Raw genomic sequence first — 288,358 nt, 5'->3', positions numbered from 1 at the left:
ATTCAACATCCATTTATGAAATAAACTCTTATAAAACCAAGAAGCACCCTTAACCTGATAAAGACTAGCTGCCAAAACCCAACAGTAAACACCAGACTTAATTCTGAAATGGCTGGGGTTAGGGTGAAGCACAAGCATATAGTTTAAGGAAGAACCAAAAACCTCAGTGATCAAGAAAAAGAATACTTTAATGCAGTCTTAAAATATCAATATTAACACATACACAAAATCTATGATAGTTTCAGTATATCAAAATTTTAAATGAAGACCAGGGCAGCGCCAAGCCTTACTGGAGTTTGAGGCAAAAGAATAACTATGTAGCCCAATATAAGTGTCTTGTGTGTTGTCAGGGTTTTAATGATTAATTTTCCCCTAGAACATTAAAATATTTGAAAAAATTGAAAAGTGCATGTATTAAAACTCACAATGTTATTTTATTTATGTATTTTATTTATATCGAAGCCAGAATTCCACAATTTTACTTTTCTGGCTTTAAAGGAAATCAACATGTTAATAACATTTTTAAACGCTATTGCTTTGCTCCTGTCATTTTCGATTGAGAGAACTGCCATTTTTACAATTCTTCTTAGCCAAGTGACAATCTTAACTAACCACTATTAGGATAAATAGGATGCAGAATTCCTAAAGTAAAAGAAGGGTGAAAATGTTCAAGAAAAATTTAATCATTACAATAAACTCAGAAGGATAAAAGAGAATACTAAAAAAGTGAAAGTGAAAGTGAAGTCACTCAATCATGTCAAACTCATTGTGACTCCATGGACTGTAGCCTACCAGGCTCCTCTGTCCATGGGATTTTCCAGGCAAGAACACTGGAGTGAGTTGCCATTTCCTTCTCCATTTCTCTTTGTAACCCAATGGTCCATACAGTCCATGGAATTCTCCAGGCCAGAATACTGGAGTGGGTACCCTTTCCCTTCTTCAGGTGATCTTCCCAACCCAGGGATCAAACCCAGGTCTCCCGCATTGCAGGCAGATTCTTTACCAGCCGAGCCACAAGGGAAGCCCATAATAAAAAAGGGAGGGCATCAAATAAGATGACAAGTCAGATTTAACATATCAATTCTGTAACAACTGTAAAGTGGCTAAATTCTTGATTAACAAAGATGATCAGATTGAGTGAAAAAAAAAGGCATCCTGTATATACTGTTTGCAAGAGATATTTTCTTAATAATAAATGTAAACAAAAAAAGAGAGAAGGGTAGCAATAATAAAGTGATGAAAAGGGAGGTCAAAGGAAAATGTGACAAAGACATAAAATATGAAAAGGAACTGCAATAGCATTTAGCCGCTTCTTTTTTTGGGGGGGTGGGGGTGGCGGCGGCTGTGCTGGGTCTTTGTTGTGGCACATGGGCTTCTCTAGTTGTGGCCTGTGGGCTCAGTAGTTGTGGCACAGGGGCTTAGTTGTCTCATGGCATGTGGGATCTTAGTTCCCTGATGGGGGATGGAACCCATGTCCCCTGCATTGGAAGGTGAATTCTTAACCGCTGGACCACCAGGAAGTCCCAACATTTAGCTTTTATTCAAACGTAGAAGAGGTACATAAAACCGAAACTTTTTTTAAAGGACCAAAGGAAAATTTTACACAAGTCACAATTATAGTGCAAGACTAACACAATTCTTTTAGATTTTGATGTATCAAGTAAACTAAGGTACTTTAAAATATGTAACTATTAAATAATACCACTAAAAAGCTTGACTTACCCAATATATTTAACTCTGCAGAGGATACACATTCTACTCATGTGTCCATGAAACATTTACAGAAGTCAAATAGTTGAATACATTTCTCAAAACAGGCCACATTCTCTATCACAATACAGTAAAACTAGAAACTTAAAAAATTAACAAGCACACAAGACAGAATTTAGCCATACTGTGCTTTTCTAAATAACTCTTGAAATAGAGAAAAAAGTCAAAACTAAAACCACACTTTATTGCACACATAATTGGGTGCTGTGTGCCAATCACTCTACTGGGTGCTGAGAGTACAACAGTGAACAGGGGTATATAGGACAACATTACAACAGTGGGGTTTATAGTCTCACAGAGAAGACAATAGCAAAAAAGCCAAAAGATATTTGCATGGCAAAGGTAATTGAAGAAAATTTCAATAGAGAAAAATAAAACCAATGGGAGTAGACAGGGATGATGGTTAGGGAAAGCCACTGTGAGGACTTACTGTCTTAGCAGGGACCCAGCAGTGTGTAAGAGCAAGTCACACACCTATACAAGGAGGGCACTACACGAACAGAAAGCAGCCAGTGGCCATCCTGAGGGGGACACGCTGGGCTGATATGCCTGGTGAACGCTAGTGAACAAGGGGAGAATAGCTGGAGAGGAGACAAAGGGCAGCCTGTGGCCCCTTGGAAGAACTCAAGTTTTATTCTAAGTGTAACAGGAAACTACTGATGAATGTAGTATGGAAAAGAGTGTTATATGACTGTGATATATTTATTTTAATTTTAAAATTTTATTTATATTGAAGTAACATTGATTTATAACATTTATATAACTTTCATGTTAGCATGTTATATTTCTAATTCTGTATACTCTTCAGTATGCTCACCACCAAAAGTTTCCATCTATCCCCATACACTTGATCCCCTTTATTCATTGTGTGGCCCACCACTGCCCCTTCCCTTCTGGTAACCACCACTTTCTCTCTATATCTGCATGTTTGCTTTGGTTTGGTCTGTTTACTTATTTTTTTGTTTGTTTGTTTTTTATATTTCACATATGAGTGAACTAGACGACATATTTTTATTTATTTATTTTTTAATTTTTATTTTTACTTTATTTTACTTTACAATACTGTATTGGTTTTGCCATACATTGACATGAATCCACCACGGGTGTACATGAGTTCCCAAACATGAACCCCCCTCCCACCTCCCTCCCCATATCATCTCTCTGGATCATCCCCGTGCACCAGCCCCAAGCATCCTGTATCCTGCATTAAACATAGACTGGTGATTCGTTTCTTACATGATAGTATACATATTTCAATGCCATTCTCCCAAATCATAGACGACATATTTTTAAAGAGCCCCATCAGTATGGGAAGCAAACTTGAAGCTGAGGCAGCAGGGGAATCAGAAGGACCTGTTTGGATGCAATTGCAGTGGTCTCTGCTGGAGTTGACCGTGGTTTGGACAATTGTAGTATAGTGGATATAGCGAGAAGTGGTTGAGTTCAGGATGTATTTGGAATGTAGAGGTGACATGCATTGGGTTAACAGGTGAGAAAGAGGAGAATTAAGGAGGAGCTCTATGTGGCCTAAGTAACTGGATGAATGTTGCTATTATTCACTGAAAGGGCAGATGGGGGTGGGGAGGGTGGTGAACCACATAATTAAAAGAGTAATGTATAAATTGGTGCAGCCACTATAGAAAACAGTATGGATGTTCCTTAAAACACTAAAAACAGAGCTACCATATGCTCCAGTGGTCTTACTCCTGGCCATATATCCAGAGAAAACTAATTTGAAAAGATATATACACCCCATGTTCATGGCAACACTATTTATAATAGCTGGGACATGGAAGCAACCTAAATGTCCATCAAGAGAGGAATGGATAAAGAAGATGTGGTACATATATACAGTGGAATATTCCTCAGCCATAAAAACAAATGAAATAACGTCATTTTCAGTGACATGGATGGACCTAGAGATTTGTCATAGTGAGTGAGATGTCAGACCAAGAAAGCCAAGAACATGCAATGTAAAATATGATACAAATGAACTTAGTAACAAAACAGAAACAGACTCACAGACTTAGAAAACAAATTTATGGTTACCAAAGAGGAAAGTGGGGGAAGGATAAATTAGGAGTTTGAGATTAGCAGATACAAACTACTATACATAAAATAGATAACAAGGTCCTACTGTATAGCACAGAGAAGTATCTATCTTCGACATCTTGTAATAACCTACAATGAAAAAGAGCATATATATGCAAGACAGAATTACTTTGCTGTGCACCAGAATATAACACATTATAAATCAACTATGCTTCAATAAAAAGAAAAATAAAGAAAGAAAAAACATTTAACATGAAACAAAAACAAACAAAAGCAAGTGATGTTTTCATTTAGATCACTTTGGGATTTTCAATACCTTGGTATGAGGCTCTTCATTAACACTTCAGTGGTGACTATGAAAAAACATGGGATGCGCCTCAGATATGACCCAAGAGGGAAGAGCAAATAGGGTGGGTTTGAAAAATTAAAAAGAAAATAAGAAAAACAAGTCATTTACCTAGAGGACAAGAACTAAGCCTGGGTCATTTCAACTGTTAGAGGGTAGGAGGATAAACAAGAGTCAGTAAAGAAGTTCCAAAGTAGGAAAATTAGGAAAAGTGATATCTTGAAAGCCAATGAAGGAAAGTTGCCGGATGGATGGGAGTGATCAAATTCTGCTTCATCACGTAAGGTGAGGACTAAAAATAAATGACCCCTGGTTTTAGCAAAATGAGAGTCACTGCAGATTCTGATAAAGGTAGTGCTGTATAGTGCTGGACTTAAAAGCCTGACTGAAATAAAGAGAAGGTGAAGAATTGGAAACAATAAATATGGACAACTATTTTGAGGAATATTGCTGTATATGGGAGCAGAAAAATGATGACATCATTGAAGGTAAACTGCCAAGAATTTTTAAAAATATAGGATATATTACAACATGTTTATATTGTTGTGTTATGCTACATGGAAATGTAGATAGGACAGAAGTTGATGAAGTTATTGTATTTTTAAATAGCAATAATGGCTATAATATTTCAAATTCTATAGGATTAGGATAAAGTACAACTCAACAGAAGATACTCTAGTGCTTAAACAGTGTTATTATTGAACAAAAAAAATAATGAAATGAATTAAGGACTGAATACAAAAAGCAAAAAAGAAGAAAAAATAGAAAAGGAACAAAGAATTACTAATGATAAATTGAGAAATTAATTTTTAAAAATAATCGATAAATTCAAGAGCTCATTCTTTGAAAAGACCAAGAAAATAGACAAGCATTTGCTAAATGGTCCAATAAAAGGGGGAGGAAATATACCGTATCTGAAATTGAAAAGGAATATAACCACAGACATAAACAAAATTACAAAAATCATAGGCAAATAATAATAACAAATACAACATACCACTTGCCATATTGTAGGCAGTGTTCTAAGCACTTTATATTTATTAACTGATTTAACTCTTACAACAACCCTATGAGGTAAGTATATTTTTAGCCCAATATTATGATAAAGAAACTGAGGAGGGAAGGGGCTAAGAAATTAGCCCAAGGTCATCTACCTGGTAAATGAGAGGCTGGGATTCAAATCTGGCGGCCTCAGAGTCCAGTCCATAAACTCCAGAGTCTGTGCCGTTTACACAACAGTGTACAGCCTTTTGATATGTGAGGTGGAACTCTATGCCAACAAATAGGAAGATGTAGATTTCTCAGAAAAAAAAAAAAAAGGTAGAAAATCTACAAAGACCAGTAGTCATGGAAAAAATGGAAGAGTTAGTCAAAGACATAATGCTTGTAAAGTCCCCAAGATTAGATGTCTTTATAGGTAATTTCTCATGTTATTTTAAATGTTTCAGAGCCTGGATTTTAATAGAAAAGTTTTGGACTCATTTTTATGAAGCTAACATAACCCTGACACCAAAACTGATGGAAGTAGCAGATACTCACACTCTTATACGTATTTATAGGTCATTCTCACCTATGAGTAGAAATAATATCTAAGACATATATAGTGCTTTCTTTATGCCAGGCCACCCTAAGCAGTGTACATGCATTAACTCATCTTAACTTCATGACAGTCCTTATTATTGTCATTTTATAAAAGAGGAAACTCAGAAACATTAAATGACTTATCCATAGTCACCCTGCGAATTAGTGGCAGGTAGTTAACAGCAAAGTTGGAATATTAAGCCAGGCAAACAAAGTTGATCAAATATTAGGAAATCTACTGATTCTGTCTTTACATCAATAGAATAAAGGAGAAAAATTATATCATCACATTCATAAATGCTGAAAAGATACTTAGTAAAGTTGAAAGTTTCTAATTAACAAACAAATGAAAATATTCATACTTGTTTGAGAATAATATCATAAAGCAAAGGTTGCAGTAAAACACTAACTCCCACTAAAATTAATAACATTAATAATAAACACTCTAAAATAAATAAAATGAGAGGCTATATATTTATTGAAGAATATGAAGAACTTTACATGTTTGTATACAAAGGAATATCTGTTTTTATAAACTATTTACACACATTACCCCCTATGTTTTGAAAGTGAATGATTAGAATTCTGAGATATTAATATCTTTATTTTGTGGGACTACAGTTTTGATAACAATATAGCTGTTACTTCTTTTTCGGAGGTTTTGTATTTCTTAGGCCTTTTATCTTAAAGGAAGCAAGTCATAGAATGGTAATCTTCTAAAGTAATACTTTTAGCATTTCATGATCCATTCTTGTTACTAACCAACTCTCCCATCCTCTCTCTCAGTCCCAACTCCTATCTCAGACATGAGTGATAGGTGAGATGATTAGGGTTTCCAGATTTAACAAATAAAAATATGGAACGGATGTCCAGTTGATTTGTATTTTAGATAATCAATGAGTTGGTAGTGTTTTGTATATCTCCTGAAATATTTGGGACATACTTATATAAAAAAGTATTTATTATCTGAAATTCTAACTTAACTCAACATCCATTTAATGTTACATCTGGTAGATCTAAGGCTGATCCCAGGTTTTAATTTTACTTTGTGTCTTCCTGTGGGCATGGCTAACCACAACATTGAAGACTTTTCAGTGCCAGTTTTTCCTATCTTACTCAAATTTCATCTATAAATTCCAATTATGCAGTGAATCTGTTTTTTAGCACTCTCGCATATGGATCTAAGTTCTTAACTTTGGATATGATTAAATTTTATTTTATTCCTGCCCATCAACCAATAGACAAATCTATGAATGTTTAGCTAGAACAAAAAGTAGATAAATGGTTTTTTTATAGAGGCATTAATAAGAAAGAACTGCAGAAGATACATTTTAAGTATACACACCAATAACAGAGCCCCAGAGAGCAGTAAGTACTCCTTGCTAAAAACCCTATCAAGTATAAAATTAGGAAATGTGTCCTCAGGTGGCACAAAGTGTTTATATCCTAATAACCATCATATTTTAAAGGTTTGAATTTCCCAGGGCTCACATTTAGAAATTTCATTACTCACTAGTTTGGAAAAAAAAGTGTCTCATTTGTACACAAACTAGTTATGCAAAAAGACTCTGTGAGATTTAATAGAAAGAGTTTAATAGAAGAGTTAGTCAAAGACATAATGCTTGTAAAGTCCCCAAGGTTAGATGTCTTTATAGGTAATTTCTCATGTTATTTTAAATGTTTCAGAGCCTGTATTTTAATAGAAAAGTTTTGGACTCATTTTTATGAAGCTAACATAACCCTGACACCAAAACTGATGGAAGTAGCAGATACTCACACTCTTATACGTATTTATAGGTCATTCTCACCTATGAGTAGAAATAATATCTAAGACATATATAGTGCTTTCTTTATGCCAGGCCACCCTAAGCATGGTTTTCACTACAGTGAGACATGAATTCAAACAGAGGTTTGACTGCTTGATAGCAGTATGATTTTTTAATATATATTTTTTATTTTGAAAATTTTCAAACCCAAGAAAAGTTGAAAGAATAGAACAAAAAATCATATACTCCTCCTTTAGATTCACTGTCAACATCTTTCCTCTAAGTGCACACACACACATACTCTTCCCTTTTGCCAAGTCATTTCATTGTAGACTACAGACATCATAGTATTTCATCTCTAGACACCTCAGTATGCATTTCCCAAGAAAAAGACATTCTTGTAACCAACCACAACACTATCATCACAGCTAAGAAAATCAACATTAATTCAATATATAGCCCATACTTAGATTTCCCTAATCATCAAAACATGTCAGTTATAGCTCTACGCCACCCTCATCCAGTATCAGTCAAGTTTCCTGAATTAAATTGGCTCTTTCTGTCTCATTATGCTCCGCCAATTCAGAAGCAGTTCTCCACTTCTCCTGTCTTTTCCCACAATATTGAATTCTTCAAAGAGTTCAGGCCCACTGTTCCAGAAGATTGTTCCACATTCTGGATTTTTCTGATTCTTTATGAAAATTTTCCAGCATTGACACAGTGAGGTGATATCTTGTATCTCTGACCACACTGAGTCAGGAGATATGGAATGCTATGTACGATGTGAGGCGGTCCCAACTACTGGCATTTTTCATTACAAGGGCAGTTTCCCTTTGGTAATTAGTAAGTAATTTGTGGTGTGATCATTTGTGATCATGTAAACATTCTGTGTCTCAATAAATCTGTTCCCTCATGACAATAGTTCATTAATAATTCATGTCTGAATCAGATGTTGTAATGGTGATTTTAATCTTATCATTCTTTCTACATTTATTAGCTGCCATTCTTCTGTAAAGAACTCTTTCTTTCTTGTTGCCCCTCTCTCTTCTCTCATATTACCATAAATGTATAATCTCTCTCTCTTTTTAAATTCAGTGTGTTATAATCCATTACCATTACCATTATCATTATTATTATTTTGATGCTGAAATTGTCCCCAATTTTGGTCAGTGGATGGCACTTCATGCTGGTTCCTGGGTCCTTTTGACATGGCCCCATTAATCTTCGAACACATGGTTGCTTTCTGGCACAAGATGTTCCAGGCTCACCTTGTACTTGTACTTTCCTTGCCTGACTTCTGAAATCTTCCATTTCTCCAAGGAGACCTGGTTCTTTTTAATGGGAATTAAGTTTTAGAAATCAAGATCTGGATTTTGGATACAATTACAACAGGGGTGTTATTTCTTCAAGGTCCCTTCACTGAAAAAAATGTGTGTGTATATATGTATGTGTGTGTGTGTGTGTGTGTGTGTGTATCTTAAAATCATGAGTTCATAGTACTGTGTACAATTGAATCCAACACTGTAGGTTTCTTTTTCTTTATCCTCTTTTTTGTATTTCTTTATCCCTCAGTGAAAATCAACTGAGGTTTCCAAAAACATCATAATATTTACTCATTAGTCATATCCAACACACACACAAAATAGTTTCAGAATTACAATACTATCACCAATAATAAACCCAGTAAGTAAAATTATAAAGTAATTTTCAGTGTTCTTATATACTTGACAAAAGTATACAATCTAGAGTGTGTGCTTAAATTACTCAAAGTTTTTATCTATATGGAAATGAATGGTTATGTTTTTAATTGAACACACTCCTAAAGCCATTTGTTTGTATTTCATTTTAGTGCTTGATTTTTCACACTTTTTAGTTTAATTTTGAAAAATATATAACATTAACATGTTTGATAAGTAAAAAAACTATATAAAAAGCTGTAGTCAATAAAGCCTCTCTCCAAATCTCCTCTACCTTTTCCCCACCATAGTTAGATAGATAGATAGATACACAGATAGATAGATGTTTGTATATATCCTCAGATCACCTTCTTTCTTGCACAGAATGTAACATATCATATGCATTTTTCTCTTGCTTATTTTCATTTAATATTATATCCTAGAAATGATTCCATATCAATATTTTTTAAAGATCTTTCTCATGTTTTCATAGCTACTATCACTCCATTGTTTATTTAACCAGTCTTTGACGGATGGGCATTTGGGTGTTAGAGTGTTTTGCTATTACAAATAATGCCACAATGAATAAGCTTGTACATATGCTGTTTGAATTTGTGGAGATGTATATTAAGGGTAAATTACTAGGAGTGAAATTTATTGGGGTTAAAGCAAATAGTTTTATTAGATGTTGCCAAATTTTCCTTCATAATGGTTATAAAATTTTGCATTCCTACCAGCAATGGATGAAAGTTCCTTTTTCCCTAGTGCCTGGCCAATGGAGTGTATTGTCAAGTTTCCAAGCTTACAAGTAAGACATGATAAATTTAAATATATTTTAAATTTAGCAGTGTAATCATGACCAAGCTACAGAGCCTCTCTGAACTTCAATTTCCTAATTAAAACAAAAATACCCATTGTAAAACATTGTTTTGATGACCAAATATACATAATAGATTAGATTTATTGATACATTAAAAATATATAACTTGACACATAACACTCAATAAGTGATATTTATTATATATTATTATGTACTTAGTAGGCAATACATTTTAAAGTAAATTATTTATCTTTGTGAATAAGTCTTAGTAATTAATATGGAAATCCATTATTCCTATGACCACAGAGAAAATAGAATCAGAGACCTTAAATATCATTAGAGGAAAATAGTCTTAACCTCATATTCAATGTTTAAATTGCTTGTTAGTACATTCTAAAGTGTTGTGTTAATAATGCTTACAATAACAAACCTTTGTTTAGCATATAAGAACATTTTGTTGATAAGTAATACCTATTATGGGAATGAGTGTGAGGAGGACACCCATTTTCTATCACTAATTTGGTTAAATTCATTGATTTTTATAGTGAGGAATTGAAGTCAAATAGACTGAGATATGGGCTTCCCAGGTAGAAGTAATGGTTAAGAACCTGCCTGCCAAAGCAGGAAACATGAGATGCGGGTTCAATCCCTGAGTAGGGAAGATCCCCTGGAGGAGGAAATGGCAACTCACTCCAGTATTCTTGCTGGAGAATCCCCTGGACAGGGGAGCCTGGCAGGCTACAGTCCATGGGGTTGCAAAGAGTAGGACATGACTGAAGTGACTTAGCAGGCAGCAGGCAGCAGACTGAGATATTTTATAGATGATATAGCAAGTTAATATCAAAGTCAAGATTAAAAATAGAATTCCTAACATCCAATGTCATGCTTTTTCCATTGTACCATAGTATCCTCCTTTCTTCCTTCCCTGTCTCCCTCACTTCCCCACTTCTCCTTTTCTCTTTCTCTCTCCCTCTCAGACACACACACACACACACACACACACACACACATTTACAGGCATACCCTCTTTTCTTTTCTTTTTTTTCTTTCTTTTTACAGAATGAGCTTGTTTTTTTTTGTTTTTGTTTTTTTGGAGGAAAAATCTATATACTGATAGTGGGTATGGGTGTTATATTTATAAAACTGCTATATTATAGGTTGGGGCTAGCCTTGTGGTATGTAAATTATGGGAAATCTGAGCAGTTTGCATGGGGAGATCTTCATGTTTGTATAGTGTGACCTCTTACCAATCACATTCCTGTTCTAGAAACCATGGAGATAAGCAGTGGAGTCAAGGAAGAAAAAAGTGGCTCTCAAGTTCATGTTTGGGTGATTTAAAGTGAGTGCAAAACTGGAGGGTAAACACTTTTTCAAATGGACAAAACTGATTATAACAGACATCTTATAAGCCACTGAATCTCCAATTCCTTGCTCATTTTTACTTTTCCAAAGTGTGAGGACTGTTTGTAAACAGGCAGTAAGCCAACAATCACTATGTGAAAAGCAATATAGTGGGAGGCAAAGGGTTACGTGAAGAACAGTCCCAACTGCAGAGGTAGAAAGTGAAAAACAAAATGACAAGCATTTCTACAAAGCAATACATCAAGTGCAAGTTAATATACAGTTATGCCTTATCAAGCCATCACTTATCTGCTCATCTCAATTCTGGAACACAGCCTTAGATTCTGAATATGCAAAACAGTTTCTGCACAAATGAAAATACAAGTTAGAAAATATATGTACATTTCCACAACTATCTTATTTAGTCACAGTTCAGAATACTGTAAGACTCTGGCTTTTATTCTGGAGTAAAGAAGACATTGCAGAGTTTTGAGCAAAGGAGTAATATGAACGATTCCATCTTACAGGATCACTCTGCCTGCCATGTTGAGAACACATCGTGGGTGGAAGGGGTCAGGGGAAGAAGTAAGGAAACCAGTTAGGAGGTTATTGCAACTATTCAGGAAAGAGGTGATGGAGACTTAGATCCAGATGAAAATAGTAGAGTTAGTAAGAACTCATTAGAATCTAGATATATGTTAGAAGTAGGGCCAAGATAGGGAGGTAGGAAGGATGACTCCAAACTTTTGCTGGGCAACTATAAATATGGTATTGCTAATAAACAAAATGGAAAGACTGTGGGAGGAGGAGTTTGGACAGAAAGATGGATGCTTTCCAATAATGGTGGCCTAGCATCAAGAAAAAGTTAATTTATATTCAATAGACTTGGTCATAAAAGGCATAATAAATAAGTGATATATCATTATAAAAAATTTTAGCTTACAAAAACAATCTAGGTGACTAACCATCAGCAGTCAGGAAATAAGTTTATGTCTTAAATTTTTTCCTTGTGTAGAAGAGATTGTTCCCTCAAAAAGTCAGAAAAATGAAAATGGTTTAATTCTAAGAGCTGAGAGGACACAAATTAAAGGTATATTTGAACTTAACTGGGCTGATTCACAGAAAGTCTTTTGGAGAAGGTATGGTTTAACCTAGATGAAAGGTCTCCCAGAAGAAAGGAAGACAGAGGAATCTTAGAGATGTGGTGACTCTCCAGTTTGGAGAATTCAAGAAACCTCCAGCTCAAAGTCAAGTCTTATGATTCAGGGAGATAGGAGAGAAAATGGATCCATGAAAGCCCCAAGAGGAGGTAGGTTGAACCAAGGAGTCACAAAGTAAGAAAAAATACATGTAGTTAGGCATCAGAATTCCTCAGGCCACCACTGATTTGTTGGGCAAGTGCCCACTTCCTTTCCAGAGGGGTTGGCTAAATTGTGTCAAAGACACCTTTATGCCTCAATTAAAATTCTACAATTTTAAATGAGACTTCCTTCTCAGACCTGGAAAGGGGTTATTATACAGAAGGTATGAACCAACTGTTCATCACCTCCAAAAAGGCCTGGATGTGAGGAAAAAGAAGGATAAGAATTTCTTGCCTGTTATTAAATCTCAGAATGAGGTCTTGAGAACAATCTGCCACCAGATTAATCTTCTTAAGCACCATTTTGTGTCACTGGCCTTTGCCAAACTCCCATGGTTTCTTATTGCTACCAACTCGAATCTTACCTGCTAGTGGTTTGGCCCCAAAGTGTCTGGGCAGACTTGATGTCCACCCTTCTTGCCCACAGGCCTAAGGGTCCAGTCAATCTGGCTGTTGATAAGTCTCCCAACATATGGCAGGTGGAGAGACTTTGCTCATAGTAGTACTCTCTCCTTCTCCTGGATTGACTCCTATCCCAGCTTCTCACAACTCCTTTTAAGACCTAGTAATGCCTTCCCACGCATGAATATGTGTGTGTATATGTGTGTATGTGTGTGTGTGTTTACTACAAACAGCATTTAATTCTGCCTCAAGGCTTCATTAGCTGGACAATTTCACTGATTCATAGATCATCTCTTGTGCACTTAATATATCCCTCACAGTATCTTAAAATAGCATAATAGCCATAAACAAATGAATGAGTATCCTCTTGATACTTTCAGAAAATAAGATTTCATATTGGCTTGGAATAAAGTCCTGATGAAGAGACAGTGAAAAGATGAAAAATATTATGCCAAATTAATGTTCACCAGTTTCCAGTTTGATATATATGTTCATTCTTCTTGTTGAGTATCCAAGGACTGGTTTTGTGGTGTTATGTGAGCTGGTTAAATCCAGATACTGACTGTGATACAGTGTGCTTTTACTTATAGTACAGAAAACCAAAAATGAAAAAACGCAGCAGAAGCACAAATATGCATTCTTTCATGTTGCCTATGAATTCTAGTCACTAAGTACTGCATTTATAATATACTAAACAAATTAATTGGTGTTGTTCATCAGTCTCTAAGTCGTGTACGACTCTGCGACCCCATGGACTACAGCACGGCAGGCTTCCCTGTCATTCACTATCTGCAGGAGTTTACTCAAATTCATGTCCATTGAGTCGGTGATGCTATCTAACCGTCTCTTCCTCTGCTGCCCTCTTCTTCTGCCCTCAATCTTTCCCAGCATCAGGGTCTTTTCCAATGAGTTGGCTGTTTGCATCAGGTGGCCAAAGTATTGGAGCTTCAGCTTCAGCATCAGTCCTTCCAATGAATATTCAGGACTGATTTCCTTTAGGATTGACTAGTTTGATCTCTTTGCTGTCCAAAGGACTCTCAAGAGTATTCTCCAGCACAATTCAAAAGCATCATTTCTTTGGCACTCAGTCTTCTTTATGGTCCAACTCTCACATCTGTACATGACTACTGGAAAAACCATGGCTTTAAGTAGACGGACTTTTGTTGGCAAAGCAATGTCCTTGCTTTTTAATTCACTTTCTAGGTTTGTCATGGCTTTCCTTCCAAGGAGCAAGCATCTTTTAATTTCACAGCTGCTGTCACTATCTGCAGTGATTTTGGAGCCCAAGAAAATAAAATCTGTCACTACTTCCACTTTTCCCCTTCTATTTGCCATGAAGTGATGGGACCAGATACCATTATCTTAGTTTCTGAATGCTGAGTTTTAAACCAACATTTTCAATTTCTTCTTTCACCCTCATCAAGAGGCTCTTTAGTTCCTCTTCACTTTTGCCATTAGAGTGGTATTATCTGCATATCTGACGTTGTTGATATTTCTCCAAGCAATCTTGATTCCAACTTGTGATTCATCCAGCCCAGCATTTAGCATGATGGTCCACTGGAGAAGGGAATGGCAAACCACTTCAGTATTCTTGCCTTGAGAACCCCATAAACAGTATGAAAAGGAAAAATAATAAGATACTGAATGAGGAACTCCCCAGGTCAGTAGGTGTCCAATATGCTACTGGAGATCAGTGGAGAAATAACTCCAGAAAGAAAGAAGGGATGGAGCCAAAGCAATAACAATACCCAGCTGTGGATGTGACTGATGATAGAAACAAAGTCCAATGCTGTAAAGAGCAATATTGCATAGGAACCTGGAATGTCAGGTCCATGAATCAAGGCAAATTGGAACTGGTCAAACAGATGGCAAGAGTGAACGTTGACATTCTAGGAATCAGTGAACTAAAATGGACTGGAATGGGTGAATTTAACTCAGATGACCATTATATTTACTACTGCAGGCAGGAATCCCTCAGAAGAAATGGAGTAGCCATCATGGTCAGCAAAAGAGTCCGAAATGCAGTACTTGGATGCAATCTCAAAAACGACAGAATGATCTCTGTTCGTTTCCAAGACAAACCATTCAATATCACCATAATCCAAGTCTATGCCCCAACCAGTAATACTAAAGAAGCTGAAGTTGAACGGTTCTATGAAGACCTACAACACCTTGTAGAACTAACACCCAAAAAGGATGTCCTTTTCATTATAGAAGACTGGAATGCAAAAGTAGGAAGTCAAGAAACACCTGGAGTAACAGGCAAATTTGGCCTTGGAATGCGGAATGAACCAGGGCAAAGACTAATAGAGTTTTGCCAAGAAAATGCACTGGTCATAGCAAGCACCCTCTTCCAACAACACAAGAGAAGACTCTACACATGGACATCAACAGATGGTCAACACAGAAATCAGATTGATTATATTCTTTGCAGCCAAAGATGGAGAAGATCTATACAGTCAGCAAAAACAAGACCGAGGGCTAACTGTGGCTCAGATCATGAACTCCTTATTGCCAAATTCAGACTTAAATTGAGGAAAGTACGGAAAACCACTAGACCATTTAGGTATGACCTAAATCAAATCCCTTATGATTATACAGTGGAAGTGAGAAATAGATTTAAGGGCCTAGATCTGATAGAGTGCCTGATGAACTATGGAATGAGGTTCGTGACATTGTACAGCAGACAGGGATCAAGACCATCCCCATGGAAAAGAAATGCAAAAAAGAAAAATGGCTGTCTGGGGAGGGCTTACAAATAGCTGTGAAAAGAAGAGAAGTGAAAATCCAAGGAGAAAAGGAAAGCTATAAGCATCTGAATGCAGAGTTCCAAAGAATAGCAAGAAGAGATAAGAAAGCCTTCTTCAGCGATCAATGCAAAGAAATAGAGGAAAACAACAGAATGGGAAAGACTAGAGATCTCTTCAAGAAAATTGGAGATACCAAGGGAACATTTCATGCAAAGATGGGCTTGATAAAGGACAGAAATGGTATGGACCTAACAGAAGCAGAAGATATTAAGAAGAGGTGGCAAGAATACACAGAAGAACTGTACAAAAAAGATCTTCGCGACCAAGATAATGACGATGGTGTGATCACTCATCTAGAGCCAGACATCGTGGAATGTGAAGTCAAGTGGGCCTTAGAAAGCATCACTACAAGCAAAGCTAGTGGAGGTGATGGAATTTCAGTGGAGCTATTTCAAATCCTGAAAGATGATGCTGTGAAAGTGCTGCACTCAATATGCCAGCAAATTTGGAAAACTCAGCAGTGGCCACAGGACTGGAAAAGGTTAGTTTTCATTCCAATCCCAAAGAAAGGCAATGCCAAAGAATGCTCAAACTACCGCACAATTGCACTCATCTCACATGCTAGTAAAGTAATGCTCAAAATTCTCCAAGCCAGGCTTCAACAATACGTGAACCGTGAACTTCCCGACATTCAAGCTGGTTTTAGAAAAGGCAGAGGAACCAGAGATCAAATTGCCAACATCCACTGGATCATGGCAGAAGCAAGAGAGTTCCAGAAAAACATATATTTCTGCTTTATTGACTATGCCAAAGCCTTTGACTGTGTGGATCACAATACACTGTGGAAAATTCTAAAAGAGATGGGAATACCAGACTACCTGACCTGCCTCTTGAGAAATCTGTATGCAGGTCAGGAAGCAACAGTTAGAACTGGTCATGGAACAACAGACTGGTTCCAAATAGGAAAAGGAGTACGTCAAGGCTGTATATTGTCACCCTGCTTATTTAACTTATATGCAGAGTACATCATGAGAAACGCTGGACTGGAAGAAACACAAGCTGGAATCAAGATTGCCGGGAGAAATATCAATAACCTCAGATATGCAGATGACACCACCCTTATGGCAGAAACTGAAGAGAAACTAAAGAGCCTCTTGATGAAAGTGAAAGAGGAGAGTGAAAAAGTTGGCTTAAAGCTCAACATTCAGAAAACAAAGATCATGGCATCCGGTCCCATCACTTCATGGGAAATAGATGGGGAAACAGTGGAAACAGTGTCAGACTTTATTTTTTTTTGGCTCCAAAATCACTGCAGATGGTGACTGCAGCCATGAAATTAAAAGACGCTTACTCCTGGAAGAAAATTATGACCAACCTAGATAGCATATTCAAAAGCAGAGACATTACTTTGCTGACTAAGGTCCGTCTAGTCAAGGCTATGGTTTTTCCAGTGGTCATGTATGGATCTGAGAGTTGGACTGTGAAGAAAGTTGAGTGCCGAAGAATTGATGCTTTTGAACTGTGGTGTTGGAGAAGACTCCTGAGAGTCCCTTGGACTGCAAGGAGATCCGACCAGTCCATTCTGAAGGAGATCAGCCCTGGGATTTCTTTGGAAGGAATGATGCTAAAGCTGAAGCTCCAGTACTTTGGCCACCTCATGCGGAGAGTTGACTCATTGGAAAAGACTCTGATGCTGGGAGGGATTGAGGGCAGGAGGAGAAGAGGACGACAGAGGATGAGATGGCTGGATGGCATCACCGACTAGATGGACATGAGTCGGAGTTGGTGATGGACAGGGAGGCCTGGCGTGCTGCGATTCATGGGGTCGCAAAGAGTCGGACACGACTGAGCGACTGAACTGAACTGAACTGAACTCTGCATGTAAGTTAAATAAGCAGGGTGATAATATATAGTCTTGTCATAGTCCCTTCTCAAGTTTTAACCAGTCAGTTTTTCCATGTCCAGTTCTACCTGTTGCTTCTTGATCTGCATACAGGTTTCTCTGGAGACAGGTAAGGTGGTCTAGTATTTCCATCTCTTTAAGAATCTTTCATAGTTTATTGGGATCCGCACAGTTAGAGGCTTTAGCGTAATCAATGAAGCAGAAGTAGATGTTTTCCTGGAATTCCCTTGCTTTCTCTATGATCCAATGAATGTTGGCAATTTAATCTCTGTTTCTTCTCTCTTTTCTAAACCCAGCTTGTACATCTGCACATTCTCGATTCAAGTACTGCTTAACCCTAACTTGAAATTTTGACCATAACCTTATTAGCAAGTGAAATGAGCACAACTCATTTGAACGTTTTTTGGCACTTCTCCTCTTTGGGATTGGGATGAAAATTGACCTTTTCCAGTCCCATGGCCACTGCTGAGTTTTCTAAATTTGCTGACATATTGTATGCAGCAATTTAACAGCATCATCATTTAGGATTTTAAATAGCTCAGCTGGAATTCCATCACCTCCTCTAAAGCCCACTTGACTTCACACTTTAGAATGTCTTGCTCTACTTGAATGAACACATCATCATTGTTATCCTGGTCATTAAGACCTTTTTGTAAATTTCTGTGTATTCTTGCCACCTATTCTTAATCTCTTCTGCCTCTGTAAAGTCCTCACCATTTCTGTCCTTTATTGTGCCCATCCTTGCATGAAATATTCCCTGATATCTCCAATTTTCTTGAAGAGATCTCTAGTCTTTCTCATTCTGTTGCTTTCCTATACTTTAAAAAAGTTCATTAAGGAAGGACCTCTTATCTCTCTTTGCTAGTCTCTGGAACTTTGCATTCAGTTGGCTTTCCTTTTCTCCCTTGCTTTTTGCTTTTTTTCTTTCCTCAACTGTTTGTAAAGCCTCCTCAGACAAACACTGCCTTCTTGCATTTCTTTTTCTTGGGGATGGTTTTTGGTCACTGCCTTCTGTACAATGTTACCAAGTTCTGTCCATAGTTCTTCAGGCTCTCTGTCTACCAGATCTAATCCCTTGAATCTATTCATCACCTCCACTGTATGATAATCATAGGGATCTGATTTAGGTCATATCTGATTTAGCCTAGTGGTTTGTCCTGCTTTCTTCAATTTGAACCTGAATTTTGCAATAAGGAACTGCTCTGAGTCACAGTCAGCTCCAGGTCTTGTTTTTGCTGACTGTATAGAGCTTCTCCATCTTTGGCTGCAAGGAATATAATCAGTCTGATTTCAGTATTGACCATTTTGCTAATGGACATGTTTAAGAATCACCTCTTGTGTTGCTGGAAAAGGCTATTTGCTATGACCAGTGCATTGTCTTGATAAAACTTTGTTAGCCTTTGCCCTGCTTCACTTTGTACTTCAAGGACAAACTTCCCTGTTATTTCAGGTATCTCTTGACTTTCTGCTTTTGCATTCCAATCTCCTATGGTGAAAAGAATGCCTTTTTGGAAGTTACTTCTCCAAGAAGGTCTTGGAGGTCTTCATAGAACCATTCAACTTCAGCTTCTTTGGCGTCAGTTGTTGGGACATAGACTTGTATTACTCTGATGTTGAATGGTTTGCCTTGGAAATAAAGATTAGAGATCATTCTGTTGTTTTTGAGGCTGCACCCAAGTACTGCATTTTGGAGTCTTTTATTGACTATGAGGGCTACTCCATTTCTTCTAAGGGATTCATGCCCACAGTAAGAGATATAATGGTCATCTGAATTAAATTTGTTCATTCCCATCCATTTTAGTTCACTGATTCCTAAAATATTGATGTTCACTCTTGTCATCTCCTGCTTGACCATGTCTGATTTACCTTGATTCATGGTCCTAACATTCCAGGTTCCCATGCAATATTGTTGTTTACAGCATTGGACTTATATCACCAGAGGACTTCCCTGGTGGCTCAGATGGTAAAGTGTCTGCCTACAATGTGGGAGACGCAGGTTCAAACCCTGTGTCAGGAAGATCTTCTGGAGAAGGAAATGGCTTTGCCTGGAAAATCCAGGTCACAAAGAGTCGGACATGACTGAGCGGCTTCACTTTCACTTTGGACTAACTTGAGTAGCTCAGAGGGTAAAGAGTCTGCCCGCAATTCAGGAGACCAGGGTTTGATCCCTGGGTCTGGAAGATCCTCTGGAGGAGGGCGTGGCAACCCATTCCAGTATTCTTGCCTGGAGAATCCCCATAGACAACGGAACCTGGCTGGCTACAGCCCATGGGGTTGCACAGAGTCAGACACGACTGAACGACTTCACTTTCACTTTCACTTTTACATCACCAGACACATCCACAACTGAGCATCATTTCCACTTTGGCCCAGATGCTTCATTCTTTCTGGAGCTATTAGTAGTTGCCCTCCACTCTTCCCCAGAAGTATACTGGACCCTTTCCAACCTAAAGGGTTCTTCTTCTGGTTTCATATCTTTTTTCCCTTTTTGTAGTGTTCATGGGGTTCTTGCGGTAAGAATAGTGGCCAGGTTTGCCATTCCCTCTACCAGTGGACCGTGTTTAATCAGAATTCCCCATTATGACCCATTTATCTTGGGCAGCCCTGTGCAGCATGACTCATAGCTTCATTGAGTTACACAAGCCCCTTCCCCATGACAAGGCTGTGATCTGCGAAGGGGATATATATTAATAAATCAGCTGAAATTAGGAAGTAAGGAGCAAATAAGGAGAGAGTAGGGAAGGGATGGAGAGGGAGAGAAGAGCTTTCTGGAATACAGAAGATAAATGATTTAGTGCCTGATGAGAACCTGAATTGAAGATCTCCTAATTTACAAACCACAATTTAAACTGTGAATATATTTCTCAAACTTTAAGAAATGTTTGATTAAATTTTGAGAAAGTGCTCTTATTTCACTCTGGGAAGTAAAAGAGATGATCTTGATAGTGATGGCAACAAAGCTATATATCATTAGTGAATGGTAACAAAATACAAAGACTCAGAATTTCAAATCTTTTCAGTAGGCAAAGTGATTCGTTTTATTGATTGTAGCAATATATGCCTAACTCTGCATGGCAGTAAAGTATATTAAATTGAATTCCATTGGCTTATGATTTGAGATCTCTACACCAAAAGATTTCCAGGCTAACCATTTCAGTAAGCATTTTGCATTTCCTTAGCTTTAGATGTTTTATATCCAGTCTATGTTAACTGTGGTCATTTACTTTTATGTCTTATTTATGATAATTCCCTCAAGATGGATGGTCACTTGGTTAGTAAAATCATCTCATAAGAAAAATCACTGATATTAGTAACTGGATTCAATATAGAAAAAAATGATGCCATCATCAACACATATTGACATTGCTTTCTTTACATCAAGTTTTGAATTCCTAACTCTCTATGGCTTAGACCTAGATCTAAAATGGAGGGAAAAAAGAAAAAGAGTTGGCAGATTTTTTTTTTAATGCTGTGAATTTCCAGCTTTTCTCTCTTGAAATTAGTCTACAATATTCACATCATTTTTAAGAAGTCTAAATCCCTACTTACGTAAAAAGTTGGGTTTTTTTCTTATTTTCTTCTATTTTCCCCAGAGTTTCAACCCCTTAAATTAACTAATTGACAATATGTAATGTTTTATCATGCACAGAGATAACATCAGTAATGGAATAAGGAAATAACCTAAAATGTTTCATTTCAAATAATCAATCTGCCTTTTCTATAATTGTTATTCTTATGAGGATTTTTATCCTTAGGAGAGGGATCATGTGTGTGTGTGTTTAATTTTGAGTTTTTGATGTTGTTTAATCTTCAGCCTTGATGATTATCTTTGTTATCTGATGGGATAATAATAGAACTGTTTGATGACTACAATATAAATACTGGGCCATAAATATTATGCTAATCTCACAAGAGTGGCTAAATGTAAATAACATGAATCACTAAGTAAACACAGTGCTTGTATTAGATTTTGTACCAATTAAAATAATTGTGTCAGATTAGAATTAACTTCCCTCAATTAAACTCCCTTGGCACCTAGTTGTCCATCCAGTGAATATGATTGACTGTCTAATTTCCAAGATTTTGAAGAGGCATGGGAAAGAGGGGGAGCCCCACTGGTTAGCATAGTTGGGTTTCTGCACTCGTAAGCCATCTGAACAACCACTCAGCCTGGATGGAGTTAAGCTGAGCAGGAGGATTGATGAGAAATAAGTTAAGAATTGTTTTCCCAATAAAGAAAAGGAGAAGAAGAAAAGAGTGTTAGAGACTCAGTTGGGTCCTACTCTTTGTGACCCCATGAACTGTGTAGCCCACTAGATCACCAGGCTCCTCTGTTGATGGGATTATCCAGGCAAACATATTGGAGTGGGTTGCCATTCCCTTCTCCAGGGGATCTTCCCGTCTCAGGGATTGAACCTGGGTTTCCTGCATTGCAGGCAGATTCTTTACCATCCCAGCCACCAGAACAAAAACCAAGAAGAAAAAAGAGTGCATAGAAATTCTCACCAAGCCACAGCAGTTGTGGTGACCATGCTAGAAGTGGAGCTAGCCAAATTGCCTGTATAAAGGAGTAAGACCAGGAGGAAGGATAGTGTTTATACAAAAGCTAAGCAAAGATGTTAAGAGAGAATGAGATGTACAAACAATGAGAAGAAGACTTAGAAAAGGGCATTAAAAAAAATTTTTTTTAACAGAGCAAACCATTCAATATCACAGTAATCTAAGTCTGTGCCCCAGCCAGTAATGCTAAAGAATCTGAAGCTGAACAGTTCTATGAAGACCTACAAGACCTAGAACTAACATCCCTGAAAGATGTCCTTTTCATTATAGGCAACTGGAAAGCAAAAATAGGAAGTCAAGAGATACCTAGAGTAACAGGCAAATTTGGCCTTGGAGTACAAAACGAAGGTCAAAGACTAGCAAAGATTTGCCGAAAGAATGCACTGGGCATAGCAAATACCCTCTTCAACAACACACGAGAAGACTTTACACATGGAGATCACCAGACGATCAATACTGAAATCAGACTGATTATATTCTTTGCAACCAAAGGTGGAGAAGCTCTATACAGTCAGCAAAAACAAGACCAGGAGCTGACTGTGGCTCAGATCATGAACTCCTTATTGCCAAACTCAGACTTAAACTGAAGAAAGGAAAGAAAACCACTAGATCATTCAGGTATGACCTAAATCAAATCCCTTACAGTGAAAGTGACAAATAGATTCGAGGGATTAGATCTGAAAGACAGAGTGCCTGAAGAACTATGGACAGCAGTTCATGACATTGTACAGGAGGCAATGATCAAGCCAAGACCATCCCGAAGAAAAGGAAATGTAAAAAGGCAAAATGGTTGTCTGACGAGACCTTACAAGTAGCTGAGAAAAGAAGAGAAGCTAAAGGCAAAGGAGAAAAGGAAAGATATACCTATTTGAATGCAGAGTTTCAAAGAATAGCAAGTAGAGATAAGAAGGCCTTCCTCAGCCATCAGTGCAAAGAGATAGAAGAAAACAACAGAATGGGAAAGACTAGAGATCTCTTCAAGAAAATTAGAGATACCAAGGGAACATTTAATGTAAAGATGGGCACAATAAAGGACAGAAATGGTATGGACCTAATAGAAGCAGAAGATATTAAGAAGAGGTGGCAAGAATACACAGAAAACTATACAAAAAAGATCTTCATGACTCAGATAACCATGATGATGTGAACACTCACCTAGAGCCAGACCTGCTGGAATGCAAAATCAGCGGGCCTGAGGAAGCATCACTATGAATGAAGTTAGTGGAGATGATGGAATTCCAGTTGAGCTATTTCAAATCCTAAAAGATGATGCTGTGAAAGTGTTGCACACAATATGCCAGCAAATCTGGAAAACTCAGCAGTGGCAAGAGGACTGGAAAAGGTCAGTTTTCATTCCAATCCCAAAGAAGGGCAATGCCAAAGAGTGCTCAAACTACCACACAGTTGCACTTATCTCACACGCTAAGCAAAGTAATGCTCAAAATTCTCCAAGCCAGGCTTCAACAATACATGAACCATGAACTTCCAGATGTTCAAGCTGGATTTAGAAAAGGAAGAGGAACCAGAAATCAAATTGCCAACATCTGTTGGATTATCGAAAAAGCAAGAGAGTTCCAGAAAAACATCTACCTCTGCTTTATTGACTTAACCAAAGCCTTTCACTTTGTGGATCACAACAAACTGTGGAAAATTCTGAAAGAGATGGGAATACCAGACCACCTGACCTGCCTGTTGAGAAATCTGTATGCAGGTCAAGAAGCAATAGTGAGAACTGGACATGGAACAACAGGCTGGTTGCAAATAGAGAAAGGAGTACATCAAGACTGTATATTGTCACCCTGCTTATTTAACTTATATGCAGAGTACATCATGCAAAATTCTGGGCTGAATGAAGCACAAGCTGGAATCAAGATTGCCGGGAAAAATATCAATAACTTCAGATATGCAGATGACACCACCCTGATGGCAGAAAGTGAAGAAGCACTAAAGAACCTCTTGATGAAAGTAAAAGAGAAGAGTGAAAAAGTTGGCTTAAAACTCAACATTCAGAAGCTAAGATCATAGCATCCAGTCCCATCACTTCATGGCAAATAGATGGGGAAACAATGGAAATAGTGAGAGACTTTATTTTGGGGGACTCCAAAATCACTCCGGATGGTGACTGCAGCCATGAAATTAAAAGATGCATGTTCCTTGGAAGAAAAGTTATTACCAACCTAGATAGCAGATTAAAAAGCATACACATTACTTTGCCAATGAAGGTCCATCTAGTCAAAGCTATGGTTTTTCCAGTAGTCATGTATGGATGTGAGAGTTGGACTATTAAAGAAAGCTGAGCGCCGAAAAATTGATGCTTTTGAACAGTAGTGTTTGAGAAGACTCCTGAGAGTCCCTTGGACTGCAAGGAGATCCAACTAGTCCATCCTAAAGTAGATCAGTCCTGAACATTCATTGGAAGGACTGATGCTGAAGCTGAAACCAATACTTTGGCCACCTGATGCCTAGAACTGACTCATTTGAAATAATCCCGATGCTGGGAAATATTGAAGGCAGGAAGAGAAGGGGACAACAGAAGATGAGATGGTTGGTTGGCATCACCGACTCTATGGATATCAGTTTGAGTAAGCTCCAGGTTGGTGATGGACAGGGACGCCTGGCGTGCCACAGTCCATGAGGTCGCAAAGAGTCAGACACGACTGAGCAACTGTACTAGTCAATTTACAATATTGTATTAGTTTCAGGTATACAACAAAGTGAGTCAGTTATTCATATATATATATATATATATATATATATATATATATATATACACACACACTGTTTTTTTCAGATTTTTTTCCCATATAAGCTATTGAAGTGAAGTTGCTCTGTCGCATCTGACTCTGCAACCCCATGGACTGTAACCTGCGAGTCTCCTCTGTCCTTGGGATTTCCCTTGCAAGAATATTGGAATGGGTTGCCATTTCCTTCTCCAGGGGATCTTCCCTACCCAGGAATCGAACTTGGGTCTCCCACATTGCAGGCAGAATCCTTACCCTCTGAGCCACCCGGGAAGTCCTGTATAGGCTATTACAGAGTATTAAATGGAGTTCCCTGTTCTATACAGTAGGTCTTTATTAGTTATCTCTTTTATATATGGTAGTGTGTATCTTTCCATTTATGTTTAAACATATATACATTAATTATATGCAGATATATATTATGTGTACCTTTGACCATTTAGATAATTACATATGATTTAAAATTGCCATTTAGACAAACATTTGTAGTGTTAGAAGAACCAAATAAGGAAACTCTTGTGTGCAACCCGTTTCAACCAGGTATGTATGGTGTTAGCTTAGCTCATTTGAGAGCCCTTAATTAATAAGTGTGATCTTTGGTTTCCTCAGTGCACTGTTTCACTGTTATCTCTTGATCCTCCCTGGGAAGTTAGGATGCCAGAACCAGGGGTGAATCTGCCTTTAAGTATTAAGGTTTGAGTCGCCTAAATAACTATACTCAGGCTCTATCTCCTTAGTCTACATAGTTGTTATTGATCTTTGTTCTCTCCACCTAAAATTTAATAGCGTGAACACCTGCCTGGCAAGTTCAATCTTCCTCACAGGAAAACCTAATTCAGTTTCTCTTAATGAAAGTTTAATGTATACTCTGTTACATCCTGTGATGCAGCAGGGACAGAAAAATTAAGAGTGGCAAGATGGGATAAAAGGAGGGATAATGAGATGGAAATTAAGGAGTCAAGCTGCCAGTAGAGAAGCAGAGTCAACTTCAGATCACAGGGAATTCCACTGCATGCCAGGGCACTGTATCCAGAAAGTACAGTCCTGGTGGCACTGCTTATGATCAGGAAAAGGAAGATGGGGGAAGGGAGGGAGAGGCCATCATCGTATCTGTTAATATTAGGACAGTTCATTTCTCATAAAGGAAACAAGGTATAATGATGCAAGTACACAAAATGTGAATATTTGTTAAATCTGGGTGATGGAGGGACATGTATGTAATAAATCAGTGGCTCTAAAGATAATGGTCCCCAGACCAACAACTGTTAACATCACTTGGAAAGTTGTTAGGAATGTGAATTCTCAGCCACCATCTAGACCTCCTGAATCAGAAACTCTGAGGATGGAACCCAACAACCTATATTTTAACAAAGGTCCAGGGGATCTTCCCGACCCAGGAATCAAATCCGGGTCTCCTGCATTGCAGGTGGATTCTTGATCAGCTGAGCTACCAGGGAAGCTTTCCAGGTGATTCTGGGGCTCACTGAAGTTTGAAAACCACTGTGATAGTGTATTCTCTGCACATTTTTATATGTTATTTTAAAATGTTACAGTGGTAATGCAGAGAGAGGTTGTTCCTGACAGGGGTGTTGGTGGAGGGCAGCTATGGGGAGAGGTCACATTGGTCTGGTCATAGGAGACAGTGTTTCAGGAATAGGACCCTGAGACCCTGCATGGGGAATGGGGTGGGCAAGGCCTGGTTTAGAACTAAAGTGAAAGACAAGACTGTCATTTACAATGAATGTTTGTTTAAAAAGAAAAAAAAGAATGGTGCTGGGCAGGCTAAGCAAGATGAACTCAGGTACGGGATAATAAGGCAAAGATCTTGTTTGCAGGAGGATGTTGGACTGAGACTTAGACTAAGAACATGGCAGAGGCCTGGTGTTAGCAAGCAGGACCATTTCAGCACATGAACGCTTTGGCTGCAGCAAAGCTGACTGTATGCTTAAATGCCTGGACTACTGAACTCCACTTCTCCTCTCCCCTCCTTTTCTTCCTGCCTTGCTTCCCACCTAGGACACAACCCAGGGAAACCTGCAAGTAGAGGCCAAGGGGAGAAGAATGAGGCAGATCGATGCCTCCAGACAAACCTTCTCCCTGTGACAAAACTCCTTACTCCTTCCCTGTTCCAGGCTTGTGCAAAAAGAGCAAAGTTAACTACAAAAAATATTTTTCATAGCATTTCAACTGTGTAAAACATGTTTTTAAATGCAGTCAAAGTTTTCCAGCCATCAAAGATCATGAATTAAATTTTCACAAAACCTCCATGTCTTCAGATTTCACCTGAATTAACCCAGATGTTTTTCTCATCCTTTAAGTTTCTCAGTTGCTCTTCTCCTACCTACTCCCTCTTTTATCCCCAAAAGTTCTGAAAGCTCCTGGAGTTTAAATGTGCTGACCTAACGCTCCCTGCCAAGACATTAGTACTAATGGCCTGGTCTGAAGAGGTTGCTGTATTAAGACATCAGTGCTTGCTGCTTGAGTCATTTTTACCTTACTGAAGAATCACTTGTTATTTTACATTGGACAGTGGATGCTGAGAAGGAAAAAGAGGCTGAGAAGGAAAAAAAATTGCAGAGAGCACGAATTCCACTTTTTTTTTCCACAACCTCTAAACTTGATTTATTTAGATACCTTGTTTTAAGGAAATAATTGGAAAAATACAAGAATGTGTACATCAGAGTGGAGAAAATGCATCAGTAGGAGTATTACTAAACTTTAATATTTTTTATTTCTCAGTCCCAAACTCCAATCATATAAAGGCATTGCACACACATACAGTATATGCACGTGCTCAGTCATGTCCAACTCTTTGTGACCCCCCAAAAGCCCACCAGGCTCCTCTGTCTATGGAATTTCCCAGGCAAGAATACTGGAGTAGGTTGCCATTTCCTACTCCAATATGTACAGTATACATAACAGTTTGATATACCAAGTATTAATCCATATAAATAAAATTAATAAAACTTATTTTCCTTATTTTAGGTAAAATAAAAATAAATATTAATATAAATTCTATTATTTTCTTTCATGGCCCAGTTGATTATATATGTGCCCTCTGGGGTTCATATACGGTACATCCATAGCATTTACATGACACTTTTGAAAGTCCTTGTATTGTAAAAACAAAGCATATAATTTTCCTATCAAAGGTATTAGAGTGTAACACTTCCAGAAAAGTGGAAGTAAGCCATTGACAGACCCTTAGTGATAATACAAGACAATGAAAGTCATTTTACCTTTTCATTATTTTTTTCTTGAGGTATAGCTGATGTGGAATATTATGTTTCAGATGTACAATGCAGCGATTCAAAATTTTTAAAGGTTATGCTTCATTTATAGTTATATCAGCTATATTTCCCATTTTATACTACATATCCTTGTAGCTTATTTATTTTATATGGTACTTTGTACCTCTTAATCCCCTACTGCTATCTTGCCCTTTCTCCTTTTCCTCTTCCTGCTGGTAACCACTAGTTTGTTCTTTATATATGTGAATCTGTTGCCTTTTTGTTATATTCACTAGTTAATTTTAGATTTGAGATTCTAACTTTTTAATGTTGCTTTTGAATTTATCACAAATGGCACATGACAGGCAACTCACTATTTCATCAAACATACATACACCACATGCTGAAGTTTATAGAACCTGGTTGAATTAAACGTTTTCTTTCCTCACAGAGATTTATTTAGCACACCCTGGAAATGTTTTTGTTGCAATTCTGTCATTTACAAAAGTGTAGAAATAACATCATATTTCCTCACAGGAATGTCTTAAAATCTCTGAGATCTACTAAAAGGTAAATGACTATCATTATACTGTATTTGAATTACAATCAAGAATTGGTCCTCACTTCAGTATCTTCCCTTTTACAGCAGTAAAAAATTCCCAGAAAGCATGTCACATAAAGTTAGAGAACCCAGAGGAAGTGAAAACTTCCCAAAATGAAAACTCTAATTTTGTGGTGGTGGTTTAGTTGCTGTCCTGTCCCACTCTTGTGACCCCATGGACTGTAGCCCACCAGGCTCCTCTGTCCATGGGATTCTCCAGGCAAGAATACTGGAGTGGGTTGCCATTTCCTTCACCAGGGGATCTTCCCAACCCAGGAACCTAACCCAGCTCTCCTGCATTGCAGGTGGATTCTTTACCAACTGAGCTACAAGTCTATTCTGAACATGAACTTATTGTTGGTAGGTTTAATAGGCAGAATAATGTCCCTATAAAGATATCCACATCTAAATCTGCAGAATCTGTGAATATGTTAGGTTACAAAGAAAAGAGATCAAAGGTTGCTAGTAAGTGGATTTTAAAATAGGGAAATTATAAATTATCTCATTGGTGGGCTCAGTCATGCCTGACTCTTTGCGACCCCTTTGGAATTCTCCAGGCCAGAATACTGGAGTGGGTAGCCTTTCCCTTCTTCAGATCTTCCCAACCCAGAGATCAAACCCTGTTCTCCCACACTGCAGGCAGATTCTTTGTCAGCTGAGTCAGGGAAGCCCATGAATACTGGGGTGGGTAGATCCAGTGGATCTTCCCAACCCAAGAATTGAACCAGAGTCTCCTGCGTTGCAGGTAGATTCTTTAACAACTGAGCTATCAGGGAAGCCCCAGTGAAATTAGGGTCACAAGCCAAGGAAAGCAGGAACCTTCTTGTTCAGTCACTCAGCCGGGTCTGACTCTGTGACCCCGTGGACTGCAGCACACCAGGCTTCCCTGTCCTTTACCATCTCTCAGAGCTTGCTCAAACTTATCTATTGAGTTGATGATGCCATCCAAGCATCTCATCCTCTGTCATCCCCTTCTCCTCCTGCCCTCAGTCTTTACCAGGATTAAGGTCCTTTATAAGCCTGAAAAGGAAGCCTCTAGATGCTAGGAAAGGCAAGCAAATGGATTCTTCTCTTGAAACTCCAAAAGGAACACAGCCTTGCCAATACATCAATTTTAGCCCAGTGAGATGCATTTCAGAATTTTGACCTCCAGAACCATAACATAATAAATGTGTATTGTTTCTAAGTCAGTAAGGTTGTGGTAATTAGTTTTAGCAACAATAGGAAGCTAATACAGTTGGTTTCTGGGAGATACTGGTGGGAAAGTCAGAATCCCCATTATCTAAGACCTACTGGAAACTCACCCATCACATACATTGCTAAGGTGGTAGGCTTTCTGAGGTTATGCTGGCCAGGTTCTTGTCACTGGCTCTCTCATCAGAGTCTCCTCCTTTTAGAAAGAATTCTGCAGGGAGGAGTAGAGCTGGATTATGAGTTGAAGTCTGAACCCTGACTTCTTAATTTGTAAATGAGATTAGATCAGATCACCCCAGGAGAAAACCAAGTCCATCTCCAAAATGCCCTCAGTTCAGTTCAGTTCAGTCACTCAGTCATGTCCGACTCTTTGCAGCCCCATGGACTGCAGCACACCAGGCTTCCCTGTCCATCATCAACTCCGAGAGTTTGCTCAAACTCATGTCCATCAAGTCGGTGATGCCATCCAGCCATCTCATCCTCTGTCATCCACTTCAGGTGGCCAAAGTATTGGAGTTTCAGCTTCAGCATCAGTCCTTCCAATGAATATTCACTACTGATTTCCTTTAGGATTGACAGGTTTGATCTTCTTGCAGTCCAAGGGACTCTCAAGAGTCTTCTCCAACACCACAATTCAAAAGCGTCAATTCTTCAGCACTCAACTTTCTTAGAGGATGTCCAATTCTCACATCCATACATGACTACTAATTCCATCAATATAGAGACATGGATATGTAACTATGTTCATTACTTCAAATATTAAAAAGCCTCCACACTTAAATCCATGTGTTGCTTGGTTCTAAAGAGTGAGGACTTTGAATATTCTTCTCCATCCATCATGCTTGATAGGCCTATATTTTCTGCAATAGAAAATAGCTTCTAAGCTTGATTTATAATTCCTCAAACCTGAGGTTAAACTGTAATCACAGTGAAGCTTAGCAGAGTGGGACTGTGTGAGTGGCAATCATATGCAGGGGTTGGGTACCATCACGCAGATGTGTTCTGGCCTCTAGCTGTCCCTCAGGTGATTCTGCACCTGCATATTGCCCAAAGTCTGAGCCACTGTAATTATTGAAGAATGGATGGCTGGATGGATGGTTGAATAAGTACATACACTTCTTGTCTTCATTTATCTCACTCTCCACACAACCCAACTGGAAAGTGGGAAAATACAGTGGCTGCCTTTGGCCCCAAACACACCTGATTTGCATTCCTTTATTCAAGCTTTTCCTATCATAGTGATGATGAAGCTGACCTTTAAAATAACAAAGCTTCTATATTGCTTTGAAAAATATAATTTTCATATACATGAGATGAAGTAGAATACATATTCTTTGTGCCTTATTAATACATCTAAAAAACAAATATTTCTAAGGAATAAGGATTGAAAACAAGCAAAGAAACAAAAAAATCTCTGCTTTGGACTAAGTTTTAACAGCATGAAAAACTGACTCAATGATCTGTATGCCTCACCCTTGCATTCTCTCTCTCTTCTCCTGCTAACTCATTTTCCACTTAATCTTCTATTCATGCAATTATCTACATTCTGGATATTGACCCATGTCAAGAGTTTTTCAAAGCACTCTTTTATTTGAATGAATCGAGATTGACTGTCTAAAATGCATTGATTAATACCATAAAGCATGAGTTAATTAATCTCTCTAATTTTATCCCCCCCACCATGTGAAACTAATATTACATCAGCAGTTGACCTTGATGGGTAATTAGAAATAATGAGAGATGAAAAGAGGGAACAGGTTTTCACGCATCAACTATTAGAGGATTTGCTTTTTTTCCCCCAAACTGAGGAATTTTAAATTTTCATATACACATTGCTTAAATAGAATGTAAATTAGTCACAGAATATGACTGACAGTATGAAAATAATACCTGTTAGGTCAGTTCAGTTTAGGATCACTTGACTGTCTTACCAAGGTAGAATATAGTCTTAGGAAGGGCTCATTCTTTTTTTCCTATTCTGATAGTTAAGAGTCAAGTTGGGTGAAATCAGACATTTCCTATTTTCCATTTCCCATGATGTTGGAATATTACCCAGGAAATAAACACGATTGAGTCTGTTTGTTTCCTAAAACCATGAGAAAAATGTGAACCACTTGGCGAGTGACACCCAAGGGAAAAGGCTCATGCTGAGATCAGTGCTGTTGTGACCGTGTTTGGTTCCTTTTCTCAAGAGTCCACTTCTCATCACTGGATGAGGAAGCCGGCAGCCCATGGAGAAACAGCCTCCTGTCCAAGGTCAACAGAGTTGAGGAAAAGGACTGAGCTTCATAGTTCTCTTGAATGTCCAAGGATGTTGACTATAGCAAAAATACTGCATTCAGCCTTCCACCTCTGTCAGCTTTACAGGGCATGAATTGTGAACATTTTAAGTATCATTTACTAGATGGTCTTAAACCTAATCAAAGACTGGAATTAAATTTCTTCTTGTCCCCAAGTGCCTTTGTTTACAGCTGCGACCACAGCTTTTGTAGAGTCAGTTCTTTGTTTAGCTCGCTTGTAGTCAAATTCTAAGTGGCAGGCTGTAATGAGTTTCCCAGGTGGCTCTGGTGGTAAAGAACCCACCTGCCAGTGCAGGAGACTTAAGAGATGAAGCTTCGATCCCTGGGTCGGACAGATCCCCTGGAGAAGGAAATGGCAACACACTCCAGTATTCTTGCCTGGAAAATCCCATGGACAGAGGAGCCTGGCAGGCTATGGTCCATAGGATCACAAAGAGTTGGACACAACTGAAGTGGCTTAGCGCTATCTTGAGAACAGGGAGTTGACAAAGAGAAAATGAGGCATTGCATTGGCAGCTTTGCTGTGTAGCAGGTAGAACAGTAAAATAACGGGGAGAAAAGGAAGAAGATAGGAGAACTCAGTGTCTGAGGAGTGACCTGGGAGAGCACAGGCCATGGAAAGCACGAGATGGGTAAAGGAAATAAAAAACTAGAACAGTCAGTATGTAGACCTCTCTCAAGGCACAGCGGAAGAGACAGGCTATCTAGTTGGATTATTTTACAAGTGTAGCTCCCATGACCCAAATCTCAGGATATTGAGTGAGATGTTAGCTGACTAATGACAGTTCAAATGAGAATCCTGCATTATCAGTAAAGATGCAATAGGACTTCCCTGATGGCTCAGACAGTAAAGAATCCTCCTTTAATGCAGGAGATCCAGGTTCGATCCCTGGGTCAAGATTCCCTGGAGGAGGGAATGGCTACCCACTCCAGTATTCTTGCCTGGAGAATTCTCCAAACAAAGGAGGCTGGCAGGCTACCATCATGGGGTCACAAAGAGTCAGACATGACTGAACCACTAAGAATACACATGCACAGAGATACTATAAGCCTTGAAAAAAATTAGTGCCAATAAAGAGGGGTTAAAAAGAATATTTTAAATTTTGCCTTGAAAACTCTCGAATCTTTTTTTCACTTTTAAGCCAAGCCCTTACTACCTTTTAAATTTTTTTATTTTATATTGGAGTGTAGCCAATTAGCAATGTTATCATAGTTTCAGGTACATAGCAAAGCAACTCAGCCACGCATATACATGTATCCATTCTCCCAGAATCAAATCTTTCTTCTTCTCTCCAGAAAGCTGTGTTAGCTCATTCCTCACAGCTTTCTTGCTCTCAGGACACACTGTTTTCTGAGTTTGGTTTTGCTCCTTAGGAGCTTTACAGCTATGGCTGAGACTACTTTAGCTCTCTGTGGCTTAAATCCCTTTCTCTTGGATATTTAACATCTCCTGTCTCCCTGTTGGGGCTTCCCTGGTGCCTCAGATGGTAAAGAATCTGCCTGCAAAGCAGGAAATCTGCCCGCTATTGGTTACAATCACACTGTTGATTTTCTCTTCTATACTTTTTTTTTTTTTTGAATTTAACTCTGGAGCTATCTCTTCTCTCTTTGATTTTCGTCCTCTTACTTATAAAACCATCTTTCCAAATTCAGCCAAAGTGCTGTCTTCAACATGAAGGCTTTAGGAGTTCATGTAAAAATGACATTGTGTTTGAACATCAGTAGACAAGAAATTGAATTTCTAATCCATTATTTATTAATGGGGTCCACTTTAAAAGCTTTGTTTTTCTCCTGGTCTCAGTTTCCCATTATATCTGAGGGCAACACCTACCTAATAGGGTTGTAATGATTAAGTGAGGTAATTGCTTATGAAAAGACATCTGGACTATAGTAGTTAAATAAACATAGGTTAGTTTCCTTTTATTCCTCTAAATTCATGCTGCTTTATAATATAGATATTTATATATGGGTTTACCACTTAATAGGGGCTTCCCAGGTGGTGCTAGTGGTAAAGAACCTGTGTGCCAATTCAGGAGACATAAGAGATGTGGGTTTGATCCCTGGGTCAGGAAGATCCCCTGAAGGAGGGTATGGAAAACCACTCCAGTATTCTTGCCTGGAGAATCCCTAGGGTTGCAAAGAGTAGAGCATCACTGAAGTGACTTAGGATGAACTCACAACATTTATTAGATTTATTTCTTTAAGTCAAGACTTATGTGTGTACATACATACATACCCATACATGAATACACATACCTCTGTGTGTATGTGTATAACATGTGTATTTTTATGTGTATACATAAATACATACATATATATGTATATAGAAGGTGTTTTTTGTTGTTGTTCAATAAATGTCCAAACTATGACCCAGAAAGACTTGCACCTAGCTAATCTGTTGATAAAGGTTGGTCCCTTTTCTTTCACTGGAGTAAAGCTGCTATAGAAGGTAAGTATGTATGCACGTGGGCTTCCCTGGTAGCTCAGTGGTAAAGAATCTGCCTGCAAGGAACCTGGGTTCGATTCCTGGGTTGGGAAGATCCCCTGAAGGAGGACATGGCAACCCACTCCAGTATTCTTACCTGGAGAATTCCATGGACAGAGGAGCCTGGCAGGCTACATTCCATAGGGTTGAACACAATTGAAGTGACTAAGCAGCAGCAGCAGCAGCATGTATCCATGTATGACCTACACCCTTAAGATATACATATAAAGTGTTGATTGAACATCAAGGCCTAGAAGTTGATACCGTACTGGCATAAACACTTGCTTCAAGTATACGGACATACAGTCAAGCCCACATTGATCTGCCCATTGGCTACAGCTGGGCTGGCTCCACCCCTCTGCTGGCCTGAGTTCAACTCAGTAATATGGACACTAGGGCAGAGCAGAGCATCCAGGTTAACCTGGGAAACTTAAGTAGGGGTGAACCTGGTTTGAATCCTGGTTCTCCCATTTCCCACATTAGGACCTTGACAAAATTACATAATTTATCTGTACTTGGGTTTTGCATCTGAAAATGAAGTAACAACAATCCTTTCTTCATAGGGTTATTTTGAGTGTTAAATGAACCAGTACTTTAAAGAACCTAACCTGGTATATGATAAGCATTTAATGTTATCTACCATCAGCACTGTCATTATCATCATCATCTAATGGGTAACTCTAGTTTAGGATTTGAAAGTTTCCTCAAGGGTAAAGTTTTTATGTATTATCCTCCAGGGGGATAGTCTTAATTTATTTAATGAATTTATTTTAATCATCATCTGGCCTTTCATCCAAGAAATATTAACTCTAATGGCATGAGAGTTGACATTTTCTCTTACAGAACAAATTTTGTTTCATCAAATATTAATTTAGTCAAATATTAATTCATTTATATATTAAAAATATTTCCCCCATATGTCTGCTATATATGACATAACCTCTGAGAGCCATGTTATTGAATCTTTGATCACAGTTCTACAGATATTTTTGTGTATTACCTAGCCATAGATATCCTGGATCCAATAAGTGAAAGTAAAAATGTGACTTGAGGGTAAGAAAAATACTCCTGATGGAAATACAGCATCCTGTGAACATATAGTACTCATGTGTTTTCAATGGACTCTTGCATAGACTTCCTCATTTGATCATCATATAAAGAGGAAAATAGTCTGTAGATTTATTTACAGGCAAAAACGACACTGAGGGGTAGCAACTTTAGCTCACTTCTTGCTTTTGTGTAGCCTGCAAGCTAAGAACAGTTTTGACATTTGTAAATGGTTGGAGAAAAAAAGTTTTTGAATCTCATGACATGTGAAAATTATATATGAAATTAAATGAAATTCAAGTCTTGGTGTCCATTAATGAACTTTTATTGGAAGACAACTCTGCTCCTTTCTTCAATATTGTTCAAGGTTACTTTCACACCATAGCAGCACAGTTGTGAAGCTGCAACAGAGACTCCACGTTCCTGCAGATGAAAATATTTACCAACTGGCCCTTTACAGGCAGTTTGCTGATCCCTGCTCTAAGCAGTTAAATGACTTGCCTAAATTACATAGCCTGTAAGGTGATGTGTTACAACTTGAATCTAGATCCTTGGCTATCTCAGAGAACAGGCTCACTGACTAGATGTCTCTGTGTTTTAGATTGTAAAATGCTTCCGTTCTGGAAGCGTGATCTGCAGATGCAGCCTCTTGAGTGCCATGCAGCTGACATGAGCTCCTCCTCCTCGCCTCTAATCAGACAGCTCCACTCCTCTGCCCTAAGCGATTCTCAGAGCTGAAGTGTGTCACCTGCAGGATGCTTACTGCTTCCAAAAGCACCGTAATGAGACTTATTCTTAGCCTAAGCCCAGCTGTAATACTTGAGTATTACACCCCTTGGTGCTCTTGTGGCTAGGAAAATCAAAATAACATATTACCAGATGGAAAAAAGAAATATCACCCATATCATACCTTAATAGTAGCTTCTACGTTAAAATTGTTTTGTTAATGTTTAATGACAGTATCTGCTCTGCTTACTGTACATGCAAAGAATGCTTTAAAAGCCTATCTACTTACCTTTTCTGCCTCAAAACAGGTTTTAATGGTAAGCTTACAATAACCTGGAAGATAGCCAGGTGTTCTCAACAGGAAGTAAGTTGTCCAGAAGATTTAAGAATGCATGTGTGAATGCTTAGTTGCTCGGTCATGTCCAACTCTTTGTGACCCCATGGACTGTAGACTGCCAGACTCCTCTGTCTGTGGAATTTTCCAGGCAGGAATACTGGAGTGGGTTGCCATTTCCTTCTCCAGGGGATTTTCCCAAGCCAGGGATCAAACCCACGTGTCCTGCATCTTGCTGCATTGGCAGACGGATTCTTTACCACTGAGCCACCTGGGAAACCTTAAATAAGTGTAAAAGGGTCAATCTGGGCAGTTTCCCAAAATACTGTGTTAGGCCATGGTAGCCATTATTTTTCTGTATGAATTGTCAGAAGCGTGACATTCATATCAAAATATAAATGTATAAACATATTTTTAAAAACCCAGTTAATTTTTGGAATATCCTAGATTTTTGAATACGTCCCATTCTACCCTACTTGTGTTAGTGCTGATAGCCAAGAACTGACTAGTTTAGTGTTAGAAAATGTGATATGTAATTTCTTCCCAAATATTACATGGAATACAAAGACAAATTATCCATTAGGCTTTCATGTGCTATAATTTCTCATGTATAATATGTTAATGAATTTGTCAAGAAAAAAGGCAAAATATACATATAATACCATAATAATCTCTAAGAGCTACAGCTGTAAGGCAGTTTATTTCCTCTTTAATCATAATATCATCTTACTAATAAAAATTATTGGAAATACATTGAGCTTGATTTTCTACTAAGCTGTTAGGGGAACTTCTGCCAACGTTGTAACATTCAATAAAAGAGAGGATGTATGGCAGAAATTGTTTACCTGCCTCAGTTAAAATTTGCATGTCATGAAGCCTTCCTAATGTATATAGAGCATTTTGTGACTTATCTACCACTGCAGGTTTTAAGTTTCTATTTTGAAATAATTTTTAACACTTATAGAAAAGTTGCAAAAACACTGCAAAAACAAAAATTTCCATATATCATCCACCCATGTTCCTCAGAAGTTAACATTTTACATTTGATATAAAATGAATAAAAGAAAAATTATCCTTAATATAAACAGAGACAGGTGGGTATAATTATGTTTTTTGTAACACTTCAGAGTAAGTAATAGACATCATGGTCCTTTATCACTGAATGATCCAGTGTGTATTTCCTAAAACCAAGGGCATTCTCTGTATAACCACAGTACAGTTATCAAATTCAGGAAATTAACTTTGATACAGTTAAATTGGGAAATTAACTCTGATTTATAGATCTCATTCAAATTTTACCAGTTGTCTCACTAATATCCTTTATGCAAAAAGGGTGAAAGTCTAGTTTAACTTTCAACCTAGGAGCACAAGTTGCTGTTTGACTTTTTTTTCTCTTCAGTCTCTTTTAATCTGAATTCTCCAGTCTAATGACCTTGACACTTTTGGAGAGTCCAGGCCATTTATTTTGAGGAACATCCATTTGTAGGTTACGATATTTCCTCATGATTAGGTTATGGGGAGCAGGAATACCACAGAGTGACATTTGGCCCTTTCTCAGTGCATTATATCTGTAGATAGGTGATATCTATTTATCCAATTATAGATGATATTAACCTTGAACTCTTAGTAAGGTAGTATCCACTGCTTTTGCCTCTCTAAAATTTCTACTTTTTCTTTCTCTTGTGTGGAGTTATAGTGAGACTCTATCATATCTTCTTTCTCATCAAACTTTTTTGCCTGAAACAATTATTACTATGGAAATTGCAAAATGGTGGTTTTCTAATTTCATCTTTCCTTCTACATTTATTACTATATGGAAGACCTTTTCCCTCCTTGCACATTTATTTGTCTATGGCATCACTGATCCAATGGATATGAGTTTGAGCAAATTCCAGGAGATAGTGAAGGACAGGGAAGCCTGGTGTGCTGCAGTCCATTGGGGTCATGAAGAGTTGGACACAACTTAGCGACTGAACAACAGCAACTAGAATACACATGAACTCATTTTAGCCAATGAGTTATAAACCATTATTATCATTATTTATTTTGATGCATACATTGTTCCAGCTTTGGCTAGTGAAAACTTTACTGCAAATTTTTGAGCTGAGCAGTAAGGTCATCTGAATTGTATTTGTGATAATTCTGGCAGCACTATAAAGGGTGCTTCAGAAATAGAGACAGGAGTTGGAGAAAACCATAAGCAATGAGAGCATGGATATGGAAGGGATGGAATGGATTTTTAGTGTCTCCAATGAGGTAAAACAATAGGATTTGGAAACTGAGTGTAGAGGTAAAGGAAAAAGACTTTGGATCTGGATAACTAGAAAGGCAGTGGTGCCACAGGCAGGAGCAGAAGGTACAGAAGCAAAGGGGTTGCAGATGAAGACAAGGTTAGATTTAGACTTGTGGAGCTCAAGTCTCAAGGATACATTCATGGGAAAATGCCCGGCACTTGAAAATAGAGGCCTAGAACTCAGAAGAAAAATAACGGTAAAAGAGTGGACTTGGGAGTTGTCAGAAAGTGAGACTTTGGAAATAAATGAGATTATTTAGCAGGAAGACAAAATAGAAGTGAAGAGGGCCAATTTTAGAGAATGCTTGTAATGAAAATGTCACTGGTGGAGTAAAAGAAAGACATCAAAGAGAATTTTTTGATGTCATCAAAATCTAGATAAAAGACAATCTCAAAAAGGAAGGAATTGTAAATGGAGCCAAATTCTGAGGTTGAATAGAGTGAGAGATGAGATGATGCCCTAAACTTGACAATTTAGGAAATCAATGTCTTCTTTAACATAAGTCTCTCAAATCAGATCAGTGTGCAGAAAAACCAGTTTACAGGTGAATAAGGTGAGATGAGTAAAGGCTTCCCTGGAGTCTTAGATGGTAAAGAATCTGCCTACAACGTGGGATGCAATTGTGCAGTAGTCTGAACATTCTTTGGCATTGCCTTTCTTTGGGATTGAAATGAAAACAGACCTTTTCCAGTCCTCTGGCCACTGTTGAGTTTTCCAGATTTGCTGGCATATTGTGTGCAATACTTTCACAACATCACCTTTTAGGATTTGAAATAGCTCAACTGGAATTCCATCACCTCCATTAGCTTTGTTCATAGTGATGCTTCCTAAGTTCCTGCCAATTGTCTTTGCATTCCAGGATGTCTGGCTCTAGGTGAGTGATCACACTACAGTGGTTATCTGGGTCATGAAGATCTTTTTTGTATAGTTCTTCTTGTATTCTTGCCACTTCTTCTTAATATCTTTTGTTTCTGCTAGGTCCACACCATTTCTGTCCTTTATTGTGCTCACCTTTGCATGAAAATTTCCCCTGGTATCTCTAATTTTCTTGAAGAGATCTCTAGTCTTTCCCTTTCTGATGTTTTCCTCTATTTCTTTGCATTGATGACTGAGGAAGGCTTTCTTCTCTCTCCTTGCTTTTCTTTGGAACCCTGCATTCAAATGAGTGTATCTTTCCTTTTCTCCTTTGCCTTTAGCTTCTCTTCTTTTCTCAGCTATTTGTAAGGCCTTATCAGACAACCATTTTGCCTTTTAACATTTCTTTTTCTTGGGGATGATCTTGATCCCTGTCTCCTGTACAATGTCGTGAACCTCCCTCCATAGTTCTTCAGGCACTCCATCTATCACATCTAATCCTTTGAATCTATTTGTCACTTCCATTGTATAATCATAAGGGATCTGATTTAGGTCATACCTGACTGATCTAGTGGTTTTCCCTACTTTCTTCAATTTAAGTCTGAATTTTGAAATAAGGAGTTCATGATCTGAGCCACAGTCAGCTTCCGGCCTTGTTTTTGCTGACTGTATAGAGCTTCTCCCTCTTTGGCTGCAAAGAATATAATCAGTCTGATTTTGGTGTTGACCATCTGGTGATGTCCATGTGTAGAGTCTTCTCTTGTGTTGTTGGAAGAGGGTGTTTGCAATGACCAATGCATTCTCTTGGCAAAACTCTATTAGCCTTTGACCTGCTTCGTTTTGTACTCCAAGGCCAAATTGCTTGTTACTCCAGGTATGTCTTGACTTCCTACTTTTGCATTCCATTCCCCTATAATGAAAAGGACATCTTTCTTGGGTATTAGTTCTAGAAAGTCTTGTAGGTGTTCATAGAAGTGTTCAACTTCAGCTTCTTCAGCCTTACTGGTCAGGGCATAGACTTGGATTACTGTGATATTGAATGGTTTGCCTTGGAAACAAACAGAGATCATTCTATCGTTTTTGACATTGCATCCAAGTACTACATTTCAGACTCTTTCATTGACTATGATGGCTACTCCAATTCCTCTAAAGGATTCTTGCCCACAGTAGTAGATATAATGATCATCTCATTCACACATTCCAGCCCATTTTAGTTCAGTGATATCTAAAATGTCAATGTTCACTCTTACCATCTCCTGTTTGACCAGTTCCAATTTGCCTTGATTCATGGACCTAACATTCCAGGTTCCTATGCAATATTGCTCTTTACAGCATCAGACTTTACTTCCATCACCCATCACATACATAACTGGGTGTTGTTTTTGCTTTGGCTCTCTCTCTGCATTCTTTCTGGAGTTATTTCTCCACTCTTCTTCAGTAGCATATTGGACACCTACCGACCTGCATACCGACCTTATGGCCAAATTCAGACTTAAATGGAAGAAAATAGGGAAAACCACTACACCATTCAGGTATGACCTAAGTCAAATCCCTTAAAGTGACAAATAGATTCAAGGGATTAGATCTGATAGAGTACCTGAAGAACTATGGACGGAGGTTCACAACATAGTACAGGAGGCAGTGATCAACACCATCCCCAAGAAAAAGAAATGTAAAAAGGCAAAATGGTTGTCTGATGAGGTCTTACAAATAGCTGAGAAAAGAAGAGAAGTGAAAGTGAAGTTGCTTAGTTGTGTCCGACTCTTTGTAACCACATGGACTGTAGGCTACTGGCCTCCTCCATCCATGGGATGTTCCTGCCAAGAAAACTGGAGCAGGCTGCCATTTTCTTCTCCAGGGGATCTTCCAAACCCCGGGATGAAACCCTAGTCTCCCACATTGCAGGCAGACACTTTACCGACTGAGCCACCAGGAAGTCAAAGGAGAAAATACCCATTTGAATGCAGAGTTCCAGAGAATAGCAAGGAGAGATAAGAAAGCCTTCCTCAGCCATCAATGCAAAGAAATAGAGGAAAACAATAGACTGAGAAAGACTAGCGATCTCTTCAAGAAAGTTAGAGGTACCAAGGAAACGTTTCATGCAAAGAAGAGCACAATAAAAGACAGAAATGGTGTGGACCTAGCAGAAACAGAAGATATTAAGAAGAAGTGGCAAGAATACAAGAAGAACTATACAAAAAAGATCTTCACAACCCAGATAACCACAATGATGTGATCACTCACCTACAGCCAGACATGCTGGAATGAGAAGTCAAGTGGGCCTTAGGAAGCATCACTATGAACAAAGCTAGTGGAGGTGATGGAATTTCAGTTGAGCTAGTTCAAATCCTAAAAGATGATGCTGTGAAAGTGTTGCATACAATATGCCAGCAAATCAGGAAAACTCAGCAGTGGCCACAGGACTGGAAAAGGTCAGTTTTCATTCCAATCCCAAAGAAAGGCAATGCCAAAAAAATGCTCAAACTACCACACAATTGCACTCATCTCACACACTAAGCAAAGTAATGCTCAAAATTCTCCAAGCCAGGCTTCAACAATACGTGAACCATGAAATTCCAGATGTTCAAGCTGGATTTAGAAAAGGGAGAGGAACCAGAGATCAAATTGCCAACATCTGATGGATCATCAAAAAAGCAAGAGAGTTCCAGAAAAACATCTATTTCTGCTTTATTGACTATGCCAAAGCCTTTGACTGTGTGGTTCTCAATAAACTGTGGAAAATTCTGAAAGAGATGGAAATACCAGACCACCTAATTTGCTTCCTGAGAAATCCTTATTCAGGTCAAGAAGCAACAGTGAGAACTGGACATGGAACAACAGACTGGATCCAAATAGGAAAGGAGTACATCAAGGCTGTATATTGTCTCCCTGCTTATTTAACTTATATGCAGAGTATATCATGAGAAATGCTGTGCTGGAAGAAACACAAGCTGGAATCAAGATTGCCAGGAGAAATATCAAAAACCTCAGATATGCAGATGACACCACTCTGATGGCAGAAAGTGAAGAAGAACTAAAGAGCCTCTTGATGAAAGTGAAAGAGGAGAGTGAAAAAGTTGGCTTAAAGCTCAACATTCAGAAAATGAAGATCATAGCATCTGGTCCCATCACTTCATGGGAATAGATGGGGAAGCAGTACAAACAGTGACAGACATTATTTTGGGGGGCTCCAAAATCACTCTAGATGGTGACTGCAGCCATGAAATTAAAAGACACTTACTCCTTGGAAGAAAAGTTATGACTGACCTACACAGCATATTAAAAAGCAGATACATTACTTTGCCAATGAAGGTCCATCTAGTCAAAGCTATGGTTTTCCAGTAGTCATGTATGGATGTAAGAGTTGGACAGCAAAGGAAGCTGAGCACTGAAGAATTGATGCTTTTGAACAGTAGTGTTGGAGAAGACTCTTGAGAGTCCCTTGGACTGCAAGGAGATCCAACCAGCCCATCCTAAAGGAAATCAGTCCTGAATTTTCACTGGAAGGACTGATGCTGAAGGTGAAACTTCACTACTTTGGCCACTTGCTGCCAAGAACCAACTCATTTGAAAAGACCCTGACGCTGGGAAAGAATGAAGACAGGAGTAAAGGGTTGACAGGGGATGAGATGGTTGGATGGCATCACTAACGTGATATATATGAGTTTGAGCAGACTCTGGGAGTTGGTGATGGACAGAGAGGCCTGGCTTGCTGCAGTCCATTAGGTGGCAAAGAGTCGGACAGGACTGAGCGACTGAACTTAACAGAAGTGAACAATGTGGGAGAGCTGGGTTCGATCCCTGGGTTGGGAAGATCCCCTGGAGAAGGGAATGGCTACCCACACCAGTATTCTGGCCTGGAGAATTCCATGGCTAGAGGAGCCTGGCAGGCTCCAGTCCACTGTGTTGCAAAGAGTTGGACACAGCTGAGAGACTTTTATTTAAGGTGAGGTGGGGAACTACAATAGTAAATATCATCTATCACTTTAGGCTGTTTGACAAACAAATCTTCCCTTTCTTAATACTGCTATCCTTTCACAACATAACTGATGCATTATTTTGCAGTAAAGCCTTTGTCTCTCTATTCTGCCTTACCCAGAGCACTGTCCTTATATAGGAGTAGGTGGTAGGGAATAAGGACTAAAGGAGAAGGGAAAAGAGAAGTCTGGCCCACCACATTATCAGAGTCTAGCATTTAGCATGTGGTCTGCCTTAGGCTGTCATAGTGATGTGCTATTAATCTTTTTGTGATCTCATTGGATGTTAGGTTCCACTTAGTCTGTGGCATGCACAGAATCAAACCTGGCCTGAGAGTCCCCCTCTAGCACTAGAATTCCTTGACTCTATGAATTTGCATCCTTGGTGAAAGCTGCCCACGTTGGTTGGCAGTGCTGTTCGTGGGTAATACGTATGGGTCCAGGGCCTCAATTGCCCCCATGTCTCACTCTATCTTTTGTGGAATACAGGAGTGCTTCAAAAGATGAGCCTGAAAATGGATATTCGTGAGAATTAGAAACAAATCACTGCAGGGAACTAACAACATAAAAATGCTTCAAACTGTGAGGAACTGAAGCAACAGTTCCTGTTTGGACGTACACAATGGACACAGCATGTGAGCAGCTATAAAAAACACTGGAGGAAAAAGTGTATCTATGAAAAACAACTTTAAAAAAGCCCACAGAGAGCTCAAATGCTTCACGTGCAGAGAGTCGCATGAACTTTTCTGCAGTTAACTACCACAGAAAAGTCTTTGGGGTCAAGAGAATCTATGGCAAACGTTTAAAGTTTTAATCTCAAAGTAAGTTTTGCCAGGAGTTACCCATCTCCTGGTGCCCACAAATTCCTCTCAGTGAAACTAAAAGTCTTCCTGCTTCTGTTAATCCCCAAGCTACATGGCCAAGGTTACCACGTCCATTACAGCATGACTTAATTATGTAAAACTGGATGAGGAAGATGAGTAATTCAGTCCTTAATCTAAAATAAGGCATTTATTTCTGACACGACTGAGCGACTAGACTAGTGTTTTAAGAAAGCTCAGCTTGTGACTTGCTATGCATATGTTGTTACTGTTCTGTCTGTTAAGTCATGTCTGACCCTTTACGACCCCATAGACTACAGAACACCAGGCTTCCCTGCCCTTCACTGTCTCCCAGAGCTTGCTCAAATTTACGTCCATTGAGTCAGTGATCCTATCTAACTATCTTGTCCTCTGCCACTCCCTTCTTTTGCCTTCGATCTTTCCCAGCATCAGGGTTTTTTCCAATGAGTGGACCTTTCGTATCAGGTGGCCAAAGTATTGGAGCTTCAGCTTCAGCATCAGTCCTTCCAATGAATATTCAGGGTTGATTTCCTTTAGAATGGGTGATTGATAAAACATTACATCGTCACCATATTACTTTTCAAATGTAAACCTACTACTCTGGCATCTCAAGTAAGATACTCTGAATGCAATGAAGAATAAACATAAAAGTACAAGCCTGTAATCATTATTGAATATTATATATGCCAAAAGGAATTATTTTAATTGAGTCACATTCCTCTGGGGGAAATCTTCTTTTTAAAAAAAGTCACCAACAGACAAATCTGATAGTGACACAGAACTCTTTTTGATATTGAAGGAATGACTCTTCCTAATTGGGTTACTAATGAGAAATTTATTACACTCAATTTTATAATCATTAGAATCATCTCTAGATGATTCAAGTCTTAGAGGGTAATGCTTGCACATTTTGGTGATTTAACAACTGTTCCCCAGCTGGCACAGTATTAAATAAGCAAGAAATTTCTGTTTCACTTAGGTTGCTTTCACCTAGAATTAGTAGAAAGTTCATCCCTCCCTGCTCAAGCATTAAAGGTATGTATTATCTTACATAACAAGGAGTCCATAGTTAAGAGAAGTTATCAGTGGCTGAATCATCTTATCAGAAACTCAAGTTCTTTCCATTACACTATCCTAGAATGTCAGCTTTTGCTTAGAGGCCAACTCCCTTCTTGGTTGTAAATGAAGCCCCAGGCATGTGCAGATATGCCAAAGTCTGATGGATAAGGTGGCCATCTCTTCCCATATATCTCTTAGAGAAGGAGATATTTTCCAGGTGTCTCCTGCATTGTTTCTTCAGGAACTGGGTCCCATGACAACTATTAAATCAATCACTGCCAAGGCAGGTATAAGCCAATGATTAATTTACAAGATTTAATTCTAAGGCTCACAAATGAAATATAGACAACTCTATCAGTTAATAGGTTCTGTTGTGAGTAACAGAACTTTTAGCCCACTTTGGAGATGTGTTTTGCTCTGTTGAACCAGTGTGAAAAAACTCTCATCAGGAAGCATATTGTCAGAATCTCTTGTTGTATTCACTTATTCTTCCTAGAATATTAAACCACAATATGTCTTTTAGGGTTTGAGAGGAGTTCTGAAATTAAAGGATGCATTTGTCATGATTTTTCATTACATGGGAAATCAACTGCAATTTAAACTTTTTTCAGTTAATTTAAACATTAAAAAGGAATTATTGAAAGAGGTATGAGGTAGTCATAGAAATGATGAGAAAACTGGAAAACAAGGATTGAGCATCCCAAAGGTGATGAGGCAAAGCCAGGATCAGCCCCAGTTATGGCTACTGGAGACCTCCGCTTCTGCCACTGTTGCCTGTGGAGGCTTTCTGTCCATGTCACTGGCTTCTAAACTCCACAGCAGCTGCCTGAAGCTCTCTCACGGACCCTGTGCCTTCAAGTCAGTTCTCTAAGAGCCAAAGTTCTAGGCAGAAGCATCAGATTGACTACTTTTAGGTCAGATGTCTGTGCTCTGACTGCCAGAGCAATAGAGAGAAATATCTGCACCTCCATCCGTTTTTGTGAAAAAGAATTCAGGCTGTGTCCCACCTGCCATTGGATTCCTTCCAAATAAGAATGTTAGGAAGCTGGTCAGAGAAACAACAAATATCCACTACAGAAGCTGTGGATGGCTGCTTACAGAGGAACAGGGTCCCTTAGTTATATAGGATGTTGGGACGAGGGAGTGAAGAAGCGGTGATCCAGTGTGGGTGGGAGAAATTTTAAACTGAGAGACACTCACCAATAGAAAAAATTAAGTATGAAATTAGAATGGAAATTTTCAGACATGCAAGATCTCAAAATATCTCATGTTTTATGTCCTTTTAAGAAACTTCTTGGACATGTACTACACCAAACAAGGAAATAAGCCAAGAAAGAGAAAGGAATAGGAACCGGGGAGCAATGTAACCAAAGTAAAAGAGCTGTGTGAAGAATTCTTAGGATGAGGTTGAAGGAATCCCCTATGTCACAGCTGAGCAAGAGACCCAGACAACCACCAGCTCCTAGTGGAGCAGGAGGACCGTGGACTCTGGGGAATGGGACACGTATATGAATGTGGATATGTGCATGGAGATATTTGGGGATACATTAGTGATAGATGCATAAAAAAACAAAGCAAATGAAAAATACGTTAATTACTAACTCCAAATAAGATATAAAATTCTACAAGGAATGTGATATAATGTCTACTATAATTCAATTGTAAATAATACAATTATAATAATGCAAGCACTGAATTTAGATCTAAGAAACTGTGACAAAATCAGATTCTGGGATTTCCTTCAAAATAGTGTGAGATGATGGGGAGAGTGTGTGGAGTATGGATAGAGCATGATCAGCTATAGGTTAATGGTTGTTGAGGTTAGGTAATGAGTATATGAGGGTTCATTATACAATATCCCTTCTGTGGGTAGTTGAAAATTCTGTGTAATAAAATGCTTTGAAAATGATATAATTATATTGAAAGGATATGGGGAGAAGAAAGGGTTGGGGCAAGGATATAAGTGCTAATCCTCAGGGATCAAAGCCATACTGTTTCAGTCCCTGAGTGAGGAAGATCCCCTAGAGAAAGGAATGATTACATTCTCTGGTATTCTTGTCTGGAAAATCCCATGGACAGAGGAGCCTGGTGGAATACTGTCCATGGGGTCTAAAACTAAAAACTCAAGTAGTGGTTGAATATGCATGTTACTTAGAGATATGGACATAAACATCAGATGGTATAGTTAAGAGATAAAGTCAAGTGTCCTGAGGCGAAGGAATCAAGGATGAAGCTGCTGTTTTCCCTTTTGTGCCTTGTAGAACAACCTGACTTTTCAAGCTATGTGTCTGTACATCTTTATAAATTAAATTGTTAAATTTCATATAGAAAATCTTTTTAAAAGAGAGAAAACCAAAGCAGAAGGACTAGTCTGAAAAAGTTATACCTTGCTGTGCACCACTGGAGAATCCTCTCTGGGTTGGATGAGCAGGACTCCTGGCAGGAGTCAAGGGCAAGGATGAAGTCAGGCCAGAAGCTAGACTCTGCCCACAGGAGAACTTCCCAACTGCTACCCAGAAAGTGGGGCTCCCCTGTGGCTCAGATGGTGAAGCATCAACCTGCAATGCATGAGACCCAGGTTCGATCCCTGGGTCAGGAAGATCCATTAAAGTTAACAAGAAATGCAATGAAGTCATTACAAATACGCCTTTGGTGTGCCAACATCTTGTATCTCATACTGATCAACTACTTATTAGCTAAACATTTAGCTTTGAAAAGACGAGAGCCGATAACTATTCCTGGGGCCTTCTGGATGTTTCTTCTCCTGACTGGAAGAAAATTCACAGTGAAGCTGCCATTCTTTCAACATATCTTTTGACTTTAGCCCATTCTTTTCCTTATGGCTTCCACAGGCAGATAATTTTAGTTTGAGGTGACATTAAATGTATTCAATAATTGATGCAGGACTCATTGTGATCAATTTGAAGGGCCCTGAGGCATAATGTAGAAGCAGGGGCCTCCAGGCTGCCTGCCAGGCCAGGCATTAATTATTTGGTTGTTGGACTGTGTGGAGATCCTGAAGGTCCCAGAGGAGGCCAGGGCCAGTGTAGGGGGCATACAGGATGCTCAGGACATTCGCCATTCACCAACTTTTACCAACATATTTCAACATTTTTCAACAGTCCTTTCCTGTATTAGTATAAACCAGCCAAATATCAGCCCTGTTTCAAGAATCTTAGCACTTGGCAGCTGACCCAGGTGGGATGGCCATATTTATTTATTTTTAGCCGTTTTATTTTATAATGGACTATGGCGCATGTACACATGTCCCAGTTGTGTCCAGCTCTTTGTAACCCCATGGACTGTAGCTTGCCAGGTTCCTCTGCCCATGGAATTTTCCAGGCAGGAATAATGGAATGGGTTGCCATTTCCTACTCCCGGGGATCTTCTCCACCCAGGGATCAAAAGAGCATTTCTTAAATCGCCTGCATTTGCAGGCAGATTCTTTACCATTGGTGCTACCTGGGAAGTCACCTAAAGGAGTATTGCTAATTAACAATGCTGTGATAATTTCAGGTGAACAGCAAAGGGACTCCACCAGACATATACACATATTCATTCTCCCCCAAACTCCCCTTCCATCCAGGCTGCCAAGTAACATTAAGCAGAGTTCCCTGTGCTATGTAATAGGTTCTTGTTGATTATCCGTTTTAAATATAGCAGTGTGTACCTGCGATTCCAAACTCCCTAACTATCCTTTACTCCCATTCTTCCCCTTGGTAACCGGCAGTTCGTTCTCTATGAATCTGTTCCTGTTTTGTAAGTTCATTTGTATCATTTCTTTTTAGATTTTGCATATAAGGGATGTCATACCAATGTTTTCCTTCTCTGACATCATTCAGTATGGCTCTCTCTAGGTGGGGGTGGCCATATTTAGTGAAGGTCTCAATCACCTCACGTTTGTATCCGCCTGAGACCAGCGCTACCGATTTTAGCGCTTTCACCACAACTTAGCCTTGGGGGAGAGGGACAATGAGTTCTCTTGGCTTAACAGTATATCCCTGATGTACCCTGTCTGGTGAAAGGTACAATACCTTTTTGGTTTTCACTAGTTAGACAGGTTTTCTCCATTCTGCTGCTGCTGCTGCTGCTAAGTCGCTTCAGTCGTGTCCGACTTCGTGTGACCCCATAGACGGCAGCCCATCAGGCTCCGCCGTCCCTGGGATTCTCCAGGCAAGAACACTGGAGTGGGTTGCCATTTCCTTCTCCAATGCATGAAGTGAAAAGTGAAAGTGAAGTCGCTCAGTCGCGACCCCATGGACTGCAGCCCACCAGGCTCCTCCATCCATGGGATTTTCCAGGCAAGAGCACTGGCGTGGGGTGCCATTGCCTTCTCCTTTCTCCATTCTACTGTCTCCTTAATGCCTGTGCTAAGTTGATTCAGTTGTGTCTGTTTGAAACCCTATGGACTGTAGCCTGCTAGGCTCCTCTGTCCATGGGGTTATTCAGGCAAGAATACCGAAGTGAATTGCCTTGCCCTCCTCCAGGGGATCTTCCTGACCCAGGGATTGAACCCATGTCTCTTAAATGTCCTGCATTGGCAGGCGAGTTCTTTACCACTAGTGCCACCTGGGAAGCCCACATAACTGTAATATTAAATAGTCCCACAAACACTAGGTGAGTGTATGTACTTCAGAGGTTTTTAAACAAGATAGTTAGGTACACAAACCTGAAACATAAGATCACAACAATAATCACTTCTGCAAACTGGGATTCTTAATCAGGGATTCATAAACTTGGGTAGGAAAAATTACATTTTTTTACTACTATCTCTAGCTGAAATTTACTAATTTCTCCAATTATTAATGCAATAAGCCACCTAAGTACAAGCTATATTTGTTACTTTGTCTCCAGTAGAAATCACAAATACTTTCATATCACATTACAGTTACTGTAGATAGCTCAAAATATTGTTTATGCTCAAAATTTCAGTAGAATGCGTATTTTACAATAATAAAATTTGTTCAGTAGTTATTAGACCTGTCACTACATCTTGCTGTTTGAGGTGCTAATAGGAAAATACATGTTTTATAAGTTTGTTTCTAACTATGTTTAATGTCATTCATTTCCTTTGAAATTCTGGGTATTCTATTTTATATTTTTCAAAACATAATCTGAGAAACAGTTTTCAAGTTTGGACAGTCAAAGGGTTCATGGCACACACTCATCAAAAGGAAGTCTTCCCTGCTCTATGCAAAGCACTTTACATAACTATTGAATCATTACAATAACCCTGTAATTAGTTACTATCATTCCCCACATTACAGATCGTGACACCAACCCTGAGAAGGACAGGAAATGTGCCTAAAGTGAACCACACAGCCAGAAAAAGGCAGCAAAATCAAGATGAGTCAGTCTGTCTCCAAAGTCCATGCCTTCATCATCACATTACAGCACATCTGGGTATTGTAAGAATTGTGTACAAACCATTATTTTATGCATTAAGATAGGGTTGATTTCTGGTGTGAAATCAGAGTTAAAATATTATTAGCATTGAAATAAAATGGTTCTAATTATTACTGAGACAAAAACTTTCGGATTACAGAAATAATATAAAGTGGTAGAACAAAGTGGGATCACAGAATCTCCGTCTAATGAAATGAATAAAAATTAGTCTAAGAGTCAAGCAGCAAATATTCATCTCCTATGATGCAACAGATACTGTTCTAGGTCCTGGGACTATGGCAGTGAAACAAAACAAAGTCCCTGCTCTCATTTCACACCAGCCCCCAATTCAACCAGCAGCAAACAAACACAGGAAAAGAAATAGCCTAATGGAACAAACTAGTTATCCAGAAAAGAAGATCCTGATATGAGGCACAGTCAGATTTCAAACCCTGTCCCAACCTCCCAGAAGCAGTACTCAGCACAGAGGAAGGGATTTATCTTTGAAAGGTGACTGGAAGGTTAGTTCAGTTCAGTTCAGTCGCTCAGTTGTGTCTGACTCTTTGCAACCCCATGAACGGCAGCACGCCAGGCCTCCCTGTCCATCATCAACTTCCGAAGTTTACTCAAACCCATGTCCATTGAGTCAGTGATGCTATCTAACCATCTCATCTTCTGCTGTCCCCTTCTCCTCCTGCCTTCAATCTTTCCCAACATCAGGGTCTTTTCAAATGAGTCAGCTCTTCGCATCAGGTGGCCACAATACTGGAATTTCAGCTTTAACATCAGTCCGTCCAATGAACATCCAGGACTGGTTTCCCTTAGGATGGACTGGTTGGATCTCCTTGCTCTCCAAGGGACCCTCAAGAGCCTTCTCCAACACCACAATTCAAAAGCATCAATTATTCTGTGTTCAGCCCTCTTTATAGTCCAACACTCACATTTATACATGACCACTAGAAAAACCATAGCCTTGAATAGACAGAACTTTGTTGACAAAGTAATGTCTCTGCTTTTTATTATGCTGTCTGTACTCCAAGGCCAAATTTGCCTGTTACTCAAGGTATGTCTTGACTTCCTACTTTTGCATTCCAGTCCCCTATAATGAAAAGGACATCTTTTCGGGGTGTTAGTTCCAAAAAGTCTTGTAGGTCTTCATAGACCCATTCAACTTCAGCTTCTTCAGTATTACTGATCAGGGCATAGACTTGGATTACCATGATATTGAATGGTTTGCCTTGGAAATGAACAGAGATCATTCTGTCGTTTTTGAGATTGCATCCAAGTACTGCATTTCGGACTCTTTTGTTGACTATAATGGATACTCCATTTCTTCTAAGGGATTCCTGCCCAAAGTAGTAGATATAATGGTCATCTCAGTTAAATTCACCCATTCCAGTCGATCTTAGTTCGCTGATTCCTAGAATGTCGATGTTCACTCTTGCCCTCTCCTGTTTGACCACTTCCAATTTGCCTTGATTCATGGACCTAACATTCCAGATCCTATGTAATATTGCTCTTTATAGCACTGGACCTTGCTTCTATCACCAATCACATCCACAACTGGGTACTGTTTTTGCTTTGGCTCCATCCCTTCATTCTTTCTGGAGTTATTTCTCCACTGATCGCCAGTAGCATGTTGGGCAGCTACTGACCTGGAGAGTTCATCTTTCAATGTCCTATCTTTTTGCCTTCTCATAATATTTCATAATGTTCATAATGTTCATGGGAAGGTTAGTAGGCAGGTCTAATAAGTCAAAAAAAGGCCTCATGAGTTTAGCTCCTACCTGCCACCACAAGACCTCTGAAGAGGTCAGAACTAGCTCATGATTTTTCCAGAGCATTAAAAATGCTTGTGTTGGGGTTTTTACTGCTTTATTTAACAAATATTTTAAAAACACAAGAGTACTGAAAAAAAAAAAAAACACAGACTGAATGATAAGAAGGCGTTCATTCTGGGATCAGAATGCAGAGATTTTAGGCTGAGGAGACAGCAAATGCAAAAACAAATTTGGAGTGTATGATGGTTTGTTTTATGTATCAGCTTGGCTAGGCTGTAGTCAGACAGTAGTCTAGAGGTTGCGGTGAAGGTATTTGGTAAACATGATTAACTTCTACAATCAGATAACTTTAAGTAAGGGAGATTACCCAAAAATATGAGTACATATCATGCAGTTTTAAGGGCTTAAGAGCAAAAAAAAAGGTTTCCCAGGAAAGGAGAGAAATTTTGCCTCAAGACTACAGTATTAACTTCTGCTTAAGTGTCCAGCTTGCCCTGTGAATTTCAAACCAGTCAGTTTCACAATTGTATGAGCCAATTCCTTAAAATATATATGAGTGATTCAGAGAGAGAAAGATGTTTCTGTATCCATATGGACATACACATTCCACCCCAGTATCTGCTTCTGAAGAACCCAGCCTGCAATAATTACTGCCAAGATATAGTATATCCTATTGATGCTGTTTCTCTGGAGAACGTGACTGATACAGAGCTCTGGTTTGAGGAACAGAAAGAAGGCCATTGTTACTGGAGCACAATGAAAGTGGTGGTAGTGGGGATGGCTTGGTGGGAGAGTGACCCGTGAGGAGGACAGAGATGGGGGATGGCCAGGTTATCTCAGGTCTTGTAGGCTCCCCAAAACAGGAATCCACAGAACAGATGCTGAACAACAGGTTAAGTGAGAAAAGAAATCAAATTTTTATGGTTCTGAAAACTAAATTAAGTTTCTCGCTTATCAGATTGGTAAATATTCCAAAGACTGGCAGCCCCCTGTGTTGGTGAGGCTGTGTGAAAAGGAGCCTCTTAGATATCTCAGGTGGGAGGGAAAGGGGCATGACCCCTATGGAGGGTGGGATGTGAGACCAGCTAACAGGACTGCATATGTGTTTATCACTGCGTCAGGCACTCCCAGCCGAGGGAATTCAGCCTGAAGTTGCACCTCCATTAAGATGAAAGACATAAATTATTGGCAGCATCATCTGTAATAACAAAATATTGGAAGCAACCTAAATGTCTATCCATAGAAGATCAGTTAATAAACTAGTACCTGCACACAGTAGAGTTTTACAAAGCTGTTTTTAAAAAGGATAATTTCTATATATTGATAGAGTGATTTATAATTTTGTTAAGAAAAACAAGGGGCAAATGAATATTGATAGAATGCTAAGAAGAAAGAGGAAGTAAAAGATCATGTGTTCATGCAAGTGTGTGTGTGTGTGTGTGTGTGTGTCTGTGTTTATTTTGGAAAAAAAAAAAAGAGGCAAAAAATGCAGAAACTCAGATACATGTTAGAATTATCCTGGAATTTTTTGAAAAATACAAATGCCCAGGTATGGCTTTTTTCTTCAAACTCCAGGTGTGTTTCTGATGAGCAGCCATGTTTAAAAACAACTGGACTATATGAGGATCTTTTCATTTTACTTAGCTTGTTTCACTTTTTGAATTTCATATTCAGTGACCACCCCCCTTTCGTTTAGCTGTTTTCCAATTTCTCCATCTCTTCTTTTTTTTAAAACAATGTTCTTTCTCAAGACTTTATCAAGTGTAGTAGAAAAGCCTTCATATACATATACATAGTATGTATAATATATATTTTAGAAAATGTATGAATTTTTGCCTAGCTAAAAAATTTATGACATTTCATTCTACTTCTTTGACTTAGTATGAAGAGAATGCTAGATTTCTAACTGAAAATTAGATGTGCAAAAAGCAACAAATGTATACTGTATAGCACAGGGAACTATAGTCAGTATCCTGTAATAACCTATAATGGAAATAATCTGAAAAGTAATATATGTGCATATGTATAACTGAATCACCTTGCTGTGCATCTGAAACATTGTAAGACAACTATACTTCAATAAAATATATATCAAGAAAAAATAAAGCCCGTCTTAGACTAAAAAAAAGAATTTGAATATAATATAATTTACCATTTGCTTATTTGTCCTAACCATTGTATTATATGTATTTATATTATGAATAAAATCACTTTAAACATGAAAAAAAAATGCAGGAACTAAGAAAATGTTTTTTATGTAGTCAAATGGACAGAAATGAGAATAAGACTTCCCTCAGTATAAATTTTTACATGGTTTAAATTTTTACCTTATGTAAATATTTTAAATAATCCCAATCATAAAATTAAAACAATGTATAAATACTAAAATGTGCCACCCACATCCTCTTTCAAAGAAGCTACCCAGCCTGGGGAGAATGCAGACAGTAGGTCTCCAGCTGTCAGCTCCTTCAGGGTTTGCCTCAGCTGCAGAAGAACAGCCTCCTGCAAAGTCACACCCTTCCTGGGGTGACCACATCCTGTCATGAGCCAGGCTAGGGCTCAAAGGCCCAGAACTCCCCTCCAGATTGTCTGAGGCTTTGTTTGGCTTGCATCACAGTTTGTCTTCTCCCTTTTGCTAAATCTTGTTCCCTCCTCCTTCTTTTCACAAGTATTGATCTCTAATAAACACCTTGCATCCCAAACTCCATCTCCATCTTATGTCTCCAGCATTGGCAGGCAGGTTTCCCAAGAATCCAGACTGCTATAGTTGCAGCCAAGAGCTGGATTATTCACCACCTGGCTGGTCTTGAGGACCCCTTTACTGGTGGCAGGTGGAGCACAGCAGACCCTGGCACAAGGCAGCGGTCCAGTTGTTTACTGGTGATGAGTTGAAAGGGTGTACCAGTAAAAGGAAATGCACTAACAAGCGGGTGCTCTGTGTCTACTCTCCGAGAAGCATACAGGAAGTAGTAGCTCTAATATGAATTTATGGTTACCAGGAGGGAAGGGTGGAGGAAAGGGATAGTTAGGGAGTCTGGGATTGACATGTGCACACTACTATATTTAATGTGGATAACCAACAAAGTCCTACTGTATAGCACAGGGAACTCTGCTCAATGTTATGCCACAGCCTGGATGGGAGGGGAGTTTGGGGGAGAGTATGTGTGTGTGTGTGTTAGTCATTCAGTCGTGTCTGACTCTTTGTGAGCCCGTTGACTATAGCCCACCAGGCTCCTCTGTCCACAGAATTCTCCAGGCAGGAAGATTGAAGTGGGTTGCCATTTCCTTCTCCAGGGGATCTTCCTGACCCAGAGATTGAACCCACATCTCTTATGTCTCCAGCACTGGCAGGCAGGTTCTTTACCACTAGCACCACCTGGGAAGCCCCCATTTGAGGGAAAATGGATTCATGTATATATATGGTTGAGTCCCTTTGCTGTCTACCTGAAACTATCACAACATTGTTAATTGGCTATACTCTAATATAAAATTAAAAATTAAAAAAATAGTAGCTGTGAGGATTGCAGTATTGACTGGTATTGCTAAGCTCCACTGATGCCCTACAGAAAATTGAGAGCCAGGTAGCAGACAATTAAAAAGAACTCTGGAAGCCAAAAGTCCTCTTTGTTTACATACAAATAAGCTCAACTCCTACAGCAGGAGAGCCGAGAAAGTTGAGGCTCAAGATCAAACATTATGGTCTAAGTGGCTGAATTTCAAAGGAATTTAATGTCCAACAATAGTAGTCTGTTGCACTAAGGTAAGGCCTCTGATGGGAAAACTTAGGCAACTCTTGGATGGAGGCATCTGAGCCAATGCTTCCAAAGGGTTAGACTCCTCATACTCCCCTGAAACTTCTGAGTGTATAGCAATGTCCTGGTCCTCCCTGTTGAAAAGTAGCAATGCACCCACATTAGAAGAAGTTTTAGAGTCCTCTCTGCACCAGTCAGAAAGCACCCTTCTCATGATCTGCCCCATCTCCACTCTGCCCTGTTGTTGTTCAGTCACTCAGTCATGTCCAACTCTTTGTGACCCCGTGGACTGCAGCATGCCAGACTTCCCTGACTTTCGCCATCTCCTAGAGCTTGCTCAAACTCATGTCCAGTGAGTTGGTGATGCCATCCAACCATCTTGTCCTCTGTCATCCCCTTTTCTCCTCCTGCCTTCAATCTTTCCCAGCATCAGGGTCTTTTCCAGTGAGTCGGCTGTTAGCATCACATGGCCAAAGTATTGGAGCTTTAGCTTCAAGATCAGTCCTTGCAATGAATATTCAGGGTTGATTTCCTTTAGGATGGACTGGATGGATTTCCTTGCAGTCCAAGGGACTCTCCAGAGTATTCTCCAGCGCCACAGTTCTAAAACATCAATTCTTTGGCATTCAGCCTTTCTTATGGTCCACCTCTCACATCCATACATGACTACTGGAAAAGCTTTCACTGTATTGACATTTGTTGGCAAAATACTGTCTTTGCTTTTGAATATGCTGTCTAGGTTGGTCATAGCTTTTCTCCCAAGGAGCATGCGTCTTTTAATTTCATGGCTGCAGTAACCATCTGCAGTGATTTTGGAGCCCCCCAAAATAAAGTCTGTCACCATCTATTTGCCATGAAGGGATGGGACCAGATGCCATGATCCTAGTTTTTTGAATGTTGAGTTGTAAGTCAGTTTTTTCACTCTCCTCTTTCATTTTCATCAAGGGGCTCTTTAGTTCCTGTTCACTTTCTGCCATAAGGGTGGTGTCATCTGTATATCTGAGGTGATTGATATTTCTCCTGGCAATCTTGATTCCAGCTTGTGCTTCTTTCAGCCCAGCGTTTCTCATGATGTACTCTGCATATAAGTTAAATAAGTAGGGTGACAACATACAGCCTTGACGTACTCCTTTCTCAATTTGGAACCAGTCTGTTGTTCCATGTCCAGTTCTAACTGTTGCTTCCTGACCTGCATATAGGTTTCTCAGGAGGCAGGTCAGGTGGTCTGGTATTCCCATCTCTTTCAGAATTTTCCACAGTGTATTGTGAACCACACAGTCAAAGACTTTGGCATAGTCAATAAAGCAGAAGTAAATGTTATTTCTGGAATTCTCTTGTTTTTTATATAATCCAGTGGATGTTGGGAATTTGATCTCTGGTTCCTCTGCATTTTCTAAATCCAGCTTGAATATCTAGACGTGCTCGGTTCACATATTGCTGAAGCCTGGCTTGGCGAATTTTGAGCATTACTTTGCTAGCATGTGAAATGAGTGCAGTTGTGTGGTAGTTAGGGTTAAGTCTCAGAATAACACAGCTGGGACTGATCTGGGCCTGATCATGGAGGATAAAAATTATACCTTAAAGGAGCTGCTAGACTATGGTAGCAGGTATTAGGAGCTGGGAGATTATTTTTTTTTTAATCTAACATTAAAAAATATTTTTGGAATTTCAGAAATTTTGTTATAATTTTAAAGATAGGTACTTACATTTGGGGTAAAATGTTTCCCTCTAAAATTTTTTTTTTTATTGTAGTATAGTTCCTTTTCAATGTTGTGTTAGTTTCTACTGTACAGCAAAGTGCATCAGCTATAAATATACACATATCCCCTCTTTTTGGATTTCCTTCCCATTTAATTCACCACAGAACATTGAGTAGAGTCCCCTGTGCTATAAAACAGGTTCTTATTAGTTATCTATTTTATACATATGTCAATCTCAGTCTCTCAGTTCATCCCATACCCTCCTTCCCCACTTGGTATCCATATATTTGTTCTCTATATATGTGTCTTTATTTCTACTTTGTAAATGAGATTGTCTATACCAATTTTTTTCAGATGTAGAGATGTGCATGGACCCAGAGATTGTCATGCAGAGTGAAGTAAGTCAGAAATCAAACAACAAATATTATATATTAATGCATATATGTAGAATCTGATGATATGTATTGACTGGATTCTGAGGGTCCTAATCAAAGGAAATGTTTATTGACTAGGGAGCATTCTACTAAGATGCAGCATTTAATAGTCTTGCAAAGGGCCCAGGAGATGGTGTGAACTTGCTTCTGAAATGCCTCCTAGAGGCATGGATAAAGCCTGTCAATATGACACCCATATCATGGCCCACACTGAACAGACTTGAAATGCCACAGTTTCCCTGGTAGACAGTAGAGGAGAGGATTTGAAAGATTGGGGGAGTGAGCCTGTGGATGGATACAGCATGATGATAAGATTCGGCAGATGATTACATTCCACAGGAAGGCCCAGGGGATGTATCATTTACTAAGGCTATGAGAATGAACTTGGCTCACTGACAGAAATGAGGATGATAGAATCCCAAAATAACAGAAGGCAGAGGGTGACACTAAAGAGCCAGAAGCCAAAGGACAACAATTATTATAATGATGAGCAAGATCAGATTGGAAGCCAAGAGGTCTGATACAGAAAAAAGTACAGAGATTATTAACAGTATACAGCATCCCCAAGGGTAAAGTCAATGGGTAGCCATCATGGAAGCTGTTTTACTTATATCAGCAGAAATGAAGAACAGATGACCAAGGGGTGAGAAATATGATTCCTTGCACTGTTCTTCACCTGAGTGAGGTTTCAGATGAAAAACTCATTGACTAAAAGTTGGCAGTGGGAGGGAGCCTGTAACACCACGCCAAATACACATGGTGACGATTTCTTCAGTCTTTCCCTGGAGAGATTTATAGCCATTTGTATAGGTAACTATGCATCAAAGAAAAGGAAATACCCAGACATTCTAGGATTGATGGACCCAGTGTCTAGGTGACATTGTAGTATAGAGTGCTGAAGTGTCGTCATAGTCCCCTGTTAATATGGAAAAATATTAGGATCAGTTAATGGGGTTCTGGTCAAGACGAGGCTTACATTGCATTCTCTGAGTCTCACTGGTCATTTCCCCAGTCCCGGAATTGAGATTGATATATTTGGCAGTTGGCATAACCCTCACATGGCTTTTTGGTCGATGGGTTGAGAGTAGAGAAGACCACTACTTCAATGGTAGAGTGAAAGACCCTATCATCCCTTGCCCAAACATTAGATACAAAACACAGTATTGCTTCCCAGAGGCAGCAGAAATTAGTGCTGCCTTTAAGACTCCAAATGATGCAGCAGTTAGGGTCTCCATTCACTTAACTCACCAGTCTGGTCCCTGCAGAAACCAAATAATGCTGGAGGATAATTATAAACTACCATAAGCTCAACCAACTGATACCCCCAGTCACAGCCACCATGCTGGATGTGGTATCTTTGCTAGAAAAGATGAATATGGACTCATAGATATAGTATGCAGCCATCAATTTAGTGAATGTTTTCTTTTCTATCCCAGTCAGGAAAGAGGATCATGTGGAACTGTTCTACCCCAGATCTCTGTTAGCCCTCTTGTCCTCTATCATAATATAGTCCAAAGAGGTCTGGACTATCCAGACTTTCCACAGAAAAACACATTATTCCATTATATAGATGGCATTATGTTGAGAAGACTACATAAACACAAGTGGTTGGTGTGCTGGAGGCCTTAGTAAGATCCATGTGTTCCAGAGTGTGGATGATAAACTATGGAGTTTCAAGGGCATACTACATTTGGAAAAATGTTTAAAGTTTCAATGGTCAGGGTTGTGTTGAGGTTATCCCCTAAAAAAAGAAAAGTTAAGGTTTTGCCTTTGGACCTCCTTCCAGGAAAAGAAAAGTATTGGTAGGTTTGCGATCTGGAAACAACACTTCTGGCCATAGAATAAGTGATGAGTGGCTGCCAATTTTGAATAAAGTCCAGAGCAAGAAAGAGATCTGCAGCAGATGCAAATTACTTTCTTTTATTTTTTTTAATTTACTTTTAATTGGAGTATAATTGCTTTACAATGTCGTGGTAGTTTTTGCTGTATGACCACATGAATCATCTGTAAGAATATATATATATATCCAAGTTTCTATGTAAGCAGTTTGACCTCTGGGTCAGGTGCACTCTAGAACCTATGAAAGTCACAAAGCTGGGTCCCTGCAGTTCCAGAGCAAGGCCACACCATCTGTAGCAGAAAATTATGTACCTGGCATGCTCTTTGAACCCTATAGTGACCCTATAGAGGTCACTTGGGGAATCAAGTGACCATACCTCGGGAATTGCCTCCTATGAGAACTTACAAATTCATAAAATTGAGCAGGTTCCAGCAACAGTCTCTCATAAAAGGGAAGTGGAACTTTCAGCACCATTGAGCGCAATCAGGGCCAGAGGGCACAGAGCAAGCGGCATGTGCAGGTAAGCCAGATTTCTATGACACCCACCACTGTTACACCAGTGCCCGTCACTCAGATGAAAGGGGGAAAAAAAATCTGATCTCAATTTATGGATGAGTCAGCTCTATGTGTGGATGCAAGCTGAGATGGAAAACAGCTGCACCATAGCTTCATTCAGAGGAGGCCTTGGCAGTGATGAGAGAAAATTATTTCAGTGGGCAGAGGCCTCATGAGCAGTGGCTTGGCCAAGACGACCAGTGACAAAGAGTTCTGGAATAGAAGCATGAGGGTGGACGTTCGGAAGTACACTTGTGGAAGGAAGGTTTTTACATTATATCTTAATGCACACCAGAGAACTTCCATTATGAGAGACAACCAGCTATACAAAACGATTTGGCCAGTCAATGCCTACCCATGTACTAGTGTGTTAAGTACAAGTATCAGTATGATATGTTTATTTCCTACCACAGTCCACGGGGTTGCTAAGAGTCGGACACGACTGAGCGACTTCACTTTCACTTTTCACTTTCATGCATTGGAGAAGGAAATGGAAACCCACTCCAGTGTTCTTTCCTTGAGAATCCCAGGGACAGGGGAGCCTGAGGGGCTGCCGTCTGTGGGGTCACACAGAGTTGGACATGACTGAAGCGACTTAGCAGCAGCAGCAGCAATGAGTATATCTAGTTCTCAGATCTTGGTTTTTAAAATACCAATATCCATTTTAAAGAAAGCAGAAATCCTCCAACATTTCCTTGTGGGAGAAATGGTTGACTCCAAATCTGGGACAGAAAAAGTACAAGGGGAGCCTGAAACACTTTTTCATACCAAAAAAGCAGCGAAAAGCTGAAAAGGTCACAGGAGCCATCGTGAAGGAGTTCCCACTGACCAAACTTGGGACAGTTTGAACATCAAATTGAATAATGATGCTAATGAATTATAACACACTGAATAAAAAAGCAATAATAAGTCCATAGTGTTCTTTTCTAAAAATGAGAGGGAGAGGAGAGGAAAAAGAGAAAGCTTTTATATATAAAGGAATACAAGCCAACAGATGCAGTGGAAATGCTAAGTAAGAAAATCGCCAAAATTTTGCAACCACCAATTGATGTAGGTGGGAATCATTAATGGATGCTAAAACTCAAAATAAAAAGTTATTGGGGAACAGGCTATTTACACAGTTTTCAAATAGCATGCTGCAGATTACTTATTCATTATAAAGAGGGGGGGGGAAGATGTGATTTTATAATAGATCTGGTGGACACCAGTGTAACCAAGTAATGAAACTGCCTTGTCAATAATGGAGTGGATATTTTTAACTTCTTGTTGTGATGAACCAAGAAAGACACAACATCACCTATGCTATGCTCTTGCCAGAGTGTTTAACCTGAATATAACCATGAGAAAAACAATCAGGTAAACCCAGATTATACGACAATTTACAGTAAAACAAGCTTCCCAAAATGTCAGTCATTAAAAGCAAAACAAAAGATAGGGGAATCTCTCCTATATGGAAGATTAAATTCTTCTATATTAAATAAATGCAGTGCATGACCTTTGATTAGATACTGGGTCAAAAATAAAAAGTGAAAGATAATTAAAAGGCACATTTTGGCGACAATGGGAGAAAATTGAGTATTGGACAGTATATTAGCTTAAAATAGTGTGTTGGTGTTAAATTTCTTAGGTATGATGATGATATGGTGGTTATGTGGCAGAATGTACTTATTCATCAGAGATATAAATACTTTGTGAAGTATTTAGGGATGAAGTGTCCTGAGAGACAAAGAGAGTGTGGCAGAATATTAACAATGGGTAAATTAGGTTGCAAGATAAGAATCATTTTACTTTTATTATTTGTTCAACTCTTTTTATTGGTTTGGACTTTCTTTAAAATAAGCAGTTGGGGAGGGTGCAAACTCTTCAAAACATGATATATTCAAACACTTTGCAGAACTGATTTTGTGCTATTGATAAACAATAAAGCAATTTGAAAAGATAAAAGACAACAAGAACAGCATTGCACAATGGAGACAAGGCTGAAAAACAAATGATTGAGAAGGAGGAAAAGCTTCCATCAGTCGCAGTGAACACCAGGGAGAAAAATGGAAATTGACAGGGAGAGGCGGCATATGCGGTGCAATAGCGTTTCCTGCAGCTAGAAGGAAATTGGTGCAAGATAAAGATTTGACTTTCCCTAAAAATTCCCTCGTGGCTCAGAGGTTAAAGCGGCTGCCCGCAATGCGGGAGACCCGGGTTCGATCCCTGGGTCTGGAACATCCCCTGGAGCAGGAGATAGCAACCCACTCCAGTGATCTTCCCTGGAGAATCCCATGGAGGGAGGAGCTTGGTAGGCTACAGTCCACGGGGTCACAAAGAGTCGGACACAACTGAGCGACTTCACTTTCACTTTCTCTCAGGCAGAGGGCGAAGTTTAGGGAAAGAAGATGAAAATAATAGAGGGGAAGTGGAAGAAAAATGCAGGTTGAAGAAGTGTTATGTCACCGTTGCTACCGGCGTTCTCCACTCTTCCTACAAGTTCATGCGATTAAGGGAAATACCCACTCAGAGCTTTTGTACACCCCAGAGAAAGGTGTCAGGTCTTTAGGTCACCTTGATATCTCAGTTCTCTTGGCTTTTTCTAAATAACTCATTGTTCCAATTATATTGACACCAGAAGATCTAGGATCATGTTTTTCTTAAAACTTCCTTTAAGAAAGGTCCTTCTTCCATGACCCCTGAAAATAAATTGAGATATAAGCAGCACATGAATTGGATATTGGAGATAAATTATTGAAAAGTCAGCATTTTCTAGGCTGTTATAATTATGGAATTAAGTTTGGAAACATGTGGTGCTTTCTCCAGACCGGCTGGAAAATATGACACATTTAACAGCTATATAACTTTCTTTCTGTTGCATAAACATTCCCTCATTATTAACATTTCATTCTCAACAAATCAAAGTGAAGTTAGCAATGTAAAACTCTGTGTTTATCTGCTCCGGGGACAGTAATGTACTCCACTATAAGACAAGTGATAAAATTCATATTTTTCTTCAATAAGAATAAGCACTTCAATCGTGTCTGACTCTGTGCGACCCCACAGACAGCAGCCCACCAGGCTCCCCCGTCCCTGGGATTCTCCAGGCAAGAACACTGGAGTGGTTGCCATTTCCTTCTCCAATGCATGAAAATTAAAAGTGAAAGTGAAGTCGCTCAGTTGTGCCTGACTTTGCGACCCCATGGACTGCAGCCTACCAGGCTCCTCCATCCATGGGATTTTCCAGGCAAGAGTACTGGAGTGGGTTGCCATTGCCTTCTCCGAAGAATAAGCCATAATAAGGCAGAAAAAGATTTTGTAATTAAGGTTTCCAATAGTTGTTCTCAGGATTGGAAAAAAATTTACAACTTTTGTATCACATTTACATGTACTAATTACTGTTTTAGCAAAATGTTTTGTTGCCATCTAGAGGATGTCTGGCTTTTAAAAAATATATAATTTGATTCCAGTCACAAAAACACATCCATCTGAGTTATTCTTTTTAAATTGATTTTTCTCACTGGAGCATAGAATAGTACTGTGGAGGCTGAAGCTCAGAAGAGGATTAGGACAATCCTAGGATGTTAGGGCTACCAAGCGCCTTGGAGGTCATTCAGTGCAATCCATATCTGGTTCATGAAACCTGCACACACTGTCCTCAATGAGGTCAAGAACTGAAAATCTATCCAACAAAGATGAGAGTAGAGCTACTTGTTTTTCAGAGATCTTGAGCAAGAAGCTTTGCAATTCTCCTTTGAAAACTATGAAACTGAATCTGAAATAATCATCTGGGTTAATATTAACAAAAATGGCTAAGAAGCTAAATTCCTTTCTTGAAACAATTTGTTTGGTTAGTGTAATAGACTTGCTAGACTACATGAAACAGCTACGAAGTATTTTTATTAGATGAGCAATGCAGTTCCTATACATAAGAATGAAATATCCTATGTCAACCTGTGCACCTGTTGTATTTATTTTCAGGTGATTATGGGTGCTTATTGGGCTAATCTTGTTGTTCAGTCTATCAGTAGTATCCAACTCTCTACGACCCCACAGACTGTAGCACACCAGCGGGCTAATCTTACTCCTTAGTTTTTAAGCATTTTATCAATATCTACCCATATCCTCATATTCTTCTCTTCCCTTAGGTCTCCATTCTAATTAAAGACAATTACAAGGGTAATGTTTGTAACTATATTTATCCTTGTAAAATATGTGGTACTAGATGCAGTGCTGTTTCAATAAGTATAGCATTGTACTATAAATCTCAGTCTTTACTTTACTCTTTGTATTATTTTTGATACCTATAAATTTGCTTTATATAATTTATCTGATGATTGTTAGTCTATAGTCTGCACCTATCATATTTGATATATCCATTCTTCCAGCTTCAGCTCCCAAGAATCACTAGCAATGCTACTATGAATATCTTCAAAAATAGCCCTTCAAGGACTTGTAGAAAGATTTTCTCTGGGATATACCAGAATAGGTCACTGGGTCACAGGATGTACACATATCTTCTTCCTTTGTCCATGAACAGATCATTTCCAGAGTGACGCACATTAGCAGTGCACAATTATTCATCAAAGCCTTAGTAACATTTATCTTTATCATTTAAATAACATGATAGGCTAACATAGCATATTATTAAAAATTTCCATTTCTCTGGTTACTAATGAATTTGGGACTTTTTGGTATGCTTGTTGGACATTGGGTTTCCTCTTCTGTGAATGCTTCTTCATGTCCTATGCCCATTTTTTCCCTCATTATATCCGAACTTGAAATTATACCTTCACTTGCTTTTTATGTTCCCTTGTTTTGTTTATCTTAATGATTGTTGGTTTTTGAAATACTGCAAATATCTTTTCTTAGTCACCTGTGTACTAAAGATACCTGTGATATCTTACCCTGAAAAAATATTGTTTTCTTTAATTTGGACATCAGTTCAGTTCAGTCGCTCAGTCGTGTCTGACTCTTTGCAACCCCATGAATCGCAGCATGCCAGGCCTCCCTGTCCATCACCAACTCCCGGAGTTCACTCAGACTCACGTCCATCAAGTCAGTGATGCCATCCAGCCATCTCATCCTCTGTCGTCCCCTTCTCCTCCTGCCCCCAATCCCTCCCAGCATCAGAGTCTTTTCCAATGAGTCAACTCTTCACATGAGGTAGCCAAAGTACTGGAGTTTCAGCTTTAGCTTCATTGCATCCAAAGAAATCCCAGGGCTGATCTCCTTCAGAATGGACTGGCTGGATCTCCTTGCAGGCCAAGGGACTCTCAAGAGTCTTCTCCAACACCACAGTTCAAAAGCATCATAGTCAGCATCATTTTTTCATCTTATTGTTTGCCTTCAGGATCTTGTTTAGGAAGCCTATCCTCAGTTTTTTTTTTCCCCCTCCATATTTTTTTCCATTAGCGCTGTTGTTTACCTTTAGTCTACCTATTTATATGAATAAGGTAGGAATATATATATTTTTTTATATACTGAACTATTTATCACAGTGCTCCTGAAAATAGGCACCTTTTCTCCACTGTTCTGGGGTAAGAATTTCATATGACAGTTTTTACACACACACACACACACACTGTTCTGTTCTACTGGCTTATTTATTTGTTCCTGTTCCAGTACCATATTGTTTTTACTAATAAAGCTTTGCTTTAGTCAATACCTAATAAGACATGCCCCTGCTCTTTCCTTTTGTTTATTAAAATTGATTTAGGTATTTGTTAGCCTCTATTCATCAATATACCCACTCCAGTGTTCTTGCCTGGAGAATCCCAGGGACGGGGGCGCCTGGCGGGCTGCCGTCTCTGGGGTCGCACAAAGTCGGATATGACTGAAGCGACTTAGCAGCAGCAGCATTCATCAATACAAAATTTAAAATGAGCTTGTTGAGTTCCTCATACTTCAGCTGCATTTACTAATTCAATTTCATTGAATTTGTGTATTAAATATAATTCACACTATTCTAAATTAAAACATTGTGAGCATAGCTATATTTTCACTTACTTAAATCTTTTATATCCCTTAAAATTTTGTTCATAAGTGTTTATACATTCTTTCATTAATGCCTAGTTTCTATTAATAGTTTTCTTAATGGTGTCCCACTTTCTATATTTCTAATTGGAATTGTTTAATGAAGATATATTATAGTATTTATATACTGTAAAAAAAAATAATACCACTACTTTTGAGAGGGAACTAAATTTTGAGGTTAAGTCCATGTTTGTAAAGTGAAAACACTTTTAAACCACTGTGTGTATATCTGTCTCTTTCCATGGTAAATTCCACGCCCAGTTCTAATCTTCATTTCTACTCAGCTCAGATCCCCTAGCTTGCCTTCTCACAGCATTAAAAACATGCCCTTTAAAGAAACTAAAATGATGTGAAGTATAGCCTCTATATTTATATACTTTTTAAAGTTTTATTCAGATTCTTCTCGTCTGACTCAGTTTCACTTCTTAACTCAAAAGACAAGGACTTTCAAGGTGTTTTCAGACCAAAAAGCTCATAACCTGATTTTACTATCTACCAACATTTGTGTCGGCCACTAGGGAGATGATTAGTTTATGTAACTTTAGATGAATCTTGTCATAAATTGTTGGGTTTTGCAACTACCATTAATTTAGGGAAAAAGTAGCAAGGGATTGCTTAGGATAGCTGTATGAATGGGGCAATAATTCAATTACATGTTATTGAAGCGGGAGTTTGTAGAAGAGAAAATGTGATTAGAGTTCAATAAAAGTGTACATTAGAGAATTACATCTTTGATGTAGAGTAACAAGTAAACAAACTACCATATTTTCTTCGAATGAAAATGCTGACACTGATTTGTGACATTGACATAACTTAGTGTGTCCCATAAAAATTGCCACTGAGAATTACAGCTGTTGCTGAAAAGCTTTAGTGATTTTAGAAAAATAATTCAGTGGTGGTGTTCAGTTCAGTTCAGTCACTCAGTTGTGTCCAACTCTTTGGGACCCCATGGACTGCAGCACGCCAGGCCTCCCAGTCTATCACCAACTCCTGGAGTTTACTCAAACTCATGTTCATTGAGTCAATGATGCTATCCAGCCATCTTGGCCTCTGTCGTCCCCTTCTCCTCCTGCCCTCAATCTTTTCCAACATCAGGGTCTTTCCAAATGAGTCAGTTCTTCACATCAGGTGGCCAAAGTATTGGAGTTTCAGCTTCAACATCAGTCCTTCCAATGAATACTCAGGACTGATTTACTTAGGATGGACTGGTTGGATCTCCTTGCAGTCCAAGGGACTCTCAAGAGTCTTCTCCAACACCACAGTTCAAAAGCATCAATTCTTCGGCACTCAGCCTTCTTCACAGTCCAACTCTCACATCCAAACATGACTACTGGAAAAACCTAGTCTTGACTAGATGGACCTTTGTTGACAAAGTAATGTCTCTGCTTTTTCATATGCTGTCTATGTTGGTCATAACTTTCCTTCCAAGGAGTAAGCATCTTTTAATTTCATGGCTGCAGTCACCATCTGCAGTGATTTTGGAGCCCCCCAAAATAAAGTCTGTCACTGTTTCTACTGTTTCCCCATCTATTTGCCATGAAGTGATGGGACCGGATGCCACAATATTAGTTTTCTGAATGCTGAACTTTAAGCCAAACTTTTTCACTCTCCTCTTTCACTCTCATCAGGAGGCTCTTTAGTTCTTCACTTTCTGCCATAAGGATGGTGTCCTCTGCATATCTGAGGTTATTTTCTCCCAGCAGTCTTGATTCCAGCTTGTGCTTCATCCAGCACAGCATTTCTCATGATGTACTCTGAATATAAGTTAAATAAGCAGGGTGACAATATACAGCCTTGACGTACTCCTTTTCCTATTTGGAACCAGTCTGTTATTCCATGTCCAGTTCTAACTGTTGCTCCCTGACCTGCATACAGATTTCTCAAGAGGCAAGTCAGGTGGTCTGGTATTCCCATCTCTTTCAGAATTTTCTACAGCTTATTGTGATCCACACAGCCAAAGGCTTTGGCATAGTCAATAAAGCAGAAATAGATGTTTTTCTGGAACTCTCTTGCTTTTTCGATGATCCAGCGGATGTTGGCAATTTGATCTCTGGTTCTCCTGCCTTTCCAAAACCAGCTTGAACATCTGGAAGTTCACGGTTCATGTATTATTGAAGCCTGGCTTGGAGAATTTTGAGCATTACTTTGCTAGCGTGTGAGATGAGTGCAATTGTGTGGTAGTTTGAGCATTCTTTGGTAGTGTACCCAACATTTAAATTTGGTTGGGGCAGAAAAAATTGAATTCCAGAGTAATAAAATAGGGTATATGTACACTAACTGAAATATGTTTCCTTATGCCATTAATAGAGTGAAGAGGGCAACTTTTGCTGTTATTTATCTTTGCTGTTACTCAAAACTTTGATTCTGCTAAGGAGAAACAATAGAAAACTTAAGTCAAATTTAGGAAATTTAGAATTTTATTTTGCATATTTATTAATTCATCAAAAATAAAATCAGTTCTATAGGTTTTCTGTCTAGATAAGCTCCCCTAAGTTCTCTGTAAAATGTCTATCTTACAAACAATTTCCTCCCATAAATTATAGTCATATTTTGCCTATCTCCTTTTGTTACCGATGAAAAAGTTCATCTTTCAGTTGCAATTGCATTTTTAGTCTATGGAACATAGTTCCATTGTGAAATATTAACCTCTCTTGGCTTCCTTGCCATACTGCTTTTTGTGGTTTCCTTCCCACCTTATTGGCCACTTTGTCCCATTTTTTCTGGCTTTTCTTTCTCTATACCCTGATCAATGCTAGAGATTGTTACAGTTCAATCTGGAGCTATCCTTTAATCTCATGAGTTACTTCCTTCCTGGGTGTTCCAATGCATTTTCTTGAGTTTAGTTACTACCAAATATACATCCCTGGAGATCACCTTAAAAATGAAAGCACATCAAATAAACTAAAAAATCGTATTTTAACTTAAAGACACAAAGAAGTATGAGGGAGCTAAATTCAGAGAGGGACAAACCCTTGTGAATGAGCAGAAACCTGAGGCTGCTTCCATCCTGAGAGCTGTTTTCTGGGTCTTGAGACACAGGAGGGTCAAGGAGCAAGTCTGCGATAGCTAGAACTCTGCTGGGACAGGGAGAAACCAATTTTTAAAATCTATTTTTAAACTGTTTTATTAGGATAAAATCTATACCATTTTTCCATACAAAATATATGATTCAGTGTTTTTTTTTTCATCTAATCGTAGGGTTATGCAATCATCATCACAGTCTAATTTTAAAACACACTTGTGCCCCTCAAAAGAAACTCCATAACATCAACAGTGAATCCCCATCCCCCCTCCTCCAGCCTAAGCAACCATAAATCTGCTTTGTATATCTATGAATTTGCCTAATCTGGATATTTCATATAAATGGAATTTTGCAATATATCATCTTTTGTGACTGACATTTATCATAATGTTTTCAGGTTTAATCATGCTGGAGCAAGTAGCAGCACCTCATTTTTTATTGCTGAATAATATTTCATTTTATCGAGGTAGCACATTTGGTTTATCCACCCATCAGTTAATAATATTTGAGTTTCTCCTTTTGGGTTTCATAAATGATGCTTCCATGAACAGCCATGTATGCATTTTTATGTGAATATATGTTTTCAATTTTAGAATACACCTCCCAATGCAGGAGGCATAAAAGACCTGGGTTCAATTCCTGGGTTGGGAAGGTCCTCTGGAAGAGGAAATGGCATCCCACTCCAGTATTGTTGCCTAGAAATCCCATGGACAGAGGAGCCTGGTGGGTTATAGTCCATGGGATTGCAAAGATTGTGGACATGTCATTTTGCTTTCCCATCAGCAAAATATGAGGGCTCCAATTTCTCCACACATCCCATTCTACACATCTGTTGTTTTGATTATGGCCATCCTAGTTAGTGTGAAAAGACATCTCACTGTGGTTTTGATTTGCATTTTCTTAATGCGTAATGACATTGAGCATCTTACGTGCTTATTAGCCATTTGTATATATTCTGGAGGAACAGATAGTCAAACAGTTTGCCCATTTAAAAACTGGGTTATTTATATATTTTTTGTTGAGTAATAGTAATTCTTTATGTATTTTGGATATAAATTCCTTATCAGATATATGATGACAAAATTCTTATCCTATTATGTGGGTTGTCTTCACATTTGTAGAACAAAAGTTTTTAATTTTGATGTACTTGAATTTATATATTTTTTTGTTTCTTGTGCTTTTGATATCATATCTAAGAAGCCATTGCCTAACTCAAGGTTATGAAGATTTATCTGTGTTTTCTTCTAACATTTTGTAGGTTTATATTTTATATTCTGTATAAATGTGCATTCTCCATTTAATTGCCTTTGCTCCTTTGTCAAAGATCAGTTGACTATATTTGTGTGGGCCTACTCTGAGGCTCTCTTTTATGTTCTATTGATCTATGTGTCTAGTCTTCCACTAATATCACATTGTATTGATCTAGTAACTATTGGTGTGATAAAAAGAGAGAACTCTGGTTCAGGCCAAATAACAAGTGGTCTTATAGAAATTCTAAGGTTTTTATTCTTTACCACTGTACATGCATTGAACCACTGGTCCACTGACAGAACGTTAGCATTCATGAACCAGTATCAGTGAAAATATATTAATATTAACAAAAAATACCTACCTCACTTGTCCTGCCTTTCCAAACTAAGCAAGGGAAGCATGTTCATTCTACTCCCTGACATTTAAAACTGCACAATGGACCATTTGAGGTTTGGCAAATGAATTTCATACATCTGCCTAGTCTCACAGATCTAAATATTTTTTAGTTGTTGTTTGTATGTTTTCATACTGGGCTGGAGCTTTCCCTTGTAGGCAGGTCACTGCTTCTTCCATGGCTAAAATTTTGGCAGAACAGATTATTCCTACCAGGGGAACACCTTCCTTCCAAACTTCACAGTGTTTGAGGAATCCATCTTACTTTCCAGATACTTTTGACAAGTCTTTGCCGTTTGGCTGGTTTTATAACACTTTCACTGTGTTTACCATACCCAATCTAGAGAGTTAGTCTAACATACAAATGGCATTATTAAGACACAATTGGCAAAATTGTAGAGACCCTCCAAATACCCTGGCCCAAAGCACTGCTGTTAGTCTTTCTACATCTCAGATCTACCGCTTTCAGAACTCATAAACTCTAACCCTTTGAGATAGTCCCTGGACTCCCAATGCACTTGACCTTTGCCTCTTTTCATCTGCGGCTGATAAAAGAAGATGTATTTCAACATTATAAAGGCCTAACTTTTTCTGTTAAAAATAATCTTGCTCTGGTGGAGCCAACTTTTCACAGTGTGCTCTTGGAAGATGAAGACCTTAAGCATCACAACTAGAGATTTTTGTCTATTGGAAAAGATACTTCCAGAAGGATCCTTTTCTGTCTCACTAGAAAGGGCCCTATCAGGTACTGCTAACAAACCCACGTGCTGATGAGCTCAGGGAACAGACTCCTGGATTCCAATGATACATCGAAAGAAAGCACCAAGTCCTGACTGGACCTGCATATTATCTGGCGACTCAAAGGTCAAAATTTCTCGGAACTGAAGCAGACAACAACTGGTAAGCCAGCTTTTCCAAGATATCCAGATCAGGCCTGTCAGAAGGTTTAGAATTCACAGAAGTCTCTTTTTCATCTGTGGACTTCCCTGGTGGCTCAGATGGTAAAGAATCTGCCTGCAATGCAGGAGACCCAGATTCCTGGGTCTGGAAGATCCCCTGTAGAAGGGAATGGCTACCCACTCCAGTAGTCTTGCCTGGAGAATACTATGGACAGAAGAGCCTGGCGGGCTGCAGTAGATGGAGTTGCAAGGAGTCAGACACGACTGAGTGACTAACACTTTTTTTTAATCTAGATTATGAACTGACTCTGGATTCTTTTCTAAATTCATAGTCTCTGAATTTGCAACCTACAAGCTGTATTGCTGATAAAGCATTTGGCTCCAGTTTCTTTTGAGATAACAGCATTGTTTAATTACTTCATGTTTGTTCCTGCACTATGTTTTCTCAAAGAGCTTGTTTAATTCCTTCAATTTTGAGTGTGTTTTTGCTGGATGCACTATACTAAGATACAGATTTTAGGTAGGAAATGCCTGAGACATCCTCCTCCTACCCCTTCTGTTACACAAGTGTGACCACAATTGGTTTCTGAACTGTGAAATTTCCTTCTGACATGGGAAATGACACTCAGGAGAGGTCCTTCCGGGCACTGAGGAACAAAAGGCCACTAAATGCTGATAAAAAATAAAAAAAAACCTAACAGTCTTTTATCTATACAAACAAAGTAGCAGTGGGTAGCTTATATACTTTGGTCATGTGTGAATATTTCTATATGATTTGTTTCTAGAAATGGAATTGCTGGGTCAAAAGATACGAGCACTTAAAGTTTTAAAAAGATTGCCCTCCATTAAGGCTAAATCAGTTCATGCCCACCAGCAAGGTAAGAGAGTTACTGTTTCTTCAAACTCTTTCTAATATTGAGTTATCAAAAATGTTTTGAGCTTTGTCAGTTGAAGAGAAAGGAAATGGTGCAACTTTAGCTTTAATTGGCCTTTATACTTTTATGAGAATTATGACCATCTTTTTTAATGTTTTAGGTCCAGTTGTATTTCTTTTTATGTAAACTATATGTTCATATATTTTGCTCATTAGATTGTTGGTTTTCTTGTTGATTTGTAGGATATTATATGTCATTACAGTTCAAATCCTCATTAGAGAGCTGGATTTTTCTAGTGTATCAAAAGATGTATAGACTTCCTCTTTTAAAACACATGTTCAGCTACTTTCACTTTTTCATCAGCTTTAAAGTATGTAATTCTGGTTTTCTTAAAATATTTTCAACTTAAACGTCATTGGTTTGTTTGTTTTAGCATTGGTGGCTCCTGGGACACAGACACTTGAATTGTGGCCTACATTGGCTGGGGTAAGTGAAATGAAAGAAATAATTTAAGTTGGTATATATATTGGGAAATAATATAGGAAACTATTATTTTTTTGTGTGTATGTTTTTATAGACTTTCTGGTGTTACCTTTTTCTTCTTTTTGTTATGAGAATTAACTTCAGACTTGGTATAGTATTATAAAAAGTGTATAACAACTTTGGAACATTCAAGTTTGTGCATGGAGAAATTGTGATTTTAAGAAATTATTAAAAGATAGTGAAATAAAAATTTGAAGTAAACATTCACAACAACTAACATATTGATGCCATTAAATTCCTTTATGCATTAAAATACAGACAATATGCTGCTGTAACATCATTGTTTTAAAATTATCTATAAAGTAGTTGTGTTGCTGAACCAAACGAGTCTGCTCGCCCCAGTGCAGTAATGCCCATCTACTGACACTGGATGGTTGTGGAGGAAAGTGCAACATTTATTGCAGGTGCCAAGAAAGGAGTCCTGGCAGCTAGTGCTCAAAAGGCCCAAACACCCTGATGGCTTCCAGGGACAGGTTTTTAAAACCAGACTGAGGGAGTGGGTTGCAGGGTGTGTGATCAGCTCATGGACATTCTTTGGCATGATTGGTGGTGAAGTAATGGTGAGTCAGCATCATCAACCTTCTGATTCCAGCTGGTCTGGGGTCTATGTGCTTGTGGGCAGTATACAATTAACTTCTTCCACCTCATGGGGGTTTCAGTGTCTGTAAAACAGCTCAAAGGACATGGCTTAGAATATTATCTATAGTCCTTAAAGAAGAACTGATTTAATCAGACGTCAGAATGGCTTCTGTACGTGAGCCAAGTGAGTGGCAAATGAGAGTAACAAAGGGGAGAGACAAATTTGAAAAAGGTAAATTTCACCTTGGTCTCAACTTAAAAAATTAACAGTCCTTTTCAGTGGGCCAAAAGAGATGAAGCTAAAGAAAATATAGTTATTTACAGTAGCTTTATTTGTATTAAACCCACATGAAGTGAAGTGAAAGTGACCCACATGGGAAACAACCAAAATGTTCCTCAGTAGGTGAATGGTTAAACAGATTGGAACACTCAGCAATAAAAAGAATAAACTGTCAATATATGCAGCAACTTGGATAGATCTCAAGGGCATCGTGCTGGTGAAAAAAGCCAGTCTCTAAAGGTCACTTATCATATGGTTTCATTAAAATAATATTCTTGAAATTATTACATTTATGGAGATTGAAGATAGATTAGTGATTGCCAGAGGCTAGGAATGGTACAGGGAGAGTAAGTGTGACTATAGCCTGAGGGGATATATTTATGGTGATAGAATAGCTCTTTTCTTGTTTGCAGAGATGGTTACATGACTTTACATGTGATAAAATGATATTAAGCTATATATGCACATTACACCAATGTCAAATACCTGGTTTTCATGTTGTATTATAATTATGTATAATTATATAATCAGTGGGAGAAACTGGGTGAAGGGTACACAAAATCACTGTGTATTACCTTTGCAACTTCTGTGTATCTCTAATGATTTAAAAGTAAAAAGTTAAAAAAAAGACACCAGAAATCATTAGAGAGAGGGCTTCCATCATGAGAGCAATTCTTATTGTCTCTGGATGGAGACAGTTGCCTTTGTATTCTTAGTTTAGTGGGATGCTGGTGAAAAAATGAAAGTAGATGGCAGATAAGTGAAGGGAATAAGTAGGCTTTTTCCTGAAAATTAGTGAATGAAATGGTCAGATAGCTTAATGATCTTCACAACATTAAAAACCTTAAGAGAGAGAGAGAGGGTTTTAAAATAAGTAATTCATTTTTATGATGCTATCTAATGCATATCTGCAAGTTACAAGGTGGCTCTTGGTCTTAGGGATGAAAGGAAGTAGAGTCAAAAACTTAGATTCCAGTTCTCCACTCAGTGATTAGATGAACATAGTGTATTTCACCTCCATCTTCCCTCTTTGCTATTAACTCCTTGCATAGCTTCAGGACAATTTAGTTTCAGTTTAGTTTTTAATTTGAGGAATGTGAACCACATCTTAGTATTCCTTGTCCAGAGAACTTTTACTGGGACAATGTCCCTCTAGAAAAGTTGACTATAGCAAACTTGAATCCTTGTGGAGCTCTTGGAGCCTTACTGGGGAATAAGGATTAAGAATGACTGGAAGATTCTTCCAGACTTTCAAAGAGACTATTGAAATTAATTTGTAGAAGTGCAGAAATAAGCTCTAAAGAGTTCATTTGAATAAAGGAGGTAGGTGTGTCTTGGTGGCAGGTGGAAGTAACTAAGATAATGTATACTTTTTTCTTCTTGGCTTTCATCCAGGCCCTTCATAAACCACTCTTGCTTGGGCCTCCATTTCCTTATAGGCAATAATGTGAGTACAATACTTCATGGGATTACCTTTTCCTGGCTTTATTTTAAATTTGGCTTCATAGTTGTTCTGAGGTAAAAATAGAGCTCCCACATAAAAACGTTAGGGGAGTGGCATTTCAGTTCAAGGAAATCACAACAGGAGATTTAGACATTTAGAATTTAAGAGGCAGACCCTGATGCTGGGAAAGACTGAACGCAGGAGGAGAAGGCGACCACAGAGGACAAGATGGTTGGATGGCATCACCAACTCAATGGACATGAGTTTGAGCAAGCTCTGGGACATGCTGAAGGACAGGGAGGCCTGGCATTCTGCAGTCCACGGGGTCGCAAAGAGTCAGACACGACTGAGCCACTGAACAACAATACAATAATGCTTCAGAGCATACACTTTGGAGTCATACTGCTTAGGAACCCTAGCTCTACTGTTTGGCAAGTTATTTAACCTCTCTCTGTACCTTAATTTGTGAAGTGGAAGTAAGTGGAGAAAATAGTAATATTTATCTCGGAGGGTTTGGGGAGGATTAAATGCCAGCACATATAAAGTGCTTAGAACAGTGTCTCGCTCAAGCTTGACACGGTATTAGCTATTGCTAGTCCATGGGGTCGCTAAGGGTCGGACACGGCTGAGCGACTTCACTTTCACTTTTCACTTTCATGCATTGGAGAAGGAAATGGCAACCCACTCCAGTGTTCCTGCCTGGAGGATCCCAGGGACAGCTGAGCCTGGTGGGCTGCCGTCTATGGGGTCGCACAGAGTCGGACACGGCTGAGGCGACTTAGCAGCTGCAGTGCCACTCCAGTACTCTTGCCTCGAAAATCCCATGGAAGAAGCCTGATAGGCTGCTACTAGTCCGGAATAGTCCATGGGGTCGCTACTAGTCGGACACGACTGAGCGACTTCACTTTCAGTTTTCACTTTCACGCATTGGAGAAGGAAATGGCAACCCACTCCAGTGTTCTTGCCTGGAGAATCCCAGGGACAGCTGAGCCTGGTGGGCTGCCGTCTATGGGGTCGCACAGTCGGACACGACTGAAGCGACTTAGCAGCAGCAGCATTAGTATATTATCGTTTGCATTTCTAGTTATCTTATGTGCATATTTTACATCTGCCCCAAGCAATCAGAAAACTTTTATAGAGTTAAAGACTGTTTCTCACCTTTCTCTTTACGTTACAACTGGTACTTAAGACGTGTGCAAAATATCTACAGTAAGCCTGTAACTCCAGGAAGTCATTTGCTTTGGTTCACCCTCGAATATTACGAAGAGCTGTTCTCTTTAAAACTGGTATCAAACCACATTTCGTTAGTGTAACAATAAGAGACTTAGTTGAGCGATTCACTGTGGCAGCATTTCACACCGTCAAGCTCCCCTTTGTTGATAAGAGTCATAGGTATACTGCTGTCTATTCTGAGCGGATTTACTTCAAATCAGAGCACCGGTCAGATTCTTTTTGTCAGCGATCTGTCCCTACCTGTGCTCATCTCTCTCAGGACCTCAGTAGAGCAATTCATTAACATTCCTTTACGGTGGGTAGCAAAATGATTTTTCAAATTCGCCCCTTATCTCCGCCTCAACGTCCAAGTTCCGCCCCAAGCCCTGAGAAAGGGGAGAGGGGCGGCGCGCCCCAATTCCTGGGCGGGGCTCGGGTGGCGTGCCTCGAGGCGCCGGCGCCGTGACGCGTGACGTTACCAGTTGACGCAGCCGCAGTGCTGCCCGGCCCCCATCTCGGACCCCTCCCATCCTCCTCCGCCCCTCTCTGTGTCAGAGGCTGGGGCCCCGGGCCGCAGGTCGGGCGGCGGGCCGGGTGGCGGGGCGAGAGGGCGTGGACCCGGGCAGCGCTCAGCAGACCGTGTTTGGCTGGGCGCCGCAGCTGCCGTCGCCGCCCAAGGCCCTCGGCGTCCCCAGGAGAGAGACCCGAGCGGTTCCGATAGCCCCGGCGCTCGCTCAGGTGAGGGGACGGGTCGGGCTGGGCAGGGTCTGGGTGGGCAGCACTCTTCCCAGCATCTCTGGACCGCAGCCTGGTCAGAATCAGGAAGGTGTCGCTTCGTCGCGGCTGCTTGCTGCAGCGTCGACTCATCTCTTACTCGTTTGCCATCTTTACCTGCAGCATGGAGACTTGAACACCGGGTATCCGAGGTCAGTGAGAAGGCCTGAAAGGGCCATGACAGTCAGGTGATTAGGGCCTCGAATGCAGGAACTGGCCCGGTGAATGGTGGACAGACAGGCGGGCGACGCCCACCTGCTGGTATGTGGGAAGGACCATATACCTGCAAGCTCTGGCTTTAGCCTTGTTAGCTGCATGGGGCTGCATGAGACCCGAGTGCTTAACGGAGGGTAGATTGTGGACCAAGGGCAGGGGAGCCTTTGAAACCCTCTCTACTCCTCAGGTGTGGTGTGCTTGTATTCTGATTGGTGCTTGCTCAGTCTACACTATGGAAGAGTACATTTCAGCAGAAACATCTTTTGACCAAAGGAAGGTGAAGAGAAGTTGATTTTCCCTCTACAGAATTGTCCCCCTCCTGCTTCTTGACCTTAGTTTTGACAGAAGCAAGTTAGGGATGCTTGTTAGAGGGAGAGAGTTCTTGTAAATTTCCTCTGTAAGGAAATAATTGTTTTCCGTGACTGTTGAAACGTCTGAGTTTCAACTGGTTTCACGTTGCTGCTTTCAGCTCTCTGTGCATAGCAGTGAAGCTGATTTATTTTAAATTACCGAGATATATAAAGTATAAAAATAAATGAATTAACCAGAGTATTTATCTTATCGAAGTACTGGTGGTACATGCTTTATGTGCATATCTTATTTAATGATCATAACAACTCTGTCATGTAAAGTCAGTTTTTAACTCTCATTTTATAGATAAGAGAACTAAATCCCACAGCCCTAAAAACAACTTGTCCAAAGTCAGAGCTGTGATTTAAATCAGGTAATTGGACTCTGGTTCAGAGTCCTTTAAGTAGTATGCTTTACCTCTCCCAAGCAGCTTGAGAACTTGCAAGGTGATTTTCATTTGATAAAAAATGCTGGGAACAGGAAGGAAATTGAGGCATCATTTTGCTGGCAAGGACCCAGGAGTATGTTTTAAAGGTAACATCTGACCTCTAGAATCCTCTGATTACCAAAATCATGCTCTTTCCATCTGTACAGTGGTTTTGAAATCTTTGGAAGACTGTAGTTTGGAAATGTGTGGTCTTCTAGTTTTAGAAATATTTTTGGAAGATAATATAACATTGGATTAACATTAGTTTCCTTGTGTGTGCACACATGCAAGGGCATGTGTAATGAAATCATTTAATCTGAAATGGTGAAACTGCTGATAAAGCCAGAATATCTTGTATAATTGGTTAAAATTGGTATTCTTTTCAGATGTGTTAAGATGAAACACTTCAGATAGGCCTTCTGATCAAGAAAAGGAAAACAGAACATTACAGACTCTGGAAAAAGACAACAACTTGGTAAATATTTTGGGTTGTCAGTTAAAGCTCAGATAGAGAAAATCTAACTTTCTGCTTCAGTCGTAATTTAACCTGCTTAAATTGGTCTAAGAATGGGGGTGGGTGACAGTAGTGTATAAGGTGACCTGTCAGTCATTTTACCTGAGTTTTGAACAGTTGAGTCATGTACTTAGCTTGTGTATTGGCAGGAGAAAGCCAAGGGAAGCGTTTGCTTGATTATCTATTAAGTGTCAACTTTCTGTTCTCTCTTTTGCTTCTTCATCAATCTGCCCATGTTATAAAGGATTTTAAAAAGGAAGAAAATTAGTTGACTTTTGGTTTGTTCTTCATAGAATACTGTGCATAGTTGAACTTAAGTATATTTTTCACTATGAGTTCTACAGAGAATAATAGAAGACATAATTAAACATGATTGAGAGAATCTTAATTTCATAAATAAGTACTCAACTACTGTTTGAGTACCATATGTCAGGCATTTTTTTTTTCAGGCTTCTGATAAGAGTTGTGATCATCATGGCTCTGGAGAGTACTAGTGTAGTGAACTTTTTTCTAGAAGGCAATATTTTTGTTAACCCATACCTTTTAAAAAAAGTTTTATATGCAGGAATGTTTTTGGTTTATGTAAAAACTAGGAAAACAGCAGTACTCATATAATAGTGTTTATAATCTTTCATATTATTATAGTTAATAAAGGAAGGTACGTTTATTAGTGCTACTTTAAGATATAGTTAGAAACCAGAATTCTTACAGACTTCACTTTCGTGTACTGTTTTCCATGATAGAGATAGTCGTAGACCACATCTTCTTTATCCATTCTTCTTTTGATGCAGCTGGGTTGTTTCCATATCTTGGCTATTGTAAATAATGCTGTGAGATATATATATATAATACTCAGCAGTAAAAAAGGATGTAACTTTGCCATCTGTTACAACATGGATAGATTTTGAGGATTTTTATGCTAACTGAAATAAGATGAAATGCAAATAATGCATGATTTCACTCATATATAGAATATAAAAAACAAGGTGAAATAGGAAAAGATCAATGTATGCTAATGAATAGAAACTAAATTTTTAGTGGTGAACACATTGTAGTTTATGCAGAAGTAAAATATAATGAAACTTACTTAATATTATAAACCAATGTTACCTCAAAAATAAATTAAAAACTGTAGTGTTAGAATCCCAAAAGTTCAAGGGAGATTAAGAAAATTAACTCTTTAATTTGAGAAAATTTCAGGGAACTTATATATGACAAAAAGAAGAGACATGGTCAGAGAAGTAACAGTCTGCATGATAATTTGGAGAGAGATGAACTTGGAAGCATGTCAGTCAGTTAGAGGCTATTGTAATTTAGGTGGCAAATAAGCCTTAGAAGCAAAGCAGTGCAAATGGGAATTAAGAGATGGTGATGGATTAGATAGATACAAAGGAGATAAAATGGGTAAGGTTTAGTAGGCTTGAGGGAAAGTGGAGTCAGGATGACTTCTAGCCATTATCATGTTCAGTTTTGTTGTTAATGTTTAATGTTTTCAGGATAAATGAACTAAATTATCTGATATCTAGCTGCTATCTAGAAACTGAGTGGATTCTGGGCCCATTTACTGAGGGAGTATATAGGAAGAGAAATATATTGAGAAGCATGGTTGGCAGAGACAAGCTCAGTTTGGGGCTCTTATATTTGAGGCATCTGTGACTTCCAAGAAATGTCATTAGGTAGTTTTATGTATGGATCTGAGTTAAGAAGAAGACTCAGCCTGATATTTAAATTTGAAGTCTCAGTTTATAGATGATAGTCAAAAGCAATGGGAGTGGGTGAGATCAGTAAGGGAAAAAGATGTAGAGTAAAAGAAGAGATATGAGAATGGGGAATAACATTTAAGGGTATTTAATAAGAACTGTGGTGTTGGAGAAGACTCTTGAGAGTCCCTTGGACTGCAAGGAGATCCAACCAGTCCATTCTAAAGGAGATCAGCCCTGGGTGTTCTTTGGAAGGAATGATGCTAAAGCTGAAACTCCAGTACTCTGGCCACCTCATGCGAAGAGTTGACTCATTGGAAAAGACTCTGATGCTGGGAGGGATTGGAGGCAGGAGGAGAAGGGGATGACAGAGGATGAGATGGCTGGATGGCATCACCAACTCAGTAGATGTGAGTTTGAGTGAACTCCGGGAGTTGGTGATGGACAGGGAGGCCTGGCGTACTGCAATTCATGGGGTCGCAAAGAGTCGGACACAACTGAGTGACTGAACTGAACTGAACTGAATAAGGATAGGATTCTAGGATGTCTCAGGAGTAAAGAATCTGGCTACCAATGCAGGAGATGTGGGTTCAATCCCTGGGTCAGGAAGATCCCCTGGTGAAGGAAATGGCAACCCATTCCAGTATTCTTGCCTGAAAAATTCCATGGACAGAGGAGCCTGGAATCTCCTACAGGGCTACAGTCTATGGCATCACAAAAGAGTTGGACACAGCTGAGTGGCTAAACAGCAATAAAGATAAGGTGAAAGGAAAACCTACCTCAAAGATGAGGTAGTAGGCAGGGAAGTAGAAGAAAATCAGAGTCACAAGTAAATGGAAGTACTGAATTTGGAGGAAAGGAATGAGTATTAGGCGTCTTTGAGGCATCAGCTAAAATGAAGATAACAAAAATATCCACTGGACATGTCAGTTAAGTTGTTGACCTCAGCAGGAGCAATTATGTAGATGGATCCAGTTCACACTGGGTAGAAGATAGAGAAAAGAAATAGCTGATGTCATTTGCCCTTTCAGAAACTTTGGCTTTTAAATAGTTAATGGGATAGTTAGAGATATGAGTTTGAGAGAGAGTGTTTGTTTTTTAAAAGTATGAATGATATGAATACATTTATAGTTTTTATTTGCTGAGGATAAAAAGTCATCAGAAAGAGAATTTGAAGACAGAGGAATAAAGGAGAAGAATTGGTGGAGCAGGGTCATTAGCCAAGTTGGAAGGGATAGAATACAAGGATGCAGGTCAAGGGTGCTTTAGATAGACATCTCCTTAGACAAGAGGGAAGGAGGTGGTGATGATTATGGGTACAGATAAATTCGTTGGAGACAGGGTAGAGGTTGCTCTTCAAAGTCCTTGCAAGAGAGTCCCACTTCATGGTAGAGGATTTGGTTCACTCATGTGATCAGTGGCCTTCTCCATGTGGTTTTGCTGACTCCTGATCATTTGGTGAAGAGGAGTGAGGGTAGTGCAGCTTAAGATGGCAGATTTGAATCATCAGGGTAGAGATAGCTTGCAGATACCTCACAAAATTACCTTTCTCATACTTTGTATTTGTTATCTGTTGCAGAGTAAGAAATTATCCCCAAACTTAGTCACTTTTATTATCTCAGAGTTTCTGTGGGTTGGGAATTTGGGAGTGACTGAACTGATTGTTTCTGGCTTCAGGTCCCTCATGAGGTTGTAGTTGATTGGCTGGGACTTCAGTTAGGTGAGTGCTCAGCTGGGGCTAGAGGATTTGCTTCCATGATGGTTCATTCACATGGCTTTTGGCGGGAGGCCTCAAATTCTCACCACATGAGCTTCTCTAGGGCTTCCTAAGTGTCCAAACAAAGCACCTGCAGCTGTCTTGCTCTGGAGCAAATGATCAGAGTGAGAGAGAGCACACGCGTGCAAAGAGGAAGCTATGATACCAGTTTTCAGAGGGTGACACATCATTCCATTGCCCTGTTCTTTTAGAACTGAATCAGTAAGTCCAGTGCACACTTGGGAATGAGTGAAGCACCACTTCTTGAAGGAAGGAATATCAAATACTTTTGGTACATATATTGAAGCTTCCACATACCTGCTATCAATTGTCAGTTTCTTTAGGGAGCAAATAAGCTCTATAAAAATATATAGCTACAGCCTTTATGTCTTCCAGAAGAGAGAGAAGTATAGAAAAGTGGGGAGGTGGTTCAGTCAGATTTGACTTTACAATTTATCCTCCTTTACCATTTCTTAGGCTCAATAACTTGATGTGTTGCCTCTTGTAGCTAATTTTAAAAAGTGACTACTGGCCTTTGATTTATTTGAGGATTCTTTTAGAAGAAAAAAAAATGCCATACTGGGAAAAATACGAATTTTTTATACCAAAATATGGATTTTGGTAACATTAAATATTCGCTCCTAATTGAGAATTTAAAGGTAGAAGGAAGGGATTCATTTTTGTAGTTAAAAAAAAGAAAAATGAGGACCAAAAGACAATTGCAGGCTGATTTCTGTGAACATATGTATGAAGCACAAGGTGAAATGAAGATTGCCAGGAGAAATATCAATAACCTCAGATATGCAGATGACACCACCCTTATGGCAGAAAGTGAAGAAGATCTAAAGAGCCTCTTGATGAAAGTGAAAGAGGAGAGTGAAAAAGTTGGCTTAAAACTCAACATTCAGAAAACGAAGATCATGGCATCTGGTCCCATCACTTCATGGGAAATAGATGGGGAAACAGTGACAGACTTTATTTTCTTGGGCTCCAAAATCACTGCAGGTGGTGCCTGCGGCCGTGAAATTAAAAGACGCTTACTCCTTGGAAAAAAAGTTATGACCAACCTAGACAGCATATTAAAAAGCAGACACATTACATTACCAACAATGGTCCGTCTAGTCAAGGCTGTGGTTTTTCCAGTCGTCATGTATTGGATGTGAGAGTTGGACTATAAAGAAAGCTGAGCGCCGAAGAATTAATGCTTTTGAACTGTGGTGTTAGAAAAGACTCTTGAGAGTCCCCAACCAGTCTATCCTGAAGGAAATCAGTCCTGAATATTCATCAGAAGGACTGATGTTGAAGCTGAAACTCCAATAGTTCGGCCACCTGATGTGAAGAACTGACTCATTGGAAAAGACCCTGATGCTGGGAAAGATTGAAGGCAGGAGGAGAAGGCGACGATGGAGGATGAGATGGTTGGATGGCATCACCGACTGGATGGACATGAGTTTGAGTAAGCTCCGGCAGTTGGTGATGGACAGGGAGGCCTGGCGTGCTGATGGCATCACCGACTGGATGGACATGAGTTTGAGTAAGCTCCGGCAGTTGGTGATGGACAGGGAGGCCTGGCGTGCTGCAGTCCATGGGGTTGCAAAGAGTTGGACATGACTGAATAACTGAACTGATACGATATGAGAGGCAGTATAAATTTACACAGACTGTAAAGCCTAACTGTGTAGGTTCATATCCTAGATTGGCCATATCTTAGCTGTGTTTGTGCTTTGCTTCTTATTGCCACAGTTTCTCTGTAAAATGGGGAATTGTTAATAGGTAGTTATTTCTAACAGTTAGATCAGTAACTATATGTAAAGTGTTTAGAACAGTGCCTAGCACATAACAAGCAGTGAATAAATGTTGCCCATTTTATAATGGTAGCTATATTTAATCATTATAATGGTGAGTTAATAGCATGGAATGAACATTTAAAAGAGTAGTGTAAGATTGTCCAAAATGTTTGTAAGTCTAAACTTTAGACTACTGACGTTATTGGACCTTGTCATTGTTTATATGTATGTGAAGTATGTTTTTATCCAGCTCCATATCCACTTAAAATACTGTTTCAGGTATCACCTGTAGTATAAGGTTGTATCTGCATAAAATTCCTAAAGCAGCCTCTTATATAGTATTTATGTAAAAGTTCAATTTAAGCATTCTCAGTTCATAGAAATTGGCTATTAAATGGATCTGTTGGGTTTCTGCATAGCAACATCCTAATAAAAATAATTTCTTTGGACTTGGTATGATGAGAATGTTGATAAACACACATGGCCAGTAACTTCACCCTCTCCCCCATATCCATATCCCTTGTGGCTCAGCTGGTAAAGAATCCGTCTACAAAGTGGGAGACCTGGGTTCGATACCTGGGTTAAGATCCCCTGGAGAAGGAAAGGCTACCCATTCCAGTATTCTGGCCTGGAGAATTCCATGGACTGTATAGTCCATGTTGTCGCAAAGAGTCAGACCTGACTGAGGAACTTTCACTTTCACTTTGAGTCAGTTACTTCTTAATTAAGGCGGACATAAATGACTTTGAAATTGGGACCTCTACAAAGGTAAGTGAAGTGAAGTTGCTCAGTCGTGTCCGACTCTGCGACCCCATGGACTGTAGTCCACCAGGCTTCTCCATCCATGGGATTCTCCAGGCAAGAATACTGGAGTGGGTTGCCATTTCCTTCTCCAGGGGATCTTCCCAACCCAGGGATCGAACCCAGGTCTCCTGCGTTACGGGCAGGCGCTTTAACCTCTGAGCCACCAGGGAAGCTATCTCAAGATAATTTCTTACGTATGTGCAGAAACCAAACCATACCTGGAAAGTTTTCAAGTAAGTTTGAAATATATTCTGTAACAGTTAATGTAAAATCATTCTAGTTTGGTTTATGGGCAAGCAATGCAGAAATGTGTACAAAGTGCGTACTTCATAGAATTTCTAGTGTACAGAATGCTGCTATGTGCTGATAGATACGCTTGATGTTGAAGAGAATGTCAGTGTTGATGAAGTTTAAAAGAAAGCTGTAAAGTTGATTTATTTTCCAACTCTTAAAACCTGTTTAGTATAGTGATCTATATGCAATATCCTGTGATAAACCAAAATGAAACATAATATATAAAAATGTGTATGTATAACTGAGTTACTTTGCTGTACAGCAGAGATTGGCACAACATTGTAAGTCAACTGTACTTCAATAAAAAAGAAATTTAAAAAACCCAAACAATCATGTAGATTCCTTTATGAAAAGGAACTGTGGTTAAATTCAAAGAACTTTAACAATCTGAAGATATGTGAATACCTTTTATACAGATAATTGTGACTTAACTGTTGCATGAGAGATTTCAGTATGATTAATTTTTTCCTTCATTTTTGTAATATATGGAATGGATTATCAAGATGTTGAATAAATGAAAACCAAATTTTCTTGAGTGTGAAAAAGATCATCTAGGAGTCTCTTGGCCTTGAATAAGTACTTAACTTTGGCTGCTGCTGCTAAGTCGCTTCAGTCATGTCTGACTCTGTGCAACCCCATAGACCGCAGCCCACCAGGCTCCCCATCCCTGGGATTCTCCAGGCAAGAACACTAGAGTGGGTTGCCATTTCCTTCTCCAGTGCATGAAAGTGAGAAGTGAAAGTGAAGTCGCTCAGTCGTGTCAGACTCCTAGCGACCCCATGGACTGCAGCCTACCAGGCTCCTTCGTCCATGGGATTTTCCAGGCAAGAGTACTGGAGTGGGTTGCCATTGCCTTCTATAGTTCATAATTATGTACTTTCTACAGTGATGCATTTATTTCATTCATTTATGAAACAAGTATTTATTGAGAGACTACTGCATACCAGGAACTTTGTTGAATATTGCATTGGCAGATGAATAGGGCAAAGACATCCTTAAAGAGCAGTTAGCTATCTTTTGGGGGAACAGACTTCAAAACTAATAGTTACAATGTGATGAATGCTAAGATACAGTTACTACTATGGGCATCTGCAGCTCACTACCACTGGGGATCTCTCAGAGACCAAATAAAATATGCATCAGAGTTATCCCAAGTCAAGAGCAGGGAAGCTGCGGGTGTTTACTCAACAACTTTCTAGGCATCATTGACGTTAATTCTGGCATTTCTGGCCTACCCTAAGTACAGACTGAACACATTTCTGCAGTGAGAAAGCAGCCTACAGTAGGGTGTTGGAGGTGTTCAGAATGAATAATCTTCTGGTGTAGAGGTGAATATCAGCAGTATATGGGCAAGGCACAAGTGGCATTGATTGCCAGCATCAGGCATTTACACAGTATATTAACCCGCTGTGTGCCAGAGTTGTTCTAAATGCTTTCCGTATCCAAACTGTAAACTCTGTGAGGTAGATATTATTAGTGTTCTCATTTTACAGATGAATAAGAGCACAGAGAGGTTAGGTAACTTGCCCATGGTCACATAGCTATAACGTTTGAACGGGTTTTTGAATCCAGGTGGTCTCAGTCGATGCTCTCAATCCACATTATGGTCTGCTTTTGGAACAATACAGTCTGAAGCAGGACCTTTTGACTCTTCCGTTATTCCTTGATAACTGCTTCCTCTTTCTCCATTCCTCCAATCTCTTTCCTGTTGGTGTTCTTCCTTCTTTGTTTGTAACCTAGCCCTTTCCCCTTTTAGATAACAGTACAGCTGTTCAGCTTCCGTTCTTACACTCAGAGCTATCAAATCAAATAATTCTTGCTGAGGTGTTAACTGATATTTCTGAGCTTTTAATGAAGCCTTTGAGTTTGATATTGCTTGGTATTTGTGTTTTAATTTTTTAAAAAAGACAAGGATTTAAGAACTGAAGAAAGACAGACATGGTGGTAGAATGACAGATGATCAATTGACAGATGATCAAGTTGATATTCTAGAGGTGGGAGAAACCTGTTCCTTGGCCATAGTTTTAAGGAGAGGCTGTGGAGTTTGTGCTTGGGAAGGAAAAGCCCCTTTCTTGGCTGTCATGTCCTGTCTTCCAGCCACCACCCTCCCCCCCCCTTTTTTTTAAATTAAGGAAGAATTACAAGCCAGTTGTAAAATATTTAAATAATAGTTATCTCTCAGAAGTAATGGCTTTGCTAATGTTTTTGCAGATTAATAAAAGTATATACATGTACACATCACATATGTACGTATGTGGTATATCTATATGGTTTAGATATGTATTACATATAATGGATAGTCTTTTTTTTTTAAATATAAGTAGAGTACTATACATCTTTTTGCTCAACTTGCTTTTCTCCTCCTAACATTACATATATCCTGAACATTTCTCTGTATTCCCTATAGAGCTGTTTTATTCTTTTAACAAGGCTGCATATTATTTCACATAGTAAGAGTATTATATATGGTAAGGGTGTTCCATAATTTAAATATCTTCCTATTAACTGACATTTTTCTATTATCTAAGTATGATATATAATGCTGCAATGATTGTCCTTGAAAAAACATCTTTGTTTCTAAGTATTTCTGAGAAATAGAGCCCTGGAACTGAAATTTTCAAATCAGAACATGTACATTTTTGTAGTATCTGATAAATTGTTCTTCTCAAAGGCACTTTACTTCTGTCAACTGTGAGAGTGCCCATTTCCCCATACTTTTGCCATATAGTTGTTTATAATCTTTCTAAAAATTTTTGCTTTTATGGCTAGTGAGTGATAAGTTGTGATTGTTGCTAATTGCTGGTGATATTATCTTTTTCTGTGAATTACCTGTTTATATATTTTCTTATTTTTCTGTCAGATTATTTGTATTTTTTTTAATTGATTTGTAGGCTGACCTCTATTCTTGTAGGACCAAATCAAGATTTGGAGTTCCTGTCTCTAAAAATCTGATGATGCAAGTATTAGATGTTAGTTTTGTTCCTTCATGTGAGTAGGAGAGAAAATAAGTTGAATATAGTATTTGAAAAGATTTTACAGATAATTCACTTAGAAAAATAAATTTGTTTTTTGAAAAGCTATTTCTAAGAATTGTGATAGTGGTGGTGGTTTTAGGAACTTTGATAAATCTCTGGCCGTTGCTGTGTTTGATTAAACTGTTTCACAGTTTTGTGCTTTTCTTTGTACGTCACTAAAATAGTAATTACCACAATTTCTTTTCTAATGTGGACAGCAGTTTTGAAACGAGTCCCATGGATTTCAGGAAGAATGAACAGAACATAAGTGAATCATGAAAATACTGAGAGAACATGTCTTAAAACGTGTAGATCAGTGTTACTTTTTGTGTAATAGATAAAAATACCATTTAAAATGACGTACTTGAAATTAATGGCTGTGTTCAAGTCACTGGTGTTGTGCATACAAAGATGAATAAAACAATCTCTATCAATCATTATGATTGAGAGGAGAGAAGCAGGATAGATTAGATTCAGGTTATGTGTCTTTGAAGGAATATCAAGGAAGTGAGACTTTTCTTGGCAGACAGCTATGCTCACCACTATACCACCAACACTAGGCTGTTTTCCTTATTAAAAAGTAAATGACTTTGATTTATACCTGTATTGATGGTGTTTACTTTGATCACTTGGGCTTCCCTGATGCCTCAGAGGGTAAAGAATATGCTTGCAAAGCAGAAAACACAGGAGATGTAGGTTTGATCCCTGGGTCAGGAAGATCCCTTGGAGAAGGAAATGGCAACCCACTCTGGTATTCTTGCCTGGAAAACCCAATGGACAGAGGAGCCTGGTGGGCTACAGTCCAAAGGGTTGCAGAGAGTCCTACACAACAACTAAGCCCACAGGAACTTTGATCACTTAATTGTCAGCTGTCTCAAACTTCCTCTTTTCCCCTTCTTCATTGATAGTTCTTTTGGAGACCAGTTATTCTAAAATATAAGCATGCTGTTGCTCATCAAAATTTAGTTGATTATTTATATTGGTATGATTCATAAATTTTTATTTATTAAATGGGTGTGGTTTGTTACTATTATTTATAGCAGTGCTTAAATTGTCCCAGATTTTGCCAATGGGAGCCTCTTAAAGCTGGTTTTTACTTCTTTTGACATTTTCCATCATTCTTTGAACACTTTTTTCATTTATGGAAAAAAAGCTCATCCTGACTTTCCCTGCCCTAGTTGTAGAATTAGCCATTTTTTCAAGGACCCCTCTAAAAGAGAAAATGGTTTTTAGAAGAGAAGGCTTCTGTTCATTTATATTGAGGTGCTGCTCTTAGGGTCTGTGAATGAACTATGCACACATATACATGTATATATATGCAGCTATAGCTATTTCTATATCCATTTATATTGAAAGCCATACCTCTAGTTTTTATCCAACACCACAGGGTTAATTCTGATTTTCTTCCTTTATATATCCTCTGACAGTGAGAAACTTGGCTTCCATTATTCTTGATATACTTACTAGGTTAACTCCCTCCTGCATCTCCTACATGAGCCACCTCCCAGGTGTTTGTCCTCCTTATCCTGCTCCTGTCATATTCCAGATCACCCTTCTGCATGGAAGCTCTGCTTATCTCTTTGGGGTCTGATGCCTTCCTCTTGGGTTCTGACACCCTGCACTAGGAGGCCTCCCTGTTTGAATGACCTTCTTTGCTGCCCAGACTCTGGTGCCTGAGCTGGGCTGCTCCTGCCCTCTCCCCCTGCCTTGGATGCCCTCATCCTCCCACCCAGGCTCCAGCACCTGGGAAGTACTCCTCATCCTGCTGTGGCTTTGATACCTTAAGATACTGCTGCTTTCCCTCTGCCCTTTTCACCACACAAATGGAGACTTAGAGTATTTCAGGTTTTATTTGGCTTTGACAGTCTTTTTTTGGCCACTGAGACTCCTGTCCCTCTCCTCCCCAGTACATATGCCTGCCTTACTCCAGTTCAGTTCAGTTCAGTCACTCAGTCATGTCCGACTCTTTGTGACTCCATGGCTTGCAGCACACCAGGCCTCCCTGTCCATCGCCAACTCCTGGAGTGTACCCAAACTCATGTCCATTGAGTTGGTGATGCCATCCAACCATCTCATCCTCTGTCGTCCCCTTCTCCTACTGCCTTCCATCTTTCCTAGCATCAGGGTCTTTTCAAATTAGTCAGTTCTTCACATCAGGTGGCCAAAGTGTTGGAATTTCAGCTTCAACATCAGTCCTTTGGATGAATATTCAGGACTGATTTCTTTTAGGATGGACTGGTTGGATCTCCTGGCAGTCCAAGGGACTCTCAAGAGTCTTCTCCAACACCACAGTTCAAAAGCATCAATACTTCAGTGCTCAGCTTTCTTTATAGTCTAACTCTCACATCCATACATGACTACTAGAGAGATCATAGCTTTGACTAGACAGACCTTTGTTGGCAAAGTAATGTCTCTGCTTTTTAATATGTTGTCTAGGTTGGTCATAACTTTTCTTCCAAGGAGTAAGCGTCTTTTAATTTCATGGCTGTAGTCACCACCTGCAGTGATTTTGGAGCCCAAGAAAAAAGTCTGTCACTGTTTCCACTGTTTCCTCATCTATTTGCCATGAAGTGATGGGACTGGATGCCATGAGCTTAGTTTTCTGAATGTTGAATTTTAAGCCAACTTTTCCACTCTCCTCTTTCACTTTTATCAAGAAGCTTTTTAGTTCTTCACTTTCTGCCATAAAGGTGATGTCATCTGCAAAACTAAGGTTATTGATATTTCTCCTGGCAATCTTGATTCCAGCTTGTGCTTCATCCAGTCCATCGTTTCTCATAATGTACTCTGCATATAAGTGAAATAAGCAGGGTGACAATATACAGCCTTGATATACTCCTTTTTCCATTTGGAACCAGTCTGTTGTTCCATGTCCAGTTCTAACTGTTGCTTCCTGACCTGCATACAGGTTTCTCAAGAGGCAGGTCAGGTGGTCTGGTATTCCCTTTTCTTTAAGAATTTTTCAGAGTTTGTTGTGGTCCACACAATCAAAGGCTTTATAGTCACAATCATAGTCAACAAAGCAGAAGTAGATGTTTTTCTGGAACTCTTGCTTTTTCGATGGTCCAGTGGATGTTGGCAATTTGATCTCTGGTTCCTCTTCCTTTTCTAAATCCAGCTTGAACATATGGAAGTTAATGGTTTACATATTGTTGAAGCCTGGCTTTTTATTAGTGTGTGAGTTGAGTGCAATTGTGTGGTAGTTTGAGCATTCTTTGGCATTGGCTTTCTTTGGGATTGGAATGAAAACTGACCTTTTCCAGTCCTGTGGCCATGGCTGAGTTTTCCAAATTTGCTGGCATATTGAGTGCAGCACTTTCACAGCATCATCTTTTAGGATTTGAAATAGCTCAACTGAAATTCAATCACCTCCACTAGCTTTGTTCATAGTGATGCTTCCTAAGGCCCACTTGACTTCGCATTCCAGGATGTCTGGCTCTAGGTGAGTTATAACACCATTGTGATTATCTGGGTCATGAAGATCTTTTTTGTACAGTTCTTCTGTGTATTCTTGCCACCTCTTCTTAATGTCTTCTGCTTCTATTAGGTCCATACCATTTCTGTCCTTTATTGTGCCCATCTTTGCATGAAAAGTTCCCTTTTAACTCTAATTTTCTTGAAGAGATTGCTAGTCTTTCCCAGTCTGTTGTTTTCCTCTATTTCTTTGCATTAATTATTGAGGAAGGCTTTCTTATCTCTCTTTGCTATTCTTTGGAACTCTGCATTCAAATAGATATGTCTTTCCTTTTCTCCTTTGCCTTTTACATCTTTTCTTTTCTCAGCTATTTGTAAGGCCTCATCAGACAACTAATTTGCCTTTTTGCATTTCCTTTTCTTGGGGATGGTCTTGATCCCTGCCTCCTGTACAGTGTCACAAACCTCCATCCATAGTTCTTCAGGCACTCTATCAGAATCATAATGGATTTGATTTAGGTCATACCTGAATGATCTAGTGGTTTTCCCTACTTTCTTCAATTTAAGTCTGAATTTGGCAATAAGGAGTACATTATCTGAGCCACAGTCAGCTCCCAGTCTTGTTTTTGCTGACTGTATAGAGCTTCTCCATCTGTGGTTTCAAACAATATAATCAGTCTGATTTCAGTATTGACCATCTGGTGATGTCCATGTGTAGAGTCTTCTCTTGTGTTGTTGGGAGAGGGTGTTTGCTGTGTCCAGTGCATTGTCTTGGCAAAACTCTATTAGCCTTTGCCCTGGTTCATTCTGCATTCCAAGGCCAAATTTGCCTGTTACTCCGGGTGTTTCTTGACTTCCTACTTTTGCATTCCAGTCCCCTGTAATGAAAAGGACGTCTTTTTTCAGTGTTAATTCTAGATAGTCTAGTAGGTCTTCATAGAACTGTTCAGCTTCAGCTTCTTCAGCATTGCTGGTCTGGGCATAGACTTGGATTACTGTGATAGTCAATGGTTTACCTTGGTAACGAACAGAGATCATTCTGTCATTTTTGAGATTGCATCCAGGTACTGCATTTCGGACCCTTTTGTTGACTATGATGGCTACTCCATTTCTTCTAAGGGATTCTTGCCAACAGTAGTAGGTATAATGGTCATCCTAATTAAATTCACCAATTTGAATTTTAGTGTTTAGTTTGCTGATACCTAAAATGTCGATGTTCACTCATCATCTCCTGTTTGACCACTTCCAATTTGCCTTGATTCATGGACCTAACATTCCAGGTTCCTATGCAATATTGCTCTTTACAGCATCAAACTTATTTCCATCATCAGTCACATCCCCAATTGGGTGTTTTTTTGCTTTGGCTCTGTCTCTTCATTCTTTCTGGAGTTATTTCTCCACTGATCTCCAGTAGCATGTTGGACACCTACCGACCTGTGGAGTTCGTCTTTCAGTGTCCTGTCTTTTTGCCTTTCCATACTGTTACGGGGTTCTCAAGGCAGGAATACTGACGTGGTTTTTCATTCCCTTCTCCAGTGGACCACGTTTTGTCAGAACTCTCCACCATGACCTGTCTGTCTTGGGTGGCCCTACATGGCTCATAGTTTAATTGAGTTAGACAAGGCTGTCGTCCTTGTGATCAGATTGGTTCGTTTCCTGTGATTGTGGTTTTCAGTCTGTCTGCCCTCTGATGGAGAAGGGTAAGAGGCTTAGGGAAGCTTCCTGATGGGAGAGACTGACTTCACCTTGTGGCTTTTAGCATAAACTGTTTAGGTAGGAAAGAGGAAACAACCAGGTTGTTTTTTATTCCATCATTTGCTCAGTGCAGGTTATGCAGTAGATTCTTGAATCAGTCTCCACTTTTTCTTCTTTAAGGGATTGGCGGTGTGGCACTTAAGCAATGTGGCAAAGTGTATAGCCCCAGTTCAGTCTGGGTTTTCTGTGTCCAGGGTTGTTTTTAGACACTTCCCTTAGGCCAGGATGTCTGCTTTACTTTAGGGCCTTTGTTAGGTCTTAGCCTTTACTTCTGTACTTGCTCAAAATATATTATTTTAACTACTGCTAACTAAGGTTCATCTAGTCAAGGCTATGGTTTTTCCTGTGGTCATATATGGATGTGAGAGTTGGGACTGTGAAGAAGTCTGAGTGCCGAAGAATTGATGCTTTTGAACTGTGGTGTTGGAGAAGACTCTTGAGAGTCCCTTGGACTGCAAGGAGATCCAACCAATCCATTCTGAAGGAGATCAGCCCTGGGATTTCTTTGGAAGGAATGATGCTAAAGCTGAAGCTCCAGTACTTTGGCCACCTCATGTGAAGAGTTGACTCATTGGAAAAGACTCTGATGCTGGGAGGGATTGGGGGCAGGAAGAGAAGGGGACGACAGAGGATGAGATAGCTGGATGGCATCACTGACTCGATGGACATGAGTCTGAGTGAACTCCAGGAGTTGGTGATGGACAGGGAGGCCTGACGTGCTGGGATTCATGGGGTTGCAAAGAGTCAGACACGACTGAGCGACTGAACTGAAAATGAACTGAACTGAAACCATAGGAAAAAAAGTTTACTGAAAAATGAAAACATTAAAGTTTCTCTAGCAATTTTGCCCTAGGTTTTCATATACTTTTAATAATAAACCTTTTGAAACAACTCATTTTTTTAAAATGAATTTAAATTTGCCTCTAAATTATAGTGTTTTCAACAATGCAGAAATATGAAATGTTGTAATCCTCTTGTAGACAGTATTTTGCAATGTTGTCTCATCCAGTTTTTAAACTTGTTTTGTGACCTGTGAAGATAGGATTTGTGGTGAGTAAACAGAAAAACATTTTGCGAAGGTGATAAGCTAACTGTATGGAATTTCAACTAGAAAGTTGTCCTCACATATCTTTCTGTTTTAAAATCTCTTTCTGTCTCTCCATAAAAGTCATGTATGCTCTTTGGTCGTAAAGGATTATTAACTGTGTAGCTTTCTTTGTGTAACTTTTCTCCTCCTTTTCCTGATTTATCACAAGGTAATTTTGTTATAGATGGGTTAGGTTAGTCATACTGTACTCTCAGAGGGATAATTTTCTGTTTCTTAGATCATAGAAAAAAGAACTTGCATTCCTTTTTGCTGATTCTTAGTCCATATATATATATATACGCACACACACATATACACGTACACATACATACACATACTCAGTTACACACACATAAATACATTTGCACATGTCTGGTCACAATTTGACATGTATTATATTTTGTCCTGAGAGTCTGATAGCAGGAGATCTGCTTAGTGTCCAAATTCTATCTCGAATGAATTTAAACTAGGAAGATTGTTTCTTCATGGAATAATGGGAATACACAGCTGATAGAGGTTAAGAAGGATTACTAAAGCTTAATATATAAATACATTATAATTAAGTGGTAGTTTTGGGTACAAGTCTAGATGAATTTGTCTAACATTGATGACTGATATTTCTTGATTGTTGAGAATAAATATCTTTGGTTAGATTTAAGACTAATTATGTCCCTCTTATTTTGAGCCAGAGTTTAGTAATTGAACTTGGATCTCTATTCATACTTAGATTGGTGAAATCAGGATTTTAAAAATATGATACATTGTTTTATATTTTATGTAGAAACATGGACATCTTTGTTATTATTGTTTGTTATAGTTTTACATTCTTGTCTTTGAAGAAAGCAGAATATGATTTAATAAACTTGCACATTTATTAAATTCACCTTTCTCCCCTTATATAGGTTAAATTCTAAATTTAACTTTGGAACTCTTTCAGGCCTTTTAGATGCTATTCTGGAAAAATTTTAGTAATGGATCAAAGGAAGAATGAGAGTATTGTTCCTAGTATCACTCAACTAGAAGATTTTCTTACAGAACACAATTCAAATGTTGTTTGGCTCCTTGTTGGTAAGTAGAGTATATTTTCTTGTACTTTATTATTTTTTGTGTATGGATTAACAGCTGCCAGATTTTAAGCAGTAGTTTACTGAAGTTAGAGTGCTTACAATACCATTTGTTTGTTTTTTTGGAGACAAATATTTTAATCTGTGTTTCTATGAATATTTGCTCTGGAAACTGCTCTTGAGGGCTGTTTTCCTTAGACTGCTTCCTTGTCTGTGTTAGGGGAAGTGGGATGATGAGAGACCTAGCTTTTCTTTCCTGTTTCAGATCAGCTCTTCGATTTCCCATCCTAACATACACGGAGATACTTTTGTTTTATTATAAAGTGATAAATCCTCATGGTAAATGTTCTTGCCTAATTAGATCTTATCTCTTTCCTCACTCCTTATGTACCTGACAGTGGAATTTTCCAGTAATGATTTTTTTTGGTCTTATATTCCAGAACTTTTCTCAGTGTACACAAATAATACAAAGCAGTATATAATTAAATTGCAGAGAGAGGGAAGATGTATGAGTGAGTGAATGAATATGAACAGATAAGGAGAAACACATCAAGTACTGAGGAAGGAAGCAATTACTGTAGGTTGTTACTGTCCAGATGTTTCATGGAAGAACGCTATTTGATTTGAATTTTAGCATAAGAATTAGAAAAGTGCAGAGAGGAAAATAGGAAAGGCAAGATGGAGTGAGAGAGGAAAGGGAGGTAATGGTAATATTTCTTGATATATTTATTAACATCTGTGTACCATGTGCCATAGGCATTTTGCGTATGTTATCTCAGTAATGTTCACAGCAGATTTATGAAGGTAGCTGATATTTTCCTATTAACCTATTGGGTAATTGAGACCCATAAAAATTAAATAACTTACACAGGTGACACAACTGTTCTTTTTCTTGAGTGTAGGCTTGTGCTGCTTTCATGATGTTGTGTGATAGGGTTACAATAGAGAAGTGTATATAAGGGAATTATAATGATTTATGGTTTGTAGGTGGGATTGGCTTACCATTTAAACTTTGTTTTTTCTCCCCTAATTGATGAACATGAACTATTCTAAATTATCATAATGAAAACTTAAAAGTAAAATGAAGTACAAAACAATACTATGAAATATAATTTCATGAAAAAAGCTTTGAAAATTATCTTTTAGTTTAATTAAAGGCAGACATCTTTCTTATATCCTGTGTGCCCCCTTTCCTATCATTTAGAATTTCTGGGTTTTTTTTTGCATGGTATACAGCTCCTTTCTTTCAGGTGAAAATAATAGCAACAACCAGGAAAACAATGAGGGGTTGTTTAATCTCTCTATTTTATTAATGGTCTTACAATATGGAAGGGCACGGAGCGGGGAGTGACATGATACACTGAAAGGCCACAGCTCCCAGGTGGTCTACTTTCTGAGATGAGAGCGTGCTTTCTCAGCAAATACCTTTGCCTTTCTGAAGAGCCCATAGCAACTTGCTGTTCACACAGTTATTCACGGTAAAAATTAATACAGGATGACTTTAACTTTAAAATAATATTGTATCATCAAAAGAATTGTTTTAGAAATAATTTTTATGGACAAATCATAGCACTTGCTACCTCAAAGCTATTAACATCAGTCTAAGCTACCATAAGTAATTAATGATGTATTTTGACTCTCAGTGACTGCTTTGTTTTAGGTATTTTAACATAATTTTTAAAAGTACAAACTTAATACAGTGTTGCTAAAAGGTTACATATATTAAATTGCTTTATATTACTTTGTCTTAGTCTAGAAAATAGTTATACTTTTCAAATGCATAGGTAAAAGAAAATTTATCAAAAAATACTTTCTTATATTTTGTCATTTATCTATTAGTAAGCTAGGTTTTTTGGGAGGAATATTACAAATTTTATAAGTGACTATAAACTTTTCATGAAAAATGGTCAAGTATAGAATACCATGTATTGAAGCGTATTTAATGGTGTTCTTTAAAAGTAAGTTATTGTCTTACCAACTGCAACATAATAGTATTGATATTTGGTGGCCTACTCAATATAGATATGCGTTTAAGTAGGTTAAATTTCTCACTTCTTTCCAACAGTATTTTAAAAGCAGAGACTGTTGATTTTTTTAAAAAGTGACTTTTCTCTGATGTAAAAAAATCATCAGTTTTCTTTGTAAGTGACTGTAGCCTTTAAGAAGTAGCTTAGGAATGAACTCTGAGTCTAATAAAGGTAGATTTTTTTTTTTCCAGAATATTCAGAAATATGGGCTTTCTCTTCCCAAAACACTTTGTGTATGTTTAATAAATAAAACTGTACAAAGTAGTGTAAAATGAAACATAATAAAAGGAAAGCAGTTTTACTTGAAACATTATTTTACTTGATCTGATTGAAATCTGTATTTTTCTGGTGAATGACTAAAGAGAATGAATTTGAAAGGTGGGTAAAGTAGAATCAACCTCTGGTTTTAAAAATTCAAGTGTTAAATTGTAAGAGGATATGTTACCATATGGAAGAAGATCTTCTCGTTTCTGAACATGATAAATGATCAACAAATTTTTATTAAAATGTTAAGGTGATCAAAAGGAAATGTATAGTGAGATCCTTTTTTTTGCATTTTTTTTTCCAACAGCTACTATTTTGTCTTGTGGATGGATTATTTATCTCACATATTATAATTCTCGGAATGTCGGTCTTATTTTAACACTGGTTCTTAACAGGTTATACAAGCATGGCTATATTCATATTGGTAAGTCTGAGTAATTTTTTTCTTCTGTGTAATCTGGAAATTGTAAGTTTATTTTGTAAACACACAATAGCTTTAGAAATTTACTTTTGTTTCATGAAAGTTAAACTAATCTACCTGAAATTTCTCTAATATAGTACTCTGACTAGAGTTGAACTACCATTTGGTTATGTCCTTTATCTCATTCTTATTTCTCAAAGGGTTTCTGTAGTAGCCTTTTGACTTTTTTGGCTTACAAGAGATCCTCATTAAAATAATTTGAAATATCTGGACACATATAAAATATGTAACTGGATATTTCTCAAGATTCTACCATCCAAAGAAAATTTCTAATGCTTGATGAAGTTTTGCATTTTTAAAAAATCTGATGCCTAAAAAATCTATAACTAAGTGGAATCATCTTGTGTACTTCATTTTGTAGCTTTTGTTATTAATTTAACCTACTTATAAATGGGAAGTTCGCAAGTAGATAGGAGGGTATATTAGGAAGTCATATTCTTTGGAAAAACCCTGAACCACTGGGAAAAAGAGGTGAGGGACCACCTAATAGAATATTTCTGCTCTTCCTTAGAGCGCCTCTTAGTGGTCATAAATAAAAGTTCTCTCAAACATAGGTAGTCTCATTAATTTGAGGCAATGACTGGTTCCTGGAGTCACCAAAATTAATGGAGAAAAGTAGTGAACTGCTTTGGGTTCATTTAATGACTGTGCCTAATTAAGAGAATTATTCATAGGAAGTAGCTGTTAAACTAACATCCTCAAATAATTATTTAGTAACTCAGTTCATAGTAATGATATCTATGGCACTTTTTGTTATATTTGAGGGGGAAATGACAAGATTAATAAGGCTGTAATGATATCAGGAAAGAAGTAGGGAAAGAACATTTAATTATTGAATAAATTGAATGCGAAGATTATTTAAAACTTTTAGGGCTCTACTGTTTTTCAAAACAATTACATTAATTGCTGTTGGGTTTTTTTTTTTTTTATTCCCCACAACAGGTTCATTTTCTTTCTCTGTTCTTTCTGGAAAAGTCATGGTTCGTGAAATCTATTATATTACAGAAGACATGTCTATTAGGTAAAAATAAATATCCATCTTAAATCTGAAATATTACAAACTTTTTTGATTATAATACTGAATTGAATATGGCTTGCTTTTTTATAGTAACAGTGTTGGATTTTCAAATAAAACCATAAATCAGCAATCATTTTTTTCTGTGACTCAAACCTGGTGAATTGATTTTTTTTTTAAAGTTTCTATCCGTAAATTAATTTAGCTAAGGTTTACACTGGCCAAAAAAATCATATTTGAATAGCAGCTTACAGAAATGAACAATCTCATATCATCCTTAGTTTTAAAAATTGAGCATTAGATTGCTTGACCATTTTTGCTATAGAATTCATTGTGGTCATTTGTTATATAAGCAAGGATCAGGGGTGTTGATCTCTCTTATCCATTATCCCCTTTTTATAGATAGTCAATTTTTAGAATAATTTAACCTTAATAGCATTTCTAGTTTTACCTTATGAAAGAGATCAAAATTGAATATAATGAAAAATGATAGTTCATATGTTTGATATATTCTGTCTTCTGCCTTGAAAGAAAAGCTTACTCTATTCATGTGATTTTCTTAAAATCTGTTACTTGGATAAATTTGGAGACACTAAATTAGTTGAGAAGTACTAGAGTTTGGCAGCACTCATACCTCACTCATAACAGTAGAGATAACTTCTTTGTGAGTCTAAAACTATTTTCAAGTTAAAAGTAAAAGTTAGGCTATAATTCCACCCTTTGGGGATATGAAGTGATACGTCATTATAGAAATGAAAGAAAATCTTTAAAAGTTTTCCCTTTGTGTGCTAATATTTCCCTTTCAAGATTTGACTTTTAGTTTATATAATTTTAACTTCATTAAAAATATCACTTTAAAAAGAAAAAGCTTTTTCTGTTAACATTTTATTTTCCTATGTATGCTAGTGTCCAGTTTTCTGTATTTCCCTATTATCAATTTCCTGCTTTTTATAATAACTAAGAAATGAGTTAAATTGTTGTTTAAGCTTTCAATTTTGTAATTTATCTTGCTTAGAATTCAAGATGGATTTATAATTTTTCGGTGGTGGAAAATGTATAATCCAAAGCAGAAGCAACATGGTAAGCAACAGGGTTTCATTTTTTCATGTGTTTGAAATCTTCAGTAATATAATCAGAATTTTCATTTGTAGATGTTGAAATGTTTCACATTTTGTAATAGATAAAAATATTTTTAAAAGCTTTGGAATTTACAGAACTGATTTCAACATTCCTTGGCTGAAAATCCTTCAGCAGCTTTCCACTGCATGGTTAAATTTAGTTTCCTTAATCTATTGTTTAGTTAGGGTTATTCTCAGTATGACCCTTCTAGTCTTACCGCCTATTACATCTGTGGACTTAATCCCATACTGTGGTTAAAGTGGCTTTCCTAGCACTCTTTGATCACTCTACTAAGATACTTATCTTTTTAGCTTCTTTGCTTTATTCATACTTTTATGTAACATTGCTACTAATTCAAATTTATCTACTATGGTAAGAATGTGCAGAAAAGAGGAAATGCATACTCTAGACTCTCTTCTGTTTCTGCTTTTTATCATCAGAATTTTATCTCAGTATATTCTGCTTACCTGTTCATTTCACAACTCTAGATGCTCCTGTCTGTGCCTGTAACTTTTCTTCTCTACATTAACCACACCAGTGGCCTCAAGGAGAAGACCTTGTCTTTACTTTCTAGAATAGTAATTCGCAAACATTTTTGATCTCAGGATTTGTTACATTCTAAATAATAGAGGATTCCAAAGAGCTTTTATTTATAAGTTGTATCTGTTTAATATTTGCTGCATTCAAAATTAAGCCTGGTCATTATAGAAACATTTTAATCATTAAAAATATTTATAATAAATCTATTACATGTTAAAATAAATAGCACACCTTATGAAGAATAATTTTTCCAAAGCAAAGCTATAGTGAGAAGACTGATATCATTTTAAATTTTGCAGATATTTTAAATGTCTGTCCTAATGGAAGGTAATTGAATTCTCACCTCTGCTTTCATATTCATATACTTCTTATAGCCTTTTAAAAACCCCATTGTCCACTCATTTGAAAATGACTCTTAAAAAGTCAAATATCTTAGTATAATACTATTATCAAAATAATTTTGACTTTGTGTTCCCCAAGAAAGGGTCTCAGGATCCCTCCAGAGGTCCCTGGACCATATTTTGATAACTACTTTTAAGGAGAACTTAAGTGCCACCTGGGAGTGTAGGGTCAAAAGAGAATGAAACCCCCTCTACCTTTTCTTAGGTATGAGGACCTGTGTTTCAGACTCCCCAGTGAGATTCTGAAATGGTGGTTGCTTCTGTATGATTTTGGAAATTTCCAACTAAGTGTTGGGTTGTGTGTGAGTGAGCTCCCCTAGGAATCTCATCATGATGTATACTGTTTTTTCTATGGGAAAATAGATTTAAAGGTCTGAAAGTTTTAAAACTTGGCAAAAGTGTGAGCTATCCTAAATTATTTTTAGATTTCCCTATTGTTTCACTGTTGTTTAGTCTTTTTTTTTTTAAACTATCAATCCGTTGCTCCCACATATCTTTCATCCCTCCTATATAATACATAATGTACTCTATCTACCTTGAAAATGTTGGCATTAATGGGTTAGAATTTGACATCTGCAGAGTTAATGAAACCAGAATTATTAGAACAGTGGGCAAATTCCATTTCTGGAAAAGTTTTCTAAAAATTAGAGTTGTATATTAGATAATTTTGAATAGAAGCTGAGTGACTTCTTATATTAAAAATGTTCTGTGGGCCTTTGGAATAGCTTTTTGCAGTCTGTCATCTGTGATTGAGAATGGCTCTGTGTCATTACCTGTGATTTTGGAATTTTGGTTGTTAAACCAACCTTTTTACCTCATTTCTTAGTAGTTACTATAAGCATTCTCACAGGAGAATAAAATGTCCTTTAGATAATATGTTAGTGCATTGGGAATCTTTTGTTTTTAAGTTTTGACTTTTTATTAATATGAAATCTGAATAAATTCAGAGTTTTGAAGCACTTTCCTACATTTAGGTATTGTGGAGAGATATTCTTGATTCTTTTTTTAATTTGACTGTAAGTCTTAAAGGTGGTACTTAATTGAAGATATCTTACACTTTAGAGGTGGTTAAAGCTCATTCCTGAGAGCCAGGTTCTTTTGAGTTCAGTTCTAGTTTCTAACACATTCACTTAAATTTCTAACACATTCACTTAATTTTGGGCATGCCCAGTATTTCTATCCTTGATTTAGTTTGAAAAGTCCCATCTAGTTTGTGCCTTAGAGATAGATTACTTTAGGGGAGTATTTTTCCTCAATATGTCATGATTCTGTTAATCTTGCAGTCTGTGTGGTAAGGTCTTGCTGTTTTGATTTAATCTTTTTTCTTTTTATGTTAGTTAACATAAATTTTGAAAGCAAGGTTACAGTGGAGCCAAAACAAAAGTTCTCTTCATTTATATAGCTTGTCTGTGATAAAACAAACAAACACACCCCATTTTATATTTGCATTAGAAGTTTTATTGCAGATTTTTTTCCCCCTTGGTGTTTTAAAATGATAATGTGAACTGATAAAGCTGTAGGGAAATGGTGGGTTGAGGAGGCCCATTTGACCTAACACCACCCCACTCAATGCTCTTAACTCCAGAATTCCAAGGAACACAGAAAACAACCGATTTTTCTCAAAATCCATCATCAATTTGGAAACGGCTACTTTGGCCACCTCATGCAAAGAGTTGACTTATTGGAAAAGACTTTGATGTTGGGAGGGATTGGGGGCAAGAGGAGAAGGGGACGACAGAGGATGAGATGGCTGGATGTCATCACCAACTCGATGGACATGAGTTTGAGTAAACTCCGAGAGTTGGTGATGGACAGGGAGTCCTGGCGTGCTGCAGTTCATGGGGTCACAAAGAGTCAGACATGACTGAGCGACTGAACTGAAATGAACTGGACTGAATGTCCTTTGAGCCCCCTCATTTTGCAGATGGAAAAATCATAAATTCCTGTGATTGTAACTGTTAAAATCAGGACAGAAAAACAGGCCTGCTAACTTCCAGTCTAGTGTCCCTTGTATTTATTAAATAGCCTTGTCAAATGTGGCCCAAGAGGGTTCTTGAAGATTCTTATGTATAATAAACATTTATCACAGCTTATGAGAGGAATGAAGGCATTTGCAGTATCCAGAGATAACTGCAGGCTGTAAACTAGGCCTACTCGGATTGCCCACTTCAGAATTTTCATTGATATGGGGATGCCGTCTTAAATTGTTTATAGTCTTTTGTTTTGAAGAAAATAATTACTTCATTTTATCATGAAATGTTAATATCTCCTTAAAGTGTTTTGCTCTTCACCAAAATTCTTGAATGAGGGTCAAGAATAACTGATCCAAGTTCTTTAAGGAAGAGACTAGCTAGACATGGATCCTTCTTATCCAGAGGAATTCTTAGATTATTAAGGAGTGAAAAGGTGATGGTAAAATATGTCCCTATTATTTTGTTGCTTAGAAGTTTTAGCCTAATATAATCTAGTACTATTAAATTTGTAGCATCTAAATCTTGTTTGTTAAATACATGAAGGAAATAAAAATCCCTGAACAATTTTTGAAAGGTCAATAGACTTGATTCTGAGTATATTACAAGGCCTTGGTAGCACTTGGTAGCACTTAGATTTTTTAACTACAAATAACATGTGTCCCAATTGCATAATTAAATAGTGCCTTTTTCTTGATTTCCCTTTGGAGAATCAGTCTCAATTAGCTATTTGTTCAGGAGACTTACACTGTTCTACAACATTTATTTACTTTTTTCCCTCATAAATTAACTCTTGTTAAGAGCCTTTTACGTCTGTACTTACATATATTGGGCAATGCTTACTCCTTGAAAGGAAAGCTATGACAAACCTAGACAGTGTATTAAAAAGCAGAGATATCACTTTGCCAAGAAAGGTCCATACAGTCAAAGCCATGATTTTCACATATACGGATATGAGAGTTGGACGGTAGAGAAGTTTCAGTGCCGAAGAATTGATGCTTTCTCACTATGATACTGGAAAAGGCTCTTGAGAGTCCCTTGGACCGTAAGGAGATCAAACTGGTCAATCCTAAAGGAAATTAACCCTGAATATTCATCAGACTGATGCTAAAACTGAGGCTCAGATGCGAACAGCCCACTCATTGGAAAAGACCCTGATGCTAGGAAAGATTGAGGGCAGGAAGAGAAGGGGGCGACAGAGGATGAGATGGTTAGATAGCATCACTGACTCAATGGACATGAGTTTGAGCAAACTGGGAGATAGTGGAGCACCGAGGAGCCTAGTTTGCAACAGTCCTTGGCGTCACAGAGTCGGACATAACTTAGCAACTGAATAACAATGAACAACTTTATTAGCAAATGAATTTGGGAAGCTCATTATATGAATGTTAGATGACAAGAAGTATGAGAAGAAGATTTCTGCCTTCAAGTGTAGAACATTATTAATGTAGAGAGATTTAAAAGAGCCAGTTGATTATACCTTTCTTAAATTATGTATTAATTAAAATTTTGTTTGACTCCAAGTGTCATCAGAATGAATGAAACCTAAAAACAGCTTTTAAAATTTCCAGGAGAGATAAATGTCAGTGAGAAATCTAGTGTTCCAAAATTTAACAATTAAATACTGCATTTAAAGTATGACTGTTGATCAGTTTTTTGTAAAATGCAAAGAAATACCTGGACCCTTTTGATACATTTTTGTTTTCAGGGATTAATAACATTTTTGCTTTTGAAATGGCCATTATATTTATTGATAAAATTGATAAGTAATTCTACTTTGTGTTTAAAAAGAACTAGTATTTGGAGACCTGGATTTTAGTCTTCCTCTGAGTTATATAATCTTGGGCTCTGACTGCTAGGTTTGTTGTGAGGATTAAATGAAATTCTCTGAGTAAAGTGCCTAGAACAGTACCTAGAAGATAGCAACTGTTCAATAGAGATGAGCTGTTTTTATTATGATGATGAACATTATATCATACTATGAAATGAAAGATTATTTAAAAAGAATAAAGTTTGTTATAAATCAATATGACTAGTAAGAATTTGACCTGCTAAGGCAAGGGAACTAGTATTTAGGGTGTAATCATCTTACACTTAGGTAGAGGTATTCTCATTTTATAGAGAGAATGAGGCTAAGGGTGGTTAATGTACTGCCTTAGATCATAACATTTGTAAACAATGTTACAGGAATTCAGTCTTACATCCTTTTTACTGTTTATTTACTGTCTTTTTCTAGTTCCTAGAGAATCTAGTGTAGGTTTTCCCAATCCCCTCCCCCCACCCCCGCTGCCGCCAAAGAGGCTCTATGTGTGTGTTGCTGAAATTCGGCCTCTGTACACTGGTGCTGGATTAAATCTCAGAGTCAGAGTTTTGGATGAAGTCGAGAGAAATAATTTCATTGCTTTGCCAGACTAGAGGGGCTAATGCCCTCAAGACTGTGTGTCCCACCTTGGAGAGAGTCTTACAGTGTTCAAAGGGCAGGGTGTGATCAGCTCACAGACATTCTCTGAGAATTGGTTGGTGGTAGGGTAATGGGGAGTCAGCATCATCACCCTTCTGGTTCCACCTGGTCTGCGGTTTATGTACTAGTGGACAGCATACAGTTAACTTCTTCCCCCTTATAGGGATTTCAGTATCTGCAGAAGAGTTCAGAGGACATGGCTCAGAATATTATCTGTAGCTCTTGAGGAAGAACTAAAGGTCCTTGACTTTGTGTAATGGCTAAACTATTAGTATTTTGTCTTACTTGACTGTTTTAATACAGTTACATCTTTTATTTGAGATTATTATTAATATTTGAGCCTACAATTCATGAAATCTTTGTTTTAGCATTGTGTAGTTTTTAAAAACAGACTATTATTTGTAAAGTCATAGTTTCTGTGATGCACAAGTTCAAATACCAGTGTGATATTTTAATGCATTATAACTTGAACATTTTACTATGTCTATTTTAGTATACACTTATGGCTATATTGGGATAAAGTTTTACTCTGTAAATGGCACTGTGCTCTTCTTGGCATAAAATCTCTTTGTTGTTATACAACTGGGATGTAGAAATTCAGATTGTTTTGGAATGCCAAGCTGAAATACTATAGTGACATCAGCTTTTTTTCTTTGTTTTGTCAATGTTTTATTACTTTTAAAATATAATTGCCTTTTGTCATAGAAATCTATTTTAAAATAAATTATTTGAGTTACTTTAGCTTTGGAAAAGGATTTGACTTAAAACTTTAAAGTTTTTAAAAAGTTGACTAAAACCTTTTTCTTTTTAATTGATATCTTTAGATCCAAAAGCAGAAACTAGATTATACATCACAGTCAATGACTTTGAATTTCATGTCTATAATCGTTCGGATCTTTATGGACATCTTCAAGAATTGTTTGGTTTGGAGCCAACAATAATTCCACCCAAGAAAGAAGATGATAAAACACGAGAAAATGGAAGAACAAGAACCCAGTCCAAAATTGAAAGGTTGATGTCACACTTGAATTTTATTAATCTCCAACATTTAAATACCTGCTTTTATTAGAATATTAACACTGTTCACCTAAACACAGCCTAATCTTTCTTTGTAGATTAGCTAAAACTTATATTCTTGTAAATAATTATAAAATTCTTTAAAAATTATATAGAATAATATAGAATAGAATTATGTAAAATATATAGAATTATGTAAAATGATTAGATCTCAGCTTAAGCTGTCCAGTCTGCTCTGCCTACCAGTTATACTTCTCTCATGTTGATAACTACTGCCATCAATTTGTTTTTTATTCTTTTAAATACACACACATAAGTCTAAACATTATTTTTCATGCGAAGTTAAAAGCACATTGTATTTCCTTCCTGACCGCTTGCCCAGTCCCCATCTCTTCGAGAGAGAAAAGCTTCATCTAATTTTTTTCATCTGATTGATGACTGTCATTTATAACTTTATTGTTACTTCTATCTTGGGTATTCCTTTGGAAAAGGTGTATGGATTCATTACATATTCTAATGTATTGTCTATAGATTATAAGATAGTCAAGCATGTATCTGCTGATACTTTTTAAGTTGACCTGTCTTTATACTTAGAAATGTCTCTTAATAGTAGGCTTTCCTGGTGGCTCAGATGGTAAAGACTCTCCTGCAATGCAGGATCCCTGGGTCTGGAAGATCCCCTGGAGAAGGAAATGGCGACCCACTCCAGTAATCTGGAGAATTCCATGAACAGAGGAGCCAGGCAGGCTATAGCCCATGGGGTTGCAAAGAGTCAGGCATGACTGAGCAACTATCACTCACAAGTCTAAAAATACATATACCCAGTTAAGGTGCATATATAATTATATAATTTCATTTTATTGGTTTCTAGGTTCTGTGTTCTGTTTCATTGACCTATTCATTTTCTTTCACCAGTACCACAGTGTGTTGATTTCTGTAGCTTTCTGGTTAAGTCTTGAAATCAACTGAGGTCATTCCTCCAATGTTGCTTTTCTCCTTCATTATTTTCTTGGCTATTCTTGACCTTTTGCTTCTTCAAATAAACTTTAGAATCCACTTGCCAATATTCACAGAATAACTTGTTGAGATTTCAGTAGGGATTGCATTGAATCTATAAATCAAGTTGGGAAGAATTGACATCTTGACAGTGTTGTGTCTTCCTTTCAGTGGACATGGAATGTCTTCTAATTATTTAGTTCTCTTTGATATCTTTCATCAGAGTTTTATAGTTTTCCTCACATAGATCTTATATAAAAATTGTTAAATATACACCTAAGTATTTAATTTTCTGTGGTGCTAAAGTATAGTAATATGTTTTAAATTTCAAAATCCATTTGTTCATTACTAGTATATAGGACAGTGATTGATACTTGTATATTACTAATCTTGTATCTTGCAACCTTGCTATAGTTACTTATTAGTTCTAAGAGTATTTTTGGTCACTTCTTTCCAATTTTTCTACATGGATGATTGTGTCAGCTTCAAGGAAAGACTCTTATTTCGTCTTATTTCTTCCTTCTTAGTCTGTATACCTTTTCTTTCCTGTTTTTTTTTTTGGTCTTATTGCAGTAGCTAGAGCACTTCTAGTACAAATTTGGAGAAAAGTGATGACAAGGAACATCCTTGCTTTGTACCTAGTCTTTGTGGGAAAACTTCTAGTTTCTCACTATTAAGTATGATGTTAACTGTAGTTTTTTTGGTGGATATTGTTTATCAAGTTGAGGAAGTCCCCCCTATTCATAGTTTACCACGAGGTTTTAATCATGAGTAAGTATTGGATTTTGTCAATTTTTTTTGTATCTCTTGATATGATCCTTTGATTTTTCACTTTTAGGCTGTTGATTTTTGAATGTTCAAGCAGCCTTGTACATAAAATAGTTTTGTGTTTTTTTTTTTTTAAGATTAATTTATGTGTGGCATGTGTGGCTGTGTTGGGTCTTCATTGCTTTATGTGAGCTTTTTCTAGTTGCAGTGTCTAGTCTTCTCATTTCAGTGGCTTCTCTTGTTGCAGAGCATGGGTTCTACAGAATGCAGACTTCAGTAGTTGTGGTGCTCTAGAGCTCAGGCTCAGTAGTTGTGGTGCGCAGGTTTAGTTGGTCTGAGGCATATGAGATCATCCTGGGTGAGGGCTCAAACCAGTATCCTCTACATTGCAAGGTGGACCCCTTAACCACTGGAACACCAGGGAAGCCACTTTTTTTTTTTTTAAAGTAGATGATGAGGATGTTTATTTCTCGGTTAAATATGTAATGCATATTATGTCCCAGGCACTGAGCTTAGGTACTGGAGATAGTGAGAATATGACAACTTCTTGAGGGAATTTACAGCCTGCTCAAGCTACCGCACAATTGCATTCATCTCACATGCTAGTAAAGTAATGCTCAAAATTCTCCAAGCCAGGCTTCAGCAATATGTGAACCATGAACTTCCTGATGTTCAAGCTGGTTTTACAAAAGGCAGAGGAACCAGAGATCAATTTGCCAACATCCGCTGGATCATGGAAAAAGCAAGAGTTCCAGAAAAACATCTATTTCTGCTTTATTGACTATGCCAAAGCCTTTGGCTGTGTGGATCACAATAAGCTGTGGAAAATTCTGAAAGAGATGGGAATACCAGACCACCTGACCTGCCTCTTGAGAAATCTGTATGCAGGTCAGGGAGCAACAGTTAGAACTGGACATGGAACAACAGACTGGTTCCAAATAGGAAAAAAGGAGTACATCAAGGCTGTATATTGTCACCCTGCTTCTTTAACTTATATGCAGAGTACATCATGAGAGACGCTGTGCTGGATGAAGCACAAGCTGGAATCAAGACTGCAGGGAGAAATATCAATCACCTCAGATATGCAGATGACACCACCCTTATTGCAGAAAGTGAAGAGGAACTAAAAAGCCTCTTGATGAAAATGAAAGAGGAGAGCGCAAAAGTTGGCTTAAAGCTCAACATTCAGAAAATGAAGATCATGGCATCTGGTCCCATCACTCCATGGGAAATAGATGGAGAAACAGTGGAAACAGTGTCAGACTTTATTTTTTGGGGGTCCAGAATCACTGCAGATGGTGATTGCAGCGATGAAATTAAAAGACGCTTACTCCTTGGAAGAAAAGTTATGACCAACCTAGATAGCATATTCAAAAGCAGAGACATTACTTTTCCAACAAAGGTCCGTCTAGTCAAGGCTATGGTTTTTCCCGTGTCATGTATGGATGTGAGAGTTGGACTGTGAAGAAGGCTGAGCGCCGAAGAATTGATGCTTTTGAACTGTGGTGTTGAAGAAGACTCTTGAGAGTCCCTTGGACTGCAAGGAGATCAGCCCTGGGATTTCTTTGGAAGGAATGATGCTAAAGCTGAAGCTCCAGTACTTTGGCCACCTCATGCGAAGAGCTGACTCACTGGAAAAGACTTTGATGCTGGGAAGGATTGGGGGCAGGAGGAGAAGGGGACGACAGAGGATGAGATGGCTGGATAGCATCACTGACTCGATGGAAGTGAGTCTGAGTGAACTCTGGGAGTTGGTGATGGACAGGTAGGCCTGGTGTGCTGCGATTCATGGGGTCGCAAAGAGTTGGACACGACTGAGCAACTGAACTGAACTGATGGGAGTTCAAACACTTAATAGACAATTTTAGTGCAAGAAATACAACAGGGACAAAACAGAATTCTCTGGGCACATACAGAAGGATCAGGAAAGTTTGAAGCCTTAAGGGTAAATGACATAAGCAGAGAAGGAGATGCGGGGTTATGGAGAAGAAACGACATATGCAATAGAGATGTTGTTACTGAGGCTGGAGTGAATTACTTGAGGTGGGGATAAATTAAACTAAAATGGTTAGCGGGATTCACTGTTAGAAATGGGGCCTTACCTCAGGTCAGCAGTGCTGTGTTATGATTGGAGGGAAATAAGACTGGAGGCAGGGAGACAAGGTAAAAGGATGTTGTAACAGTTCAAGGTAGAGATGATTATCAACTGCCTTGTCAAAAAAGAGGAAGGGAGAAAAGTGGATGGATTCCAGATACACTTATGGAAATGGATACTTAAGAGAGTGATGGAGGAGATGTGGAGAGTGAATAAGAAGAGTGAGTCAACAATGAATCCAAATTTCTAATTTAAACAGTGGTCATGCTTAGTCTTAGGAGAAGGGATGACAGAGGATGAGATGGATGGCATCACTGACTCAATGGATATGAGTTTGAGCAAGCTCTGGCAGATGGTGAAGGGCAGGGAATCCTGACGTTCTGCAATCCATGGGCTCACAAACAGTTGGACACAACTGAGCGACTGAAGAACAACATGCTTAGTTGGCTTCCCAGGTGGCATGAGTGGTAAACAATCTGCCTGCAATGCAGATTGACCCGGGTTGGATCCCTGGGTCAGGGAAGTTCACCTGGAGGAGAGGGCATGGCAACCCACTACAGTATTCTTGCCTGGAGAGGAGCTTGGATGACTACAGTCCATAGGGTTGCAGAGAGTTGGACATGACTGAAGCGACTTGGCATGCATGAAGGGAACCTTGAGAAAGAGGTTAGGGGCTTGTTATAAGATTAGTTTTGAATTTAGTTTTAAGCACTGAGGGCCACCTTACAAATGCAGCTCTAGAAGTGTGATTTAGGAGTTACAGAATTATTGAAGAGACTTGCCTCAAGTTTTCATATGAAATCTTTAGTGAATTGCTGAGAATTTTTCATTTCTTGAATTCTGTTTACTTTGTGTATGGCCAGTTTCTTTGGAAGGAAAGTTATGACCAACCTAGACAGCATATTAGAAAGCAGAGACATTACTTTGCCAACAAAGGTCCGTCTGGTCAAAGCTATGGTTTTTCCAGTAGTCACATATAGACGTGAGAGTTGGACTATAAAGAAAGCTGAGCGCCAAAGAATTGATGTTTTTGAACTGTGGTGTTGGAGGACTCTTGAGAGTCCCTTGGACTGCAAGGAGATCCAACCTGTCCATCCTAAAGAAGATCAGTCCTGAGCGTTCATTGGAAGGACTGATATCGAAGCTGAAACTCCAATACTTTGGTCACCTGATGCGAAGAGCTGACTCATTTGAAAAAACTCTGATTCTGGGAAAGATTGAAGGTGGGAGGAGAAGGGGATGATAGAGGATGAGATGGTTGGATGGCATCACTGACTCAGTGGACATGAGTTTGAGTAAACTCCGGGAGTTGGTGATGGACAGGGAGGCCTGGCGTGTTGTGGTCCATGGGGTCGCAAAGAGTTGGACACGACTGACTGAACTGAACTGAATTTCCTGTTGTGTTTTTTTTTTTTAACTCTTGGTCTATCCTTTTTCATTTTATTAAAAGAAAATTATTTTGTCACCAAGTGGTGGGAGTAGGGAAGGAAAAGAATCAGCTGAACTGTTAGAAGTACTTGAAGCATTTAAAACATCTAAGTGACGTGTACCTTGATCATTTTTGTTTTAATTATTATTTTTGCTCTTTTGTAAAATGTTACATTTTTGTGTCATGGACATAATGATGGATATAATGACAGCACATCAAAATTTAGACTTTTGTCATTAAAGTTTGTCATTCTAAAAATATGCTTTTCTGTTACAACTTCTTATGTAAAAATTGATAATGTGGTAAGAGTACATTTTATGAGACATTTTAGGAATATTAGTGTTCCATTAGATAGTCTGTGTTTTGTTACTGAATAGTCTTTAGCTATATTTGTAAAGGTACAGATGATATTAATGATGTGTATTGTGAGGAAGTCAGCAGTATTCTTAGGTACTTATTCTCATTTTTCATATATGTCAATTTTTGTTTTTTCTTTTCAGAGTTAAAGTAAAAACAGAATCTCAAGACCCCACATCTTCATGGAGATCACTTATTCCTGTCATAAAGGTCAATGTTAGCACAGTAAGTAAATTCTGCTATAGTTAATATTTGATGGGTAATAGCTGCTGCTGCTGCTGCTGCTGCTAAGTCACTTCAGTCGTGTCCGACTCTGTGCAACCCCATATACGGCAGCCCACTAGGCTCCTCTGTCTCTGGGATTCCCCAGGCAAGAATACTGGAGTGGGTTGCCGTTTCCTTCTCCAGTGCGTGAAAGTGACAAGTGAAAGTGAAGTTGCTCAGTTGTGCCCGACTCTTAGCGACCCCATGGACTGCAGCCTACCAGGTTCCTCTGTCCATGGGATTTTCTAGGCAAGAGTACTGGAGTGGGGTGCCGTTGCTTTTCCCGGTTTATTTATTCACAGGTGCTTGAATTTCTTTAAACACTGGTCTAAATTGATTGATGTGCATGTGTGGTCAGTCATGTCTGACTCTTTGCAACCCTGCCAGTCCTCCTCTGTCCATTGGACTTTTTCAGTGTTTCTCCAAAATACTGGAGTGGGTTGCCATTTTCTCCTTCAGGGAATTTTCCCGATCCAGGAGTTGAATCTGCTTCTCCTGCACTGGCAGGTGGATTCTTTAGCACTGAACCATCTGGGAAGTCAAAATGGAGCAACTTAAATAGTATTATTTACTACTAAAATGGAATCATTTAGTAGTTGCTTGAAAATGCTTATTAGGTCAGCTAAGGAAAAATAAATATGACCTAGATAGTATGGCATATCTCTTTATCTGTTTTTTTTTTTTTTAGGGACGTTTGGCCTTTGGAAATCATTACCAACCTCAAACGCTGTGCATCAACTTTGATGATGCTTTCTTAACTTATACTACAAAACCACCTTCTAGTCATCTTGACCAGTTCATGCATATTGTGAAAGGAAAGCTTGAAAATGTTCGAGTCATGCTTGTTCCTAGTCCAAGATATGTTGGTCTTCAAAATGATGAGTAAGAAAGTCATAAAAACAGATAACTTCTTTATATGTAATGTAGCTATCATTTAGAAACTTTAGTATCCTTTTAATTTCTTTGCTGTAAGTTTGGCAATAATTAGTTATCTCTCTCTATTAAATCAGTTGATAGGATTCCTGCTTTATAAGATAAATGGAGTTTATCCATTGGTATACCCCTATTTTAAATATTTTTCTATAAACTTATCATTTTTCTATCCTTTTCTTCTTAGAGTATCTGGGAAATTTATTTTGGGCAGTTAAGCCTCTATGTTTGTATGTTAGAAAATACACTCTACAGCTAGATTTTTACTTTGAGAAGGGATGGATAAATAGTAAATTTAACAAATTCATTAAAGTGGAATACCATTTGAGTTAATGAAAAGTTGAAAACGAAATCAAAATTAGTCTCGGAAAACTGATAAAGTTAAGACGGTTTGGGGGCTTATTTGACGTTTAAGTCCCAGTCAGTTTTCCGCCTAGCTTTCCAGATTTGCTTTTTTTCAGTGAAGTAGCTGCTTGCATTTAGGAGACATGTTGTAATGATGCACACTAGAGTCATCTCATTGTGGTGGGATGCTTCCATTCTAGAGGACTGTGACCCTCAGTTAACAGCAGACACATAAATCCCATCTGACTCCAGGCCATATGCTCATGAGTTATGTTAGGGCTCTTGTAATTTTTATTATTCTCAATCTCTGTTGTTTTTTGTGAAGTAATCTCTATGGTTAAATTTGTGTAATGTAAGTACTCATATGATGAGTTTCTGCTGTGTCTCAATTTTTAGCTTTGTGTATAGGCAATATAAAGTTTGAGGTTATGAGAAGCATGATTATTCCTTTTTAGTTCCAGCTTTTGAATAGCTTGTGATTAGATTTTCTAGGGCTTGGCTAGAGTGACACAGTCATTTTCTCTGCTTGTTTACCGGGGAGGCTGTGGATCTACCTGGTTTCACTTTTCAGATGACTGAATTTGCTAAGTATCTTGAAATGTATGCTATGCACACTGTTTAATATTTATGGGTACAAGTTGTAATACTGAAAAAATAAATCCTGGGTTTTGGGAAAATTACTAGAGAGTAAAATGAAAAAGTATCCCACTGTTTTTGTAAGAAGAGTTAAAGTATTTTTCACTCTTCAAAAGTAAGCATGGAGATAGTATGATGAAATTGAATGCTAAACTTTATGATTTATAATGTATACATTTAGAAGAAGAATTTGTATGTGCTATATTATCTAATGATTAAGATGTTAATTTTGATATGGAAGGAATATATTGTGGTATATGACAAAGATAAAGGTTGTTAAATTAAAGAAAGTAAAGTGGGAAATTGTTTGAATGCACAGAAACACTCATTCCAGAATGAGTTCAAGATGTGTGCTTTAAATTTATTTTGATTTATTTCAAGTTGATCAACTAAATATTCTTGGAAATAGGTAATATAAAGTTGTTAAAAATGAGAAGATTTTTTAATTTAATGTTTCTGAAAGGTTATACTTTGTTTTACAGTATATAAGGTGATATTTCTCAATCAGTTTTATAGTAGTAGTATTATAAATTGGCTGAATTCGAAGTCTAATTTTAAACTTACCGTTGCAAATGCAGAATATGATTATTCTATTTCAGTGAACATTGTTTTTCATTGTATTTAATTAGACTTTGTTTTAAATTTATTTCTCTTGTTCAAAACAAAATGCCAAACATTATTTTTTTTCTTAAACCAATTTACTGATCAAAAATTTTTCAGTGGCTACTTTTTAAGTAGTCTAATATAGAAAGCAGTTATGGAACAATTTATTGTAAATGTGAAAGATGTTTTCTCTTTTCAAGATGCTACACTTGGTTGCTTTTTAGTTTTCTTTTTTCTTTTTTGCTTTTACCTATTACCATCATTAATTAAAATACCAAACATTTTATATTCTGGAGATGTACTTAGTTTGCCTTCTTTCTTCCTTTGTGTAGACCACCAAGATTAATGGGAGAAGGTTTTGTGGTGATGCAGTCAAATGATGTCGACATCTACTATTACATGGATGAGCCAGGTATTATTTTTTTAAATATGTTTTACAGCTACAGTTCTGTTTCTTCTATGAAATGCTGATATCTACTTTTATTTAAGTATCTTTATTTAGGATATAAATAAGCATCAGTAATGATAAATGTTCATGTGAGAAAGCCTACCTAAAAAATATCTGTCATTCTTCCAAAGTTGAATATTAATACTCCAGTATTTCATATCAAAAAAGAACAATATAGAAATCATTCCTTCAGATTCCATTTTTGCAGGTACACTTCAGAAATTGTGAATACAAATGACTATGAGTGAAAGCCACTAGAGAATGTGGTGATAGTTAAAGTAGTTCATGCTGACTAAGTTAAATTTGAGGCCTAAAGTTCAAGGATTGAAGTCTAGCTAGTTATAGTACTTCAGAGATGGTCTGTTTTATAAAGTAGCTAAAAATTGTATTTTTAGTCATATTTTCCTAATTCTCTTTTTCATACATTTCAGGAGGTTTATGAGGTCAGAGTATTTTCAGAATTAGGACGTTATTTGCCAGTTTTTTTTTTTTTTTGGTCATATTGTACTGATGATGCAAAGTTATGGTGGACAAAACTGCTGATGCTTTAGCATGAATCAAAGGCAGTGATTACAAACTATAGCAGTAATCTCTTGTCTTTTTCACTGCCACACACTCACAATAACAACAAATGCCAGTATGCTTTACTGTGTCTTTGATTAAGCAGTAAAAATTACTTTTATCAAATCTTGACCCTTGACTAAACTTTTAAGTATTCACTTGTTAAAATAAGTACACATAATGTACTTCTGCCCCATACCAGAGTATGTTTTGAGGAAAATCACTGTGTGATTGAGTTTCCAGCTGAATTGTTTGTACTTTTCAAGGAACACCAGTTTTGCTTCAAAGAGCAACTAGAGACAAACTGTAGTTTTGTGCTTTCATGTGAAAATTTGAATTTTGGAAAATTTGAGTCTGCCACTGTGAGCTTGACAACTTTTTTGATGAGACTACCAGTGATATTAACAATATGAATTTTTAGATATTTAATAATGAAATTTGTCTGTTTGGGAAAAGTATGCATATTTCAGTGAACCAATATTTTCCAAATGATCAATTCATGATGTCTGTAAAAGATTTATTCAAAGTGCAAGGGCAGTCAATAAATTTTAATGTATCAGAATGTGAAAAGTTCAGGGATTTAATTTCAGATTTCACATTGTAAGTATTCTCTAAGAAATTACCACTTGTTGAAATTTGGTGTAGTGTCAAAGAATATCCAAAAATATCTGAAAAAGCAGTTGAAATAGTCCTACCTTTTCTATTTGTATAAGGCTAGATTTTCTTCAGATCCTTGAGTAACAGATTAAATGCAGAAACAACTATGAGAATTCACTTGTTTTCTATTAAGCTGAATATTTAAGAGATTTGCCAAGATAAAAACAATGCCAGTATTTCATATTAATTTATTTTAGAAAGTAATAATTATTTAATATTTCAAGTAAAAATTAAAGTTTTATATTTTCATTAAAATGTAGTTTTTTTGCATCATATTTTCAGTAAATCTTAGATATTTTGTTTTGTCAACATGTAATGAGTTTTATTTAAAAATAAATTTTAAAATATTGCTCAATTCAAATTTCAAAGTCAGTAAAATATGATAGATATAATGCAAAAAAAATTCCCACTTTGGTGTCCTCAATAATTTTTTAGAGTGTAAAGGATTCCTTAGAAAAAAAAGTTTTAGAACTGTTGATCTAGGGAAACCTCTTAATGGTTATTTTAAGTAGCTATCTTCATATTGTATATTCTGCAATATAGGACTTGTTCCAGAAGAAACAGAAGAAAATGTTGAAGGAGAAATGACCACTGAAGACTGCAAATTACAAGACTTGCCTCCATGTTGGGGATTGGATATAGTTTGTGGCAAAGGAACAGATTTCAACTATGGGCCATGGGCTGATAGGCAGAGGTACTTGAATAAATTACATTTCTACTAAGTCAAATGTATTGGGATAATACTATAATTTTTATTAAAAACTAGCTCAGTATTTTTATAAGCTATTTTATTATGGCAGGGTAAAATATCACTAAACATTTTAATCCAAATAATTTGTAGAATAATTGGTATAAGCAAGTGTGCTCTAAAGGAGGCGCTAATTCATTAGAAAAGTGATGAATGAGCAGTGTATTATTGGTTGGTTGGTTTTTTCTTTCGTATTTAATCAGTGAATATACCAAGGATTGTTGGGATTATGGAGATTCAGAGCTAAAAGTTCAGTTTAGGAAAAAAGAAACAAAAGAGTTTTATTAAGATAAAGAACTTAGAAAAGCACTGTGTTAGTTTTACTGAGGCTGCCATAACAAAGTACCACCAACTTTATGGCTTAAACAGCAGAAATTTCTCATAGTTCTGAAGGTTAGAATTCTGAGACCAAGGTGTTGGCCGGATTGGTTCCGTCTAAGGGCTGTGAGGGAAGGATGTGTTCAAGGCCTCTCTCCTTGGGCTGTAGATGGTCATTCTGTTTCTTCACACAGTCTTCCCTCTTACATGTTTTATAGGTCTCTGTGTCCAAATTTCCTTCTCTTAGAAGAATGCCAGACATCCTGGGCTAGGGACCACCCTATTGATCTCGTTTTAACTTAATTCTCTAAAGACTGTCTAACTATAGCTAATTCTGAGGTACTGAAGATTAGGGCATGTGAATTTTAGGGGGACACAGTTTAGCTCATAACAGGTTCATAATTCATATTGAAGAGGAGAGAATTGGAGAATGCTTTTTGGTTGTGGTAATATGTGAGTTGAGTTTTGAAAAATAAGTAATTAGCCAGGAAAGGAAGGAAGGAAGGAATAATCAAAGCAAAGGAGGAGTCCTTCAAATGCATAATGAAGTCAAGAATTGTCTTAATAAGCTCTATAGGTTGTTAAGAGATTTGTAGGTAGTTAAGAAATTTGTAGATTTTATATTGGAGGTAATGGGAGTGCCTGACAGGTAAAAAGGGTTTTTTTTATTTCTTATTCTATTGATTTTGAAGGAATTTTCTTATCTTTAATATATTATGAACATCTATATTTACTGAAGAATTTTAAACATAGGTGTCATTTACCACTATTTAAGAGAGAACATCTAGAATGTTATGTAAATATACATTGGTTAAAGCTAGTTTAGTTTTTCATAAGCTAGCTTGAATGGAAAATACAAGCTAAACAGTTGCAGAGGCAGATATTACTGCCTAGATCAATGGCCTAATGAAAGTGCTGATACTGACATGATATACTGACTCTTTATTGTTTAAAAAAGTGATTTCTGCCTAGCATTATTAGAATTATATACTTTGTCAAGTACTACATTCTTTTAACCTTGGTATCTCTAGTGTATAGGAATACCTGTTCCATTAAGTAGCTATTTAAATAATAGTTGAATGGTGAATGTGTAAGTAAGTACGTTTGAAAACTTGTAATATACTAATATAATACTTAATTAAGTTCTGGGTTAGATTTTTGGAGTTGAAAGTAAACAGCTTAAAATTTCAGGTTAGGAAACAAATATTTTTCAAATCACTTGATTTAAATGTTCCTTTTATCATAAAATTTTTCATACACTAAACCATGCTGTTTTTTCTGTGGAATAGTTGAAAGTGAGGAGCTTTACATTCCATTAAGGAACAGTTATATTTGAAAGGAGAAAATTAAAGCAGTGCTTTAACACAGACACATAAAATATTTTTGCATTTGAATAAAGTGCAATTCTTCTTAAGCTGTATTTAATTTTAATGCATTAAGAAAAAGTATTAGGCTATATTTACATGAAAATCCAAGCTGAAATTCCTTTAGTATATAGTCATAGTGAAATGATACTGAAGATAATATGGAAAAAAAAAGTTGTCTTTACCAACTCCATTCAGTTAGTCCTGCCACTGTAGGAGAGAACAGCAATACATTTCTTAACCTGAACTTAACAAAACCATTCAGATTTATTAAAAAGAAAGAAGAAAAATTTATCACTTGAGATTAGTTTCCTTTTGTGAGTAGCAATAGTACTTATCTCCTCCCTTACATACTCAAATTGTGCATTTCCTTTTCTGTGGCCATTTCCTTTACTCCTTCCCCATATTAAGTTTCTAAACAAATATGAACTGTTATCAGCAATGTTAGGTCAATTTTTTGAAGCATTTACCTGTTAGTGTAAAAAATGTAGGAGAAAATCTCACCTGTTTTATTATTGGATAGTTTACTCAGCGTGGTGAGTTGTTGTTTTTTTGTGTTTTTTTTTTTTTTTTTTTACTATTTACTTATTTGGCTGCTGCTGCTGCTAGGCTGCATCAGGTCTTAATTGTGGGTAATGGGCTCAGTTCCTCTGGAGCACGTGGGGTCTTTGATCCCCAACCAGGGATTGAACCTGTGTCCCCTGCATTACAAGGTAGATTCTTAACCATTGGACCACCAGGGAAGTTTTTAATCTCTGATTTGGCGTGACCTTATTTAGCTTGTAGATTTTTTATGTCTATCACCTTTACATGATTTTCTCAGTCTTTAAGATATGCAGCTTTTCAAGTGTTTCATGACAGTTGAAATCCAAACTTTATAAATTTGTACTTAACTGCTTAGTGATAAACTATAATAATGCTAATATTCCTGACATTGTCTGGCCTTTTATTGCTTTCACTTAAGTGCTTTCAGAGCTTTCAGGTGGTGCTAGTGGTAAAGAATCAGCCTGCCAATGCAGGAGACATTAGAGACATGGGTTTGGTCTCTGGGTTGGAAGATCCCCTGGAGGAGGACATAGCAACCCAGTCCAGTATTCTTGCCCAGAGAATTCCATGAAAGAAGAGCCTTACAGGTTACAGTCGATGGGGTTGCAGAGACTGAAGCAACTTAGCACTTAAGTGCTTTCATTTATATTTTCACAACTCAGAGACACTAGGACAAGTGTGGTAAACTGATTATACCTGTGAAAGAATGGAGATGGAGAGAGGTTCAGTGATTTGGGCAATATAAGGAAGCTGTACCATCTGGAGCCAAGATTCAAAGCAACCCTTCAAGTCTGCTGCTCTTTTCATTATAACCTGCTGCCCATTTTATAGTCCCTGATCATCTATTGATCAGATGGATTCTCTGTCTTTAATATCTTAGTTATATATATTTGTGTCTTCACCAAAACATTTATAAATTTAATTTTCTTTTCATGTTGTTAATGATGGCAAGTTAAAGTCTAAAATCAGTCAGTTTGCAAATTTTGTTCTGTTCATCTAATTTTTCTCTGTTCATTCCAAGCAGCGTTTCCGGTTACTCATGACTCCTTCCTATACTTTTTTGGAATGTATGAGTAACATGAATTTTTTAATTACATAGAAGAGTCTAAATTGAAAATTTCTTGATTTCTTTCATCTTTTGTCAGATAAGGGGAGGCAAATACACTAGAGCTCTAGCTTACAAACACTTGGATCTTTTTAGAAACCTGTTTCTCTTTAGACTCTTACTGTTATAATATTGATTAAAAATGATTATAAAAATAACAGAATAACATTTCTTTCCATGTGCCATGTACTACCAACTGTTTGATGTGTGTTGTCATTTAATTCTTGGATCTATTCTCTGAGACTGGTTATGATAAACCTCATTTACAAGTGAGGAAGCAAGCAAGTATCCTCAGAAAGATTAAGTAATTATCCAGAAAGGAAAAATGATTCTAATTAAACCATTCCCCTTCAACTCTTTCTTTGCCATTTGTACATTTGATATACTTGTAGAAAGTCTTTACTTTCTCACAGTATTGGTTGAATAGTGTAAACTTGGCCTTACCATGTCTTATTTTATAGCAGTATATTAGGTGCTCAAAGCTCATTGATCTCTGAAAATAAAAAACAGTGGAGAAAATAGTCTTTCATTTTACTGAAAGGAAACTATAGTAGGTGTTATGTTGTGACTTATTTTTTTGAAATTTATGTCCAATTGTTAAATGAGATAGCAATGATAATATCAGTAAAAAGTTATACTGATTTTAGTCTTTTTTATGAGAAGCAATTTTATTTGAATAACTTGTCATTATTCTTTCTTCTTATTTAGAGATTGTCTGTGGAAGTTCTTCTTTCCTCCTGATTATCAAGTTCTGAAAGTTTCTGAAATTGCACAGCCTGGGAGACCAAGACAGATCCTTGCTTTTGAACTACGAATGAATATTATTGCAGATGCTACAATTGACTTGTTGTTTACTAAAAATAGGGTAATTATTGAAATAATATAGTGGAAAGTAGTGTTTAAAATTTGACCATTATCTTCCAGAGTGTTTTTCCTGGTAATTAGTCCCATGTGTGTGCGCTAAGTTGCTTCCAGTTGTGGTTGACTCTTTGGGACCCTATGAACTTTAGCCTACCAGGCTCCTCTGTCCATGGAATTCTCCAGGCAAGAATACTGGAGTAGGTTGCCCTCTTCCAGGGTATCTTCCCTACCCAGGGATTGAATCCGCATCTCTTATGTCTTCTGCATTGGTAGGTGAGTCCTTACCACTAGAGCCACATGGGAAACCCAGCTAGTGCTATACTTGGATTCATTTCTATGAGCTTCGCCTGGCCCCTGTCAGTATGTATGTTACATCATGAAGTGCCAATTACTGGAAAGAATTAATAGAAATATACTTTGATACTGTAGTCTCATTCTTCTTTGAATCTAGCCAAATTGTTTTAGTGTATTTTTGGTATAAATTTGAACTTTTGCTCTAGGAACTTTTAATACCTATTTAATATTGTTGTTGTGGCTCAGTGCCTGACTCTTTGCAGTCCCATGGACTGTAGCCTGCTAGGTTCCTCTGTCCATGGGATATTCTAGGCAAGAATACTGGAGTGGGTTGCCATTTTTTTCTTCAGGGGATCTTCCCGACCCCAGGCTTGAACTTTGGCAGGCAGAGTCTTTACCACTGAGCCACCTGGGAAGCCCTATTTAATATTGTGTATGTGTGCCATGCTCAGTTGTGTTTGGCTATCTGTGACTCTTTGTACAGTAGCCTCCCACGCTCCTCTGTCCATGGGATTTTTCAGGCAAGAATACTGGAGTGGCTTTCCATTTCCTCCTCCAGGTGATCCTGACCCTATGAGCAAACCCATGTCTCCTGTATTGCAGGCAGATTTCTTTTCTGCTGAGCCATTGGATTAATGATTGAATTTTGTCTGCATTAATAACTGAAAAGTAAAGATGTGAGAATAATTATAATGTCTCATGTGAATTTTTTCTTTTGGTAGGAAACAAATGCTGTACATGTAAATGTCGGAGCTGGTTCATATTTAGAAATTAATATTCCAATGACGGTTGAGGAAAATGGTAAGCTACAATGAGTGTTTTTCTTTTTAAGTAATTATGTGCATAATTAATATATAAATAATTATTAATCTACTTAGATTAAAATTAATTGAGTTTTCTCTTTCAGTTTTGTTATATTTTAATGTGCCCTTGAAAACTGAAAGTGAAAGTGAAGTCGCTCAGTCGTGTCTGACTCTTTGCGACCTCATGGACTATAGCCTACCTGGCTCCTCTATCCATGGGATTTTCCAGGCAATAGTACTAGAGTGAACTGCCATTTCCTTCTCCAGGGGATCTTCCCGACCCAGGGAATCGACCCGTGTCTCCTGCATTATAGACAGGCACTTTACCATCTGAGCCACCAGGGAAGTCCTATGTGTGCCCTTAGTAAATGCTATATAATTATTCATGCAGCTAGAGAGAAGAGAAAAACTGTTTTATTCAAGCTAGGTCTTATTGTGCTGTCATTGTACTTTATACTTTTCTTTTGTAAGATTGTACATAATTTGCTTAGCATATGTTTTTCCTACTAGTCTATTGCTCTGTAAAAGCAGGTGCTGTGTATTTCTTTTTCCCAGTGTATACCTGATACCAAACCCAAGACCTGGCTCATGAAGCGTGGTCCATGGGCAGAAATTGATTCAGTAGCTAATAAGCTTTGTTTTAGGTTATATCTTTAGATTTTTGTCAGAGAGTAAGCTTGTTCTTTGAATAGCATAACTTTAAGAAAGCAGAATATTTCATGTTTAACATATTAAATCATGCCCTGATAGTTGTAGTTTCATCTTAGGTAAGATAATCTAAGTTCATTATGCATTTGAAAATTGGGCCCTGATACAGATTAACCAGTAACATTAAACATTAAATACTTTCTGTTAAATTTATCAAAATGTCAAATAGTCTTCCTAATTTTTCTTTGTTTTTCCTATTCTCTTATTACATTTGTAATTGAAAACAATTGAAATTCTGCTTTATTCACTCTTGAGAGTATGGAGAGTAGCAACTTACCCTTATTTTTAAATTAATGTCTAGCAGTGTTTCTATCACTTTCCCAGAAGCATGATTAGAGTAATTTTTATATAATGGGCTCTCTTTCCTTGTTTCTGTCACTCATTTTGTTTCTACAATAAGAAGAAAGCAGGCAAAGGGGTTGACTAGATTTATTCAGTTCAGTCGCTCAGTCGTGTCCAACTCTTTATGACTCTATGAATCGCAGCACGCCAGGCCTCCCTGTCCATCACCAATTCCCGGAGTTCATACAGATTCATGTCCATCGTGTCAGTGATGCCAACCAGCCATCTCATCCTCTGTCATCCCCTTCTCCTCCTGCCTCCAATCCCTCCCAGCATCAGAGTCTTTTCCAGTGAGTCAACTCTTCGCATGAGGTGGCCAAAGTACTGGAGTTTCAGCTTTAGCATCATTCGCTCCAAAGAAATCCCATCAGAATGGATTGGTTGGATCTCCTTGCAGTCCAAGGGACTCTCAAGAGTCTTCTCCAACACTACTGTTCAAAAGCAGATTTATTAGTTTGTGTTAAAAAGACAACAGTTGTGTGCCTGCTTCAGTTCAGTTCAGTCGCTCAGTCGTGTCCGACTCTTTGCAACCCCATGAATCGCAGCATGCCAGGCCTCCCTGTCCATCACCAAATCCCGGAGTTCACTCAGACTCACGTCCATCGAGTCCATGATGCCATCCAGCCATCTCATCCTCTGTCGTCCCCTTCTTCTCCTGCCCCCAATCCCTCCCAACATCAAAGTCTTTTTCAAAGAATCAACTCTTCGCATGAGGTGGCCAAAGTACTGGAGTTTCAGCTTTAGCAGCATTCCTTCCAAAGAAATCCCAGGGTTGAGCTCCTTCAGAATGGACTGGTTGGATCTCCTTGCAGTCCAAGGGACTCTCAAGAGTCTTCTCCAACACCACAGTTCAAAAGCATCAATTCTTTGGCACTCAGCCTTCTTCACAGTCCAACTCTCACATCCATACATGACCATGGGAAAAACCATAGCCATGACTAGACGGACCTTTGTTGGAAAAGTAATGTCTCTGCTTTTGAATATGCTGTCTAGGTTGGTCATAACTTTTCTTCCAAGGAGTAAGCGTCTTTTAATTTCATGGCTGCAGTCACCATCTGCAGTGATTTTGGAGCCCCCCAAAATAAAGTCTGACACTGTTTCCACTGTTTTCCCATCTATTTCCCATGAAGTGATGGGACCGGATGCCATGATCTTCGTTTTCTGAATGTTGAGCTTTAAGCCAACTTTTTCACTCTCCTCTTTTACTTTCATCAAGAGGCTTTTTAGTTCCTCTTCACTTTTTGCCATAAGGGTGGTGTCATCTGCACATCTGAGGTTATTGATATTTCTCCCGGCAATCTTGATTCCAGCTTGTGTTTCTTCCAGTCCAGCGTTTCTCATGATGTATTCTGCATATAAGTTAAATAAGCAGGGTGATAATATATAGCGTTGACATATTCCTTTTCCTATTTGGAACCAGTCTGTTGTTCCATGTCCAGTTCTAACTGTTGCTTCCTGACCTGCATACAGATTTCTCAAGAGGCAGGTCAGGTGGTCTGGTATTCCCATCTCTTTCAGAATTTTCCACAGTTTATTGTGATCCACACAGTCAAAGGCTTTGGCATAGTCAATAAAGCAGAAATAGATGTTTTTCTGGAACTCTTGCTTTTTCCATGATCCAGCGGATGTTGGCAAATTGATCTCTGGTTCCTCTGCCTTTTCTAAAACCAGCTTGAACATCAGGGAGTTCACGGTTCATGTATTGCTGAAGCCTGGCTTGGAGAATTTTGAGCATTACTTTACTAGCATGTGAGATGAGTGCAGGTGTGCGGTAGTTTGAGCATTCTTTGGCATTGCCTTTCTTTGGGATTGAAATGAAAACTGACCTTTTAGATAATTGAAAAAGTAACTGAAAATGAGACAGTATCTTTTCCCTTTAACTTTAGAGCTTTTACAGTGAGGAACTAAACCTTATCTTAGTTACTTTTAAAAGAATAATCATACTAAATCTTAAAGCAGATATTGAGATTCTCTAGGATTCGGAGTAGTCGGTTAGAAAGAAGCATCTTTTAGGATAGCCTTAATCACACTGCATAGGAAATAGATGGGGAAACAGTGGAAACAGTGTCAGACTTTATTTTGGGGGGCTCCAAAATCACTGCAGATGGTGATTGCAGCCATGAAATTAAAAGACGCTTACTCCTTGGAAGAAAAGTTATGACCAACCTAGATAGCATATTCAAAAGCAGAGACATTACTTTGCCGACTAAGGTCCGTCTAGTCAAGGCTATGGTTTTTCCTGTGGTCATGTATGGATGTGAAAGTTGGGCTGTGAAGAAGGCTGAGTGCCAAAGAATTGATGCTTTTGAACTGTGGTGTTGGAGAAGACTCTTGAGAGTCCCTTGGACTGCAAGGAGATCCAACCAGTCCATTCTGAAGGAGCTCAACCCTGGGATTTCTTTGGAAGGAATGCTGCTAAAGCTGAAACTCCAGTACTTTGGCCACCTCATGGCGAAGAGTTGACTCATTGGAAAAGACTCTGATGCTGGGAGGGATTGGGGACAGGAGAAGAAGGGGACGACCGAGGATGAGATGGCTGGATGGCATCATGGACTCGATGGACGTGAGTCTGAGTGAACTCCGGGATTTGGTGATGGACAGGGAGGCCTGGCGTGCTGTGATTCATGAGGTCACAAAGAGTCGGACCTGACTGAGCAACTGAACTGAACTGTAGGGGAAAAGACAATTGGGTGTTGTATAAAATTGAGAATAGTTCAGTTAAGGGAGTGCTTTTGCCTTTTTTAAACTGATGATGCAAATAGGATAATATTTGTACATATTTTTTAGAGGTACAGTTATTGGTGCACAAGGGTAAAGGAGCCATCTGAGGACTGAGGCATCATCATCTTGACCTGTCATGAATTCATGGGACGTGCCACAGCACAGTGACTGTGGAACTACACGAGCTAAAGGTCTAAGGAAAACCCAGTTAGATTCTTGGTAAAGTTGTTTAGTTGCTTGGTCATGTCCGACTCTTTTGTGACCCTGTGGAGTGTAGCCTGCCAGGCTCCTCTGTCCATGGAATTTCCCAGGCAAGAGTACTGGTGTGAGTTACCATTTCCTTCTCCAGAGGATCTTTCTGACCCAGGGATCAAACCCACATCTCCTGCATTGATAGGAGGATTCTTTACCACTGAGTCACCAGGAAGCCTGGTAAAGGTTAGGTGGCTTTTAAGATGAGTATCTTCAGAGGGAAAAATAGACTGAAGTCTTAGATAATAACAAAACATTTACAACTTCCCTGAAAAATTCAGGTGTTTGGGGAAAAAATGCCCAGAGCGGGATGCATGTTGAATTAACCATAATAATGATCATAGTGTTAGTGTTCATAGGAGGACAGTCCATCAAAAAAAGAAGTGAAATACTCTGAACTTTTCTGCTTTTATTCAGAACAGGGCTGTGTTGTTTGATAATTGTCATCATGTAAGGAATAGCTGTTGTTCAGAAACTGTCACTATATAATGAGTAGTTGAAAATGATGAATATATGTACCCTTGAGTTAATGGAGAAAAAAAATACATGGGAGCAGTCTTAAATACTTGCTTATTAATCATTTAGAAAATGGACTTGTAGTTTTGCATTAGAAAGCAAGATCAGGATAGGTATTATATGAAAATGGAACTTTTTTTCCATCAGAGCTGTCTAAAATGAGAAAGGTTATGGATTAGATAGCATAGTCCACATTATTGGAAGTGTATTTAAATAGTAACTAATCACCAATTTTCAGGAATTCCTTCTTTGGGTGGTGGGAGACTTTATTTCCAGTTTCTGAAAATTTTAATTATCTATTCTTTTAGGTTCTTATTTATGTTTTCACCTATTTTAGGTTATATCCCTGCGATTAAAGGACAGCTCTTACATGTTGATGCCACTACCAGCATGCAGTACCGGACTCTCTTAGAAGCAGAAATGTTAGCAGTAAGTCTAACGTATATGATGATATGCATATACCTATAAAATACAAATTTTGTGTTTTTTTAATATAAAATTTTAATGGTCAAGTCATCAAATGATCTGTCTTCTTATTCAGGAACCACCAAGTGCTCTTGCCCATATTTTTGGGAAGAAGAGTAGATTCTCAATGCTTTGGATTCCTTTTGGCCTCTCCCTATTGCTCTTCTTTTAGGGAAATGAATATAAGGCAGCAATACATGGGTTTTTGGCCTGTAAAAATTTGAGAAGTTGTTAGAAATTTTTTTTTAAACTTCATTGTATGGCTAGACTCTGTCCTGTGCTGTAAATAATTAAGATAAATTTTTACTGTATGTTTCCTGGCCCCATCAGATTCATTCTCAAGCTTAATAATTCACTGTCCTTTTTACTTGATGAATAAAGTACAAGGAAGAAAATCTTTTTGATACCCTAAATTGCACCACATTAGAAACAGAATTAATGTGGAAACACACATGATTAAAAATTGCAGGCCAGGAACTCATTAATCAAGCTGATTGTTATTTTTTCTCAGGGATAACAATAATAACCAAATTTACTGTGTGGAATAGCTAATATTCAGAGAGGATTTTTTATATTAGATGGTATCATTAGGTCCTTAATTGTTTATCTAAACAAGCACATTTACACAATATATGTAAATTGAGAGGAAAATTTTACAGTTATCCAAGAATATATTGAGTACTATAAATATGTGTTAAACTGACATATTTAGCATTTTAATGAATTCCTGAGCTATTGCTGATAAATGGTACTGTGCAATAATGCTATTCCTGGTCAGGCAGCTCTTGCCTTTTGGAGAACTGCCAAGTCTTGGCGGGTGTAATATATCACAAAGCACCATGTCAGATTTATAACTACTGTGCTGTCAAATGAGAAGCCAGGAGGCACTGGTGGCCAAACTTCTGTGTGACAGGGTGCATTGCACTCTACCCTCTTTGACCTTGAGCCTCTCACTTAACAGATTAAGTTTAAAGAAGAATTAATGAGGTTACTCTCTTTGTTTAGCTACAGTATCAGAACTGTAGCCTGATTTGTTATTAAACTTTTTTGGCCACATCATGGCTTAGTATTTCATGAGCTGGATATAACCATGGGTGCTGACCTTTAGCCACAGCAATTTGAAAATCTGTGTAGGACCCTCTGTTCAACTCAGTAGGAAAATAAGTTTTAATTACCAGTTTTTGTGAGTTCATTTCTAATGCTGTTCACACAATGTCAGGTTTTAATGTCTAACATTTTGCTTAACATTTGGTTTGCAGTTTCACATCAATGCCAGCTACCCCCGAATATGGAACATGCCACAGACATGGCAGTGTGAACTAGAGGTTTATAAAGCCACCTACCACTTCATCTTTGCACAGAAGAATTTCTTCACAGGTAATTTTCTAATATGTAAAAATACAGTGAGATTTATCAGAGAGAATTTGTTTATATTAAGTTTTGCTCTTAGATTCAACATAGGGACTTAATGACACAATTCATACTTTTTCACTTTATACTTCTTTTGGGGCCGAGATTATTAGAGGAAAAATTTAAATATATATGTTCTGTGCTGTCTTTTAACCCATAGAAGGAAACTGTGAACCCAAAATTGACCTTGGAAGGAAGTACAAGAATTCTTTTTTGTGTCACTCTAATGGGGGAGTTAGATGGGGAGAATGAATTGTTTTTTCCTCTTTATGAATTAGGCATCATAGTGGATTTATTATTTTGTTTTAACTATTGTAATCCACATACAGTATATTCACATAGTCAAATATGTTTTTGTATTTATAGTCCCTACTTAACTCCTTTCTGTTGATGTGTATAATTGAAATGATACTATCGTTAGTTGGAAAAATTCTTTTATTTCTTGCAGCATGTTATGATAACTACTTATTACATTTTATGAGTATGGGAGTTTGTAGTCTTAGTCTCTGAATAACGTAAATGTTTAATCACTACAGTAATTTAAATTATTACATAAAAGTAAGCATCTTTTTAGCCTTTCTGTAAGAAGTTTAACCAAACAGAATCAGTCTGCTTTTCCAGGATCAGTGGCTACCCCAGAGTTTCTGATATTTGTTTGACTGATTGCTACATTTATCCATTTGTTTGTCCACCCACCTGTTGTTTATTTGTGGGTATAGCAGTGATTAAGATATGCATAGGTAGTCCTGTCGTGACATTATTTAGTAGCAATATGATGTGGGCCAAATTGTTTAATTGTTTAAGCTTCAGTTCCTTATCTATGAAATAGAGACGAGTTACATCATTCTTCTCCAGGATTCAGGTTTCAAGGTCTCAGTAGTAGAAACTTTGACAGAGTCTCAGAAAGTTAAACTTTGTCAGTGAAGCTGGACAGTGAATACTTAATTCAGGTTTATGAAAAAAAAATATATATATATATCTATCTAAAACTTAGTGTGTATTAGTGTCTGTCTCTGTTTTAAGCAGTTTCACATATTAAATCATTAAACCTCCATAATAAATCTCTGAGGTCAATTTTATTATCATTATTTTACAGAAGAGGGCAGTCAGTTACAGAGTGGTTAAGCACTTTGTCCAGGTTTAGGTTGACCAACCCAATAGTCTGGCCCAAGAATCTGTTTTTATATAAATAACTTCTTTTTTTTCTCATTTAATATTTTGTCATTTCTAACTTTGCTTATCTTTTAAAGTAGATTCCAGTTTCTTTATTTTTAGATTTTTTAGATTATAAATTATTTAATTTATTTAAACTTAACCCAACATTTTTAAGCATGTTATACTTTACACTGTATTTCCTGCAGATTTCACAATCTCAGACTTTAGTAATGCTAAGAATAGTTAGATAGAAGTATAAATTTCTCAAGATTTAATGTTTATTTTGTAGTAGTGCTTACATTTAGACTGAATATTTTATTAAACAAGTACTCATTTCTTAAATTATAATTGTGTTTTCCTTAAATCATTTTCTTTCTCTAACTCTAATCTTTATGCTTCTATCTGTTGAAATTCACTTTTTGAGTTACTTTTTTCTAAAATTGATTTGGAGAAATTTTTAAAATGTAGAAAGGTACAAAGCTTAAGTTCTCATTTCCCAGATTTAACAACTGTAATATTTAGATATATTACTTCTGAAATCTTTCTGCTGCTATGTGCATGTTCAGTAGTGTCTTACTCTTTGCAACCCCATGAACTAGTAACCCATCAGGGAACTCTGTTGATGGGATTTTCCAGGCAAGAACACTGGAGTGGGTTGCCATTTCCTCCTCCAGGGGATCTTTCCAACCCAGAGATCGAACCTGCATTGGCAGGAGGATTCTTTGCCACTGCACCAACTGGGAACCCCCCAGAAATCTTTCTAGAATCCTTTAAAAACTTTTTTATTCTTTAAAAAAGATAGAGTAATATTAGTTTAATCTTGGAGAAAACATACTTGGTCATAGTGTTTGAATTGCTTTCCTCTTTTCTCAGTTTTACATTTCTTTATTGACAGGTTTTTGCAGAAAATAAATTATCTATTTGTATGTCTCATGAACCATTCTCACATTAGTTATTAGTGAGCTAAAATTGTTCATAAGCAATTTCAGTGTGATACAAAGATCACTTCATGATAAAAACAATATAGAGCTGCCTCAAGAATGAAAGATTCAAAACAAAGGCAGAAAGAATGTCTTTACTGGCAATAGTGAAATTGACTTACGTTTACTCTAAGAGAAGAACATGACATTATAATAGTATTACAATCCCAGTACCACCTGATGGATATTTTATAGGGTGTAGCTTTCCTGGAAGCTCAGCTGGTAAAGTCTCCACCTGCAATGCAGGAGACCCCAGTTTGATTCCTGGGTTGGGAAGATCTTGCTGGAAGTGGGGTAGGCTACCCACTCCAGTTTTCTTGGGCTTCTCTGGTGACTCATCTGGTAAAAAATCCACCTTCAATGTGAGAGACCTGGGTTCAGTCCCAGGGTTTGGAAGATCCCCGGAGAAGAGAATGGCAATCTACTCCAGTATTCTGGCCTGGAGAATTCCATGGACTATGTACAGTCTGAGGGGTCGCAATGAGTCAGACACGACTGAGCGACTTTTGCTGGCCTAACAAATAGGCCAGCAAATTATAAAGTAAGTTGTAATTATATAGTAATTACTTAATTACTAAATTAATTATAAATAATTAATTATTTAAGCAATTATTACAACTTACTCAATTATAAAGTAAGTTGTAAATGAGGTTTTTTTCCCAGACTAATATTTAAATTACCAACTTCACAACTTTTTTTTTTTTCCATTCCCAATATTTGTTGAGACACGTTTTACAGTTTGGTCCACTACCATTGAAAAAAATTCCATGTATATTTGAAATGAATGTAGTTAACAAATTGCCTATTCATGTTTAGCTGAATTTTTCAAACATTCTGTATATTTACTGATTTTTAGCATGCTTGACTTATCATTAATTAAGCATTAAGCATCAAAAAGTTTCCTTTTTCTGGTAAATTTATTTGGTAAAAGCAGCTGGTAATAAGAGCATTTTTTGGTTTAAAGAGAAATACATATCGGAAATAGTTTTTGAGATTCCTAGTAAAAATATTTTGTTAACATAATTTTTAATATTTATCAGTAAAGATGTTGTGTAAGCTGGTAGGGAAACTGTACTGCAGAATGTATTGAATTTATAGATAAGGTACTTGAAAAACTTGTAAGACATTAAAATAGAAATTGACTAATAACTATAAAATTACATTGGTTTCCTTAGATTAGATTATTTGAATTTGTGTTTACTTCACTAGCAATTATATTTCAGCCTTTTAATTAGTAGTATCAAGTAAATAAATGCAACCACTATAAGCTGAGAGTCTCTTATGAATAATGATTCAAAACAAATACAAACCATGATCTCAACCTGCAGAAAATTAGGAGGGTATCCGGAGAGGGAGTTCTGGAGCCTGAGCCTACCTTCGGGCAAGGGAGTCTTGGCTCCAGGTCCCCTTCTGGGCATGGAGTGCAGTGTGTGGTTTCTGTTGGTCAAGAAGGAGGTGGGCTGGGGGCTCAAAGCCAGGGGCAAAGGGGACTTAGCTGCGGCATCTGTCATACCTGTCCCCCTGGCCTCCCTCATTTCCCCACACTTATGTCTTTCCTTCCTCTCACTCTGTCTGACTCTGTTCCTTCCCTATGGCCCAGCCTGGATCCATCCCCATGACGTATTTGCACCTTCCCACTGCTTCCCTGACCACGGCCCTCCCCCTGCAACCACCCTCTCTTCTACATGGGTGACCTGCTTCAGTCTATCTGGGGTCTCACCTCTAGCCAGTCTCCAGCTTTCTGCTCTAGTCTAACCTCAAGCCCTTCCGTTGTGGTCTAACCTCTGAATGTTCCACTGTGGTCATGCCCTTGACCTGCAGTCTTAACATCCAGCCTTCTCCTGTACTTTCACCTCTCACCCTCCCACAGCAGCTTCACTGCCCTTATGGTGTAACATCCAACCATTCCAGTGGTCCAAGGTCCACCCTAGAACTCTCTCTTGCTATTTAACCTCCAGCTAATGTGGTCTAGATTTCCCTGATGGCTCAGCAGTTAAAAGAATCCATCTGCAGTGCAGAAGAGACAAGAGACGCAGGTTCAATCCCTGGGTTGGGAATATCCCCTGGAGAAGGAAATGACAACCCACTCCAGTATTCTTGCCTGAAAAATCCCATGGACAGAGGAGCCTGGAAAGCTACAGTCCAGAGGGTTGCAAAGAGTCAGACATGACTGAGCAACTAAGCACATCGCTTATGTGCATTTCTTTATCAATCTCAAGTATATTGCACAAGCATGAATTGTGACCCTAACAAGTACATGTAAGATGTGAATACAGAGGAAATCCCCATGATCTGAAGGCAATTAGAGAAAGGAAGGAAGGGCATTAAGATCTGAAATGATCTTTGTAAATGAACTCAGTAACATTAATGAAAATTTGCATAGTGTTTTCATAAAACATTCCAAAGCATATTCATTTTTATCACCTTCACAACTCTGAAAAGAGACAGCTGTTACTGTTATCCCTGAGTTAACGGTGAGGAGGTTGAAAAAACATTCAACAACTTGGGCAGACTTATGAAGCCAATAAGTGGGAGAGACATTTAAGAACAATTTTTTGACTATAGACCCTTGTTCTCTCTGTATGGTCATGCTATTGTTAAAGATGGTTAGCATTTTCCTTAACAAAGAGGTTACCAAAGAGTGTGTTTATTTTAGAACAATGACAGTGACAGTGAAGTTGCTCAGCTGTGTCCGACTCTTTGCGACCCCATAGACTGTAGCCTACCAGGCTCCTCTGTCCATGGAATTTTCCAGGCAATAGTACTGGAGTAGGTTGCCATTTCCTTCTCCATTATTTTAGAAGGGATGAATAATTTGAGTAAAAGTGCATAACCAAGCATCTTTATGAGGGAAAAACATGAGGAAAAACAACTTGATGAGTGATAAATTTTGTATTGTGTAGTTGATTAATCCCAGAGATGACGTTTGGGCACCTCCTGAGTGCTGACCATTGTGTTAAAGCTAGTGATGATGCAGTCAGGATAGTTAGGTACGTTAGTATGTAGAAATAAAGTTTTAGAAGTAAGCATAGATACTGTAAGATATGATGAACTACTGGGATTGCTTGTCAAAAGAAATAAAAATGTATTTAAAATAAAGTAAAATTAAGTGGAATTTTCCTTTCTCTAGTCTCAGTTCAGTTCAGTCAGTCAGTCGTGTCCGACTCTTTGCGACCCCATGAATCGCAGCACACCAGGCCTCCCTGTCCATCACCAACTCCCGGAGTTCACTCAGATTCACGTTCATCGAGTCAGTGATGCCATCCAGCCATCTCATCCTCTGTCGTCCCCTACTCCTTCTGCCCCCAATCCCTCCCAGCATCAAAGTCTTTTCCAGTGAGTCAACTCTTTGCATGAGGTGGCCAAAGTACTGGAGTTTCAGCTTTAGCATCATTCTTTCCAAAGAAATCCCAGGGTTGATCTCCTTCAGAATGGACTGGTTGGATCTCCTTGCAGTCCAAGGGACTCTCAAGAGTCTTCTCCAACACCACAGTTCAAAAGCATCAATTCTTCGGCGCTCAGTCTTCTTCACAGTCCCAACTCTCACATCCATACATGACCACAGGAAAAACCATAGCCTTGACTAGACGGACCTTATTGGCCATATGCCTTTTATTGCTGATATAGTAAAACTCTGCATCTTATTAATTTTTATTAAAACTTGATATTAAATTATTTTGTCATTTTCCCAAGAGAGGATTTAATATATGTGTACAAGTTTCTGTACATTGCAGTTATTTTTAAAATGAGTTCATATGATATTTGACTTCTGATTTCTTTACTGAATCTAATATTTCTCCTTTAAAGATATCCTTTAAAATTCAAGGAAAATGACTTTAAATATATAATTAATTTTGCCTATTATTTTTCTTAGAATATCTTTAATAAGTGCTACCATTCATGTGCTATCTTGTGACAGTTTCTGTGCTAAAAGCTCACTTATTATCCCCTAAATTCTCACAATAAGTCTGTGCAGTTGTCCCCATTTTGTAAGAGAGAAGACCAATAGAATTTCAGTCATTTGTTCAAGATTATATAACTAGTAAAATGATAAGCCAGAATATAAACCCAGGACTATCTGGTTGTCAAGAGTTTGTGTGATAACAATGGTACTTGCTTTTCTCTATCAAATACACAAAGTTCTGATTTTGTAGCACTGTATTATGTACTGAGTGTACAGAGATGAGCTTGACAGTACAAAGATGAGCTTGACACCTTTAGGAGGATACGATTTATTGAAGAATGTGATTCCTGTGAGTATACAATACATGCAAATGATGTGAATGCCAGAAGGAAAAGCACTGTGACATCTTTATATAGTATAAAGAGCTTTTGCCTGTTGGGTTTAAAGTATGAAAGGATATGCAGACAAAATATATGAACACAATTTTGAAAAGCAACAAGTAAACCATCTGATTCAGCAGTACAGTAAATCAGCAGTCAGTAAAGCTGATTGACTGTAATTCTAAGGCCAAGACTTTGTTTTGCTCACATTGTATTCCCAGGGTCTAGAACAGAGTGTGCGCACAGTAGACATTCTATAGATATTTGTTTTGTGAATAAAGTGACATGAAAAAATATTCAACCCTCCTTGTAATCAAAATATTCAATTAAACTGAGATATCATTTTTCAGTTAATCAGAAATCAAGCTGAAGCACCCTAGCTGCCATCAAAAAAATAAAAATAGAGGTAGAAAGAAATATAAGGCAGGAACAGGTACAGTGAAATAGATAGTCGACCATACATTTTTAATAACATAAATTGATCTACTACTTTTGGAAAGCAGTTTGTGATTCATTGTTCCTTAGTCACTCAGTCGTGTTCAGCTCTTTGCGACCCTGTGGACTGGAGCTCTCCAGGAGCCTCTGTCCACAGGGTTTCCCAGGAAAGGACACTGGAGTGGGTTGGCACTTCCTTCTCCAGGGGGCCTTCCTGACCCAGGATCGAACCTGTGTCTCCTGTGTCTCCTGCACTGGCAGGGAGATTCTGCACCACTGAGCCAGCTGTGGAGTCCTTGTGATTTATAACAGCCTTAAAAATTCATGAATTTTGACCTGGCAAACCTACTTTTGAAATCTGTCCTGACAGAATAATTCTGAATATATAAAATATCTTGTATGGAAATATATGCAATAACATATATCATCTACAACAAAAATTTGAAGAAAGTCTAAATATCCAAGTATAGTAAATGGTTAAATAAATCTTTGCAGATCTTTTTAATGAGCTATCATTAAAATCTTTGTTACTGTCTATTAAATAACATGGCAAAATTTTGAGTTCAGTGAAAAAAAGGAATACATAAAACATGTGCATCTAGGATACTATAAAAATTAACATAGAGAAAAAACTAGAATGAGATATGCCTACAATATTAGATATTTGAGTAGCAGAATATCAAGTGATTTTCTTGCTCTTTTATCTTAAGTTTCTTAAAGATATAATAGGTATATGAAATACATTAAAAATTTTCTTATCTATAACTGTGATTAGTAAGTAAGCATTTTTACTGTCAAACTGTTTGTTATTGTTGTACTTCAGTTGCTAAGTCATTTCCAACTCTTTGCGAACCCATGAACTGCAGCACATCAGGGTTTTCTGTCCGTCACTATCTCCCTGACTACTTAAACTCATGTCCATTAAGTTAGTGATGCTTTCCAGCCATCTCATCCTTTGTCGCCTCCTTCTCCTCTTGCCCTCAGTCTTTCTCAGCATCAGGGTCTTTTCCAATGAGTCAGCCCTTCGCATCAAGTGGTTAAAGTACTGGGGCTTCAGTTTCAGCATTAGATCTTCCAGTGAATATTCAGGATTAATATCCTTTAGTATTGACTGGTTTGATCTCCTTGCTGTTCAGGGGACTCTCAAGAGTCTTCTCCAACACCACAGTTTGAAAGTTGTCAATTCTTCAGCACTCAGCCTTCTTTATGGTTCAACTCTCACATCTGTACATGACTATTAGAAAAACCATAGCTTTGACTATACTGACCTTTGTTAGCAAAGCAATGTCTCTGCTTTATAATACACTGTCTACATTTGTCATAGCTGTTTTTCAAAGGAGCAAGCGTTTTTTAATTTAATGGCTGCAGTCACCATCTGGATTGATTTTGGAGCCCAAGAAAATGAAATCTGACACTGTTTCCACATTTTCCCCATCTGTTTGCCATGATCTTAGTTTTTTAAATGTTGAGTTTTGAGCCAGCTTTTTCACTCTACTCTCTCACCTTCATCAAGAGGCTCTTTAGTTCCTCTTCACTTTCTGTTATTAAAGAGGTATCATCTGCATATACGAGGTTGTTGATAATTCTGCAATTTTAATTTAGTTCCATCTTAATCACCTTTTAATATTCTTGAATAAAAATTCTTTTTAGTTACAATTGAAAACATCATTTTTGATGTTAGAATGTTTTTATTTTGTTTTCTGAATTTGAATTAATTGAACATTTTGTCTCCTACTTCAATTATTTTAGATTTAATTCAAGACTGGTCAAGTGATAGTGCACCAGACATTTTCTCTTTTGTTCCATATACATGGAATTTTAAAATCATGTTTCATCAATTTGAAATGATTTGGGCAGCTAATCAGCACAACTGGATTGACTGTTCTACTAAACAACAGGAAAATGGTAGGTACTTTAAAAAAAAATTAGGTTAAATATTCTGTTCATTAAGACAAATATCAACAAAGAAAATTGGTGTTGATTTTGTAGTTTTAATAGATACTAGAATTGACCTTTTTTTGCATTGTCTTGTGAGGCTCTCAGAGAACTATTTCAGAATTCATATTGAACTAAAGCAGTTAAGTTTAATTTTGTGTAAGTATGTATTTAAGGCAGTTTTTATTTAATTTTTTTTTTTGAAATTAAATTTCTTTTTCTCTTTTTTTGCAGTGTACCTGGCAGCCTGTGGGGAAACGTTAAACATTGATTTTTCTTTGCCTTTTACGGACTTTGTTCCAGCTACATGTAATACCAAGTTCTCTTTAAAAGTACGTATAATTGGATGCATTGTTTGTTCCACAGGTTTATTAGTAAGTTTGATTTCCCCGTGCTTATCTTTATTCTGTCCTGCCCATTCTGTTGCCAGCCTGCAGTATTTGGCTTTCCTCAACTGTTCACTAACTTTAGCGTCACAGAATTGCTTCTGTTTTTTTTTTTTTTTTTTTTGGTAGTTAGTTGCAATATTCTGCCATTCCTGTAAATTCCCTAAGTTCCCCTAAGAAGTTGGACAATAATTTGAAAACATATGTGTACTCCAGTATTCATGGCAGCATTATTTACAGTAATCAGGATATGGAAGCAACCTTAGTGCCCATTGACAGATGAATGAATGTGGATGAAGAAAATGTGGTGTATATACTCACTGGAGTATTACTTAGCCTTAAAAAAGAATGAGATCTTGCCATTTGTGACATAGATGACCTAGAATGGGTATTATGCATAGTGGAATAAGTCAGACAGAGAAAGACAAATACTGAATGTTTTCACTTACATTTGGAATCTAAAGAACAAAATGAATGAATAAAGCAGAAATAGACTCTCAATACAAAAAACAAACTAGTGGTTACTAGAAGGGGGAGGGGTGAAATAGGTGAAGGAGCTTAAAAGGTATAAATTACCAGTTATAAAATAAATAGGTCACAGAGATGTAATGTAAAGCACAGGGAATATAATCAATATCTTGTCATAACTTTGTATAATGTGTAATCCATAAAAACATTGAATCACTCTGTTGTACAACTAAAACGAATATATTGAATAATATTGTAAGTAACTGTACTTCGGTTAAAAAGAAGTTGGCTGATGAAAAATAATTCCTTGAGTCAATTATTTTGTTAGAGCTCATTTCTAACCTCTGTGACTAATCTTTATTTTCTCTTAAGAATTTATTGTAGCTGTAATGTTTTACTGAGTCTGTGAGCTAGCTTTTACTATTTTTGTACAGTTGACCCTTGAACAGTCTGGGGATTGGGATGCTGACTCTCGTTCCCATCAAAAAATTCATGTGCAACTTAGAGTTGGTTCTCCTTAGATTCTCCATATCCTTGGTTCCTCTGTATCCAAGGTTCAGGATCTGCAGATTCAACCAACTGCAGAGCATATAGTAATGTAGTATTTACCACTGAAAAAAAATCCACGCATAAGTGAACTTGTGCATTCACACCTGTATTATTCAAAGATCAGCAGTATTTCATTTCTAATTGTACCCTTGAATTCAGGGAATACACAAGGACCTTTCTTCCTTTTATCCAAAAGCCAGCTCTGAGGAGTTCAAAATTCATGGTACATCTAATATTAAGGTATATACAATCAACAGAAGTTGTAGTATTGATGGAGGTTATGGTGGTAAAAAATAAAAGCAATAGTGTAAGCAGTCAGCACTTTTTAACATCTTCTTAGTGCCAGACACTATTCCAATTGCTTTATGTGTAGTAATTCATTTAATTCTCAGAACAACCTTCTTAAAGTAGTTGTTATGTACATTTGGGCTTCCCTGGTGGCTCAGAGGTTAAAGCATCTGCCTCTAATGTGGGAGACCTGGGTTCGATCCCTGGGTCAGGAAGATCCCCTGGAGAAGGAAATGGCAACCCACTCCAGTATTCTTGCCTTGGGAATCCCATAGACGGAGGAGCCTGGTGGGCTACAGTCCATGGAGTCGCAAAGAGTCGGACACGACTGAGTGACTTCACTTTCACTTTCACTTTATGTATATTTATGGAATGGGAAACTGAGGAGGCAAGTTTATGTAACTTGTCATTAGCTAGTGAGTGGCTAAGCTGGAATTTGGACCCGGGCAGTAAAGCTTACTATGGTGCCTGTTAAGAAACCAGGCATCTAGATGAGCAAAGATTAGGGCACCTGTCCGTCTAGTCAAGGCTATGGTTTTTCCAGTGGTCATGTATGGATGTGAGAGTTGGACTGTGAAGAAGGCTGAGCGCCGAAGAATTGATGCTTTTGAACTGTGGTGTTGGAGAAGACTCTTGAGAGTCCCTTGGACTGCAAGGAGATCCAACCAGTCCATTCTGAAGGAGATCAACCCTGGGATTTCTTTGGAAAGAATGATGCTAAAGCTAAAACTCCAGTACTTTGGCCACCTCATGGCAAAGAGTTGACTCATTGGAAAAGACTTTGATGCTGGGAGGGATTGGGGGCAGGAGGAGAAGGGAACGACAGAGGATGAGATGGCTGGATGGCATCACTGACACGATGGACGCGAGTCTGAGTGAACTCCAGGAGTTGGTGATGGACAGGGAGGCCTGGCGTGCTGCAATTCATGGGGTTGCAAAGAGTTGGACATGACTGAGCGACTGAACTGAGCTGAAGGGAAAAAAGTGAAAGATCCTTTGATATACTTCTTAAAAGCCAGTTGAGGATCCAAGACTTTGTAAATATAGACAATCATATTTTTAAAATTAATGAAAATATTCAACATATTCCATCTGAGCTCATATTAGACAATTTTAGTTTTTTTTTAATTGAATTATATGTGAAATATCCAAGGAAACCTTCTTACTGTTCTCTAAAAGTTTTGCAGTTTGTTTCCCTGATTTTTTTATTGACTTTCTAAGCAGAATTTCAGATAATGTAAAATCTTATTCCAGTTACTTGACTATTCAGTGTAAATTTGCAATTTCAGATTTATTTTTTACTGAATTTATTCTCCAGTGTATTGTAGATAGACTTGCTTGTAAATAGTATTCTAACAAACTTCTGTACCTGTTTTATTACCTTGGGTTATTATGAATTGTTTTTTAGGGTGAAGATGTTGACCTTCATTTGTTTCTACCAGATTGCCACCCTAGTAAATACTCATTATTTATGCTGGTAAAGAATTGCCATGCCAATAAAATGACCCATGATACTGGTATTCCTGCTGAATGTCAAAGTGGCCAGAAAACAGTCAAACCGAAATGGCGGAACATCACTCAAGAAAAGTAAGTATTTAATATTAACAATTTAAGTATTTTGTGTTAATGTAGAAAAATTACACTTTCAGTCCTTTCAGAGAATAGTAAAATTCATTTATATGTAACTGGTGTCTAAATACAATTAAAGGAATAAGTACCTGACTAGAAACTTTATTTTTTACTCTTCAAAGGGCTGGTTGGGTTGAATGCTGGACTGTCCCAAGTGTCATGCTTACAATTGATTATACATGGCATCCAATTTATCCACAAAAAGCAGATGAACAGCTGAAACAGTCATGTAAGTGTTTCTGTATAATCAATATCTTAAAATATCAAAATTGATAAACATCAAGGATACAAAGAAGAAATTAAAACTTTGTGGAAATGCATCTATTCTTTTGACATAATTATGCTTTTTAAGATTTTTGGTATAACTTTCTTTGGGCATTTGCTATCAATTACTAGGCCAAGCTGTTCCTTGGTTTACTTTATCTCATTTAATCCTTAAAGCAACTCTGTGAAATAGATATTATAATATTATTGTCATTGTAGAGTTGAGGAAATACGCTCAGAGAAAGGAATAATTTTGTCAAGGTCTGGTGGGCAGAACTGGAGTATGAAATCAGGTATATGTACATCTATAGGTTTAGAGTGCTTGATTTTGTAAAATATTAGTTTCTTTAATGCATTTTGACAGCTGTCATATTATTTATAGTTTCCCTGAGGCTTAAGTGCAGCTTTATTTGGATTCAAAGTGGAATTAGAATCTAGTGAAAATATTTTCTTTTTATTTTTCCAGTGAGTTAAGTATTAAAGAATAGTTTTTGTAACTTTTCTTATATATAGATCTTGATAATGCCGCAGTACATTTGTATAGCTGTTTATGTGAAAATAACTTTATAGTTTAATGTCCAAGTATAGTTAGAGCCTAGTTCTGACCCAGCTTTACTGTATATTGCCAGAACTTGATGATAATATTGCCTTTGTTAATGAAAACTTTTTATTGATTCTTTGTAGTAGTAGTAATAATAAGCAAAGACTTATTTGGGGCTCTTGCTGGATTTGTGTATTTTTATATGTATTTCAGTGAAGTCTATTCTTTATTGCATTTTTAATTATTAGTCTTTTAGTTTTGTTTTCATGATATACTGGAGACATTTTATTAGTGTTAGTTGATTTCATATTTACAAAATAGAATTTTTTAGTGAATAGTTCCTTGAAGAACTTTTAAGAAATCCTTTTCCCCCTTTCCACTCAAACATTATTCTTTTTTTCGCCTCAATTAATTCCAGTGTCAGAAATGGAAGAAACAATGCTATCTGTGTTAAGGCCATCTCAGAAAACAGACAGAGTTGTTTCTTCTCCCTCTACTTCTTCACGTCCTCCTATTGATCCCTCAGAACTTCCACCTGATAAACTTCATGTAGAAATGGAACTTTCTCCAGATTCTCAGATAACTCTCTATGGACCTCTGTTAAATGCCTTTCTTTGTATTAAGGTAAGCTTTTTAAAAGAATGTCCATATTTTTAAATGTAGGAAAAGCAGTTAACTATCTAACTGATATTGAGACCATTTGAAATGGCCAGTTTTATGATTTAAAGCATTTAGGATATATTATATGTTGACTGAACTTGTGTCGTTAGGCTCAATTATTAAATTATTTGTTAAAAATAGTCTTAAAAACTCTTCATTTAGCATTTTTTTGAGAAGTTAGTGTATTCTAGGAATTTTGTGCTAGTTGCTAGAGATAAATGATATAGCATCTGTTGCTAAGAAGATAGGCTAGAGGATTATAGCAGGATAGATATGTACATGGACAATTTTAACACATTGTAATTAATGTGGCAGAAAAGTAGAAAAGAACTTTGTTATCTGAGGATATGTACCAGAAAAGGCTACATCAAGTGAGTTCATTAAAAACCAACAGTTTTACTTCATGGTAAATAATAGGCAAAGAGTTATTTGGAGCTCTATCTTGAGTTCAGTTCAGTTAAGTCTCTCAGTCATGTCCAACCCTTTGTGACCCCATGAATCGCAGCGAGCCAGGCCTCCCTGTCCATCACCAACTCCTGGAGTTCACCCAAACTCATGTCCATCGAGTCGGTGATGCCATCCAGCCATCTCATCCTCTGTCATCCCCTTCTCCTCCTGCCCCCAATCCCTCCCAGCATCAGAGACTTTTCCAATGAGTCAACTGTTCGCATGAGGTGGCCAAAATATTGGAGTTTCAGCTTCAGCATCATTCCGTCCAAAGAACACCCAGGACTGATCTCCTTTAGGATTGACTGGTGGGATCTCCTTGTAGTCCAAAGGACTCTCAAGAGTCTTCTCCAACACCACAATTCAAAAGCATCAATTCTTTAACGCTCAGCTTTTTTCACAGTCCAACTTTCACATCCATACATGCTGGAAAAACCATAGCCTTGACTAGACGGAACTTTGTTGGAAAAGTAATGTCTCTGCTTTTTAATATGCCATCTAGGTTGGTCATAACTTTCCTTCCAAGGAGTAAGTGTCTTTTAATTTCATGGCTGCAGTCACCATCTGCAGTGATTTTGGAGCCCCAAAAAATAAAGTCTGACACTATTGCCACTGTTTCTCCATCTATTTCCCATGAAGTGATGGGACCAGAAGCCATGATCTTAGTTTTCTGAATGTTGAGCTTTAAGCCAACTTTTTCACTCTACTTTTTCACTTTCATCAAGAGGCTTTTTAGTTCCTCTTCACTTTCTTCCATAAGGGTGGTGTCATCTGCATATCTGAGGTTATTGATATTTCTCCCGGCACTCTTGATTCCAGCTTCTGCTTCTTCCAGCCCAGCATTTCTCATGATGTACTCTGCATATAAGTTAAGTAAGCAGGGTGACAATATACAGCCTTGACGCACTCCTTTTCCTATTTGGAACCAGTCAGTTGTTCCATGTCCAGTTCTAACTGTTGCTTCCTGACCTGCATACAAATTTCTCAAGAGGCAGGTTAGGTGGTCTGGTATTCCCATCTCTTTCAGAATTTTCCACAGTGTATTGTGATCCACACAGTCACAGGCTTTGGTATAGTCAATAAAGCAGAAATAGATGTTTTTCTGGAACTCTCTTGCTTTTTCCGTGATCCAGCAGATGTTGGCAAATTGATCTCTGGTTCCTCTGCCTTTTCTAAAACCAGCTTGAACATCTGAAGTTCACGGTTCACGTATTGCTGAAGCCTAGCTTGGAGAATTTTGAGCATTACTTTACTAGCATGTGAGATGAGTGCAGTTGTGCGGTAGTTTGAGCATTCTTTGGCATTGCCTTTCTTTGGAATTGGAATGAAAACTGACCTTTTCCAGTCCTGTGGCCACTGCTGAGTTTTCCAAATTTGCTGGCATATTGAGTGCAGCACTTTCACAGCATCATCTTTCAGGATTTGAAATAGCTCAACTGGAATTCTCTCACCTCCGCTAGCTTTGTTTGTAGTGATGCTTTCTAAGGCCCACTTGACTTTACATTCCAGGATGTCTGGCTCTAGGTGAGTGATCAGACCATTGTGATTATTTTGGTCATGAAGATCTTTTTTGTACAGTTCTTTGTATTCTTGCCACCTCTTCTTAATATCTTCTGCTTCTGTTAGGTCCATACCATTTCCTTTATCGAGCCCATCTTGCATGAAATGTTTCTTGGTATCTCTAATTTTCTTGAAGAGATCTCTAGTCTTTCCCAGTCTGTTGTTTTCCTCTATTTCTTTGCATTGATCACTGAGGAAGGCTTTCTTATCTCTACTTGCTATTCTTTGGAATTCTGCATTCAGAGATGCTTATATCTTTCCTTTTCTCCTTTGCTTTTCACTTCTTTTCACAGCTATATGTAATGCCTCCCCAGACAGCCATTTTGCTTTTTTCCATTTCTTTTCCATGGGGATGGTCTTGATCCCTATCTCCTGTACAATGTCACGAGGCTCCATCCATAGTTCATCAGGCACCTTAAATCTATTTCTCACTTCTTCTGTATAATCATAAGGAATTTGATTTAGGTCATACTTGAATGGTCTAGTGGTTTTCCCTCCTTTCTTCAATTTAAGTCTGAATTTGGCAATAAGGAGTTCCTGATCTGAGCCATGGTCAGCTCCTGGTCTTGTTTTTCCTGACTGTATAGAGCTTCTTTGACTGCAAAGAATATAATCAATCTGATTTCGGTATTGACCATCTGATGATGTCCATGTGTAGAGTCTTCTCTTGTGTTGTTGGAAGAGGGTGTTTGCTATGGCCTGTGTGTTCTCTTGGCAAAACTCGTTTAGCCTTTGTCCTGCTTCATTCCATATTCCAAGGCCAAATTTGCCTGTTACCCCAGGTATGTCTTGACTTCCTACTTTTGCATTCCAGTCCTCTATAATGAAGAGGACATGTTTCTTGGGTATTAGTTCTACAAAGTCTTGTAGGTGTTCATAGAACTGTTCAACTTCAGCTTCAGCTTTACTGGTCAGGGTATACTTAAATTACTGTGATACTGAATGGTTTGCCTTGGAAATGAACAGAGATCATTCTGTTGTTTTTGAGATTGCATCCAAGTACTGGATTTCAGACTCTTTTGTTGACTATGATGTCTACTCCATTTCTTCTAAGGGATTCCTGCCCACAATAGTAGATATAATGGTCCTCTGAGTTAAATTCACCCATTCCAGTCCATTTTAGTTCGGTGATTCCTAGAATATCGACATTCACTCTTTCCATCTCCTGTTTGAGCACTTCCAGTTTGCCTTGATTCATGGACCTAACATTCCAGGTTCCTATGCAGTATTGCTCTTTACAGCAATATTTAGCTCTATCTTGAAAATTGAAGCAAATATGTGAAAATGAATTCATTTCACAGTGGGACAAATTTAGGCTCTGAAGAAATACGCACTGCTTCTTTGAGCAAAGACCAAATCAAGTGTTGATTCATTTTGATAATTTTTCCAGTGAAATGTATAATATGATTGTATAGTATGACAGTACTTTAGGGTCTCTGTCTGTAGCATGTTTATGGAGAGAAACTATTTTAAGAAAAATATTTGATCATTTTTTTCATTTTTCTATACTTTGCTTTTATTCTTTTGATACTCAAATCATACTTTTAACAATGCCCCAACAAAACATCACTAATTTTTGTTGATTTACTCTTTTTTATAGGTAACTTGCCTAAGCCGTCCAGATTTTCACTTATAACTGATATTTTATCTGTGATTTGAGCAGTTATCCAGAATCACATTCAGCTACTTCATGAAATTTTTCATTTTTCCAGGATTTTGCAAATTCACTTTGCTTTAGATTTTCATTGTAATCTTGGATATCTACTACATCTGATAATCAAAGAGAGAAGAATTGACCAAATTTTACCAGCCATGAGCAGTAGAGTTAGTTGTGGCATGGGTGTTTGTGTGAATCTGACTTTATCAGTGCTTACTTACTTTCTTCCTTTTGTAATTTCACAGTTGCAGAGGTTTGGATATTGAAGGCTTAACTAACAAGGAATCCTTTAATATACAGTAACAGGAAAAATTAATTCTGGAAATGTCTAGGATGATCAAGGTTGGCCTGGGATGGACAGTCCAGGTTGATTAACAAAGGTTCTCTAAAAGAAGTGCTAGCTGAATAATTTTAATATTTTTTTAAGTCTCAATATTTGATTTCCTATATTAGTAAAACTGCCATAGAGCATCAGATGATGCAATTTAAGGTAAAAGATGCAAGGGGAAATGTGTTTAATATTTTTGGAAAGCTGTGGTTTCTGTTTGCCTTTTCTTTCCCTAAGGTTTTAGAGATTCTTGAAGGAATAAAGGAGTAGTTCTTCAGATGCAAAGGGAGGAAACACCCACAAACACAGATTTTTTTTCTCTCGTGACCATTTTGTGGCCTAAAATATTCTACAAGTATTTCTCTCAGTATCTTATTTTCTTGGTATTACATGTGAATATCTATAAAGGATCCAAAATTAAAGAGGCTGAATTTTATTTTAATTTAAATAGAAGCAATGATTTAGTTAGCAGGTGTAGGTGGTTGTATTGATACAATATCAGTTTTGAATACTGCCAGAGAAGTATTAACTGTTTTTGCATTCAGTTCAGTTCAGTTGCTCAGTCATGTCCGACTCTTTGCGACCCCATGAATTGCAGCACACCAGGCCTCCCTGTCCATCACCAACTCCTGGAGTTCACTCAGACTCATGTCCATCAAGTTGGTAATGCCATCCAGCCATCTCATCCTCTGTCATCCCCTTCTCCTCCTGCCCGCAGTCCCTCCCAGCATTAGAATCTTTGCTAGTGAGTCAACTCTTCACATGAGGTGGCCAAAGTACTGGAGTTTCAGCTTTAGCATCAGTCCTACCAATGAACACCCAGGACTGATCTTTAGAAGGGACTGGTTGGATTTCCTTGCAGTCCAAGGGACTCTCAAGAGTCTTCTCCAACACCACAGTTCAAAAGCATCAATTCTCAGCTCAGCTTTCTTCACAGTCCACCTTTCACATCCATCCATGACCACTGGAAAAACCATAGCCTTGACTAGATGGACCTTTGTTGACAAAATAATGTCTCTGCTTTTGAATATACTATCTAGGTTGGTCATAACTTTCCTTCCAAGGAGTAAGCGTCTTTTAATTTCATGGCTGCAATCACCATCTGCAGTGATTTTGGAGCCCCCCAAAATAAAGTCTGACACTGTTTCCACTGTTTCCCCATCTATTTCCCATGAAGTGATGGGACCAGATGCCATGATCTTCGTTTTCTGAATGTTGAGCTTTAAGCCAACTTTTTAACTCTCCTCTTTCCCTTTCATCAAGAGGCTTTTTAGTTCCTCTTCACTTTCTGCCTTAAAGGTCATGTCATCTGCATATCTGAGGTGATTGATATTTCTCCCAGCAATCTTGATTCCAGCTTGTCTTTCTTCCAGTCCAGTGTTTCTCATGATGTACTCTGCATATAAGTTAAATAAGCAAGGTGACAATATACAGCCTTGACATACTCCTTTCCTATTTGGAACCAATCTGTTGTTCCATGTCCAGTTTTAACTGTTTTTGCATTACCACATGTATATTGAACCTCAGTTGTTTTAACTAAAAAATTCCATAGTAGTACATAAACAAAAATAAAAACAAAGAGCATAGAGAAAGAAAGATATGCCTTTACTTTAAATTACTTTGTAAATTCTGTGTTACCTCTGTTAGTAGTTTATTATGTTTTGATACAGACTCTGCATTACAGATTTTATAGCAACTTTTTATTCATGTCAAAAATTTATTACTGTAAAATTAGTACTCACATTCATCATGTTAATTCAGAACTTTTGTGAAATATCTACTGAAACAAATTATAATTTTTAAGTTTTGACACATTTTATAAAATAATTTATAATCCAGTGAACTCTCTGCTTCCATTTATTAAGAATATTTCAATCATAGCTGTTTTTTGTTTTTGCCGTAGTGTCATGCTGACTTGGAGTTGTTACCTATCTTAGATGTCTCTATTACTTTTTTTTTTTCCTCTTTAGTTTTAACTTATGTTTTATTTAGTATCAGTGTTAGAACTTGAAAGCTTTTTGGATGTTTTATCTTGTTTTCATTTTAGGAAATAGACTAATACTCTATAATAGGATAAGGAAATGCTTAGTTTATAAATTTCAGGCTCTAAGGTGAAACATTATTGCTACATATCTCTTTTGATAGCAATTCATTCTTACTATTTATAGGAAAACTACTTTGGGGAAGATGACATGTACATGGATTTTGAAGAGGTTATTTCAAGTCCTGTTCTGTCCCTGTCAACATCATCCAGTTCTGGATGGACTGCTGTTGGGATGGAAAATGACAAAAAAGAAAATGAAAGTTCAGGAAAGTCAATTCATCCACTTACCTTGCGTCCTTGGGATATTACTGTACTTGTTAATTTGTACAAAGTTCATGGACGTCTTCCTGTTGTAAGTGTTTGCATATCAAAACAGTTGAGTCTATTATGAAGTCCACCTAGCATAGGAAGTGATGTAGTGTGTGCACATACTTACATAAAATAATTCAGATTCAAAACTGTTCTATATTTATCCTTTTATCTTTATAAAGCTAGTGTATTATTTTCTTCATAATCACTTGATCATTGACAGTTTTTCTGTTTTTCTTTCACTTTAGCTCCTTCTTTGCTGTTCTGTATAACTTTAGAATATTTTGCCATGTTGTTGAATTGCTAGATTTACAGTTAGCCTGATGGATATCATAGGACTTTACACTTAGTCTTTATCTCTGACTCTAGACCAGTTTGGGACCTTTTGGTAGAACTATACAAAATCATGATTCAGGCTTGACCCTTGAGGTTGAATTGTGTCACGGGTTTGGAATCTCCGTAGTATCCTGGTTTACTCTAAAGATGACCCTTGGGCCTGCTGGGGCTGACTTGAAATGAAATTATATTGCCCGAAGAAGCCGTGGCCATTGGAGCCAGGCCAGCGGGAGAGAGTGGCCCCTGGAGCGTTGTGCTGCATACTGGCTCCATATTATGTTCCTAGGGTCGCACACGAGAGAAATCAGCTCTGGTGCTTAGTTAACATAGGGATACTGAATAGTTATTTTTGTCAGTAAGCACCATTCTTCCTTTTGAAAAAAATAAAAATTTTTTAATTGTATAAGTGTAATCTTTATTTTTCTGTACTTCCTTGCTCTTTAATTTTTCTATATATTGATTGTGGTTTTTGCTTGACTTTAGCATGGAACTACTGATGGTCCTGAGTGCCCTACAGCTTTTTTGGAAAGACTATGTTTTGAGATGAAAAAAGGATTTAGGGAGACCATGCTGCAACTTGTCCTGTCACCCCTGAATGTGTTTGTTAGTGATAACTATCAGGTAATGTGAAAGTGAGTTGTGGTAGAGACTTAGAAATTTATTGTTACTATTTATGGGATGAAAACAATGTGTTAACTTCTGTGCATGGACTCTATTGCTTTTTAAATCAGGGACCTTCAGTTTAACTGTACTAAGCAGTTTTGTATTGTGTGAATTGTTTCAAGTATTTTAGCTTTTCTTTTTTTCCCCTGCTATTCCTTATTTATGTGATCCCAAACAATTATTTATCTATTGTTTTTAGAAATTGTAAGAAATACTTTCTGACTTTCTCATATGTTTATAAAAGTGTAAAACTAATTGTATAGAATGTTGGTATATTCTGTTGAAAATCACAACCTATGTGTTAATATTGTATGTTAATTGCTCAGTCCTGCCTGACTGTTTGCAATACCATGGACTGTAGCCTGCCAGGCTCCTCTGTCCATGAGATTTCCCAGGCAAGGATACTGGAGTGAGTTGCCATTTCCTTCCCCAGTAGATCTTCCCAACCCAGGGACAGAACCCAGGTCTTCTGCATTGCAGGCAGATTCTTTACCATCTGAGCCACCAAAGAATGTCCAAGTGTTAATGTTAACCAGTACCATAAACCATAAATGTTGATGGACAGGGAGGCCTGGCATGCTGCTGTCCATGGGGGTCACAAAGAGTTGGACACGACTGAATAACTGAACTGAACCATAAATCTTGAAAACATGTGTATCTACATGAACACTGATTAATTCTTGTCATCCAACACTGACAAGGTACTTTGTTAATGCCTTCAAGATATCCCTAAGGCTCTTTTGGAAGAGAACTGGTGACATTGATCAAATGGGAATATTTTTACATTCCTGGGTACATTATCACTTTATTATTCTTTTTTTAATGCTAATGACTTTTTTTTGGCATCTACCCCTTCTTTAAGTCTCTTTCCTACTTTTAGTCAAGTGATATGCTTTAGAGCTATGATGGATTTTAATGTAGGACAAAGTAAAATTATAGACAGGGTGATGAATCTGACAGTAAATCAGATAATTCACCATGGATTCTGTGAAGTAACTGACCATCTTATGTAAAAGAGCATACCCCTTTGCACTCTTCTGCTATAGTGGGCTTCCCTGGTGGCTCAGCTGGTAAAGAAGCTGCCTGTAATGTGGGATACCTGGGTTTGATAAAACTGTATTATTTTGATGTAGTAGCTAAAACTTAACACTTAATGTATACTAGTTTTGCCATAGAACGTGTTTCTTTTTAAAAAACTTTTATTTCAAGAAATTATAGATTTCCAGGAGATTACAGAGATAGTACAGAGTTTCTGTGTTTCCTCCATGTTGACCTCATACATAATTATGGTAAAATATCAAAACCCGGAGATTGACATTTGTACAAAATGTATGCATAGTTCTATGACATTTCATCATGGGTAGATTTGTGTAACTGCCACCAAAATTAACATGCAGAACTAGTCTGTCTTCACAAAGCTCTCACTTGTGTAACACTTTCATTTTAACTTGTCATGTGAAACCTTAAAAATAACTCTGTTCCTTCTTTCTGTAATTAATGGGTCATTAGGATTGGTTTTTCTTTTCCTTTCTTTTTTTTTTTTTGAGAGGCAAATGTATAGAGAAGAAGCCCATCTCCTTTTTTCAAGTCTCTTGAGGAGATTAATAAAGGTAATAGGGAAGTACCTTCTCAGAAAGGCTGATTTCTGAGAATCTTAGGAGAGTAGCTCTGATTTTTTTGAGTACCTGATGATACTTCAACTTTTATCTTAATCACTGCATTCTCAAAAGACTTTGCTGGTTATAAAAAATATTTTATTGAGTTTATTATGAGGGTCCATATTACCCCTAACTACACAATTATTGGCATACTTGTACAGAGACAGAAGTGTAAAGCGTGATTTACATGGTGATAAGAAGAGGAGTTCGTGGAGTAGAGATATCAAGGCAGTAACAGAAGTATTGATACTAGTGACATTTTGTTTCCCAGATGGCAAACACTTTATGATTCATGCTGAAGACAAGCAGAGTCTACACACATTCTCTAGAAATTTGCTTATCTATTTAATTTGCTTACATTTTGTAGTGCTAGCATTTCTAAGAAATATTTTTTTCTTTTGTCTCTATACTAATACTCTTTCATGATGGGAAGCTTCACTCTGTGACTACCCTCAAGACTCAGTTCTGGGTCAGTCATCTGTAGCTCCTTATTTCTGGTAGCATTTGTCTTAGTGCACAGCGTCAAGGCTAAGGATCTAATGTGATGGGTCAGTGACCGTGTTTGACTTATGAAGCCCCTTACTTTTGACTTGATCATCCTATGTCTATTAGTTTTATATTAGGGCTGCCAAAGCAAAGTACCCTACACTAAATGGCTTAAAACAACAGAAAATTACTCTTCCACAGTTCTGGAGCCTACAAGTCTGAAACTAGTGTGTTTGGCAGGGCCATGCCCTCTTTCAAGACTCCCTTGTCTTTTCCTAGCTTTGGTGGTTGCTAACAGTCCTTGGCGTTCCCAGTTTTGTATGCTGCAAAACAGAGAATCTGTTTTGCATCACTCAAATCTCTGTCTCCATCTTCACTTGGCATTCTCTTCATGAGTCTCTGTGTCTTAAGTTTTCCCCTAACAGGGATGCTGTTAATTGGATTAAGGTAGAGAATCTGTTTTGCATCACTCAAATCTCTGTCTCCATCTTCACTTGGCATTCTCTTCATGAGTCTCTGTGTCTTAAGTTTTCCCCTAACAGGGATGCTGTTAATTGGATTAAGGCCCATTGTAATCCAGTGTAACTACATTTTGACTTGATTACTTTTGCCAAGACATTGTATCCAAATAAGATCACACTCACAGGTACCTGAGTTTAGGAATTGAATGTCTTTGTAGGGGACACAATTCAACCCACAGAGTGATGTAAGCCATAGTACAATTCAGAATGTAGTCTTTACTGATGTACCAGGTAGTCTTTACCTTTAGGACAACCCAAGATCCACATGTTTGTTTATGTTTTTGGTTTTTTGACAGTGAGTGGTAAGAGAAAGTATAGAACCCTGGATGATGTTTGATTTTTGGCTTGGGCAGTTAACCAAGATGGTGCACGATAAAGAATATGGGAGGAGGAACTGCTTTAGGGGAAGGGTATGAGTTTCTGGGCATGTTGGGTTTGAACTACCAGGAAATCACCCTTTATTTTCTAGCATTTTCCAAAGAATGAGCTGCATTATAAATTTGTGAAGTAACTCAGATAAACTCACCTAAGTGTCTGTGTAGGTAGAATGTCTTTCAGAAGTCATAAATAGTTGACTTTCTGATGCTATTCTAATACACTAACAACAGATGCATATGCAGGCATCCAGCATTCTTGGAAAATACATTTGGATGGTCCCTGTGATAAATACATTTGGATAGATGGGCCCATCCAACCATCTCATCCTCTGTCGTTTCCTTCTCCTCTTGTCCTCAATCTTTCTCAGCATCAGGGTCTTTTCCAATGAGTTGGTTCTTTACATCAGGTGACCAGAGTACTGGAGCTTCAACTTCAGCATCAGTCCATCCAGTGAATATTCAGGATTGATTTCCTTTAGGATTGGTATTTGTATATATATATAGTCACTATAATTTCTTTTTCCATTCATCCACTGATAGACATGTAGGTTGTCTCCATATCTTGGCTGTTGTAAATAATACTGCAGTGAACATGGGGATGCATGTATCTCTTTGAATTAGTTGTTTCATTTCCTTCGAATAACTACCCAGAAGTGGAATTGCTGAGTCATATGGCAGTTCTGTTTTAATTTTTGAGGAACCACCATTATCTCCATAGTAGCTTTACCAATTTACATTCTCCTTAATAGTGCACAAGGTTTGCTTTTTTTTCACATCCACACCAACATTTGTTATTTGTTTTTGATGACAGGCTTTCTAACAGGTGTGAGGTGACAGGTCACTGTGATTTTGATTTGCATTTCCCTGACGCTTAGTGACATTGAACATCTTTTCATGTGTCAGTTGATCATCTGCATGCCTTCTTTGGGAAAATATTCATATTCTGTGACCATTTTTTATGTTGGATTGTTTGCCTTTTGGTACTGAGTTATAGGAATTCTTTATATATTTTAGATTTTAGCCCTGTATCAGATTTATGACTGGCAAATATTTTTTTCCTTCTGCTGGTTGCTTTTCCATTTGTTGATAATTTCCTTTCTTTTGAAGAAGCATTTTAGTTTGACATAGTCCCACTTGTTTATTTTTACTATTGTTGCTTTGCCTTTGGTGTTAGATTAAAAAATAATCACCAAGCTTATGTCAGAGAGTCTACTGCTGATATTTTCTTCTAGGAGTTTTATGGTTTCAGGTCTTACATTCAAGTCTATAATTCATTTTTAGTTGATTTTTGTTGTGGTATAAAATAGTGATAGTGTTTCATTCTTTTAATATGTGGTACCCAGTTTTCCCAGCACTGTCTATTGAAGAGGCTCTTATTTCCTCATTATATATTTTTGGATCCTCTGTCATAAATTAACTAGCCATATATATGTGTGTTTATTTCTGTGCTCTCTATTTTGTTTCATTGATTTATGTGTCTGTTTTTATGCTAATACCATACTGTTTTGATTATCACAGCTTTGTGATAGAGTTTGAGGTAAGAGAGTATGATGCCTCCAATTTTGTTCTTCTTTTTCAAAATTACTTTGGCTATTTGGGATTTTTGTGGTTCTATACAAATTTTAGGATTATTTGCTAATTCTTTGAAAGATGGCATTGGAATTTGGATAGGGATTGCATTAAGTCTGTAGATTGCTTTGAGTGGTGTGAACATTTGAGCAGTATTGATTCATCTAAGCCAAGATCCACATGTATCTTTGAACTCAAGAAAAGCTATCAAAAACTTTATATTGAGAATTATAGAATCTCAGTGCCAGAAGTGATCTTCATTGACCATCCTCTCCAGCTGCCTCACAGAAAATAGAAGGGAACTGATGCCTGGAGATAGGTGATTTTATATACTATCACACAGCTTAGACAAAAAATGTATCAGAAGACTCTCTAAAGCTTTTATTTTAGTCACAATTTGAAATGACCTTTTAAAAATACCATATGAATTAGATTTAGCCCTGTCCTTAAAAACACTTTTTAATGAATGCAGTTTCCAAAATTTGTGCTGAAACAAGGAACTTTAACCCTGTAAGATGGCCTGCACATACACACTAAACAGACTGTCATGGTAAAATTAAGATAAATAATATCAAGTGTAAAAAGTGCTGCAAGGAGAGGAATGAAGTGCTTTGGTAGCATGTAATGGCTTTGAGATAACTGTTGTTATTCAGTCACTAAGTCATGTCTGACTCTTGGCAGCCCCATAGATTGCAGCATGCCAGGCTCCTCTGGCCTCCACTGTCTCCTGGAGTTTGTTCAGATCAGGTCCATTGAGTTGGTGATGCTACCTAACCATTTCATCCTCTGCTGCCCTCTTTTCCTTTTGCCTCCAGTCTTTCCTAGCATCAGGGTCTTTTCCAGTGAGTTGGCTGTTCGCATCAGCTGGCCAAAGTACTGGAGCTTCAGCTTCAGAATCAGTGAATATTCAGGATTGATCTCCTTTAGGATTGACTGGTTTGATCTCCTTGCTGTCCAAGCAACTCTCAAGTGTTTTCTCTAGCACCACAGTTTGAAACCATCAATTCTTCAGGGCTCAGCTTTCTTTATGGTCCAACTCTTACATTCATACATGACTACTGGAAAAGCTATAGCTTTGACTATATGGACTTTGTCAGCAAAGTGATATCTCTGCATTTTAATATGCTGTCTAGGTTTTTCATAGCTTTTTCCAGGGAGCAAGCATCTTTCAATTTTATGTCTGCAGTCATCACATACTATGATTTTGGAGCCTAAGGAAATCAAATCTGTCACTGTTTCCACTTTTTCCCCATCTGCTTGCTATGAAGTGATGGGACTGGATGCCATGATATTCATTTTTTGAATGTTGAGTTTCAAGCCAGCTTTTTCACTCTCCTCTTTCACCCTCATCAAGAGGCTCTTTAGGTTCCCTGTCACTTTTCCCATTAGGGTGGTATCATATGCATATCTGAAGTTTTTGATAATTCTTCCAACAGTCTTCATTCCAGCTTGTGATTTATCCAGGTTGGCATTTCTCATGATGTACTCTGCATATAAATTAAATAAGCTGGGTGACAGTATACAGCCTTGTCATAGTCGTTTTCCAATTTTGAACCAGTCAGTTGTTCCATGTCTGGTTCTAACAGTTGCTTCTTGACCTGCATACAGGTTTCTCAGGAGGCAGGTAAGGTGATCTGCTATTTCCATATCTTTAAGAGTTTTTGATAGTTTGTTGTGATCTACACAGTCAAGGGTTTTAGTATAGTCAGTGAAACAGACATAGTTGTTTTTCTGGAATTCTCTTGCTTTCTCTGTGATCCAACAAATGTTGATAATTTGAGCTCTGGTCTTTAGGTAAGAACATGGTAAAAATTGTCTTTTTAAAAGATGTCTGGGGTGTTCTTGTAGAGTATGGAGCAGAACAGTGTAAAAGCAAATGCTGGGAGATCCTAGCAAGAGGTTGTATTATTTGAACCAGGATGATAACAGGAAGCTGAAAGAAACTCAGTGCATTTGTGAGAGACTGGGAGGTAGATTCTATAAACATTGGCGACTGATGGGTAGGGCATTACCAAACTTACTTGATTCTTTGTTCCTAATAACAATCTGTGAACCAAGTGTTCATGGAATGCCCTATTTTAGGACATATCCTTTAGCTTTCTGAGTAAGTGTTAGAAATTTTCTCTTTGAAATGTTGCTGCTTTTTAGTTATGAGTATATAATTATTCTCTGTAAGAGGAATCTCTCCTTTTAATATTTGCATAATTCTCAAAATCTTTCTAGAAGATTATTTTCTTTGCCAGTTCCTCATTATGGTCTTAATGGGTCTTTTTTCTTCCATGTTATTTTCTTCTTTTTGATACTTTAATGATTCCTGCCTTGTCACAAAAGATTGGTCTCTCACATTCCTTGTTAGTCAGAATACTTGTTTCTTTTTATTTATTGAGGTGCCTACCAAAGAGAAGTCTGCATTTTTTAAAGACTTTGCTGTCTTGCTTTGCAATTGGGCTTTTACAGATAATGTCACTAAAGAAGCTGAACTCAGACTACTTTTATGGATACAAGGTTGTGTTAAGAGCTTGGGATCCTAGTCTTATTTTCTATATAGCATGTTTTTACCATTTGTCTCTGGGGGAAAAAGCAACTAGCAGTTATAAATGCTGATTTTTCTTATGCTTATTGTTTTTAGCAGCGACCGCCTGTGGATGAAGTGCTCAGGGAAGGTCACATCAATTTGTCAGGTCTCCAGCTGAGAGCACACGCTATGTTCTCAGCGGAAGGTCTTCCTTTGGGAAGTGATTCCTTAGAATACGCATGGCTAATTGATGTACAGGCTGGAAGCCTTACAGCTAAGGTCACAGCACCACAGGTATGTTCTCAGGTCTTGGAGTGCTATCTCCTAACTTAGTTCCTTTTTCCTTTCCTGACCCACCTCCCCAAGAAAAAGTTGTATGCCCATTTGAATGTTCATTTTACTTCCACTTGCCACTAAGGATTTTCTTAGTCATAGATGAGTCAGAGACAAGTTTAGGTTTTCTGGGCCACATAAAATTGATGGGTATAATTTTTTATAGTCCTGTGTAATATTTTCAAGAATTCAAGACTTTCTTTGAGAAGAACTCAGGATGAGAAGTTTCTGGAAATCAAGTTGTATATTATTAAAATTATATTACTTGACTCTCCACTGTTGGAGCAATCTTGTTTTTCCAGTACATAGGATAATTTTCTGAGAACTTTACTTTTTCGTGTATTTCTTAGGTAGGATTTGAAAGAGGCATTTATAATATTAAGGTAGCATGTTTCTTTACTTGTCATGTCCTAAAGCAAGGTAGCATCATTTGAATCTGCACTAAGTGATACGGATAGTGATTTAGAAAAATAACAATGAATTTATTGGCAGAAAATCTCATGTAGAAGACTAATTGTAATCCCTTTGGATAAATTCTCCTTTGCTCTCACTGTCCCACTTAGTCTTCAGAACAGCGTCCCTGACAAAGTTTCTGCATCCACAGGTTCAACCAGTCATGGATTCAGCCCACTGCAGATATAAAGCCTATGAATACAGAGGGCTGACTGTAACCCTTAGTTCTAGAAATGGGCCATTGAAATTTAGTGGAATGTTTGTATTACTATAAAATTTCACCTGTTGAGACAAATATAGTTAAACCTCATTTTCTTATGTTTCACAGATTTGCTTTCTGGTTGTGGGTTTGTTTTTGTGTGTTTTTTTTAAACAAATTGAAGGTTTGTGGCAATGCTGCATCAAACAAGTCTGTTAGCACCATTTTTCTGACAGCATTTGTTCAATTTATGTATCTATGTCACATTTTGGTAATTCTTGCACTATTTCAGACTTTTTCATTATTATTGTATTTGTTATGGTGATCTATGATTAGTGATCTTTTATGTTAGTTACTATTTCAAAAGGATTATGATTCATTGAAGGTTCACTTTAGCATTTTTTAACAATAAAGTGCCCTTTAATTAAGATATATATGTTTTCTTTTTAAGTTACACAGGATAGACTACTAGTTACTTGTAAACATAACTTATGTGCACTGGGAAACCAAAAAATTTGTGACTCACTTTATTGTGATATTCACAATGTCGCAAATTTACTGTGGAACCAAATCCACAGTATCTGTGAGGCGTGCCTGTGTTTATAATATGCATTTCATAATCAGTGTTTCAAAAGATTGAAATGTGATGGACACGTACATACTCAGTTTTTAGTAGAATTACAAAATGAGTGTGAAACATATGATTTAGAGGTAGATAGTGGCAACCTGCAGATAAATAAAGACTGTTGTTTGTAGTTGTTGTTTAATTGCTAAGTAGTGTCTGACTCTTTGTGACCCCATGGACTGTAGTCCACCAGGCTCCTCTGTCCATAGAATTTCCCAGGCAAGAATACTGGAGTGGGTTGCCGTTCCCTTCTCCAGGGGATCTTCCCGACCCAGGGATCAAGCTCAGGTATTCTGCCATGGCAGGCGGTCTCTTTGCCACTGAGCCACCAGACTAGATAGCTTATATTGATTATATCTGAAGGAAATAGTTGAAGGCAAGCAAAAATTAAGATTCTAGAAATAGTGGGAAAATGAGTAGAATTGAAAAGGGATATTTTATATAAAAATGATGGAAATAAACATATAATAATGGGTGATAACAAATATTTAGTGCTTACATACCTCATAACTGCCATTTTATCTGCCATTTTCTGTCTCTAAATCTATAAGTAAAAACTGAAGCATATAATAAAAACAGTTTATTCCCTAACAAGCATGCAATGAAACCATGCTGACTCTTTAAGACTGGACACAGTTCTTTTAATCTAAAGATAGCTTTTAAAGATTTTAATCTAAACATCTCAGCTTTTATTAGAAGTTGAAACATTTCTCTTTCTTCTACACTGAGATCCTGGCATCACTGTTTCTCTCAAGGTTCATGAATCCATTGGTGCTTTTAGTGTTTATTCCATTCTTTGTGTATTTTAAAAGTAAATTCATATTTTATGAGAGTCTAAATTATGTACTTTTGATGGGGGCAGGGATAATACAGTGTATACCCCTGGCTCAGTGTTTATTGTAAACTAATAAATTATGACCCTAAGATTTTTTAAAAACTCAAGATTTGATGAAAGTTGATATATACTTAAACTTCTTTTCATGAAAGTCCTTTAATCTTCAGAATACCTGATTTTCTAAAATTTTTGCTTAGTAGATAGATATAAATTTCACTTTGAACCTTCGTTTATGGTCAGATAGAGAATTCTAGGTGCTTTTCTGTGCATGGAATTCCGACTAGTCATGTAAGAAGAAAGATACAACCTTTAAGAAAAATAACTGGCTTTAGAGGTTGCTGAAGTTTCATTTTTCAGTTGAAATGATTTTTCATTTTGGCAGTGCATTTTGTCATTTACAAATGAACAGTTACATAAGCTTATAAATGATGTCAAGGTAGAAAAATGATACTGGCTAACAAGTAGATTATATAGCAGGTATAAGGCACTGTTTGGATTCTTTTGAGCTGTATTAATATTCTTGATAAACTTTTGAACCATGAACACTTATTTAGGATGCTAACAGTGTTGTCAACCTGTCATGGCTTATTCATAGCTGGCTTGTCTCTTGGAGTGGGGACAGACATTTATTTTTCATGTGGTATGTCGAGAGTATGAACTGGAAAGACCAAAATCAGTAGTAGTATGTCAGCATGGAATTGATCGACGCTTCTGTGAATCCAAGGTATGTTGAAAATATGTTAGCAGTATTACAAACGTTTATGGGTTTTTTCAAAATGAAAGTTCAGTTTTTTCAATTAATAAAATTATTTTGCTAATTTATAGTCATTTTAATTTAGTTGCAAATATCTAAAATGAGGTAATTCTTAAAACATACATTCACAAGTAAATGGAGATATTATAAACTTGTATCTCTTAAATTTTTGTTGTTAACATCAACATCTTACTGCATTATTACACTAACTGTTCGGGATATAACTGTGCATTTATGTAGAAGATATAGAAGTTGGAGGAGGAAGAAGGTTGAATTCCTTGCATGATGTTGTTGGCAGACCCTTCTGGAACATACACATTCTCCTATAATGTGATTAATAATGTTGGGCATTTGCCTAGTCTCCTGACCCTAAATCTTATGCTCTTTCTACAGCATTGCACTACTGTGGCTAAGGGTCATTACACTACTTTGAAGAGGGTTGTAAGAAGTATATAATAATTCCTGAAATCATATACAGTGAGATGCGGGGTGTTATTTTGTAGTAAAGAATGTTACTTATGAATTTGGGGTGTGGAACATTTTTTAAAATAAGCATCTTGAAACATTGCAGTTTCAGAAAAGAAAAATAGTTGACCCTAGTTCTGCATCATAGAGATAACCATTTCTAACAGTTTGGTTTTTCATTCCAGTTTCTTTTCTCTGTGTCTTTCCTTTCTTTTTTCTTTTGTATACAAACCATATGTTTGCTGTTGTATTACTGTGAATTAGAAATAACTCATTCAGCTTTTAATTTTATATCCAAAAAAATCAGTAACCTGTGCTTATTTATCATCAATAAAACAGCTATAATTGGTGATAAAAATTACTTTTTTCTTGTTATAAACACAACACCAGGGCAGGCTCTGGGGAATTGGTTCCTTAGTCATTAGTTTCTTATGGGTAATTTGTTCATGCTTGTAGGCATCTCCTCCCTTTATTTTTTTTTTTTTTTAATAGTGAAAGCTTTTAAGTTGTATTGTAATTGAAAAAAAAAAATCAACTTCATTGAGCCATAAGTTCCATACAATAAATTCACCCCTTTTAAGTTGGAGTTTTGAGAAATGTTACATGTACTGATGTAACCATTACAGCCAATAAAGATCTAGAACATTTCTGTCACCTTAGCAAATTCCTTAGTAACCCTTTGCAGTCAGCCACTATTCCTTTCAGCCCTTGATATTCTTTCTGTCATTTTAGATCACAGTTTTTAAAAGGCCTATTTTGTGTGGAGGAAATAAATTAGTATAGAGCACTGACTGTCATATGAGACATCTTCCTTGTAGTCCTGGCTCTGCTACTGATGAGCAGAGTACATGCTGTTGGGTTGATACTTTACACAGAGCTGCTGTTTCACAAAGAAGTTCATTGAAGTTGGTGATGTGTATGTTATCTTCCAACTTAATCATGACTAAATCTATGTTTTAGGAATAAATAATAAAATAACAAAAATAAATGTGTGTGGACTTTTCAAGATATTGCATAACGTTTACAGTTCATATATTTGTGGATGGGTAAAAATGTGCATGTGTATGGAGTATGAAATATCTTAAAATCTTAAAGCTTTGAATTCCTATACAGTTTGTATAAACCTGTGATATTGTTTATCAATTTACTTTGCTATTCTGAGTTTTAATAACAAATCACATTTATATTCTGTCAATTTAATGTTGTTGCCTGCCACTTTTAAATGAAAGTGAGTTATGAGTTAGTTTTATAACTCATAACTCATTATTTGAGTTAGTTTTCTTAATTGACAAGAATTTAATTGCTGATTATTTCATTTATTATTATAAATATATCTGTATATAATTTATCATTATTAAAAGGTGAAATTTAATTGATAATTTAAAATACACATGTAACCAGAATTTTGTTTTGTTAAATAAGCACACTTATATATCAAAATAATTAATTGATGGTGAAGAATTAAGAGTTGAATCCATTTCATTTTAGTTGAGTTGTATTCCTGGGCCTTGTCCAACTTCAGATGACTTGAAGTATACCATGACTCGTTTAGCAGTAGATGGAGCTGATATTTATATTGTGGAGCACGGCTGTGCTACAAATATAAAGGTACACATTTGTCTGTTACTTGGTCAGTGTAATCCTTTTTCCTTTTAGCCAAACCAAACCTCTATTTCTTGAAGTAAATCACATATTTATAGTTTGCCATCACAGAATACTACAAAATTCTGGGAGGGAGCTTTCTATTTTTTTATTCACCTGTGTTCTTTTCCAGTCTTATTTTCTTTTAAGGCATACTTTTACTACCTTTTTCTTTTACTGAATTTTTATAAACTTGCTTTATGGCTGGAATATAAGCTAGTAGGTTGCTTTTATGACCCGAACATAAACTCATAATATTTTTAGACGATTTAATTTTGAATGCCTTTAGGCTTTATTTATTTAACTTCTTGCCTGGCTCCTGGAAACATTTGTTTGCCTCCTCTGCTTTAAGGGTTACTGTTGAAAATCAAGCATTAAGAGTCTGTGATTCATTTGTTGCTACCCTTCTTATTTTTCTTTTCTCCTTCTCTCATTTCATTTGGAATTATAGTCTTCTTTCATCCTCTTTTTAAATTTGAATGTTTATTTTTATTCTGTTGCTTTATCTTTTCTGTTTCCACTTTCTCATTTTTCCTTTCTTTCTTCCATTTGTCAGGCTATTTGAAATAATTACCTAGTCTGTAGTTTACTGTAATAAGTTGCTTAAAAATACAGAAACTACAGTTTTGTTTCTTTTTCTTCATTCAACTTTAGATGGGTGCAGTTCGGGTTGCAAACTGTAATCTCCACAATCAGTCAGTTGGGGAAGGAATAAGTGCTGCAATTCAGGATTTTCAAGTGAGACAATATATTGAACAATTAAATAATTCCAGAGTTGGACTTCAGCCTGCAGTACTACGGAGGGCCTATTGGCTTGAAGCTGGGTCAGCCAACTTAGGACTTATCACTGTTGATATTGCATTAGCTGCTGATCATCATTCTAAACATGAGGCACAAAGACATTTCTTAGAAACTCATGATGCCAGAACTAAGAGGTAAGTGAGATTTAGGAATGGTAATCAAGTTCAAATGAAAAGTACTAGATAATTAGAGAGGAAATCCTATTGTTAGGAATAAAATAAGAACATCTTAAAGACTGAATGTGATCATGCTGGGTACACTTCAGTGAGTAAATAAGAATCTGATATTTAAGTAATCACATAGTATGTATCATCTCTAATGGTGTGGTTGCTGGGAAAAAAATATTTTCTGATATGTTTCTAAGCCCATGCTGTGTGTATCACAGTGAAACAAATATAAATTACTGCCCCCCCATAACATTTTGTAATACAGTTACACCCCTTCTTTCTCACCATAGCACTCCACTTCCAATTTGTCATTCCTAGGAAACACCATTACTAATCACCATTTATTCTACAAAACTTCTGTTGTAGGTCTTCACAGTTGCAGGGAAGACCAAAAGTACCTAAACCTTAAGAAACTATTTTTAAATAGTTTCCAAAGCTTGTTACTGAATTACATCTGTTTAAAATGATAGTATGACTTTTTCCATCCTCGTCTCTTCCCTTCTAAAGTTTCTAAAGCTTATTTTAAAAACAGAGAAAACTATTAAGAAATAAAGGACAATAATTATCATAATCCTGCCACTTTGAATTTGTTACATTTCTTCCCAGTATTTTAAATGTATTTCTGTTAAACTTGAAATCATCCTGTATTTGCACTTTAAAATTCTGCATTTCTGTAATTGTTGCCTTTTTTAAAAAAAAAGCAAAAGAACCCATTTTTTTGTTTGTTTGTTTTTACCAACAGCAAAGTAAGATTTGGGGGGAATAGCAAAGAATTGCAATTCAAGACAAGCAAACTTTGGTGAAACATAGGCAGGTTTGGAGAACAGAGGAGAGGGGCTTGCTTCTATAGAGGAAAGGAAATTGGGGAGGCTGTCTGGTTCTTCATTGGCTACAGCCCTTCAGCAGCTTGTTTTTCTGGGTCAGAAGGCTGGGGTCTGTGAGCTGTACTTAGCCATTTCCCATATATTAAATATATAGATTGTTTCTAAATTTCTCACTGTACACGGAAGCTTTTCCCACAATTTCTGGGTATATCCTTTAAATAGTTTCCTCAGAAGGGGGTGTGACTGTTAAAAACTGAGCTTTTGATATGCTTTCCCAAGTTACTTCCTAGGACTCTTATTTCAATTTATATTCCCAGTGGCTCTTTAAGAGAGTCTCTATCTTACTGCACCTTTGCCACCCTCTGAGTGTTTTATAATAACTGAAAGGTGGTATCTCTTTATTTTGCATTTCTTTATTTGGAGATTATTTAATACTTTTTTCAGATACTTATTGGATATTTTCCCTCATTTGTGAATTTCCTGCTAATATCCTATATATATTTATTTATTGGGATCTTTGTGTATTTCTTACCAATTTATAAGAACTCTGTAAAGATTATTGCCCTTTTTTGATCCCCGTTACTGATATTTTGCAGTTTGTTTCATATATTTTTTCTTATGTTAAATAGATTTTAATTTTATGTATTCAAATGTGTTCACCTTTCCGTTTTATAATGTTTTTGTACTAATTTGAGAGCACTTCTTTGCTAGTAATCACATAACTCCTGTACTTTATTTTTTGCTGCTCTATTTTTGTTATTAACATGAAACTCTAAACCATCTGGATTTTTTTTTATGGTATGTGTGCGTTAATACAGCCATGTGTGCATTAATACAGCCAAGGATGTAAATAGGTTTTTTTTTTTGCAAATATCTGTTCAAATATAGGAAAAACAACAAACTAATACTTAACACCTCATTTCACAAAATGTTTAGATATTTCACCTATTAATTTTTCCCAAAGAACTGTTTTTCTAGTTAAAAGAAATCCTATTGAGGTTTTTATTGAGATTACATTAATCTTTTAGGTTTATTTAAGATACTGGTATCTTATAAATCTGAGTAAGAAAACTCATGTGTGGAGAATGTTGTTAAAAAAACATTTTGGTTTCTTTGTTCACTATGGCTTTGGAAGCCAGTTGGTATGAAGACAGCACCTGTTTTGATAGATCAGATGGTAGAGCAGGGTGACAGTGAAGCTGAGGAAGTGGCTCCATGTGACTTTGGGTGCCTCACTGAGGTTAGTTTCAGTGCTCTGATTTGCTAAGAATTGTGAAGTTTGAGATTTTATCCTACTTACTAGCTAAGAAGTTATCCTGCCACAGTTTACTGAGTGCTGGCAGAAGACGTATGAAACTTGGTGAGAGACACAGGACTTTATTACAGCAAAAGCACTAGCCAGAGTCAAATGTGTTTGCATTGGTTCCCCGTGTCCCCCAAATAGGATTGCCAGAGAAAATACAGGATGTGCAGTTAAAATTGTTGCAGATAAACAACAGATAACTTTTTAGTATAAGTATATACCACCTGTTACATGGCACATGTTACTTTTATTTGCTAAACCTGGCACCTTATCCCTGAGTCCCATGGGGATGTCAGAAAAGACCCATGATGGATGTCTGCACATAGTATGATGCATTACAGAAGAGGAACACTGAGCTTAGGTAACTTTTTACCACTGTTATAGTAAGTGGAATGAGCCTGCTTTTTTCCAGAACCCTGAGAAATAGCCTGGTCAGAGCCTTGCATTCTTGGCATATCCAGCAAGCAAGAACAGGTAACCTGCCCATGGTGAATTGCTTCTCCCTGCCATGGTAGCTCTAATGATACCACTCTAATGGCAGAAAGCAAAGAGGAACTAAAGAGCCTCTTGATGAGGGTGAAAGAGGAGAGTGAAAATGCTGGCTTAAAATTCAACATTCAAAAAAACTAAGTTCATGGCATCCAGTCCCAGCACTTTGTGGCAAATAGATGGGAAAAAAGTAGAAAGTGGAAACAGTGACAGATTTTATTTTCTTGGGCTCCCAAATCACTGCGGATGGTGACTGCAGCCAGGAAATTAATAAGCCTTCCCAGTGATTCTTTTTTTAATTTAAACTTTATTTTATGTTGGGATATAGCCAATTAACAAACAGTGTTGTGATTGAGGTGAACAGCGAAGGGACTCAGCCATACATATACAGCTCCCAGTGATTCTAATGTGAGCCAAAGTTTGAGAACTAGTACACTGGTTTATATAAAGATAGGGACAAGTAGGTTACATTTGTTGCACTACTTCTGTATTCCAGATTTTGCATACGGGGATTTACATAATTTATACATATTTTTCCTTTTGTCTTGTCCAGACTGATGTTCCTCTTCTAACTTGATGTATTTATTTCTTCACTTCTAACTTGATATATTTATTCCATCTCATCTTTTATATCTCAAATATTATTTTTTGTAATAATATTTCATTATTTTTTTGTCATAACACCCTCTTCTTTATCTCAGAGCACTTACTATAATTTTTGATTAGATACTATTTGTGTGACCTGTCTTTGCCCACCATAAACTTCATATGGATAAAGTTATGTCAGTTTTGCCTAGCACAAGGCACATAGTAGATATTTTCAAGAAATGTAAACGAATGAATGTAAAAAGGAAATGAAATACTTATTCTGTCTTCCTGTGAGAGCCCTAAGGATCCAGTGAGATAATGCATGTGGAAATGCTTAGAAAAATGGACTGTTAATATGAGGTTTTATTATTTAAAGGTGAAAAAGGAATAAAAATATATTTCTCAGATTAATATAGTATAATAATTTTAAGGAAGGGGGTAGTTAACAGCTGATAATTTTGTGTGGGGGTCACTCAGAGAGCCTAAAGAATTTTACAGACATTTACTCTTACTGTCTTAATTCTTAATACTTCATTCAGAGTCCTTATTACAAAATCACAATTTTTTTTCTAAAATATAGAGTGGTGTATTATTTTTATTTTATTGAGAATTTCTTACTTGCCTCATATTATAACATTTTGGTGTACTAAACTTACCATATAACTAAGTCTTTGCAATGCTAAATATTATAATCTATTAAGCATAATCTATACTGATAGTTCTGTTTTTTAAGTTAGTGTTTAAATTTTTAGTCCTTTTGAGAATATTTTCTGCTCTCTTTGAAGTGGATTTAAATGTTTAATTTATCTATATATATACTTTATCTCTTTGATCTTTTTTAAAATGTAAGTCCTGTTTCTCATTATTGTTCCTACTTATTTTCATCTCACCACGGTGAGACTATTTTTTTTTTTAAGAAAGGCAAAATAATTTAAAAGATAGTCCATAGTAAAAACAAACCTTTGTGTTTAATTTGTCTTTTAAAAACATTAACAGTTAACATATTATTTGCTCAAAAGTTTCTGATTTCCTAATGAGTTTTTGTTATGTTCTTTTGTTTCTTTTGTTGTGTGTTCTATTTAGGTTGTGGTTTTTGTGGCCAGATGATACCCTGAAGAATAAGAGGTGTAAGAACAAGTGTGGTTGTCTTGGTGGCTGCAGATTCTTTGGTGGCACAGTAACTGGCCTAGATTTCTTCAAACTTGAAGAGTTGACACCTTCCAGTAGCTCTGCATTTTCAAGCACAAGTGCAGAGTCTGATATGTATTATGGACAGTCTCTGCTACAGCCTGGAGAATGGATTATTACTAAAGAAGTTCCCAAAATTGTAGATGGTAGTGTGTTGTCACTTATGTTTATCTTTTATTATCTTAATTCCTATGTCATTCTGAGAGAAGTTCAGCGTTACTTTGTTCAGATTGGTTTTTTGAGCAGGCTTCTGTAGGGTTTAGTTATAATCTGTCTTTGTTTTGCAGGTGATTTAATGATAGCCAGATAAGACCTAGTGAGCTTTTCAGAGTTGCATAAGGCAAAAGTAGATTTACTATTCAGATCTCCTGCTGTCAACATGGGTGATTTTTCCTAGCCCAGCTTTAAATATTTGCATATATATCATTATTTCCCTAGAACCTAGATTCCAGAAATATACTTAGGAATAGCTGTGCTTTGAGTTTATAATTGTTTTACCAGTTTACTTCTATAGGAAAAACTTACCAATACTAATATGTATACTATTGGCTCTCATGTTATCCACTACTTTTGCAAAATAGTCTCCTTATGACTTAAATCATCCATGTCAAGAAATTTGGTGTTTCCTTAGAGCCTGTAGGATAACTTTACAGATACATGAGTTTGGTATGAACAGTGAATGGTGGATTTAGGCATATTGAATTTATATCTATCTATTATCTTTTCTCCAAAGACTTCAGAAATACATCTTCCATTGTGTTTCTTAATTGTATAGTCCTACAATTAAATGCAAAGTGGCCATACTGTTAAGAAGTGAAATTTAGGAAAAGTCTTGATATTGCACTAGTATTTAGCCCTTTTCCATTGATCCATTCAAAATAATTAACTTAGCTCTGCCTTTTGTCAGTAGACAAAATAGAAAAGAAGTAGTTTTAACTTTTAACAATTTATTGGCTTGATTGTCATGTATATGGATCTCTTAAAGAAAAGAGCAGGAAATATGTATGCCAAATTCTTGTTTAAATGATTTTTCACTGAATATTAATAAATTGTGCATGCTAGTTTAAAGGTTACTTGACTTCAGAAGTTTTACCAGAATAAGAGCAGATTACCTTATAAAATCAGCAAATACCAAAACTTCTTGACATTTAAAGGACAAGAAAGATACGAAACAATATTTACTTAGCTATCTTCTTATAATATTACCTTTTAACTTTTGAATAATATTTGTTTTTAAAGATTTTCATAAGCATTTCTCGTTTCATCCTCAAGCTACCCATATGAGTTCTTTATTTTCCCTGTTTGTGGTGAAATAACTGAGGTTCATCCCTGAGACTGAGTTGCATGAAGTCATACAGTCATGTATGTGGCTGAGCAGAAACCAGAATCACAGTTATCAAAGCCACTTTAGTTTTTTCTACCGTACCACAGCTGTCATTATTTATAAAGACTATGCTTGATTTTCTAATCTGTAGATCAAATTTTTACTATCACAAATGCAAGGAAGAAAATCTACAGGGAATTTACACATGGTATAAAAGGGAGAAAATAGCAAATTCTCTAACAGCAAACAGAAGAAACCTCATTTTAGTTCTTATGTAATAGAGAGTGTCTGTGTCTCTCTCCCTCAGGAATGAGTTGTAATTGGTAACCTGCCATAAGTTTCTTGAGCAGGGAAGCTTGAAGTTAGCCCCTTCGTAGTCCCTTCATAAGTGTATGACTTTCTGATTGTTGAGTTTTCCAGGAGCCACATATAGATGTACAGTGTCAGGACAGAATTAAGGAGGGCATATTGGTATAACTAAAGAAATTCCTTGGAAGGTCAGTAAATACTAGTTTCCTGTCATTTAAAAGTGAATCAAACCTATTTTTCTTTTGATTTTGGTTGTGATTTTTACATTCGTGATAGTAGAAGCAAATACTACTTGTATCTAAGTTCTTAAGTCTTCTTACCACTTAAGTTCTATCTAGAATTGCCTTCTACTTGGTGAGATGTTTTCTCCTACTAGCAGGTTCCTCTCTTATGAATAGCACAAGGATAGCTGGAGGAGAGGGGAAGTAGGGCAGCAATATATATTTTTTTCCATAAGCAGCTCTAGAATTCTTTTATTGCTGTCTGCCCCCAATTTACATAACACATCACAGGGCTCTCATAAAGGGCTGAGAGAATGTTCCAGATTCAGGAAGACAGGACAACTGAATGCAGTAATACACAATCCTAGATTGGATCCTATACTGGAGAGGGCAAAAGTCTTTAAAGGACATTATTGGGCCTTTTGAGAAAATTGGAAAGCACATGGTAGACTAGATAACCGTATGGTATCAGCACCAAATACACCAAGTTGATAACTATACTGTGTTTTTGTATTATTCTTAGGAAATAAACCTTTTGAGTATTTAGGGTAAAAAACCATGACTGCAAGTTACTCTTAGGTGGTTCCCAAAATATTATGTCTGTTTATATACACTGAGCAAGTGCGGGCAAAGTGTTTAAAATAGGTAATTTTGAGTAAAATAGCTTTGATTTGTTAACACTCTTGAAATTTTTCTAAGTTGGAAATTTTTCATATAAATAGTTATTTGAAAAAGAAGAAATTCAGTCTGTGATCTCTGGTTTCATATGTATGTTGATATCTTTCTGTAGTGTTTAGCATATTGCTGTGTGAAATTAGTTACTTGTGCTTTTTAAAAACAACTACACACTTAACAACAGGGTATTCAATTACATTCTCATTTTTCATAAATTGTTTTTGGAATTATTGTGTTTATGTAACCTACTTTTTTGTTTGTTTAGGTAATGTGAATGGCATAAAGAGGAAAGAATGGGAAAACAAATCAGTGGGAATAGAAGTAGAGAGGAAAACTCAGCACCTTAGTCTTCAAGTACCATTACGATCTCATAGCTCATCCTCTTCCTCAGAGGAGAACAGTAGTTCCAGTGCTGCACAGCCTCTGTTGGCTGGTGAAAAGGAAAGTCCCTCTTCTGTTGCCGATGACCATTTGGTTCAAAAAGAATTCTTGCATGGTACAAAAAGAGATGATGGCCAAGCAAGGTCAGTGTTCAGTTAGATTTAGAAACCTGATTGTAGTAGGATTATAAGTGCTTCATCTTGTGGTGAGAAAAACTTTCCCCCCCTTTTGCTCACTTGCTGTAGACAATTTTTTCTCCTCCTGAACTTATTTTTAAATACCTGTTTGCTGTTGTTTTTCTGATTGCAAGAGTAATTAATACTATTCATTCCAAATATTAAGAAAATACAGAAAAGTATAACAAAAATGAGTATTTCTTGTCCTCCCATCACTGAAAGTGAACTGTTGTTAACATTTGGATATTAGCCTTCTGGTATGGTGAATAATTTTTGGTCCTCCCTTTGGTCCCTAGTTGATTACTCACTTCTTGAAAATCACTTTCCCCTTGACTTGATAGCACATTTCAGATTTCCCCCCAGGTCCTTGGCTATTCTTTCTTGGTCTCTATTTCCAAGTCCTCCATTTTTTCCTTTCCGTTCTTCTTTTTCTTATTCTTAACAGCCTACCATTTATTAAACGTTGTTGTCCCTTAAGATTCTGTTCTGTACCCTTCTCACTACTCCCTTTACTATTTCCCTCTGCAGTCTTAGTAACTAAGTGGCTTCAATTATGATCTGTAGTTAACATCTTATAAGTGTAAAAACTCCATCCCATACCTTTGTCCCTGTGAGCCTAGCCATCTTCTGGATGTCTTTCGTGGATGGCTCAGACTCAACATATTAAAAAGTGACCTTGTGCCTATCGTGCTCAGCTTGTTATACCTCAGGAAATGGCATTCATATATCAGTTGCTGAAGTGAGAAATATTGGAGTTATTTATGACTTATTGCTTTCTTTATTTCCTCTTATCTGATCAAAGACACCTGGTATATTTTGTTGGATAAACTTTTAATGGATATGGGAATAGTAAAAGTTTACAAATGCATTAGTGTCCATGGATTATGAATAGATTATACTCCAGATTTCTTTAAATTTTTATTCTGTTTTAATCTGACTCCATTTTTTTGTTTGTTTTGTTTTTTGAACTGTATGGGGTAGGAACATATAATGTGCTATTTTGCTACTTTCTATGGGTATTTTTTTGTAAAAGTTTACATCTTTGTTTGTTTGTAAAAAGAATACAGAAAAGATTTTACAAGTACTTCTATTTATACTTAAATTATGTGATGTGCAATAAATGTTAATAGTTTTTCTTTCTGTTTTAGCATTCCTACAGAAATTTCAGGAAACAGCCCTGTATCTCCTAATACTCAGGAAAAGTCAGTAGGTCAGTCTCCTCTGAGATCTCCCTTGAAACGACAAGCCTCTGTGTGTTCCACCCGACTTGGAAGTACCAAGAGCCTTACTGCTGCTTTTTATGGGGACAAGCAGCCTGTTACAGTGGGAGTCCAATTTAGCAGTGATGTCTCCAGAAGTGATGAGAATGTACTAGACTCACCAAAGCAGAGGAGAAGTTTCGGTTCATTTCCATACACACCATCAGCAGACTCTAATTCATTTCATCAATATCGATCAATGGATTCAAGCATGTCAATGGCTGATAGTGAAGCCTACTTTTCTGCAGCTGAAGAATTTGAGCCCATTAGCAGTGATGAAGGCCCTGGAACTTATCCAGGTAGAAAAAAGAAGAAAAAGCAAGCCCAGCAGATTGACTACAGTAGGGGTTCCATATATCACAGTGTGGAAGGACCACTTACTGGCCAGGGAGAAAGCATTCAGGATCCGCGGACTCTGCCATTTAAAACTCACCCTTCCCAGGCTTCCTTTGTTTCTGCATTAGGTGGAGAGGATGATGTTATAGAGCATCTGTATGTTGTAGAAAGTGAGAAAACAATAGAAAGCGAGCAGATTACTTCTCAGCAACCTGTGATGAATTGCTATCAGACTTACCTTACACAGTTCCAGGTAATTAATTGGTCAGTAAAGCATCCAACCAACAAAAGAACCTCTAAGTCCTCACTGCATCGCCCCCTTGATCTGGAAACACCAACCAGTGAAGAAAGTTCATCATCATTTGAACAGCTTTCTGTTCCAACTTTTAAGGTATAAGCTAAATCATTAGTTTTCACTGATCAATTTATTTAGGAAAATTATTTTTAAGATGTTTTAAAAATTGCTCTCTCAGTATTTAGCTACCTTTCTGAAAGATAAAATTCCTGAAGACATGGCTTCATGTATTACAGTAGGCCTCAGGTTTATTGATGAGTATTATAAATTTAACCATATAAAATTAAGGAAAAGTTTCAGACTTGATTCTCAGAATATTAATAATGTATAGTCCATGTCTACATTATATTCTGAGATTAGGATCAAGTCTCTGAATTCATATTTTCTGCCTTAAAAATAAAATTTTGGAATTGTTTTTAATAGTTGGTATTCTTTCTGTTAATCCATAACTGCTTCTATGCAAATCCAGTTCTACATACTTGATATTTGAGATCTTATAATTTAGTATTAATTGATTATTGTTCATTTCTGTAATGTATTATGTAAGTAGCTTTTTTATAGGAAAGCTAAAAATATGTCAAAATAAATTTAGTGATAAAGCCAATATTAAAACATTTTTATAAATATATAAAAGAACTTTATGATTTTAAAGACCAAAATTGAGCATATAAAATCTTATGGAACTGATTAACATTTAAGAATTTTATGTGATGTTTACTTATGTGTAATATATATACTCATTAAAACTGTCTGAATGTTAATATTCTCATTGTTAATTCAGATGTTTATTATATACTACTGTGTGTTAACCATTTGATGTTCAGTGGTGAGGAAACAGACAGGCAGTTAATATAGATAAATAGATAAGTACAGTGTATGATTACAAATTGAGAAGTCTTACAAAGATAATCAAAGGATGCTGGAATAGAGAATAATGGGTGGTAGTGGGGTTGTCTAGATTGTATTGACATGAAAGGTCTATCACAGGAGGTAATATTTAAACTGGAACTTAAAGGATGAGGACAAATTGAAGATGGGAAGATTTAGGGGTACTATATTCAGGGAATAGGACCAGGACCTTAAAGCTTCATGGGAGTTTTAAGGAAATGTGATATGATCTCTTATATTTCGGCTACCAAGTAACAGTGAATTGTCATTAAGCAAGGAGGAAGTAGGGTGATGACTTAGGAGACTGACTCAGTAGTCTGTGCAAGACATGATATACTTGGACTTAAGTAATGATGGAAACGTGATAAATGGAGTGGAATATCCTTACAGATGTATGTATTTGAGTAATATGTATTGAAGAAAGAAGAAACATACTAACAGTCACAAAGTTTTTATTTTGTGGTTGTACCCATTTCTTATCTTGCCTAAGATAAATTGCCCATGCCAAAATTTTAAAATGTTCTCTTTATTCCATGTGACAATATGTTGACATATGAATGTTTTAGTATAAAACCAAATGGTATTTGCTTTGAAGAATTGCTGTGAGAAGTTAGAATTATTAATATTTTAGTATTTTCAATAAATCTTGTTTTGCTCAGGCAGTCAAATGTCTGGAGAAAATAAGCCAAGGAGTTCATATCTTTAGACAACTTCAAAAATAGAACATAAAATCTTTTCTTCACTAGATCTAAATAAAAGGCTAGCATTTAAAAGGATTTAGTTTGGTTATTTAAGTACATTATTTATTTTGTTATCTTTTATGGATATCCCTGGAAGAGGGTATGGCAGCCCACTCCATACTCTTGGCCTGGAGAATCCCATGGATAGAGAAGCCTGATGGGCTACTCTCTTATGAGGTCACAAAGAGACGGACAAACTGAAGCAACTTAGCATGCACGCATGGATATAAAATACAATCTAGTTTTTCCTATAATTTAATGTTTCTCTGGGATTCTTTCCCAGTTATATACTATTTTGTCTTCTTTTGCATATGTTTAAAATTTCATAAAATGAGAAGTTTAAAAGAAAATAAAAGTCAATTGTGCTACAGGACTCTCAAATTAGCTTTTTCTAAGTAACGCCCAATTTAAAGAGGAACTACAGAGGAAAGACATTTGAAGCGCTTATTTTTAAGCTTTAGTTGTGTAGTCTACTCTCGTTGCTGAATCCTTGCAGCCCTACTCTGTCATTTGTCTGAATAATCAGAAGATGGATTGACAGTTGAATATTTTCTGTGATTTTCTCAATTTGTCTGTTAAATATTTATATTTTACATATCAAAATCACATTAACAAGGTAATTTGGATATTCAGAAATATCAGTTGATAGCATAAATTTAGAGAATAACTAATATTATTATTCTAGTCTACAAGTAATATTTTCTTTTATTCTAGGTTATCAAACAGGGGCTCACAGCTAACTCTTTACTAGACAGAGGAATGCAACTTTCAGGATCAACTTCAAAGTAAGTAAAAATTATGTACTTTTGAAGTTTTAAGCTAGTCTTTCTTGATTATTAGATTGTAGAGTTTATTCTGAGAAATAACCATTCTTTACCTGATCATAGTATTTATTTTATGAATTAATTGGCCCAAATAATTTAACTCTGTTGTCCTTCATGGCTTTGCCTACATTTATGAGCATTCTGTAGCATTTCTTTTAGATATACTATGCAAATCACAATTTGACATATTAAAATTGGGAACTAACAAGAATTTAGTATTACAAATTTTATATTTTGGAAATGTTCCATCAAATAAGTATATCAAAAAGTTTTATATTTAATGTATTAATCATCTTAGATCAGCTTGCATCTTAGTTCCTCATTTGTCTTGTCCTTGAAGAGCATTTGGGACATATCTAGTCCAATTTCATGAAATCTGTGGTTGAAATAATTACAAGTTTAAAGATTAAAGAGACTCCAACTGCTATTTTTTTTGTGTGTGTGGTCTTTTAAATATATGTTTTGCTTGTTAAATTGTATAGTACACCATATACTCCACTGGAAAAGAAAGCTGTTGATAACACCGAAGATGAGACGTTAACAGAAGAGTGGACCTTGAATCAACCAGTCTCCCAGACTAGGACCACAGCCATAGTTGAAGTAAAAGGAACTGTTGATATTGTTCTGACTCCCCTAGTGGCTGAAGCTTTAGACAGGTATTAATTTTGTGTTAAAGTATAACTACTATTTTATAAAATAATGTATGTGATAATGATTAGTGTATGTGATATAATATTTTCATGAAAAAGAATGAATAATTATTGATGAAAGAGTCTATTTTGATTGAATAAAAATGAAAATATATTTAAAAGAAACTGTTTCAGTTTTTATTTGTTCCTTTCTCAGCTTAAATAATTATATATTATAATAATAATAATTATATTACATTTTCTACTTTTTGCTTTTGGTCTGTTGAGCATAAAAATGACCAAATACCCAGGAATAGAATTACTAAGGTTAATGAAGGGATAAAGAGGAAATAATGTATTCTCTGTCCTACAAGGAGATTATAGTCTTCTAAGGAGACAAAACTAAGATGAATAAAATCTAGAATAGAACATAATAGGATAGATTAGATAAACTAGATCACAGTATTAAGTGATATTAAAATGCTTCATTTACTGTTTTTCTTCCCTCAGGTATATTGAAGCCATGGTTCACTGTGCTAGTACTCGACATCCAGCAGCAATTGTGGATGATCTACATGTCAAAGTCCTCAGGGAAGCTGTCCAAAATAGCAAGACTACCTTCTCAGAAAATGTAAGAACTTTTTGTTGAGTGAGTGCGGCATTTTGAGTATTCTTCACGCGTACATAGTAGCCAAACTCGAAAAACTTGAATATACTAAAACTTCATCATTTAAATTGGAATACAGGTGGACATTTCTAAACAACCTTTATATGTCATTGGCTCTGTAAGAGATAGCATATATGACTGTCAGTTCAGTTCAGTCTCTCTGTTGTGTCCAACTCTTTGCGACCCCATGAGAACCCCATGAACAGTATATGACTATACTATGTATTAAATAACAGTAATATATTTATTAAAATGTGGCATTTTTTCTTGTATTTTTGGAAGTAGTTTAATTCCAAGACTTTTCTAAAGAGCTTTGGTCCTAAGTGAAGGAGTGTTGTTTAGCACTGGTACATTCATTTTCTAAGAAAGCAAATCTGTTTATTATTTTGACTTTCCTCTGTGATTAGATAACTTGTATCTTAATATTTTGAAGTTATTTTTGTTCACTTCCCTGAAGCCACTGTCTTCTGGTGTGTGATATTTTCCTTACATTGTGGTCTGAGTCACAAAGCTACTCTCTTAGCAGTCATGTCTTAGTGCTCATCAGTGACTGTCCACTTGAATTTCAAGTTTATCTGAGTTGTATTTGGACTAGGGACCAGGGGAGGTGAAATTAAACCTATTTTTAGTGATCCAGTTATTCAGAATATATTGGCATTTCATGTGATAGGTAATTGAGCTAGAGTAGTACAAATCAAAAGAAATTTGAAAATATTCCCAGCCAACGGGGAGAGCTAGTTATCAGAAATCAAATAGGTTTTCAAGTACATAGAATTTGGTGATCCTTTTTAAAAAACCTATTATTGTTATTACCATCTTTTCTGTCCCTTTTTGTATAGGCTGATTTAGCTTTATTATGTATCACTTTTCTCAGCCTTGGGGGTGCCAGTCTGTTTCCCAGCTTTTCTAAGGTTTGGACTTTAAGACTGGGAATGCTAACCCAGATGGCAGCTAGTATATAGATAGGTATAAAGGAGCACAGTGAATAACAAGTTGCTGTTGTAGATGATGTGGAAATTATTAAAGGTCTGTGAAATAATAATACTACTTTTAATCTTTTTAGCTATCTTCTAAGCAAGATGTTAGAGGAACAAAAACTGAACACTCTACCATAGGAATGACTAATCAAGGACAAGCGCAGACAAATCCTATAATGAAGCAAGATAATGTAACAATTAAAGGTCTTCAGGCTAATGTTAGCATACCAAAGGTAAAAATTTAATATTCAAAAAAATTTTTCTGAAAGAAAATATTGTGGTGATTTTTATTATAAACCAAATGATGGTAGAATAAAGTGTAATATCAAGTTTTTTTTATTTCCTTGATGATCTAATGTAAGAATTATTGTAATATAAATAGTTTACCTAAACAGAATGTTGGTTAATATATTACTAATATTTAAATAACATGAAATATTTAATGTTATTTTATTACCACTAACATTTATTTATACTAATATTTAATTATTATATTATAAGTATTATTAAATAATTAACATTTAATTAACATTAATGTTATTTAATAAGTTAGATAAGTTAATTAAATAAAACTAAAATGTTTCGTATCCACCCAGTAAGAATTTCATTATTATCTTATGAGAGTTTATAAGCTTTGCCTTCATTATACTCTTGTACACTTAGATAGATATGCCATTCCTAACAGTAGTTTTTCATTTTCCTGTATATCTTGTGTTTAAGTGGTAACATTTTACTTTTCAACTCTGAAATATGTGACATTTTGTGTGTTAGGTGAACTTATGTTTGCTACAAGCCTCAGTAGAGGAATCTCCAAATACAGCTCCTAGTAGGAGTGTGACTCATGTGTCCTTAGTAGCACTGTGTTTTGACAGAATTGCTACACAAGTTCGTATGAACAGGTAAGAAAGAGTTTATTAACCTGAGCTGTGACTATCTTACTGGATGTAAAAGCAAACCTTAACTGTCTTTTCAATATATTTTGGAAAATTCTGATGTTAAAACTCAAGACTGATATTGGAATTTCAAATCTCATTTTTATATTAGCAAAGTGGGTTTTAAAAAGTTTACACGGTTTTTATTCATACTATCTTTCAGTAAACACTAAAGAATTTTTTCATTAATATTGGTTTATTTAAAATAGTGGAATGGTGTTTTCTTTTTTTAAAAAAAAAACTAGTTAAATATTTTTACTGAGCTGTATTATATACATGTTAACCATCATACTCTTTCTTTTTCATGAAGAGGTGTGGTTGAAGAGAGTTCAAACAGTGCAGACCCTGGTAGAACATCAAATTTTGATAGGTATGTTCATGCTACTAAGATGCAGCCTCAGTCATCTGGATCTCTCAGATCAAATGCTGGAGTGGAAAAAGGCAAAGAGATTGCAGCCAAGTTAAACATTCATCGAGTTCATGGGCAACTGAGGGGTCTTGATACAACAGGTAGGAGTCTACAACATATTTTTTCTTTGACATATATAAATGTAAGAGGATTTTGCAAAAGGAAACGTATAATATTTTTCCTTTGAATATTGCTTCAATTTTAGTATTTCATGAGAAAAGGGTATTTATCTATGAACACAGAATGTTTAACTACTGCAAAAGATAAGGTATACTTTGGTAGGAAGGTGAGTGGTATGGCCCCAAATTAGGAACTGCTTCTATCTTCCCTCTGTTTGCTCATTATAGAACAGAGAGAGTATGATCTCTATAGTCTTTGCTTTCTTTCTAAAACCATTCTGTTGACACAGCTTTGTTAAAAAGGAATAATTGTGGTATCAAAAGTAGATAGTCAAATCTGTAAAATATAGTACCAGTAAGAATGACAGGCATAGCTATGGGCTTCTTAAGATACTATCTCTGAAGAATTTTCAGTAAACTGAAGAAATTGTCCCTTTGACTGTTAAACATGAAAAGTGGGGACCAAAGCTGGGTTTGTAAAATGATCTCTAAAGAGCTGTAGGAAATTTAGTTCAAATGTAAACAAGTTACATCTAGGTGGTAAATTTCCATGAATTTCTTTATCTTCTTTTTGCTTCTCTGTATTCATAAGCTGTTATCAGAGAAAGAAATTTTTAAAAAATGATAAAGTAAAAAACTTGGGATGTTAATGTCCATATGGCATATTGAAAATGATGGAATTGTGGCAATCAATGTCTGTGATGAATTGTTATATAAAATGTTAGTATAAAGCAATCTTTGAGTAAAAGGTATAGTTTTCCTGGGAAGGAATGTTTTTCCTAAGTCTAGGTAATTAAATAATTTTTATCTTGTAAAATCACAAGTCAGTATTTAAAATAATTTACTATGAAGCGGAATTATTCAGGAACTTTTTAAGTTTAGACTTTTAGTTTTTTTCCTATATAATCTTTTGGAAGTTATCCTATCTCTGAATAATTATTTGTTAATTATGGAATCTTCTTTTCACCTACTTACTTTAACATGATTCTGGAACTTTTTAATTAGTATGACATTAGGCAATGTTATTTTAGAAACTGGTTGGTTCATTGTTTTTTCTTTGATAGAATACTAAGATATCTTTTAGGACAACCACTGTGTCAAATGTTTACATTATTTATTGTTTTTAATGGTCATTTTGTTCTCTTTTGATAATAGATATTGGTACCTGTGCCATCACTGCTATTCCTTTTGAGAAGTCCAAAGTTTTATTTACTCTTGAAGAGCTGGATGAGTTTGCTTTTGTGGATGAAACTGATCAGCAAGCTGTTCCAGATGTAACTCGAATAGGTCCCAGCCAGGAAAAATGGGGTTGGATAATGTTCGAATGTGGACTTGAAAATTTAACAATAAAAGGTAAGCTTTTTAAATTTCTGCTTTAAGGGAACAAATTGGACACAGATTGCTGAAATGTTTTGAACAATCATGACTTTCAGTAAGCTGAATCAACATATTCAAGCAGAAAGTATGGCATCTGAGATTATTTAATAGAAGTGGGTGCCCCATCCCAATTGTGTAAGTGGATTTTTATGGACTAATCATGTGACTCAAAACTGGCAGAGCATCTAGACATACAAGTCATCAATGCCTGAGCAAAGCAGTGTATAGTTCAGAAAAAATTCTTGCATAAAATATAAAACAACTTTAGGAACTTCGTGTCTTTGGAAATTCGATCTTTGATTGTTAGTCTTGCCATGTAAGATGAAAAGACTGTAAATCCTTTATTCAGTGATCAGTCAATTCAGTCAGTCCATCATGAACAACTCTTTGTGACCCAATGGACTGCAGCACGCCAGGCTTTCCTGTCAATCACCAACTCACAGAGCTTGCTTAAACTCCTGTCCATAGAGTCAGTGATGCATGCCATCCAACCATCTTATCCTATGTCAACCCCTTCTCCTACTGCCTTCAATCTTTTCCGGCATCAGGACTTTTCCAGTGAGTCAGTTCTTCATATCAAGTAGCCAAAGTGTTGGAGCTTCAGCATCACTCCTTCCAATGAATATTCAGGACTGATTTCCTTTAGGGTGGACTGGATTGATCTCTTTGTGGTCCAAGGAACTCTCAAAAGTCTTCTGCAAAACCACAGTTCAAAAGCATCAATTCTTCAGTGCTCAACTTTCTTTATAGTCCAACTCTCCCATCCATACATGACTACTGGAAAAACCATAGCTTTGACTAGATGGAACTTTGTCCGCAAAGTAATGTCTCTGCTTTCTATTATTCTAAATTTGTCATAGCTTTTCCTCCAAGGAGCAAGCGTCTTTTAATTTCAAGGCTGCAGTCACCATCTGCGGTGATTTTGGAGCCCAAGAAAATAAAGTCTGTCACTGTTTCCATTGTTTCCCCATCTATTTGCCATGAAGTGATGGGACTGGATGCCATGATCTTAGTTGTTTGAATATTAAGCCAACGTTTTCACTGTCCTCTTTCACTTTCATCAAGAGGCTCTTTAGTTTTAACTTGCTTTTGCCCATAAGGGTGGTGTCATCTATGTATCTGAGGTTATTCATGTTTCTCCCGGCAATCTTGATTCCAGTTTGTGTTTCATCCAGCCCAGCATTTCTCATGATGTACTCTGCATATAAGTTAATTAACCAGGGTGACAGTATACAGCCTAGATGGATCTTTCCCGATTTGGAACCAGTCTGTTGTTCCATGTCCAGTTCTAACTGTTGCTTCTTGACCTGCATGCAGATTTCTCAGGAGGCAGGATAGGTAGGTGGTCTGGTATTCCCATCTTGAAGAATTTTCCACAACTTGTTGGGATCCACAAAGTCAAAGCCTTTGGCGTAGTCAATAAAGCAGAAGTAGATGTTATCTGGAACTCTCTTGATTTTTCGATGATCCACGGATATTGGCAGTTTGATCTCTGGTCCCCCTTTGCCTTTTCTAAAATCCAGCTTGAACATCTGGAAGTTCATAGTTCACATACTGTTGAAGCCTGACTTGGAGAATTTGAGCATTACTTTGCTAGCATGTGAGAAGAGTGCAATTGTGTGGTAGTTTGAACATTCATTGGCATTGGAATGAAAACTGACCTTTTCCAGTCCTGTGGCCACTGCTGAGTTTTCCAAATTTGCTGGCATATTGAGTGCAGCATCATCATTTAGGATTTGAAATAGCTCAACTGGAATTCCATCACCTCCACTAGCTTTGTTTGTAGTGATGCTTCCAGATGCCCACTTGACTTTGCATTCCAGGTATGGCTGTAGGTGAGTAATCACACCATCGTGGTTATCTGGGTCGTGAAGATCTTTTTTGTATAGTTCTGTGTATTCTTGCCCCTTCTTAATATCTTCTGCTTCTGTTAGGTCCCTACCATTTCTGTCCTTTATTGTTCTCATCTTTACATGAAATATTCCCTTGGTAGCTCTGATTTTCTTGAAGAGCTCTCTAGTCTCTCCCATTCTATTGTTTTCCTCTGTTTCTTTGTATTGATCTCTGAGGAAGGCTTTCTTATCTCTCCTTGCTATTCTTTGGAACTCTGCATTCAAAGGGTATAACTTTCCTTTTCTTCTTTGCCTTTAGCTTCTCTTCTTTCTCAGCTATTTATACGGCCTTGTCAGACAACCATTTTGCCTTTTTGCATTTTCTTTTCTTGGGGATGGTCTTGATCCCTGTCTTCTGTACAATGTCATGAACCTCCATCCATAGTTCTTCAGGCACTCTATCAGATCTAATTCCTTGAATCTGTTTGTCACTTCCACTGTATAATCGTAAGGGATTTTATTTAGGTCATACCTGAATCGTCTAGTGGTTTTCTCTACTTTCTTCAATTTAGGTCTGAATTTTGCAATAAGGAGTTCATGATCTGATCCACAGTTAGCTCCCAGTCTTGTTTTTGCTGACTGTATAGAGCTTCTCCATCTTTGGCTGCAAAGAATACAGTCTGATTTTGGTATTGACCATCTGGTGATATCCATGTGTAGAATCTTCTCTTGTGTTTTTGGAAGAGGGTGTTTGCTATGACCAGTGCATTCTCTTGGCAAAATTCTGTTAGCCTTTGCCCTGCTTAATTTTGTACTCCAAGGCCAAATTTCCCTGTTACTCAAGGTGTTTCTTGACTTCCTACTTTTGCATACTAGACCCTTATAATGAAATGGACATCTTTTTTGGGTGTTGATTCTTGAAGGTCTTATAAGTCTTCATAGAACCATTCAACTTCAGCTTCTTCAGCATTATTGGTTGGGACATAGACTTGGATTACTGGGATATTGAATGGTTTGCCTTGGAAATGAACAGAGATTCTCTGTCATTTTTGAGACTGCACAAATGTACTGCATTTCAGACTCTTTTGTTGACTGCGAGCGCTACTCCATTTTTTTCTAAGGGAATCTTGGCCGCAGTAGTAAATATAATGGTCATCTGAATTAAATTCTCCCATTCCAGTCCATTTTAGTTCATGATTCCTAAAGTGTTGATATTCACTCTTGCCATATCCTGTTTGACCACCTCCAATTTACCTTGATTCATGCACTTAACATTCCAGGTTCCTATGCAGTGTTGTTCTTTACAACATTGGACTTTACTTCCATCACCAGTCACATCCACAACTGAGCATTGTTTTCGCTTTGGCTCTGTCTCTTCATTCTTTCTGGAGTTATTTCTTCACTCTTCTCCATTAGCATATTGGGCACCTCCTGACCTGGGGAATTCATCTTTCAATATCATATCTTTTGTCTTTTCATACTGTTGATGGGGTTCTCATGGCAAGAATACTGATGTGGTTTGCCATTTCCTTCACCATTGGACCACAATTTGTTAGAACTCTCCACCATGACCCATCCATCTTCTGAGGCCCTGGGTATACAAATAGTGACACAACTACATCGCATGCAGTTAGGCAAGGCTGTGGTCCATGTGATCAGTTTGATTTAGTTTTCTATGAGTGTGGTTTTCATTCTATCTGCCTTCTGACGGATTAGGATAAGAGGCTAATGGAAGCTTCCTAATGGGAGAGACTGGCTGTCTACTGACTTATATTTTCTTTTACATTACTGACTATAACTTTAAAATAGGAAGGCTGAATTGTGTCTAAGACTTTCAGATTTCGTCCTATATGTGCATGTGCTTAGTCGCTCCATTGTGTCTGACACTTGCAACCCCATAGACTGTAGCCTGCCAGGCTACTCTGTCCATGGGATTCTCCAGGCAGGAATACTGGAGTGGGTTGCCATTTCCTTCTCTAGGGGATCTTCCTGACCCAGGGATTGAACCCAGGTCTCCTGCATTTCAGTCAGATTCCTTACCGACTGAGCTATAAAGGAAGCCTCAGTGTAATAGTAGTGTTTATGCCTACACTTCCTTACCTGATAACTCAATATTATATCACTTTTATATATAAGGATAAAATTTTGGTAGGAAAAGAATCTTTATGAGGTTTTTATTTTTTTCTTTATAAAAGTTGTAGAGTACAGCATTGAGATGAGACCTAATGTTTTTAATAAAGAAATTCTTTCATTTGTATAGGAGGAAGACAGTCTGGTGCTGTTTTATATAATGCTTTTGGAATTATGGGTAAAGCTAATGTCACAGAAAGGGGTGGAGTGCTGACCTCCAATAATTCTTCTGATTCTCCAACTGGCAGCGGCTATAATACTGATGTCTCTGATGATAATCTTCCTTGTGACCGAACAAGCCCTTCTTCAGACTTAAATGGAAATTCTGTTTCTGATGAACAAGTTGGTGAATTTCTAACAATAATAATGCTTTGGGAAAATAGAAAATTGTTTACCCAAGTCACAATCAATTTCTGGAGTATATTTGCTTATCTTTCCATGTTGTAGATTTTGCATAAATGGTAGCCAAGGCATTTTGGTGATTATATTCTACAAGTGTAATTGCTAAAATTGCACTTATATCTGTAAATATATAATAATGTACTTTACTTATGTCAGACAATTTTATTTGTTGAATTAATGGAATTTCAGAAAAGCAGAACTTTGTTTTTATGTTGTTTAAAGGATGTTAGCAGAATTCATTTTTTAAATAAACAGTTTTATTACTGGTAGTATTTCACATGTTTAAATATTTTAACATTTTTGTCAATCTGCCTATTTTGTTTGCAAGTGTATAGAAATGAGTTCAAATGCAACTCATTATTTTTGTCATGGTATAATTTCATGATGAATATAGTAACAGCAATAATGAAAATGTTCAAAATTCTATAGACTACTGAATACTAGTAATACTACCTGATTGTTGATCTTGGGCACATTTTTTTTCTTTTTAGCATCTTGTTTCTGAAATGACTATTGTAATGATATTAACATTCTAGAGATGTGATGATTGAAGGAGGCAGATCATAAGAAAGACTTAGGTTGGTGTCTAGAGCATAGTAAGAACTTGGTAAATGTTGTTCTTAGACACACATACACTTCTGCTCATTTGAAGATTAGACCAATTGAAGAAGAAAGAAACTACCTTTTAACTAAGAAATATGTCTTAGTCATCCAGTATGCCTTGGTACAATCACTTCTGAACTCTGGGTCTCTGGAAATTTATTTTTGAAATGTTTATTTTGATTTGATGCATAGTAAATAGGTTTTTAATTTTAATTTTTTTTATTTTTCTCAATTATGAAAGTGTGATAACACAATTACAGGAAACTTGGGAAATACAGAACAAGGTTGCATGTGGTTCCACTATAACAATTATTTTTTTAAGTAGATAAATTCCTTTTTAGTTAGAGTTTCAATATCAAACTCTCATAAATTAATAGAATGAACATACAGAGAAGTAGAAGGATACAGTGTGGGCTTCCCTGGTGGCTCAGATAGCAAAGAATCTGCCTACAATGCAGGAGACCTAGGTTCAATCCCTGGGTATACAAATAGTGACACAATTTTTAAAGGTTATATTCCGGTACTATATAGGTGCTTCTCAGGTGGTGCAGTGGTAAAGAACTCACCTGCCAGTGCGGGAGACACAGGAGATGCAGGTTCAATCCCTGGGTTAGGAAGATCCCCTGGATAATGGAATAGCTACCCACTCTAGTATTCTTGCCTAGAGAATCCCATGGACAGAGGAGCCATGGCTTTCACTCCATGGCATTGCAGAGAATCAGACACATGACAAAGTGTAAAACAAAGCTATCACCTGATCTTCAGAATTATATCCAGTAACCTTTTAGATATCATCATTGAGATGTGCCATAGGCACCAAAAATTCAGTCAGTGTAAATCCAAATTTATTATTACTTTGTTTCACATGTTGTTTTAATTACTTGCTTATTTACAAGGCCATCTCTCTTTATTTAAAGTTCAGATTCCTCTAGACTATTTTCTGTATATTTGTATATTCTCAGCTGCCTGGCTCACAGCCCTTGTCTGAAACCCAAATGTATTTGAGAATTCAGATTTTTTTTCTTTAAAAGAAAAATCCTATGCCATAGCCCTATATTGCCCCTCCCTTCTTCCCTCTCCCAACTGGTAACCACTAGTTTGTTCTCTATATCTATGAGCCTGCTTCTTTTTTGTTATATTCACCAGTTTGTCGTATTTTTTAGATTCCACATATACCTAATTAAGAAGTGCAGACTATTAGTATAAAATAAGCTACAAGAATATATTACACAGCACAGGGAATAAACCAACATTTTATTATAACTATAAATAGAATATAGTATTCAGTCCCTCAGTCATGTCTGACTCTTGTGACCACATGGACTGTAGCCCACTGGCTCCTCTGTCTGTGGGATTTCCCAAGCAAGAATACTGGAGTGGGTTGCCATTTCCTTCTCCAGGGGATATTCCCTGACCCAGAGATTGAACCTGCATCTCTTGGGTCTCCTATAGGTGGGTGATTTCTTTACCACTGTGCCACCGGAGAAGCACCTAAATGGAATATAACCCTTAACAATCGTGTCACTATGTTTTATACCTGTAACATATAATATTGTACATCTATAATTCAGTAAAAAAAAAAAAATATATATATATATATATTAAAAGGAAGATAATATGGCATGTGTACTATAAGCTCCTAGTGAAATCTTAGATAACATTAACATTACATCTTGAAATATTGAATATTTTTGCAGCATGACATTAGTAAAAACACCAAATAGGATAGTCTCTCACACATTCATATCAGATTTTGATTCCACATTTACAAAACAGATTTAGGTTTTCAGAGTGTTGTGAATGTTGGAATTGCAGATAAGGGAATGTAGACTTCTGTTTAGTGCCTGCTGACTTTAAAATCACTACAATCTATGACCCATATTTTTTTATAACATTTAGGATTCACAGCTGTTTTGTGGATACTCTTTATTCCTTAATCATCCCACAAGCTAATGCCGACCTTTTCTTTATTTTGACCAATAATATCTAAAAGTGAATTAGAGACTTGTAAACAGATACAACAAGCAGTGGGCTTTTTTTCTTTACTAATATGCTTTTTCCTTCCCTGCATACTGAAGAGTGGTGATTACACGTTGAAAAAATATTATTCCTATTTTTTTTCAATACAGGTTCAGATTAGCATATAAGATAACTAAGAATTTTCTATTGACAAGTGTTAACTTATTTGAACATAGACTGTAATAGTATATCTCATGGCACTTTATTTGGAAGTTTGAAATTTCCCCTTAAAATAGAATGGAAAAGAGATTGCAGTAAGAAGCAGAAGACCTTAATACTGTCACTAGTCCTCTGATGTAATAGTTGGATGACCTCTACTGTGTGTGCTCAGTCGCTCATTCATACCTGACTCTTTGCAACCCCATGGACTGTAGCCCATCAGGCTCCTCTGTCCATTGGACTTCTCAAGCAAGAATACTGGAGTGGGTTGCCATTTCCTTCTCCAGGGTATATTCCCAACCCCAGGATCAAACTCAGGTATCCTGCATTGGCAGGTGGATTCTTTACCACTGAGCCAGCAGGGAATCCCCTAAAGGGAGTTAATCCTAATTCCATGGATTCCCCTGGTGGTTCAGATGGTAAGGAGTCTGCCTACAATGCAGGCTACAGTTCTTACCTAGAAAATGCATATGCAGGAGGTCTTTCATTGGTGGGAGCTGCAAAGCTAAACCTGTTTTATTTCACACTCTTATCTGTAGAACTTGATTTGATGAAAAAGTTTTGTGCTTAAAACACTCTGTGCTAGTGGTTTTAAGGGACTATACATTAATAACTTCTGGTACTCTATTTTATATAGGATGAAGGAGTTGAATCTGATGACTTGAAAAAAGATCTACCTCTAATGCCTCCACCTCCAGATTCATGTAGCATGAAGTTGACCATCAAGGAAATTTGGTTTAGTTTTGCAGCTCCCACCAATGTGAGATCTCCTGCACATGCATTTTCTAGGTAAGAAATTTTTAAAACAGATTACTATCCCTTGATTCCCCTGATTTTTTAATTTAATTTTAAATTACATAAATTCTGTGTCATGTATCTTTTTGGATTGTTTTTCTAATATATCTAGTATTAGGCTTGCTACTTTTTTCCCCATCTTTCTTACTTCATACTTTCTGTAGACATTATTCTCAGCTTGTTTAACCCTTTTTCTTTTCTAGAGTTTTATTTTAATTTTACATGTCACCTTGTCATGAGCTTTTTACTTTTTTCACCTCTAACAGACTTTTGTATTTTTCTAATTCTATCATCTTTTGCATTTCCTACTTATATATTCAGAATTTATCTGCTGGTCAGAAGGAAAAGTAATTTTGCCTAAATAAAATAGCCACAGAGTACAATATGTATGGGAGAGTGTTTGAAATAGTCTTAAAAACATTTGTTTATATATATATTTTTTCATTTTAAAAGGCAGCTGAACCTTTTAAGCACTGCAACTCCAGCTGTTGGTGCATGGCTTGTTCCCATTGATCAACTCAAGTCTTCTTTAAACAAATTAGAAACTGAGGGGACCTTGAGAATTTGTGCTGTTATGGGATGCATAATGACAGAAGCATTAGAGGTATGTCTTTCAACAGTGCAGTGTCATACAAAGTTTATTATTGAAATATTCCCTTATTATTTATTGTTGTTGGAAAATATCAGACCTGCAAGTTCTTAATTTCTAGGTATCTTTTGTTTATTGTATCTTTGCTGTATCCTTCTAAATCTGTTGTTTTGCTTTTCTCAGAATAAAAGTGTACATTTTCCCTTAAGAAGTAAATATAACAGACTTACAAAAGTTGCCCGCTTTCTCCAAGAAAATCCTTCATGTTTGCTGTGCAATATACTACATCACTACCTTCACCAGGCAAATTACTCCATCATTGATGACGCTACAATGGTGAGTTACTGGAATCACACATTAGTTTTAAAAAAGATTCTATTCTGTTGGTTAGCCACTGACACACAAGGTTTGAGATGAGTATGGAAAGTCCAAAGGAGAAATTTGGTTAGAAATCCAGGTTTATAGACAAGATTGGGCTCAGATTAATGGTTTAGGTGTTGCCAGCCTGAAGGTGTTAGAAGCAGTGAACATGGAAGAGTCTTCTAAGAATATGTTGATTGAGAAACTGGTCAGGAATGGATCCTCAATAAATACTGAAGTGAAAGGGGGATGGAGAGAGTGCATAGAGGTACACAAAGTGCTGAGTTGGGGAAAGGAGGAGAACCAGGAAAGACCATCTTAGAGGCCAAAGGTATAATGAATTGCAAGCAAAAGAGTAGTCATTAGTCATATTTCACATAAATGTTTAATAAGTACTAATTAATAATTGAGGGGGAATATATAGCTATATGAATAGATCCAATATATCTCTGCCCTAGAAAAGCACTATGGAAAGTAACACATCGTGGTTAAGAGTTTAGAGCTTGAGCACCTCCCTGTCCACTCCAAGCTTCTGAACAACAGAGAATACACAAGAATCTTCAGCTAAATTAATAATCAGTGTGTCAGTACTGTTGATGGCCAGTCATGTTCCTGATAACCTCTAATGAAAGAATCTGGAGTAAATTATGGATTTCATAAAGGTACTCAGACCTTAGGTTAGTATAGTGCCTTCTACTCCCACTCTGTGAACTGAAGACTGGGAGGCCACAGTGCAAAGTTAACTTGCCCATCTAGGCATAGGCAGAGAAATTAGAACAGAAAGAATGGCAGGAATTTCGCATGGATGGATGCTCTGCCAGGATATGGTTTCCATGTAAGAGGAAGAAATACAAGAGACCCTCCTTCCTTGAATCTAGAAATGAAAGGGAAGGCTAAGGAACCTTATAGTCCTCAGAAAGTAAATGAGTGATTCTTGCCATCTAGTAAGTGTCTCTCTTCAGTCATAACCATTACTCCTAACACAAGGAATTGTAGGAAAGGCGAAGGAGAGGAGTCTATTTTCTCCTTTAGGCTAAGTCCACAACAGGCAAGTTTTCTTTCTTAAAATCAGCACTATGTGGAATAAAATATATTCTAAATTTTGTAATTGTTACTGATAATATATTTGTTTCGAAACAGTTATAAATCGTTTGTCTATCATTTAACTATAAAAATTTGTTATTTTTTAAATGTTCAAATAGAGGTAGTTACCTAATTTTTGAAGGAAATCTTTTCCTTTGCTCTATGAATATTCCAGGTGGCACAAAATACATTTAATTTTCAGTAGATCAAAACAGGTGAAATGCATTGAATGCTTCTTACAGGGAATCCCACTTTTATACCCTATGTTTAGCCCCTTATTTACCTGGTACAGTCCATAGCATTACACAGAGTCAGACAAGACTGAAGTGACTTAGCACATATGCATGCATGCTGTGTTGTTTATTATGGAAAGATGCAACTTTGTGTCTAGAGAGTGAGTTCTGTCATCAGTTTGAAATAGTGACTCCATTGTGTAAATCTGGACAAATGACTCAACATACAAATTCTTGTTTCCTCATCTCTAAATGGGAGTTAAGAGATTTAAATGAATAAATGCATATAGAACACTAAATAGTAATTATTATTGTTACGCTAAGATGACTCCTAACCATGTCATTGTTGTCACAGAGTGATGGCCTTCCCGCTCTGGTAACTTTAAAGAAAGGTTTGGTTGCACTGGCAAGGCAGTGGATGAAGTTTATTGTGGTAACACCAGCCTTTAAAGGAGTTAGTTTACATCGACCTGCTCAGTCCCTGAAACCTCAGTCAGCTGTGGACCATGAACATGAAGATGGGCTTGGGCTGGACAATGGAGGTGGTCTTCAAAGTGATACCAGTGCTGATGGAGCAGAATTTGAATTTGATGCAGGTAATTCTGTAAATATTTTGGTTGGCTATTATGTACTTGGAACCTAATATTTTGATAATTTTAATATGTATTGTCCCAGATTTGAAAATATCATGGCTTAATTATACAAGTCTGATTTGTGTTGGTCCAAATAAATGGTGATGATGTTGGAATCCTTATGCACACTTCACTTTGAAATTTAATTTTGTGAAATGCAGTAGAAATACAGCGAAATTCTTCTCCTAATCTATCTAGTACAATTAAGAGACATCTTTGTATAACTAGACTATTTTGAGTGAAATACATGAATTTTTTGAAATTTGTATTTCTGTTTATCAAATTCCCTATGCCAGTCTTTTGTAGATTTGAATTTTACCTGGTGGTTTGATTCTGAATTTGTGTAATGTTTAGAGGTATACATTCAGCCTATAATTCTGTCATTATTATTATGACTGTGCAGGACAGAGGCAGTAGATAATGCATTTCAGAAATACTTGCATACTTTAATGCTTTTTCAAAGAGTAATTTTTATCATGATATATAATATTCAATGGAAATAGAAATTTATCTTATGATATTTTGAAAAAATATTAAAAGTACCATGGAAAAGGACAGTAATCTTAAAATTAGAGCTTTCAGAACATTGATATATATTACTTTACCAAGCTTTAAGAAAATTTCTTTGAAACTTCGTATTTAACAACTAAGTATTTTATGAGTAATAGGCTGGATTTTTGTTATTTTGAAAAATTTCAAGTCTAACCAAAAATTGAAAAGAGTAGTGCAGAAATATTCTTTCTAATTGTCTGCAGATACCTAGGTTAATTTGTGAACATTTTGTACTTTCTTCAGTATAGTTGAATTGGTTTTTAATCTCTATGCCATTTGGGAGAAATATGTGAAAGATGAGAAGCTGTTTGTTCCTTTCTTGAGATTGAATGAAAAGATTGGGGTTGAAAGAATAAGAGAAAGAAGAATGAATATTTTAGCAGAATCCATAATTAATTTTTCAATTAATTGAATTTCAATAAATTGAGTTATTAATTAATTCAATTGAATTAATTGAATTTCAATAAATTGAGTTTTGCTATACCACCGGGAACATTGGAGTGTTTCAAGATGTTTCAAGACTATATGATAATCTATAGCCCACTTATTCTTTTTTACTGTTTCAGCCACAGTCAGTGAACACACAATGCTACTGGAGGGAACAGCCAACCGGCCTCCACCTGGTAGCTCTGGACCTGTTACTGGAGCTGAGATAATGAGGAAACTTTCTAAGACTCATACCCATAGTGACTCTGCATTAAAAATAAAGGTACATTGTTGCTGTCTTTGTTAGAGTTACTTCCACTTACAGAGAAGACCTAAGCTTTTGTTATCTCAAATGTAAATATTAGGTATTCACCCTAAATATCCAAACAGTGCTTTTATGTTGAGATAAACATACTTAGTAACTTATAGTTTACACATTTCAAAGAAAATTGTATTAACAATCAGTAATTAATATTGAATGAGGACTCCTTTAATTACCAAGCCTTAGGGCTGTCTTTTCAATTTATTGACTGCTGTAGTCAATGAAAGGACTTCCCTATAGCTCAAACAGTAAAGAATATGTCTGCGATGCAGGACACCATGGTTAGATCCCTGAGTTGGGAAGTTCCTATGGAGAAGGGAATGGCAATCCACCCCAGTACTCTTGCCTGGAGAATTCCATGGACAGAGAAGCCTGGCAGGCTATAGTTCATGGGATTGCAAAGAATCGGACACGACTGAGTGACTAACGCATACACGCACAGGTATTAAATAAAAAACAATGTTGAACATGGGTGTACCTATGGCTGATTTTTGTTGATGTATGACAGAAAACCTGTCATGCAAATAAATATCCTTCAATTCTGTCATGCAAATAAATATCCTTCAATTAAAAAAATAAAGTAGAAAAAATGTTTAAAATGTTGATCAGCTTATAATTATTAGTTTTAATGAGAAGTCTTAGTGGTAGTGCATGATCAATATACAGTTTAAATAGTTAATAAAGTTAAATAGTGTATGTTGTTGAACATATAAGAAAAAAGACATTTTCATTCATACAAGTACTGGGTGGGAGTGTAAATTGGCATAACCTCTTTGAAGAACAATTTGTCAATTTTTAATTGTAAAATTTTAAACATAATGCCTTTTAACCTGAGTGCTCAAAGACATATGTCCAAGAATGTTCTTTACAACACTGTTTATAATAAGAAAATAATGGAAGCAATATAAATAACTGAGAACTAATAAATAGTGTACCTTCATATGAAGAATTCAAAAAGATAGAGTAGATCTCTAAATGGACATGGAATGATCACCAAAGCACATTGATTCAAGTAAAAATAAGGTATAGGACAATATATATCTCTGTGTTAAAAAGGATAAATATGTATATGTACTTATATAGCAAATTATTTATAGAAGGATAGATAAGAAATGGTTAAGAGGACTTTGAGGGCAAGGGATCTAGTAGACTGGAGTTCAGGAGATGCTTTTTATTGGCTAGTCTTTGTGCTTTTGAAAGTTTTATTCTGTGTAAGCATTGTTCTTATAATGAAAACATTTAATGACAATTTGATATACATTTTTTAAAGTTTGGGCTATAAGGCTTATTCTGTTTCTGCAATACAGTTACAAGCCTGGGACACTTTAAATCTTCAGCCCCTTAATCTATCTTAGAATTACTCCTTTTCTTTTAAAAAAAAATTATTTATTTTTAATTGGAAGATCATTACTTTACAATGTTGGATTGGTTTCTGCCATATATAATTTGAATCAGCCATAGGTATACACATGTGCCCTAGAATTATTCCTGGTTTATGATCTTTCCAAAAGCTCTGATCACATTGCTATTAACGCTGTTCTCAGAAATTTTTTGAACATTCCTTTGTTTATGGATTATGAAAAAACAAAGAATTGAAATTTAAAAGTACTTTGTTTCAGATCTCCACTTATTAGGATATTTCTGTCTGCATGGGTCTTTCTTTGTACTGTTTTAAACTGATCTGGAATTCCAGTCTTAGATGTGACAGATCAGATAGAGATTGGTCAATTGTGTAACTTTTGCTTTTTTTTATTTTCTTCAGAGAATTGCTGAAAATTCTTTTTGGCATATTAGAGCTTTACAGAGAATCAGGTCTTAGCACAGAGATTTATTATCAGAGTATTAAGAAGGGTGGTATAGTATGAAGAATTTTGGGATATATGTCTTGATACTAGACTCCCACTTCAGATTTTAAAGGGAGTTGTAGCTGTGAGTGTGCTCAGTTTTGTCCAGTTGTTTGTGACGTTATGGACTGTAGCCTGCCGGACTTCTGTGTCCATGGAATTTTCCAGGCAAGAAAACTGGAGCAGGTTGCCATTTCCTATTCCAGGGGATCTTGCCGACCCAGGAGTCAAGGCCCTGTCTCTTGTGTCTCCTGCACTGCAGGCAGATTCTTTACCACTGAGCCACCAGGGAAGCCCCCAAAGGGAGGTTAATCATTGTTAAAATTAAGTGAATGATACTAAATGCTGTCCTTTGCGTTGTACTGTAAAGTTTTAAAACATGATTACATACCTTTGAGATTCACTGCAGTTCTAGTAGACACAAACTGTTTAGGTAGACACTGTGGTATTAATGTCAATAATATAGTAATAAAAACAGTGAGTCATTGTGGTTGTCCGTAGTCTTTTTTATGTACATAAGAAAGAACCCCATGTTATCTTCTCTGTAGGGCATTCATCCATACCATTCTCTGAGCTATACCAGTGGCGACACTGCCACAGATTCTCCAGTGCACGTGGGACGTGGAGGAGCACCGGTTAAGGAGAGTCCAAGGAAGGAAAGCCTACTCAGCTACCTGACCGGAAGTTTTCCAAGCTTGCACAACCTTCTGGAAGGGACCCCTCAGAGAAGTAGTGCAGCAGTGAAAAGTAGCTCCCTGACGAGAACAGGTATATCCATAGTTCTGACAATTATCAGTTTACTTCTGTGGGAGATTTAAACAAAACAAAAAAAATAGGACTTATGTTTATTCAGATACGTATTTTGGATGCATACCTAGTCTTTTGTATGACAAGTTATCTTTGAGAATGTTTTGTGGGAAACTCTTCCGTTTAATTTGTTGGTGTCTCTTAGTTTCCATTTTTAAATTGCAGCATTTGCTTTTACTCTCAACCTAGGCATGGTGTGTAATGCTGTCTAGACCAGCCAAGAGTGAATCTATTCTCATTATAGTCTCAATAAATTATTTATTAATGCCTTAATATCCAAATGCCAATAGTATGTAGTGAGTTTTTTAAAGACATATGCAAAAGGAAGATAATTTAACCTGAGTTTCTAAAAATGATTACATAAATCACGTTTTATGCTCCTTAATACATAAGTATTGCTATACTCAGTAAACTTTATTTTCAGGAAACACAATGGCCTCTGATATGTTATCTGAACACCCCTTGTTATCTGAGCCATCGTCTGTGAGTTTCTATAACTGGATGTCAAATGCTGTGGGTAACCGAGGAAGTGTGGTACAGGAGTCTCCTGTCATAAAATCAGGACAAAATAGTCTCCCAACAGGTATTGAGCTATCATGTTATTTTACTTAACTGTCTAAGGGGTGCATGTAAAGTTATAGTAAATCCTATTTTTCAAAAGATGGTTAAAAATATCTCAAAGATTTAAGTTTACCATGTAGTTGAAATTGTCCCATTTACGAAATGCCTTTGATAATATTGCAATTGAGAGAGTCAAAGCAGTAGTAGCTTAGTGTTCTTTTGGAAAGGCAAATATGTCAAATGTGAGATATATATATATATAATATAAAGAGTTTAAAATTTCCATTTAATGTGTCTGGTTTAATTTTCAAAGTACCAAAAGGAGATAAATGAAAAAATGCAAAGTATAATGACGATATCATGTTCCTACAATACAGAAAATACTTTCAGCTTATCCAGATTCCTCTGTGGAGTAATAATAAACATTTTTCTCTGGTGGCTTAGAAGGTAAAGAATCCGCCTCCAATGCAGGAGACCTGAGTTCAATCCCTGGGTTGGGAAGATCCACTGGAGGAGGGCATGACAACTCACTCCAGTATTCTTGCCTTGGAGAATCCCCAAGGAGAGAGGAGCCTGATGGGCTACAGTCCATGGGGTCGCAAAGACTCAGACATGATAGAACAACTAAGGACAGCAGCACATACTCTTTATAGTTACTTAAATATTTAATTAAATCTAAAGAAGTACTAAAAGCAATAAAGTAAGATTCTTGCCCTCAAGGAGGGAAACAAATAATGAAAATTTATTAATTTTAAAGGGGTCTTTATAAGTAGCAGGAAAACAGGCATAGAATTCACAAAGAAATACTGGTGGCTATTTCCAATAACATAAATGGAGTCAGTCCTTTCCTATCGTTTTCTATTTTTCTCTTATTTTTCCAAAATTTCCTATATTTATGTATTATTTTATTGTGATATTTATGTATTATTTTATTGTGAAAGTGTGTATATATTTTTTAAAAGAATATGTGAAGTAGCCTTTGTTCTTAGTTACTTTGGGTAGCTGAAGTTAATCTTTGTAACATCTATTTGGATCACTTTTAAATTCTATTCAGACAAAAATATGAAATTATGAAAAGTGATAAATGATACTGATAAAACTCAGTATGTTTTATTTTTTGGCCGGTATGTGGACTACATTTGAATCTGCAACCAATTCTAATTCTGACTCTAGGCATGCAGAGATGTGCTAATTCCTAGTATTAGCCCTTGATTGAAGGAGATGGAAGCCTGGTTCTTCCACCAGCTCTCAGCACTTTCCTGCAGCTAATCTCACTACTGCAGAGTTTAAATTTCAGGAGAGCCAAAAGGAACATTTCCTCTCTATCACAGATCTGTTGCCTGACAAGTTAACAGATAACAGAGTACAGAAGAAAGAAGAGATGCCATTTTATTTTTGTTTTGCCTTGAGAAATAATAGTTAGGAAGAAAATTATATGTGGGGATTCTGTGACACTTATGGTTTTTGCCATATAACCGTGCTCCTATCTATAATTTTGTTCCTCTGTGCAAAGCTGATGGGATATCAAATGCTTTTCAAAGTTCTTCCAGCCTTATAGTTTTATATTTTGGACTGACTGGCTCTAATACATACTTCATGTATGAAGATGAGTGATATTATTCTGAAAATAGTTTAATTTCACTTTTTATTAGTGTCTGTAAAATAACCTGAAAATGTGTTTTTTTTCCTTCTCAATTTAAATGGTCTGGTAATATAATACAAGCTTCATAAGTTTACTTTGCTGTATGTTATTTTATGTCCTTTCTTTATGTTATTTTCATTTCCCAAGAATTTAGAATTTATTTTTGAATACTTACTCTTTTAGGTGTTGCACCCAATCTTCCTACAATACCCTCAGCCTCAGATTTCAACACCGTCTTGTCTAGTGACCAGAATACTTTGGACGGGACACATTCTCAGCATAGTACTAGTCAGGATGATGTGGCAGGTGTAGAAGAAGCCAACCAAGGTTTTCCTGCTGTACAGCTTGCTGATGCTCAGGTGAGCCACTCCATTTTCCCCTAACTATAGTGACTGTGTATTAGGCAATACTTAGCAGTTGGAACCATCAAGTGTGTGCATGTGGAATTCCATTGAAAATCTTTTTCCTTGCCTATCTGCCTAAAGCCTTCATGTAAAAGGAGGAGCCTTTAAAAAGTACATAGGTTAATTATAAATACAAATTAAGCATATATAGATAGTCATTAAACTGAAGAATGGTATATAGTTAGTCTGCCTCATACAGCAACATTCTTATTTGGGGATAGAGACTGGCTAAATAATAGGACTAGAAAGTTAAGTTTAATCATTTCCTACAGTTTTAAGTGCTCTGTGAAGGCTTGAGTGAGCAACGCGGAGGCATTGAAGATTTTAGAACAGAGGAATAAGGTGCCTGGAAGTGGATTGAAATGGAGAAATTAGAGGTGAAAAGATGAGTTAATAAAATAGCTCACGGAAGTGGTAATGAAACTCTTAGCTTAGTGGGGCATGCCTTTGATAAGGTAAAAGAGAAATACAGTGGAGGTCTTATTTAATTGACTAAATGTAGGGAGTGGAAAACAAAATTCCCCAAGGCAAATGAGAGAGTGGGAGATGGGTATTGAGAAGTGTTGTCTTTTCAGGATGAAGGAGGCCTGAGCATATTTTTTATTTAGGACGAATTAAGAGAGTTCTAAAAAAAAAAACAAATAAACGGCAAACTGATAGAGAAAGATTCAGAGAGGGATGAGAAGTGTTGGAATTTAGAGTCCTTTATATATAGAGAGAACTTTTTGACATAAATGTACTTTTTCCCCGAGAGTGTTTGAGAAGGCAGTATGGACAATTCATAACTGTACTGATAAGTTTGCAAATTTACAGCCTCAGTTTTCTATCACGGTAGGAGGTGACTTACATTACAAAATGTGTCAGGCACTTTTAAACTTTTTTGAGATTTACTTCTTCAATACTCCAATAAATTGGAGTCTATTTTAGGGATTCTTTCACTTGTTTTTTTTTTTTTTTTGAGAGAAAAGAAAAATTTTTCATGTTTGTTTTGGCCTGGATAAACATTCATGGCATTTATTAGCATCCAATACACATTTTTAGAGACAACTATAGTATTTTACATATAAGACTCTAAAATCGACCAGAGACAGTAATATTAAGTAATACAATAAAAAACTATGTAAGGTGATTTAAATATATATAAAGGTTGGAGTGAAATTGAAAGAGAGCTCACCACAGATCCACAGAAGGATTACCAAATACTGCTGAAAGTCTAGTTATTTAGAACCTCTTGTTGTCCTTATTAGCTTAGCTATAGGAATAGAAGTACTCTTGCCTAGAAAATCCCATGGGCGGAGAAGCCGGGTAGGCTGTAGTCCATGGGGTCGCGAAGAGTCGGACATGACTGAGCGACTTCACTTTCACTTCTCACTTTCATGCATTGGAGAAGGAAATGGCAACCCACTCCAGTGTTCTTGCCTGGAGAATCCCAGGGACGGGGGAGCCTAGTGGGCTGCCGTCTATGGGGTCGCACAGAGTCGGACACGACTGAAGTGACTTAGCAGCAGTAGCAGCAGCAGGAATAGAAGAGGATTAATCCAAAGCAGATGTAGCAAGACAAGTGAGGTGATAAATGTAATATGCAATCTTGGAAGTTGCTGAAAAGGAGTTTAAGGTAAGAATATGAGAGAAAAAGAAAGTCACCTAACTTCAGAATTAAAGCATTAGTTATTTCCATGGCCAGAGAAGCCTTTTAGGATGGTAATCTGGGATGGGAAAAGGAAAGAACTAAAATGACTGGTAAATGACTGGTGGGTTTGCATGATTAACTAGGCGTCATACAGATAACAAAGATTAGGAAAGATGGAGGATGGCTTGAACCTTGAAGAGTGTTTCCTTTGGGATGAAAGATCAAATCCAAGAAAGAGTAAACCGAAGAAAGCGTATGCCAAGCAAATATACAAGGGAGAGAAAAATTCTCCCTAAATTTCCAGTGTAGAGTGAATTGTCTGAATTCTGTCATTCTAGACCTTCATGCATTCACAGGAGTAGTAAGTAGCCTGTCTTCCTAAGCACAAACAAATGAGGTGACAGAGACAAGTGAAAATGTAGACTGCAGGCTCACTGCAAAAATGGCACATCTCCATTTTGATAGATTTTTTTTAAGCTCAGGAAAAGAGAATGTCTGGTGAAAAAGAGAAGGGAGTCAATGAAGACAGTGTAGGATGTAGAAGAAGGAAAAGGAACCATGCAGAAGAGAATGAGTAGTCAGGATTATTATTACTGATCTACTGTGAATACATAGAGTTGCTTTTATTTGGGTTAGCACTTAGTGACTATGAGGTTCAGGTAACTAGAGACTTAGCCAGAATGATGTATTTCCATAGCATATATGATACTTAAAATGTAAAAGTTCTTTGTCAGCAAATGTTAAATGACTTTTGCAACCAAGGGATACCATTTAAAAATAGATCGGCTATTAAAAATACAACATATAAAATGCTTTTATATTAACAGCAGATTGATAAGCTCTTTTCTGAACCTTTTATACCAGATATTTATGGAAACACAGTAGATATCCATGCCTTTTTTAAAACAAGAAGTAGAATGATTTAAACTAATTTTATTTTCCTTGTACTTTCACTCAAGCACAATCAGGGAACTTTGTGTTTATGATTACTGTGAAGATGGCTGGCACATAGTAGGTGCTCGAAAATACTAAGTTTTAATTAAAATTAGAACATATTTAGTATACAAGGCCTTTTTTCCCCTTCACATTACAGTAATAATATGTACTGAGATAATATGTAAGAAAAATAGCCACAATAAATGTTGAGTTATAAACTGAGCTAATATAAATGTGTTATATCTTTTAGGTTGTTTTCAAACCTCTTCTGAGTCATACAGGGATCCAGTCACAGGACACAATGCCACTCTGCTACCGAATGTACTTTGGAGAACACCTTTCATTTTCAGGGACTTTGGACTGCCTTAGAGCAGATATTGTGGATTCAGACACGGCCAAAGAGAGAAAAGGCAAAAGAGCAAGAAGGTGTCTTGCATTATTATTGGTTATATGTAAAAATTTGCACAAAAGTTGTAATATCTGCTTTTTAACTTTGCTTTCTTCTAGTGCTTATGTGGAAGTAATTTTAATAGCCTAATGAAAAGATAACTTCTGCTTAACAAAAATAGTTGCTACGTTTTCTGAATAATTTGTTGATTTTATCACTAGGTTGTGAGACCTATTTTTAGGTATATTTTTGTAAGATGTTAGTACATGTATGTTATTGTTTAGTTGCTAAGTCATGTCTGTTTTGCGACCCCATGGACCATAGCCTTCCAGGCTCCTTGTCCATGGCATTTCCCAGGCACAAATACTGGGGTGAGTTGCCATTTCCTTCTCCAGGGGATCTCCTCGACCCAGGAATTGAATTCATGACTTCTGCATTGGCAGGTGGAATCTTTACCAGTGAGCCACCAGGGAAGCCTTGAAAATTCCATGTGTCAGGGTCAGCCAAAGCACAGATGTTGATAAATATACTTTATTTACTGTTGTAGTATTTTATGATCTTATGGATTAATTTTATATACTATTCTTAGAATTTATTCCTGACCTCCTTTCTGAGTTGACTGGTAGCAGGTAGTACTTTCCATTAAAAACAGAGTAGACGTCATGTTGAGAGTTATAGCCTTGTCTTTCACAGTAGTGTGGTACTATAACAGTAACCAGGCAAGCTGAAACACTGCAGAAGTGACCTTAATGATTATTAAGATTAATGGGGAGAATTACCTTTGTTTTGTGACCTGGAAAAATATTTCTCAAAATATTAGAAAGTCTTTTACTGTTTATTATACATGTGTAGGAAAATGAAAAATATAATAAAACTGATATTTTGTGCATACAGTTTAAAACATTAGAAACATTTGAGAATTAAAATGTTTTCTTTTTTAAAAACTAGAGGGTAGTTTGTATAGTCCTTGTCTGCTTACATCATGTAGCTTACAACACAGAAGGAGCATCTTTTCTGTGCTTTGGCAAATGTCATACTCCATTCTAAGCAATTTCCAGTGTTTTAGTTGTGCACTTTCAGTGTTTTAAAATGTCTTCACTAGTTCTTTTCAGCCCCCATCACTTTCTTTGGGATAGCTTCATCCCTTTTGTCACGACCACATCTTCTTTACGCCAGGAAGTTTGCCTTCTCTGAGTTCCATGAGCTGCATGTCTAGAGTTTCTAGATGGAAGTGCATTTTCATACTCAGTTGTTTTCTTTTATAACTACATTTACTTTCTGAAAATTTATTTTTATTGAGTTAATATTGATTTATAACATTGTGTATATATACACACACACACACACACACACACACACCATTCTGTTTCTATATACACACACACACACACACACACACACACACCATTCTGTTTCTACTCTTGTATACACAACAGCATGCTTGCTACCAAAAGATTAGTTTCCTTTTGTCATCATACATCTGAGTTCCCTTACTCATTTTGCTCTCCCTTACCTCAGCGCCTACCTATCTGGTAACCACTACTCTGTTCTTTGTATCTGTGTGTGTGTTTTGTTTGGTTTGGTTATTTATCTTATTTGCTTTTTGTTTTTTATATTTCACATGTAAGTGAAATCATACTATATTTGTCTTTCTTTTTGACTTATTTCACTTAGCGTAATGCCATCAAGTTCCATCCATGTTGTTGCAGACGACAAGGACTTCATCTTTTTTTTATGCTGAGTAGTATTCTATGTGTGTGTGCACTTTGTGTGTCTATCATATTTTCTTCATCCATTGGTGGGCACTTAAGTTGTTTTCATATCTTGGCCATTCATACATATCTTTTAGAATTAGTATTTTTGTATTCTTTGGAAAAACACCCAGAAGTAAGAAAACTGGATCATAAGGTAGTTCTAATCTTAATTTTTGGAGGAATCTCTATATACTGTATCCCATAGTGGTATACCAATTTATATTCCCAACAACAGTATATGAGAATCCTTTTTCTCCACATCCTTGCCCACACTTGTTATTTCTCACACTTGTTTTCGATGATAGCTGTTCCAACATACATAAGGTGATATCTCATCATGGTTTTGATTTGTATTTAATAATCAGTGATGTTGAAAATCTTTTCATGTGCCTGCTGGCCATCTATATGTCTTCTCTGGAAAAATACCCATTTATGACTGAGTGACTAACACATACCACCCATTTTTAATCGTTTTTAAAATTACTGAGTTTTATGTAAGTGTGATTTGGACTCGATGTAGAATAAGATCAAGAAAGAAGACTTAAGGCCTAGTTTCCAACTTGTAAAAATAGGAAGTGTGTTGACTTAGAACATACTTCACCTTGGAGATTATTTTGCTAAGAAGTTAATAAAGACTGTATGATTCTGGGGGAAAAAAAAAACAAAACTTGTCATTTTCTTTTTTTTTCCCTACATTTTTAGGCAAGGCCATGTGAATCTTCCTCCACTTGAGTTCAAACCGGCATTGATGTTGGAAACCTTTAGCATCAGCGCTGTTGTAATGGAAAAATCCGTGTGCACCCCTCAGAACTCTACCAGTGCTCTTTCTTTTCATGATCTCAATAAGCGTTATTATAATACTTTTCACTGCAACTTTACTATTTCCTGTCAGTCAATAAGCCAGCATGTAGATATGGCTTTAGTTCGTCTCATTCATCAATTTAGTACAATGATAGACGACATCAAAGCGACTCAGACTGACATTAAACTTAGCAGGTATACAGCTGGATCAGCTTCCCCAACACCTACTTTCAAAACCAGAAAACACCGGGACTTCCGCTCATCCGACTTCAGCCGCAGTTCTAGGGGAAGTCTTAACGGTGGCAATAGAGTAAATAATACAAAGAACAAACGGACCAACAACGAGAATAACAAAAAGGAGTCTCGAAACAAAAATTCATTAGGAAGATCTGAAAGAAGAACTTCAAAAGTGTCTAGGAAAGGTTCAAAAGATGTGGTGGATCATATGACTATCCACATGGATGACTCTGATTCAATTACGGTATCAGAACAAAGCGAGCCTTCAGCTGAGTGCTGGCAGAATATGTATAAATTGCTTAACTTCTATTCACTTATCTCTGATCCAACAGGAATACTGGAAAAATCTTCAGAAACATTTGGACCAGCAGGTAATGGATATTTTTATATTAAAAAAATCTGTTTAGAACAGCAATAATACTAAAAAAGTACTAAAAAAAAATGACTGGTTATTCATCATGTATTCTTATTGTTATAAGAAATGGATAATTGAAAGCATAGAATTGGCAGTCACCAAGGGGAGAGAACAGTGATGGTGATCAGATATTCTACTGCCCCTTTTCCCATCCTTTCTAACTTTTACACAGTTAGCTCTTAAAGAATTCAGATAGACCTGCTTTCAAATACCTGAGTCTCCTATTTATTTTCAAATATGACCATGGGAAAATAGTGGAAATTTTCAAAAATCATTTTGGTGGAGAAGAGGACAAAGAGGGCTAGTTTGGAGTGTAAAGGAAAGAAAAACAAGGTAGCGTCCTTCCATTTTGCAGTATCTAAGCCCACATATTTCCATTTACTTAAAGGAGTTCGGAGCCCTACAGAGCCGACATGTAAAGTTGTGTTTGAGAATGAACAAGACAATACCAGTGTGACTAAGAGGAAACGTAGTTTGGTAACTGCTGAACCTCAGCATGTCACTCTGATAGTGTTTGGGATTGGCATGGTGAACCGCACACACCTGGAGGCAGACATTGGTGGGCTAACAATGGAGTCGGAACTGAAGAGGATTCATGGCAGTTTTACACTTAAGGAAAAAATGAAAGGTATGGGGACATCCTGATACTGGAGTGCCACTTGTCTGAAGAAAGCCAGTGCCATGTCTCATAAATTCCTACGTGGTGATTTTTCTTCAGAAAATGGAACTTCCCATTTATATGGATCAAGAGTGCTAGTGTACATAGTTTTTTCCTATTCTTAATGGTTTACAATTTTTCTAAATATTCTGTGCTACTAGTTCTGAGATTTAAAATGTCATTGGGCTATTTAATGGCATTAGGCTCTTTAATGCATGAATGGCATCGTAAACTACATATTTCGCATTTTTCCAGTTTTGACACATAATACATACATATATGTGAATGGATGGACAGAAAAAACCCTCAAGGAAATCTTTTAAAAATTTGTTCTGGAATAGTTTAAATTTCATTGTATCTTTAAAATTATCTTTTGTCACTGAATGTATTACGGATGAAATGAAATTTTAATATGAAGTGCAACTAAATTTCCAGAATTCATAGTTGTTTTTGTTTTTTTGTTTTTTTTTCACATTTTAAGATGTTTTACATCAAAAGATGACTGAGACATGTGCCACTGCTCATATCGGTGGGGTTAATATTGTGCTGCTTGAAGGGATTACACCAAATATACAGTAAGTGTGTTGTCTTTTTAATTATTAAAGTTGTTTGTTATAGTTTTATAGGTAACTTAAAATTCATTGGATGAATCCCGTACCTAGTAAGACTTGAGATTTATATAATATTGCCAGATACTGTGATTCTATCACTAAGAATGTCACCAAATGAATTTTTTTTCAGAAAAAATTATTTGCTCTCTTTATAAAATTGGTTTACTGCCAGTCCTGCCACCCTAAAAAACTGACTGCCAGTACATTTTAAGATTGTGTAACAGGAAAAATGATTACAGTGTAAATTTCAGCTAAACATATAAGATGCAAGAGCTCACATAACTCAAATAAGTCAAACAAAATTATAATCAGAAAATAGGCTATCTCTTGATTCATTACCCAGTATTCATGCTGGGTTTCAAAACTTTATCTTGCCATTTTTTCATTTAAAGTATTTAACAATAAAGCCTATGAGACCCTCCTAATAGTATAAATAAGCTTTCTACAGTGAGTATACCATTCCATATTGCTTTTCTTTTGACTCTTTGCTCTCACCTTTTCATGTTCTCTTTGTGGATCTGTCCAAAATTGTTCTAATAATAATTACCTTTACACATGATATTTAGATCACTAATTAGTTGTCAATACATTTAACCATTGACTTTGCTCATACACTTGGGAATATATACCTTCATTCCTAACTTCCTTTCAGTGGAGCAGTTTTATACTATAACTACAAATTGTATTTTGATAATTTAGTCAATTTTGAGAATTTGCTCATTTTTAGTAACTAGTTAATGTCCTGCTATTGTCCCTTAAAGCATCTGTCATGCTAAATATTGACAAAATAGAGGATCTAGTTCAGTGTTATAAAAATTAAATATTAGTCAAAAATTGACTCATTACAGTTCTATTCATGACATTTCATACATGGGTAATATGATGACTGTCCTGGTGAACATTTCCTGAAATGGATGTGTAAATCTTGCTGGGGCAGTTTCGACTTGTGTATCTAGAACCAAAGAGTATATTTCATTATAGCTGCTTAAATGGTCCACATCACATTTCCTAAGCTGGCTATCTAAAGACCAGAAATTCCAGTAGTTGTGAGATAAGATATTTTCTGACTATTCAGAATGGGAGGAGGGGTATTATGTATAATTACAATCTAAAGGAGCATCTATTGTGGACCAGGAACCTCATATACATTATTTAATCCTCACTACAATCCTATTAACTGGGGCGGTTTTATCCCCACTGTAATAAATAAATCGAGATTCAGAAAGATCAGAGTGTTTTCCTAAAATGCCTAAAGTCATACAGTCAGGAAGAAGAGGTGCCTGAATCTCCACACCTTCTACCTCACTATGATGCTTCGAAGAAAGTCACCACAGACTTAGGTTTCATGATTCCTTTGTTGACTCTGAATTTAAAGTATCATGGTTACTTCAACCTATTCAGAAGTACAACAAATTTCCTTAAATGTCTCCTGTGTTTTATTTACTCCATCCTCTCAAAACTCGTATCTCCATTAGCTAAGAGAAGGCTTCAAATAGTCTCTAAATTTGCAAAACATATTTATAAAATAATTTTTAAGTATTAGTTGATATTTTTTTGCCTCTAAAAAAAGAGGTCAAGCCAGATCCCTTAACTTTTTCATTAAAAAAATAAAACTTTATATTTATTACTCGCTACCATACTCTAATAGTGTTAATAAGACTTTCTGAATTTATTCTTTGGGTTTTCATTTCTAGTTTCAATTAAAAGGAAATGGAACTTCAAAAAGTTGAAAAAGTTCTTCGAGTGAAAATTTTTAAAATGGGAAATAAAAGCTTTCCAGATGATTGGTCATATTGTAACTAATTTATGCATAAATGTTTATTTGCTTCCTTTTTGTTTTCCTGCTTTCTCTTGAATCTTCATCTGTAGACTGGAGGATTTTCCTACATCTCCTACAAGCACAGCCAAACAAGAGTTTCTGTATGTCATTATTATTCTTTTTCATGGACTTTGTGATTAACATTGTATTGGATAGTTTTAGAGATAAAATATTAATATTTAGATTACCTGCATGGCTGTGAATGTATGTAGTTAGTTATTATTTTGTAGCTTTAATATAGATCCTTTCATAGATTATACAGTTTGCTAATATTCAAGGAAAACACACAGGTAAGAACTACCTTTTTGGTAATTCATATGTTGTTTTATTGTTGAAATATTCAAAATTGTAGTTTTATGTTGCTTTGTGCTCTTTAAGACCTGTTAATATTAAAATTTATATTATCACAAATCCTCATTAATATTGGATGTGATAATCAAAGCTGAAAATTTTTAACTTTGCAAGAGAGTTTTGACAGGTTTGCAAAACTAATTATTAAAACACTAATATATGAAAATATCTACATTGCTCATCCTTCTAATTCTGTCTTTAAGATATAGAGAGTTTGCTGCTCTATTGTCGAATTTTATATGTGGCTTTTGTACTGTATATACTTCAATATTTTTGATTGGCTTGATTTTACCTATGTATATCTGATATTTTGTAGTGAGCTATACCAAGCATTACATATAAATATTTGTCATGTGAATCTTACCACCATGACAATTTAGTATGTTACTTAGCACTGATTATTTATTTGAACATTTTCAATAAGATTCAAGTATGCTGAATAAATTTAGTTGAATCTGCATATTTTGTTCCAGGCTAGTAAGATTATCAATAACTAGTGAGATTTATTTCAGTGTGTATTGATAATAGGCCATAGACAAAATATCATCAATCAACAACCCTTTTTTGGGATTATCTGTGATCTATATCACTTCATCAGCCAACTAAAGTACTAATAAAGAATAAATGCACTAATACTAAATTAGAAAATTGATTATTTTTTGGCAATCACTCTTCCATATTAATATCATGTTAAAAGGTATAGAAAAAAAAATAGCGATTTCCACTTTAGTATTTGTAATAGCTAGAGAAGATTTATTGTTTCTTTTTTTATCACTGAGTTCTCTGGATGTGTAACAAAAAAATACACATGGCTTTAGAAAGGATGCTTTTTAATGACTGAAGATCACATCTTCATCCACTCAACTAATTAGGATTCTAGGTTACAAATTATTGTCTGCATACTCTGTTAGGTTTCAGAGATGGAACGGTAAGCAAATGAGAGGTAGTTCTGTCATAATATCACTTTATAGGCCTACTCCCTCCTTTTCCAGGCCTTCCTGCTAGGAGAGTTAACATATAAAGTACAATGGCCAAATAGGAAAGACAGTTTCAGTGATTTTTAATAGATAACTAGATAATATGTGATCATAACACTCTGTGTCCCCACTGTAGAGATTTTCAGGCAAAACTGAATTGAGGCAGGCAGCATGGGTCAGGTGCCTTCCTTTTCCTGCCCCTAAAGTTTGGGCCTGACTGGTCAAGGAAGTACGGTGGGGTTGGAGATAGAGATAATGAGGCCCTAAATTAAATCCTCAAATTCTTAACCTGCATGGATAAGCATGGCTGGTCTACCTATAAGGCCCTATTGTCTGGACACAGGAAGTAAAAGAAGATGAGGAAAACTCCTTGCCTTATTAGACACTGTGGTCATTATAACTTAGGTTCAGAGTGCATCTAGCAGAACTTTGTCAAGTAGACCAGCACTGGCAATGAATTCTCAAACCAAACTTCTTGGTCACTTGCTGTGAACTTTTTGTATATATGAGGCATGCCTGACATGCTACAGGTTTTTATAGTCATCTGTTTAAAAAGACTTTGACCACTTCTTTCCTGTGTAAAAGTTTACTACATGTTTTATGATATAGATTAAGGCACAACTCTTTTAAGAGTTAAAATAGAGTTCCTGCTGCTGCTACTGCTGCTAAGTCACTTCAGTTGTGTCTGACTCTGTGCGACCCCATAGACGGCAACCCACCAGGCTCCCCTGTCCGTGGGATTCTCCAGGCAAGAACACTGGAGTGGGTTGCCATTTCCTTCTCCAATGCATGAAAGTGAAAAGTGAAAGTGAAGTTACTCAGTCGTGTCCGACCCTCAGCGATCCCATGGACTGCAGCCTTCCAGGCTCCTCCGTCCATGGGATTTTCCAGGCAAGAGTACTGGAGTAGGGTGCCATTGCCTTCTCCGTAAAATAGAGTTATGAATAGTTAATTCATTTGGCAGCTTGTAAATTGTTTAATTCAACATTCTGGGTCTCCTTACATCTTGAACATGTACAGTATGACAAGAGTTAATCAGATTCTCTGCAGTGTCTGGCTCAGTTTGATCAGTGTAGAACTATCCTGTTGTCTAGCTCCAAGAAACATTACTCACGCTATAGTCATGGGCATCATTTATGTAGCCTCCAGTGTGAATGATGCCCTCTGGAGTTGGGCAACACAGAGTCCTTGAAATTCTTAACATCACAGTTTCTACTGGTAATACCACAGATCTGCAGTAGCAGAGTAGTCAGCACTTTCTATTCTGACATTTGGTGTATAATTGAAAATCAAGAGTTGTGTATAGGCTACTATAATCAAAAGTAACATTTAAGGAGACTTCTATAGATTATAAAAGTAAAATAGTGAGATAGGTGTAGAATTTCTTGACTGTCATGATGACAAGATTTCTTTGTAAATTTATTCTTAGTTTTATTCAGTAAGTGAATGCTATTCACAAGTATAAAGTCCTTTGCATTTTAGCATCATCTAAGTGTTTTGGCTTATATTGAAATTGATTTTAAAATGGAATCATTTAATTATTAGAATAGTTAAGATTCAAAATTCAGTAACTAGTCAGCATTCTAAAATCTACCATCATTCTGGTTAGAACAGTTCCATAGATTACTTTTTTCCTTTCTCTAATCAGTGATAGTCTTTGAAAGCAGTTTCCTTTGAAGAAGGCAGATATAGTTCTGTAGTAATCATTTTTGAAGTTAGTATATTACCTGGATTTCACTATCTGTAAATAATCAAAACTTCTGATAGAACCACTCTTAACGCTTCTCAAGATTTGTTCTAATATAAGTTAAATGTAATGCATTGATTCCTTAGGTCCTTGAGACTATAAATAAATTGTCAATGAATCCTTTGTAGCCTAAGTAGAGATAAATATATGTGAACTGATCTGTAGTTAATATGAGATTTGCACTTTGTATGTTTTGCTTAATCTGTTGTCAAGTATCCTGTGCCCATTTGAAAGATAACATTTATGTTAAGCTTTCAGTTTATGACAGGGCCTTTAGTGGTGTACTTCATTGACATGAATCTTTCTGTTGTCTGTGTCAAGACTGCTTCATCATGACTTTTACATACATGATTTTTACAACATGCTATCTGTGGAATCTCACAGTTGTAGTGTTGAGTCATTCTTCTGCTGTACTTCTTTCTGCTCATTTATTTCACAAAATTCAGTGAGTCTGCCATGTTCAAAGCATTTTTCTAGGTATTAGAAGGAAAAAACAAGAAACCAAGAAAGACAGTATTTCTATTTTATATCTGTACCAGTAAAACTTAACAATTTTTAACTAAGTAGTAGTTACTCTTTATGAATTGGACTTGTATCATTTCTTTGCCACTCACTGAAAATAAAAAAAAAAAATGGAAAATGCAAGTTGAATTTCATCTTTCTCATTAATCTCTTTTAACTTGTTAGCTGATTATAAGATTAATTTCTTTGACTGATTAGATTTTAAGAGGTATAATGGTGTTTTTCTTCCTTTTGACGTTCACTGTCTATATTTTCTTAGTGGTTGTAGAGATGCCGGAAATAAGTTGAAGAAAAATGGAGTTCTGAATGGGGAAAAATAAAAATGGAATTTTGTGTTGTATATGTGTTATATGTCAGTGTTCATTCTCTTCCATATAAGCACATAGATATATTCTTCTGTAAACTCTTTATTAAAGAAATAGAATAATATTCCATATAAACAAAATAAAATGTATGTCAGTATTTTTAGAAGATATTATTTCTTCAGTATGATTTAAATGCATGAAAAATCTTATTTACTTTGGTAAATGATTTAAAAGCATTTGTCTTGCTCTCAAAATGTATTTTCAAAATTTCTCTTTATTTGACCATATTTTAATGATCCTCCTTCTCTATTAATAGAACTGTAGTGAAATGTAGTATTGCCAAGTCTCAAGCCCTGTACAGTGCCCAGAGGGGATTGAAGACTAACAATGCCGCTGTGTTCAAAGTAGGAGCTATCAGCATCAATATTCCCCAGCACCCTGCCACCTTGCACAGCATGATGGTTCGAAGTTCTCACCAACTATCTAAACAGATCTCAGATCTCATCAGACAGCCTTCTACAGCGTAAGTTATTTATTCAAGTTTTGTGATTCTGTATAGTATTTCATGTCATTTTTTGCTGTGTTAACAGTAGTTTGGAGGAAGACAGAGGTTACATCTAGAGGAGTGACTATTATGGATAGTGGGGCAAGTGAAAAGTAGCTAAATATGATTGCAGAAGAATCATGTTGAAGTAGTGTGTTATAGATGCAATTGTCAGTCTTTCATATTGCATCAGTAAAGCTTAGGAGAGCCTAAGGATTAGTGGACATTATAAAGGGGTACTACTAAAAGGCAAACTGAAAAATTCTATGACTGTAACAATCTTTATTTCCTTTAATTTCATTGAAATTTGTGACTGCATAGATTTATAACGTTGCAGGGCCATTTATGTCTTGTGCATGGTTTTGGGCTGTCCTGCATATGAAATTCTTGTACGTGGTTCAAGGAAGGATTTGATAGTGCCATTTGGTATTTTAAAAGGCAGTGAATGGGACTTCTGCAGAGTAACATTTACCCAGGGTTTGTACTGCTGAGCTCTTTTCCTGGTCTCCAAAGCTGTTACTAACGAATAACTAATAAAAATTTAAGTAAAAGGTAAAAGTTTGCCTTGTTACATTTCCTTTTTTCCTAGTCTATAAGGCAGAAAGACATTAGTGGGTTTTTTGATGGTGGCTTAAAGCAGTGATTTTTTTTCCAGTTTGTTCTTTCTAGATCTTTAAATTCTGATGTAGTATTAATTCATGTCTAGTTGATTAAGTAGTAATGACACATGTTTTTCCTGTCACTGGAATATGAAATCCAGAATGTATATATGAGCCTTAGTTATAAAATTCTCTAAGGAATTTCTTATTAGAATGTATTGGCAAACAGAGTGGAGTAGTTAGAAAAAAAATAAAGACTCTAGAGTCAACCTGTGTGTGAGCTCAGTCTCTAAGTCATGTCCAATTCTTTGTAGACACAACTATAGCCTGCCAGGGTCCTTCTATCCATGGCATTTCCCACACAGGAATACTGGAGTGGGTTGCCATTTCCTTCTCCAGGGGATCTTCCAAACCCAGGGATTGAACTCACATCTCCTGCACTGGCAGGCGAGTTCTTTACCACTGAGCCACCAGGGAAGCCCAGAGTCAGACTGATTGAGTTCAAAACTGATTTTACAACTTCATAGTTATGCTTCCTCATTGGTAAAATGAAGATACTAGTACCTACTCACAGGATTTTGTTTGATGAATAAATGATATGAAATGCACAAGGCACTAAGAATAGTACCTGGCACATAGGAAGCACTCAAATAACTATTATTTGTTTTTGTTGATGTTAGTTATTATTATTCATAGTGGTAGTAATAATAGTGGCAAATACTAGTATTATATCAACAGAATTGCATGATGGTTAAGTCATAGGATCTGGAATCAGACAAACTTCTGGTTTCACATTAATGATATGAATGGTCTTGGGACAGCCTTAACATCCAGTTTATATTGTTATTACTTCTTGTTTACTTTTCCAGATCATTATTTTTCAGTGGCTGTTTGAGGAATACTTAATATGATCTGGTATTGGAAAGAAAACATGTTCACAGTTCATTTTTTGCTATTTTTCATTAAGAATTCCAATTTTATACAATTTTTATTTTTTATACAATTTAAATCCTAGTAGCTGTTCTGTTTGTGTCCCTTTTCCACCATTTAAACTTTATTTTTGCTTTATAGCCCACAGCCTGTGAAAGAAGATATTGCAACCCCCTTACCTTCTGAAAAAACACCAACAAGTGTTAATCAAACTCCAATTGAAACAAATGAATTTCCTCAACTACCAGAAGGTTTAGAGAAGAAGCCTATCGTCCTTAAGTTCAGTGCCATGTTAGATGGTATAGCCATTGGCGCAGCACTTTTACCATCTCTGAAAGCAGAATACAAGATGGGACGAATGAGAAGCCACGGAATGACGGGTAACACTGAAGTTTGAATTCATTCTTAAAATTTATTAGTGGATTTGAGTATTAGTAATATTTTGGTGAAAGACAAATTTGGTTTTATAGATTTATATGAAAATTTAAATAATTTTAATTAAAACACTTTTAAATTTCATTAACAGTGTTTTTCATTCAGTCAAGTGAAAATAACAACACATTTCACTGAGTGACCATAATGGACCCTGTTTTCATTTGAAGTCTTTAGAGTTATCCACTATTTAGAGACCACTTCCAACTTAAGTTGAATACATTTTTACATCTGTTAGGTCCCTATAGCCTGAATAACTTGGTTTATTTTCACATTGAGTACGTTTAGCTTTTATCAGAGGTTGTGTTTTGTGATCCTTACATATCCTCTCCAAAAGCACTTTGCTTTTGTATTTTTTTCTGAAATGTATCCTATTTTTCAATCTGTTAAAATTAAAATATTTTTCTCTTATTCTATCAACAAATAAATTACATTAATAGTTTAAAAACATATATACACATATGTGAATCAGTTCAGTTCAGTCGCTTAGTCATGTCTGACTCTTTGCGACCCCATGGACTGCAGCACACCAGGCCTCCATGTCCGTCACCAACTCACAGTGCTTACTCAAACTCACATCCATAGAGTTGATGATGCCATCCAACCATCTCTTCCTTTGTCTATGCCTTCTCCTCCTGCCTTCAATCTTTCCCAGCATCAGGGTCTTTTCCTATGAGTCAGTTCTTCACATCAGGTGGCCAAAGTATTGGAGTTTCAGCTTCAGCATCAGTCCTTCCAATGAATATTCAGGACTGGTTTCCTTTAGGATGAACTGCTTGGATCTCCTTGCAGTCCAAGGACTCTCAAGAGCCTTCTCTGACACCATAGTTCAAAAGCATCAATTCTTTGGCACTCAGCTTTCTTTGTAGTCCAACTCTCACATCCAAACATGACTACTGGGAAAACCATAGCTTTGACTAGACAGACCTATGTTGGCAAAGTAATGTCTCTGCTTTTTAATATGCTGTCTAGGTTGGTCTTAGCTTTTCTTCCAATGAACAAGTGTCTTAGTTTTATGGCTGCAGTCACCATCTGCAGTGATTTTGGAGCCCAAGAAAATAAAGTCTGTCACTTTTTGCATTGTTTCTCTATCTTTTTGCCATGAAGTGATGGGACCGGATGCCATGACTTAGTTTTCTGAATGTTGAGTTTTAAGCCAACTTTTTCACTCTCCTGTTTCATTTTCATCAAGACGCTCTTTAGTTCTTCTTCACTTTCTGCCATAAGGATGGTGTCTTCTGCATATCTGAGGTTATTGATACTTTTCCTGGCAGTCTTGATTCCAGCTTGTGCTTCATCCAGCCCAGCATTTCTCATGATGTACTCTGCATATAAGTTAAATAACCAGGGTGACAGTATACAGCCATAATGTACTCCTTTCCCAATTTGGAGTCAGTCTGTTGTTCCATGTCTGGTTCTAACTGTTGCTTCTTGACCTGCCTACAGATTTCTCAGGAGGCAGGTCAGGTGGTCTGGTAGTCCCATCTCTTGAAGAATTTTCCACAGTTTGTTGTGATGCATACAGTCAAAGGCTTTGGCATAGTCAATAAAGCAGAAATAAGATGTTTTTATGGAACTCTTGCTTTTTTGATGATCCAACAGATGTTGGCAATTTGATCTCTGGTTCCTCTGGCTTGGAAAATTTTGAGCAATACTTTACTAGCGTGTGAGATGAGTGCAGGTGTGCAGTAGTTTGAGCATTCTTTGGCATTGCTTTTCTTTGGGATTGGAATGAAAACTGACCTTTTCCAGTCCTGTGGCCACTGCTGAGTTTTCCAAATTTGCTGGCATATTCAATGCAGCACTTTCACAGCATCATGTTTTAGGAATTGAAATTGCTCAACTGGAATTCCATCACCTCCACTAGTTTTGTTCTTATAGCAATGCTTCATAAGGCCGACTTTACTTTTCATTCCAGGATGTCTGGGTCTAGGTGAGTGATCATACCATTGTGGTTATCTGGGTCATGAAGATCTTTTTTGTATAGTTCTGTTGTGTATTCTTGCCACCTCTTCTTAATATCTTCTGCTTCTGTTAGGTCCATACCATTTCTGTCCTTTATTGTGTACATCTTTGCATGAAATGTTCCCTTGGTATCTCTAATTTTCTTAAAGAGATTTCTAGTCTTTCCCATTCTGTTGTTTTCCTCTATTTCTTTGCATTGATCACTGAGGAAGGCTTTCTTATCTCTCCTTGCTATTCTTTGGAACCCTACATTCAAATGGGTTTATCTTTCCTTTTCTCTTTTGCCTTTTGTGTCTTTTCTTTTTTTCAGCTATTTTTAAGACCTCCTTAGACAATCATTTTGCCTTTTTTCATTTCTTTTTCTTGGGGATGATCTTGATCACTGCCTCCTGTACAGTGTTACAAACCTTGGTCCATAGTTCTTCAGGCACTCTGTTTATCAGATCTAATCCCTTGAATCCATTTGTCACTTCAACTGTGTGTAAGGGGTTTGATTTAGGTCATACCTGAATGGTCTACTGGTTTTCCCCTACTTTCTTCAATTTAAGTCTGAATTTGGCAATAAGGATTTGTGAATAAATGTGTGTATGTATTTATATAGTGTGTGTGTGTATGTGTATGTATTTATTCCTGGCCACAGATCTTGATTTTAATAAAGTTTCTGCTTCTCTTTAATTCCCTTATAAGGAAATATGGAAATTTGGCTTGAACAATAGTTTAGGTTGTATATTTATAATTGAACAACTACACACCAAATTGTTGATTTAAGTGTTCAGAACCAGCAGTATACTGCAACTCATGCCATATCCTTATTTGGAATACGGTCCCATTATTAACTATTGTTAAAGTCAAAGATACATGCGATTATATAATTTTATACTTAATGAATGTTTTCATTGAGTATAATTTAATTGATTTGACAGTTTCACTGTTTACTTCCATACCAAGTGGGGATCAGGAGGCAAGTTATCAACTGCTAACTGTTCTCACACAATGAAAACATTGTGTGGATTAGTGTTTCCTGTTTTTTTGTTTTGTTTTTGCACTTAGTGAATTTCTCTTGTTTTAACTCTTGTAATAAGGGCAGTTGCTTTTCTACTTTCTGTGAAATAAAAAACATTTTAAAGTGTTTCTCCAACCAGTCCATTCTGAAGGAGATCAGCCCTGGGATTTCTTTGGATGCAATGAAGCTAAAGCTGAAACTCCAGTACTTTGGCCACCTCATGTGAATAGCTGACTCATTGGAAAAGACTCTGATGCTGGGAGGGATTGCAGGCAGGAGGAGAAGGGGAGGACAGAGGATGAGATGGCTGGATGGCATCACTGACTCGATGGACGTGAGTCTGAGTGAACTCCAGGAGTTGGTGATGGACAGGGAGGCCTGGCATGCTGGGATTCATGGGGTCGCAAAGAGTCAGACACGACTGAGCGACTGAACTGAACTAGCACCAATGCTGCACACCTATTAGGCTTAATAAGTGATATTTGCTGGCTTAATAATACTAGCTGACTGTTTATAGTAACCATTTGTTGTTATTCAGTTACTAAGTCATGTCTGACTCACTGTTACCCCATAGTCTGCAGCACACCAGGCTCCCCTGTTCTTCACTGTTTCCCGGGGTTTGCTCAGATTCATGTCCATTGGAGTTGGTGATGTTATCTAACCATCTCATCCTCTGCTGCCCCATTCTTTTGCCTTCAATCTTTCCCAGCATTAGGGTCTTTTCCAATGAGTCAGCTTTTTTCAGGTGGCCAAAGTTTTGGGGCTACATATATTTAAAGACAGGAAAATTTTCTAAGCAAATTTAAAGTATCCTTCTCATATCTTTAAAAATAGGTTTTGGGAACTGCATACTTTTTTTCATATTCACCATTTTTGGATATAGTAAGTAATGAAATGAGTGAATGAGCACCTGAACAACAAAAATAATTTCTCTTTTTTCCTTACAGGTGCACAGACCAGGTTTACATTTGAGCTGCCAAATCACAGACTGCGTTTTACTTCAAAAGTTTCTGCCACAGATATGTCAACCATTCCTCCTTCTGCCAGTCTTAACCTTCCTCCAGTTACTATGTCAGGGAAATATATAATGGAAGAGCATGATAGTTACTCAGATCAAGTGTGGAGTATAGATGAACTGCCCTCTAAACAAGGGTATTATTTACAGGGAAATTATCTACGTTGTGTGGCAGAAGTAAGTTCACTTTTAAATTTTCTTATTCTTTGTAATTTAGGAGTCTTTGGGCTTTAGGTGTACCAAAATATGTAGTGATCCAAATTTTTGAGAGGAATCATCAAATCATTTATTCCTACAGAATTTTTTACTGTGTCTGATGGGAGTGTGTGTGTGTGTACAGGTATCTCTCTCCTTATAGTTTTATTTAAACATATTTTTCTTGTTTTAGTCATCTTTGGATTCATATTTATTATATTAGTTTTCACATGCATCTCTGAAGTATTTTCATTATTCCTTTGATTATAAAAAGGCTAATAGTATTTAACATTCGTCAGGTGCTGCCTGTGCACTGACTTGAACAGTTCTTAAATCAGCCCTTTGAGATAGATATTTTATTCTCATTTATAAGTAGAAAAACTGAACTTTTAGGGTGGTTACATGATTCATCTAGGTATACATACTTATTAACAATATAAAGGTCACAGAGAGAGAGAAAATAATTATAACCACATTCACAGACTAATTTCTGTACTAGGGCAAGTTGAAAACAAGCATACCTGAGTCCATTGTTATTTTTTTCCTTTCTATCTGTACAGTTACCACAAGTTTAAAAAGCATTTAGGTATGTTTTTCATATGATTCATGGTAAGCAGGTCATTTGTTACTGTCCTAATTTGTTACAATAGAAAATTGAATTTAAAGAGATTAAATGACTTTCCCTAAGTCCCCCAGCTATCAATTGACAGATGCTTGAATCAAAGACATGCTTGTCCCTCAGCTTACTTTGTCAAAAAAAACTGCAACCTTTTCAGAAATCAATTTGACAACTATTTGTTTTATAAATTTTATTCTCTAGAATCTGAAGCATTTAAAAGAATGCTCTTTAGCTTCTTTCTAGAAATATTACAGCTTGTAGCATATAGTTAAGTCTGGTTTGCCGCCTTTAGACTCTGCTTGTCCTAGAACCTCTCATGTACAACATGCTAGAAGTCTAATATTTACTTACTAAAAAGTAGATTATAAAGCCTATTTCATTTTTGCTTTCTACTTCTGAAAAATAAGTGTCCCAAACTCTAGTTTAGCAATACTATTATTAATATTTCATTTGACAGAAAATAAACCAAATCCAATCCAGTATATTGCATAATTCCTTACTAATATTAGCTATTATAAAGATATAAAGTTTATAATTGGGGCAGAACACCATCCTAAATTTACTGAGAATGCAGTTAATTATAAACATTTGAAAGAATCTAAAGTTGCATCTCTCTGAGAGTTGCCCATTTTACTAGGCCTGAAATAAACACATGTGAAAATCATCTTTACCCACTTGATACTACTCTATCCACAATGAACGTACCCAGTACAACTTAGACTTTACGTGACTTCTCATTTAAGAAAAGACTGCTTACATGTATTTTGCATTTAACTTTTGATCAACATATGAACACTATCAAAGTGACAGATGTTGAAGAATTTGACTTACTCATAAAGATGCTTCAATTCATTGTAAATAAACTTGAATCCAATTAAGGCCTGCCTTCTGTTTAATCTATTAGTTAATTGTTGTCAGAAATTCTTTATACTAATCATGGGACATGCATTATAGTAAAGCTGAGTTTAGTATAACTGATTTGCTAATTCAGCTTCATGTAAGCTAATACAAGTTAAGTGGTCATTAAAAATAAATATTACTTCACATAATCGGTATTGAAATCAGCAGGTTACATTTTCAAAAGATTTCTCTTACCTTATTGGCTACTGTTATTTTTAAAAATAAGGGGAAATGGTGCCTAACAATGTCAGGCCAGTAGAGTTTTAAGGAATCTGAGTATTTAGACCTTTCTTCAGTATATTAATTTCAGGTATCATGTAAGTAATTGTTCTTCCTCAGAGTTTGGGATGACTTATGTGAGATGTATTTAAGATTAATATAGTCAATATGTTAATCTAATATTCTGATTTTGTTTGGTAGGTTGGTTCCTTTGAACATAATCTTACAACTGATCTTCTAAATCACCTGGTATTTGTACAGAAAGTATTCATGAAAGAAGTTAATGAAGTAATACAAAAAGTTTCTGGTAAGATCATCTGCTGCCTTACAATATAGTACATCCTCACTGGCTATAGGATGGTCCACGTCCCAGTGATATAAACATTGATTCTGTCATTTAGATAAAACTGTTAACTTCCTAAAAACTCTATTCCTTTTATGGCTCCTGCTCATTTATTACTTCTTTTATGTGTAATATATACATTTACAATTTATTTACCTACACAAAGCTCCCTTTGCTTCCCTTCCAAAAAAAAAACCAACCAGCTTAGTGTGTGTCTATTAATTAACTAGTCTTAATCATTGTGGACAGAATTTAGATCAGTGTTAAGGTTTTGATTTTAATCTACATCAGATGGTGACTATATGCTGGCCACATGGTAAATTGTCTCTAGCAACCCTTATTATATTTTTGCTGTTTCTTAAGAGTAGATTACAAGTAACCTTCTTAATCCCTATTTTACATTTTAACAGGAAATATATGTCTCATTTTAAAATGTTTATTTGATTTTTAATTCACAAGATAAGAGTATTAAGAGGAATTAGGGTGGAAAACAAGTTAACTGTATAACAGTTCTTAAGGCTGAATATTTCCAAAGTGAATATAAATAATCATGTTAAAATAATAATTAAGCTTTACCAATAAAATGGCATCAAGAGGTGATTCCTCCATTGTTGATGAATAAATTAATTCATTTTGCAAATGTATTAAGTATCTATTCAGTTATAATTGTGTTGAGTTCTCTGAATGACAAGAAGAGGGTGCTGTGTCTATGTTAAAGGAAAAACTTTAAGGAATCAGAAAAGGCTTCACACAGAGTAAGTCAAATTCAAAACCTCACAAGTGAAGTCTCATTTGGCAAGAAAGGAGAAAGACAAGATTCAGGCAGAGCTTATGGACCAGTATTTGATAAGGCTTTGAAGGAGAACAGAACATGGATTAGGGAATCGAATTATATATAGCAGCGCTGTGTGCAAGAGATTTTCCTGGTTCTCCTGGGTTGGTTCTGGTTGTATCTGAAGTTAGGAAGCTACTTGATGGTCACACTGATGAGGCCTAACAGAGGTATAGAAACTTACAAGTGAAGTAGAACAATTAAATCAATTGGGAGTCTTGGAATTTTTCTGAAAATGGTTGAATACAAACCGTTAAGGAAGGGATGACTATATAGCAGAAGCCCTTTCTGCCACTGAAGGTGTCTCTTCTTGGAGATACACAGAAGTTTTGATGTGGCCCATTTACCTGGTTAAAGTCACATTAGAACATTGTCTATACAAATTAAGACTTTTTCAAGACTGCTATTGCTAAACATGTATAATTAAAAAAACAAACCCTTCCAGTAACTAATCTTGTATCTCTTACAGTAAAAGTATAGAGTTCCTGGTATTAGTATGGTACTATAAGCCATACTTAAAGAGGTTTTGATGAAAGAGAAAGGCTTTTCTTAACCTTTGAATTACATCACTAGGAGTTATAAGAAAAGTAGGTCTATGAATAATGAAATGGAAAAGAGAACTGGAAATTAATGTTCTACCCATGAAGACTTGCCAATCACTGTGAAAAATAAAGAGCTCAGAAAATGATGCCAGCATCATTTAGTGGCTAGATCTTCCTGAACCTTTCCTTCCTGACTGCAGAGACAGGATGAATCCTGGGAAAATAGCTGAAACATAAGTCACATACCATCCAGCTGGTCCAGGGCCTCAAGGAACACAGATGTTCCCTTATCTTTCTCAAAACCAGAGAATGTAACAGATTATTGAGAGGGAATGCTTTGAATCCTTGTAGCCCAATTTCTTAGTATTCTAATGTCTGTATTGCTTCCCTAGTCTCCCATAATCCTCACGATTATTTTCCTTATTTATTTTTAAAACTGTTTCCTCATGCTTTCCCTTTATGTTACATTTAGCTTTAGGATATTTTCTGTTGCATAGGAATACTCATGTTCACAACCATCATCAAGTTTGTTAGGAAAATTCTTTTTGAAGAATCAGTTCTTACAATCTTAATTGTGCATAGACTGCCTGGGTTTCAGAAGGTTGTAGGTAAGCACTGACCTGGGAAAGAGAGGAGATCTATCTTTTATTATGTACAGCCCTATGTGTGTAATGTATTTGTAATATATTAGTAATATATTTATATATATATGAAATAAGGTTACCAGTTTTACAATTAGATCAGGTATCTGTTTAATTCATAACAAGGTAAAAAACTGTAGAGTTAATGTAACTAATAGTGTCTCTGATATTTCTATAAACTAAAAGGATTGTGTAATACATTTTGTAAGAGGCAGAGCTTGTCTTTTAAATTAAAATTTTTTGAAACTGTAAAAGATATTCAGCTTTCTGGTTTGTCCTTTTATTTCAATATTTTATTGGCTATTCTGGGTATTTTATCTCTTCATATACACCTTAGAATGAGTTTGTTGATATCCACAAAATAAGTTGGTAGGATTTGGATTTGGATTGCATGCATTGAATTTAGAGATCAAGTTAAGAAGAACTGATGTCTATCTTCTATCAGAGTTTTGTAGTTTTTCTCATGTAGATCTTGTACTTATGTTGTTAATTTATATTAATACCTAAGCATTTTAATTTTTGTGGAAATGTAAATGGTATTGGGTTTTAAATTTCACATTCCACTGTTTATTGCTGCTGATAGGAAAGTGATTGATGTTTGTATATTATTAAACTTTGTATCCTGTAACCTTGCTGTAATCACTTATTGGTTCCAGGAACTTCTACATAGATGATCAAGTCATTTGTGAACAAAGACAGTTTATTTCTTCCTTCCCAATTTGTATATCTTTTATTTCCTTTTCTTGTCATATTGCATTAGCTAGGACTTCTTGTATAATGTTGAAAAGGATTGGTAAGAGGGGCTATGCTTGCTTTGTACATTATCATAGTGGGAAAACTGAAAGCTTTTCACCAATTAGCATGGTTTTAGCTGAAGATTTTTTTTTTTTTAGATATTCTCTATCAAATTGAGGAAGTTCTACTCTGTTTTTAGTTTATTGAAATTCTTTATTATCAGTAGGTTTTGAATTTTGTCAAATGCTTTTTCTGCATCTCTTAATATGATCATGTGACTTTTATCCTTTAGCCTATTGATGTGATGAATTACATTAATTTATTACCTAGTGGGAAGAAACTTCCCATCTCACTTACATTTGCTCCCTTGGATGATGCTAAATTCAATACACATAGAAAAAGAGGAATCATTTTGAGATAGAATATTTGAAAGATAAACATGCAGAAAAGCTTTTAAAATAAGACAAAGAGAAGTGGAAGCAGAGATTGGATTTCAAAATGTTAGAACATTATTTCCTGAATACCACATAGCCTGAGTAACAAATGGTTTATTAATAGGAACTTTATCCCCAAGGTCCTCTACCCCAATTTTTTCTTAAATGTATAGGCCAAACTTCTTTATCACACTCTTTGTTATTAAAATCTGTTATCTTATTTTTCATTTCTCTACATTCAGTTTTTCTTTCATTCTTTTTTGTTTATAGAACATGTGGAAATAAATAACCAAGATCATTTTTTTTTGATTGAAGAAATTTTTTCATTGTACTTTTTCCTTCAAATATATTTTCTGAGATGTATAATCATGTTTGGTATAATTATATGTATAATGTTTTAATTTAGGCCATATAAAAAGTTCTTAATTTTCTATATATGTAGTACTATCCCTATCTTATATCTGCCATCTGCCTCAGTGAAATGTGCCATGGCTAGAGTTCCCTGTTAAAGATTCAGTTAATGATCAGTAAAAAGAGAATGTGTGTGTGTGTTTAAACACATAACATAATTACTCTATTCCTTTTGAAGAAATTGCCTCAGACCTTCAATTATTTAATTCATTAACCTCTTTTAGGCGGGGAGCAGCCTATTCCTCTTTGGAATGAACATGACGGAACAGCGGATGGAGAGAAGCCTAAAATTCTACTCTATTCTTTGAACTTGCAATTTAAGGTAACATAAATAATAATATAATAATGATTCCTTAAGAAGTATTTTTCCACTTAATGTATGCTTATAGAAAACTTGTATGATACATGAATATGCCAAATAGAAAATAAAATTGAAGTATTAAATATAACCCTATCCACTCAGAGAAGAAGCTTTAACAATTGAATATCGTTTAGGATTTTTCCTGTTTGTGTGTGTGTGTGTATATATATATATATATTTCTGCCTTTTTATATATATATATATTTCTGCCTTTTTAAAAACTTTGAATACCTCTCCATTTCAGAACATTTAGATCTACTTTATCTTCTTAAACAGTTGTGCTATATATTATACAGTTGTAACAATTTAAGTACTTCCTTCTAATGAACATTTTTATTTTTTTCTGATTATTGCTATTATAAATTACTCTGTAAGAAATGTTTTGTACACTTGTCCAATTAAAATAATACCTTAATGTAGATCTTATTTTTTCTAATATTTATGATATTAGTGTTCTTAAAAATTATTCATACCAAATAGTTACTTGTAATTAATGTATTTAACCCATGAAGAGTCTGTATTTTGAATACAAAATACTGAAATGAAATTTAATAGCTAACATTTTCTACTGACATGAGAAGTTAAAGGATGTTGGCAGTTTTATCAGTTCAATAGGCATCCAAGATATTTTAGAACATGGTATTTTATTTATCACATATTGAGAGATTTCATTTGAATGGGTGTATATTGTTGATTTAAGATTCTTTTTTTCCTCCAAACATATATAAACTACTAGGGTATTCAGGTAACAGCCACAACTCCCTCAATGAGAGCTGTAAGATTTGAAACTGGGTTGATTGAACTGGAACTTTCAAACAGACTTCAAACCAAAGCTTCCCCAGGAAGTAGCAGCTATCTGAAACTGTTTGGTAAATGCCAAGTGGACTTAAATCTGGCTTTAGGACAGATTGTCAAACATCAGGTGAGTGCTGAATATGTTGATATTAAAACTGACTTTTAAATGCTGCATATCATTTTGAACTACTTTAAGTATTATTATACTTTAAAAAGTATTTAGTTTAAGTTCTGAAAATTTGATTGTAAATTCTAATGAAAATTCATTAAAGAAGGCCCTTATAATTTTATCTGGCATTTCATTTGAGTATTTTGGCAGTTTATTGTTTTGGCAAATACAATCACATGAAATTTAACTAGTATCTTCATGAATACTTATAATTTCTCTTGATTTTGTTAACGCTCTGTATTAACATTGCATGCGTGCTAAGCAGCTTCAATCACGTCCAACTCTTTGTGACCCTATGGAGTGTAGCCCACCAGTCTCTTCTGTCCATGGGATTCTCCAGACAAGAATATTGGAGTGGGTTGCCGTGCCCTTCTGCAGGGGATCTTCCAAACCCAGGGATCGAATCTGTATTACCTGCATTTGCCAGGCAGGTTTTTTACCACTAGTGCCACCTAGGAAGCCCCTGTATTAACATTAGTCAATCCTTAAAATGTTACTGGGCTTCCCTGGTGGCTCAGATGGTAAAGAACCCGCCTGCAATGCAGGAAACCTGGGTTCAATCCTGGGGTTGGGAAGATCCTCTGGGGGAGGGCATGGCAACTCAACCCAGTATTCGTGCCTGGAAAATCCCCATGGACAGAGGAGCCTGGCAGCCTACAGTCCATGGTGTCCCAAAGAGTCAAACACAATGAGCGACTAAGCTCCCATTTGAATAATGGCAAATTTTACATGCCATAATGTTAAACATGTAAAGTTAAACATATATAAACACACACACACACACACATAGAGTAGTAAATCAGATGCTGTTTTATAAAAATTTAGCTTTCATAGCTCATAAGGGAATTTCTGTTTTGCTAAAAATTAGGTAGATTATTAATCATTTTCCTTCTTTACTTTGAAGACCTGATTAAAAGAATACCAGTCACACTTTTAAAACTGAATGGCTGCATTAAAGATTATGTGGGGGAATAAATGAACAAAAATTTCATGTCATCTCTAGAAAAACTAATTTTTTCTAATAGAAGCACAGTTTGAGAGATCAAATTATCCTGCCATTGAGGATATAAACCTAATCCTAGCTGTTATATGAATTTTATGTATCACTTCCTATTTATTTCTTATATAACCATTCATATTGTACATTAATTTCAAGTGTTATGGTATAGAGTATCAGGAATTTATCATTGAGAAATGAAATGAAGAAAAGTATACTGTAGTTCTTTTGGTGAACAATACAAGCTTCCCTGATAGCTCAGTTGGTAAAGAGTCCACCTGCAATGCAGGAGACCCTGGTTCAATTCCTGGGTCAGGAAGATCCGCTGGAGAAGAGATAGGTACCCACTCCAGTATTCTTGGGCTTCTCTTGTGGCTCAGCTGGTAAAGAATATGCCTGCAATGTGGAAGACCTGGGTTCGAACCCAGGGTTGGGAAGATCCCCTGGAGGAGCGAAAGGCTACCCACTCCAGTATTCTAGCCTGGAGAATTCCATGGACTATAAGTCCATGGGTCGCAAAGAGTCGGACACAACTGAGTGACTTTCACCATTAATGGTGTTAAAAAACTTTTAATTTAATATACAATGGAATAAAGACAATCTCTTTTAACAAGTGGTGCTGGGAAAACTGATCAACCACTTGTAAAAGAATGAAACTAGAACACTTTCTGATACCATACACAAAAATAAACTCAAAACAGATTAAAGATCTAAACGTAAGACCAGAAGCTATAAAACTCCTAGAGGAGAACATAGGCAAAACACTCTCTGGCATAAATCACAGCAGGATCCTCTATGACCCACCCCCCAGAATATTGGAAATGAAAGCATAAATAAACAAATGGGACCTAATTACAATTAAAAGCTTCTGCACAACAAAGGAAACTATAAGCAAGGTGAAAAGACAGTCTTTGGAATGGGAGAAAATAATAGCAAATGAAGCAACTGACAAACAACTAATCTCAAAAATATACAAGCAACTCCTGTAGCTCAATTCGAGAAAAATAAACGACCCAATCAAAAAATGGGCCAAAGACCTAAATAGACATTTCTCCAAAGAAGACATACAGATGGCTAACAAACACATGAAAAGATGCTCAGCATCACTCATTATCAGAAAAATGCAAATCAAAACCACAATGAGATACCATTTCACACCAGTCAGAATGGCTGTGATCCAAAAGTCGACAAGCAATAAATGCTGGAGAGGGTGTGAAGAAAAGGGAACCCTCTTATACTGTTGGTGGGAATGCAAACTAGTACAGCCACTATGGAGAACAGTGTGGAGATTCCCTTAAAAACTGGAAATAGAACTGCCTTGTGACCCAGCAATCCCACTGCTGGGCATACACACTGAGGAAACCAGAATTGAAAGAGACCCGTGTACCCCAGTGTTCATCGCAGCACTGTTTATAATAGCCAGGACATGGAAACAACCTAGATGTCCATCAGCAGATGAATGGATAAGAAAGCTGTGGTATACATACACAATGGAGTATTACTCAGCCATTAAAAAGAACACATTTGAATCAGTTCTAATGAGGTGGATGAAACTGGAGCCTATTATACAGTGAAGTAAGCCAGAAAGAAAAACACCAATACAGTATACTCATGCACATATATGGAATTTAGAAAGAAGGTAATGATAACTTTGTATGCGAGACAGCCAAAGAGACACAGATGTATAGAACAGTCTTTTGGACTCTGTGGGAGAGGGAGAAGGTGGGATGATTTGGGAGAATGGCATTGAAATATGTATAATATCATATATGAATCGCCAGCCCAGGTTCGATGCATGATACTGGATGCTTGGGGCTGGTGCACTGAGACAACCCAGAGGGATGGTACGGGGAGAGAAGCATGGTGGGGGGGTGCGGTTCAGGATGGGGAACACGTGTATACCTGTGGCAGATTGATCTTGATGTATGGCAAAACCAATACAATACTGTAAAGTAATTAACCTCCAATTAAAATAAATTTATATTAAAAATTAAAACATTTAAAACATTTCTGTTATTTGATTTTATTGAGCTTTTCATTTTATCTTAGGTTTATGAGGAAGCTGGTTCTGATTTTCATCAAGTTGCCTATTTTAAAACTAGAATTGGATTAAGAAATGCCCTGCGAGAAGAAATCAGTGGTTCTTCAGATAGGGAAGCTGTGCTTATTACCTTGAATCGACCAATTGTGTACGCACAGCCTGTGGCCTTTGATAGAGGTAAGATAAAATCTATCAATACTACTTTGTCAGATTTAGAGATGTTTTGGTAATACTAGAGAAAGTCATCTGTAGTTTACCAGCATAAATGCTTGACAGTATATGTCTCTTAAATTTGAAATGTGAGCATCCAAAAAAAGTTTCTTGTGTATTTTCATCAGTTTTTGAAGTTACTTTTTAAAGTTATTTGCTGTTTACATGAATCTATAGGAATGTCTGATTTAGAATTTTAATTTTAATGCTGAGTTTTTTGGTTTGGGTAACTATTGCACCCATTCTTCTTGGCAGTGTCTTTATTCATTTATTCTATAAACATTTATTGTTCACTATGTATAAGTGGAATACACATACGGAAAGAGCTCTCAGTTCAGTGGAAAGAGAGCAAAGTAGACTGCAGAGTTGAAATATATATATATATATATATATATTCTTTTTTTTTTCTTCTGATATATTAGGGAGTTCTCTAACTTTCTCTGTGCTTCTCAGATAAGAAACTAATTTTTTAGGTTCAACTCGGAGTTAGGGGTTTACTCATGAGATAGGAAATGCAGGCTTGTCCTATTTTATCTCTGTAGTTAGGAACTAAATAAATATTTGCCAAGTGAAAAAGAAAAGGAATATACATATATAAATACATATTAGCACAGGGGCCCAAGAAAATATAGCAGCAACTTTCATAAAGGAAAATGATGAGAAATAAGGCTGAATGATAGGGTCTAATTAGTGTCCCTTGGGCAAATATAATGGTTATTTTAGACGTAATAAAGAACCATTTATGAAACCATAAAATAAACTGGTGATGGGCATTGGCTGTTGATAAGATCAGTTTGTTAGAAAACTACCTCTAACATTTTGTTTTGCTAAATCTGGTACACTTTTTTTTTTCCATTTCTCATCTTACCATCCTCTGGTAAGCTTCCAATGATTCCTTAAAAGTACTTTCTACTCTTGTATCCATGTCATAACTCTTGCTTTTCCTTCTACTTCTCTGACCTCTTCATCCTTACCTTCTCTTAAGACTCCCCCTCTGTATATAGCTTTAAATGATGGTTTATTTACCCTCAGATTTCATTCTTATTACAAACTCAAATGTTTTTTACTCCTCTCTCTAAATCACACTTTTAAAATGTATATTTCTAGTACTACATACCTCTCCTTCACGAATTTTTAACAGTTGTAACGGAAAGCTTTGTATGGTCATGGACCGTGTTTGTTTTCCTTTGTGATTCTGTCCTGGTGCTTAGCATATAGTAGGCATTTCACAAGTAATTCATTAAATGAGTGACTAGACCTGAATTATCTTCTGTGGTTTGCCATTTTTCAATTTCCTGCTTTCTGCTTTTTTCATTTGTCTGGTTGACTATATCCTCTTAGATTCTTTCTAGTTCTAATGCTATAATTTTCTGGGACTAATTTTTATTAATCAACAGGATTTTATAGTTATACAGTTTTACTTGCCATGTAGATTTACAGCTTTGATCTTAATATTTCCTTTGCCCTGTCTTAATTATCAAAAGCTGTGCTGTTTTGGCTGAATTATAAGGCTGCATATGACAATTGGAATGAACAACGAATGGCTTTACATAAAGATATTCATATGGCTACGAAGGAAGTGGTAGATATGCTGCCTGGTATCCAGCAAACGTCAGCCCAGGCATTTGGGACTCTCTTCCTGCAGCTTACTGTGAATGATCTGGGAATTTGCCTGCCTATCACAAATACTGCACAGGTATAAAAAATAGAATCATAGTCCAAGATTTAGAACCAAACATTTCTACTAACCACTTTTTGTGTGTGTACAGAGTATAACAATAAATATTTTCAGGATAACAGTTTATAACTTGAGTTTAATAAACAGTAAGTAAGATTGAATTCCTTCCAACATTGTTCATCCACGGAGTATTAAATGTGGATCTCATGAGACCTTTCTCTGAATCATTTTGATGTGCCTCATAACAGTAAGGAGATTGACGCCCATATAATAAATCTTTATTTTTACTTTGTATTTAGCAAAGACATCTTTGGCATATACTTGTTGATAAAATAGAAACATATTCAAGAATATGATATAATATTTGATAACTTCATCTAAAACAGGGTAGGGGATTTCCAAAGTCTTTTAAACTGTAATATTTAATGGTAACAAACTTCCAAGGTATGTGTACTGGATAAAGCAGAAATACTCTGTGGTTTAAGAACAGTTCTCGGGAATGCATATTTGCATGCTCACTTGTATAAGAGAAAAAGTTGTGAAACCCCTATTATGCTAAGAAGTTATGATTATAACAAATACAGAGGTCTGTGTTTTATTGTTACAGGTTACCTTAACCTGTAACCAGTTGTTGAATGAATTTATCTTCTAGTTATTGTTTGACAGGAAAGTGTTAAGAAAACTTCTGGGTTGAGGATTGGCAGTATGTGTTATGTTTGTGATTCAGGAGTTGAAAAATGATAAACAGCATTTTGGACAGAGTTCAGGAAGGCTATACACAGCAGGGATGGTTGTCAAAATGAATGTTCCCCACAACTAAAACAGAGACCTGAGATTTTAAAAAATAGATAATCAGCCTTTTACACGTTTAGTTTTTAAAAAACTAAATGGCAAGTGCATATCTCGTGGGTAGTTTAATGTTTTAAAGTAGCACCTTTCTAAGCTGCTTTTTAACAAAGCTCTCTAAGGTTGACTCTTTCTATATGTTGGATCTTCTAAATCCTAGGAGATTTCCAAACTTTAAAAGTTGTCACCTTTTGTCTCATTAATGTATTTTGCAGTCTAATCACACTGGAGACCTTGACACTGGTTCTGCCTTAGTACTGACCATTGAAAGTACTCTCATCACTGCTTGTTCTTCAGAATCTTTAGTCAGTAAAGGGCATTTCAAAAACTTTTGCATCCGTTTTGCTGATGGCTTTGAGACGTCATGGGATGACTGGAAACCAGAAATTCGTGGGGACCTAGTGATGAATGCCTGTGAGTGTCTCATTTTCTGTATGAGCTTTAAATTTTAAAAAATTAAAATAACCCCAACGTCATTAGTAAAACTAAAGGATGTTCGTATATAGGAATTTTATTGGACTTTGTGAAATAAAGACTGTTAAAGATACCAGAACATATTTGTGAAAAACTGCAGCTTTCAGTAGTTTGGGTAAGTAAACCAACTTGATATTCTTATTGATGGTATAGCATTTGCTCACCCCCTGATATTTCCTGTAATTGATTTATGAATGACCAGGTAAAGTATCTTTGTTCTGTGGGAATCTTGAAAGAAAGTGCTATATGTGTTAAGATCCAGTTCATTCTATAACATAATATAGGATAATCAGGAACTTGAGCCATAAGTAAATCCATACTTCCAAATATGTAGTATACAGAGTATAATTGGGGTGAATTCCTCTGATTCCATAATGTTCATCAAGGTTGGGAATAACTGAAGCTGTATTTAGCTATTTTGAAGATACAGGGGGTTGTTTTTATTTTAATATTTTAAACATTATAGTAGATTTGATAAAGTATCATTAATCTTATAATGAAAAATTATATTTGAGAATTAAAGGTTGTGAATTAAAATTCCTCAGTTAATCTGTAGACCAAAATTAATACTTACTTTCCAGAAGATGATATGCTATTATTTAGCTATTTTCCCCTCTCTCCATTGGAAGAAAATCCCTCCAGTTGTGGGTTTTCTTTAGGTATTTGGAAGACTTTCCAGTGTTTTCATATCAAAAAAATTAAAGTTTTGGTATTTAATTTTGGTAAAATTTTAGGTGAAATTCCTGGATTTGAATGCTTTGCATTTAGATAATTAATAGGTAAAATACTAGGATGTCTTTGAAATACTTCAGGTTACTAAGAAGACTTGCTATCGAAGTACTCAGGCTTAATACCCAAAAGACCAAAAATAGCCTTCATCAGCGACCTTTACAAATAATCATTTTACATGGTGGTTATATATATTTTTAAAAGTCACCATAACTGTCTTTTGTGTGTTTTTTTTCCCTTAAATTTAAACCTATTGACTTTTATTAAGGTGATATTTGTCATCATTGCAGTCATATTGGATAAAATATATTTGGAAGCAAAGGATAATACTGTTTCCTTAACAGTTTAAAGAAAGGGAAAATGCATAAGAAATAAATGTCTGACTCAAAATCAAAAACATATTAAGAATGTAAACAGTAGCTTAGCACTTCAGTGGACATTATACCAACAAAGTAGAATACTAACATGCTATAATAATTGTGAAAATCATAATTTATTTTGAGTTTTGGAGGTTATCAAATGACCTGTATTTGTAACATGCTTATTGTTGGGTGTCTTGGGAAGATGGCAAAGGAGGTGAGTAGAGTAGTTGTTTTGTTGATAAAAAAGATTTCCAAATTACAAATTTGCCAAGTAGTTTACTATTTTGTAGTTTTTATTAGTAATAAGTATACTTGCATTTAACTGATATTTTTTTTTTTAAGAGTCGAGTTTAGGGCAGAGAAATAAAAATTAGGATTTTTTTCCAGAGATCATTTAAAAGTCATGCCCTAGAAAAAAGGTGACCCACTGTTATTTCTTCTCTTGGTAATAGTATTTGGGGGAAGTAGTTAAAATTAGAAAGCACGACCTGTAGGAAGTGTTCCATGGACCATTTAAATAAATAGTAAAGATTAGACTCTTTTCATTAACATGTACTTAGAGAAGCTAAACTATTAGAAGTTTGAAAAATTCCAGTCTTTCTGCTAACACCTGGATAACAGCATTTGTTTGTCACAGCAAGAAAACTGCCATCCTGGATTTTGGTTGGTCCAACTCAAAGATAATAAGTACAATGGGAAAGAGCCCAGTTGGTTTCCTACTTCTCACTTTGAGGATTCAGATCTAATCCTAAGAATTTTAATGTTCCTTATTAATACAGGGATCGCTAAGAGTCGGATACTACTGAGAGACTTCCCCTTCACTTTTCACTTTCATGCTTTGGAGAAGGAAATGGCAACCCACTCCAATGTTCTTGCCTGGAGAATCTCAGAGACAGGGGAGCCTGGTGGGCTGCCGTCTATGGGGTCGCACAGAGTCGGACACGATTGAAGTGACTTAGCAGTAGCAGCAGTATTAATACACCATGGCTCTGTATTCTGTGAATTTATGTAATCTTTTTTTTTAACTTTTAAAAATTCTCTTCCATTTCTTTGGATTGGAAGTTTCAATGTTTTCTACCCCTTTCAAATTTACTAGCCTTATCATATTTCTCCAATTTCAAAGGGTTTTCTTTTCATTCTAGCATGTTTAGATTTGCAAGGGTTGTTTAGTTTTTTTTTCTTTCTATTTTGCTCTGTTTTATAACTATGACATTAAAGGTGAATTAGGTAATGTGAGTTGTAGAAATGTTTTATTTGGGGAGAGTCTATTAAACAATTTAGGCTTTATTTTCTTTAAAAGTTGTTTGAAGGATGGTATGTCTCTACTTTTAAAACTGTTGATTAACCTGTTAAAAAAAAGCTAAAGTTATCTGATTAAAGCTAAGTAGTAGAAAATTCTTCAAAGTTAAAGTCAGATGTATTCCGAGGATAAGTCAATGAGCTCAGGAGACTGATCTCATGAGACTGACATCACGGCAGTCAGTCTTTTTTTTTTTTTTTAAATTCTCATAAAAAGGTCCTTGTCAATGTAAAAGACAGGGCTGATGAATCATGTCTGTGAACTGATGTGGCAGTTCTTAGTTATCAAAAAATCAGTTTTAAAGTATTTGCATTCTCAAAGTGCCGTTTACTCATGATGGTACAAATTGTCACAGCATCAAGAAACTAGAGTTTCAGAGTTGGCCAGATATTGGCCAACAGATGAGGAAATCACACATAGAATGTAAAGGTAAAACTGCAGTTAAATTCTTTATTGAAGTATCGTTGATTTATAATCTATTAATTTCAGGTGTATGCAGTTTAGTTCTTAAAATCAATAAGAATAAAATATTGTGAGATATGAAGTAGATTTTGCAAGTCATCTAAGGTCCTTTTCTTTCTCCAGATTAAAAACTGAAATCTAGAGAGACTAGTAATCCTATTTAGATAATAATTTTTGAAAGAAAAATTACAGTATATTTAACCACAAGCATAATTTTGTTAAAGATTGTTTTGGGGGTGATTTTTGTGCAGGTGTAGTTCCAGATGGTACCTATGAAGTATGTTCCAGGACTACAGGACAAGCAGCTGCTGGTGAGTTCACATTTGGTATTACTTTTGCTATATGTATCAGGTAGAATTCTGCTTTAATCTGTTTTCCCTGCCTTTGTATTAGAGGATCTTTTAACCAAAACTCATTCTGTTATTCCCTAATTTTTAAAAACTATTTTGCAATAATATTAGTATATTTTTATTTATTTAACAATTAATTAGACACCACCAGTGTATAACATAACTACAAAATGTTTGGGGAAAGACAAAGATGAATAAGATACACGTTCTACTCTGTAAATTTAAATTCTAACAGTGTAGTTATGGCTCTTCAGTACAACTATAAACTGTAATAATAAGTGATAAGCTCAATAAAATATTGATATAAAATTCCAACTGCTATTGAAATTTATAGGAGGCAGATAAAATGTCTAAATTACAAAGGATACTAGAATGAGAGAAAGCTTTATGGAAGAACTAGCATTTCAACAGGGACTTGAAAGATGGATAAAATTGTTTCTTAGGCAAAAATGGAAAATATATATAGGGAAAATTCAGGCAGAGAGAAAAATACCTGTTTTGTCAGAACACGGGTTCTAATTAGCATTGCCCAAATTGGCTGCAATAGTTATGTGAAAATAAGATGGGAAAAATCTTAAATCCCAAAATAAGGAGTTTGGACTTGATCTGGTGGACAGGGAGAAAAGCACTGAATATTTTTGAGCAAGAAAGCAGATCAAAGGGATACTTTCATGGGTTAGTTAGAAAAATCTAGGAAACTGGTTAGGAGATACTATAGAAGTAATAATCTGTCTTGTCTCTGAGTTAATAGCATAGTGGTAAATTTTTATTATTTTGCCTGGTATAAAATTAGGGTAAGCGAGAGATATTTATTTAAGAGCTCTTCAGATGTTGAGGAGCAACTGATTAAGATTAGTAGATTTCCTTTTTTCTTTATTATTCCCTCTTATCCTCCCAAACGTAGTCCAAGTGCCCATCCTAAGTAAACTGTCCCAGAAAATAGTAAGGCCTGAAGTCCCCACTGACTGAAAAGGTTAGGAAATTTCCAGCAATAATGTTAGAATAAAAATGTGATAACTGAAGTAAACATACTTAATGGGAGGAAGAGCACGTAAAAGTCTTTGTCAGGACTCTGGCTTTTTAGTGAAAACACACTCAAACTAGTTTAACCAAAAGCAGGAACTTATCAAAAGAAGTTTTTGCAGATCACAGTTAAACTTAAGAATGGCTGTCTCAGTGAAGAGAAGGAACCAGGTCAATTCAAGTTAGTCTAGAAACAAGATTCCAGCTGTCACCAGGGCGCTTCCCAGCTCTTGTCTTTTCTTCATTCTGGCTGCCCACTTTTTCTTACTGCTGACGTCCTTACACGTGGCACGAAACACAGCTGCCCACAGCTCATGAACCTCATTTCCCCACCCTCAGTTACTAGAAAGGGGCCATATTTTCTCAAGTCCAAAAGAGGATTCTTAGTTTTCCAACTTTGACCCTTACTTAGACTAATTATCTAATTAATTCTGGCTAATGAGGGAGGGGCATTCCAATCCTACTACATGCACAGGAAGGCAGATGAATGTGGGGCTTGGGGAGGGGGGAATTCATAGGTCACAAGGGGAAAGTAGAGTGCTGCGCAGAGGAAACAGTAATTACACACCATATAACAGGCAAATCAGCCCCATAGTCTCATGTTTCTGACAGAACTATGAGAGGTATTAGTTATTACACAGGGCCATCATCCATTTTATTCCTTGAATGTAGAATTATTTAAATTTCTATACTTAAGACTTACCAAAGATGCCTCTTCTTTATTTAAACAGAAAGTAGTAGTGCTGGAACCTGGACACTCAACGTATTGTGGAAAATGTGTGGGATTGATGTCCACATGGATCCTAACATTGGAAAAAGACTGAATGCTCTGGGTAACACCCTTACAACCCTGACAGGAGAAGAAGACATAGATGACATTGCTGATCTAAATTCAGTGAATATAGCTGACTTGTCAGATGAGGATGAAGTTGACACTATGTCTCCCACTATCCATACTGTAAGTAAATTCACAGTTAGACTTTTTCAAGACTGGCTTTTACCCTGTGAAAGGGATATTATTAAATCATTGTTACTTGTTATAGTTGCTAATTGTGAAGGAAGAAAGGGAGTGGTGGTTCTTTGTACCTACATTTATATAATTTTTTTTTCATAATATTGTCTTTTAATTGAATTGCTTGTTTCATAATGACTGTCAGCCAGCTTGTGCCTTAACCTACAGATTACACATTAACAATAAAAGCAAAGAGCAAGCAAATCTGGAGAGAGAAAGTAGATTAGTGGTTGCCTAGGCCTGGAAGAGTTTAGGGGTTTGGGAGAGGGGAGGGAAGAGACTGCTAATGTTATAAGGTTTTGTTTGGGAGGTGTGAAAATCTGATGGCTGCACAGTTTTATGAATATTCTAAAAACCACTGCACTATACATTTTAAATGGGTGACTTTTAAATGGCATGTGAATTATATCTCAATAATGATTTTAAAAACTGAAAGTCAAAAGCAAAGTGCACACACAAAATATACATTTTAAAAATGTGTATTTCCATGTATACTGTACATATTCTGTCTGTAGTATCAGATTATTTGATCCGTAATTATTATTTATTAGTTAAAAAGAAAGTTTCTCTCTGCTTTCATTCCAGTATTAATTTTTAAAAAAATCTGAAACCTCTTTTAACTACTGTATCATGAATTAGTTTTGTTCTTGGAAAGAAAATTTTTATTTGAAAAGTTAACGTTACTGTTTATTGTTTAGAGTTCAGATGGAAGTGCAGTAAGTGGAGATGGCCACAAGCTCACCTTTGGGCAGCGAATTGTAAATCACCTACTAGGCCTCAGACCCCCACATCAGCGCTATTCTGTTCCTGCAGAGTATCTTTGTGACCCAGAGATGTGGGCCTCCCCTCAGTCTAGCCAGTCCCATTTGAAAGCATGCAGAGCTCACTCATGGGGAAACGTAGGTAGCAACTATCCTTATGAAAATGAAGGGGTTTGAATCACTGGAGAATTCAAATCATCTTACTTAACATAGATCGCTTTGATTCCTGCATGCTGCTTTTGATTTAAGGTGCTATTTCTGTGATAAGATTTGCTTTGTGACCTGGGGGTGTTACTGACAGACATGCTTTTGATTTTTCAGGAAGCTGTTGATTATCGAAGACAAGGAGCATCTGGTAGCCAGCCAGGAGAACTTAGAGGAAGAAAAATTATGAAGCGTATAGTAGATATCCGAGAATTGAATGAACAGGCCAAAGTAATAGATGATCTTAAGTATGTATAATGATTTTTAATACACTATAACATTCCCTAATAATAGAACCATGAGATTTTAAATGAGAAGGGAACTGGATTGGAGCTAGTACAACCCCCTTTAGTTAAGTAAATGAGATCACCAAGGTCCAGAGAAGTTTGGTAATTTGTCTGAGACCATACATTCGTTAGTAATAAAGCTGAAAACATTAGTCTAGTGCTTATCACAGCTCCCCATTTCTGAGCATTTTAAGACTGACTTTATGTCGCATATATGCATTTCTACATGTCTATTTACATGTATCTTTACATATGTATATATGTGTGAGTGTTTTGCTAGCAATATTTTTGGAATGCAAATGTTTGAAGAGAGGAAACAACTTATTGTGAATCTGGCATCTTATCTCAATTTAATCCTCATAACATTTCTGCAAGATTAGATGGCATTATCCAAACTTTATAGGTAAGAAAATTGGCTCAGGGAGATTTAAAAATCAAAATTTGAACCTGTCTTAGTCTGAATTCAAACTTCATACTTTTTTTTGTTTGCCTGTTTTAGCAGGTCACTAGAACTGAAATGAGTCTAGAGCAAGTCAAGAGCAGGGAGTAGGTGGTACTAATTTTTTTATCTGTTGCCTACTATATAGTACTGACTAGGTCATACTTGTTCTGTAAAGGCTAAATATTCTTCTTGCCAAACTTCATAATTTTGTTTCCCCCCAAGGTGGTAGTCATACTTCAGCTTTTCTAATCTTTGTACACCTGTATCTCTGGGGTTTTTTTGTAGTCAAGGATTTAACAGAAATGTATGCAATATATAGTGAAAGTTATTCTCTAAAAACTTTTCTGTAAAATCAGTTACAATGATTCATATTTTCTTGTTGACTTATATTACAGTTTGAGTTCTGTAATCAGGGGAAAAAATGACTTGTAGCAAAGTATACTTCCTCTAAAATTTTTTCTGAAACTTACAATTATACATAAAATTTTACATACAGATATTCTGCAGAGCAGTTCCATAGCTTTCATAAGATTATTAAAGAGACTTCTTGATGTAGAAACAGATAAGAACCATTTCCTAAAACATTAAAGACAGTTTTTCCTTTTTTTTTTTTTTTTTTTTTACAGTTTGCCAGGTATGAGTATTAACATTATGGAGGGTTTTGGCCTCTCCATACATAATCTTTGATATTCTGATAAGTTAAAGAATCAAAAAGGAGCAAGTAAAACTCATTCTTTCTTTGTTAACTCTTTACACTAACTGCCATATTTGTTTTGCATCCAGAAAATTAGGTGCAAGTGAAGGAACTATAAACCAGGAAATTCAACGTTATCAACAGTTAGAATCTGTTGCTGTGAATGATATTAGAAGAGATGTTCGTAAAAAGTTACGGAGGTCCAGTATGCGAGTGAGTAAACAAAGAGGATTTTATTAAATTATACTATTTTAAAAATGCTTTTGTTTTATGAAACTTATGATGATACTTATGTTGTTCTCTTGCCTTCTCCATTGCTGGTGATAACACTTGATTTTTATATCTCATGTCTACTATGTATTAAGCACTGTTTAAAGCACTTTACATTTAACAACCCATTAAATCTTTATAACAACCCTATGTGTTAGCTTGTATCACTGAGTATTTTCCCCATTTTAAAGATGAGGAAACTGAGGCACAGAGAACTCAAGTAATTTCACCAAGGATACACAGCCAGTAATCCCAATGGAGCCAAGATTCAAACCCAAACAGTGGGATTCTACAGGTTATGCCCTTAGCCACTGTGTTTTGTTTGCCTATCATAAAGTCATACTCTCTTTTTTGACTCTAAGTCAAACGTGAAATCTTGAAATGTCCATTCTACCCCATCCCATTTTCCACAGCTGACTTTACTCTTAGCCACTACATACTCTCAGCACTTTATTCTTACCTTTATTATTTGCATGTTTAGTTGCCCCTACTAGAGTTTGAGTCTCTTAAAGGACAAGTTATTTATCTTTGACCCTACCATCTACCACATTCTCAGATTTAGCCTAGTTACTGAACAACTGAAATAAATATAGTAGAAAATAATTATAAAACTTATTCAAGTAGAGGTAGGTTGCTTTGGGTCAAAGTGGTCTTCTTAGTAGAAAAACTAATATTTTAAAATATAATCAGCAGAACCCTCCATTTTTCTAACCAGAATAAGGTTTTGAGTACCACCCAATACATAAGAACTGATTAAATCAGAGCTGCTAAGGTTAGAGGAAGCGGGGAAGGCTTCAGGGATCCTTAGTTCATTGGCTTGAGCTGTCTTTCCTTGCTCACCACCAGAGTCCCAGACAACATCATTTGAATACTGTTCTAAATTATTTAAATTAGGGATAAAATTCAACTTAATATTCATCACTGGCTTCTGATGGTACTAAATGAACAGTGATGATCGGTAATATATAACTTTAAAATTTATGACACTATGTACTTCACAGTTATGTGACATAGTGTTAATGTTGCTTGCATACTATTTATAAGTTAGTTTATACTTGGCAATTAACTTTAAAAAATAAAACTAGGTAGAGAGGATTAGGGAAATTATTGAAATTACATCTATGTTCTTAACATTTATCAAATTTGTCAGTTCCCTTTTAATTCCACTCAGTTCCCTTTTAATCCTCTTGCTTTCTTATCTCCATTATTAGACTTTTTAATATCCAGTCTCTCCAAACTACAAATTTGAAGAAGGATTTAGAGACAAGGAGGGTGTTCCAGTCGCTACTCCCTGTCCTTTTCTGTAATTAAGAGCTCTCTTGGTAGGGCAGTACTTGAAATGATTAGTGTCACTCTCTCCCTCACCTTTCTCCTGGAGTCCTTCTGTTCAGTTCTCATTTTCTTTTCTTACTGTTTTCTTTTTTCCCCCTGATTTCTGTACCTCTCAGCCTTGCTCCCAATCTTTCCTTTCAGGCCAGCTACTGGCTGTTACTTTTCTTATAAGAGGAACTGACGTGTGGACTAAAGAGTAGCTGATTCCTGCTGCACTTTGATCCATCTCTGTTGTTAAGTGATATTTAAAGTCACAATTTAAGATAACTTGTTATTGATCTGAAGGAGACTAACTTGTTAACTAGCAGAAAATTTTATCTGAAGTCAGATATTATACAGCTAAAGTCACCCTATTTCTTTCCCCTTTCATTAGGCTGCTTCTCTAAAGGATAAGTGGGGTTTGGGTTACAAACCAAGTTACAGCAGATCGAAAAGCATTTCAGCTTCTGGAAGACCACCTCTTAAGCGAATGGAAAGGGCAAGGTAATAGATTTCAATCGATGAAACAAGTAATAAGATTGCTGACTTTTTTGCCAAAGTTCACTACTTATTTATTTTGTTCTAATTGGGCAAATTACAAAATTAAGGTAGCAAATGGATGCTGTCAATATAAGAAGTTTGAGGAATTCTGTCTCATTTACTACACTTTTATTTTATAAAAGTCATTATGTACTTTTTAGTAATGACATACATTGCCATTTAGACAAATTTATGTGTAAACTTATAGACCATCCAAAGAAATGGATATTTGCATATTTGTAACTGTAGCTTTAAATTTGTCACTGTAGAAAAGGTTCTTTTTTTATGAAATAGAAAATTAGCATATACTGGAGGTTCAACAGAACCAAAATTTTTTTTTCTTTTTTTAATATTTATTATTATTATTTTTTTACTTTACAATATTGTATTGGTTTTGCCACACATCAACATGAATCCACCACAGGTGTACACGTGTTCCCAGTCCCGAACCCCGCTCCCACCTCCCCCTACACATCATCCCTCTGGGTCATCCCAGTGCACCAGCCCCAAGCATCCTGCACCCTGTCTCAATTTTATATGGAAAAATGTAAATTTTATATAGTATAAAAAAATATACAGAAAAATATAGTTTTACTAGTAAAAAACACTATAGGTACTTCCCTGATGGTCCGGTGGTTAAGACTTTGCCTTCCAGTGCAGGGGGTGGAAGTTCCATCCCTGGTCAGGGAACTAAGATCCCACATGCCTCCTAGCCAAAAAAAAACAAAACCTAAAACAACAGAAGCAATATTGTAACAAATTCAATAAAGATTTTAGTCCACATCACATACATACACACAAACTAAAAAAAAAAGAAGAAAGAAACCTTAAAAACACTATACAATAAGTATAAATTGTTTTTTATAAGGTTTGGTTTTAGAAAATCTTGTGTTAATCAAAGCCATGAATTTTGTTTTATACAATGATAAAGATTAAGGCATACCAAAAGTTCAATCCTTGGATAAAGTAAATATTTAGAAATAAAGTGTTAATGTCATTAATCAGACTTTTATAAAAGTCCAGGTTTTTTTTAAGAATATTAATGTTTAATAACCTTATATTTTACTTACAGTTCTCGAGTAGGAGAAACTGAGGAGCTCCCAGAAATCCGTGTGGATGCAGCATCTCCTGGACCCAGAGTCACTTTCAATATCCAAGATACAGTAAGAGAGTGACTATTTGTTGGTGATATACAGTGCTAAAGAATCTTTAGTAATTACTAAATTTTATGAGTTACTCAGTGAAATACTAATTCCTACAAGTAGAAGTATGGATTGTGATGGTTAAAGTCTCTGTACTTTACCAAATAAGGCTCTGCCCGAATGCTATCATTGAGAGCTGTACTGCAAGTATTAGTGTTTTATGTATAGTCTCCATACTGCTTGCTCATAGGTAGAAACGTTTTGTTGAATAATTTCTTTCAAGTTCAGTTCCATATTAAACTAGGTATTTTATACAAATGTATATGTATATGTTTTTTATTTATTTTATTATTTATGTACTTTAGCTCAGAACATATAGAAATAATATCAGAAACTAGTAGTAAAAAAGTCAGTTTCAAAGTTATATTATAATTTTATAGCATTATAATTTTATATTACAATTTTATAAATTTTTTGTTAGAATGTTTGTTCTTTTGTTGTTTACTTTTAAAACCTTGGTTTTTTACTTTTCATAAATTTTTATAAATTTTCTTATTATTTTAATTAAGTTGAAAAAAACAGTATGGGGAAGTGCACCACAATCGAGCTGTCCTGGGGAAGGGTATTTTCAGGTACTCTTTAAGAACAAATAAGTTTTCCTTTAAAATTATTTAACCACTCTGAAAATCTGCTTTCAAAATGTCTTCCTCTCATTTCATACTAAACTCGGGTCTTGAAAATATTTTATATAAAGCTTTAAAATGATTGATTGAATTCTTTTTTATCATGTATATTTCATAAACTCTTGCATGAATATATTTTAGTTCTATACTTATAATTTAATAGTAATTATTTAATCTCAAAAATTAAAGGACTAAATCAGTGTACCAAATTAATGAAATCATAAACCAAAAACTGCCATATATTAGTTATTTGGTAATCTTTAAGTGAATCTCTTTTTCCCTACATTCATCTATAAAAAGACTCTTAAAAAATGAGTTACCTAATTCAAACTAGAATCAAATTTATCTCGGAATAACAAATTAATCATTGAATGTTATTTATTGAGTCACTGATATAAAAAAGCATGTATAAAAGTATTAAAAATTATGTTCAAAACAGTATGGAATGTGCTACACAATCATTTATAAGTTAAATTAACACCTTTAACCACGTTTTCCCTAAATATAGTTTTAAGAGTAAAATTTAATTTTAAAATTGTATTTGTATAGTAGGTGTATAAATCTTTGTCTAGAAATTTTCCACCAAGTTACATTTAAAAACTGGAACTTACTCCATATTTGTTTTGTTTCACTTCCCCACTCTTTTAAGATAGCCTCAATATATATCCCATAGTTCCACTGAATTTAGTCAAGCTGAATTGTTTTAGAATTATTCAGTTGTAATAGAGTAAGCTTGACAGACCTGTGCTTTTTTCTAAAACTGAACTTGGAAATAAATCATTTATAGTGAATTGAATAGATTCTACTAATTTATGTTTTCACTTGTCCAACATTTTTTAAATCAAGAAAATTGACATGTAACATTATTTTCAAATGTACAGCATAATTATTTGATATATGTATATACCGTGAAATGACTGATTTATTCTTAAAGGCATTAATATTTGAATTGATTCAAGTCCTATTTCTAAATTGTGTATGCTATTTATAAAAAACAGTATATAAAAATAAGTTACAAAATAGATCATTAAGCATGGTTAAATAGAAAGTGAAAGTTAAAGAAACTCAGTTGTGTCCGACTCTTTGCAACCCCAAGATTATACAGTCCATGGAATTCTCCAGGTCAGAATACTAGAGTCAGTAGCCTTTCCTTTCTCCAGGGGATCTTGCCCACCCAGGGATCGAACCCAATCTCCCACATTGTAGGCAGGTTCTTTACCAGCTGAGCCACAGGGAAGCCCGGTTAAATAGAAAATAAATATAAAACACAGGGATGTTTATCTACGTAAACTCTTAGCACAGCTTTAAATAATCAAAGATTTTCTCATAAAATATGACTTACTTATTTACTAAATGATGTTTTGAAGAAAAGCTATAAAGAAAATCTAGATTCTGCAAATGTTTGAAATTTTGATTATAGGATTTCACTATGCATCTAATTGTAGTATCAATAAATTTACCTTGCACATTATACATTTCAAAGGCTTGTCACATTCTCAAAGGATATGTAAGCAACTCTCAAAACTTGGAATCAAAATTAGGACACAGAAGTTTGGGGGTTTTTTTTTGTTTGTTTTTTTGGGTTTTTTTTGCCTACTTAAATGGCCTCATGGTACAGTCCTCAGGGAACAAAATTATATTTATACAAACCATTCACCTTAAAATATAGGATTCTTACATTGGGTTGGCTGACATGCTTAATTATGTAACTATTTACACATCTTTCTTCAGCCCTTTAGGGCCCATTTTAAAAAGATGTATCCACAAAAAGTATTCTAGAAGCACAAAGTGCATTCTGTACTAACACCTGCATGCTCTTGCATCACTAATTGCTCTCTTGACCTTCTGATTTAAAGTTGATCACATTGTTTCCCCTTGTCTCCATGCTATGATTAACTATTCTTTAAAGAATTACACTATGTACTAATCAACATGATGCTACATGCTTACATAAAGTAAAATTTCACTCTGTGATTTTTAGTGTGTCAGTGGTATGACTTTCTGTGGTTTGAACTTCTTCCTTCCTTGTTTTGTATGCCATTTCATATGTTCACAGAGCTGACTTTTCAGTTCAGAGTGAGGAAATCCAATTTTGAGATTTTAAATGCTTAAACATGTATTTTTTCTTTTTCTTTTTTAACTTGAAAAGAGGTTTGTAATATGAACCTGATTCATGTTTTCTCTCTTTACATTCAGTTTCCAGAGGAGACAGAGTTGGACCTCTTGTCAGTAACCATTGAAGGTCCTTCCCATTATTCATCAAATAGTGAAGGATCATATTCCGTGTTCAGTTCTCCCAAAACCCCAGGAGGGTTTTCACCAGGCACTTCTTTCCAGTCTGAAGAGGGCCGACGGGATGACAGTTTGTCTTCTAGCAGTGAAGATTCTGAGAAAGATGAAAAGGATGACGACCACGAGAGGGAAAGGTTTTATATTTACAGGAAACCCTCGTGAGTAGTAGCCCTTTTATTTTAAGATCCTTAGGCAGTACCTTAGAGCTGAGCTTAAAGCATTTTACAACTGTTAATGTTTACAGAAAAACAAATAAATCTTACTTTGCCTAGCCAGAGTGAGACTGAGACATATCCATGATTTACTAATATAATCTAGCTCCAAATGGCATTATTGTTTTCTTCCCCCCCTTTTTTTAATAAAACCCAGAAAGTAGCATTTAAATTTTACAGTTTGTGAAATGAAATCTCCTCCAAAATGTAGAATGTAGGTCATATTCTGATATTCAGACTCTTTATTAGCCAGTGATTGTGCCTGTGTCCCAAGTACTTAGCACATTGCCTGGCACATAATAATTCCTCAGTACATAGTTGTTGAATAAAGTGTGACTCCATTAAACTTAGGAAATACCTCAGTTAGTAAGAGCTATCTGGGTAATTTGTGTGAATTTATAAAATACTAAAATTTATTTACAGACTTTATTTCCAAAGTTATTTGGCTCAAACAGTAAAAATTCTGCCTGCAATGCAGGAGACCTGGGTTCGATCCCTGGGTCAGGAAATTCCCCTGGAGGATGGCATGACAACCCACTCCAGTATTCTTGCCTGGAGAATCCCATGGACAGAAGATCCTGGCAGGCTACAGTCCATGGGGTCACAAAGAGTCAGACACAGCTGAGCAACTAACACTTTCATTGCTCATATAACATGTTGGAAAATAGTTTGCTGAAAACTCTTCCGATTTTACTACAATATAATGACCAGCTGTTCTTTCTCTAGACATACATCTCGTAAAAAAGCAACAGGCTTTGCTGCTGTTCATCAGCTATTTACAGAACGCTGGCCAACAGCTCCAGCCAACAGAAGTCTTAGTGGCACAGCTACAGAGAGAAATATTGACTTTGAACTTGATATTCGAGTTGAAATTGATAGTGGAAAATGTGTGCTCCACCCAACCACCCTTCTACAAGAACATGATGATATAAGCTTGAGAAGGTAAGATATTGGTCAGGAATACTATTTATATATCATTAATCATAACAAACATTTCTCCCCACATCCCAAAATGCAGATTTAAAGAGTGTTTTTAATCATAGTTGGAATGTTTGAGTGTTCATTCGTATAACATTCTATTTCTTTAAGCAAATGTATATTTTTTGATGATTAGAAATGGATGACTGATTTAGATTCTGCAAATTTGTTAAACAGTTTTATCTTTGGAATTCTCCAAGTATGAATTTTTCAATTAGTCCCTATCCTTTTATTCACATTTCTGTTTCAAAGAATGGTACAATACTCAAAGGTGTCTTGTTGTTATTGAGAGTTTGATGAATTCATAAAGAAATAAGAAAGATTGGGAAACAGTTGAACAAAGAGGCTTCAGTAAACTGAAATGTTGCTTAGGCTGTAACTGTAGCTTTACCATGTTTCCATCATTGAAGAAATAGTTGTATAAACAGGTCTAAAGTTAGATTAGTTTTTCTTTGAATTTCTGTTTTGCTTTTCCTTCCTAATCTAAAAAAAAATTAGAGAAAATAATAATATTAATAATCTAGTAGATGAGTAAGAAATGGGTGGAAATACAGTAAAACATGTAGAAAGAATGCTGACAATTGTTGAAGCTAGGAGATGGGTCCATGGGGGTTCATTCTACCATTCCATTTACATTTATATGTTTGTAATTTTCTACAATAAAAAATTTTTAAATGTCTCATTGTCTAATGAAGATTTTTATACAATGAGATGACAAAAAGGCAGTATAACCAGTTAAAGTCTTAGAAGTGTAATAGTGATGGTAAAAAGAATGTTAATTTATTTTTGGTTGAACTGCAATAAGCCAAAATAAACTTCTGGTATTCAGCTATATTTACCTACGTAAAGAGTAGTTTCACTTGGTTCAGCCTTCGTTTGGAAGAGTTGTGACCTCAGGAAGGACAAAGGTAACTGCCCTGTATAGTTATGGAACATACAACATAAACCTCATCCATGCGAGGATTAGCCAGTTTAGCTAGAGATAATGACGAGCCTCACTTTTTCAACTTTATTAATAGAAATTTGACTTTAAACAACATAAGAGAAATGTCTTTCAAAAAGATTAAAAAAACCATTTTTTTTCTTTTTATAGGAGTTATGACAGAAGTTCCAGGAGTTTAGATCAAGAATCTCCTTCCAAAAAGAAGAAGTTTCAAACTAATTATGCTTCTACCACCCATTTAATGACTGGCAAGAAAGTGCCATCATCTCTACAAACAAAGCCCAGTGACTTAGAAACAACAGTATTTTATATTCCTGGAGTTGATGTAAAGGTAAGTTTAAGTATTTAAGAAATTAGATTATTAGTAGCCAGGTTTATTTCCTATCATATATATTCTTCCTTCACTGCTTCTGCTGCTGCTAAGTCGCTTCAGTCATGTCCAACACTAGTTACATTAAAATGAGACTTTCTGAAGTTATCTCTAATGTATTCTGAAAATGAAACCTTCTAAATTGCACATTGCCCCATGTGCATGAAATTTTCCATGAAATTTTGACAGGAAGGAGTTAATTTTCATTTTTAAACATTGATATTCATGTTTGCAAAACATTGCCTAGTGCAACTTTTTTAGATTCTAGAATTATACATTCCTAGAATGTTAAGCTAGAAAGAATTTAAAATAGTATCTGGGATGACCTCTTTTCACCTTAAAAATGAAAAAAAGCTAATAAGGAATTTGCTAGAGTCACAGAGCTAACTTGTAAAATCTTCTGGTTCCTGGATCAGTGTTCTTTCTGCCGCATTTTAGTACATTTCTTTGTTTTCCCCATGTGCATAATTTTAATTTTGGAAGTTTATTTGTTTCAATACAGTTGCATTACAATTCCAAGACTCTAAAGACTGAATCACCTAATGCCTCCAGAGGATCTTCCTTACCACGAACACTCTCTAAAGAGTCCAAGCTGTATGGTATGAAAGATAGTGCAACATCTCCTCCTTCTCCTCCTTTACCTTGCACTGTTCAGAGCAAGACTAACACCTTACTTCCTCCCCAACCCCCACCTATTCCCTCAGGTATTTAAGGAAAATATACTTTAATTTTTTTCATAAATTAATTTCAAGTCATCACCTACTTGCTCTAGTAAGACTTTCAAATTCACATGTTTAAGAAAAAAAGACTTAGACTTGCCAATAATGACTGTACAAAATTCATGTATGGAAGTGTAAGCTAATTCCTTTTGCCTAGTTTTCAAATTGCTGTTAAGAATATCAGTTTCTACTTAATTTTTTAGATCTATGTATATTTAGAAAGTCTTACATAGTTCAAATTTGGGAGCTTATGATCTAGATGGAAACATCACACTTATATATTTAAGACAGAATACATTGAACTTAAACCATATTTATTATCTATTATTGCATAACAAATTATCCCAAACTTAATGGCTTATAATCTTAGACATAGTTTCTGTGGATCAGAAATTCAGAAGCAGTGGGGCTGGGTGCATCTAACTTCACAGTTTTCTAGGAAGTTGCAGTCAGGATGTTGGCTAGGGATGCAGTCACCCAAATGCTTGACTGGGTCTGGAAAATCTGCTTCCATCATATCCCATTCACATGGCTGACAAGCTGGTGCTTTAGTTTCTCCCTACATGATTGGGCTGCTTGAGTGTTCTCATGACATGGCAGCTCACATTCCCTCAAAAGGAGTGATACAAAAGAATACATGGCTGAAGCTGCAATATCTTCTATGCCTTAGTCTCAGAAGTCACATACCATCATTTCCACAATATCTTGTTCATCATATAGGTGATCCTTATTCAGTGTGGGAGGGAACTACACAAGAGCATTAATACCAGGAGGAAAGGACCATTAGAAGTTACTCTTGAATCTGGCTACTATACCACATGAATAATACCTTATATATATAATAGAATTTCCAAAAATGGGAATATTGGGTTGGTAAAGAATTAGTGAAAAATCTTTATTTGAGAGATGGAACTTGATACATAAAATTTTCAAAGTAGCCATAATCATGATAATAATGCCTAATATTTTTATATCACTTTTAAATTGACAAGACACATCTATGTCCATTAAGTACGGGGCATGTATTATTATCCCCATTTTATATATGAAGAAAGTTAAAGCTCATAAAAGTTGAATTTCTTTCCTAGGTTTACAAACTAATACATGGTAGACTTGGAAACCTAACCCAAAGTTATCTAAAACTTAGCTGTTATATCATTCTGTTGACATGAAAATATTTAGTCAGGTAGAAGGAAGGAGAGATGCAGCCCATGTAAGGAGGCATGTAAATATTTACCAGGTAAGAACAGCAAGAACCTAAGAAAGTGTAAAAACTAATGTTTTTCCTCACTTGCTACAAATTATCATTAGTCAGAGTTCTCTATATCTTCTTAAGTTGACAAATAATACTAAATGAGAGACTAAATGCTAAAATAGTAATGAAAGAGTTGGCGAAGTGTAAATTTGAAAAACTGAACCAAAATTTGTGACCTAGAGCAAGTAGGAGTAACTGTTGTATTTATATACATCATTGATCATCTCTGTATTCTAACAATAAGATTTCTATCAACCTATTTTTATTGCATTCTTGTATGGTTTTAAGTACAAATTATATCATGCCACCTGTATTTGACTTCACCTGATTAAACTCATATAATTCTAATTTCTCACAAAATTATGTTTTCTGGAAACTATTAAATTCATCTCACATCTGTACATGTTCTAGCCAAAGGAAAAGGAAGCGGAGGAGTAAAAACAGCCAAGTTATATGCCTGGGTAGCACTTCAGTCATTGCCAGAAGAAATGGTAATCAGTCCCTGCCTGTTAGACTTTCTGGAAAAGGCTCTGGAAACTATCCCAATTACACCAATTGAAAGGAACTATACAAGTGAGTGTCCTCTTAAATACCTAACTGCCCATCACATGTATTTTGGGGTCCTGTTACTAGAAGGATTTTGTAATGTTTTTATATATTACTGTATAATACATTCAATGATAAAGGAATTATAGAACTGAAAAAGAACTTGAGAGACCGTCTGGTCTTGGTGGGGTTTATGATTCCTCCATGACTACAGCTATTTAATGACAAAATTAATATCCTTAGTCCTGTGTTTGAAGAAGGAAATGGCAACCCACTACAGTATTCTTTCCTGGGAAATCCCATGGATAGTGGAACCTGGCGGGCTGCAGCCCACACATTCACAAAATGGACATGACTTAGCAACTAAACAACAGGTCCTATATTAGAGTGACTCTTGGACTGGAAACACTCCTTGAGGACAATGGCAAAATTACTGTTTTCTTTGTATGTTGTTTGGTACAGCAGCAGGAATCAAGAGTTCGAAGGAATGAGTAAGAGGTTTGAATAGGGAAAGTTGTAATGAACAATGGGCTACAGAAGCCAATGTTTCTATGCATTCATGACCCTGATCTCAGTACTAGCAAAAGAGAAAAGGATCTTTTAATAAATAGTTTGCCTTTACCCTAATAGTAAAACTTTAAATATTTTAACAGCTGTCAGCTCTCAAGATGAAGATATGGGACATTTTGAAATACCAGATCCTATGGAAGAATCAACAACATCACTAGTATCATCTTCAACATCTGCTTACTCTTCCTTCCCTGTAGATGTTGTGGTTTATGTACGAGTTCAGGTAATATACTTCATCTATTCCTTTTTATTTTAAAGAGAGAATGTTTTCTTAAGTTTATTTGAACGTTTACAATATTAATTCCTTTTAAAGTTTTCTTAAGGTTCATGGACCTTTAGTATGTCTATAATGGCCTAGAGGTTGCCTGAACCTCTGAAAAGTATGTGTACAATTTTATGTGTTATTTATTTGTCTTTATTTGTCTGCTGAGGAAGTACATATCTTTGAGTGTTCAAAATTGAGATCTCATTATTTTGTGTCAAAGGTAAAAATATGTAAGTTAAAACCCTTTTTAAGCACATTATGACTTTTAAAAATTATATCATGCCACCTGTATTTCTTGTCATTATGGTTATTTGTGGGCAGACATAAAGTGAAATTGAGATACAAAGTCACAGTAGTACCTTTTTTAGATTCTTCTAAGGGTTATATAATTATGTATTTAATAATTTTATTCTAAAATTCAGTCCTGTTTCAGGCCTGTAGGAGTATAGGCTACCCCTCTGATATTGTGGTTTAAGTTCCAGACCACCACTGTAATAAAGAAAATATTGAAGTGAAGCAAGTTATATATTTTTTTATTTCCCAGTGTACATAAAAATTGTTTACACTATCCTATATTCTATTAAGTATGTAATAGTATTACATCTAAAATAAAACAATACCTACCTTAAGTAAAAAAGAATGCTATTGGAAAAACTATACCATTAGACTTGCCCAAGGAAGGGTTGCCACAAACTGTCATTTTGTGAGGGAAAAAAAAAAAACCACTCAACATCTACAAAGCACAGTAAAATGAGGTAAGTTATATTAGCTTTCAGTTGAGTCTGTTTATTAACTTGTTTCCAAACTTCAAGGTTTAGTTTATTTTCAATTAAAACTTTATGATCAGTCTCAAGATTAAAAGAAACACTAATGATCATCTCTTCAGTAATTACTACAAAAGCAATTTGGCCAAAAGAATTTCAGTCTGATTTTCTGGAGTTTTGCACTAGCTTTTTTGAAGATCTGATGAAAACATGTAATAAGTGAGGGCTTGCGAGTTTGTAAAACTTCAGTTATAAATGCAATAGCAGCCTTTTAAAATTGCAGCATAAAAAAATCACTTCCTTTAAAATACTTGATTATGGACAATATGAACATAAACATATTTAATGTTCTGAATTATCTAAATGTCTACATATTTACTGTTTAGAATTCCTCAAATATTTAGTTTTAAAAGTGATATGATTTTGTTAATGCATTTTGGTTAATGTATCATGTGTCTGTTTGAAAAAGGTAGGGCATTAAACTTAAAATAATAAATTTGATATATGTAGACTGAGATGGAAACTGAATGTAATTTCTGGAGTCCAATAGAAAAATTTTTAATCACCTTGTTTTAGAAACTTTTCTTTCTTTGTCTTTCTGTACTTTTCAGCCCTCACAGATCAAGTTTAGCTGTTTACCAGTGTCAAGAGTAGAATGCATGTTAAAGCTGCCATCCCTGGATTTGGTGTTTTCTTCAAACCGAGGAGAACTGGAGACTTTAGGGGCTGCATATCCTGCAGAGACCTTATCCCCTGGAGGTAGTGCTCCTCCAAGCGGAACAAAAGCCTCCTCGAGCAAAACTGGAGTGCCAGGTGTGGAAACATTTGTTTATTCAATTAGCATAAAAAGCCAAGTACTATTTTAATAATAAACATTTCCAAATAAATACATTTAGAATAGGAGAATATTTGAGAATTATGGTATTTATAGAAAAAAATCCATAGAGGATCAGAGTTTTGAGTGTATTTCATTATACCCAAGGAATGACAGTTGCATAGCGTTTTGTTGTCCATTCATGTGCATATTACATGTACTGTGAAGTGTGAATGATAATGTGATAATGTGTTCAGGTACTTTTGAATGTTTTATTTTATGCTGTATTTTTACATTATGAGTGATCAGTGTTGCAAATGGTAAGAGCTGTAGTGTTATCTTGCAAGGATTTCTTATCACACTGAATTAAAAGTATATCAAATTGTGTGTATATGTATAAAAAAATTTTAGTAAAAATTTTAGGTAAAATTTTGTTACTTAACTCAAATGTCTGTTTCATGAAAGATTTAGGTATTAAAGTAGAACTGATGATTTCCTAATGAGATAGTCACTTTTCACTCAGTGTCATTTCTGCCCTAAAAATCATCTGGAGATCACAAATGCAAGTAGTAAAGATTTTATGGGACATTTTAAAAAAGAAAGACCAGAATGAATGAAAATGTAAAACAAGTGATAAGAGAACTAATAATAAGACAGTTTAACAGTTCTACCCCTAAAGCAGATATTGGAATATTCACTTTTTTCTTAATATCAAAATGTCATAAATTAACACAGTTTATTATAGCAGTATATATGCACTATGCTAGGAATATATAATGAAAGAAATATAAAGTGAGCAGCTATTTTTATGCCCTCCTTTCTTTTAGAAAATGAAAAAGTGAAGTAGCACCCTTACTTTATCATAATAAAACATGCAAGAAGGAATGATGATGAGAATAAATGTATAAGAAATGTAGATTATGACAATATCCATTCTTTGAAAGGGTCTTTATGAACTTGACTGAGTTCTGGATCAGTGCTAAGGGCTGGATATACTTGTAGTGAACTTAGCTAACGGGCATATTCCTGCTAAGTGAAGTGAAGTCGCTCAGCTGTGACCGACTCTTTGCGACCCCATAGACTGTAGCCTACCAGGCTCCTCTGTCCATGGGTTTTTCCAGGCAGTAGTACTCGGGTTGATTGCCATTTCCTTCTCCAGAGGATCTTCCCAACCCAGGGCTTGAACCCGGGTCTCCCATATTGTAGACAGACACTTTACAATCTGAGCCACCAGGAAAGTCCTATTCCTGCTAATGTGAAACTTAAATTTGGAGAAATATATAATAAGCAAACAAGTATATTTTCAGTGAAAACATGAAGGTGGTAAGTATGAGTTAGCCACATAGACCGTTGGGGGAATAAAACACTCCAGGTACAGAATGTAAAATCTATAAAGTACAAAAGAATGGCAGGTCTTTGAAATTAGCCTGTTCCACTCATGGTTGCCGCCGCTGCTGCTGCTAAGTCGCTTCAGTCATGTCTGACTCTGTGCGATCCCAGAGATGGCAGCCCACCAGGCTCCCCCATCCCTGGGATTCTCCAGGCAAGAACACTGGAGTGGATTGCCATTTCCTTCTCCAATGCATGAAAGTGAAAACTGAAAGTGAAGTCGCTCAGTTGTGTCTGACTTCTTAGCGACCCCATGGACTGCAGCCCACCAGGCTCCTCTGTCCATGGGATTTTCCAGGCAAGAGTACTGGAGAGGGGTGCCATTGCCTTCTCCACCACTCATGGTAAATGTTGCCAATAAGGCCTTTTTGATTTCTAAGAGAGAGACCTTTAACTTTCTCCATTTGTGTACTTTGCTCTGTTTCCACTGTTTCTGTGGAGATGTGGACTCCAGTGTATGATTTGGACTTTTTACAGTTCATTCTCCTCCATTGCTTAAAACTCAGCTATTTTGTACCTCTTCCAACTACCTGCTTCCAGTAGAAAAAAGAAGAAATTAGACAGGAAACTTTGGAGTTGGCCAGTCATGTATAAATAATTATTTTAACAATGAACAGAATATTCAGCCCTGGTTTATACAGTAAATTAACTGGAAAATACATGTAAGCCCTCATGTTAAGGATTTAAATCTACTGATCAGTTAATGTTTGACTATATCCATTTTATTTTCAAACCATGTTTGGTTCGAGAGACTATATTAAGGACAGTGTTTTTTTTTTTAGTACTTTCTGTCTTATTCTATTTTGGGTTTCTTGTGTTCCCTATAGGTTCATCAGGATTAGGCAGCCCTCTTGGCAGAAGTCGACATAGTAGCAGTCAGTCAGATCTGACCAGTTCCAGCAGCAGTTCCTCTGGGCTGAGCTTCACTGCATGCATGTCTGACTTTTCCCTTTATGTATTTCATCCATATGGAGCAGGGAAACAAAAAACCGCTGTTTCTGGCCTTACATCCGGATCAGGAGGATTAGGTATACTTAGCATGTTTGCATCTTTTTCAAATTTACCACATCTTTTCAAGCTTTCATCTTTTTAAAAATGATGTTATTGTTAACAATGGATATAAAATGAGATCAGAAACTTTATTTTTCTTAATAATATTTATCCCATCTCTACATTAAATAAATAGAAATATGAAATAAGTAATGTAGGTAAATCATATGATTTTAAAATTCAAAATATTTTATAAGTGATATACACTGTAATCTCTTCAGATATGAAGTTACATATGTTAAGTGTTTAAATGTTTCATCAAATTGCTATTTGTATAAAAAATTATATTCTCTCAGTAGTTAAAATTTTAAATTGTGTACATCATCACATTTGTTAATTTAAAGTGATATTCTTTAATATGACTATTTAGTGAACTTAAATTCCACTGCCATTTTAAAGTACAGATTTACCACTAAAAATACATAGGATGTTGGTATTAGTGAATGTTATTAACTTATTTAGACAAATAATAGACACACTCCACGTTAGTGCTAGTTTTTGTTGAGATGTAAAAATAATCAGTTATGGTTATGGACTTGAACCAATTATTGTTAGGAATGTCGAATGTTCATTAGGTCATTCTGCTTAAATTTTTAACTTCATTTAAGTGATTTTAATTAATCGCATAGTATAGCCTATTGAATGACTTCATGTAACTAGTTGTTGGGGATTTGTGTATATATATGTATATGTGTGTGTGTTCACATGTATTTTTTTTTTAAGGGAATGTAGATGAAGAACCCACTTCAGTCACTGGTCGAAAAGACTCACTCAGTATAAATCTCGAGTTTGTAAAAGTGAGCTTGTCTCGGATAAGGCGTTCTGGAGGTGCCTCATTTTTTGAAAGTCAGTCTGTAAGCAAGTCTGCAAGCAAAATGGATACTACACTAATAAATATATCTGGTATTCAATTTTATATTTTTTAATTGAAATACTGTTTTCCCAGAATAAAATAAGGGCCTCCTTTTAAGTGTTTAAATATTAAATAATTTAATAATATTAAGCATTTAGTAATAAACTGATTTATTTTTTTTTTGTTTTGTTTTTTTTGTGTTTTTTTTTGTTTTTTTTTTTTTTGCTTCTTGATCTGCATACAGGTTTCTCAGGAGACTAAACTGATTTAAAGGAGGAGAATAACTTCTAGCTAAGTACTATCTCAGTCCAGTGAGATATCAGTGTTAGAAATAGGATTTCTAGATACATACATGGAAATATCACCCAAGGGCCAAAATATGCCTATTTAAGTCGCTAAAAACTGCTTCTTCACTTCTCTACCATGAGTTGGTACAACCTCTGACTTATTTTTTGATTTTTTAATTATAAAATCTTAAAACACTAAGGAAGAATGGGTGTTGAAAATTTTTTACTTGGAATCGTAAGATCTTGAGTTGTGTACCTGTGTATCACTAGCTTTATTATAAAGCTAACTAGTTATATATGATGGACAAATCACTTGCTCACTTTCTGTACACTGTGACTTGAGTATTTAAAACTGAGTAGAACATTTTGAAGAATTCAGAGTACTAAGTGAAAACTTCAAAAATTATTAATCCAACAAATATAGTTAAGTACACTTAATCCACTCAACACAATATATGTTTGGTCATTCAGCAAACATATAATTGAGCCTGTATTTTACAGTGAACTTGTGCCAGGCACTCTGCTAGGTACTTGAAGATGCCCACATGAATAAGGCAAGGTAATGAAGTGAAGTCGCTCAGTCATGTCCGACTCTTTGCGACCCCATGGGCTGTAGCCTACCAGGCTCCTCTCTCCATGGGATTTTCCCGGCAATAGTCCTGGAGTGGATTACCATTTCCTTCTTCAGGGGATCTTCCCAACCCAGGGATCGAACCCAGGTCTCCCGCATTGTAGACACATGCTTTACCGTCTGAGCCACCAGGGAAGTCCAGGCAAGGTCTTATGAGTAGACAAATTACAGTGCAGTGTGACAGATCCTATAATGGAAGTTTACTTACAGAGGAGGAAGCAAAATCTGTTTTATATAAGAGATCAGAGAAGGTTTCATAAAGGATATGATGTTGGGGCCAGTCTTCAAAATTATGTAGGAATATTCTTGGCTATGGAAACATGGTATTTAATGGTCAGAGCATCAGAAAGTATGCTTTTGGATCATACTTTGATTCACTGAATTAAACCATAGGTGTAACTGAACACTGAGTTAGTTGTACAAAGTAGATGGGTCCAGAGACAGGGAGGACTTGACTAGAGGTAGAGCTGATAAAATAGCCCAGGACATGACTGTGGGGTGGGGGGACTCATACCATGCTAAAAAATGGGGTTCTGATCCTTTGAGCAAGGAGAAGCCATTAGCAGTTTTTAAGAACTGTATGACAACATTGTCCTTAAAGATAGCAATATTGTTCTACACACTGAAAAATCTGCTAAGAGGATAGATTTCATGTTAAGTATTCTTGCCACAAAAAAGAACCACCAAAATTGTACATGGATTATAAAATCTATGTTTTTTAAAAAAAGGAATGATCCTTAAGATTGATGTTTTAGGAAGAGAGCTGATGGGAGAATGGTAAGAGATGGTAGAGTGGAAAGATGTTGGGGATGCTGTTGAGTAGACTAAGCAACAGGGGATGAGGGCCTGAATTGTGACAGTAAAAAAAGAGGAGAGAGAATGGTTTCAAGATAAATATGAGAATCCACAAGCTTAAGGACAAGTTGTATGAGCAGCAATAGAGGAGACAACGATGCCTCAGGCTTTTAGCTTAGGTAACTCAAGGGGCAGTGAGGTCACTGCCTTTAGAAAATAAAGAAGGAAATGCTTGTATGACACTGAGGTGGAAGGGTCTAGTAGGCAGTTGGCTATTGGGCTGTGTGGATACGGGCTCAGGCTGAAACGGAAACTTCAGGTTTAGGGGACACTGACATGTGAATGCAACAGAAGCTCTAGTGGAGGACTGGAGGAGCACCTGAAGCAGAAGTAGCAGAGCAAAAACCCCAAGACAGCCATCAGAACACTTTGAGACTGACAATTCACTGCTTAGCTGGTAAAGAGTCCACCTGCAACGCAGGAGACCTGGGTTCGATGCCTGGATTAGGAAGATCACCTGGAAAGGGAAAGGCTACCGACTCCAGTATTCTGGCCTGGAGAATTCCATGAACTGTACAGACCATGGGGTCGCAAAGAGTCAGACACGACTGAGCGACTTTGACTCACAAAATACTAACTTCTGCCATACAGTTACTTGGTTTGCAGCTGCTTTTGAAGAAGTCTGTATTCTAGCTGATCCTGATGATTCATTTTCCATATTTGAGAGGGGCCCTATGTTAAAGCTGGAAGCTGTCTGTAAGACTGCTCTTAGATCCTGTGTGAGAATTTCATGATAAGTGGTAATAGAATTCCAGTTTGCTCTCACCTCAAAAATGGAAATGGAACTAATGGTATTAGAATGTGCTATTTTTATCAGCTGTGAAAGGAACACATTATCATTTACTGATTTCAAGAATTGTAACAGAATTATAATTCAGTTGTGTAATATATCTACCATGTGAAAATATAAAGGTTTTGGAAATATGTTCTAACAAATTTTATTTATGTATCAGCTGTTTGTGATATAGGGTCTGCTTCCTTTAAATATGACATGCGCCGCCTCAGTGAAATTCTGGCATTTCCAAGAGCCTGGTATAGGAGGAGTATTGCAAGACGCCTATTCCTTGGAGACCAAACTATTAATTTGCCAAGTAAGCTTGTTTATGTAATTATAGATTATACTTAGGCTGCTTTTAATTTTGATTAAAATAATAATAATATCCATGATTGATAACACAAAGTTTGTCTTACTTGGTAAACTACCCTGCAGTTCTTTCACTCATTCAACAAATGTCAGTGGAGCCCCTTTAATGTGCTAGTAACCACTGGGAATGTACTAGCATTGGAGGTCATAAAATGCTTGCTCTCTCAGGGATTATTTTGTTCTGTGATGATTACTCTGTAATCTCTGTAAAATCTGGAAATGCATAAATAAATTTGACCAACTTAATCATGGTTAAACATGGAAAATAGAAAATATTGGGGACATGCTACCATATTTCATTTTTTCTCTTTGACATAGATATTGCGGTAGTATTACATTGTGTAAGTGAAAGTTAAGAGTTAGCATTATACAGTAGAAAATATTAGAAATTTGGATTCTAGGTCTGTTCTCTCAACTGTAATACGGGACAGAGTGCTTGTCCTACCCTTCTCATATATTTTCTGTGAGAATTAAATAACATGCTGGAATTGTGCAAACTGGACATTGTATAGTTTTCAGAGAACTTGAAGAAATACAAAATGTGATTAGAAGTGGTGGAGTGGTGAATGTTTTATAGCATGGAGATATTATCCTGTTAATTTTGTTTTTGTTACCTACTTTCCTTTTAGCATCTGGCCCAGGGACACCTGATTCCATTGAAGGTGTAAGCCAACACCTTTCTCCCGAGTCATCAAGAAAAGCTTACTGCAGGACTTGGGAGCAGCCTAGTCAGTCAGCCTCCTTCACCCACATGCCTCAGTCACCTAATGTGTTCAATGAGCATATGACAAACAGCACCATGTCACCAGGGACAGCAGCACAGAGCCTAAAATCCCCAGCTTCCATAAGGTCAAGGAGTGTGTCTGATTCTTCAGTTCCCCGAAGAGGTAACACTGTTCATTAGCCCTCTAGAGCTCCTAATATAGAAATCTTCATTAGTTACTCCCAGATTTTTGCCTCAACTGCACGAAGAGACCGGCGGGGCGGGCGGGGGTGGTTGGGGGCAGTAGGAGTCCCAAACGCAGCAACACACATACACTTGACAGTATTTGCTAGCAGATGAGGCAGCTGGACGGCTAGTTGCTTTGCAAAGGGATAGAGAGAAAGAAATGAACATAGTGTTTGTGCGCCATTAGTATTTACTGTTAGAAGTAAAACAAACCTACAGTGTTGTAAAAGGTACTTCATATTGAAAAAGTGTGACAGCTAGTAAATGTTAGGTTTAACACAAAAATATCATAATTTTACTTTTGGGATTATAGTGATAAGAGTGGTCTTTGCTTTGTAATTGGCTGAACATCTATAGAAATAAATGTACATTTTATTTTCTGTTTTTAGATTCACTTTCAAAGACATCAACTCCTTTTAACAAATCAAACAAAGCAGCAAGCCAACAAGGGACCCCATGGGAAACACTTGTCGTGTTTGCTATCAACTTGAAGCAATTAAACGTTCAAATGAATATGAGTAATGTAATGGGAAATACAACGTAAGCTATTCAGATACAAAGATACAAAGAAAATATATTTAATTATCATATATAATTTTTCTAATTGTTGTAAAGCAATACAAAACCTTTTTCAAATGCTGAAATGTTTGAGACAGTAAATAGATAAATTATAAATTGTTTTACCCTGAAAATGGTTTAATCCTAAAGATACTGTAACATAAAAACAGCATGAAATATGTGTTCTAAAAAGATAGAAAATAAGGAAAATAGCATAATTTTCTAGCTAAGAATAAAGCTTCATTATTAATGTTAATATTCAAATGTTTACCATAGTTTTTATAAGAAATGTATTGTTTCATTGTCCAATTTTTTTTAATCATATAATTCCTGTTTTAATTCATGACATTGGAAGCCATATGTCTATTTAATAAGCCTTTTTCTTTTTGATAGCTGGACAACTAGTGGTTTGAAGAGCCAAGGCCGCCTGTCAGTAGGAAGTAATCGAGATCGAGAAATAAGCATGTCTGTTGGTCTGGGAAGATCACAGTTAGATTCTAAAGGAGGAGTAGTTGGAGGCACTATAGATGTAAATGCTTTGGAGATGGTTGGTATGTTGAAATTTTACAGCTGAAAAATATATTGAGAAAAGCATTTTAAAACTGATTTTGATGAGTTTTTATTACACATTTCTGTGGAAAGTAATTATTATTTCTGTTGTAGCTCATATTTCTGAACATCCAAACCAGCAACCCAGTCACAAAATTCAGATTACTATGGGTTCTACTGAAGCTCGTGTGGATTACATGGGCTCAAGTATTCTCATGGGTATCTTCAGTAATGCTGACCTCAAGCTTCAGGATGAATGGAAAGTAAATCTGTATAACACACTGGATTCAAGCATGACTGATAAAAGGTATTTAGTGAAATATTACTTTTTGAGTACTTTACATGACTGCTCTTAACATATTTTCTATCATTCAGTGCAAAGACTCAAACCATTTTTCCTGCAATTACATGATTTTTCTGTCACAATTAATATGAAAAGCTGGTGGGGAAGAGACTTTTTTGGGTGCTTTTAAACTGTTTTCTATAAGATATATGATAAAGACTCTGTTTTATGCTCTAGTGAAATTTTTGTCCATGGAGATCTGAAGTGGGATATTTTCCAAGTAATGATATCAAGATCAACTACACCAGACCTGATAAAAATAGGAATGAAGCTCCAGGAATTTTTCACTCAGCAGTTTGACACCAGCAAACGAGCTCTGTCTACCTGGGGACCAGTTCCTTATCTTCCACCTAAGACAATGACTAATAACCTAGAGAAAAGTTCACAAGAACAATGTAAGAGTTAGAAAACTTAAGACTTTATATATACTTTATCTTTCACTGTGTGTTACAATTTTAATTTAAAATATTTAAATACCATACTTACAAAGGGGTCCATATGCTCTTTATCCTACTCACTCAGCAAAGTACTCATGTCCTACCCACCAATGGAATTAGAAGCCATCATTTGGAAAGACATTCAGTCATTATCTCCCCTGCCACAAACCATCTATAATCATACCATTGTTACAAACTACATCAGTATATTATAAATGAATACTTTTAACATAATTATAAGTTACAACTAATGATTATATTTTGATTCTGAATAACTTACATTGTAGTTCCTATTACATTACTCATATTCATTTGATTGTTTAATACATTCCATTATACTCCATGCTCTTGAATACTAATTATGATAATACCATGTTCTGGTTCAGAGCATGGGCTATGGAATCAGAATGTCTGAATTTGGATTTATTGGCTGTGTCATGTTACACAGTTTATTTTTTCAGTCAGTAATTCAAATATTATGTATCAACCATGTTCTTAAGCACTGTTTTAGGCATAGGGGGTCTACTAGTAGAAAAAGTACCTATCATTAAATTTTAATGGGAGAGACAGACCATAACTAACTAACTGTGTAAGATAATTTCAGGTAGAGAGAAATGCAGAGAAAAGGAACAAGCAGGGGAAGAATATAGAAAATGGTAGTCTGTGAGGATAAATATTTTAGAAAGGGTGGTAAAGGAAACCTTTTCTAAAATGAAAGAACTAGGCTAAGATCTTGCAAGAAGAGTTTTAGGCAAAGTGGGCTATGAGAAGGTGCAAAGCCCCTATAGTTGGGAGGAAACTTGCTTGTTTGATGATCATTGAGGTGGCCCACTATGGTGAAACAGAGTGAGCAAGCAGGAAAATACTAAACATGAATTCAAAGAAGCCGCAGATAAGATTTTTAATAATTGGGGAGCTACCCAAGAATTCTGAACAGATGTGATACTATTTGATTTACTTCTTACAAAAATAATCCTTTTTAAAGCATCTCTCTGGCTTCTGTGTAGGGAACAGACTGAGGTGGTTAAGAATGAAAGTAAGGAAATCACTGCAGTAATCACTATTACTACAACTGCTATTACTACACACTTACACTTTTAATACCATTGTATGGAGGATATTCTGAGTCCAGGCAAAAGACAGTGGTGGCTTTAACTAGATTGATAGAGTTAAAAGTGAAAAGTAAGCTGTAGTAGGATAACTTTTAATGATTTTTATCACAGAAGCAGTACATGTGCATTAGGAAACAATGTGCATTGGGAAAGAATGTACATATCCAAGCAAAAAATAAAAACCTCACATTTTTCCCAGAAATCATCACTGTGATTACTTTATATACAGTATATACGCTCAGATACTTTTTCTAGGCATGCATGCGTGTGCACACATACACGTATACATGCAAATATATATATACTGTTTACCAGAATATTATTCATATTGTTTTGTAACCTTTTCCAGTCAACAGTCTCGAACTTTACATTAATTATCTCCTCTAGCCACCTCATCGCAGTTGACAACTGACCTTAAATTATCTTTACAACTGGGTTATCCAAACCAGTATATCCAGTTCAAGACCACAGGTTAAAAACGGTTGTTTCTTTACTCTTTAAATTCTACTGAATTTAGTCCCTTTTTTAGTGACTTGACTTGCTAAGAGACTTGGCCAATTGTCCTGCAGAATATTGTACTTTCTCAGTCTTTCAGTTGTCTTTTTGTGGTTTCATTTATCTTGTTTTCCAAGTCCCTGCATTACCTTTAAACTGGAATTGGTATCAGACATAAACTAAGAGATGGATGTTCCCCAAAATGTCTGGCCTGGACTTTTCCAAAAACCTTTGTCACGGGCAACAAACAAACAGGCTTAAGGAGTTGTCTTAGATTAAAGGAAAATAAAGAGATATGCAAACTAAATACAATACGTGATCTTTGGGTGGATCCAGAATGAGAACTGTAGAAAACAGCCAGAAGGATATTACTGGGGAAAGTGGGTAATACAGATACAGACTGTGCAGTGAGACACGTGAACTCTGCAGGCCCACACACAGGTTTTTAATAGCAGTGAGTACTGTGGTACTACATGATCTATGCCTGGTTGAATCCTGATGGAAGTGTGGATATGGAGGGCCAACTTTAAGTAATACACGGATTTTTGACTTTGCAGAGGTTCAGTGTCCCTGTATATCAACCCACATGTTGTTCAGTGTTCAACTGTGTATCTGATAAGCTCTCCTTGAACTTTAATGTGCATCTGAAGTGCCTGGAGATCTTATTAAAACGCAGGTCCTGACACAGTAAATATGGAATAGACATAACAGTGAATTTCTATCAAGCTCCCAAGTGATGCTGATTCTGCTGGTTCTCAGACCTCACTTTTGAGTAGCAAGGTTATAAAAGATCTTTTTTTTAAAGTACTTAAAATCAGGCATCTGCCTTTGATATCTACGTCCTCTGATCACCAGTTTACTTAACCCCTCTTCTGTAAACTAGGTGTTTTCTCTAGATGACACACCTCATTTATAAAGTTACTGTGAGAATTGCATAAAATTTCATGCAGGCACTTTATAAATCATGATTACAGAAGCATTAGTTGTAATTATCATTATAAGATTGTTACTTTCCTTAGTTCTACCCATCTTTACACAGCATCTTTTCCAAGACTGTATTCTTATTAGCTTCTGCTTAATGTTAACCAGGGACTGAACTGTTTTATCCCTTATCTGAGTCACTTTAGTTGTAGAAAGTAGCTGTGTGCTGTCTTCCTGCCCAGCACTCAGGATGTTCATGAGATGGTTTGGGATAAATGGTTCTTTGTTTCCTTGCAGTGCTCGATGCAGCTCACCATCGACATTGGCCTGGAGTATTGAAGGTGGTATCAGGATGCCACATATCCTTATTTCAGATTCCGTTACCCGAAGATGGAATGCAATTTGGAGGATCAATGAGCTTACATGGAAATCATATGACACTAGCTTGTTTTCATGGCCCAAATTTCCGTTCAAAATCCTGGGCCCTTTTTCACTTAGAGGAACCAAATATTGCTTTTTGGACCGAAGCTCAGAAAATATGGGAAGATGGTAAACTGCCATTTTCAGCTTTCACTTTTACCCATCTTCTTATATGATTATATATGACAGAGTAGTTTTCTTTTCCCATATAATTTTTCTGTTTTCTTATGATACTTCTGAAATCCGTCTCTATCATTATGTACCTGACACATTAAGGAGTTTACTGTCAATGAGTCAGTGTCTATAAAGACTGGCACATGTTAAAGGGCTTATTTCTGAATTTACCATCTTATTCTGTTTTTTACTTAGGCAATTAAATTTCTGCTGCCATGGCTGGGCATAGTTAAGTCATAGTTACTGTAAATATTTCTTAGAGAAACATGAAGAGAAGACAACACACAGTGGTAGTGTAAGGAAACTTAACTGCCAGTCAGGACTATTTTACGAAACTTTTATGGACAAAGCTGTACTTCTACCTCTATTTACAGTTTCTTTTAGCTTTAATTTTCTACTCTATGATTTCTTAATGATGAAAGAAATAAGTGGTTGATGTTCTTTCTCTTCTTAGGGGTAAATCCAGTTATAACTAAAAGAAAAAGAATTTTATTTTTTTTCTCACTTAATGTACACCCTGTTTTTACACCCTTCTCTGTGTATGACTTACCTAGCTGAATCTCTAGGGCCACAACTCTTCTTCCATCTAAAATATAGTTTGTTACATTAAGAAACTTGTTCCCCCCTCTAGGCTCTAGTGATCACTCTACATATATTGTACAAACACTGGATTTTCATCTGGGCCATAATACCATGGTTACTAAACCGTGTGGTGCTTTGGAAAGTCCTATGGCAACAATAACCAAGATAACCAGGCGTCGCCATGAAAATCCACCCCATGGAGTAGCAAGTGTGAAAGAATGGTTCAATTATGTTACGGCCACAAGGAATGAAGGTTAAAAGTTTGATTCCTTGGAAAGATCTGTTTTGTATTCTCTATTTTTGGTTCTGTTGACTGTGTTTAGAATTTAAGTGGCGGGAGCATTAAATAATTAAAGTGGAGGGAGCATTTCCATTTCTTTCAACAAGCTTCATTTTATTCCAACGCCATAAGTAGCAATATTACTACATGATTCAACATCCTACCAGTGCCACATCTCATGAACTAAAGTTATTTTCAATGTAACTGAAAACATTCAAAATAAAATTGGTTTACATAAGTGAAATTAAGTTTATTATAATTTGAAAAGATATTTTTATACTAATGTTCACAATTGGAGGTTTGGGAAAGTTATTACACAACTAAATAACAGAATAACACAAACAAAGTTCAGATGGCTGGAGTAAAATGAAACTATTAGTATTCCAGTGAAGTCGTAAGTTTAATAAAGAGTGCTTTCGATGAAATTTTCATTTGATTAGATTCATGGGCCTCGCAGTAATACAGTCATGAAAATTCTTATTCTGTGGTTGTTTTTCTGTTACAGTTTAGAGTACTGCTTTGTATCAATCATTTCATCTGTATTGAAAAGCTGACTAAACTGAGACATGTTAAGACTTGAATGTTTTACTTAAAAATGACTTCCTTTCAGAGTGGAAAAGAAGATGGCTTGGGCCTCATGGAAAATAGTTGCTATGCACTGGCAAACCTAGGGATCAAAGACTGTTAAAAAATGTTCTGAGAACAAAGGAGGATAAGGAATTAAATTAGAAAATTCTGCATGTATTGATTATTCTACCTTTTCAATAAGAGACTTTGGCGGAAGGAGTTCTTCTGGACTGGGATACTGTGGAGGGGCTGTTAGCATACTGAACTGCTACCTGTGTAACTAGAAAATGCTAATTTTTATATGACGACTCTGTTAGCACATATAGCATATATACAACATATAGCAACATAGCACATATGTTGGGGAAACTCAGGACTTATACCTAGTCCCAAGATCAGGGTTGTATTTAATCATACCTTATAAGAGAGAATTATTTAACCTATGAAAAACTTTGAGCTCAATAAAGCTCTTAAATTCAGATATGATTTCAATTGAGAATAATATTCAAAGTTTAAGAAACAAAAATCGAAATGTATTGGATTTATCTAAAACCGTGTTATAACAGCTTCACTATTGAGAATAGTGACAGGTGCATTCTTTAGTCTGAGCCACCAAGGAAGTCCATTTGTGTATGGATGTATATATAAATATATGTGTCCATATTTATATCTGGGGGCTTCCCAGGGGACGCTAGTGGTAAAGAATCTGCCTGCCAGTGCAGGAGATGCCAGAGACTCAGGTACAATCCCTGGGTCAGGAAGATCCCCTGGAATAGGAAATGGCACCCCATTCCAGTATTCTTGCCTGGAAAATTTCATGAACAGAGGAGCCTGGTGGGCTAAAGTCCATGGGGTCACAAAGAGTCAGACACATATGAGCAACTGAGCACATGACATGTCACTGAGCATAGCACACATATTTGTATCTATATAGGTATATAACCAGTCTCAAAGCCAAAGCTTTAATATGCCTCTTTTTAAAAAATGTCTTCATTTTCTATCTTTTGAAATGATAAAAGTTCTATATATCAGTGTCATGACAGCTATATGCTTATCAATGCCTATTAATTTGATTCTTACTGTCATTATTATTATGCTTGTAGAGCTAAACCTGCTTCGTAATGTTGATGCTAATAACACTGAGAATAGCACAACAGTGAAGAATTCTAGTTTGCTCAGCGGATTTAGAGGAGGTTCTAGCTACAATCATGAAACAGAGACAATCTTTGCACTACCAAGAATGCAGCTTGACTTTAAATCCATTCATGTTCAAGAACCACAAGAACCTTCATTACAGGGTATGTGGAAAACAATCTTTAGTTTCTAAAGTTAACTAAGAAAATTCTACAGGATCTTCAAGCTTCCTTTTTTCCCCAGAGATTATTTTTCTTTTATAATGAAACTGATTTTCTGGTTTAAACTGATTTATATTCTTACCAGCTATATGACATCTGGCAAAAAATGTACTCCATTTGTGCCTCTTCTTCCTCAAATGGAGCTAACAGGACTTCATTCATTAGGTTTTTATGAGGAATAAATAACATATACTTCTATAATGCTCATAAATTATCATCATCCACCTATAAATCACATACAGAAACTACTGGTTTCTCTATAGTTGCATTTAAGTGGATGCCTTTACATGGACCCATGTAAATCCTTTATTAATGAGAAGAGGGACTTATTTCAATAATCTTTTAATATAGAAGAACTCTGCCATTGCAGATGCCAGCCTGAAGCCAAAGGTAGAATGCAGTGTGGTGACAGAGTTCACTGACCACATCTGTGTGACGATGGATGCTGAGCTCATCATGTTTCTTCATGATTTAGTATCAGCTTATCTTAAAGAAAAAGAAAAAGGTGGGTAACACAGTTGGTTTTTTTCACTACCATTTATATGAATTTGACCCAGACTTGCCCATGTGTGTCCATGAGTCTCTGGTGGAGGCGTGGGTCCGCAGTGGCATGCTGCAGGGTTGGAGGCACTGAGTATAGCAGCACATGCATGGGACTTTTTGAAGGAGGTCAACATTATCTTCATTGGCCCATCAAAACCAGACCCAGTTTCCCCCTCAGTCAGTCTCTCCCATCAGGAAGCTTCCAAAAGCCTCTTATTTCTCCATCAGAGGGCAGACAGACTGAAGACCACAATCACAGAAAACTTGACCAATCTGATCAGCGAAACTATGAGCCATGCCATGTAGGGCCACACAAGACGGATGAGTCATGGTAGAGTTCTGACAAAACGTGGTCCACTGGAGAAGGGAATGGTAAACCACTTCAGTATTCTTGCCTTGAGAACTCCATGAACAGTATGGAAAGGCAAAAAGGTATGACACTGAAAAATGAACTCCCCAGGTCAGTAGGTGCCCAATATGCTACTGGAGATCACTAGAGAAACAACTCCAGAAAGAATGAAGAGACAGAGCCAAAGCAACAACACCACCACCCAGTTGTGGATGTGACTGGTGATAGAAGTAAAGCCCGATGCTGTACAAAGCAAGATTGCATAGAAACCTGGAATATTAGGTCCATGAAAGAAAAGTGAAAGTGAAGTTGCTCAGTCGTGTCCAACTCTGTGACCCCATGGACTGTAGCCTACCAGGCTTCTCAGTCCATGGGATTTTTCCAAGCAAGAGTACTGGAGTGGGTTGCCATTTAGGTCCATGAATCAAGGCAAATACGAAGTGGTCAAACAGGAGAAGGCAAGAGTGAACATTGACATTTTAGGATTCAGCAAACTAAAATGAACTGGAATGGGTGAATTTAACTCAGATGACCATTATATCTACTACTGTGGGCAAGAATCCCTTAGAAGAGATGGAGTATCCATCACAGTCAACAAGAGAGTCTGAAATGCAGTACTTGGATGCAGTCCCAAAAACGACAGAACTATCTCTGTTCATTTCCAAGGCAAACCATTCAATATCATGGTAATCCAAGCCTATGCCCCAACCAGTAACACTGAGGAAACTAAAGTTGAATGGTTTTATGAAGACCTACAAGACTTTCTAGAACTAACACCTAAAAAAGATGTCCTTTATTATAGGGGACTGGAATGCAAAAGTAGGAAGTCAAGAAATTCCTGGAGTAATGGGCAAATTTCGCCTTGGAGTACAGAATGAAGTAGGGCAAAGGCTAATAGATTTTTGCCAAGAGAATGCACTGGTCATAGCAAACATCCTCTTCCAAGAACACAAGAGAAGACTCTACACATGGACATCACCAAAATGTCAATACCGAAATCAAACTGATTATATTCTTTGTAGGCAAAGATCGAGAAGCTCTATACCGTCAGCAAAAACAAGACTGGGAGCTGACTGTGGCTCAGATCATGAACTCCTTATTGCCAAATTAGACTTAAATTGAAGAAAGTAGGAAAAACCACTAAACCATTGAGGTATGATCTAAGTCAAATCCCTTACAATGATACAGTGGAAGTGACAAATAGATTCAAAGGATTAGATCTGATAGAGTGCCTGAAGAACTATGGACGGAGGTTCATGACATTGTAGAGGAGGCAGAGATCAACACCATCCCCAAGAAAAGGAAATGCAAAAAGGCAAAATGGTTGTCTGACAAGGCCTTACAAATAGCTGTCAAAAGAAGAGAAGCTAAAGGCAAAGATAAAAAGGAAAGATATACCCTTTTGAATGCAGGGTTCCAAAGAATAGCAAGGAGAGATAAGAAGGCCTTCCTCATGATCAATGCAAAGAAATAGAGGAAAACAACAGAATAGGAAAGACTAGAGATCTCTTCAAGAAAATTGGAGATACCAAGGGAACATTTCATGCAAATATGGGCATAATAAAGGACAGAAATGGTACAGACCTAACAGAAGCAGAAGATACGAAGAAGAGGTGGCAAGAATACACAGGAGAACTATTCAAAAAAAGATCTTCATGACCCAGATAACCACAGTGGTGTGATCACTCACCTAGAGCCAGACATGCTGGAATGCGAAGTCAAGTGGGCCTTAGGAAGCATCACTATGAACAAATCTAGTGGACGTGATGGAATTTCAATTGAGCTATTTCAAATCCTAAAAGATGATGCTGTGAAAGTGCTTCACTCAATATGCCAGCAAATATGGAAAACTCAGCAGTGGCCACAGGACTGGAAAAGGTCAGTTTTCATTCCAATCCCAAAGAAAGGCAATACCAAAGAATACTCAAACTACTGCACAATTGCACTCATCTCACATGCTAGCAGAGTAATGCTCAAAATTCTCCAAGCCAGACTTCAGTAGTATGTGGACCATGAAATTCCAGATGTTCAAGCTGGATTTAGAAAAGGCAGCAGAACCAGAGATCAAATTACAAACATCCATTGGATCATCTAAAAAGCGAGAGATTTCCAGAAAAACATCTACTTCTGCTTTATTGACTATGCCAAAGCCTTTGACTGTGTGGATCACAACAAACTGTGGAAAATTCTTCAGGAGATGGGAATACCAGACCACCTGACCTGCTTCCTGAGAAATCTGTATGCAGGTCAAGAGGCAACAGTTAGAACTGGACATGGAACAATAGACTGGTTCAAAATTGAGACGGAAGTACATCAAGGCTGTATTGTCACCCTGCTTATTTACCTTATATGCAGAGTACATCATGAGAAATGCTGGACTGGATGAAGCACAAGCTGGAATCAGTATTGCCAAGAGAAATATCAATAACCTCAGATACGCAGATGACACCACCCTTATGACAGAAAGTGAAGAACTAAAGATCCTCTTGATGAAAGTGAAAACAGGAGAGTGAAAAAGTTGGCTTAAAACTCAACATCCAGAAAACTAAGAGCATGGCATCCAGTCCCATTACTTCATAGCAAATAGACGAGGAAACAGTGACAGACTTTATTTTGGGGGGCTCCAAAATCACTCTAGATGGTGACTGCAGCCATGAAATTAAAAGACACTTGCTCCTTGGAAGAAAAGTTATCACCAACCTAGACAGCATATTAAAAAGCAGAGACATTACTTTATCAACAGTGGTCCATCTAGATAAAGCTATGGTTTTTCAAGTGGTCATGTATGGATGTGAGAGTTGGACTATAAAGAAAGCTGAGCACTGAAGAATTAATGCTTTTGAACTGTGGTGTTGGAGAAGACTCTTGAGAGTCCCTTGGACTACAAGGAGATCCAAGCAGTCCATCCTAAAGGAAATGAGTCCTGAATATTCATTGGAAGGACTGATGCTGAAGCTGAAACTCCAATAGTTTGGCCACCTGATGCAAAGAACTGACTCCTTGGAAAAGATCCTGATGCTGAGAAAGGTCCAAAGATGTGAGAAGGGGACAACAGAGGATGAGGTGAGTTTAAGTAAATTCCGGGAGTTGGTGATGGCCAGGAAAGCCTGGATTGCTGCAGTGTATGGGGTCACAAAGAGTCGGCCACAACTGAGCGACTAAACTCAAAGTGAAGTCGCTCACTCATGTCTGACTCTTTGCAACCCCATGGACTGTAGCCTACCAAGCTCCTCCCTCCATGGGATTCACCAGGCAAGAGTACTGGAGTGGGTTGTCATTTTCCTGCTCCAGGGGATCTTCCCGACCCTGGGATCAAACCCGGGTCTCCCGCATTCCAGGCAGACACTTTATGAATTTTTATAGTCCAGTGATAAAATGAGTGGAATGTGTCTCCTTCCTCTATGAGTTACAAATAGAAATAAAATATATTAGTAAGACTGTTTGATAGGCTTTCTGAGTATCTGCTAGGTACAGGGCATTTTTTCCTAACTATACCTCAAACTGAATGGTGTTTTATACTTTACAAAATGTTTCCATATATGCCATGTATATTATCATATCTGGTAAGATATTCTCACAAAGTTGGAAAAGAAAACCTCTTTGAGGAAATATTGCTAGTCAAAATGAAATGATTAGAGAACCAACTATATTACATAATAAAGTTAGCAAGTTATATACATAGTTGGGAAAAGTGAATTAAAGAAGATAAATCTGTTTGGAATGCACAGAACATTATTTTTAGAGATAAATTCAGTTCAGTTTAGTTGCTCAGTCGTGTCCAACTCTTTGCAACCCCATGAACCGTAGCACACCAGGCCTCTCTGTCCATCACCAACTCCCAGAGTCCATCCAAATCCATGTCCATTGAGTCAGTGATGCCATCCAGCCATCTTAGCCTCTGTCATCCCCTTCTCCTCCTGCCCTCAATCTTTCCCAGCATCAGTGTCTTCCAATGAGTCAGCTCTTCGCATCAGGTGGCCAAAGTATTGGAGTTTCAGCTTCAGCATCAGTCCTTCCAATGAACACCCAGAACTGATCTCCTTTAGGATGGACTGCTTGGATCTCCTTACTTAGCTGGTGTCTTGTTTTTATGAGTTAAAATAACATTGGTTTCCTTGCTGGAAACTTAAATGTTTGCCCACTAAGAAACATATGGTCACCCTAATATCCATATGCAATTGGCTGAATATATTACAATGTGTCCATACAATGAAATAAAATACTCTGTAGCTGTTTAAAAGAATGAGATAGTTTGAAATGTCATGAAATGGAATGCTTTCCAAATATATTGTCTTTATTCACTCAAAAATATTTAATGTACAACTATATATGAATATACAATGCTAAAACGTGCTTTTAAAAAATGCTTGGAATAGGTCACTGTAATACTGCTTCATTTTTTTCAAGAAGATAGAAATATAAGATATTTCAAAATAGCCTCATGATGAAATGTTTGAGTGAAGAAAATACAGATTATCAAAAGACCATGTGGAATGAGTGCAAAAGTAGCATACTTAAATTGAATTGCTCTTCCATTACTATTTAATCTAGATGTACCAAAAATTCAGGGAGAATGACATCAATAATATGGCTAAGAGAAATTTATGAGATATTTCAGGTAAAATGATTGCAAGTATATAATAGAAAATATTGTATATAATATACATAGACATACATATTCTTGCCTGGAGAATTCCATGGACAGAGGAGCCTGGCAGGCTACAGTCCATGGGGTTGCAAAGAGCCAGACACGACTGAGCGACTAAGCACAACATCCATAGATCCCGTCTTCTAATAGAGCAACAGCATATACCAGACACTGTTTATTCTCCTGTTTTTCTCTCTGCCTTAATATTTAAACATCATGCAGAGAAACAGATTCTAAAGTTCTGTGAAGTTCAATATTATTTTAGTACCTAAATAGGAATGCCTGCCAGATTTCTTTCCCTCAGAAATTATGTGGAACCTTTGTCATTTTATGAAATACTGTGTTTGTCTTCCATAAACTGTATTTCTTTTCAAAAGTGTATTTTTATAGAAATTGTTCTAAGAACTTATTTCAGTAAGAAAGAGGAAACATTTGATTATCGAAATTACAATAACAAAATTATTACCTATGGGGATTTTAATTATAAATAAAAATATTTTAAGCTTTGTTTTGCTTTTAAAAATTAAAGCAAGTTGTTTTGACCAAAATAAATATAAACATGCCTTAGAAAATTCTTAACAGGATGTTTAGAGCAGAATCAACATATTTCCAGAACATAAAGATTAATTATACTGCTATATCCACCACAATAAACAAAAGCAGAGCAACAGAACAGCAATAACTGAAGACATCTGTATTCTGATGTGGTATGATAGCACAGCTTCATTCCTAGATTAATTCCCAATCAATATATTATCACACTGTTGCTGCTGCTAAGTCGCTTCAGTCATGTCCGACTCTGTGCGACCCCATAGACAGCAGCCCACCAGGCTCCCCCATCCCTGGGATTCTCCAGGCAAGAACACTGGAGTGGGTTGCCATTTCCTTCTCCGATGCATGAAAGTGAAAACTGAAAGTGAAGTCGCTCAGTCATGTCCGACTCTTCGAGAACCCATGCCCATGGGATTTTCCAGGCAAGAGTACTGGAGTGGGGTGCCATTGCCTTCTCCATCACACTGCTGGTTAACAGTTATCACCAGAGGTACATAATACATATCATATTTCATAATATTTTATGCCCAATTTGTGTCTTTAAAATCTGTGCCCTATAGACATCATACTGTATTTATTAAAGATCATATGTAGGCTACCTTTGTCTCCAATTTTATTTTAAATATATCTTTTATGACATCTTCATTTTTCATAAAGCATTTATCTGAGTACTCAGCTATGAATAGTGAAAAAAAACCGCTTACCTAAAAAACTCCTAAGTTAGTACCACTGTTCAAATATATATATATATATATAGCCATTAACATTAAAAAACCATTGAATTATACACTTGAGTGAATTTTACCTCAATAGAGCTATTTAAAATAACTTTGATACTGTCTTTCTCCAAGAAATACCAAAAATTGGCACTTATCTATGGCTTATTTTAAAATACTACTTTTTAAGAAATGTAATTAAATGAGGCTTTGTCCAGTTCATAAATAAAAATAGAGCCAATTACTTTGTTCATATAGTGATTTAAAATAAATTTGTAATACGTATTTGCAATATTAACATGTCATTTTCATTATAGCCATTTTTCCACCTCGGATTTTATCTACTCGACCAGGACAGAAAAGTCCTGTTATCATTCATGACGAAAATTCCTCTGAAAAAGACAGAGAAGACAGCATCACTTACACTACTGTGGACTGGAGAGATTTTATGTGCAAAACGTGGCATCTAGAACCCACTCTTAGGTAAGTAATGGGTGTATATTTTTACCTATTTCCTATGAGATTATTATGAGAAAAAGGTTATAAATAATTCAGTAGGTTAAATGTGGTTTACCAACAAATATTTTCATGTTTAATCACTTATCACCTCTACAGCTGCTGACTTTTTGCTTCTCTGATGTGGTGTGATAGTATAGTTTCATTCCTAGAATAATTCCCAATCAATATATTATCATACGGCTAATTATCAGTTATAACCAGAGCTACATAATACATATCATATTTCATGTTAGTTATCTGTATTTAATAGAATTTGTGGTAACCAAATAAAAGCACTTTGGTATTAGTAACATATCCTTATGAGAAATATTAACAATGCAATATTAAGATACTGCAATACTCAGTATTACTCAGTATTACTGAGTAAGATACTCAGGAGCAATATTAAGATACTTCAAGGGTCCTAGTGCAAAAAACTAGTATATATAAATATCAAATATAGTAAAATTGAGTATCTTTTAATTTAAAATGAGAATAAAAATAGTTAAATTTGCCATAAACATTTATTTTTCTTCTTTAGAAAACTATCAAGAGACTAGTTAAGTTATATGATATAGTAGTGGAAAATGTGGTTAAAAAGCTCTGCTCTAAGCTCATCTATATAGCATAGTGGCTGAGTGACCTGGGCCAAAGGATCTAACTGTCTCAGTTGCCTCACGTGGAGATTTTGGAAAATGGTATTACCTACCTTATACAGTTGTTACAATGGTTACATGAGTTAACTAATGCAAAATGCTTATAACTGTTACAGTTTTAGCAGACTAATGATTAATACCCTCTTCTTCCCTACCTGAGTTCAGGATCAATTGAAATAGTGAGAGGCAGCTAGAAATCAAAATGACACCTTTAATACTGATAAAGCTGATAACAGAGAATGTTGTTTAGTGTCAGGCAACAATGTCTATTACAAAGTCCAAGTTTGGACTTACTTACAGAGTCTCAATGATACAGAGCTCAGTGGGGTTGGAGGTTGGGGGCAGAGGGATGCTAGAGTTGTGCCGTCAGCAGACCTGCTTTCTCACCTAGTTACAGGCAGCCATAAACAGTCTTGAGCTAACTATTTGAGGACCTGTTCTTGAAAAATCTCTGGCATGGAAGAACAGTTTAAGACAAATGACTCCGAAAGAGTAGGTGGTAAGGAGGGTACTTAATTACCCTACTCATTTCCTCTGTTAACTTTCCAAGAAGATAAACCATCAGTAAGGGGGCAGAGAAAGACGAGGAGTATTCCATTAATGCTGTTCTTCTATATGGAATAAAATATGATTCTTCTTCAAAAGATGTTTAGCACATAGCGAACAGTAAATGTTAGTCTTTTTTTCCCCCAGCTTTATTGAAGTATAATTGAGAAAATAGATACTTTAAGGGTATAACATCATAATTGGATATACATGTACATCATGAAAGGATTTCCCCCGCCCCCATCAAGGTTTTAAGAAGACAACATAACTTGAGGCCTGAAATAAATTAATCACAATGAAATACACTAAACTTCATTGCTGCATAGGCTTACACATTTTTTGAGTGCTGTTATAGTGAATCTAGGAATTATAGGTTAGATTATCAGTTGTATCTACTGAAAATATTTTTCTTGAGCATACTGTGGAGGCTTAGTGATGTTCCTGAACCTACCTTCAGGATTTCATTAATAATAATGATTTATAATTATTTTAGGTTAATTTCTTGGACTGGAAGAAAAATTGATCCAGTAGGCGTTGATTATATTCTTCAAAAATTGGGCTTTCATCATGCCAGGACTACTATTCCTAAATGGCTTCAAAGAGGAGTCATGGATCCACTGGACAAGGTTCTGTCAGTTCTTATTAAAAAACTCGGTACTGCACTACAGGATGAAAAGGAAAAGAAAGGAAAAGACAAAGAAGAACACTAAAAAAGTAACTTAATCTGTGAACAAACTTTGATTCTGTCCGTTAAGCTTTATTACACTGGAGTGTTGGGGGTGGGTGGGTTTGTATAATAAAATTATTTTAAATATAACTTAAAAAATTTTAATTTTGTGGCCATTATAGTGTTTGTAACTTAACCTGTTTATTCTAGTTCCACCATTCTGTACACAGTGAAGTATTGCATGATAATGTAAATTTTGTGAAAAACTAGATTAAAATATACAAATCTGTTCAGTAAGGTTTATAATTATATTATGTGCAATATGATTCCTGCATCTTTAAAATATTTTCAGAATAACTGTGAATTTCCTTTGTTATTGGCCATAACTTTAGAAAAAAATCTTGTTGATACTGTGAGGGGTATTTTTTTGGACATTAATTGCTTTTTCTTTTTTATTTTAAATGTAGACTTGTATAAATACTTACTGTATATAATATGAGTAACTGTGATATGAATAAATACCACTAAAGTATTGTTTGTAACTATTGTAATAAAGTCACAATAATTGATTTCAGTCTATAGTTGTTTGAGATTTTTCTTCCTTTTATAGTTTATTTTTACAATTAATAGATGCCCCTCCTGTGTCAGTTACTGTGTCAGTTCCTGTGTCAGTTAATTATTTCATATAAAATAATTAATACTTATAAAAATTAGCTCTGGGAGAGGCATAGCAGAGGCTTCAGAAATACTAGGTATTGTTCTGTTAAGCTACTGGTGAGTACACAGCTGTTTATATGTATTCTTTGTGTATATGAATTTATATACTATACATATAATAAATAAAAAAATGTAAAGGAATAGCAAAATATAACATTCAAAGGTAGCTATTATACTATGAATCACAACTCAGGTTTGAAATCTAGCCAATTTTTGAAATACAGTCAGCTGGATCAACAGTAGAACTGAAGTACCCTGAACTAGAAAACACCTCAAGAAAGCCTCTGGTGCAGACTTTTGTGCTTATTTTCTCTGACAGATTAAAAACAACTCAAGAGTCAAGACACTTAGCCACGGGTATGTGTGTGCAGGTATGTATGTAGATACGTATGTGTGGTAAGTGTTGGTGGGAGAATTAAGAAGTGCTATGTATGGTCACACAGCAATTCAGCAGCAGAACTAAAACCCTAGAGTCTAGAGTCATAATTTTGTATTTCCCCAAACCATCTTATGCATCATTTTCCAGATCTCTATTTTCCACTTGGCAGTTCTAGCTTTGGGAGCTATATGTGTATATTAATGCTATTTGTCAAGCTTACCAGAGAAGTATCTAAGATAGTTACTTTATAAAACAAGTAAAATTTTAAATTAGTTCCTTGAGTTGTACTTCAGGTATTAACTCTGCTTCAAAGAAACAGTGTGCCAATAGTAAGTTCTAAATGTTAAAAATTTCCCATGGTTTTTATGTTGATATTGAGATTACCAAAAAGTGACAAGTATAAACTCTGTTTCTGGCCCCTACTGTAATAATGCTTTAAAAAGAAAGCTGCTGCTGGAGCTGTGTGCATGTTCAGTAGTGTCTGACTCTCTGCCACCCTGTGGACTGTAGCCCACCAATCTCCTCTGTCCATGGGATTTCCCAGGCAAGAATACTGGAGCAAGCTGCCATTTCCTCCTCCAGGGGATCTTCCTGATCCAGTGACTAAACCTGAGTCTCCTGCACATGGATTCTTTATTGCTGAGCCACCTGAAAAGCCCATAAAAAGAAAAGGGGAATATAAATCTAAAACTGTTTAAAATTCCTGTGGCTTTATTGGACAAAACCATGAGAAAAACATATTTTGGGAGACACTGCTAGTAGGAATGTAAATTGGCACAACCCCAGTGGAGGACAATTAGGCAAGAGCTATTAAAGACATATAATCTCTTCTTGAACAGTCTAATTCATTACTGGGCATTCTTCATTATGTGTGAAATAATTATCTAAGAATATTCACTGCAGTATTCTTCATAAATGATTGGAAACAATTCAAATATCCATCAATAGAAGATAGATTAAATGGCCCACTTAGTGAAATAGTATGCAATTATAAAAAAAAATGATCTCTAGTATTTCTTCTTGAATCAGAAAAACATGATACAGCTCTGTGTAGATAACGGTTTCCAAGCAGTCTGCCAAAATTATATTTTGAGTATCATGTACCTTACCCTAGTCTAGTAAATCACATTATATATCTAGATTTTATATAAAATTCCAATGATGTAACAAAATTAAAAGGATTCACAAACTATCTATAGTAAAGAACCATTTTTTAAATTAGCTATTTGAAACACCAAATACAGATCTGCAGTACCAGTCTAAACTACCAAAGCAATACTTGTAAAATACAGTAAAAATCAATTACTTGAAAACATTTTATACAACATTCAAGAACATATGAAATGAAAGCCCTAATTTTAAACTTTTAGATTCAGTTTTACTATTAGTGTTATGTTCTGTAGACTACTGTATGAATTTCTAAATACAAACTCTCAATTTCTATACTCCTTAAGAACATTAGTAATTCAGTGACCTCAGTCCATGGACTATGCTAAACAGAACTGCTCTAGAACTTTCTCTATCCTTACTAAGGAATGGTGTCTTCTAAAGTTTAGTGGAATAAACCTGATTGCCTGCATGGGCTTATAATCTATGTTAAAACTACTGGTAGTGCCGTACTTGGAATGCTATGCCCTTCACACAGTGAGAGCTAGTTACCCATCTCCCTTTGTCTCTAGCACATACTCTAAGGTCAGTTGAGAATCTCTTTTTGTTGTTGTTTCCATTTGGGACCTCAAGCATAGAATATCCTTAACTAGATGGATAGATAGCCCTCAACTGAGCCTAGTACTCAGTAAGTTCTGGATTTGTGAATTTTGTCTGCTTTACCTGTGTAGGTCAGAGCTGAGCAACTCAAAAGCCCAGGAAAGGCTCTGAACTCAAGTTCAAACAGTTTTTTCAGGCAATGATATGTGATAAGCCCTAGCAAAGCTCTCAAAAGAACCATCAGATGTTGGGAGGCATTTCTGAAGTGAAATGCTGTTGTTAAAAAAAAAATGCCAAAAAGAGAGAAAATGCTGTCAAGGATGATGGCAAGAAGACCCTGGTCATTAGGTGTATACCCAGTGGTCTAGATATGGGGGGGGGTAGGGTTGGGGGTAACAGGAGGTAACAAGAAAGCTTGAGTGCTCAGAATGAATACAGGCTGATCAATCAGGCAATCAAGTCAAGTGCCAACAAAGTGGTGCAGGATAGATAAATTGCTAAACTACCTCTTTGATAAGCTCTTTTCCCTAGGCTTCATGTTTCCGCTATGAGTGCCTTTCCAGAATATAATAACCCAATTTCTCTCCCAACTTGGTGTTCACTACTCCCCAGAAGTGACCTAATCCATTTGGGTGCTCTAGAGATAAGAAAATGAGCTAAGCCTATTCTCATTTCACCTTTTGAAGCCAGCCTGTATGCAAGGAGGATGCAATTCTGATTTCCTCCCTTGTGTGTACTGTAAGGGGCAAGCAAGTTGCGTTTGTCCAGTTTGTGTTACTAGAACAAGGAACTGTATATTTAGAGAGTGACAGCAACCCCATTTGGCCAGACAGCTGAGCACATTTTCTAATTTAGATTCATTAGGCAATAAAGCTGACTTTTAATATCCATAACTCTAATATGTGTCTCAATGAATTTCAACCTTTGGAGAGGAGGAAGCAGGTATTTATTGATCTTAAGCATAATAGTTTTCTTTTTAAATACTTTACTATTATTATTGTTAGTATTACTTTAATATTAGTGTCTTGTTAACAGGTTTATTCATTTTTTAACAGAATGAAAAATTTACCTACCTTACAATGAGAGAAAGCTGATGCCCATGGGTTTCACTAGTTTTATCATTACCCATATGCAGCTGGACTTATAATGGTAGACTAGCCTATTGAAGATCCAGTGATTTCTCAATCTAAGAAAGATATATAGCTGGTGTGGTACCCTACACCATGTAGTAGATGTTTTAAACTTGTGTTCAGTATCTCATACTGTTACCTCTCAGAAGATATAGATCTGATAACAGAGTTGAAAGATAAAGTATCTCCTTTCACTCTTACACCAAACAAGCACCTTCAAAATGTATACCTTTATCCAATTCCACTGAAAACAGCTCTCAGTATCCAAGGGAGGAACGTTTCCATGAGGAACACACAACAGTCTCATTAAATTAGAATCTGAGGATGCCACCTAGTTGGTTTTAAGATGCCAATTGGTTGAACTAGAAAAAGTACTGAGTACAGAACTGATTGTTTTATTAATAATTGTGGGGAAATGGGGTTGCTGCTACAAATGGGGGCAACATAGATCACTTCAAGGCAAACCCTATTAGTGCCTCTAAATGAGTGGCAGAGTATAGCAACCACAGGCATCTGTTAGCACTCACATCTCTCAGAAAGAAAGATTATCTTGGAAGTTATTCTCAGTGTGTCTCCCACATTTCCACACATTTTGCAAGCAAGACTCTTAACCGTTCTCTGTTCAGAAATGTATTTTCAATATTTGTACAGCGAACAACTCTGGAAAATAGAGATGCTACCCAGCCCCAGAGCAAAGGGTAGATTTACCTACAGCCCTGGAAGATAGAGGGTCTCTTTTGTCATAAAAAATTAAGAGTTTTTCTCAGTTGGTAAAGAATCCGCCTGCAATGAAGGAGACTCCAGTTCGATTCCTGGGTTGGGAAGATCCTCTGGAGAAAGGATAGGCTACCCACTCCAGCATTCTTGGGCTTCCCTTGTGGCTCAGCTGGTAAAGAATCTATTTGCAATGCAGGAAACCTGGGTTCAATCCCTCGGTTGGGAAGATCTCCTGGAGAAGGGAAAGGCTACCATGGACTGTATAGTTACGGGGTCCATAGTTAACTGTATAGTTAAGGGAACTTAACTGTATAGTTAAGGGAAAGTCCATGGACTGTATAGTTATGGAGTCTCAAAGAGTTGGACACGACTGAGAGACTTTCAATATGAATTAACTATTCATAATTCTATTTTAACTTTTAAGTTCTTCTCTTGTAACACCACCTCACTGTGTGTGCAACATCCATCTGGACCTATACATGCTGCTTCCATGGGACTTGGAGACAAGAAGAAACATTCAGACATGCTGATACCCACACTGTGAATAAAAAAGTTCTTTATCACTGACTCATGAATCTCATGTGTTCTGGCAACATCCATGAAATTGAGGCAGGCTAACTTTAAAGTTTTCAAGTACTATACAGTAAAACCAGAAATTCTCCATAGTTCCTAACAGATTATTCCACTGAATAAGGAGCCCCAATCATCTGAAACACTAACTGAAGGCAACTGACATGGAATGGGTGGTACAAGAAATATCCAACCACCATATGACCAGTTGAAATGAGGGTTCTACCACCTATTTAACTTCCGTCTTAGAAGTTTTACATGTTAAATTCTGTGACAAACATTTAAAGTTAACCTTAAAAATTTCAGCGCTTATTCACATATGAGACAAAATAATACCAAGCATTTACTGGGTAACAGGTATAGTGCTAAACTGTTTCTATCTACCAATTAATGGATTCCTCCCAACAACTGTGTGAAGTAGATGATATCCTGCTTATTTTGCAGACTCAGAGGAGTCTCAAGGAAAGGAGTCAGTGATAGTTCCTGGGGATAGCCAAGGAAATTATGTTAATTAGGTAAGTTAGAAATAACATTTGTTCTTTAGGCCAAAGAAGACCCAAACCAAGGCCATACAGCTTGGTTAGCAAAGTGAAGGCAGACTTGAGCCCCACGTGCCCCCTTGGCTTGGTGTCCTCATTCACAACCTTACACTATGGCCTTGCTCCTGGCTTTTCAGCTTGTACAACTTGGTTAATGATGGTGTCAAGTATGAGATGGGGAATTCACTATCCCACCCAATTCCCATAGTTTTCCTTGTCAAATAATAAGAGAGTCATGTCAAGTATGAAGGATCAAGATACTATAGTTTAACAATTCCTAAAATGTCCTTTAAATCACACAGTATATTCTGGCCATCTGATGTTTAGTTAACTTTATATTAGTATGTCAGAAATGTGAAAGCAAGGATTTAAAAACACGGTGTATTTTCACTTATACACACTGGCACTCAATCATTTGTTATTTAATATACATATAAACTAATATTTACATAATATTAAATCTAAAGCAGTTTACTAAAGTCATATAGCAACACTCATATAGTTTTGAAATAAAAGATCATTTAAATTACACTGAAATGCCTTAAACACTAAATCAAACTTTCTACTGTGTAATTCACTGAAAATAATGCAAATTATGTGAATTATGTGAATTATCAGGTAAATCTCACCTAAAATTTATCAATCTTTGGCTGTATCAAAATTTTAATCACACAAAAAAATGGGGCCCAAAACATCATATTGCATCTCTACAGTATTCCTATGCTAAACTTAACGTACTGTTCTCTGTGCAAGCATAGAAGCAATGACACTTTGGAAGCAATGAAACTTATAAAGCAACAAGTACAACGAGCTCTAAGATGTTAGTTTATCACTATCATTATCCAATTAAAATAACCAGGGGTTCCTGGAAAAATGGCCAATTTTAAGTCTAACGGATGGAAAATAAAAGCATCTTTTAGTTCCAGAAAATAAATAAAAACTTTTTAAAAACAGGAAGATATCAAAAGGGTACAGGAGACTACAATGAGAGAGATCCCAGTGCTGGAATAATTTGAGCAACAAAATAATAAAAGTATTGGAGTATACTCAAATAATAAATATCAGTGGCCCCACACTAGCATGTAAGGGGAAGAATTTTTTCTTAAAATGAATTTCAAATAACAAATATGAAAGGAATGAGAGAAACAGAAAACTACCATTAGAACCCCACAGTAGAAATTCTGGTTCAAGATAGTGAAGTAGGAAGATCCTGAACTTACCTCCTCCCACAGACACACCAAATGTACAGCTACATATAGAAAAATTTCCTCTGAAAGAAACCACAAAACTATAGCTGAAAGACTCCTACGCAACGGGCAATCCAAAAAACCCCAAATCAACACAGGTAGGAGCAGATGAGACACAGTCTTGCTGAAAACTCCACCCATAGCGTGGTGACCCACAATCCGTAGGAAACTCATGATTCCGAGCTTCCCTCTGAGGAGCAAAAGGTCTGAACCCCACATCTGGCAATTTCAAGACCCACACCTGAGATTCGATCTCCCAAAACATCTAGCAATGGAAGCCAACAGGGCTTGCATCCACAAAAACACAAGTTGCTGGATATAAAATCAGTATACAAAAATCTCATGCATTCATATACACTAATAAAGAATTATCAGGAAGAGAAATTAAGAAAACAATCCCATAAATATTTGTGTGAAAATAGTCCAGTCTCATGGATTGAAAAAATTAATGTTGGTAATATGTCCATATTACTCAAGCAATCGACAAGATTCAATGCAATCCCTCTCAAATTTCCAATGGCATTATTTATTTATTTATTACTTACTTTTTTTTTAATTTCTATTTTTACTATATTTTACTTTACAATACTGTATTGGTTTTGCCATACATTGACATGAATCCGCCACGGGTTCCCAATCCTGAAGCCCCCTCCCACCTCTCACCCCATATCATCTCTCTGGATCATCCCCATGCACCAGCCCCAAGCATCCCGTATCCTGTATCAAAGATAGACTGGCGATTCCAATGGCATTTTTTAAAGAAAGCAAGCAATACTAAAATTTGTGTGCAACAACAAAACATCCCAAATAGCCAAGGCAAGGTTACTGATATTTCTTCTGGCAATCTTGATTCCAGTTTGTGCTTCTTCCAGCCCAGCACTTCTCATGATGTACTCTGCATAGAAGTTAAATAAGCAGGGTGACAATATACAGCCTTGACGTACTCCTTTTCCTATTTAGAACCGGTCTGTTGTTCCATGTCCAGTTCTAACTGTTGCCTCCTGACCTGCATATAGGTTTCTCAAGAGGCAGGTCAGGTGGTCTGGTATTCCCATCTCTTTCAGAATTTTCCACAGTTTATTGTGATCCACACAGTCAGAGGCTTTGGCATAGTCAATAAAGCAGAAATAGATGTTTTTCTGGAACTCTCTTGCTTTTTCAATGATCCAGTAGATGTTGGCAATTTGATCTTTGGTTCATCTGCCTTTTCTAAAACCAGCTTGAACATCTGGAAGTTCACAGTTCACGTATTGCTGAAGCCTGGCTTGGAGAATTTTGAGCATTACTTTACTAGCATGCGAGATGAGTGCAATTGTGCAATTAGTCTTTCCCATAAAACTGGACAGCCCATGCAAAAAAATGAAACGAGATAACTATCTCACACCATACACAAAAATAAACTCAAAATGGATTAAAGACTTGAACATAAGACGAAAGCATAAAAGTCCTAATAGAAACATAGGTAAAAGGTAAAAATAAACAAGTCAGACTATAATAAACAAGTCATATTAAAAAGTTTCTACATAGGAAAGGAAACCATTAACAAAATGAAAAAGCAACCTCTGGAATGAAGAAAAAATTTTAAATCGTATATCTGATAAGGGTTAATATCCAAAATATATAAAAAGCTCATAAAACTCAATAACAAAAACCCAAACAATCTGATTTTAAAAACGGAGAGAAGATCTGAATACATATTTTTTTCCAAAGAAGGTATACATATGGCCAAAAGGTACATGAAAAGGTGCTCAGCATCACTAATTATCAAGGAAATCAATGCAAATCAAAACACAATAAGATACTAATTAACATCTGATAGAACGGTTACTATCTAAAAGACAATAACAAGTGTCAGTGAAGATGTGAAGAAAAAGAGAACTCTCATACACCGTTGGTGGGAATATAAATCCATTCAGTGGCAATGGATAGCAGTATGGAAGTTCACAAAAAATTAAATATAGAACTATGATATGATCCAGCATTTCCACCTCTGGTTATTTATCTCAAGGAAATAAAACCAATAACTGGAAAAGATATCTGCACCCTCATGTTTACTGCAGCATTATCTACCATAGCCAAGGCATGGAACAACCTAAATGTCCCTTAATGGAGGATTGAATAAAGGTGTGATATATATACACACAAGTGAATATTATTCACCTATAGAAAGAAGAAAATGTTATCATTTGTGACAAAATGGATTGACCTTGAGGGCTTTATGCTAATTGAAACAAGACAGAGAAATATAAATACTGTATGATCTCACCTACCTATGGAATTTTTTTTAAATGAGGTCATAAATACAAAGAACAAACTGGTGGTTACCAGAGGCAAGGGGTGGGCATGTCAAAAGGTGCCAACTTCCTATTATAAAATAAATAAGTCCTGGGCATGTCACACACAGTATTTGCTATGATGTATGTGTGTGTTAGTCACTCAGTCATATCTGACTCTTTGAAACCCCATAGACTGTAGCTTGCCAGATTCCTCTGTTCATGGAATTCTCTAGGCAAGAACACTGGAGTGGGTTGTCATGCCCTTCTCCAGGGGAGCTTCCTAACTCAGGGATCAAACGTGGGTTTCCTGCATGGCAGGCAGATTCTTTACCGTCTGAGCCACTAGGAAGCCCAGTAGATCTTAAAAGCTCTTATCACAAGAAAAAATATTTATAACTGTATGTGGTGATGTTAACTAGATTTGTGGTGACCATTCTGCAGTATATACATATACCAAAACATATGTTTTACACATGAAACTAATGTTATGTGTTAATTGTGTATATTAGTCACTCAGTCATGTCTGACTTTTTATGACTCCATGGACTGTAGCCCTTCAGGTTCCTCTGTCCAGGGGATTCTTCAGGCAAGAATACTGGTGTGGGTTGCCATTTCCTTCTCCAATGTGTTAATTATATTTTAATAAAAAAGAAGAAATTTAACTGACAAAACATTTTAAAAAAGAATACCACAGTAAAAACTGCCTCAGGCAAAGTGAAAATTAGTGAATCACACTCTAGGGCAAAACAGGATATTTTCATATCCTCAAATTATCTTCCTCAAAATATTTATTAATATGGTGGTTTTAACATATGTCCACAAACTCTGGGGCTTCCCTGGTGGCACTAGTGGTAAAGAACCTGCCTGCCAATGTAGATGTAAGAGATGCAAGTTCGATCCCTGGGTCAGGAAGATCTCCTGGAGAAGATGGCATGGCAACCTATTTTAGTATTCTTGCCTGGAGAATCCCATGGATAGAGGAGCCTGGCTGGATATGGTCCACAGGGTCACAAAGAGTCAGAAATGACTGAAGCAACTTAGCAGAGCACACCACAAACTCTGTGATACACCTCTCTCCAGAAGGTGGATCTCTTATTTCCCTCCCCTCGTGTCTTTGCTGCCTTCTAACAGAGTATAGAAAAGGGAAAATAGTAACTTCAT

At 36.5% G+C, this 288,358-nt stretch overlaps 1 protein-coding gene, 1 long non-coding RNA gene and 1 other non-coding gene across 3 annotated transcripts; 1 reads left to right on the top strand and 2 right to left on the bottom strand.

The window, feature by feature from the left end:
- Positions 1-74,682: 74,682 nt before the first annotated feature.
- On the bottom strand, positions 74,683-78,381 carry LOC120870987. The gene is made up of 2 exons (XR_005722915.1): positions 78,234-78,381; positions 74,683-75,119 (listed from the first exon to the last, which is right to left on the bottom strand). It is a non-coding gene; the product is annotated as an uncharacterized LOC120870987 (long non-coding RNA).
- A 139-nt stretch (positions 78,382-78,520) lies between these two features.
- On the top strand, positions 78,521-278,494 carry KIAA1109 (KIAA1109 ortholog). Its single transcript, XM_040250561.1, has 88 exons — positions 78,521-78,710; positions 80,127-80,215; positions 96,803-96,933; positions 99,528-99,644; positions 100,644-100,722; positions 101,732-101,796; positions 108,032-108,218; positions 114,013-114,094; positions 114,822-115,015; positions 116,980-117,059; positions 118,857-119,007; positions 123,103-123,259; positions 124,272-124,350; positions 129,229-129,320; positions 130,616-130,733; positions 139,370-139,525; positions 139,790-139,887; positions 142,655-142,833; positions 142,998-143,104; positions 144,099-144,304; positions 150,501-150,728; positions 151,505-151,642; positions 158,925-159,104; positions 161,851-161,979; positions 163,963-164,082; positions 164,770-165,050; positions 169,371-169,621; positions 172,270-172,528; positions 173,710-174,547; positions 176,794-176,864; positions 177,386-177,559; positions 178,043-178,163; positions 179,263-179,409; positions 179,948-180,075; positions 180,419-180,618; positions 181,792-181,989; positions 186,106-186,317; positions 189,796-189,947; positions 190,407-190,557; positions 190,726-190,878; positions 192,574-192,814; positions 193,969-194,111; positions 196,543-196,762; positions 197,226-197,384; positions 199,188-199,363; positions 202,225-202,400; positions 204,819-205,525; positions 205,958-206,197; positions 206,709-206,802; positions 208,708-208,758; positions 212,876-213,082; positions 214,774-215,012; positions 218,980-219,224; positions 221,182-221,287; positions 225,143-225,240; positions 226,016-226,201; positions 229,290-229,458; positions 230,976-231,187; positions 232,231-232,429; positions 235,594-235,653; positions 237,447-237,673; positions 238,426-238,626; positions 238,810-238,940; positions 240,205-240,328; positions 242,091-242,200; positions 243,309-243,399; positions 243,948-244,010; positions 246,258-246,511; positions 247,292-247,507; positions 248,637-248,817; positions 249,359-249,560; positions 251,242-251,403; positions 252,030-252,169; positions 253,587-253,788; positions 256,006-256,206; positions 256,952-257,131; positions 259,808-259,945; positions 260,628-260,885; positions 261,337-261,487; positions 261,899-262,056; positions 262,169-262,361; positions 262,575-262,792; positions 265,660-265,911; positions 266,588-266,791; positions 268,489-268,683; positions 269,111-269,245; positions 275,866-276,031; positions 277,742-278,494. Exons 3-88 carry the CDS (start codon positions 96,837-96,839, stop codon positions 277,956-277,958), a joined length of 15,273 nt encoding a protein of 5,090 aa, XP_040106495.1. The 5' UTR covers positions 78,521-78,710; positions 80,127-80,215; positions 96,803-96,836; the 3' UTR covers positions 277,959-278,494.
- On the bottom strand, positions 86,400-86,471 carry TRNAY-GUA. The gene has a single exon. It is a non-coding gene; the product is annotated as a tRNA-Tyr (tRNA).
- Positions 278,495-288,358: the final 9,864 nt, after the last annotated feature.

This window comes from Oryx dammah, unplaced genomic scaffold, assembly GCF_014754425.2.
Source record: "Oryx dammah isolate SB20612 unplaced genomic scaffold, SCBI_Odam_1.1 HiC_scaffold_12, whole genome shotgun sequence".
NCBI lineage: Eukaryota > Metazoa > Chordata > Mammalia > Artiodactyla > Bovidae > Oryx > Oryx dammah.
The sequence above is the reverse complement of the archived record's forward strand: the minus strand, read 5'-3'. Positions and strand labels throughout refer to the sequence as shown.

What these genes read in the sequence shown, in the direction of transcription:
- KIAA1109 (XM_040250561.1), top strand. Translation starts at nt 96,837, where the DNA reads ATGGATCAAAGGAAGAATGAGAGTATTGTTCCTAGTATCACTCAACTA. An exon ending in TAGAAGCAGAAATGTTAGCA is followed by an intron (nt 129,321 to 130,615) that starts GTAAGTCTAACG and finishes TTTGGTTTGCAG; the next exon opens with TTTCACATCAATGCCAGCTA. An exon ending in TTGTTAGTGATAACTATCAG is followed by an intron (nt 151,643 to 158,924) that starts GTAATGTGAAAG and finishes TATTGTTTTTAG; the next exon opens with CAGCGACCGCCTGTGGATGA.